This window comes from Molossus molossus, unplaced genomic scaffold (assembly GCF_014108415.1).
Source record: "Molossus molossus isolate mMolMol1 unplaced genomic scaffold, mMolMol1.p scaffold_m16_p_7, whole genome shotgun sequence".
Lineage (NCBI taxonomy): Eukaryota > Metazoa > Chordata > Mammalia > Chiroptera > Molossidae > Molossus > Molossus molossus.
The window spans coordinates 20175851-20464208 of record NW_023425401.1 but is presented as its reverse complement, the minus strand read 5'-3'; the positions used below and the strand labels follow the sequence as shown (position 1 = coordinate 20464208).

The window sequence follows — 288358 nt, the reverse complement described above, 5'->3', positions numbered from 1 at the left end:
CAAATTTCTGTGTAACAGATTAATTTTTAGGCAGAATAGGCAAGATCCTGAAAATCTGTTGATTATTGATATTGAAAGTTATTGAATGGCTTTTAAAAAAGAGGTCAAGAGATCTTTGTGACTCCTCTGAGCCAGACCTACTGTGTGTGAAGAACAAGCAAGAGTTGGGAACGAGTCTAAGAAGGAGGTGGTCTAAGAAGTAGGGCCCTGGAGGGAGGGAGAGACATGAGAGGTCACCATGAAAGGCAACAATTAGGGCATGACCTTGATCTTGCTTGGGCCAAAAGACACTGTGAAGCAAGAGGTCCTCTACCCAGTGACACATGTTCCCAAATAAATTCACTCCAGAAGTAGAATTAGTTGAGTTTCTCTTCTAAATATGATTTGAAATGTGTGCATTTGTAATAATTCTGTATCTGAGACATAAATATTATAAAAGAATCCTAAACTTGCTCTCGTGCCTTAATTTTGATTCATAGAATGAATGCATCTTTTCCATGCTTCATATGCAGAAGGCTTTGATTCATCTAAAAATGATGTATATTTTCATTTGTACTATTTCATTATTGAGTGAATTATTGTATATTTTTATTGCTGTGGGATCTTGGAAATCATGAAATAATTGTGGCACCATATTGGCACCAGCGTCTGGCTATTGGTTGTAATGCTGGTACCATGTCCCCTTGCCTTTGCTGAAATTAAGGAAGAGCTATCAGAGATGCTGAGGCTGAGAATCAGTGAATAGCCTGGAAACTTATGATGGGCCAGCACTTTGCTCATTTCTAGCCGAGAACTTCTCCGAGACAGTCACTTTAATTCCTAAATAATGCAGTGTCTCAAAAAATTGCTCCCTTGCTTTTCTGAAGGTTTTCTTTAAAAAATAAGCATTAGTTTTACCTGCAAAATGATATGTGTTTTACTGGTTGGTAATACTTATTAATTACTGTATATTAATTTCTTATTTACTTAGAAAAATTTCTTCTGTTTATTTTTCCTTTAAGAATGGAAAATATTACTCAGTGTGCACATATATACTCATGATACTTGTTTTAGTTGAAGCTTAAGTGTGGCAAAGATAGTAACTGCAATGTAAATCTTAAATTCTCTTATCAGTGTGAATGTGGCAAAGGGTTATTATGATTTGAAATTTAAATATCAGCCTACAGAGCTCAGGTGTATTTTTTTCTTCCAGTAAATCAGGGAGGCTGAGGATATATTTTGGGAACTATTCTGATCAATCTTTCGTGTTTCATCCTCCAAGGATAGTAATAATGTAATAATGATTCATTGTCAAGGATGTCTGTAAGCATTTAAAAATCTACAGTTATTCATATAAAGATAAGGATTTTTTTTTTTTTATCACTTCTCCATATTTAAAGAAGAAACTTGGGCCTTTAAATAGACAAGGGAACATGGAAGTGTTTCGATTTTACACATTGAGAAATGCTTAACTTTCATTTCAGAAAACCCAATGAAGGTGTTAGATTCCTCAGTAGGTGTAACAAAACTGGTAAATCTAGAGACTTGAAATAACAGAGGGACATCATTGCTAAATTAGGCGACACTCTTTGTCTAGTGAACCTATACAGAGTGTCCCCAGGGACTGGCAAATGTGACTGGTTTCATTCAGATTTAGGAAAATACAAAAGAGATTATTAATCGAAATATACATGTTCCTTCAAGTATAAACTAATGCCACAGCTAAATTTCTGAAAATATATGTAAGTACAAGGTGTGACAAAAGTAGGTTTACAGTTGTTCATGTGGAAAATAATACAGTAATTAATAAATAATAATGCAAGAATAAACTATATTTCACATACTCACAACTAGAGATGTACATATACATACATATATACACATATATATTTTCAGTATACTATATTTTTATATTTTTACATGTATTTTATATTTACAAAACTATGTGTTTTATATATATTTGGAAAATATATTTTATTTTACTTCACTGTTGATCATATCATAGTACAGCACTTTCATGATAATACCAGAAATTATAACTAGGAGTGGATGAAATTCACATTACGAATAATTGGGGGGGAGAAACCTAACCACAGATAATCAAATTTTAGTAATCTAATTTTTTTCCTGTGGATGTTGACCAGAATATGGCGAATTTTATATATATATCCATATCTAACATAGACATATATTTATCCACATGTATTCATATGCATATAAATACGTTTATGTGTATGCCTAGTCTGTGTTTTGGAATAAACATATGCATTTTATAAAGCAGAGCTCACACCAAAACAAAACAACACGCCTTCACTCCAGTGCGTCTGAGTCACTGAAGCGATGGAGCAGATAGCAAAGGGAGCTTGTTTTTTATTAAGTGACATCTGTATTGTTTTTACCAGAACTAAATTTGGAAAGCCTCTCTTAATTCAATTTTATCTAAAGCTGTAATTGGTTATTTGATCTATGGGCATATCAGGTCTATTCAAATACTGAAATTAAACCAAAGCTTGTTTTTTGAAAGATTTATATCTAAAAATCATTATTCCCACTACACGTCGGGGTCTGTGTTTTTATTTGAGGTGCAGTTACTGAAATTTATAACTTCATAATTCAAAACGAACTCCTCTCTTTAGTAATACCTTTGAAAGTCACCACTCAAAAATTTGGTTCTCTGAACAATAGAAGATGCACTTAAGAGAATGAGTCTAAGAGCCACATTGTTTTTAGTATGTTCTAGGTCAGGATTTATCGATTCTTAGCTAAGTATAGATTGGAGTTGTAGCTGTATGATATTACATTAGTGGTTGCTGTTTAGTTTCGAGTATTTCTTTCAGTGGAGCGAACAATTAAGTTTGCTGGGGTAGCAGACAGGTCCCAAATTCACATAAACGGCAGAGACAACAGTTTTGTCTTGCTACAGGACAACTGTTCATTTTGTGAGCATCTTAAGGAAATCGATGCTCTTTCTTCATGGATCCTTGAAGCTATAGCACTATTCTATCCCTATGTGGCCTTCTGTTCTGTGTCAGAAATTGAACTGAATTTGGTAAGGAATTGGGTAGCCCACCAATTGTGTTTTATTGAACTCAGATGCACACAAAAATCTAACTTCACAATCAGTTTTTAAGTTTTAAGATTAACCGTCAGTATGCAACCCTTTTCTTGTGTTAGTCTCAGAATCTGTCACAACATTGCTGAATTCTTTTTTCAATATTAATTTTTGTATTTTCCTGGGGGGATTGATATCCTTTTTCACTGTGTAGTCATTTCTCCTGGGCTCACAGCACATTCCTGGAAACTAGTTATGATTTCCCTGTTTCTTGACTCTTACCTGTGGCTATTGAACAGGGATCTTTATTCTCTGTAGACTCAACAGAATTCCTAATGAATTGTTTGAACTCCCTGCAGTTCCCTTGGATTTGCATCTTGCGACTAACTCTTATCCAAGGAAGTCATCAAAAAGTGGGAATGATATTCTGCATGCTCTTCCCCACCTGCATGGAATGAGTGAAGTAACTCCTTTTAGCCTTGCTCTAAAACCAGCTGAGTTCGGCCCAGCTGGGTGTGTCTCAGTGGCTGAGCGTCAACCCATGCACCAAGAGGTCATGGGTTCGATTCCTGGTCAGGGCACATTCCCAGGTTGTGGGCCTGATCCCTAGTGGGGGGCGTGCAGGAGGCTGCCAGTTGATGTTCTCTCTCACCGATGTTTCTATCTCTCTCTTCCTCTCCCTTCCCCTCTCTCTAAAATCAATAAAGAAACAAATTTTTCTTTTACATTTTTAAAACCAACTGAGTTCATAAAATAAAGCCTTTGATCCTGAGGTAAAATGAGATATTTAATTATGCCAATTAATACAAATGCCTCAAATTTCCACTTTCGAACACAAAGGGGTTCTTTCAGACTAGGCTTAAAAACACCCTGTTTCCAACAATCAGTTTAAAAGCAAATAATGGGTTAAACTAGATTGGGGAAACTCAAGCAGGGAAATCAATGTAACAACTCATAGGATATAAATTTAAAAAACATTTAATGAGAAAAGCGGACTTATTTTATATAATATAGAAATATGCACAGTGAGAACACAATTGGGACACTTTGTATGTAAAAAAACACAAAAGAAAGAGCAGCACATTTAATTGTATTGGTTAAATTGCTTTGGCAGTTGGACGATTCAGATTAGCCAGGAAGAGGGCAAAACATTAATTGTCATAAAATTTGCCAAAGGTTCATGGCTGAACAGAGAGGATGAATGTAGCAAATTACTGTGAGGCTTCTCCTTTGCCCGAATGTTGATGCCCTGAACTCTCCTGGCACGGATGGGGTCCTCACAGAGTAGAAAGGGGGGCCGAGCTCCTGCTGCGTTGGAATCTGTTGACACGTAGGCTTCCATCATCATTCCAGAAGGACGTACCCTCATGATCTCTGGACTCATCTTCTAGGCGCTGTTTTGGTTCTTTAGTGAAGCTTATTTGCAAAGCTGCGTCTTTATCTGGGGGAAAGAGGACTTAGTGTGCTGGGGTCCCACCCAGTACCTTCACTTCCAGCTCTCTGGATTCTCGAAAGCTGTCTCCCCATATTTATAGAGCACAGCTTTCGAAAAATAAGATGAATTACGTTGGAAACACAATTATTCTAGGTCTTTGACAAATGGTTCGGGGAAAAGCTTGGAGGAGGTAATTAATGTGAATGAATAAATATTTCAAACTAGAAAGAGCACAGTTTACATGATCGCAACATAAAGCAATAATAAAGTAGAAATTAGTAATGAAGCTTTAAATAAAAAAATACTAGAGACATAAATTTTTGGATCATAAAGGAACTCAAAACTGTAATTACTGACAATTAAGAAAAATGGCGATGATGAGATCATGTGTCAAGATGTGCAGAATAGGAGAGAACTGTAACTAACAGGCAAATTTTATATCTATGCTTTGTTATCAAGTCCTTAGTGAAAGTAAACTATCCATCCAATAAAAATTTAGACATATAATGCTAAGGAAAGGATATGAAGGGAATAATTTTCTAAATAAAATACTGATTAGAGACAAATTTAATAGAGTAGACAAGAGGATACTGTAAGAAACATACATTTTGAGAATATGGATCTTATCTCGGAATTTGGCAGTATGTTGACTATTAGAAAATGTTTTAGCGTTTTATGTTTTTCGGTTGCTTGTTTCTTTTTTTTCTTTTTTTGCCTCGGGTATGTGGGTTCTTGTATAGTTCATGAAAAAATCGAATGCCTTCTCATTAAAAGGCAATTAAATACAAACTTGTTTTTACAGAAGCCTCAGACAGACTTGTGGATTCAGAGGTTAAATACAAGCTCCTGTGTGAGAGATGTTTTACTGGTCAGTGTCAATATCAGTATCTCAAGGAAGTCTGCAAACACCCCACCCTCCAAAATCATTATTTTTACAGAAACAGTAAATCACTTTGGTGGACTAAAGAAGAAAACCTACATGGTAGTCATTTTAGGAAATCTCCATATGGAGTCCATGTGCATTATGTATTTAAAAAAAAATTTTTTTTTAACCAAGAAACAAATTAGTTATAGAAAGATGATTTCTTAACAGTAACACATTATTCCTAACCCCATCTTTAAGCATTAATCATATGTAATAGAAAACGAACACTGACATTCTCAGTGAAGAATAAGAAAAATATTTACCGCCACCATAGTATTATTGAGGTTCTATGTCAGGAGCCAAAATTTTGAGAAAAAACTCTGAAAAATATGAAGAGGACATTGCTGTTATTTTTGGAAGATTGTTATTTCAATCCACAGAGTCATTTGCCAACTTTTTATTGAACATCTGTGTGGCCAGCACTGTTCTAGACCGGAGACCAGGATGTGCATAGCACAGGGAAGACCAGGATCCTGGAAAGGTTTGATTTTGAGTAAGGGGGAGAAGACAATGAAGAAGGGAACAAGTTTAAGAATGGAATTCTAGCCCTGGCTGGCATGCTCAGTGGTTAGAATGTTGGCCCACACACCAAAGTGTCACAGGTTCTGTTCCTGCCTGGTTGGGATGAGTGTGGGAGGCAACCAATCAATATGTCTTTCTCACAGTGATGTTTCTCTCTATCTCCTCCTCCCTCTCTCTCCTCTACTCTCTCTCTGAAAATCAATGGGAAAAATATTTTCAGGTGAGGATTCACAAAACAAAGAATAAAATAAGACAGAATTCTAGTGACTGCAGACTTGATATCATTGGCTACCTAAAGAGTCAAAATATGTCCACAGAAAAATTATTATAAATAACATGACAAAATGGTAAGTTAGGAGGATTTAAAATATATATAAAAGTAGTAGTTATAAAATAATCATGTATAAAATGTAATAGACACATATTTTCATTCACAATAATAACAAATAAGTGAAATATACAGGAACAAACTTAACAAGAAAGTATAGACATAATAATTTTAAAAACCTAGATGTGAATGTATATGTATATTGTGCGAATGCACACACACATTAGTTGAAAGAATACATGACTATATAAATGGACCAACTTGTGTTTCTGGCTAGAAAGACTCGTCGTAAAGATGTCATTTGTCTTCAGATTTTTAAATAAATTTACTGCTACTATAATTCTAACAAAATTCTTTGAGACACTTGTAAAGAGAACATAATATTCATCTGGAATAATAAACATTAAAGAACAGCCATAAATAATTTGATTAAGAAGGGAAATGAGCCCTGGCCGGTTTGGCTCAGCGGTTAGAGCCCTGGCTCATGGACCAAAGAGTCTCGGGTTCTATTCCGGTCAAGGGCACGTACCTCTGTTGTAGTTCAGTTCCTGGCCCTGGTCAGGGCCGTGCGAGAGGCAACCAGTCCATGTGTCTCTCTCACGTCGATGTTCCTCCCTCCCTCCCTCCCTCCCTCCTACTGTGTCTGAAGATAACTGGAAAAATATCCTCGGGTGAGGATCTTTTAAAGAAGAAGAAGGGAAAGAAAGGGCACCTGGGCTACCAGATGCTAAAATATAGCATCAAGCTGCCATGGCATCGAGCTGGGAGATGTAGAAACCAATCACGAGCGTAGGGATGGTGCCTTGGTTACCATCTTCTTCCATTTCCTCACCGTGGCAGGCACCGTTGCTAAACGAGCTGAGTACCTGTCCCCGGGCCCCCACCCGGTCTGAAACAGGCACCATTAGGCCATCCAAGTTGGCACATGGATTGAAACACTTAGGCGCTCTCTTCAGGCATGTGATAAAAGTGGCATTTTAGCTAGTAAAGAAAGGAAGGATTCTTTCTGAAATGTCTCTGGAAAACCTGTCTGAGTCTTTGGGAAAAAATAGAGTTGTCCTTTACTTTACATTATATACGAAAATAAATTCCAGATGGATCAAAGGATTGAATGTGAAAAAAAAAAAAAAACACAAAAAAAAACAAAGCAGGAAAGAGCTTGAAGATAATATATCTAACATCAAAGCAAAATGGGTCTTTTTAGCAGGAAAGCAAAGAAAAAAAAATCAATGAAAGAAAGGATGGAGAGATGAAGGTACTCCAATTTTTTTTTTATTTCTGTAATTCTTAAAAGTACTATTTATAAAACAGACTAGGCATGTTTTATAATATTTTGTAAAATATTATTTGAAAAAAAATATGTCTGTACACATATACACATGCTAAAGAGATTAGATTGAAAGAGGCAGAAATATTTTAGCTACTCATTTAAGGTGGAAGACTATGGATAATTTTATTTGTTTTAATATTCTACAATAAATATGTTATTTCCAAAAGGAGAATATATCAGATTTATGAAGGGAAACATAGGAAACGAATGCTTTTTAAAAATCTTATATTCAATATTTTTTACAGATATTACTTCTGAGTTCTCTTAGCAACCTCTTGAAGTATGTCATCACATTCCACTTTTAAACATGAGGGACCTGAATTCAGTGAGATTAAATAAATGCCCCGAGATGACTCAGGTGGGAAGCAGCAGGGCTGTGTAATCCCATGTGCCATACCCAGCATCGTTGTGGATTTCTGTTCTGCTTGATGCCAGGATTGGAGAGAAAGAAGGTGGAGCGGAAGGTCATGTTTATATTCAGGCCTGAACTTTCAACAACAAAAGGGTTTTTTTTTTTTGTTTTTTTACTTCTTACCCAAGGATATGTTTCCATTGATTTTAGAGAGAGACAGTAAAGGGAGCGAGGGAGGGAGGGAGGGAGGGAGGGAGAGAGAGAGAGAGAGAAATGTCGATATCAGAGAGAAACATTGATCAGTTACTTCCCAAACTTGTCTCAAATGGGGATTGAACCCCAACCCATGGTATGTGCCGTGACCAGGGATCCAATCTGCAACCTTTTAGTGTAAGGACGACACTCCAACCAACTGAGCCACCCAACCAGGACAGAAGGGCTTTTTTCTTACCCTACTCTCTGCCTGTCCCAGTTCCTTCCGTTCAGTCTGGTGGGAAGGCAAATGCTTGTCTCCTCCAGATGTTAGACTCCCGAAGAGGAAACATCAGACTCGGTAAAAAGTGAGCTCTTTCTGTTCTTCTTTACCATTGCAAATGTGAGTCTGTGCTTGAAGAGAATCCTTCCATCCTTTTATTTCTGGCCCACTACGTTGTAAATCATGTATTTGAGTTCTTGTGGTTGCCAGGAGCATTAAAATGTGTTTTGGTGTTTTTTTTTTAAAGGTTCATTGCTTTGTTACAGACATTCTGGTGGAGTCTTTAATTCTGTGTATTGTTGGCACTTTGCTGCAAAATGATAGAATCAAATATATGCATTATAGCTCCAGGTAAGAAATAAGCGCACTCCAGTGCACAAGTATTTTGAGACTGTTAATTATGCTTAGATAGGTGTGTGTTCAATAAATCTTTCTCCTTTCAGCATTCATGCATCTCAAATCCCATCATTTTCCTTTTGGATGATAGCACCATAAGAAATTCATGTTACTGCCCTGGCCAGTTTGGCTCAGTGGTTAGAGCGTCGGCCCGTGGTCCGGAGAGACCCGGGTTCGGTTCCCACTAAGGGCACGTACCTCAGTTGCAGTTTGTCCCCGGCCCTGGCTGGGTCGTGTGGGTGGCAACCACTCGATGTGTCCCTTTCACGTCAATGTTTCTCTCTCTCTCCCCCTCCCACTCTATCTGAACAAAATATCAAAAAATGTCCTCGGGTGAGGATAAAAAAAAAGAAAAGAGATTCATGTTACTATGCTAGTGAATATAGCCAGTTTACAGTTTGGGTCAGGGATATGTCAGTCTGCAAAAATAAATTTGTCTGTATTTTGGAAATACATTTTGTGTATATCATGATTGATACGTTGTATTATTCTCTGGCCTGAGTTTGGAGCCGTTTCTCTGCTTCTTCTGTTCACAGGGAATCATTATTGAAAAACCTTAAACTAGATAGAACAAATTTCAAATTGACTCATTTAAGGACCAAAGTTATATTTAGGATATTGTTCCTCCAGAACTGTTTGGATGGCAGTTTTCTTCCAAGTTAGTTTTAGAGAATATTTCTAAACAGCATGACTGTGATCCCAGCCTTTGTTTCCAGCCTTAGCCTGCATGGAAGTCTTGGTCCTTTTATTTTCTAATTCTGTTCATGGTGTTGCGGCCATTGCTGACATCTGGAAGGGCTGGAGGAAAGAATTCCCTAGCACGAGCTTTCACTAAGCCCTCTTTGTCCTTGCAAATTTTTAGTCGTTTTCCATCGCTTGTCAAAAAGTCACACTTCATAACACCTAAGGCTACCTTTTAAGCTATTTCTATTATTTTTTTTATTTTATTTTTATCCTCACCCGAGGACATTTTTCCATTTTTTGATCAGATAGAGCAGGAGGGAAAGAGAGGAAGAGAGAGAGAAACATCGATGTGAAGGGACACATCGAGTGGCTGCCACCCGCACGACCAACCAGGGCCGGGGACAAACTGCAACCGAGGTACGTGCCCTTAGCGGGAACCGAACCCAGGTCTCTCAGGACTGCAGGCCGACGCTCCAACCGCTGAGCCAAACCGGCCAGGGCTATTTCTATTATTTAATGGACCCTGTGTTCCAGCAAAATTGTACCATTCAATATTCAGCTGATGATACTCATCTTCTATTTTCTTTGATCATTACCATTTTTTTAAAAAACTCCTCACCCAACAGTATGTTTTTATTGATGTTAGAGAGAAAGGAAGGGAGTGAGATAGAAACATTGATGTGAGAGAAAGACATCAGTGGGTTGCTCCTCGTAAGTGCCCCAACCAGGGATCAAATGCACAACCTAGGTATGTACCCTGACAGGGAATCAAACCCAAAACCTTTTGGTGTAGGGGACAGCACTCCAACGAAGTGAGCCACCTGGCCAGGGCTGGTCATTACCATTTTGATTTCCTGATATATCTTCTTCCTCCATCTGTGTCTGGTGAGACCCCATCTGCCATAACTCATCAATGGAGCTTTCACGCTTCTCAAACTCTGAACCTCCACGGATCCATCGTTTGGGCCTCTGACACCATACACCTGTGTAGACTCTTTATCAGTCCTCCTGCCAGCCCTGCCCAGCCTGCGGCAGCCCTGCACTGTGCACCCTGGGCACCTGCGTCGTGCATCTTTGCCATTCCCTCAGATAATGCCTCATTCTTCACTTAATTTTGTTTCTTTTTTCCATTGACAGTAGTTTTCCATCTTGAAATGGGGTCTTATTTTCATTGAACCCATTGCACTGGAAATTTCATCTTGTAATTTCTATTTTGAAATGGCCTCTCAGGAACTGTGCATGTCACTTACACTTTTCAAGGCCAGAAGGACCTTGAGACCAAACCATAACTTAAAAGCCAGGTCACTCTAACCCTTGAACCTGCTCTTCATTTGTCCCCATCTACCAGAGGAGTGAATTAAACACCTACATGAACATTGCAGTTAACGTGGCAGCTTGGAGGGTGTTCCCCAGTCCCTTTTGTGGAGCCCAGGTCGGGTGATAGAATGACCTACTCGAATGAGGTCCCAGCTGGAAAGGAGAGTGTTCCCTCTCCCCAATGGCGAGTACTCTGTCCCAACCCTGTTGAGTCCCCAGAGTGAAGAGGACTCTAGACAGAATGCCTTCTTTAGTCTTTTCAGCTCTTTTGCTGATTTCTCCTCATGGAATTTTGTCCTAGTCTGTTGGGACATACCACGTGGCCAAATCCATTCTCTGCTTTTGGCAGAGACATCCCTCATGGGTCCCCTACCATTTAGGTCTCTCTCCCCATGTTCTTCCCTTCCCCCAATCCAGCAGTCATCCCTCTTTTCATGTCCTTAGGCGGCTCTGGTGTCTGGCCTTTTATGGAGATGGTGAGTTTCAGATCTGTTTCTGCTGCTAGAAAAGGGGTAGTGACCTTTAGCTCCTGAGGATAGAAGGCCTAAGAGGGAGAGTGTGTTATCGCTGCTCAAAGGAGTGCCTGTCTCTGTCTTTGCTTTAAAAGTTAACATGGCAGCTTGGGGGGTAGTTCCCCAGTCCCTCTTGTGGAGCTCCCCCTTTGTTAATAGCCTTAACCTTTTGTGTGTTTCAGCTTTGGGTGGGTCAAGGGAAAACGTTCCCTCTCACATCTTTTCTGTTCATAACTCTTCTTGTTCTTCTCATGTTTACGTTGCCAGCTAGCACCCCGGGAGAAGACGTGCATGTAGAAGGTGCTCAATTAAATGCCGGACTCATCGTGCTGTCTTTTTTTTTTTTTTTTTTTTGACTTCCCATATCTTATTCTCCTCTGCTATTGCAGAATCTGAAGGCTTCGCCAAGTTGCCTGTGTTGTATTTCTCAGTCAGAAGCTTGCAGGGAATATTTTAAACAGTTGTCGTGTGGGCTTTTCCTGAAATGCCATGTCACTCCAAAAGTGATACTCTGCTATTTTGACTACTCATAGAAAATGAGGAAGGAGGTAGGCTGAACAGAGAGAAATTCCAACTGAAATAGTACTCCTCGCCAAGCCAGTGGGGTAGGAACGTTGCTTATCTTTAGAATTTTAGAAATAAGTAAAGCAGTGTGAATTCCTTTTTTTTTTTTTTAATCCTCACCCGAGGACATTTTTCCATTTTTTGTTCATATAGAGTGGGAGGGAGAGAGAGAGAGAGAGAGAGAGAGAAACATCGACGTGAAAGGGACACATCGAGTGGCTGCCACCCGCACGACCAGCCAGGGCCGGGGACAAACTGCAACTGAGGTACGTGCCCTTAGCGGGAACTGAACCCGGGTTTCTCAGGACCGCAGGCCGACACTCTAATCACTGAGCCAAACCGGCCAAGGTGCAGTGTGAATTCTTAAAGCTCTCTCCCTGTCAGTGGCCAAAGTAAAAAATAATAATGGTAGTTGGTATAGGGATAACTTACTGGGGGGAAAAAACCTCCTTTCTTGACATTTTTGATACTAATTCCAAGAGTATTATGTAGTAATATACTTTGTTAGGAACTATGTGTATTCGGGTGAAACAAAAAATTATATCAACTCACTATTTGAAAAAAATCTTATCATTTTTGTATGTTTTAAATTAGGTTCTGGGAAGGGGATAACCTGTGGGGGGAGCGAAGGAAAAACAGCTTTCCATTCACATTGGATCGCCGGAGCTCAGTGACTCCTGTACTTATACAGGTTCCTGAAGTGTTCATTTTATTTTATTTTTTTAATTATTTATTTATTTAATTTTTTATCCTCACCGGAGGACATTTTTCCATTCTTTGTTCAGATAGAGTGGGAGGGAGAGAGAGGAAGAGAGAGAGAGAGAGAGAGAGACATCGACGTGAAAGGGACACATCGAGTGGTTGCCACCCGCACGACCCAACCAGGGCTGGGGACAAACTGCAGCTGAGGTACGTGCCCTTAGCGGGAACTGAACCCGGGTCTCTCTGGACCGCAGGCTGACACTCTAACTGCTGAGCCAAACCGGCCAGGGCCTGAAGTGTTCATTTTAAATTCTAGTAGTGACATTTTAAGTTATAGATAAAAGATATATGGGGGGTCATCTTGTCCAGGAAAGAAAAATCTATGTCACTTAGCCATGAAGATTGCTTTATAAAGATAATATAAATATTCCGACCAGAAACATTTCAGTGTGTTTGAATGTGTGGCTAAGATAATCAAAGGAGACTGGTCCCAAAAATGATTCCCAGAGTATTCCGTGTTCTCGGTGGCTTCTTCCTCCGTCCTCTGGGAAGTTCTCCCTTGTTCATGACGCCCCACGAACATGTCTGAGGATGGTGGTGGGGAAAGGAAGGTGGCCACGGAGGGGTTCATGGCCGTCCCAGGCCGCAGCCGCGGGCATCAGCTCTGAGCCCCAGGGTTGTTCTCTCTGCTGGGAGAAGAGGGTGAGGAAGGCAAGAGTCCGATGGAGCTTCAGAATGCCACAAGGAAATGTCCCTGAGCGAACTTCGCTATTCTCCCAAAGGCTCTCAGATTCTCTCAGTCCTCTCATGAATTTGGTAGCTTCTGATGTATTGCGTTCAATGAGTTCTCTGGCCACACTCCATGTTTTTCTACACTTGTTAACTCTGCTCTTTTTCTTCCCTCTGTTGTCCGTGTTTTTCTCCCTCAACTAGTGGTGGCCCATCCTGAATCCACTGAAACAGAGCCTGGGCCTGAGGTGCGGTGGCCCTCGCTACAAACTTATTATTATTATTAGTTCCTTTATTGATTTTCTAGAGAGAGAAAGGGAGAGGGAGAGAGAGAAACATCGATGACAGAGAACACCATTGGCCACCTTCTGCATGCCCCCCACTGGGGATTTGGCCCACAACCTGGGCATGTGCCCTGACTGGGAATCGAACCAGCGGCCTCTCGGTGCATGGGTCAGTGCCCAACCACTGAGCCACACCGGCTGGCTACAACCTTATTTTTGTCACAGAGTTCAATTTTTTGGTTTCATTGGGATTGTTCATGGATTTTGGTTTTTTCAAAGCCTTTGACAGTTATCTTTACTTTTGCTGTTTGGGGAACAGAAGCAGTCTGATTTTATAGTTTTGCAAAGTCCAAAATTTGGGGACTCTGCGCTCCCTTTCATTTCTGTCTCCAGACTAGTTCGTTTTCGCCTGAGCTCATCTTTCTCGTCATACTGCACAGAAAGCAGCAAGGGACGAGTGCCACACCCTGATGCAGTGGCCTCTCGAAGCTTCTCCCCCAGCGCTGCACGGTCACTGCGCCTCGGTTTGCCTTCGGAGTAATTGTAGGCTTCGGGTTTACTGGGTGTTTTCCAGCGGCACGAACTGCTAGCTTTGCAGTTGTTACATCTGTTTCCTTGCTCCCGATTCTGACCTCTAAGCCAGCATCCAAGCTGGGGAGCCCGTGGTATGGTCCCATTGTGTTTCAAGGTGTCAGCTCATCTCTCTGCTCAGCTAGGGTAGGCATGGTAACAGAAGGACCGCACAGTGTCAGTGGAGGATCACAATGAGATGTCGTTTCCCATTTACATAAGAGTCCTTGGGTTATTGGAGTTTAAATGAGCACAACAGCTTTCCTCTCCTGTGTCCTTCCTGGACCCACACGGATGGTAGTTTTGAAATTTCCCACCCCTCTTCCCACGTCGCCAGGGCACGGGAAAGGAGACCGCATGGGGGGGAGGGCGCTCGTGGTCCTCCCGCAGAGCCTGGGTCTGGAGCGGCCGTGGCACCTGCTCGCCTTCCTCTGGAGAGAAGGTTGATGCTTGAGCTCACTGCAAGGGGGCCGGGATGCGTATGGTAGGAGGAGGGAAGCTCTTCGCAGTTAGCTGGTGGGCTCTGCCACAAGGCGGTGGGGCGGAGCTCATATGCACAAGGAAAAGAGACTGAGTACTGGGGGGCGACTGGACTCAGTGACTAGAAGGAAAAGGACAGGAAGCTGAAAAAGGACCTGTGGAGTAATGATCAATAGCAGATGATATTCTGAAAGCTGTAACGATTCTGATTGTTGTGAATGCGGCAAAGGAAAGGGTGGGTTAATAAAAGTTGTTCTTTAAGGCTGTACGTGTTCAAGAGTGTGTGACTGCCGCAGGATAGAGTTTTTAATATTTAGTTTGGCATTTTGTGAACATGACTAATATGTTCTCTACACATATCAATTCTTTGGAAATAATAAGATCTTTTTAGATGTCATTTGTGCTTGCCCCTGGGGGGAGAAAGACCACACACATGCACGTGCACACACACACACATGCACGCGAGATTGAGAAAGGGCACTGGAGAGGATGAGATCAGGATAAGAACCAAAACTTTGTTTAAAGGTTTGACCATGATTTTCTTGGCTTTTGCTGGGCAAGCTGCATTTAAAAGTAATTGTTAGATAACGAGGAAATGATGTTTGCCTGGCTCTTGGCAACTGACTGCTGCCTGCAGCAGGAGGGCAGGTTTCCTGGGAGTCCTGGCTCGTCGGAAGGACCGCTGGGATCCCAGGCGGGCAGCAGGGTCTGGCTCTCCCAGGAAGGATGAGTCCCTAGGATCTGGAGGTTTACTTCTGTTCCCGAATGTTTGATTTCTTGCCTCCTGCTCTTCCTCTCCGCCACCTCCTGGTCTAAGCCACTTTGCATGCCATTTCAGTCCTTCAGTTGTTCTGTGACAGCTGCGGAAGTCTCTCCACTTCGGTATATTCCGTACCCTGATGGTCCCTGCTCATAAAGTCTTTAAATGGAGTGCACTTTCCATGGGATGTATTTCAAGACCTGTCACTGTCTGCGCCTGGACAAGGTCTGGCCCAGCAGCCAGAGACCTGCGGTTCTGGCTTCTGGCTCACCACCATCCGCTGTGTGACCGGGGAGAAGTCATTCAGGAGACACCAAGTGTCACCTGCTGCTCTGAAAAACAAGAGCTACTTCTTGGTCATAGATGATTACAAAAGATTGTGCACTGTATCCCTTTCTTGGTCATCTAAGTTTGCGTAGTGGTGCGTTTAAAGGCTCTGAGAAGTTCTGCCGCAAAACGACCTGTGCACCTGGGTTTAACCCTGCGCCGCCCTCATGGGCCCTCTAATCCTGTTATTCACAAGCGCTATTGAGTGTCAAGCAAATGGGGTTCCTCAGAAGACACTTGGAAATAGCGAACTAGATTCAATGGCACTAACGACCTTCCAAAAATGTCTCTACTTTTTCATCTTTTTTTTTTTAATCCTCACCTGAGGATATTTTTTTTTCATTTATCTTCAAATAGAGTGGGAGGGAGGGAGAGACAAAACATGGATGTGAAAGAAACACATCGACTAGTTGCCTCCTGCATGACCCCGACCAGGGCCGGAACAGAACCGCAACCGGGGTATGTGCGCTTGACCGGAATCAAACCCATGACTCTTTGGGGGCTGACACTGTAACTGCTGAGCCAAACCAGCCAGGACTCCATTACATTTTTTTACAGAAAGTGGAAGGGAGAGAGGGAGGGAGAGAAATAGATAGAAACATCAATGTGAGAGAGACACATTGATTGGTTGCCTTGCTTATGACCCCGACCAGGGCCGAGCTTTGAACCTGCAACCCAGGTATGTGCCCTTGATGGGAATTGAACCCATGATCCTTTGGACTGCGGACCAACACTCAAACACTGAGCAAAACTGTCTAGGGCTCTACTCTGTCATCTTTATCAACTATTGAGAATGGCTGCCCCAGAGTGAGACATCTGGGTATTATAAATCCAAGTTCCCTCACTCACTACGTGGGCAACCTTGGGTGAACTACTTAACTTTTTTGTTCCTTTGTTTTTTATTTGTCAAATGAGGGCAATAATAGCTTTTACCTAATGAGATTGTTTTCGGGATTAAATGAGCTCACACAGGTTTAGTGTTCAGAGAGAACCTGGCAGGAAGTAAACATTTAGTAAATGTTGCCTCTATTGTTAGTCACTGTCTCCTCCATGTACCTTTCACTTTCCTGTACTTTTTTTTTCTTTATTGATTTTAGAGAGAGAGGAAGAGAGAAGGAGAGAGAGATAGAAACATCGATGAGAGAGAACATCCACTGGCCGCCTCCTGCACGCCCCCCACTGGGGATCAGGCCCACAACCTGGGCATGTGCCCTGACCGGGAATCCAACTGGTGCCTCTTGGTGCCTGGGTTGGCGCTCAGCCAGGTTGCCACACCGGCCGGGCTACTTTCCCATACTTTTATGTTTACGTATATCTTTTTTCTTAAATGAAATGACGTTCTCATCTTCATACCTTAGCTGACACCTTCTTGAATGAGATGAGCAAGATATAGTGAAAAGATTTCTGTTCTCAGCCCAGCAGCACAATGTATAAGCAGTGTCCCCTGAGTGGGTTACGCACTCACCTGAACTGCAGACTCCCTGGCAAACTGGGATCATGATGATGACCCACAAGTTTGCTGTGGACACTCTGCTATGTATTCACAATCACACTCACACACACACACACACACACACACACACACACGTATATGTTGTGTGTGGGTGGTGCTAATCCCAGTTACCGACACATAGGTATTTGGTACATGAGGACTGTTGCTATTATTATCATTATTAGATTTTTAGCTTAAATTTGATTCTCATCTTGTCATTTTCCCTGACCACTGTTGTCCAAGAAATACAGTTTCTCCAGAACTGGAGGGGCTTAACATCTGTATGTCACACATCTACATCATTTCATTATTGACTTTTTTTTTCATATTCTACCTTATTGTCAGCAAAGGTTTTGAAGTTAGAGTCTGCATTTTATGCTTTTTTTCCTTTTTTAGAGGGCATGGTTTTTCACCTTTTCACACAGAATGGGCTTAGTGGGATGCAATGTAGGCTGGAAAAGAAAAGAGCTAAGTCCTGGTGGTTTTGCTCAGCAGTTAGAGTGTCGGCTCCCGAGCCGAAGGGTCACCGGTTTAATTCCTGGTCAAGGGCACATACATGGGTTGTAGATTAGATCCCCAGCTCTAGTTGGGGTCATGCAGGAGACAGTCAATCAATGTGTCACTCTTACCTCGATGTTTCTCTCTCCCCCTTCCTCTCTCCCTTCCACTCTCTCTAAAACAATCTATGCACAATTATCCTCAGGTGAGGATTAACAACAACAAAAAGAGCCAAAGGAGAGCTAAGAGATACCCTTCAACATACTTTCCTGCTGACGCTGTTTACTTGCCTGATGTGACAGTGTGAGTCAGCAGTTCCCCAGAAGGCTCAAAAGGCATGAAGTGTGGGAGGTGCTAAGTGTAGGTTTGGAAATGATTGACAGAAACTATTGGAAAGATTAATAAAATAGTCCAATTCTGCCAACAGTTACTTTTAAAAAGAATTGCGGAAATACATATAAACATTGTTAGAAATGGGAATGTGTGTAATAATGCTTTGATAAGGATATTAAAACCATAAGGAAATATGAAAAACTTATGTGCCAATAATTTTTAAAATTTAGATAAAACGGATTAAAAAATAAAACCATAAATTGACTCAAGACAGAAGAAAAATACTTGATCAGCAAGTAGGAAATAAATTAACTCAGGCCAAGCTGCAGAGAGAGTTGAACTAGTAAGATCTGTGAGACCTAAACTGGATAAGAGATAAAACATAAAACTGATCAAAATGAGAACTCACTGAAAAGGAGTTTTGCAGGAGGGATCAGTTTGGCCTGATGTGATCAAGGACATTTCCATAGAATGGATTCGAGCAAGATGATAAAGGAGAAGGAAGGATGAAAGAGATTTGAAGTAAATATGGCAAAATATTAACCCATTTTATTTATGCAGTTATTATTATTATTATTTTTATCCTCACCCGAGGACATTTTTCCATTTTTTTGTTCAGATAGAGTGGGAGGGAGAGAGAGGAAGAGAGAGAGAGAAACATCAATGTGAAAGGGACACATTGAGTGGCTGCCACCCGCTCGACCAACCAGGGCCGGGGTCAAACTGCAACTGAGGTATATGCCCCGAATCCAGGTCTCTCTGGACTGCAGGCCGACTGCCTAACATCTGAGCCAAACCGGCCAGGGCTTATGTAGTTATTTTTAAAAATATGTTTTGATTGATATTTTAGAGAGAGAGAAAGGGGGAGAGAGAGAGAAACATTGATGTGAGAGAGGAACATCAATCGGCTGCCTCCTGCACGCCCCCTACTGGGGATCGAGCCCACAACCCAGGCATGTGCCAGGACCTGGAATCAGACGGGACCTCTCAGTCTATGGGACGACGCTCAGTCCACTGAGCCACACCCGCTGGGCACAATATTAACGCATATTAAATCGGGCATACTTCTCATATTATTTTTACTACTTCTTTGGATATTTGAAATATTTCTAAGTTTACAGTGAAGTTTTTAAGAGAATGGCTGGGGCGTGTGGGGAAGGGGGAGCCGAACACTTGGTCTGGGGTAGACTTTTGTTCAGAAGGCAGGCGGAGAGGGCGCTGAAGCCGAGACACGAGTGACAGTGAGGGACAACCTTGCGTCTCCCACCCTGCCACGCTGACGGGCTGCTTTCCTCCCGGATGCTGAGAGCTTGGTGCATGCATTTCCAGTGAAATCATCTGGCCTTCCTCTCCTTGGCGATGGGAAACTGTTTCAGTGACAACGTCCCAGGGCTGCCTAAGAGCATCGTGAGGAACAATGGGCCCTGTGGCGAGTGAAATGCGAGCGGGGTAGTACTTAGAGTTCAACGTGAGTTATTTTTATTTCCGCTCATAGACATGTCTCCGTGAAGTTCAAATTATCCCTTGGACAGTGGAAGGCGGTCTGTTCATTTAAGGCTAGACTTTTTTGGTTCCATAAAGCCAAATTTAGGATAGATTTCTAAAGCTAAATAAACAACGGTCTACCTCCCCATTAAAAATGAGTGTGTCGGGTTTCTGTGTACTTAACTTCTTTAAATAATCTTCACTTAGCATTTCTACCAGGGGCCTTGAATATTCAGGATGGGCCATCTTTTACAGTCCGACCTTGTTTGCTAAAGGGATGCCAGGACTAGGGGGGGGCCTTCTTAATTTTATTACCAGAATGCTGTAGGTGCCCTGTGGAGTTGAACAAATTGAAACGGAGGCTGAGAAAGTTGTGCATGTTGGGAGGGGTGGTGGTGTGACGGCTGAGAGGCAGCACAGGCTGAAATCCTTGGAGATGCTTCTCAGCATCCTCTTTGTATAATGCCATAAATTACTATTTCACAAACTGTCAGAGGAAACGAATGTTATACTTTATAGCGATGGTTCTGAATCTGATTCTTAATCAGAATCCCCTGTGGAGTTAGTTCTTTAAACCATGTACATAGGGGCCCCATTTAGGAAATTCTGATTTAGTAGTAATTCAGAGATGGGTTGCACGTGTGTGTGTGTGTGTGTGTGTGTGTGTTAAAAGTTCCACAAGTTAGCCCTGGCCAGTGTGACTAAGTGGTTGGAGTGTTGGCCTACACATCAAAGAATTGCAGGTTCAATTCCTGGTCAAGGGCACATACCTGAGTTGCAGGTTCGATTCCAGGTCCCTGTGGGGGTTCGAGTGGGAGGCAACCCATCGATCTGTCTCTTTCACATTGATGTTTCTGCCTCTCTTCCCCTTCTCCCACCCCTCCAAATCACTGGAAAAATATCCTTGGGTGAGGATTAACAACAGTAGAAAAGTTCCACAAGTTATTCTGAAGCAGATCCAAGGGTTGAGAGCTATTACAATACACTGAATTCCTTCTCTGAGGGAATTCATTGTTTAAGAACTACACTGTAGATTTCACCCATGCCAGTTATAACAGTTCTACTACGTAAGAGCTGTCAAGGTAAGGGTTTCATGGAGCTGTTCACTGTATCAGCATGTGATTTCTTGTATCAAAGGACACTTTACAAATCAATCAATAACACAGTTGTTCATGTACTTATTAGTTATGTATTTTAGTTTTTAACTTTTATTTACCATATTTTAACAAAATGAAACAAAACCTTCACTGAGTTAAAAACACAAATATTAGGAAATTTAGCAATGTTCTGATGAACATGATAGCTGACATGATTTACAGAAAAATTCATCAAATGGATAGTCATTTTATAATGTGAATTTAAGTGGATAATTTCACCATGTTTGACATCCTATCGAGAGAGGATTATTTTTGTTGAAATGCCGTGGTATGGAGAGGCAGTTAAATAAACTAGACATGGTTGAAGTAAGTTCAAGCCTTGAATAATGGTCCTGCCAGTGTGACCAGGCAAGTAACGTAACCTTAAAATAGGGGTAATTCAATCACCTTGACTACAAGATTGTTTCGAGGATTAAATGAGATGCTGTGTGAAACTCTACATAAATATAAAGTAGTATCCTTAAATATTTGGATGGAGACTCACTTTGCATGCTCTCCCTGTTGGGAAATGATGTGCATATGTATATGAGTATATCGTGTGGTAGTCTTGTGTGTGTAGGTTGTAGAATTGCAGCAGAAATGAATTATTCCAGACATTTTCACATTTATACTTTCAGCAACCTAAGCCTTCCAAAGGGGAATTGTTGTAAATACCCCTGCACCCTTTTGGGAGGGAGACCATTCTTTGTTAGCATGTTCTCAGTGGGTTCTTCTCCCCAGAGTTCGGATGTCCAGTGTTACTCGTTATTACATAAAAGATATATTCTGTGTTGCAAACCTGACATTGTCAACACATGTAAGACTTTTTAAACATGACACTTTCAGCCACTGCTCCCCCAAAGCCATTATATTATTTCAGATGAATTATAATATTTTCAGTTAAACTTTTGATTCTATTGGGAAGGTTGTCAGGAAAGTGCAGTCTTCTATTATCATTCATTAAGGAGACTGTCCTGACACTGCCTGTGAAATTATTTGGCGTTACTCCCTAACTGCTTCTCCCTCCCCTCCTCCCTCCCTTTGTCCCTTCCTCCCGTACATGTTTATCGAGGCCCTGTGCCGCACTGCGAGTAGATGCGAATAAAAATCCAAGTCCCTGCTCATACTGAACTTGCATTCTCGTGAGGGAGACAAATAATAAACAGGTTGGAATATATACGATGATTGCAGAAATGGTATGCTCTATGCAGCTGTTCACGGGGTGATGTTGGAGCGAGAACAAGGAATAGTTTAGATGGACTCAGCTCATTGTATGAGACACGGGTTGTGCGACTAGGTCATTCATCACCCTAGCAGCTTAGAAACCAAGAGGAGGAGTTGATATTTCCCACTCCCCCATCCCCATACAGCTCCTCTGTGACCTTATTTACCCTTTGAGGCTTTTCTTGCCTTTTCATTTGAACCCAAGGGGTCAAGGTGTTCATTTTTACCCCCAACTGGCACTATTAAGAGAGGATGCCCCTAAGGTTCATACTTCTTTATGGAGACCAGGCTTAAGCATTCCAGGTGGTGTCTGATTAGTGATAATAACTGTGTCAGCCAATACATTAAAGATGGTTAAATACTGGAATTCTGCTTGGGAAAAGTACTCCAGTTAGCATGTTCTGCTTGGAAATACAAAGTCTCCCGATTCATTTTCCCTTGCTTTGATGGTAGCGTTCACGGGCTCCGGGTGATGGCTGCCATCTCTCCTACAAGGCCCTCCCTCTCTCCTTGCCTACCCCACCCCCTTTCCAAGGAGAGAAGTTGATGCTCATTTGGGAAACAAAAAACAAAACAATTTCTGCTTCCTATCTTTGGGCAGAACAAGAAGGGAACAGAGGAAATGGGTTTGGGGTGCTTGGAAGTAGGTGATTCCGGGAGCTAATGGATGCGAATAGAAGTTGGTTAGAAGCAGGGAGCGGAGGGTGGTGGTGTATGAGGGGACGGGGCAGAGAGGAGTGGCCACTGTGTGTTGGTGTTCACATAGTCTTGTTTCTCAGGAAAAGAGGATGATACGGATATATTAGCACTAAGTTCATTAAGAAAGTTATTGGTAAACACACTAGTGTATTCTGATCTCAGAATGCACCGAGTTGCAAGCACATGCTTGTGTAGGACGGAAAGAAAAACGTCACGCGATCTGGAAGTGGAGATCCGAAATCTGTGAGCTCTTCATCCTGCGTGATCAGCGTAGAGATTATTCCCCGGGTGAGGTTTAGGCAGGTGGACCGTCCGCTGTATTTACTGTTTTAGGAAAAGTTAAACACCACCACCTCCTAAGAAAATGTCTAGGCTCCCCTCCTCCCTGTGTTAATGAATGTCTTTGAGAATGCAAACTTCTTTTAATGTTAACCTCAAGCCAGACATCGTTAAGAGATGTAATATGCTTCCAAAATTTTATTTAATATATAGAAAATTTAAAATGTAAGTGATCTTTAAACATTCTGCTGTATAGATACATTGTGACATTGCCACTCCAGTACCTGATAGCAAAAAGTCAGTTCTAGCAAGGTTTACATCAGAGACCATTAGACAAAAATTCCGTGTGCCCGATTATGTTGACATAATTTGTAGTGTTTGGTCAGTCAGGAGGGCCGGAGAGGAAGCTTCCCAAGGGGTGATTTTAACAATGTCACAAAATAGAAGGCCTGCAAACCAAGTGTTGTGTGTATATTTCACCCTACAGTGAGGGTCGGGAAGGGATTCCAGGACTTACCCATGCAGCTCCATCACCTTACTGGCGAGGAATATGAAACCCACCGAGATTAAGTGGTTGTCCAAGGTTGCAATGCAAAATCTTAAATTCCATGTTTCTCCCAAAGTAATTTGTGTTACAGGTAGCAGAATTTATTTCTAAACCCTGAACTCAGAAGATATCCTCTGCGCCCTTAACTTATAGCTAATTGCTACAAGTGCTTCAATAAACAGTATTTTTAGAAAAAAATTTTTTTAATTGATTGATTGATTTTAGAGAGGAGGGGGAGAGAGAGAGAGAGAGAGTTCCACTTGATTATGCATTCATCGGCTGATTCTCACCTGGGCCCTGATGAGGGATTAAACCCACAACCTTGGCATATCAGGGAGATGCTCTAACCAACTGAGCTACACGGCCAGGGCAACGAACAGTATTTTCAAATAGGCGACAACTCAGAACACTATCTAAAAAGATGAGCATTATTTAATAAGGAGCTTTATCAGTATTTTCTTATATTTTACCTAATGTCTTCTTATCTTCCCCATAGAAAAGAAGATGTTTCAATGGGAACTTTAATGAAGCAAAATAAGATTCTGTTGCCCTGGCCAGTTGCTCAGTGGTTAGAGCATCAGCCCACAGACCAAAAAGTCTCGGGTTCGATTTCAGTCAAGAGCACATACTTCTTTTGGGGTTCGAGCCCTAGTAGGTGTTGTGTAGGAGGCAACCAATTGATGTGTCTCTCTCATATCAATGTTTCCCCCCTACCCCTCTCCCTTCCTCTCTCCCTCCCACTCTGTCTGAAAATCAGTGGAAAAATATCCTCAGATTAGGATAAAAAAAATATAATATTTTGTTCTTGGGAAACTATTACTTTAAACCTCAAAAAGTAAAACACTGCCTTAGAGTTGAGTTTGCTAATTTTTCTATTTTCTTTCTTTGTCTCTTGACAACTTAAAATGTTTGCCAGCTCCCCTGCTTAGAAGCACCGTGGTGGCTTCATAGGTCCTTAGATTTGACAAGTGAAAAGACAGAGACTGTGGGTGTGATCCTTCGCTCAACTCAATGGTTGCGCTGTGTTAGTCCACTGGACTGCTTAAGATATATTTCAGTCGTAATTTTATCATTTAAGTGTGACTACACCAAGGTTAGCCAATTCTGATACATTTTTTAAAAGAATGAGCTGCTGAGCTAAGACTCTATATACCATATTTCAGCCCCAAGCAGATTTTTATGACAAAGTAATGAACCCCTAGAAACAGGTTTATAATGGAAAATGCAACTTGACCTTAACTAGAGGAACCCAAATGCACCTTACAATAGCACATTTCTGAAACACACAAAATCCTTTTCTCCCAAGGGTGGTGTGACAGGAGGAAGGTGTATAATAACAGTTGTATTTAGCATAAATACCTAACATATTTTATGATGATTTGATTCTATTTAAAAATTTCACCTTATAGATTTTAATAAAGCCGCCTATGGGCAAAGTTATTGCAGTTGGATTTCTTTGCCTTTGCCTACTGGTCTCAGTGGAAAGAAGCAAGCAACCCTTATAAAAAGCTTTAGTTTTTAGTACCTGGTTAATAAAAAATAATTTCCTCTCCTTTGGACTTGTTCACGAAGCTGAAAAATGACTCCACAGGTCAGCGGTGTATGGCAAAGCTAATTTCTATAAGCTTTTTATCAGGTGGTACTGAGTAAAACAATATGGAAAAACTGCAAAACCCTCCTGTGCCACATTTACAAGGCTGAGCGTGATCCCCAGTGTCACAAAAAGGACAAAAAGGACACTTTTTTTTTTCCTTCCAAATTTCACAACCCAAAATTCTAAGATATAAAAGGTACAGAAGGAAAAACTGAAGCCGATGGAAAATTTCAGCTAAAGATAGATTTCAAAATCTGACACCTACGGCACTGATTGTTTAAACCGCAGTGGAAGTCAACTTTCATGTGTCGTTTTGTGGACCGGGGACCTCACAGCAGCCAGTGGGGACACAGCAGATCAGAGCGACCCAGAAGGGACTTCCACTGAAAGAGCACAAGCCTCCCCTGCAAGGCTCCTCGCCCAAGCAGCGCCTTTGCTCCAGGAGCATTAGGGGCACATTGTAATGAGGAAGGGTCGGGCTTCCCCCTTGAGGTTCCGCAGACTGTTGGGGGTCTTGCAGAGTGTGACAGAGCACCACACCCCTTCTGTCTCTCCAGGACATTCATAGGCGCCCGGTCAGGACAGAGGCTGAGGGCAGGGCCACAGAACACACCCAGGCACCTGCGTAGTGGGCAGCCTGAAATCACACCTCTTTCTCTACTTCTTCGGGCTGGGGAATCGCAGAGATGCACAGCAGCCAAGTTGCTTAGGGGGTCACGGACCCCCTTATCGCCACCCTTGGGTAAAGGCACCCAGGGCGTACTTACACTGGCCTCTTCCCCTCGGAACCCAAAGGAAGAGTCCGAAACGGCAGAGATTTGGAGAGGACGTGGGCGAGTGTGTCTGATGACTTGTGTCAAGGTGGCTCGTATGGGTACTCGGAGAAGATAACAGGAGACAGAAGAAGTGACATGCTGCTTTGGAGCCATGTCTTAGGAGAAGGTGAAGAGATACAATTAATAATAAAGCCTTTGGCAGATGTAGCCAAAGAACTTATTTCTCCTTTTTAATTTCAAGGTAAAATTCAATTGAATTTAACAATGCGGTGCATTGTTGGGGGAGATGTTTTGGTTGATCCGATTAGAAACATGTGAGGAGGCCAATACATTGCTGTTCAGCAGAATTAGCTGGGATAGTGATTGACAGGGGGAAGGTCACATCCTGCTCCTGAGATGGGAGACAAGCACCAGGGGTGGGGAACATCCGGCCCATGGGCCCTATGAGGCCGGAGAAATCAATACCACTCACATCACAGCCTCACCAATTTAGCCCGAGCAAATGTAGCAGGCGAATGTTTAAGTTGATAATTTTGTATGGCCCGCCAATGATGTGATAAATATCCAAATGGCCCTTGGCAGAAAAAAAGGTCCCCACCCCGGCATGGGTGTCGGACAAGTGCATTATTGTGGGCGCTTGGGGCTGGCAGTGCCCCTCCCATCAGATGACCTCTTCATTTCACAGTGAAGTTGCACATGGGACATTCAGTGACAGGGTGTCGCAAGACTGCGGATGGGACCTGAAGAGAGCGGGTAAGAGGTTAGTGGACAGTTTCTGGAATGGGAGAGGATGCTGACTAGTGAGAGATAGGAAAAGTGAAAGACCTGCTTCTAATTATAGGTGGATTTAGGTGAATCAAGAATGGAGGGCGGGGGACAAAGAAGTGAGAGGTGTGAGGGGAGCCAGTGGTCCCAAGGCCTGGACAAGGAAGAGTGACCTTCAATGATCGTCTCCTTCAAGAACTAGAGATTGCGTCACGCAAATCAAGCCTGTATTTTGTAAAAGTAACTTTCCTCTTGGTTTTTCTTTCCCTAATGGAGTGGGGCATGAGTGTTTAGCTTAAACTATCAGATGTTAAATAAACACAGCAGTCCAATTTGCGTAAGCTAGGCTGAGAAACTTTAGTTGTGGTATGAAAATGATGGGAAACTCTTAAATCTAGACTTAATCATATGTAGGCTGTTTGTGGCTGTTCTAGAGGAAATAAGTCTTCCTATATTTTCCCCAGTTTTCATTACTTGTAATCCTTTTGTTGGTGGCATATCAGATATTTGTTTTCTGAAAACTATGGGAAATTAGAATTTTATGCAGCATTGTACATTTACTTAAAGTGTGACGGTTGTGGATTTACAGGCTAATGGGAAACCAGATGACCTGATGGTCTCCTTCAGTGCTCAATGAAAAGCATTTGTAATCATAGGACACCTCCTCCCTCATCATTACACAGCTACGGAGCATCCCGTTCCCCTGTGTGCGGAGTTGCTATGCTATTCTATGGTTGCTCACCTTGTCTGACACGTAGTCGAGAAGAGTGGGAGCAGAAGTCCTGAGGCTTGAGGTGGCTGTGTTCCCCTGCAAACACCCAGCTCTTCTGCACCTTCTCTAACCTGAGATCTTTGTGTTTTGCATAATAATGCTAAGTGTATCCCAGTTAGCCCCACAAAATGACAGAGCTGGAGTGGTGATGATAGTGACAGGAGATAACTCAGCAGCTTTAGATAGACAATGAATAATGCTCTTTATGCCCTGGCTGGTTTGGCTCAGTGGTTACAGCGTCAGCCTGCGGTCCAGAGAGACCCAGGTTCGGTTCCTGCTCAGGGCACGAAACTCGGTAGCAGTTTGTCCCCGGCCCTGCTGGTTGGGTCGTGCGGTAGGCAGCCACTCGATGTGTCCCTTTCATGTCGATGTTCGATGTTTCTCTCTCTCTCTCTCTCTCTCCCCCCCCATACACACTCTCCCACTCTCTCTATCTGAACAAAAAATGGAAAAATGTCCTTGGGTGAGGATAAAAAAATAAAATAAAATAAAATAATGCTCTTTCCTCTCATCAAAACCAGGCTCAAAAGCCTGCAGCCTTGTGCCTTACTTGCACCTTAAAGACTAAACTCGTTAAATGTACGAGCCTTCAAAGAACCCCGTGTTCTAAGCCCGATCCTGAACTCCTTTTTATTTTTATTCCACACTATTCAATGCCCTATACTTCTCTTGGCCAACATTACTGCTCATAGTTCACGGTCTGTCATTACCTGCTTCTGGGATTTATTTATACAGGTGTTTCCTCTGACCTTCTTTCCATTTTCTCCTATCAAGATTTTTGCTCATTTTTAAAAGACCCAATTCAAATAGAACTTTTGTTTAGGAAGGCCTCCTTGATTTCCTCAATTGATTGTTTCTCCTTTCAACTCCTACAGGCTTGATTTCAGATGCTCCTTAGTGGCATTTCTTCTGTTTATTTCCTGATTTGTAACTGAATATGTGCTTTTCCCATTCCTCTCCTGCCAATCTAGTTTATAAATCCCTTCAGTATCTTTTTGGGAAAGGAAATGACTGATATTTATTAAGCACCAATCTTGTGTTAAACACCATGGTTGACTTGGGTTGGAGGATTAAAAAAAAAAAGACATACTTGCTTGTTTTTCAGTTCTTAAGGATTGTGTCGTCTAGCCAGAAGTATGACAGGTAAGCAGATCATATCAATACAGAATAATAAGTGTAGAATATAGGCATCTTAACTGTTCTGAGGAACAGAGTAAGTCACCCAGCCTGGGGTAGTGAGCTCAGGGAAGGCCTCCTGGGGGAAAGGATCCTTGAAGCAAATCTTAGAGGTTGATTATGAATCCCAGCCAGGAGAGGAGCGAGTTCTGGGCCGAGGGAAGAGCGTGAACAAAGGCACCAAGGCATGAGATGTATGGCGAGTAAGAAGAACTATGAACTTTGCAGTATCAGCAGAGTGTAAAATGCACGATCGGGTCAGGTTGGGGGTGAGCATGAGTGGAAGATGGGGGTCCAGTTCATGGAAGCTTCTCTTTGCTAAGCCCAGGAACATGAATTTTATCCTGAATGCGTTGGAGCGCTACCACCAGAAGAGCTCAGACATGATAAGATTGTTGGTTTAGAAAACTGACTTTTGTGGCACTGTGGATAATGAATCTGAAGGTGGGGGACTGGTTAATATTTGGGGTTGCTGATGGTTGGAATGCATTTTTTATGTATAACAGCACATAAAACAGTTGAATGAAAGGTTGCTTTCATGCCCTCCTTCATTGGCTAGGCACCTCTTTGAAGAAAAAACTCAATAAAGTGCTATGTACATTATATTAACCTTCAGAGAGAAAATTTTGGGCGTCATAGCAAGGCTAAAAAAAAAATCCACAGGAAATCTGATGTTCTAAACAGAGTGATTATATAAAACGCTAGCATGTGGCTTAAGCAAACACAATCACAGAATTACATAGCTATGAGTCAGAGTCAGCCTGGTCCTTCAAGTCTTTGCTTGATAGCAAATTAGTGGCTTGGGGAAATATGTTTACATTTCATTTCTTATTGTACATCTGATTGCATGATTTGAAAGTTGAATACTAAATTTCTTTATTTACAAATTTGCAGCAGGGAATTATATTGACTGTGTGTGCACACAGACTTAAGTGTCCCAGTTACGTATATAAATGTAGTGAGGTATATCCTTACATAGTAAGATATTGCTAATTTGCCATTTTATTTCAAACAGAAACATATACAAGATACAATAATGAAACTCAGTCACTCTTATAGTTAAATCATCATTATTATAGAAGGCATAATAGGTCTTATGATTTGATCAATAATAATTTATTGGTTGGAGGAAGAACAGATAAGTATTTTTTTTTTTTACTATTTCTTTCCCTGTGCTTCCATATTTCTTCCTATCATAAACCTTAAGCATCTTATTACACTCATGATTTTCCTGTATATTTTCTGGATCGTGTGCCCTTTGAAAGCAGGACCTGCTTGTAGTCCCAGAGTCTAGCACCGTGTCTAGTCACAGTAATCGCTCTGTATATATGTGTTAGAATTGAATGGCAGAATGACTTACTGAGTAAATAAATGAAGAGTATGTTAATAACAAGTAAATGACTGTAGGTGGGTTGGCCACACTCATGAACATTTCTTGAGAATCTACTACATCCCAGGCTTGGAGCCAGTGCATAAATAGTAAGCAAGACAGAAACAGTTCTTAGGTTTCGAGTTCTTGTTTTCAAGGTCAACACGTATGTCCATCAGGTCATTATAGAAGAAGAGAACGTAATTACGGTTTGCCATGAGTGTTGTGAAGGGGAAGAGCTGGCTGTGAGGGTACTGGACTTGACCCATCCTAGGGAGGTGAGGGTAAGCACCTGTGAAGAGGTGGCCATCCAGCTGAGAAAGGATTAATGTTGGCTACATGAAGAGGGGAGAGAGCTGCCAGGCACAGGGAACACTCTTCTTGCAGGACTTGAAGACGTGGAATGTGGTGAGTTGGAGGAACAGAAAGGCCGAGATAGAAAACAGAGTGGAGCGTGATTAGGGAACAGTAAAGGTGAGGCAGCGGATGTGTTTAAAATTCTTCTCTGACCTCATGTACTTAGAACAGTATGAATGTAATGCTATGAAATCCAATGGTATTATATTCGTGATTAATATCTACTTATTTCACCCAAAGGTATCTATTTAGCTACAGTTTGATGACCAGCAAAAATGTAAGATAATTTTAATTTCAGGAGGTTTATAATTTACCTGGGAAGGACAAATTTAAAACAGAAAAAAATATAATTTTAATGGTATATACTGACTGCAGGAGCAGTATCAAGTCAAAAGGAGAAGGAGCATAGGTTGTGTACTGGCGATTTATGCTGGCAGGACTGTAAGCTCTACAAGGGCAGGACTAAGTTATCAATACTGTAGCCCTGTTTGCTTAGGCAAGTGTATACCATAATGACTAACGTTGAATTAATTCTACTACTCTCTATGTTTAAACCAGGTATCATGTACTAGCTGTGCTTAGTAACACAAAATACACCGACAGCCTCATTTGGGGATGAAACCCTGGTAGACTATCCTCAGCTCTTCTTAATGCAACTAATTGCAGGCTCATTTCATATATCTGTTCTTACCTAAACACATATAACAACTCTAGTTTTTCAGCTATTCCTCTGGCATATTTAATTCTGATCATTCATTCCTATTCTGCATTGTCTTTCAGCATCTCTCCACAGCCCCCCAACAATCACCTATCTTTTGTGCTCACTGTTGTGGAAATACAGCAGAGTCGCGGTTGAAGCACCTGTTAGCCACGGAGCAGTGGGAATGACCATCTCGCTTCCTTTCCTTCTCATATTGAGCAACTCTTGTTGATCAGATCTGACACATAATGTCTAGCTTACCTGGTCACACTTTCATTAAGATAATGGAGGTTGGGACATCAAAAAGAAAGAAAATTACATTGAAGTCATTAAAAAATATACTGAAAAGACAAATAAGACATAATTGATAGTGTTAAAGTACTTTCACTTGAGGTTTTTCTTTTAACGTACTTAAAACTTTGACAATAATTTAATCTCATCTTCACCTTTAGCATTTCAGCCTGTAGCACAAAAACAATTAAAAACAACAACGGTAAGCCCAATAGTGAGGTATCTTCTGCTCTGATGCCTATGGAGAGCTTCTCTACCCTTGGTTTCTATGAGGTCAACGCTGTTACCTGAAGTCCCCTGCTTTGCTCCAACCAGACCTCTGGGTAACTGGCCTCTGCTCAGCTCTGGGTTTATGAAAAAGCTGTCCTATAAACAACTACTGTATAGAGTACTCATGCAACCCAGCAAAAGGAGAGGTCAACTGGCCTCTGCTCAGCTCTGGGTTTATGAAAAAGCTGTCCTAGAAACAACTACTGTATAGAGTACTCATGCAAGCCAGCAAAAGGAAGACAGACAATCTAATTAAAAATTGATGGAGGACCTGAATAGACACCTCTCCAAACAGGACATACAAATGGCCAGGAGACATGAAAAAGTTCTCATCATCTCTAATCATCAGAGAAATGCAAATTAAAACAGCTATGAGTATAACCTCACACCTGCCAGAATGGCTGCCATCAACAAATCCTCAAACAACAAATGTTGGTGAAGATGTGGAGAGAAGGGGTCTCTAGTGCACTGCTGGTGGGAATGCAGACTGGTGCAGCCACTATGGAAAACAGTATGATGTTTCCTCAAAAAATTAAAATTGAAACTGCTATTTGTCCCAGTGATCCCACTTCTAAGAATATATCCTAAGAAGCCTGAAGTACCAATTAAGAAGAATATATGCATCTCTATGTGCATAGCAGCACTGTTTACAATAGCTAAGATCTGGAGACAGCCCAAGTGTCCATCGGTAGATGAGTGTATAAAAAAGCAGTGGTAGCCCTGGCCCATTTGGCTCTGTGGTTAGAGTATCAGCCCATGGACCAGAGAGTCCTGGGTTTGGTTCCCACTAAGGGCGCGTACCTCGGTTGCAGTTTGTCCACGGCCCCAGTTGGGGGTCGTGTGGGTGGCAACCAGTCATTGTGTCTCTCTCACATCTATGTTTCTATCTCTCTCTTCCTTCCTCTCTCCCTCCTGCTCTATCTCAAGATAAATGCAAAAAAAAAAAAAAAAAAAAAATGTCCTTGGGTGAGAGGGGAAAAAAGCTGTGGTACATGTACACAATGGAATACTATGCAGCTGTAAGAAAGAGAGATGTCTTACCCTTTGAGAAGACATAGAGGGACCTGAAGAGTATTATGCTGAGTAAAATAAGCCAATCACAGAACGACAAATACCACAGGATCTCACTTATTTGTGCGATATAATGAACAAAATAAGCTGTTGACCAAAAGAGATCCAGAGTCATGGAAGTAGGGACAAACCTCAGAGGGATGAGGAGTCAGAGCAGTGGGAAGAGATGAACCAAAGAACTTATATGCATATATGCACAACCAATAGACAAGAACACCAGGCTGGGGAAGGCAGGAGGGGGGTGGGAGTGGGAAGGAGGGGATCAATAGGGAAAAAAGGGGGGCATCTGTAATACTTTCAACAATTAATAATAAATTTTAAAAATAAACAACTACTTTGAAACCATTGTTGGTTATAAATATATGTTTGAAATATAAAAGTAAAGCAATTCTGTTACCTAAGTTTTTAGACTAAACATTCTTTTAATCCTCACCTGAGGACATTTTTGCATTTATCCTCAGATAGAGGGGGAGGGAGAGAGGGAGGAAGAGAGAGAGAAAAACATCGACGTGAGAGAGACACATCGACTGGTTGCCACCCACACAACCCCAACCGGTGCCAGGGACAGACTGCAACTGAGGTACGTGCCCTTAGCAGGAACCGAACCTGGGTCTCTCTGGTCCATGGGCCGACGCTTTAACGGCTGAGTCAAACCAGCCAGGGCTAGACTAAACATTCTAAACAGATAATGATATTCTCACGACCAAATGGTTTATGATTCATTTAATTTTTTCACTATTGTGTGACTGTTCATAACTTTGATTATAGTGAACACCAAATATAGCCCTGCTTTCATCCAAACATTTTATAAGATGAGTATTGTTGTAAAACACCCTTGATGTACAATTTTTAGAAGTCTAATTTTGATCTGGGAACTATAACATAATGTATGTAACATTTTTCTTATGGCTAGAATTTTAAGTTCTTTGTTTTCTCTCTCTCTCCCTCCCTCCTTCTCCCTCTTATCTCTATCTTGAGAGATATAAGTTCTTTGTTTTTGTTCTCTCTTGCTCTTCCTTCTTTCCCCTCCTTCACTTCCTCATCTCTCTCTCTTTTTATTAATCCTCACCTGAGGATATTTTTTTCCATTGATTTCAGAAAGAGTGGAAGGAAAGAAGGGAGGGAGGGAGAAAGAGAGAGAGAAGGAGAGACACATCAACATGAGAGAGAGAAACATCAATTGGTTGCCTTCCCGCATGAACCCCAGCCTGGGCCAGGAATCATACCTGCAACCCAGGTGTGTGTCCTGACCAGGAGTTGAACCCACAGCCTCCTGGTGCACAGGTCGACACTAACCACTGAGCAACAGCAGCCAGGCCTTCATCTCTATCTTGGTTGCTTTCTCTGGCCATTTATTTTTTTAATTTTTTTTTTTTTTATTGATTTTAGAGAGAGAGGAAGGGAGAGGGAGAGAGAAATAGAAAAATCAATGAGAGAGAACATCGATTGGCTGCCTCCTGCATGCCCCCCACTGGGGATCAGGCCCACAACCTGGGCATGTGCCCTGACCGGGAATCGAACCAGCGACCTCTTGGTGCATGGGTTGATGCTTAACTACTGAGACACACCACCAGTCACCTTTCTCTGGCTATTAAAATACAGCAAGGAGCCCTGGCCGGTTTGGCTCAGCGGTTGGAGCGTCGGCCTGCGGTACAGAGAGACCCGGGTTCGATTCCCGCTAGGGGCACGTACCTCGGTTGCAGTTTATCCCCGGCCCTGGTTGGTCGTGCAGGTGGCAGCCACTCGATGTGTCCCTTTACGTCGATGTTTCTCTCTCTCTTTCTTCCTCTCTCTCCCTCCTGCTCTATCTGAACAAAAAATGGAAAAATGTCCTTGGGTGAGGATAAAAAAAAAATAAATAAATAAAATAAAATAAAATACAGCAAGGAATGACTATTTTCATGTATATAAATATGATTTTAAAAAAATTATTCACCCAAAGTAAGTTTTCAGAAGTAATAAATAAACCTTTTTCAGTGAATCAAACACCTTGGTTACATGACATGAAAACAGTCATATAACTATATAAACTATGTCTGTAAGCAACTAAAAGTATCCAATAAACGTAGGAACTAGCTTAGGTAGACTCTTATTGACATTTCTGATCATTGTATACATTTCTTTCTAAATCTCTCCAACTCCAAGATCTGATTCTTTTTTCTTTCATTCTAGATATCACTTCCCTCTCAGTGTGTTGGAGAAGATTCAACTTCCCTAATCTTCAGGTTTTATTGACCTATATATTGATTTCTTTGCTCTATTTCTAGAATAACATCTGAGTTCTATTTGATTCTTGATTTTGTGATCCAAACGTTATTTCTTCTCTGTCAAAGGCAAGTGTTTTTTGAAAATCCTCTGCAGTAGGAATCCCTTGTTTACCAGGGACAAATAATGTTATGTTGTGCATTAAAATATTCCTCATTGTTGATTCCATTCTTAGGTCTCAAGCTACTGTAACAAGTGTAAAAGTAGGGTAACATCTATTTAGGCAAACAAAGAATCTAAAAATGTGTGAGCAGCCAACAGGAAGGGGAGGTTCAAAGGCAGTGCTCAGCCTTCAGTGATTGGTCAGTTCAGGGAGGAAGCTCTTTAAGAAAAAACATATAGCCCATGGCTCACACAGTCCCTAGTACAATATGTCTAGGCACTTGGTAAATTACATGATGTTCAAATTCTCAAAACTAGGAAGCAGTTATGAGTCTAATGTTGGCACTTCGGGGACTCGTCATCTCCACAGAACAATAGTAAACCTGGCAAAACTAGGTTTTGTTATTTATTTTTTATTATTTTTTTAATCCTCACTTGAATCTTCAGATAGAACTGGAGGGAAAGAGAGAGAGAGAGAGAGAGAGAGAGAGAGAGAAAGAGAGAGAGAGAGAAACATTGATGTCGACTGGTTGCCACCCACAACCGAGGTCCATGCCCTTGGCTGGAATCAAAGCCAGGACCCTTTGGTCCCGGGCGATGCTCTGACCGCTGAGCCATACTGGCCAGGGCACAAAACTAGTTTTCAGACGTAAGCCAGGACTGTGTTCTTGAGATGGTTAAGACAAACAAAGACTGCTGCTATCCTCAGCTGTTAAAAGAAATCTGATTATGCATCCTTTTGTCTAGATATAAAAGTTCTGCAGACAATGTCTTTATTTGAGTAGATTGTCATTTTCTTTTCTTTTTCTTTTTTTTAATCCTCACCCAAGGACATTTTACTTGTATCATGGAGTTATTGAGAGGGTTAAATGAGATGAGGTAGATAGAATGCTTAGTGTTATACTTGGCATAAAGTTAGTACTCAGTGCATATGAATTATTGTTATTACTAGTTTGTCAACTTGATGCTAGAAAAGAATGAATGTTGTTAAAATCAGCAAATATTGAAGAACCGATCTAATGGTTTGTCTTCAGTGTCCATCAGACACAGGAGGGTGGGGGTATGTTGCCTTTTTTTAATCACTGTACCTACAGTACCTAGTTCTTGAGTTTTAGAAAGCATTCAATAAGAGTGAATGGCCGTGGGCAGTCTGGCTCAGCAGTTACCGAGGGTCTCGGGTTCGATTCCGGTCAAGGGCATGTATCTGGGTTGCAGGCTCGATCCCAAGCCCCAGTCAGGATTGTGTGTGAGGCAACCAATCGATGTGTCTCTCTCACATCCATGTTCTCTCTCTTTTTCTCTCCTTTTCTTTCTCTATCCCTCCTCTCCTCCCTTCCACTCTAAAATCAATGGGGGAAAAATATCCTAGAGTGTGGATTAACAAAAAAAAAATGAGCAAATGAATGAACCATTTCCTAACTGTCTATTGGCCTTTACATATACAGATACTCTCTCAGCCTCAAAAAAAAAGAAAAAAAAGTCAGACATCACATAATACCTCCACTACCTTTCTGGCATAAATCTTTTAATTACCCTCTGAGGAGGCTAGTTCACATAAATAAAACACTAGAAAAAGAAACTAGCTCTGCCTGGTATTATAAGTTCAGAAAAATAACCAATTTCTTAATATGGTAGTAATTCCTAGCATGACGCGCTGGGCTGGGACTGAGACCAAGGGCCGTGACACTCATGGGCCCTTCATGGGACGCACAGAGCTGATGTCATCTTAGGGGAATGTGGCCAGAGCCATCGGCATTGTTCCGGGAAAGAATAGGGAGCCTTTTCCTTGCTCATGTCACAGCGCTTTCTTTAGATGTCCTTGGTAGGCCCCGCATTGGGGATGCTGGCTTGGATATTTACAGAAGAACAAACAGCCCTAATAAATATATAAAAATGTCTGCGGCGGCCTCTGGCTCAGACCTGAAGCGCGAGGAAGCCCGGAGAGGTACAGATTGAATGTGGAACGAGAGGGACCTGGTCCAAATAAAATCCATGAGGTAGCAGCCTTTTGTACATCATCACATTTTTTTACTTCCCACATTTTCACTACCTCTCTGCCCTCCGTAGGGACATGGCTTTTCATTTGTGTGTGTGCTTTATCTTCTCGGTGACTTTGGTAAGGGATCGGGCCTGGAATATAGTTGCCTTGGGGGAAAAAAAAATCAAGGGAATATTTTCTCGGTTTTGCTGACTGTGCCTTGGAAGCAAACACATTATGGTGCAGGGCTGGAACTTTACCCACTTGTTAATTAGCAGGTTAAACTTTTATGAGTTTCTGGTACCCTGGCGATACATGACTATTAAAATTTGCAGGTGGTTCAAGGGGAGAGAGATGTAAGTTCCTGTGCTAGTAATATATCATAAAAGTGTGTATTTCATGTGCCTGTTGTGAAGGTGGAGACTTTAATACTCTTTCACAGTATAAGCTGATTAAGGAATCTTTATGGTTCTCATTAACTATGGGCCTTTTTTTCATAGAAAAGTGAAAAGTGTAATGCTTATAGACAGAAGCATAGGAGAAAATAATTAGCCACAGTGGTACCTCTTGGAGACTAACGAAAAGCTGAGTGACGGCCTCCGCGTTCACCTCTCAACCTTCGGAAACTGCCCCGACTTCAGAAGTGGCTTCTACCACGTGAAATGCTATAAATCTGATGTTTTAATTTTTCCCTTCAGAAGACAGTGTTTGCTTAATTACGCTTGCATCGTGTTTAAATGCAAGCTTATTTCCTCTTCTGAGTCTACCTTTGCATCAGGAAATATAAAGACATGGAATGTGGTTAGCAATGTGATTCTACACAGTAAACTAAATTTCGGAAAAAGTGATATGATTGTAGTTTTTTTGGAAGCGGTACTTCCTTATGTTTTATGTGTGGTTGTAGGGGGAAAACTTTCACATGTTGGCTAAATTAATCATTTCCCCCCAAATCGTAGAAGTAGCTTTTTGTAATTAGGATTATAGCTTGTTTTAAGATAGGGAAATAGTGAAGGGATTTAGTTTAATTAAGAAAAGGATAGAAAAATGAACACTAAAAAGTATTTTAGTGTTCATTTTAATTTTTAATTCAACATTTTTATTTACTCATTTTTTAGGGGATTTCTGTCTGTTTTTCTTGGTGTGAAATCATAATCTAAGACTAGTTCTTTTGGAACAGTGAATCATCATTTACTTTCCTCACTGTGTTGGTGAATATTGTACATGTATAATGCTTTAAGTTGAAGGTACTGCATCTATTTGTTGCTAAGAAAGAAAAACAGAATCATTCTTTAAATTCATTCTTTTGAAAAATGAGAGGGTATTGGTCAATGTTCGCACTGAAGAAAGGAGCTTGGACTAGATGAACCATCTTGTTGGGGCTTTTCGCTCTGACATCAGTCACGAGAACCTGGTCTCAAACTCTGTGTGCCAATAATTTACAGTACTCTGTTTTGACAAAGAATGCTTTCTGAGCATGACAGTCACACACATACACACTGGTATGTACTTATCACTGATAAGATACTATATTTTAAGGACTCAATCAATTTTATGTCTTTCATTAAATTAGTTTAGTTTTTTTTTTATGGTTTTTCTTTTTGATTTTTTAAATTGATTTTAGAACGAGGAAGGGGGAGGGCGGGCATTATTGTGAGAGAGAATCATAGATCAGTTGTCTCCTTTATGGGCCCTGACCAGGGATCAAACCAGAAACCTGGATATGTGCCCTGACTAGGAATCAAACCTGCAACCTTTTGGTGCCCAGATGACGCTCCAACCAACAGGACAACCTAGCCAGGGCTAAATTAGTTTAGTTTTTAAAATCTCATTTCGAATGTGTAACAATAGAGCAATAGAACATACTGTAAAGTTACAAGGAAAATAATTCTTTTAAATATTTATTCCCTTCATAGTTACTTTTATTTTATATTAAGAGTATTTTGCTCCCTGGGCAGTTTTGCTCAGCGGTTAGAGCATTGGCCATGGACCAGAGAGTCCCGGGTTCGGTTCCTGCTAAGGGCACATACCTCGGTTGCTATTTGTCCCCGCCCCTCCTCTCTCCCTTCCTCTTTAACTGAAGATGAATGCAAAAATGTCCGCGAGTGAGGACAAAAAAAAAGAGTATTTTGCTTCAGGAAGAAAGAATTAGAGGTTCTAATTAGAGGCTTGACATCATGAAACACAAGCATGGGGGAATAGGAATGCATATTAAGACTTCTTTCTTAAAGTACTCTTAAGTTGAAAAAGTTTTCCAAATGATATTCTTACCACGCAAATGGTCTCTTTAAAATACGGTAAAAATAAGCTTTATTGAAAGTGCATTATTTTGATGAGGGGTAAAAACTTCACTTTGTCAGAAAGAATGAAAAGCAAAAAAAGAGACAGCTCTAGAGAATTACAATTTCGTCAAGGAAGTATTTGAGAATCAAAGCCTAGTGTTGAAAATCCTTCTCTTGCAAAGTGAAAAGGTGCTAAGCTGCTCAGCAGAAGCATTTGCAGCATAGACTTGTAGTGTTAACAAGCGCAGAGTGTCAGCCCAGAGTGTTTGGTGCTGGTGGGTACCTCACCTTTGAGAAGGATCCCAGTCATGCCACGACAGTGACCCAACCTCCTTTCAATATTAGGTCTTTCATGAGGTGCCTGGCTAGAAGAAAAATTTGTTTAAAAATAAGTAAAAGAACCCGGCTGGTGTGGCTCAGTGGATTGAGCGTCATCCCATGGACTGAGAGGTCCCAGTTTGATTCCCGGTCAGGCAAATGCCTGGGTTGTGCGCTTGATCCCCAATAGGGGGCGTGCAGGAGGCTGCCGATTGATGTTTCTCTCACATCTATGTTTCTGTCTCTCTCTCCCTCTCCCTTCCTCTCTCTCTAAAATCAATTATAAAAAAATATTAAAAAGAAAAAGTTGCATTAAGTACGATACTATAATTCTCTGTTTCTCTAGGTTCAATATAAAATCTATAAGAAAAAAACAGGATTCTTTGAACTAATGATTGCCAGCTAGCGTCCATCTCTGGACTGACCCTAAAGGTCCACTAACTTACAATTTTGTATTCTTCTTAATACTTAAAAGTCCCAACATTAATACTTACACTCCAGGAAAAACATCTGTAACAAAAATAAATTAATAAAAAATTATATTAAAAAAAAAAAACTTATACTTCAGTTAGGACTACAGAGAACTAACAGTGTTGAGTTTTTTCACTCTTGATTGCTACATTAACAGAATATGATAACCTCTCTCGTATACAGTAGAAACTCTGATTGGCTGTTACATGTGTCTTTGCTTATAAAACCCATGTAATCATATTGGTTTCCACTTTACAGAATTTGCTTACTAGGGAAAATCTTTGAAATGAATGGATACTTAGAGGAATAGATGGTAATAAAGAGCATGATGAGAAGCCTGGGGGATCACTGTGCTGCATACTTCGACATTTAGATGAGTAAAATAACATCTTTATTTCACTATAGAGCTAAGTCTGTTGTGTAGGCTGAATTAAACTCAAGATATTCTGCATTTCGGCCATTAGATAATAATGATTACGTGTGGTAGATGACATGTCTTGGAGGTGGGCTGAGCATAGTTTCATACTTTCCCTTGAATATTATGTAAGCTAATTGTGATGAGATTAAATGAAACTGATAATAAACTCACTTCAGATTAAAACCACACATGAGAGACTTCATTTCAAAGGAAATTAGAAAGCCAGAGGGAAGAAATTAGAAATAAATGATGTCTAAATACTAAGCAATATAAGTAAGAATGCTGCTAGTAACTTAAAATACATTTTTAAAACATTTTTTAAAAAATATATTGGATTAGCCCTGGCCAGTTTGGCTCAGCGGTTAGAGCGTTGGCCTGCGGTCTGGAGAGACCCGGGTTCGGTTCCCGCTAAGGGCACGTACTTCGGTTGCAGTTTGTCCCCGGCCCTGGTTGGTCGTGCGGGTGGCAACCACTCGATGTGTCCCTTCACGTCGATGTTTCTCACTCTCTCTCCCTTCCTCTCTCTTCCTCCCATTCTATCTGTACAAAAAAAATGGAAAAATATCCTCAGGTGAGGATAAAAAAAAAATATATATATATATATATATATATATATATATATATATATATATATTGGATTAAAACCTAGGAAAATATTTGCACTAAATAGAACTTTCATATTTCTTTCATTTGTTAAAGAGAAATTTTACTTTCATTGTACTTTTGTAAAGTTATAACAAAAATACTGATGATTACAGTACATAATATTTTGTAAGGTACATAGGATAAATCTTAAATTTAGGATTGGGAGAAAATGTCTATTAAAGGAACATAAAAGGGCCCTGGTTGGTTTGGCTCAGTGGTTAGAGCATCAGCCCGTGGACCAATGAGTTGTGGGTTCGATTCCAGTCGGGGACAGGTACCTCGGTTGCAGTTTGTCCCAGCCCTTGTCGGGTCGTGTGGGAGGCAACCAGTCAATGTGGCTCTAACACATTGATATTTCTCTCTGTCAGTCTGTCTCTCTCCCTCCCTCCCTCCCACTCTATCTGATGATAAATAGAAAAGTATCCTTGGGTGAGGAATAAAAATAAACAAAGGAAAAAGTAACTTTTGTACTCTTTCTTATAAAATAATGGAGATCTAGCTCCTTTATCCTTACCATTCATTTTGTTTTGCCATGGCCCAAAATGGATTGCTTTAGATAGCTAAAATTGGTTATATAAGCTCTGAAAATACCTTATAAGAAATAAATTATAAGTAAAAAAAATGGCCTATAAAATATCACAAATTTTTACATCTTGATTTTTTTAAGTTAGAAGGTCTAGTCTTTGATGAATAAGTTATGTGGACAGTATATTAAGAATATCAAGCCCGGCCAGTGTGGCTCAGTGGTTGAGCGTCGCATTGACCCATGCACCAAGAGGTCACCGGTTCAGTTCCCAGTCACGCACAGCACATGCCCAGGTTATGGACCCAATCCCCCGTGGGTGGCATGGAGGAAGAAGCCAATTGATGTTTCTATCTCTCTCTCCCTCTCTCTAAAATCAATAAAGAAAAAAAAAGAATATCAACATTTACGCTCATATACTGAATAAACATAGTTGTGGTAGATATAAACATTTCTTAGAAGAAATTAAGAAAAATATAACTTAAAGAAGAAAGGGCTACATCACAAAATTTAAAACTATGTGTGGTGATAGATATTAACTAGCGTTATATGGTGATTATTTTGCAATATATGCAAATATGTATGTTGTACAACTGAAACCAATATAATGCTATATGTCAATTATATCTCAATAAAATTTTTAAAAAGGAGAAACGACTGGATGAACAAAATGATGTACATACATAGAATATTATTCAGCCATTACAAGGAATGAAGTTCTTTTCCTGCTAAAACATGGGTGAACTTTGCAAACATTATGCTAAGTGAAATAAACTAGATTTTAAAAAGACAAAAAAGAAAAGGAAGAAAAAAGGCAATTTGTTATTTTTGGAGACTACTCTGTTGGAATTTATATTTAACAAGGAAGTAGAAGGTTTTATTTCCTCCACATCTTCTTCTCTCCATCCTTATTTTAGAGATTAATCTTATTTGAATCCCTTCATATTTAGTCCTAATTTCCTATTTTCCATTCCTTTCTACCTTGCCTCTTTATTCTATGACCTGTCTACCTCTTACTTTTCTTCTTATTTTGTAGTTCCCCATACTTCTTCTCTTTGCTTTTCTGTTGTTTTCTCCTGATTTTACAAGTGAGGCATTTAGCTGCTGACCAATAAACTGAATAAACTCAAAACTTTAGAAGAGGGAGGTCCTGAGGGGTGGGGTTTATGCTGAGCACAGTCTCTAATATATTTATCTTTTAAGTTGATTTCATTCTAGTAATGATGAAGAGGAAAATTTAATCTCCTAAAGAATGCTGATTCTGGGTTTTGCTTTTTTTTTTTTTTAATTTCTTATTTTTCCCTTGTCGTGGGAAATATCTAAAATTAGTATTCAAGAAACTTATTGTGATGTATCGGTTGTTTTCTAGAAACTGTATCTGCTTAAAGTTTTGAAAATGTGTTACTTTCAAAGATTCTTCAAACGTTTTGATTCTCATCCTGGCTGGTTTGGTTCAGTGGTTGGAGTGTCAGCCCAAGGAGGCAAACAACTGATGAGTCTCTCTCACATCGATATTTCTCTCTCTCTCCCTCTCTCCCACTCTATCTGATGATAAATGGAAAAATGTCCTTGGGTGAGGATTTTTTTTAAAAGTTTTGATTCTGAAGTAACTCAAAGTATTTATATATGATTTGTGGATTCTCAATATGGATTGATTGTTGTTATAACTTTAAAGTGATACTGGTCTTTTTTTATTTTGCTTTTGCTGATAGGGTGAATTATATTGATTGACTTTCAAATGCTAAATAAACTATCTGAGCATTTTTGGGATAAACACTACTTGGTAATATTGTATTATTTATATATTGTTCAATTTGCTAATATATTGAGAATTTTTGTATTTATGTTGATAAGGGATATTAATCTATAGTTTTCTTGTAACATCCTTGTCAAATTCTAGTATCAAGATAATCCTGGCCTCAAAGAAAGAGTTGGATAGTATTACTTCCTCTTCATTTTTCTGGAGGAGTTGTGTAGAATTGATATTATCTTTTCTTTAAATGTTTGATGGTATTCTCAAGTGAAGCCAGCTAGGCCTGTAGTATTCTTTGTGGGAATGTTGTAAACTAAATATTTAATTTCTGTCACAGATATAAGATTATTTAAGTTACTTATTTCTTTTTGGGTGAACTTTGGTAGTGTTTCAAAAAATTTGTCCATTTGCTTTAAGTTGTCCGATTTATTTGAAAAAAGTTGCACATATCATTGCCTTATCTTTGTAATATCTATAGAATTTGTTCTGATAGCAACTTTGTGTCTTCTTTTTTCCAAATTTAAACAAGTTCCACTGTCTTTTTGTTCATATTATTTTCAATGCGATATCTGCTTTGATTCTTATCTTAGTTACTCTACATTATGTGTCTTTTTACTCTGGATTTATAAAATATGTCCTCTTTATCATTTGTTTTGAGTAATTTGATTATGATGTATTTTAGTACAGTTTTCTTCATGTTTCTTGTACTTGGAGTTCACAGACCTTATCACGTTTAGATGATTTTTTTTTACATATTTTTCTGTTCCCCTCCTACCTCCTCTGGGGATTCCAATTACTCATATATTAGACTGCTTAAAATTACCCCATAACTCATCGATGTTTAATTAGAAGTATTTTATTCTCTTTTCTCTCTTTGTCTCCATTTGGATAATTTCTACAGCTCTGCATTCTTGTTCACTGATCTTCTCTTTTATATTGTCTACTCTGCCATTTATCCAATTCACTAATTTTTTCATCTCACACATTGTAATTTACACCTCTGTAAAATTAATTTCTGTCTTTTTTATGTCTTTTATATATCTACTTAACTTTTTCAACATATGAATTACAGTTTTAATAACTGCCTTAGTCTCTTCTCTGCTAATTTTAGCATGTTTCAGTGCTGTCATTTGATTGTTTTTTTCCTATGGGTTATAATTTTTGCTTTTTCCTGAATGCCTGCTAAATTTTTATTGGAAGGCAGTCACTGTGAATTTTAACTTGTTGGGTGCTGGACATTTTTATATTCCTGCAAACCTTGCTTTATTCTGGCATAGAGTAAAATTGTATGTAAATAGTTCTATTTTCTTCAGGAATTGCTTTTTTGGCAGGACTGCATCAGTGTTTAATTTTGGACTAATTATTTTCCAGTACTGACACACCATTCCGGGCACCCTTCCCTAAGTTCTTTATATTATGAGGTTTTCTAGCCTGAATAGTGAGAGCAGGCACTACTACTAGCCTATGTGTGTGCTGTTCACTCTTACCTCTAGGTTTTTCATGCGCATATTTTTCTGTCTCAGACTGTTTCTTCACATATATGTAGGGGCTGGTACTGTGCTGAATACTTAGCAAAAACCGTTTATAGATTCTCAGAGTTCTGTCTCTGTGCAGCCCTCCTCCCTCTGGTACTGTATTCTGAAAACTTTAGCGGCCTTCTTCTCAGAATCTCAGATCTGTGTCCTCAAGTCTGGTAGTCCACCGGACTCCTCCTGGGCGTTCCCTGCCGGCGTTGTTGCCTAGAAACTCTCTCATGCCAACAACTTGGAAAGTTGTAGGGTTCATCTCATTTATTTTTCCATCTGTCAGGATTACTGTCTTTGTTGCCTTGAGTTTAGGATATTGAAAACCATTGTTTCTGTTTTGGGTTTTGTTTGCTTCAGAGTTTTAGTTGTTCTGGGGTGAAGGACAAGTTCAGCCCTTTTATCCCGTCCGAGCTGAAAGCAGAGAGGAGTTCCCCAGCCTCTGTGGCAGAGCTGAAGTGAGAAGACCGACTGGATACTGCAGTGTCAGCCTCAGAGAGTAAAGCTCAGGAGACTAAATCTTAGTATTTCGGCTATTGGTTTTACCTTTATATTAATTTTTTTTTCTTTCACAAAATAAAAACTTACTCATTAAAAAAATTATAAAAATATACAAACCAAAAAAACTATAGCCACACAAACATCTAAAGTTTTTTCCAATAAATTAATTAAATAAGCTGTTTGCAGGCTGTCTGAAATATTTATGTAGGTGGTTTCCAAAGTCATATCCATGGATATGTGCTTATCTCTGAAGATATTTTCACCAGACCATAGAGTAATAAGAAAAATATGGGGAGTTTTCATAAAATTAAATGTATTCCTTTTTAAGACTATTTTTTTACTATCTTTTTACTATATTCTTTCTATGTTTTTAGTGATAAAATTCCATGCTTTATTGACTTTATTATGATAGCAGATGGATGGTAAGGTTTTGTTTTTTTGTTTTTGTTTGATGAAGTCATCACATAGCAAAAGTCCAAGTGGTTCATCTTATGTTGATTCTCCATAAAATTTTTGTTTACTGCTCTGGATACTCCAACACTCCAGCACCAACTGTTTGTCTGTGCTCAGATACTTTATTTTAGCTCTATCTATTTTAAAAATAAATAAGTATGGATTCCCATAAGACTTTATTCAGTAAGACAAGTAATTTTCCTCCTTTTGAGCATCCATTTATTTGAGGATATTGTGTTCTGCCTCACAACACATAGCATCTTTATAGAGAATGCAATATATCTGAATGGCCAGCTTGGGTCATCTTTGTATTTCCTTCCTTTCTTCACTCTGTACTAGCCAAACAACTCAGTTCTTTCCCAATACTTACGAACAGTATTTTGGAGACTGGTGATTGATTTTGATTGTGTCCCAACATTGTTTCTCCTTATTCTGTGACAAGAAATGACTTGGTTTCTTGTCACTTTATCATGCACATATGGCCAATATATTTGGGGTTTTGAGAAAAAAAATAAACCATAACCAAGAGAAGAGATAGATAGATAGATAGATAGATAGATAGATAGATAGATAGATAGATAGATAGATATTACATAGAAGGAGAGCGAGAACAGATTGATTTATTGTAGGAATTGGCTTACATGATTATGGTGGTTGAGAAGTTCCATGATCCTCCATCTGCAAGCTAGAAGACCAAGAAAGCTGGTGGTATAATTTAGTGTGAGTCTGAAGTCCTGAGAACAGAGGGTGGGGTTGATGGGGATGACAGAGGAAGTCCCGATATTGAAGGCTTGATAATCAGGATTTCTGAGGGCAGAAGAAGATGCATGCCCCGTGGAAGCTAAAAAGAGCAAATTCACCTTTCCTCTGCCTTGTTTTTCTGTTCAGGATCTCAGAGGGTAGGACGACTCTGTGTAGTACTGGTAAGGGTATGTTCTTTATTCAGTCTACTGATTCACATGATCATCTCTTCTAGAAAACTCTCCTGGACAAACCAGCTCTCTGGACATCCCTTAGCCCAGTCCAGTTGACACGTAAAATTAACCATTACAGCCAGGAAGAAAAATGCCTTTCAATGACGGTATGAATAATGATGATAATATTTTAATGGTGCTAGTTCTAAATACAAGTATCAATTATTAATGTACTGAGAAATACTTTATATCATTAAAAACTTACTATAGCCCTGGCCAGTTTGGCTCAGCGGTTAGAGTGTCCGCCCACAGACCAAGGAGTCTCAGGTTTGATTTTGGTTAAGGGCACGTACCTTGGTCATGTTTGGTCCCTGGCCCTGGTTGGGGTCGGGCGGGTGGCAGCCAATCGATGTGTCTCTCTCACATCAATGTTTCTTTCTCTCTCTCTCTCTCTTTCTCTGTCTTTCCCTCTCCCTCCCACTCTCTCTGAAGATAAATGGAAAAGTATCCTCGGGTGAGGTTTAAAAACACAAACGATAACTTTGTGAGGTAAATATCATTATTCATATTTTACAAACGAAGAAATTACGTCTTAAAGGATTTAAGTAACTGGTCAGGATGTCACAGCTAAGGTAAAACTGTAGATGAGATTTCAGGCCTTTGTCAGGCAAAGACTGTCTCCTGCTGCCTCCATGTGCGATGAGTTTCAGTTTTTCCAAATTGTGGCAATATGTTCCTCTCTAGACACGACTCAGACTCTCCGAAGAGGAGCCAACGACTCTATTCTACATGCTGTTTATTGCTCCTTTTATTATATAGTGCTTTCTATTTAAAGAGGAGAATTTACTAATGATAAATTACACTCTGTTATTGAAATAAGTCTTTTAGACCTTTGAAGAGGTTTGGAAACCAAAGGAAACACATTCCAGAAGAAGCATAGTACACACACACACACACACACACACACACACATCTTTTTTTTTAACACATCTTTTCTTTTGCTAAGATCTCCTAAAAATATTTCCATTTTTATAAAAGCGTCTGGTTTCTTTGGGAAAATAGCTGCAAGGATATGTCACTGGGCAGGTTCATTAAAAATTACAAGCCTTCACCATGACTGTGAAAAGTTCCCGGGCCTGCTCCCGGCTCGGGAAGGGCGGGCTCCCCAGGGTGGCTGCCCGGGAGCCCAGGAGGTCTGCACCTGCAGGTTCCAGCCCCGGGCACGGGCACGAGCCACCGCCTCCATTTCGTAAAAATGAAAAGCTCTGCTGTTCTAAAGAGACGTTTGGGACAGAGAAATGGACCTCGGTGGGATAAACAAAACCCATAAACCACTGAGATGAGAGAAATTGCTAGAGTCGTGTGGAAGGCCAGGCAGGAACAAACACTCTCTTCCTAAATGCAGTTTCCCGCACTGGGGACAAGCACACGCTCTGATTACCCGGGATGATTTATTTATCTTTCTGGACTGTTGACATGACGTCTGAATTCAGGCCCAGGGATAGGTAGACTTCCGCAATGGCTTTGTTTGGAGAAACCACTGACTTCTCTCGTGTTACCCTTTGTGATTGCTGGAGCTGAGCTCACGTCATCCGTAATGGCAAAGTCCTAGTCAGTCAGCTGGAGTTGAAGTTCAGGCACTGGCATAAAAATCTGCAATCGACAGAGTCCCTGCTTCCTAAGGGTTTCGGCCGCAGCGTGCACCAGTGATACTGCAGTTTCTCCTCCCTGTGGGTTTTCCCTACAAATACCTCGCAAAATAGATGCTGCGGGGTAAGCAACGTCTCGTGAAAGTGTTCTTTCAATGATCTGTCTAGTCACTGGCTTCGCGTTTTTGTAAAACACCTAATCTGTCGGATATTCTCGTGGCTCGTGGTGAAAAAGAAGATAAGATTCCTGCTCTTATAGACCTCATGTTTCTGTTTTAATCCTCACTCGAGGTCATTTTTCCGTATTTTGTTCAGATAGAGTGGGAGAGAGAGAGAGAGAGAGAGATATCGACGTGAAAGGGACACATTGAGTGGCTGCCACCCACATGACCCAACCAGGGCCGGGGACAAACTGCAACCGAGGTACATGCCTTTAGCAGGAACCGAACCCGGGTCTCCCTGGACCGCAGGCCGATGCTCTAACCGCTGAGCCAAATCGGCCAGGGCTAGACCTCATCTTTTAATTGGGCAGTAGAGGGGAGGAGAATAAAATGAATAAGGAGATACAAAGTAGTACTGTTGTCCAGGAGAAATGAAAGCAAAGTGAGTCATCAGGGGCACCTGGTGGCTGGCTTTAGCTGGGGCTGTCAGGGGTGCCCCTCCAAGGAGGTGCCATTTGTGCTGATACCTGAATGAGAAACAAGCTGCTCCCCAGAGGGTCTGTGGGAGGAGTATTCCCCGCGGAGGTCACAGCTCACGAAAAGACACAGCTATAGTGTGGACGTGGCCAGACACACATCATGTCTCCTTGACTTATTGCTCTGATTTGCTTTCACTTTTACTGCTCAGAAATGTTCCTTCTGCACTCTGTCCCATCACACCTTACCCTTCCAGTGAGTGGATTCTTAATGAAAACTCTATTCTTAGGAGACCAGAGAAATATTGTTTTAGCTAATTGATTCTACAGGGTTTTCAGGAAATGATTCCCCATTTGGAATCATGGCAGGAAAACAATGGAGTGTAAAAGTAGTTACTAAGAAAGAAGTACATTTCAAAACAATTCCCCCCAAGATCGTGTATCTCAAAACTCCCATTAAAATGGGCAAATATAAAAACACAAAGAAGGGGGGTGGGTAGAAAGAGAGAGAAGGAGAGAGAGAAAGGAAAAAAAAAACAGGGAAGGAAGAAAGAAAAAAATGCAATTATTTTTATGTCTGGAAAGATACAGGGAACATTTTCCCCAATGAGGTAACTTTGTTAGCCGGGAGACAGATTCACACGTTCATAACGTGAAACTTCCAGAACATAATTTCCTAAATGATTTCTTTCACTGGCCTCTCGGCAGCTCAGGGTCACGGATGAGTGAGTTTACCTCACAAGTAAGCAGTCAGGTTCCCGAGAACAGACTCTTAACCTCGGCTGGCCACGTGATTGGACTCAGGGTGGACGCAAGGTTAACGGGGCCCCCCAGTGGAAACAGGCTCGGGAAGGACAGCCCTGAATCTTGAGGGTCCGGCTGTTCCTGTTTGTGGAGGCCGAGCCCTGGACCATCCCCAGAGGGGATCACGGGGGTGGTGGCTCCTGGTCTGGGTCTATCTTTAATGCCTTGGCCCTGTTTTTCTGTGGCTGGCTAGTGTCCTTCTCTGTTGTCATCTATTTTAAGAGGCCACTGCATAGTCTTTCGCTTTCTCACCGTGTCTAAATGTAGATCTTATTATTCTACTTGTACTCTATTTACTTTCCCAGATGATAGAAAGAGGACACATGCTTACATCTGGAAGTGTGTGCTTTCGTTCTAGTTTATGCTCCCTCCAAGAACACTAAAGATTTTTTTCTTGCCTGGTGTTGGTCTTCTAGTGGACAATAAAACGGTGAGAAAAGGGGCTATAAACTCTTCCCCTTCTCCTCAACTTCTCCCTCTTCTGGTTGTTTTTTTCAATCCTATACCATTTTAGTAAAGGGAATGTGATCGAACTGTGATGATGGGGAGAATGGATGGAAAGGAAAAACCATTGACAGTAACAATCAGCAATAATGACTAGCGATGTACTATTGGCAGGCGCGGTTGCCTGGCGGGAGAATGCATATGCAAATCAGAAGTGGGTTATACACAAATACTTACACACAGGAGGAAAATCCCCCTTGACTCCACTGTACCCAGCTTCCGTCCATGGACTGCTAATGATGATCTCCAAAGAGCGCTCTTACTAGGCAAGAATAAGGCATTGATTTTGCAAAGCAGAATCTTCAAAGGGGCAAGCCAGCCTGTGGGGAAAGAAAGCAGAAGTCTGGCGAGAGGTCATGAGAAAGGAAGGCATCACCCTGGGGTTTGGACTTGGACGCAGGGAGAAGGAGCAGCAGGCCACAGCCCAACCTGTCATTAGCTGTTGTTTTTTTTTAAAAAAAAGAAAAGAAAGAAAAACTGCCACTAACCTCAAAATGGATTGGGTTGAAGGTTAATTTTTCCCCTCTCTACACTCATTTCCTATCTGGAGTTTATGTTTATAATTTCACTGTCTCTACACAGGCCTGAGTTTGAGGAGAAAGGGGCTAGGTCTTAAAACTTTCAACCCAATAGTTCTGTGTATGCCCCCGAAGCGTAATGTGGAAAGATTTCGACTGACCTAATAGCTACAAATACATCAGTTTTCTATCAAGAGTCACTTTATAGCAGACTGCTATTGGGTAATTGAGATAGACTTCACTAAAATTATAACGGGCTTAAACTAGCGGATTTTATTAATACTTGTTTTTGTTTTTTACAATCCAATTACCTGGAACACTACAAGTTTATTCAGAACAGGTATCTTTTGTTTTTGTTTCAAATATACATTGATTATTTTTATGAATGCTTAAAACCTAATAGCTTTTGCGGAGTAAAAATTTCAACAAATAATTCTTTTTTTACCCCTCCATTTTGGGTGTGTATTTGCTGCGCTTCATTTACACCAGGGAAATTCTAAATATGTAAGGTTTTAGAAAATCAGTATTCCTAATTTATTTCTCCTCTGACGATACTGAGAAAGTTTAGTTTCTGGGTACTAGACGTTGCATCAGGAGATGGCTTTATTCATAAAATGGTTACGGCAGTGGCTTAAAACAACAGATTTAATTAATTGCGATTTTATTGATTGATTAATTGATTGATTGATTGTTGAGCTATTATTACAGATGTCCCCATTTGCCCCACCCCTTTAACCACCTCTACCCAACCTCCCCCTTCCCTCTGGCCATCCCCCACTGTTGCCTGTGTCTATGGGTTATGCACATCTGTTCTTTGGCTAATTAACCACTGTTTTAATTCTCTATTGGTATGTAACAGATAACCCCCAAAATGTACTGACTTTAAAAAACACACACACAATTATTTGCTCATGGTTCTGTGGTTTGGACAGTACTTGGCAGGACGGCCCTTCTCTGCTCTCGTGGCATTCAACCTGGGCTGGGGATGGGAGTCCAGGGTGACCTCTCGTTATCCAGGGCCCTTCCCCACGTGGCCTCCTGTCATTGGCAGTCCCAAGCTTCTTACCTGGGGCTGGATCTCGAGAGAGTGAAAGCAGAAGGTCCGGGTGTCCTAAAGGTGAATTGTGTTGAAAGGCTTGGCTCGGAACCGGCACAGCACCACTAACACCACCTCCGGTGGCTCAGAGCAGGCCCTGGGCCAAGCCGGATGCAAGGAGAGGGGAGATCTCCATGTCTCGCTGGGAGGATTGCTTACACTTACAAAGGGAGAATGAATGTCGGCCACTACACTGGAGACTACCTAGCATAACCATGGCATAAAAACATCATTGAACAGAAGGAGAGAACTCCGTATCTTAAATATGAAGATCTTGATGCATATTACCTGTAACTATCATGCTGTAATTTTGTTTTCACTCTTAATCTTGTAGCGTGACCTTGTATTTCCTTGATTTGAAGTTATGGCGTTTCATGTGATTGATCGTCAATCTAATGATAAAGAGCTGTACTTCTCACCTGAGTCAGATCAATTTCAAATGTTTGCTGTTACTCACTTGGCGATCAACTGAGCTATTTTTTAAAACATCCTCTTTACTATGGTATAGTGAAAAGAATCTGGAGGCAAACTGTTTTGGGTTCAAATACAATATTGACTGTGTACATTGGGCAAGTTATTTAAATTATTTGGATCTCATTTTCTTCTTTGTGTTATGGGAATAATTATACGTACTGTATCAGGTTGGTATGAAGTTAAAATATGTGATTATAGAAATCACATACATTTTCTGGAACACTGTACTGGGAAATAGTAGGTTTTTCTTTTCTCTACTTTCCTTCAATGCAGTAATTAAATTTCCTATATAAAAATTGTTTATGAAGTTTTGGGGGAAATAGGCCTTCCTCAGTTTGGGATTTGATTATCTTAGTCACATCTTATAGGAAGAATGATAGTATTCTTCCTTTAAATATTTGGAGGATAAAATCGGTAGAAAAATGTAGAATTTGATATAAATTCTAGAGGCTTAGTATTTTATGCTTATTGAGGTTTCATTTATATGGAGGCTTCATTTTTTAGAGTTCTTTTCCTTATTTCTTTATAACGACAGCATTCCTCACAAAAGGAGAGCATCTAGCATTTAAAAAAATTTTTCCTTTATAGACATTAAGTGATTATATGACTTTTACAATAAGGTCATCAAAAAATGTAATGGGATATTACCACCATTCGGCTTTAATCATTAGATGATGCAATAACAATGATAATGATATTTTATGGTTATATAATTAAGAATGTTTTGTGTATTCAAATTACATGGTATTTCTATCATGTGACAAAGATATCTATAGGTTACCTGGAAAAGACTTAAGAAAATATTTTATTATGAATTTCAATCTCTAGGCATCATAGACACATTCTTTTCTTATCACAGAAGTGTCTTCAGAAAGTTGAACCTTTGCTTTATGAAAATTAATTGGATAGGAATTTTTAGACAGCTTGTTGGATTGTGTCCAAGTAGATTAAATTTTCTCAGAAAAAATGCAAAATTATTATTAACAAAGTTATTGTTGCAGAAAGTTTTGTTCCGGCAAATGTAGAAATGGTTGTAAAATAACAGTTTGCATCTGAGATGTATCACAAGGACTCTATTTTGAAAGTTGGATAAGATAAGATTATTCTACAAGCACTAGTCTCAGCATGAAGAGACAAATGCAGAGCTGGAGGCTGACATGTTCTCATTCACAACTGTGCAGGCAGGTAACAGGTGTTCCGGAGAGAGCTGCTTTCTCACCTTCCTGTCGCAAAGCTTGTCCACTTCTGTGAATTTTGCATTTTCAAAATATCACAGTGGGTGACCTCTTAGGCATATTTTAATGTTTGGTGAACTCTTCCACGGGGCTCCAGAGCAGGGTCTTCCTTTTCCAGTTACTACTGAATTATCGCAGCTTTGGCAAGAAGCAGAAGGTGCCATGTGGGTTGTGATTCTGGAGACTGAACATTGAAATGCTCATTATACATTACATTTATAGAAAATATCGAGAGGAAGTTTCTCCCTGGCAAGCTCCATCCAAGGTTTGGGCTCTTTCTAGAACCAACTGCAAATCTTCTTAACACTGTCTTTGTGATCAGTACATATAAGTGGCATCATCAGATGTCCCATAACGGGTCCATGCTATACTGTAGTAGTCATCCCCTTGTAATGAATTCATGTCAACTTGCCTTCTGGCAAGCCGGCCCATATTTTCAACTTGGGAAGAGACAACAGAAGAGAGAGCCTTTTACTTTGGACATCACTGGACTGAGTAGTCACTGCTGCTGAGTGGGGAATACACCCCGTGTATCAGCACAGTGATACGTGGATACACAATTGCCGTCACGCAGGCTCATTGTTTGCACTTGATGTTTGGGATTAACCCATGCATAATATTTCTTCTGAATAAGTCAGGCATAACTATGAGCCACGTGTGACGGAATCAGGTCGAGTAATCCCGGGAAAGTGATTGGCATACATCAAGAGGTTTAGAAGAGAAATGTCAGTGGTTTATGTTTATTATCTTTGGTTCATGGGCACCTCTGCAGGCAGCTGCCCAGCAGAAGTCATGTGTCTTTCTCTCCCTCTAAGTGCCAGTTTACCAAGTGAGTTTCCATATAAGTGACAGCATTTCCACAAATGCTAATAGAGTTTTCTAATCTTAATGGGAAGCATACAATCTGAATATTTTACTAAAGTACAATGACAATGGTACTTAATATCATACAGCGACTTTTATCCAGGGATAGCTATATAATTTACAATTGAATTGGCACAAATTATTTACAAACATTAGGGGCATTAGGTTACCACATTGAGACCATAATTTATTTGACATTTGAACACCCTAAAAGGAAATGTGAATTTTTCATTCAGCATCTTCAAAGAGTATAAAATGACGACCTCAGGCATATAATAACCAAAAAGTTTAGTCACACTTATATACACAATCTTGGAACTGCTTTTATTTACCACTCTCATCCTTATTTCAAGTCTAGTTGTATACTTTATGAATCCACAAATGATTGCCTTTATTGAAAGGTTTGGGTTATTCAAGATGACTTGTAAAGTTTACTCAATCTTCCCTAGCAAGGGAAACAGGAAATTCCAGAGAACACTAGACTCAGCAAACCTATAAAATCTGAGAAAGCAGACCATTATTTCTGGAGACATTTCACATAACACTTTGGGAAGCAATGACTAATTAGTTTTCGGTCTTAACAATAGCACTTTCAGGGGCTGCGCTTTTTTTCTCTCTCCTTTTATAGCTTTCATATTAGGAAAAGAAGGAAAATAACTCTGAATGATGAAATATTGGCAACGTATGCACTGGCTTCGCTGTAGGAGCTCAACTCTTTGATCCTTCGTACAATTACCTTCATTGCCTGGCTGGTATTAGCTGGCTGGAGAGTAACAACCAATTGTTGCAGGCACGACACCACCTAATATACTTTGTGCCTCTAATAACTGACTGATTATTTCAAATTGAAGGCTCTGGTCGATCCCCAAGTTCCTGTGGTGGTAAGTTAAGACCTTAAATGACTATAGGTACCTGTCCATGTCTAAAGCCCCATCTCTCCATGGCCGCGCCTTGCCTAGACACCCACCCACCACTGCCGGGACTGGGGGTAAGATATATTCTGAGTTTCTAAAATATAAATATTTGCATAATTCATCTCCTTCCCTCCCTCTGTTCTCCCTTCTTCCTTCCTTTCCTTCCTTCCTTCCTTCCTTCCTTCCTTCCTTCCTTCCTTTCTTCCTTCCTTCTTTCTTTTTTATTCATTCATTCATTCATTCATTCATTCATTCATTCATTCTAGAATTCCACTTTTCTGTTTCTGTCTTAGCTCAGGCAGTCTCTTTGGCTGCACATACACTGACTCAGGCAGTGGTCTGACTCCTTCCCGTTCCCCAAGCGATCACTGAGTCCTAGCTCCCCGCCGTGCTATAGCCCTGCTGATTCTGGCCTCTGCTGTGGCTCTTGGATTATTGCATGGTCTTCTCATTGATCTGCTCGCTCTTGCTCTAAGTTCCCTGGCCCCCAGCCTCCTGCTGGCCCTGGTTGATTCTAAACCCGGCAGCCCGAGCTTTTAAAAGTCCTGTCACGTCTCCCCGCTGTTCAGAACCCTCTAGTAGCTTCTCACCTCTCCCAGAGTCAAAGCCGAAGTATTTCCCAGAGCCTGTAAGAGTCTCCGCTCTCTCGTTCATCTCCTGCCACCCTTCCTACCACAGTGGAAACCTTGCTGTACCCCCGACATGCCAAGCACACCCCTAGTTCGGTGTGTTTGTCCTGGTTGCTCCCGCTGGTTAGAGACATGTCTCATCTCCCAAATGTCTGTGCAGCTCTGTGAATCAGTCTTCTGACCTGACGCTCAAGTATCACCTTCGCAGAGAGACTGTTCCTGACAGCCTGCATAACAGAGCGACCCCCCTCTGGCCAAGCATCCCCCCACTGCCTTCCCTTCCCCCGCTTCTCCACAGCGCTGATCACCAGCTAGCAAGGACTATCTCCACTTGGTGTGTCAACTATTTCCTCGTTTTAGAGCATCAACTTCATAGACACAGAGATATTGTTTGGGAACTGCTGTTTCCTCACTGCCAAGGATAATGCCTGGTTCCCGGCTGGTGTGGCTCAGTGGTTGAGTGTCGACCCATGCACCAAGAGGTCACAGGTTCGATTCCCAGTCAGGGCACATGCCCAGGTTGTGGGCCAGATCCCCAGTGGAGGGCATGCAGGAGACGGCCAATCAATGTTCTCATTGTGGTTTCTATCTCTCTCTAAACTCAATAAAGAAAAAAGAAGAATGCCTGCCATGAAGCAGGGATTCAAGAAATGCTTAGTGTTTGTTGAATGAAAAAATAAATAATAATTAATTTGTCTGCTTTCTCCTTATCTTATGCCCCTCCCCAACACCTTCCCTAATTCAGCCAAGTGCACGTCTTGAGTGTTATGTTTGGTTTCTCCTTAGCCACAAATGTGCTATCTATTCTTAGATTTTTGTAGAAAGTTCCTTTTCACTGTTTCTTCCATGTTCTCCATTGCAGATGGCTCTGGAAGATTGATTAGTGTGTGACTGTCTGTGTGTAGTTTTAAAGTTGTCTATATACTGTAATGTTTGCAATAAAAACAAAAGGGAATATAGATTACATGTTCTGATATAACGTTCCCATGTTGTTGCAAGTAAATCAGGAATGAATGCAAAGCATAAAGCTTAAACTTGGAGAGGCAGAAATTCAAAAAATGTTTGAACTGAATCATGGAATTCCTATGCTATTTAGATACATTTCCAATTGAGTCTGAAAGCTGACATCAAATATAAACTCTTCTCAGCAGACTGGGTTCTTCTTTTTTTCTTCTTCTTCAGTATTTAATGAAAATATTAAAACAAGTCATTTCAGTTACATCCAAATAAAATTTCCTAGAGAATAGTAATCTAAAAGAAGATTACAATTTATTAATGCTTCTTGGGTGTTAGGAACTCATATGCACATCAAATGTTGCTCGTTTAAGATTTAAAAGATGTAACAGTTCTGTGATGTAAAGAATATTGTCCTTATTTCACATTAGGGAATTGAGGTGTCCGAAAGGTTTGGTGAAGTCCACAGAGCCCGGAATGCCAACCCTGTGAACTAGGAGCTTCTAATTATTCTCCCAATTTCGGGTTGCTCAAACTTGTGGATCACAACCTGCAGTAATAAAAGAATTTTAAATTGGATAGGCACACATATACCTGTATTTGAAGCATAAGTTTATTGTACAATACCTTCACCATTCTCTGTTCTATTCCAGCCTGGCCTGGCCTCTCCTGGCCTCTCCCCTCTCCCCTCAATCCAGCCTGTCCCCAAACCCACTAAGTTGGCTTATTGAGACACACACTGCTTGGAAACGGCTTCTACATGCATAAGGCACTGTGGGTACAAGATGCAACAGAATTGGACTTTAAGGAACCTACCAAGGGATGGAAGAAAATTAATGATTAGATACAGTAATCATACCAAACAATATATTAAATGTCAGAGGCCCTTGACTGTGTTATTTCTATGAGGGCATAAAAGTGGGAGAGATTTGCCCCGGCTGGTTTGGCGCAGCGGTTGGAGCATTGGCTCGCGGTCTGGAGAGACCCAGGTTCGGTTCCTGCTAAGGGCACGTACCTCAGTTGCAGTTTGACCCTGGCCCCAGTTGGGGTTGTGTGGGTGGCGACCAGTCGATGTGTCTCTCTCACATCGATGTTTCTCTCTCTCTCTCTCTTCCTCCCTCTCACTCTATGAATGCAAAAAGTGTCCTCAGGTGAGGATTAAAAAAAGTAGGAGAGTGACCCTGTCAGTGTGGCTCAGTGGTTGAGCATTGACCCATGCACCAAGAGGTCACCAGTTCGATTCCCAGTCAGGGCACATGCCCGGGTTGTGGGCCTGATCCCCAGTGGGGGGCAAGCAGGAGGCGGCCAATCAATGTTCTCTCTCATCAGTGTTTCCACCTCTCTCTCCCTCTGCCTTCCTCTCTCTCTAAAATCAATAAAGAAAAAATAAATAAAGCTGTTTAAAAAAAAAAAAAAGTGGGAGAGATTCCTTAGATTCCTCTGTCAGATATTTTCAAGCATTTCAGACAGATGAGGCCATGGGAATTGGGAAATGACTCTCATAATGTTGTTACACCATGCCTGTGTAACTTTGCCATATTTTTCTCCCTTGTCTATGTCACTAATTTTGATACCTGATCAAAAACTGTTATGCTTTAATTTGGGGGTATTTTTAATACATATGTATTATATCTCCATTACCACTCTAACTTCTGTATCCAGGAAGGACTAAAGAAGATGGTAGCTATTGCCCTGGCCGGTTTGGCTCAGCGGTTAGAGAGTCGGCCTGCGGTCCGGAGAGACCTGGGTTCAGTTCCCGCTAAGGGCACGTACCTCGGTTGTGGTTTGTTCCTGACCCCGGTTGGGGTCGTGTAGGTGGCAACCACTTGATGTGTCTCTCTCACGTCGATGTCTCTCTCTCTCTCTCTCTCTCTCTCTCTCTCCAGCCCCCTCCCGCTCTATCTGAACAACAACAACAAAAAAGATGGTAGCTATTGATTGGCTTAGAAAACAAAAGATTAAATACATGCAATGCATCCTTCCTGATGTACATATTGCTGCTGCTAACATTATTACTAACATTGTTGTTATTCTTTTGTACCTTCATGATGCTTTTAAAAAACTAAGCATTAAGTAACTGCTTGCTGAGTTAGCAAATTATATACTGGTTTTTTGTTTCTTTTTTTGGTACGTGCCCCTAGCGGGAACCGAACCCAGGACTCTGGTCTGCAGGCCGATGCTCCAACCGCTGAGCCAAACTGGCCAGGGCTATACTGATTTTAATACTGTACAGTATTTGCAATAGTGAGTATGACTGTGAATTACATAACAGTTCTCCATATTTCAGCATTCATTTCTTTTTAAAAAAATATTTTTTCTTTATTGATTTTAGAGAGAGAGGAAGGGAAAGGGAGAGAGAGATAGAAACATTGATGAGAGAGAACATCGATTGGCTGCCTCCTGCATGCCCCCCACTGGGGATTTGGCCCACAACTTGGACATGCATCCTGACCAGGATCAAACCAGTGACCTCTCCTTGCATGGGGCGACGCTCAATCAGTAAGCCACACCGGCTGGGCTCAGCATTAATTTCTTTATCTATCATGAGAAAATCATTCAGTCAGTTTATTCAGCAAGCATTTATCGAGAACTCTGTACGCATGGAGCACTGTGCTGACCACCATCTCCACTGCATACGTCATAAAGTCGGAACTCCTTACTGCATCATTTTCACCTCCTTAACCTCATCTCCTGTGATTTCCTCCCCACATTCTCCCTGCACAAGTGCTATTTGAAGGGTCCTGAATAAAACATGAATCCATGCCTTTGTGTCTTGGCCCAGCTGTTTAGTCCTATTTGTCTAATCGTGTCTTTCAGTTGTTGCTTTCTTTCTCCAAAGGAGAGTCAAACTTTTATCCAGCTATCTTCTCAATACACGTTTATTGAAGACCCACTAGGCTCCAGCACTGATCAGGGCAGTGGTGTTCCAGCATTGAACACCTCAGATCCTCTGCCTTTCTTGCCCAGTGCCCTCGTCCATAACTCTGTTGAGTAGAACTCTCTGTTGTTTTGTAACCATTATATTTATCTGTTTCTTCTGATAGATTTAGAACTCTCATGAGTGTATATATTTTAACTAATTTATCTTTGCATTTCTAGAGCCTAGAATAAAGCTTTGCATATGGTAGACAGTACGTAAATGCTGAGTTAATGAATAGAGAAACATTTGTAAAAATTGACGTAGAATTCTCATCACAAGCCTAGTGATACAAGTGTCTCCAGCCCCTGAGATCCTGGGCCTTTGCTGAAACTCAAATGCATCTTCACCTGGAATCAGGACTAATGCTTCTTTCCACCTCCTGAACACTGAGGATTATGCTGGAAATTGAATGTTCATGTCGTATGCCTGAAACATCTGAAAGGAAGGGTTCTGCGCAGGAGGATCAAAGTCTATGGTTACAGTGACTATGTCAACTAGAGTTAAATAAGTCATATTTGTTCTGTACTAATAGTAATAGTACCAATAGTGAGACATGTACAATGCTTACATTGAGGGCTCTTCCAAATTTTCTTTGAAGCAGTGACATATGAGAAAAAGTAAATTTTATGAAATCTATTACTGCTCAAGTCTTAAGTATTATTGTTCAATCAAAGTTTGATTGAAACGATATTTTTTTGGAGATTTCTACTCCAAATAGAATTGTATAAATATTAATTTTTGGTCACCAACCTCAAATGTTTGGTTTTAACCTTAACAGAAAAAGTCTCTAGTTGTTGAAAGTTGGCACTCTTGTGAATAATTGTAAGGTAAATGGGAAGAGATTCCTCAATTCCATTTGTTTTCTTTACAAAGAGTCATATGTGGTTGCTTTGTTTTCATGTTAATTTCAAGATATATAGATCTTTAGGAAGCTATCTATCTGTATCAATGATTTTAAGTTGTGGAATTATGGTCAGGGAATGTTTGTTTGATGCTTCACATATATCATAAATATTTCATTTCTTTGCAAGAGAAAGGGTATAAAACATTTAACATCTGCTAAAAATGGCTGTACCTTGTAAATTGTAAATGCAGCAGATAATGTTTTCAAAAAAAGTTGCATTTGCTAAATTAGGCTTTATTTTAATATACTATTTATAGATTCAAATCACCCATGTATTAGTAGCCAGATAATGAAATGTACATGCGGGTTAGCATTGTTTGGTTATTAAAGGAAGAAGTAGATAAATAAAGAATAGATTTGATGTGATGGAAATAATAGGGTTGCTGATCCTGAAATTCAAACCCTGGTACATATCATTTACTAGTGAATAAATCTAACTATACTAATACCACTTACATACAATTATTAACTAATGAGTCTCTTTAGGATGCGGATAATGTGAAGGGAGAGAGATTTTTAAGGCTCTCTTCCAATGGGACTGGAGGTTTTACTTACTAGTTCAAACTCCGCAAATCTCCTCCTAGCCCTGGCAATTCAGTATCAGGTTTTCTAAGCTGATTTTAATTAAAGTTGATTTTAGGCTCAATTTCACTTCATCTGAAGCTAAAATGGTCTGTGCAAAGTCGTCTTTTATGTATGAGCAGAGAAGGAGAATTTTTAAAGAGTGTATGGATATGTGTGTGGGGGGATGTGTGTGTTTATATATGTGTAATATATTCAAGAACACTAAGATAAAGCCTGCCAAAAATATCATATGCCTTTTTTGTTACTGTAGTTTGTTTGAGCGCTAGCCAGAGGAACTTGCCAGCTGAAGTCAGACCCTCTGAATCACATGTCTACCTATGTGACCATGGACAAGTCATTAAAACCCATCTGAGTCTCTATGAGCTCATTTATAATCTGTGTTTTAAAAAATTTCTGCGGTCAAAATACACACTTCAGAAGTCATAAAGAAAAAGATTACAAACTTGACATGTTGTAGACAGATAATATCTGTAACATATACATTAGATGCTGGGTAAATATGTGAACCTTTGCCATAAACAGATAAATGAATATATGAAGTGGTCCTGTAGATCATCAGACAAACCCAAAGTAAACATGCATGAAAGATATGAAAACAATATTCATAGAACAAATGCAGATGCCTAATAAACACATGATATATGCTTGATAAAAATATTAACACCTTTTTTCAGTTTGAGCATTAGTAAAAATTTCTAAAAGATTAGCATTACCCAGTGTTGATAATAGTCTGTGGATCGGGGTACTTGATATATTATTAGAAACATTTGGAGGGCCAATTTGTCATTTAAAATTCTAAATACAATATATTGCAAGCAATTTAACTTTTTAGAATCAACTTCCCATGTGAACATATTTATATATTTTTGTGTGCAAACTAATATATATAGGTTTTTTATTTACAATCACAGAATGATTGGAGATGGACTAAATTATGATGTATCCACACGTTAGAATGTGTTAGAGACGTATATCTAGACATGGAAAGGTCCAAGACATATTGCAGAAGTGAAAAGAGAGTATATGCTACGTATATTATATTATCTATATATAGTTGTGTGCACATAAATACTTAGAAAAGAGGATCTGGAAGGATATACGACAAACTGTTAACAGTTGTTATTCCCGGGAGAGAATTCCTTTATCTTTTTATTCCCTAAATTTCTAAATTTCTCTAACATTATGAGGCTAAACTTTTTTTTTATTGTTGAAAGTATTACAGATGTCCCCCTTTCCTCCCTATTGACCCCCTCCTTCCTGTTCCCACCCCGCTCCTGTTCTTCCCAACCTAATATCTGTGTCCATCGGTTGTGCCTCTATGCATATAAGTTCTTTGGTTCATCTCTTCCCACCCCCCACCCCCTTCCCTCTGAGGTTTGTCAGTCTGTTCCTTACTTCCATGACTCTGGATCTCTTTTAGTCAACAGAGGCTAAACTTTTAATAATATTTTTAGAACCAACAGAAATTCTAAATGATCCCTTTCTATGTATCACAGTCATGTTAAGCTCCAACGGAATCCGTGAATTTAAAAATTATTTTCTGAACACTACAAGGACCGAAGAGACGTAAAGTGTGTACATCATGGTATGACTTTATCCCATCCTTAGTGTCTGGCTTTATGTAGGGTGTACATCATATATAATTCTGGATGAGTATGACTAGACCCCACTTGATAAGCAGAGTGGCTCTGCTGGTTTTAAAGAATGCTGAGTATTTCTCTTCTGTGAATCCCAGAGAATGAAAATGGGAAGGTTACCACACAAAGGAGTTTTCAGTCAATTTCTCCGTCTCTTTTCTTCTCGCTCTGCCTTGCTTTCTTTGTGACTCTGCTCTCGATTTCATTCATTCTGCCTCCTTCTTCATATCTTCTCTCATTCTTGTAAATTCTGAAAAAGAATTTTACATAAATACTGGAAGCAAATTGTAATTTGACAGTCTGAGAGTAATGTTAAATTTTGAAATGCTTCAAATAGGTTAAATTGAGGCAACAAATTAGACCCTGACTAAACCCTGACTGGCTGTCTCTCTTATTATAGTCCCTCGCTTATGTAAAAACTCAGTATGCACATCATTTCCACTGCATCGGGCTCTCTGCAGCTCCTGCACCAAAGATGCTAATGGGGACATCACCACCTTTTGTCTTCAGGACTCGAAGAAACCCTGGACATTACTTTTCCAGCCACTGAGACGTCCTAGCCCTCATTACTACTGTCTTCTCATTGACAAGGAGACTTGGTCGTAGTTTGAGAAATTATATGAGTGGGTTGAGACCAGAATTTCATTTTTTATTTTTTTAATGTATTAATTTGAGAGAGAGAGGGAGGGAGACAGACATCCGATGAGTTGTTTTGCTTATGTATGCATTCACTGGTTGATTCTTGTATGTGCCCTGACCAGGGAGATCGAACTCACAACCTTGGCGTATCAGCACAGTACTCTAACCAACTGAGTTACCTGGCCAGGGCTGGACCAGCATTTTTAAAAAGTATGTTCTTACTGATTTTTTTTTTTTTTTTTTTTTAGAGAGAGAGAGTGAGAGAGAGAGAGAAATAGCCACATGAGAGAAACATAGATTGGCTGCCTTCTGCACACCCCTACTAGGAACCAAGCCCGCAACCTGGGCATGTGCCCTGACCAGGAATTGAACTGGGACCTCTCAGTCCTTGGGATGATGCTCAAGCCACTGAGCCACACTGGCTGGGCTAGACCAGCATTTTAAACACAGGATTGAAAGTATCAGAGTACATATAACACATAGTTTCTAAAACACTTTAGTGTCTCTCTCTCTCTCTCTCTCTCTCTCAGATGCTGACAAGTTATGTTTGCCACAATAAACAGACACGACAAAATATGTAAAGCTCTGGAATCCTCTCAAACCTCTTTCTTACTATGGTCTCATATGTCTCTTTTATGAACTCTGATACTCTTATATTTAAATATTATCTTTTCTGAAATCTGCTTGACCTTTGAGCTTCCTTATTAATGTTTCCTAAGCCCATTCCCTAGAGTTAATGGCCCAGCAGCGCATTCGGGGAAGCAGACCTTGCTTCGAGTCCCAGCTCCCCCCCTTCGCTGTGGAGACTTTGGCAACTCAATCACCTTCTCTGGACCTTGTTCCTTTATCGATGTAATTGGTATAATAATATCAAATGTTCGGAGAAGCCAAAGGAATAGCCCAGATTGTGACTCAAAAGTCCTTTCAAAGATCTAACGTTTGTATATCTAAGACCCGGTCATTCTGTTGCTCATGGCAACATCATAAGCGTTTTCATATCCAGTGCTGTGTGGACATCTGGCCAATTATTTTTAAAAGTATTACATCACTTCACCCATATCACCGGTCAGCTCTTACTGTAATATTTTACTTGGACATTTGTCATTTATCTTTCTCCCTGTTTTGGATTTATCTTTTATGAGCTTTTAATATTTTAGCACTTGTATGTCAATGCAAAATGTTAAAAAATTTTAAATATGTTTAGAAGGAATTAAAAGTATACAAATGCACATATATATGCACATATAAGAATCTATATATTTTTTCTGCATGGTGGGGTGACACTTGCTTGGAAATGAGAAGTTGTGATTTATCTCGGCTTTTATTTTCCCATATGCATAACACAGGTTGCAAATTATCTTACATTCCAAAGGTATTTTTCAGTATTCACCTGCTTTGAGGTGAGACTCCTAGGAGGCTTACATTTTAGAAATCTAAAACAAAAGAAGGCAAACGATATCACCGCCCCTCTCTTTCATCCGTCTTCCACAGCGGAGGGACTTCCACGGCGAGAAGGGCTGTAGGGACACAGGGGAAATTGATTTTCTCACCCATTTTCAGTGCCCAGCGCAGAGACTTCAGAGGGAGAGCAAACTGCAGACGACAGGACCACCAATGACTCTGCGTATGCACATTGTTATTACACAGAATTTCTTTCCCATCCTAAATTTAGCGTTTTCTACCCCTCTATTAGTTGTGGGGACTGGGTGGGAAGAACTGGAATTTATTTATTATTTCTGTCACACTGATTCTTCTTACGAAATACATGACTTCATGAAGCCTTAAATTCACATTAATGGTTGGAAATAAGAAATTTGAGACAAAAGAAGAGGCCAAATATATACTCATTCCTTCCCCGCCCCCTTGGCAAAACTGAGACTTGTACTCCATGTGACCGTGATCCCTCCTCCTCTTTGCCCTCCCCATCCCCACTTTGCTGTGTCCATCTTTATCCCCACGGGGTGGCAGTGGGGGGCACGGTCAGCTGGACACCTTGGATTATCAATGGATTCATAAGCGCCTGTATTTTCTGAAATACTCCAATTCTCAGAGTAATAAAACCAAACTGTCTGTAATAGGTTTTATTTTTTGGGTGGAAGGCATTTACACCATACTCCTACTTTGCAATGTCTATTTATAATTCTCTGTGCTGCAGTACCATGGGAAGTGTGTATTTTTTCTTCTCTCCAGGGTTTTCAGTGGTCAGATAGTCAGGCCAGTGCCTGGTTAATTAGCAGCTGGTTTGTCCACATCCCCAGAGGCTCATTCAGTCCCAGCCCAGTCACAAATGTACAGCTTCAAACCCGGGAAGGTGACTTGGATGTGTGGCTGATACAATTCACAAGGGGGCGCATTTAGGGATTCAGCTACAGTGTGTGCTACAGACACCAGACTGATGACTGATTGACTCTTAATCAGAATCCGAAACAGACTGCACAGCAGTCCCTGTCTGAATACAGATGTACGTCCATCGACCTGAGACAGAATCTTAATAATCATTGGCAAGCTAGGGATGGCAAGTCCTACTTTGCCTAAACTCGTCTGTTGACTTCAGATTTTTTTTTAAGGAAATGCCTCTCGTTGCTTTTGTTTAGCAGTTTCAACAGGGGTAACATATTTTAGCATTCATTTTGCATGTCATGACATTAGAGAAAATTATTTAGTAATTTAATGTAACTGTATTGTCTCTTTTTTGTTTTTTTACCTTAGGACCCTAACGCTTTTTATAGTAAAGATTTGTTAATGCATTCTGATGTGTGCATGAGGGCTACTAAGTATTTTTTATACATATATATGTATATTTTTCCATCACCGTTTATCCCTTCTATGACCTCTTCCACCTTCCCCCATACCCCCCACCCCACCCCAACAATCGCCATACCATTGTCCATGTACATAAGTTCTCTCTAAAACAAACAAAAATGCTTTGTATGACAATAGAACCCAGTTTGAATTTGTATGCACATACATATAGGCACACATATGCACACGTATGCAATTGTATGCCTATATCTATCTAGCAGGAGGAAAAGAGATTAATTGACTATGGTAGCTATTAATGATAATGGTGATTTACTGTCAACAGCAATAATGAAATGTCTGTGAATAGACTTCTGAGTATATGTTTTCTACATACTGAGGGGGCATATCTTGTAAACAAAAGGGGAAATGAGATCACTATGTTTTATCCACTAGACATGTGTATCCCATTCTTATTTTAGTATTAAAATTGTTGTTTCCAAACACATTCATTTTTTAAGCATCTGGGATGAGATGGTACAACATTCTGGTTAATTTGACCTTGTCAAAACTTCTTTCCTTGAAGGTTAATAGTTCTTCATACTATACTGTATCCACAGAAGCCACTAGCAAAGAAATTAAATAGTGCCAAAGTGATGTTAAATGTTTGATACCAAAATATAAGTTGTGAATGATAACACTATTGTAATTTTTCAAAAAGTGGGGTTTTGCTAACTCATCTTCTTGCTCATTAGCATTAAGTACTGTTTCTAATCTTTATATCATAGTGTGACTTTTATCTATTGAATTCAAATGTTCTAAGAATAGAAAATATCTTTCTCCTTTCTTTTATTTAAGGACCACATTTCCATAGAAGATACAGCTAATGTAAGATTCAGGGCTGGAAATGTTCATTCTAACTGAGGTTTCTCAAATTATTCAAGAGCTTAATCATTCTATGGCCTAAGAAGGTCATGTCCAGTTACCAATTTTTGTGTTATAGAAAGACAAGAAGTTGTATTCACAATATCAATGATACAAGAATCTACAGTGCAGAACAATGAATTATACCTCTTCTTAAGACAATAATCATGTCATGGCAACAGATTACCTACTTAATCAACTGTAATCAGCTTTTCCTAACCATGGAAGGTAAAATTTCTATTAGTTCAAGTCACAACTTCCTTTAAATAGTAATATAAATCCAATTACATTGAGTTACTTTAACTTTTTTGGTGATTACTTACTTCATTGTTTTCCACTGGAATCTATTTTGAACAAGGGGTGTAACTTATTTGTATGTTTACATTATATTCTATATAATGAAGTTAACTGACAGGCTGCAAATTTTCTGCTCTCTCAATAATTTCCTTGACTGTCATTCTGAGAATAAGCAACACTAAAATATATAGGACTTGGTGGCCCCTATAACTGTGTTTTAGATTGCATGTGACATTACTGAAAAAAAGAAATACCCGTGATAACAGGAGTTGACGTTCACAGAGCTTTCTGAGCCTTTTTAATGAAAATGCGAGCCCAGTACAGCTCACCAGTGCCAGCGATGGTTTTCCTGTGTTATAACCAAGCCTACCCGCTCCGAACGCCTGCATGCCCAGAGACAGAGCTGTTTACTAATCGTCAGAAACGAAGGCACTGTTCTGAAAAGTCAGCTTGCCTGAATCAAGTACTCCTTTTATGCATGGACAGTTAAATGAGTAAAAAGAGAGTTGACAGCAATAGTTGGAAATATCCTGAAGATGATTTGACCTTTTCATTAGGTGCTGGAAACAAATGCAGAGAATAAACAGAAGACTTTTATTTAACCTTTTGAACAAAAACCTGCTTACAAGTCAGACACATCTTGGGTATGTGCATGAGCTCCTGATGGTTGAGAGGCTCATTTGCTCCTTCAAGAACAGAATTGGAGCACAGGGAAAGAAAACCTTTCTCTAGAACAAGTAAGCTCTATTTAAAAAGTGTAGGTCTCTATTTAAAGAGCTTAGGGACTGGCAAGGGCCTCTGTCATCTGGCCAGACAAGAGGATAATATGCAGAGACATTTAAATTCAGTGGGACAAACACTACCCTTTGTTGGCTCGCACACTCTCAGACACATACACAGAGCTTCCACTAAAGTTAGAGGACTGTGTCTAATTTGGAATTCAGAAGATGGCCCAAAATAGTTTATTGTCACATTCAGATTTTATTCATGGTTTTCGAGGTTGGTGTGTGTGACATCACTCCTCTAAGGCCAGCCATTCATCAACACTGGTCACTGTTCAGCCCCGTGCCAGGTGGGGGTGGGCTTAGTAAAGAAATAAACAAGGATCCGATTAGCATAAATGTAACAAGCCTTGAGAAAAGTAAAAGGTTAGGGATACAGTTTGGAGGGAGAGCGTTCCCTTTATTCTCAGCCTGCTCTCCATGCAAATGAAGTGTTAGCATTTGGGTTTCAAATGACAAAAACCCTAGACGTTTATTGTAAAAAATGATCATATTAAGAGTAAGCCCTGGCCGGTTTGGCTCAGTGGTTAGAGCGTCGGCCTGTGGCCCGGAGAGACCCGGGTTCGGTTCCCGCTAAGGGCACGTACCTCGGTTGCAGTTTGTCCCCGGCCGTGGTTGGTCATGCAGGTGGCGACCACTCGATGTGTCCCTTTCACGTCGATGTTTCTCTCTCCCTCCTTCCCACTCTATCTGAACAAAATATCAAAAAAATGTCCTCGCGTGAGGATTAAAAAAAAAAAGAGTAAATTGACAAGAAAACTAAAGCCCCCTTACCACCTCTACTGCTTCGAGGAGAGCAGCTTTAAGAGCATGGTTCTTCGCATGTTCTTCCTAAACGTTCACAAACATGCAAAGTTGCTGCTCTCGCTCGCTCTCCTTTTGTTTGAACTTAGCGAAATATCCAGGCAGCCTTGTATGCTGAACGCTATAAATGATCTCAATTTATTTTAACATTTGCATATTACCCTCCAATGTTGGCTAGTCTGTTTCCAATTTTAGCTATTACAAAAAAAAAACAAAAAACCCAAAAAATGTCCCCAGTGATTTTTGTTTCATATTAATCAGTAAGTGTTTGTGCCCATATGAGCTTTACATTTTAAAAAAAAACAGTTCTGAATATCTGGATAAATGATGAATTCCCACGTCAGTAGATTCTTTCTTGCAACCCTAAAAATAATATAGGATTATTGATGTGGTTAAAATAATGGAAATGTTTGCTGACTTTAGTATATCTAGGGCATTGTTGACCTTTTAAAAAATCCAGATCTAGTTATGAGTCAGTGGTATGAAAATAAAAATAGAAGAGTTTAAAATGATTTCTGTTGAAATATATTGACACCTAAAAATAACCCCCTTGTGAAGGAAAATTACATGCTGCTTAATATTATTCCTGTATTTCACAGAAACATCTCTATACCCCTTTCCAAAACCATGGTCTATAATATTGGCCCTATTTTTCCTCTGGATATTTGGTTTTGGAGTTAAAAAAAATACTGATAATATTATACTGTTTATAAAAGAGAAGAGATTAAAATGTGTTGAATTTAATCCTGGTAGAACATTTGTGTTATTAGTCCATTTAGGGGAAAGACAGAAATGCAACTCTGCCCACCCTTCCTCGCTTCATGTGTAGCCTAGAGTCTGAAATGTATTAAACATCAGAGCAATGACCTTAGCTATGCATATTTAAATGATACAGTTGAGATTCGTTTTATGAATTGGAGCAATGTCTATATTTGCAATGCTTATAAACTCTATTTATTATCCAGACTGAATACTGTAGCAATGACTTTACTATTAATCACTATATCCATCTAAAAAAGATGACCAGAGATTTTATGAAATCCAAAAATCTTCCTTTGCACCCATTGTGTACGTATTCTATTATAACATGTATTTGGAAGAACACAGCTAGAGCATGTTCAAAGAAAAGTAGTTAAGTTGCAGAGGGTCCTGAAACCATGTCATAGCAAGAACTATAGAAGGACCTGGAGGTATTTATCCTGTGAAGAAGAAAGAACCATAACTGTTATAAGCTATTTCAAGAGCTCTCATGTGGAAAATAAGCTAAATTTATTCTGTGTAGCTACACAGAGCAGAGCTAAGACCAATGAGTCGATGCTGAAAGGGAAGAAATTTTCCTTTAGTCTAATCCTTATGGATATTTTCCGCTTATACAAATAATACATATTTATTGTACAAAATGAAAGTACTAAAATAAAATAGGATCACTTTTGATCCCACCACCAAGAAATAGATTGGTATATTTTCTTTTAAAGTTCTATGTATGGACAGTTGTATTCAAATTACATGAGTGTTCATTTATTTTTTATTATCCTCACCCACAGATTTTATTTTTCTATTATTTTTTTTTAGAGAGTCAAAGGGAGAGGGTGGGGGAGGAGAGAGAGAAACATGGATGTGAGAGAGACACATCAATTGGTTGCCTCCTGCATGTGCCCCAACCTGGCTGGAGATTGAACCTGCAACCCGGGTACGTGCCTTTGACCCGAGATTCTTCACTGGACAGACCAACGCTCTGACCACTAAGGAACACCAGCTGGGCTGAGTGTTCATTATTAGACTTCTTACAGTTATTAGGTTGCAGGGGGAAGTAAAGGAAGATGGTATTTCATGGTAAATTGAATAGTTATAAAATTTATTTTCACTCAAATATTCCTACTTAACATCACTTTTTTATTGTTGTTTTTATAACTCACCCAGTCGGTTTCCTTCTCAGTCAGTGTCCTGTTGGTTTTTGGATACCATTTGGAAGGGACTCCAAATACTGTGCAAATACTGTGCAAAGTCAAATTATGTTTTTTGGAAAAGATTCTGGATTTTATTAACTTGCTGAGAGTAATGTCGGAAAACAGTTTGAACAGCAAAGCTCCGGAAATTCTGGTAGAATTTAACGTGTTGACTTTCCAATAAGGGGAAACAAGCAATGTTTGTGGCATGGTAAATGCTTTTTTTTTTAAAGTGGGGGGTGGGGCCCTGGCTGGTTTAGCTCAGTGGTTAGAGCATCGGCCTGTGGTCCAGAGAGACCCGGATCGGTTCCTGCTAAGGGCACGTACCTTGGTTTGTCCCTGGCCCTGGTTGGGTCGTGCGGGAGGCAGCCACTCGATGTGTCGATGTTTCTTTCTCTCTCTCCCTCCCACTCTATCTGAACAAAATATCGATAAATGTTCTTGGGTGAGGATAAAAAAAAAAGTGGGGCGTGGGGAGAGTAATTTGCCTGTCAGAAGAGTAAGAAGACTCTTGGGGGGGGGGTGGATAAAGCCCAAGAATATTTTGGCAACCTGAAAACTGTGTTATGGAGCTCACCTTTTTTGCTGATATAATTAAGCCCAAAACCATTTACACTAAATCTGAACATATACATGCCATATGACCCAGTATTATACCTTTAGATACAAACCACAAATAAATGTATACACCAACATATGTTTACCAAAACTACATATACAGAAATGCTTGTAGTTGTTCTATTAATAATAGCCAAAAAAGTGGAAACACAGCAAAGTTCCTCAAGAGTACAATGGATAAGTTGTGACATATTCTTATAATGGAACATTATATAATAATGAAAATGAATGAGCTATTATTGCATGCAGTAATTTTGATGAACCTCACCAATACAATGTTGAAAGAAAGAAGTGAGACAGAAAAGTGCCTAGTATATGATTTAATTTTATCGAGTTAAAAACAGGCAAACCCAACCCGTGGTGTTAGCAGCCCAGCGGGTAGCTACTGAGAGGCACTCAGTGACAGAGAGCGGACAGAGGCCGGGGAAGGCTGCTATAGTTTTCAGAATGTTTTATTTCTTGATTTGGCTTGTTTCCTGGGTGTGATTACTTTGTGTTAGTTTACTGAGATCTATACCTATGGTTTGCTCGCTTTCTTTTTTATGTATGTAGCATTAAAATAAAAAAGTTTATATAAAAAGAGCTTGACCATCCCTCCCCCAAAAACACAGTCCTTAATTCACTCTTTGTTCATTATAAGAAAGAGCTCAGAGTTGGAAATATAACTAAATTTCATTAGATATATAGTAAGACCAACTTACTTTTATATTTTGTTTAATTTTTAGTGAAGATCCTTCCCTTCCCCCTCCCCTCCAGTTTATTATGACATTTAATTTCATTAGTGATCTCTGGTATCTTAGATAATAGAGATCTTCAGTTTGTACCGCCAATATATTCAATACCGTGCTTCTTATATATGTTTCACGTATGATTCTGATTCCAGTTGAGGAAATACTTTTTAACAAAGATGTTATCAAATGAAACAAGTGTCTCAAAAGAGTTTGTTCCCTGTATTGGAAACATTCAAGCTGAGGCTAGTGGCCACTTATTGAAGAAGTAAGGGGAATCAGACAGACACTCTAGTGTCTGAATAATATTAGGCTTTCCAAAAATGTCTGTGGAATGAATTAATGTTTTTGGAAATCCTTCGAATTCTGATTGCCTAGGATATGTGAGCAAGCACAGTCAACAGGAATACTGTGCAGTGTTCCCTAATTGAGACTAACTGGTGTATTGATAGTGCCTGATCCTCATTATTACATCCACATCTATGATTCCTGATTTGACTCCAGTGCTTAGATATTTTCTTCATCAACTTTGCCATTGTTTTAAAGACAAAATATCGGCACCATTAATATTGCCGGGAGCTTTTGCTTTTGGGAAAAGGTAGATGACTCCAGAAGTGGCTTTATTTCAGTGGTGGTAGAGTGTTGAACAGAGCTTGTGTGTGTTATTTTCATTCTCCATAACTTTTGCATAGTGTTACTTATAGGATAGACACTTTTAGTAACCTCCTTTGAATGACCCAAGTATCTTGTGAGTATAACCTACGAGTCCATCATTATTATCATTTTCACTTGGAATTTGTGCATAAATTTGTTAGGACTTTTAAAGAAGATTAAGAAGTAAGCGCTTTCTTATTTCAAGAGTGCTTTTCTTTTGTCTTACTGAACATGGAGGTTGGATATTGAATTGTACTACCATTGTTTCTTTATATTTAAACATAACTAATACTGTTATTTAATGCAAAACTTTTTATTCTAGGCTCCTTTATTTTATGTTTTTTGAGAAGATATTATGTTTTGATTGGTCAGTTTCTTAGTGAAAAGGAAAGGAAGTTTTCAATTATATATCTTTTACTTTTACCCTTTGAGTACAATGCAACATGACACACATGATGGGGAAAGTATCGAGAAGTGGAGAGAAAGCAGGCTTAGCCCAAGGACATATGCAACCCACAGACACAGAAAACAGTGTTGTGATGGACAGATGATGGGCGGGGGTGGGGGACTGTCAAAGGTAGGAGGGCACCTTTAATAGCGTCAACAATAAAAATAAAGTTAAAAAAGAGAAAGCAGTAAAGCTTAATGCAGTATGTGTTTTCATGTGGATATATATTAATATATGGGTTATGTATACATATATATGTGCATGTTTGTGTATATATACATATAGATAGATAGATGTGCACAAATAATAGAGACTCCCATCTGACCAGGAGTACAGGTAGCAATCCACCCACGTGTACATTCCTAGACACAGCGCACCCCCTCTTTGCACACTATTTGTAGCCACTGATTTATCTGGCTATGGTAAACTTGGGGAAACCATGTTTTCCATTCAGCCCGACTGGCGTGTTTGGTGAACTGTGCAATGTGGGGAGGCGTAGAGAATAGAAGACCATTTTGAGAAGGACTCTGTGGCCCTGGGAAGGAGTCATCCAGGGAAGAAGCCTGGCTCAGCAACCTGGTGGGTTTGGAAGCAGCCTGGTGGTTTCACGGAAATCGCCCCAGTCCAGCTGTCCTGTGCTCGATGCATATCCTGGGGTGTGAAGACCTGTGTGGAACCTCAAGGAGATGTTTTACAAAAGTATTATGTCTCAAGAAACTTTGCTGTGGGATTCATCTGCAGCCTGGAGTCCGCATCTGCTGTGTGGGTCAGGCCTGGAGATGGGGGTGTGCGGGGGTGGGGGTGTGGAGCAGGTCGTCATGTTACAGGACAGGAGCCAGCAGTGGAGTGAGGAATGATGGGACCAAGGCATCAGGGTGAGTCATGGGCTGAGCCATGGGAGCCAGTCAGTTATGGAGCACATGTCGCGATCTTTCCAGAGCACGAACTGATCAAAAGAGTACAAAGAATGTGACAGTGTGAACATTGAACAGCTTAGACCCATAAAAACACATATGACACTCTTACATAGCAAACGGAAATGTCAAGAAGAGAATCTCAGAGGCTCCTGTGATGCAATTGAGGCTAGCAAGCTGGAGTCTGGGCCTCATTTGTCAGGGGACTTTGTGTGAAAGCCCAGGTGGGCAGGCCGACCTCTTACACGTAGAGAGAAGGTGGGTAGCTGGGTGACCTGTGAGCTGCATCAATATAGAATATAAATTTGGACTCTCCATCAGGGAAAGCCAATACAGACTAATTTCTGTTTCCCAATGTAGGTAAAACATGATTTTCCTTTTTTTCTCTCTCATTACTGTGATATTTTTCACAAATTAAGTTATAAAGTACTCATTGAATAAATTTATATATTCCAATCAGAATTTTCCTTAGGATTGTCTCTACTCATAAGATCAGAGTAAATACTGCTTTTTTTGTATGTCTGCTGTTTCAAAGTACCCGAGTTTACAATTTACTTTATACTTATTTGAGATCGCCACCTGCTTATTTCTTAGGTGTTTTTCATACTAAATTATCCCTGATAATATTAGCCTACTTCTAGGTTTAACATGATAACAGCGTTAAGCGTCGCATCAGCATTGATACAAGGGAATGTGTGTTAATTCTAGAGGTAAAATCCATGTGGTTAAACAGATCAAGGCCACACCTGCTGGGATGCTGTAAGCGCACAGTGGTCTAAGACACAGATGAGTAAATATCTTTCTCCTTGGGTGTGATGCTCACCAAGCTAGCAGCTGGAAGTTGTGATTTATGAGTAAGATCTAGTTCAAACAGTACACTTGCCCAAGCAACCTAGCGATGAAACCCAGAGTCCCATGTAAACTTGCCTACAAACACAGGGAAGGAACTCATAAGCTTGAATACGTACATGGGGAAATTGTTCCTTTTCAGTTCAATGGCAGAAATGTGTATTTATTTAGCAAGTGCCAAGATATTAGCAGAATTAGATTATGCCCTGAGAACCTCATAGTCTAATATGAAAATAAACATATTACTCAGAAACTGTGATTGCCTAAGTTAAAAATTATAGAATTACTAAAATGTTCTAAAGTATTATAGAATTATTAAGAGCCAGTTTAGATATAGAAAAATAAAAGATCTAAGATTTGTCTGATATATTTATTAATTTTATGAAAATACTGGATATTTAAAAATTCAGAGTTTTGTCTGGCCGGTGTGGCTCAGTGGTTGAGCATCGACCCATGCACCAAGAGGCTGCAGGTTTGATTCCCAGTCAGGGCACATGCCCAGGTTGTGGGCCTGATCCCCAGTGGGGGGCATGCAGGAGGCGGCCAATCGATATTCTCTCACATCGATGTTTCTCTCTCTCTCTCCCTCTCCCTTTCTCTCTTTCTAAAATCAATAAAGGAAAAAAAAAAGTATTTTTTTAATTCAGAATTTTGTTTTTTTACTTTTGAGCTCAAAAATAAATTTGAATTAATAATTTCACGAATCGCAGTTCTTAGTCAATGTAATTAACCTTCTATTTTTAGGTGAGTCACTACAATTTTGAGATTAAAGCTTTAGAACATTTTATAATAGCAGTATTTTATATTTGAATAATACTTTGCAATTTGCAAAGTGTTATGCTTTCAGATACTTTATCTGATAATATGGATAGGCTAACTATTGCCCCCTCTTTCCACTTTAGGTAACTTTGGCTCATTAAGTCTAAATAAGTGACTCAACTTCACAAACTTAAAAGTCCACACAAGTATTTGGGATCTTATTCTGAAATCCTTTCATTTACTATAAGTTGAACATAATATATTCTAGGAAACAATTAAAAAACATGTCACCATCAGACAAAATAAAATTTTATTACTTATTACTCAGTTGAAAACCTGTGGATAGCAGGAAACTTGCTTTATTAATTTGCTAATTAAACAATTGTCTTCTACCATATTATGCAGCTGTTATTTTCAGCATGTATCCTAAAACAGTGATATTTGATAAATTAACCGATCATATAAGTGTTATTTAGCAATTATGTTAATCTCATTATCAGGTTAAATCTGTAACTCTGTAAGGTAGAACATTATAAATTAACGTCATCGTGGACCTTAGTTCATGCTGACAACAGAGATGCAAAATAAATGTTTTCTTTACCTGAAAATGGGGGAGGATGGCATCAGAACTGACGTTCTTCTAAACTGATTTCTAATGAGTTGACCCTGAGCATACAGGTCAAACATAATTCACGGCTGTCTGTTGTCTGGATTTTTTTTTCTTTTCTTTTTCTTCTTTTAAAGCTGCATGTCTAGTGTCTTCATTCAAAGCCCAATAGTTGGATAATAAAACGGAGTCAGGGACATGAAGTGAGCGTAGGGAAAACACCAGATCTCTTCCTGCTTGTTGCAAGAAACAATATTCGGCAGCTCAAGTATGGTCATGTAAGTAAAATAAAATAAAGCAAAATAAAAGTAAAACTCCTGCTTTTTTCACTTTAAGTCCAAGATGACATTTAAGATAGTTGTGTGTGTGTTTAGTGTTAAGTCTAACTTAATGAATTCTGTAAAACTTGAACTAGAAATACTTACAGTTGTGATATACTGGGCCTCTTTTCCCATTTAAAGAGAAATTTTAGCCAGGGCATTGATTTCATTACATGATCAAAAATATCCTGCACTATTAAAGCATGTAAATGAAATGAAAACAAACCAAAGAGTTTTAGATGGGTGACTATATTTTCTTCTCTAAACTCAGAAGGAGAAATTCTGACAATGAAGATCTGTCAGCTAGATCTGTGCTTTGGTAATACTCAGAATTTAAAAATACGTTACAAATAAGTGTTTTCATTAACTCATTTTCCAAAGGATGGATCCAAGTACAGAATGTATTGCAGACCCAGAAGAGAGTGCAAGAAGACTGGGCCAGGTTGGGGAATGTAGCCAGCCATCTAATTACACAAATAGGTTCACAGCACAGTTGGGTCACAAATCATGTTTCTAAACTTAGAGATGAATCTCCACTGTAAATTATTGAAAAGCACTCTATGGTGCTCCACTCTCCATTTCCCACAAATTAGATTACTGAGAGCTATAAAGCATCTTTAGAAAGTGTTTTCCTTGCTGTTTTAAAAATTTCCTTTATCATCAATTAGTGTCAACTTTGAAAAAAATCAGCTCTAGCTAGAAAATGAAACCAAAGGATGAAATGAAGAAGCAAGGAAGAGCAGATTTTTTTATAACCTGCTAGGGAGATTTAACTTAATAAAATATTTGTGGGTTTCTATATCCCACATTTCTTTGGGATAGAAATATAATAACATATTACATAAATATAGTTCCCACATTTCATTTCCATGTTGATATCAATAGTGAAATAAGCACAGTTGTACTTGAATAAGTTGTGTGAAGATAATTTCATTCTACAACATAAATAACCAGTTTGAATTATTAGTCCACACTTAGCTTTTAAGCTTATATATAGTCACCACTTTTTTTTTTAGAGAAAGGAAGGAAGAGAGAGAGAAATATTGGTGTAAAAGGAAAACAGGAATCAGCTGCCTCCTGCACGCCCCCTAGTGGGGATGGAGCCCACAACCCCGGCATGTGCCCTGACCAGGAATTGAATCAGGACCTCTCAGTCGATGGGATGACACTCAGTCCCCTGAGCCACACCAGTTGGGCTGTATTTACCACATTTATTCACAAGATTCATGGTTAAAGGTAGCAAGAGAATAACTTGGTATAAAAATAAGTGTTTGTTGTTTAGTTGGCCAAGACTTTGAATTAAAATTTATTAGGCCACCCTGGCCAGTGTGGCTCAGTGGATAGAATGTCCACCCATGCAACCAAAGGTTGCAGGTTCAATTTCCAATAAAGGGCACACACCTGGCTTGCGGGTTCAATCCCTGGCCCTTACGGTTAAGGAGTATAGGAGGCAACCAATAGATGTGTCTCTCTCACATGGGTGTTTCTCTCTCTCTCTCTCTCTCTTTCTCTCTCTCTCTCTCTCTCTCCCTTCTTCCCTTCCACTCTCTCTAAAAATCAATGTAAAAAATATCCTCAGGTGAGGATTCACAAACAATAAATAAAAATAAAATATGTTAGGCCCTTGGACTCTACCCTAAGCAATAACAGAGAAGTAAAGATGTTGACTCTTGGCCTGGTTGGTATGGCTCAATGGATTGAATGCCATCCGATAAACTGAGAGGTCCCAGTTTTATTCCTGGCCAGGGCACATGCCTGGGTTGCAGGCTCAATCCCCAGTAGGGGGCGTGCAGGTGGCAGCCAATCAATGTTTCTCTCTCACATTGATGTTTCTCTCTTACATTGATGTTTCTAGCTCTTCCTTCCTCTCTCTCTCTCTCAAAAAAGAAAGAAAGAAAAGAAAAAGATGTTGACTCTTGTTTCCAATTCCCATAGAAGGTCTTTCTTTATTGAACCTGACTTTCCTACCCCAGTAGCCTTCATTCATTTAAAAAATTGAACATGTAATTAAAAATCTTCCCCTAAAGAAAATTCCAGGTTTCACCATATCCTCCGGTACCAAGAATTTAAGAAATATATAACATCAAGTTATTCCAGGAAATAGAGACCTAGCTCTAACTCGGTAGAATAAGACCAATCCACAGGCAAAGGAAAATCAACCTAATATTCCTGTGACCTTCTAAATCTGTGAGTTCAAATACAGTGAAGTCAGATTAACAATACTTTTGATACTTTGACCAATCACTACTGTGGGTTCTATGTAAACTTAACATTTTTTAAAACTCCTACGTAGGGTTCTCTGTTCTCTACTTTCTCTAGGTACTTCCCATGTAGATCCAGATCACAACCTCTTTGCTTGGTTTCCGTAGAGTTTAACAGAGCTCGAGTGGGTGACTTTCTATCCCAGGCTATTGGTCAAATCTGCGGTCGGCACCAGCTTTGGCCAAGACACACCTGCCCTGTTATGACATGGGCGACTGACCAAGGGGTTGTTCTTGGGATTTGGCATGAGTTAGAGAGGCAGGCTTACCAGCTGGGCGAAACTCTCAGGTTGGTTAAGGTATACCTTTGGATCTTTTCATCTCTTTTAAAAATTTATTTATTGACCTCTTACATCAGGCCCCTGGATTTCTTCTTCTCCTTAGCCCCAAGTGCTGATATTCATTACTTCCTACTAGGTTTTAACAGGTAAGTCCGACAGAAGTCAGAATGCCAAGAGTGAACTCTTCTCCTCTCAGATGATTTTTTAAAAGATACCATAGTGGGATAGGAACTAGGTAAGAGAGCATAATAGTATACCAGAATAGTAAGAGTGGATGGAATTTTCTAAGAAAAGGATGAACAAATAAATAAAATTCCCCTTGTGTAGGATACACGTCAAATGGTTTATTTTTCTAGGGTTTTTTATTTTCATGTGTGGGCTGTTTACTGAAGAGGCAATTTTTAAAAAATAGATGTTTCATTTTTTGACTCTAATGGACTATTGGTGGTCATAGAAAATGGCCCTGGGCCTCCAAGGTTGGCTTGCTGGCCAGTGAGACAGCCTGTTCAGGATGATGATTTAATTTTCACGGTGTTCAAATTACAAATTAACATTTGAAAGTGTAGATTTGGGGGGATTGTGCTGAAGCTTAATAGAGTTCTCTGAGCATGATGTGCCCCCTTGGGCGACCTCAGATGACTTCCTGTCAAAGGGAAAGGAAATTGCCTTTTAGTTTTCTGACAGCATGTATATCTTCCAGCCCTCGTATTTGAGAGAGGCATTTATCTAACCCACAGAATCTTCAAACCTCATAGATTTTCCTGTATCAAAATATTTCAGGTCTGCATTTGCACACTCCTTATGGATGAAGTTAACTCGGAAGGACTGAGGATAGCACACTGTATTCTTACTTCTGATAATCACAGTTCTTCATCAACACAATGTATAATTCTAGCTCTTGACCATTGAGATGATACTTCATAGTGTTACTTGCACTTGTGTTAATAGTTTAACTTTTATAGAATCATAAAGGGGAATTAAAACTGTTGACAGTGGCCAGGCTTGGTTTCAGAGCAGAATAAACAATATTCTTTGATAATATAAAATTTTATGGAATTATGGTATATAACCGCTGCATTTGGTGAGGGGTGTAAATGCAGAGGCTTCTGTATTTTTTTGTGTTTAACATCATTCTAGCATAAAGAGTGGATTTTCTTGAACCATAATAGGAAATGTTTAGAGAGAAAGATGACTATGTTTCCCCGTGAGTTAGATTAAGCAGAAAAATTATAAAAATCATCTAATGCTCTACTGGTGACTAACACTTGCAATTCAACCTGTTTAATAGGCTAGAAAATAAACAATGGTTTTTAGAGAAGAACGAAAAAGCCAAAAAGAGAACATTAAGTTAGTCTCACTCTTTCTGTGGGACCCTATTAACTGTGGAAAAGAAAACAAAGTCAGGTAAATTCTAGCAAGAAGTCTTGTGGTCAAAAAGTATTTGGAGTCCTAGGTATTTGGTAAAACATTGGAAACTGATAAATCGATTTCTAGAATGCAATTTAACTCTTTTCTGACACAGATTGATCCTATTATAAAATTAATGAAATTTTAAAATAAAATTCTGTTACTCGATGATAAAATCGATATTGGTAATTTTAGGTAAGTTTATGTTAAAGGGATTAAAAAGAAGACTTTTAATGAAAGTGTTTCTTGTAAAATTGAAGAATTTTAAAATATTTGGTTACAATTCAGAAAAACACCCCAAAAGCTCAAAAAGTTTTAGTTAAATCCAGTAATTCCTAAAATGTTTATAAAATTGTAACTTAGTTATTTAACATTTGCACATGATTTTGTAAGCAGCAGTATTATGCTATCTGTTATTTGATCATAGATTTCTATTTTTTATTATATAAAAATAACAAATTGGTACTAGGCACAGCAACTACCTTTTTTTTTTTTTTTTTAAATCCTCGCCCAAGGATATTTTTCTATTTATCTTCAGATAGAGTAGGAGGGAGGGAGAGAGAGAGACATCGATGTGAAAGAGACACATCGACTGGTTGCCTCCCACACAACCCAACCAGGGCTGGGGACGAACCACAACCAGAGGTACGGGCCCTTGACCAGAACTGAACCTGCGACTCATTGGTCCATGGGCTGGTGCTCTAACCACTGAGCAAACCGGCCAGGGCTGCTTTTTTCCTATCATCTTTTTTCCTGGCAAATTCGCACTGAAATTGTCACTTTGCTAAGGGCGCATTGCCTCCTTGTTTCTCCAGGGTAGCATCTGAAGAGAGATCCTCCAATTATTTAAAGATCAGTTTCAATGCATTACTATTAGATTTTTTCTTTCATAAACTTTTAGAAGAAATATATTTTCTTGTTTGACTTTTGTTCCCGAATCAACTAAAACCAAATCTTCTGTGAGTAGTTTTGCTTTATTTTGCGAGCTTATCAGCACCATCTAACCACGGGATGAAGTGGAATTTATGCAATTTTAGTGAGAACAATCTTTTAGGGGGAAATTATGCTTCTCCTTACCCATTTATGGCTTATAAAATGCAAATGAGGGCTGGGTAAAGGGTTTGTACAACTGTGGTTTGGATACATGTGACTTTTTTGTTTTGTGTAAGAAAAAGTAATACATTTGAAATAAACTGAGTTCTTTGATTGAAAAGATTATCATTCTAAAAATGTTTAAACTAATATGACTTTAGTCAGTTTTGTATAATGATGATGACGATAACTCACAATGAGGGGGCTTATTATTGGCCGGGCTTGTACTAAACATCTTACGCAGATGGTCCCATTCACTCCTGCCAAGTGGAACATTCGGCTGAGAAGAAGACTGAGGCCCGGAGCAGTTGAGTGAAGGGCTCGTGATCACTATATTAGTAAGTGGTTATTTGACTCAGTGCTTATTATTATCTTTTAATATGACTGTCTGTCTCCTATTATTGAGTCAGAAACCTCAGAGTTTGAAACTTCTAGTCTTCACATTTAAAAAAGAACTGGCTGGAAATGATGTTTGTCATATAAAGAAAGATGTATATTAACCTTTTAAGTAAGGATGTTATATCAACCCCATGTCCACAGTCATGCCCCAGTATTTAATCTTTGCTAAGTGGAGTGTTACAGCCTCTTCTTTTTTGTATCTTGGCTTCCTGCACTTTTCCACTCTTTATATCTAACTGCATAAGGATATTACTCTGATACCGGGCCCACATTGTTACTCTCTTATAAAAAAAAAAAAATGCTGTTTTAAGGATTTCTTGTTTGTTTGTTTTTTACTTAAAATTTTTTTTAAATATGTTTCTTCTTGATTTTTTTTTTAGAGAGAGAGGAAGGGAGAGAGAAAAACATTGATGTGAGAGAGAAACACTGATCGGCTGCCTCCTGCACGCCCCCAATGGGGATGGAGCCTGCAACCCAGGCATGTGCCTGACAGGAATCGAACCAGACTTCTCAGTCCAGGGGACGATGCTCAATCCACTGGGCCACACTGGCTGGGCTGTTCCTTATTTTTTTTAAGGAGGTAAGCCCATATACAGAAAAGTGCTCAATGAACATATTCTAGTTATAACCTCTCAGATGAAGAAATACAATAATGTGAGCACTTGAAAGGTAGTAATCAGGGTCCCTCCCAGTCCCTATTTCAACCGTCTTCCCCATAAGTAACCTCTACTTTGTTTTCTATGAATGTCATTTTATTTTGCTTATTTATATACTTCACATACATACAGTTATATGGTGTACATTGTTTTGTGACTGGACATTTCACTCAAAATTAAATATAGGAGATTCATCCATGGTGTTGATACCTCTAGTTTATTTTCATTGCTATATACTAGTATTTAGTCTATGGCTATATCAGAATTTATTTACCCATGCTATTATTGATGGGTATTCAGGTTGTCTCCAGTTTTGACCAGTTATGAATAATTCTGTTGGAGAAAGTTTTTGTTTGTATACCTTGGAGCAAAAGGTTAGCAAAGAGCCTCGCACCTCATAGAAATCAAAATTTATTTCTAGCGAAAATCAGTTCCTGAATGGTGAATGAATGGAGCCCGTAGAAATGAGAACATTACATTGAACTTATTTAGTGTTCATTGATTCCTGAGTAACATTCGTTTTCTAAGTGCTTGGTTGTTTTCATTTCTTCTGTACCTCCAGACTACTGTATAGATGAAAAGCAGTTGATATAAAAATAAGCATAAAAAACAAGCAAATCTCTGTGTTGTCAGACTGTGCGGGTTTAGAAGGATGAGGTCATTGTTACCTTGATATCTGTCTCATTCCAGACTTGTTTTCTGTGTTTCTTAGTCATCCTACCATCCCTTCAAGTTTTATAATCACCTACTCTATATTAATTCAGACCCAAACATAATTGTGGCAGACTTGGTGTTTTTCCATAGAAAACAAAACCACCAGGTTTTTGTAATGTCTAGTCTCACTTCATTGGCCTGTGTGACTAAATCAAAACCTATGAGGAGGTGAGAAGATTTTTGTTTGTGGAACTACTCTGTGTGTGTGTGCGCGCGCGTGTGTGTGCGCGCGTGTGCATGTGTGTGTGTGTGTGTGTTGACAGAGGAACAGTGTTAGCTTATTTATAATATTCCGCCACTTTCACTTCAGGGAAGAGCAGTAAAATTTTATGTTCAAATTTGGGGAATTCTCACTACTATTCACCATCAAGTACAGATCTCATAAATCAAAGAGCAGTTTTAAATGTCATATTTGTATATGCTATTTCTGGGAAACACCAGATAGAGTGTTATTTTGGGAAACTGTGGGTTGACCTTGCAAAACTCCCATTAACAAGAAAAGAAAGTACATTTTAAACGGTGACACATCTAACAGGGAGCTCAGAAGAGCAAGAGAAAGTGTGTAGGTGTTCAGTAGTAACAACCTGACGGCACCTCATTGTGCCGCGGGAATGACAGCGATTCACAGAGCTCCTGCAGAGCCCCTGCGTGAGTAGAACGGCCGAGGAGCTCGCTTTGTCATTCATTCCACCAACGTTGTCCTAGTCCCTACTAAGTACCAGGCAGGGTCCTGGTTGCTGGGAAAATAAAAATGAGGGAGTTACAACCCCTTCTCGCATGTAGCTCAGTTCAATGGGGGAGAACCCGGCCTTTATCGCTATCGTACTCATCGTATTTATTTTTGATCTATTGAATTGTAGGTAAGATAGACTTTGAGAGTGAAATTGTGTCACCTAAATATGTCTTCTTGGATTTAATAAACCAATTATGAAGAGGACTATAAGGAAATATGTCAGAAATTTAATAGCCGTGACCTCCAAGTTGCTAATTAGTAGTGATTTTATAAATGTTCCATGCTTTCTAAAACAAGTATATATGTCTTTACATTTGAGAAACAAGAAACAAGACAAAAATGAGTTATTTTAAGCTACTCTAATTTTCCTGGATAATCTTGATGTTTCCTTGAATTTATTTTCATCATGCTTATCCAGTTATAGAACGTTCAGTTTCTTACTATTAAATTAAAATTAATTTTTGAAAATCATTAATATGCAGAGGTAGAAGTATCTTTGCCTACAGAGGTTAAAGACTCAGCATGAGAATATCAACACAGGGTTTACAGACTTTCTCTAAAAAGACCAGATAATAAATATTCAGCCTTTGCGGTCCGTACAGTCTCTGTCACAGCTATTCAGCTCTGCTCTTTAGCAGGAAAACAATCATAGATGTAATAGGTGATAATATGTAAGTGAACAAATATTCCCATAATACCTCAAGGACAGGTTGAGGTTTCTATTTGCTTGTAGTTGACCTTACCCATGACATGGCGTTCATTAAAAATGCAAAGACAGTAGTTCTCAGACCTCCCCAGATCTGATTCCAGAAAGATCAGCCCTCAGAATCTGCATATTTACCCAGTTACCAATATGATTGTTATTTATTCTGTACACTTCAGTTTGAGAAGGTCCATTTTCTTTGCCGACGGGAATACCTGAGGCATGAATTTGTCTTGCCAGTATCCTGGAGGGATTTCCATTTAGCTTGACTACTTTGAAGTTGGTGGAGCATACACTTAGCAGGTAGAACATCTATTTCAAATAATTGACAGAGAAAATATCACGGGAACATGTCTGTTGAGTTAAAGTCTGAAAATGGAAACTCTGAGAGAGCAAGAACCTTCTCCTCTGTTTACTGCTACATTTCCAGCGTCTGAAAATCCACTATGGGCAGGCATAGGGTAGGCATTTTGATAAACATTTGCACAATGAACGGAAGGCATTTTCCATTGCTCCACTCTTAGTGTTCGTTGATGGATCCAATGGCCAGACCATCACCGTATCTGATATCCAGGCAGTCAAGGCCTAGCCACAGCGTTCATTTTTTTTTTTTTTATCCCTTATCTTTTAGTTTTTATCTAATGTCCCATCTCTTTTGAGTAACTTTGGGGTTATGAATTCAGCCGTCAAATCTATTGTTCCAACATTACCAATTCCAAAGCAGGATGACATTATTAAGTACTGGTTATTATATTAACTAAAGATCTTTTGGCTGTAACTGATATAACTCAGTATGACCAACTTAAACAAATAAGGCATCTATTAGTTCAATGAGTGCAGTGAGCTCTCAGGGGTCTGTGGAATATCATCCAACCAGACTCAGCTCCCAACCTTTCCCACTCCAGGCCTTTGCACATGCTGTCCTCTGTGCTGGTTTTAAATTCCTGGAGAGAGATTGGGATTTGCCCAACTATGGCCAGGTGCCTGTTGTTAATTACTTAGCCCCTTGTGGAGAGGAAATCAGAGACTGTCACCAAAAGGAATGGGATAAAGAGATGCTTGGAAGACTCAGCCAGTTTAGACATTCTAATTTGACACCTTTAAAAAAAACTGTACCTGACCATGGATGCTGGTTTTCTAAAGCCCATTCCCATGTTTTAAACGGTTCTACTCACACAAACCGGGTTGCAGAATTGTAAGGGGTCCATGGCAGCGGCCCTCTGCCCTGCTGCCTTGCGGTGTACTGCGTTTTTCTGTAACTGCTGCGGACTTCTTCTAGACCTGAAGAATTGATTTGGAGGTCTGCTTTAGTTGCCTCTAGCTGGAAGATCCGATTTTCAGTCCTGTTTTTGCTTTTAGATTACGTTTATTTATAATATCTATCCCTGCCTACTTCCAAGAAAAGTTTGTTACTGGCAGGTTTCAAATCAAATTTCAAGGTAAGAAATAGCACAGATAATATTCAGGCCACTCCCTCTAATCTACTCTCCTCTGGTTCTGTTCCTGATTAGCTGCCAGACAGGCACTGTCCCAGCATGGTCCCCTCCCTGCTCTGCAGCTTGGAGGCTCCTGGAGAGAATAAGATTCTTTCCGCCTTATGACCTCAGCTTCCCCATTCCCCAACCCTCAGACTCTGCCTTTATTCCCTTGTAATCTGCAAGGATCAGAAGCTTCCGACTGCTTTCCCCTCCAAAGGCATCTTTTGGATGCCTCTCTCCCCACTCCTGCAGTTCTACTGGCCTGGTTTCACGGCAGAGACACAGAGGGTCTATTCCCCCTGCCTGGAATGTGCCTAACTGCGTATTTACAAGGCTGGCTCCTTCATGTATGTCCAATCACAGCTCATGTGTCACTGCCTTAGAGGGAGCTGACTTCTCTACCACCCTGTCTAGATGGCGGTGCCTCCTAAGCCGCCCATTACACAGTTTTGTTTCATTGTTGCGCTGATTGCTCTCTGGAATTCCACTTCTTTGTGTACTTGTGTATCATTTTTTTACCCCCACTAGACCACAGCTCCATGAGAACGTGGATTTTGTTTGTGGTCTTCCACAGGGTTTTAGAACAGTGCCTGGTATGCTAGGTGCTCATTGAACAAATGAATGAATAAAGGCCCGTTTGCAATTTCCAAATCATCTTGGATGCACAACAACCCATAGGCAGAGCGATCCAGACAAGCTCACCTCTCTGGGGAATAGCAAAGCCGGGAAGAATGAAGTTAAGTCATCAGCACCTTTCAGATTGTGGGGGTCTGAGATCACTGGACTGGCTGCGTCTCTGGTCTCAGGAACAAACTTACCTTTGAAGAAAGGTGCTGGAATTTGAAACACCTTTGATACCTATATTCTTGGGTCACTCTTCTCATTATCTGTGCCCTCTCTGCGTTAGCAGAGCTCAGCAGAGAATTTTGCCAGTCTGGGAAGAAGTAACATGTAGTAGGTATGATGAAAACAGCACAAAGTGTACCTCTAACATTAACTCAGATCATTTATTTTTGGTTCTTTTATAAGACCCAGTTGTTTCTAATTTCTCCCCAGTTGACGATACTTATATATATACATTAGCCTCTCAAGTCTCTCTACACGACAGTGTTTCTTTTCTACTCATATGTGCCCCCATAGCCCAAATGCACATGTGCATGTACACTTAGACCAACAACTGCATTTCTGGAAAGTGTTGTACAAACCAATCCATAGCATCAGCCACTAAAATGACCCCTGACCTTAGAAGGAGGAATTATTTTGGAAAACTTTGAAAGTAAATGTGAAGACAAAAGATATGTAGAGTTTTCTTTTGCACCTTGATTTTTTTCCCACAGTCGCTTTGGCAGCATACATAAGTATTCATAGCTATTGTAATATATAATTGGTTTACTTCTCACTGACTAAAGCCTTATGTTTTTCTTAGTGTTACATACTGATGGATCAACCTGTTGATGAAATTATTTTAAATAGTCAAACCTCCATTCTCGAATGTCTTCCATTTGGAACAATTTGGTTCTTGACCAAGTTTTTCACAGAAAAAAAAATGTCTTGGTTGTTGAACAACCCTTTTGTGCTGATACAGCAGCATGACAAGAAGCATCACTCAGGCCATAGAGGAGAAAAAAGGGTTGTTCAACAGCCAAGACATTTTGAATGTGAGTCAGGTTACGGTTACCCTTGTTAACATCCCAGGAAATTGTGCTGTGAATTATTGTTGTTGTTGTTGTTGTTGTTGTTGTTGTTGTTATTATTATTATTATATAATGTGGATCGCTGGTGTGGATCGGTGGATTGAACATCCTCCCATGGACTGAGAGATCCCAGTTTGATTACTGATCAGGGCATATGCCTGGGTTGTGGGCTCAATCCCCAGTAGGGGGCGTGCAGGAGACAGTTGATCAATGTTTCTCTCAACATCGATGTTTCTCTCAAAACATCAATAAATACATATATATTTTTAGAGAGTGCTAATGTTGTGAAGAGCAGAGACAATGATCACAAGCAATAGAAGAGGTAGAAAAATCGTTGATTTGGATAGAGGAAAAGCAGTTAGCAGGTGACAGCATTTCGGAGGCAGTGATATGTGAGAAAGCCAAGCTGCTGTATGCTGACCGCCTGAAAAACACCCTGGAGCCAGTGCCTAAAGTGATTCCTTTAGGCGGTACGGCTTGTTCGATAAATTCAAGACAAGAAGTATCTGTGTATAGACTAAACAGTACATTACACATGTACTGTCTAAAAGAAAGATTAAAACAGGAACCACCCTGGCCGGTTTGGCTCAGCGGTTAGAGCGTTGGCCCACAGACCAGAGAGACCCGGGTTGGTTCCCACTAAGGGCACGTACCTCAGTTACAGTTTGTCCTCGGCCCTGGTTGGGGTCATGTGGGTGGCAGCCAGTTGATGTGTCCCTCTCACTCGATGTTTCTCTCTCTCTCTCTTCCTCCTTCTCTCCCTCCTGCTCTATCTGAAGGTAAATGCAAAAATGTCCTCGAGTGAGGATAAAAAAAAAGGACCAGAGAAAACAGGAATTGTTTGGGGGTCTGGAATGAATTAATTTAACTTACATTACTTCTAATGGGAATAAAGATTTGGTGTTCAAACAAATTGCTTTTCGAATAGCCTTCCAGAGCAAATTAAGTTCAAGAACCGAGGTTCCACTGTAGTTTTAAGTGGGCTTACAATGTTTCAGGATCGAACTCTTTGACCTCTTTGGGTAGAGTCTGAGAGGAACCATGTGCTTCATTAGTTACACAGTAAATGTGCAGTAAATTATGTACAGTAAATAAATAATAAGGCCCCTGTATGAGATAATGGTGTTCCACACACATCACTTAAAAGGCAGAAATCAAACAACTAGATGCTGCCAGGCCCTGGTGCCTCTCAGCTTTTTATCCTGTATTATTTTAGGCCTTCTAAGAAGACCTGGAGGAAAGGAAGGGGATGGCATTTCAGTATTTGTCTGGAGAAGACTATTTCTGTCTTCCTGCCCAACACTGATATTGAGTCTTGAGCTGTTACCACACTTTTTTATAAATAAATATAAATATATATATATATATATATATATATGCATAGAACATACTTTGGAAGCTAAATTAAATACATTTATAAACAATTCCCTGGCAAGTGTGGCTCAGTTGGTTGGGCGTTGTCCCATGCACCCAAGGTTACTGGTTCTATTCTCAGTCAAGGGTATATGCTTGGGTTCGGGGTTTGATCCCTGGTTGGGATGGGTATAGGAGGTGACTGATCGATGCTTCTCTCTCACATAGATGTTTCTCTGTCTTTCTAAAAATCAATAAACTATGATTAAAAAACAGCAGTATAATTTGACACAATGTTTAATATCGTGTATTAGGTTCATTAAGTTCTTTGTATTATTCTTGCACCTTTTTTGTAAATCTTAAGTGATCTAAATGCAATGTTCGACAGAATATCAGCAACATTAAAGCAATCAGATTTGTGGTTTCCCATCTCATTTATCTACCTGTACCTGCTCCTGTAGCATCTGCTTTGCCCTGGGAGACTCCAGCCACCATCTCCTCTAGGGAAGGTTCCACTGAGCTGATGAAATCAGAGACCTAGGGAAACAAAATTTAAAGAAATAAAGTTTGTATCTAATTTTTAGAATGCATCAAAGTGAGATACTGAGGAAGTAACATTTTATAATAATAGAATTTTAATATATTCTTTTATTTGTATATATTTTATTATCTTTGAACTACAGTTGTTTGTTTGTTTTTTCCTCTGCGGTAGGGCTGGATCATTACCAGTAACAGTTATTTTATATGTTTATGTTGAGCTGCAATTCATATTATCTTGTTTCAGGATATTAGAGAATTACTTCTTAATAAAAGATAACACTAGAAATCTGAAAGTCAGAGGCAAAAACAATGAGATTTAAAATATTCATAGCAAGAATCTGGATGATCCAGAAGAAGGAATGCAAATGAAAATACTACTGGAAGGGAGGGAGAAAGGAGAGGGATATTTGGACAGAGAAAATGAAAGAAGGAGGGAAGGAAGAAAGGGAGGTGGGAAGGAAGGAAGGAAGGAAGGAAGGAAGGAAGGAAGGAAGGAAGGAAGGAAGGGAGGGAAGGAAGGAGGGAAGGAAGGAAGGAAGGAAGGAAGGAAGGTAGGTCAAAAAAAGAGAAATCTAGAAAGACATTGTACAAATATTGCTGCGTTCACTCAGTGGGGAGCACGTAATATAATTGAAAGAAACAAATAAGTGTTATTAAACTTTAAAATCATGTACCTGTGGTGTGAATTGAGCCTGTGGGTCTTGTAGAAGCTAGGGCTGCAAGCAAGGCGAGGTGCAGTGTCACGTCAGGTAGAGACCTTTGCCCAACAAAGCTTGGAAGGGTCCTGTGTGGTTAATGGCCAGGCCATCTTTTCACCCAAGGGAGCTGCTGCCTTAGTCACAAACCTCTGAAAGTCGACCAAGAGACCTTTGCTCTTCTGCCACTGCCCCTGAGCCCACAGTGTCATGTCTGCTTCCGGAACTGGGACAGAAGAGTTCAGTCTACGGAATGAGTGAGTTAAATTCTCTGCGTCTTGTTTTAATGGAGATCTAATAGTTAATTTTGCAGAGGATGCCAAACTTCTTAGAAGCAAGGCTCTGGATAAATATTTTTAGTTGCCATTCCCTCTGTCTCTGGAGATACCCTACTATCATTATCAGACTTTTTTTCTTTGTATTATTTTAGAAAGAGGTTCATTTTTTAGCTCCACTCAAGGCAAAGGTGGCAATTGGACTTTAAATCAATGCTTTCGCTGTCAGCATGAAGATGCATTTTTTTTTTCTAATTTTGCTAACACTCTCGCCAGTCACCATGCCTTCCCAGTCCATGCAGCTGCATAATTATACATCAGATCTCCAAAATGAATTAGTTTATTTTTAAAACAGCTAATTGCCTTAGTGGAGTCATGTTTTACCAGAAGCACAAAAGGGCTTTGTTCATTGCAGGGAAATTTTCTTCTGGAATGACTGTGTTAGGCTCTAGCTTCTATGAATGTCAGTCATAAACCGCAAAATATCAGCATAATCCACTATGATCACGAATATTCCAGAGCATCCCATTGTGATCTCAGCGTTATTTATTCTGCATGTAGCTGTGTGATCTGAAAGTGTCCTACTTAGGAATGTTCTTTGGTACAATGATATGCAGTAGAGTCCCTTTACATGCATTTTTGTTGTTGTTGTTGTTGTTGTTTTGTTGTTGTTGTTAATCTTTACCATTAGAGAGAGTGGAAGGGAGAGAGAGAAACAGCCATGTGAGAGAGACACATTGATTGGTTGCCTCCCACATTACACTGACTGGGGCTGGGGATTGAACCTACAACCCCGGTACGTGCTCTTGATCAGAAATCAAACCCCCGACCCTTGGGTCCACAGGCCAACACTCTAACCGCTGAACCAAACTGTCCAAGGCTACCTGTGTGGTTTTTATAACATAGTTTAGGTCTTGTATCTTGAAATCCAACTGTGTATTTATAAGGCAAACCTCCCAATGCATTTTTACGTCACCATTATAAGTGATAGGCCATTTCTCTGAAATCAAGAATACAGTCCCAAACTTGAACTTTTTATTTTATTTTTTAACTCCTTTACTGTTGAATGTATTATGATGTATTGTGATGTCCCCCCTATTTTTCCCCATTGATCCTTTTCTTCCCATCCCGCCCCCCCTCCTGCCTTCCCCACACTATTGTTGGTGTCCATTGGTTATGCATATACGCATAGAAGTTCTTTGGTTTATCTCAACCCGCCCTCCCTCCCCCCCTTCCCTTTGAGGTTCATCAGTCTAACAACCAATTTTCACTTCTAATTCCTTCATCTTTTTCACCCATCCCTCCAGCCCCCGCCCATCTAGTAAGCAACAAAAAGTTCGCTGTATCTATGAGTTTGTTTCTGTTCTGCTTGCTCATTTTGTTTGTAGATGCAATTGTTGATAGATATGTATTAATTTCCATTTTATTTTTAATATTCTTGTTGTTCTTCTCCTTCAAGAATACCCTACAACATTTCAAATAATACTGGTTTGGTGGTGATCAACTCCTTTAGCTTTTTCCTGTCTGGGAAACTCTTGATATTTCCATGGATTCTAAATGATAGCTTTGCAGGTTAGAGAAATCTTGGTTGTAGGTCATTGTTTTCATCACCTTGAATATCTCTTGCCACTCCTTTCTGGCCTGCAAAGTTTCTTTTGAGAAATCAGCTGATAGTCTTATGGGAGCTCCTTTGTAGGTAATGAACTGCTTTCTCTTGCTGCTTTTAAGATTCTCTCTTTGTCTTTAATCTTTGGCATTTTGATAATGATGTGTCTCGGTGTGGCCCTCTTTGGGTTCGTCTTGTTTTGGACTCTCTGTGCTTCCTGGACTTGTATGTCTGTTTCCTTCACAGAGTTAGGAACACTTTCTGTCATTATTTTTTTAAATACATTTTCAATTTCTTGCTCTCTCACTTCTCCTTCTGGCACCCCCATGATGCGAATGTTGGCATGCTTGAAGTTGTCCCAGAGGCTCATTTTTTTGGATTCTTTTTCTTTTTGCTGTTCTGATTGTTTTTTGCTTCCTTATATTCCAAATTGATGGTTTGATTCTTGGTTTTACCTACTCTACTATTGATTCCCTGTAAAGTATTCTTTATTTCAGTTAGTGAATCCTTCATTTCTGACTGGTCCTTTTTTATGTTAATATTCTCACTAAGTTCCTTGGAGGTCTCCTTAAGTTCCCTGAAGGTCTCACTAAGTTCCTTGAATGTCTTACTAAGTTCCTTGAGTAACTTTATAACTAGTGTTTTGAACTCTGCATCTGATTGATTGCTTATCTTCATTTTGTTTTGTTATTTTCCTGGAGTTTTGTTCTTTTCTTTCATTTGGGACATGTTTATTTGTCTCTTCATTTTGGCTGCTTCCCTGTGATTGTTTCTATGTATTAGGTAGAGTTGCTATGTCTCCTAGGCTTCATAGGGTGGCCTATTATTGTAGGATCCAGTGGCACAGCCTCCTTGATCACCCCAGCTGGACCCTCAAGGTGCACCCCTAGTGTAGAATGTATGCCCTTTTGTTGTAATTGAGTCTTGATTGCTGTTGGCACATCAGTGGGAAGAATATACTCAGGCTGATCAGCTGCAAGTGCTGGCTGTGCCCAGTGACCACTGGCCTCTGACTCCCTTGGAGGATCAGCTGTGTGGGGGCCCAACACACAGAATAAGACTTACTTCAGCAGGGCTCTGGTACCCACTGAGTCTGCTTATTGAGTGTGTCACTTGTGGAGGTGGTTGGGTGGTGATGTTTCAATGTGGTCTGGAGCTGTCCACTGAGTGTGCTGGCTCTGGGGCAAGGTCAGTCTCTGCCTGTGGTCTACCCAGGGCCATCTGGCATAGGCTACAGAGTGATCTGCAGATGGCTGCTTCTTGTGCTGGGCTTGGAGGTACCCGGGAAAAGCCAAGTTATGAACCAAGGCTGGCTGCTTCTAGTGCCAGGCCTGGGGCCACTTAACCAGAGAGGTATGGGGCTCGCTGCCAGGTGCTGCTTGTTTGAGAGATTTTAGGAAACTCTGAAGCAGGATCCAAGACAGGCAAATCCCATGGTAAAGCCTTTGGAAACAGCTTGGGTGGGCCTGAAAGTTGGGTGGGGCGGGGCGTCAGGGAGTCAGCAGGGCGGGGCTACCAGTGTGAGCCAGGTTGCTGGAGTCCCAGATATGGCAGCTGTCTGCCGCCCCAGGGAAGGGCTCACCAAAGGAATAGCCTCCACCAGCATGTCTGTCTGAGAAAAAGCTGCCTCTCCAGCCTTCGTCTCAAGACCACACAGCTCAGTTCTTCCCTGTATGTCTCTGGCGCCCCTCGAGCTGCCTCCCCTCCAAGCTTAGAGGGAGAGAGTCCGATAAGTCCGTGCGCGGGCCCTTTAAGGAGCTGCCTGGGGCTCCAGCCGCCTCAGCCTCCCTGAGCCTCAGTTCCCGCTGGTTTTCCAGCCAGAAGTGATGGGGATTCTCTTCCTGGCACTGGAACCCTGAGCAGGGCACCTGGTGTGGGACGGGGGCCCCTCAGTCCTCAGGGAGGACCTTCCCAGCCGAGGTGTCCTCCTGATTTTTATCCGCCACACGTGGGTGTGGGCCCAGCCCGTCCCCTCCGCCCTCCTACCAGTCTCGTGTGGCTGCTGCTTTAATTTTGTGGTTGTAGGACTTCCCTTCAGCTGGATTTCAGGCGGTTCTGAATGACGGTTGTGTTGTAGTGTCATTGTAATTTTGATGTGGTTGAGGGAGGGGATGAGTACCGCGTTCACCTACCCGCCATCTTGACCGGAAGTCTCTCAATATGTCCCAAACTTGAACTTTTAAAATTTTGATTTTGGATGCTGGCATCATATTTAAATTATGCTTGGGAAATGCTTTCAGAAAACACTGAGTAAAGATTGTTTGCAAAAGGTAGCCCATCAGCTCCAAGAGTCTGTAAGCTTGTCCCTGCAGGGTGGCATTACCTTGGCAAATCTACATCAGCAGTGCCCACAGAGACAGGTGAATTTAACCAGAATGTCAAATGTATAGTCCCAGTGAAAAGTATTACTCCAAGGGACAGTACCCTCTTGACCTCTGACCTGTAAATTCCAGGAAACCAGATTATAATTTCAAAGGTTGGTGAGAGAATTTTGACTGAAAATCATGCTTGTTAGTTATAGGGTTTGACTGTTTAATAACATGAGGCTGGGATGACTGGATGGGTTTGCCTCTTTGATCTAGATGTGGCCAGACCTCAGATCTGGCCCCAAACCCATCTGATGGTTTCTGGACTTCGTTTCACTACCCTAAAAGGTCAATTTAACTCCATGCACTTGAAGGTTTAAAGCATTAGTGAGAAATTTAGACTATTATATAGAGGAGAGCCTAAAGAATACCACAAAGTAAAATTTCATTTAAAAATCCCCATTCAATATCTCATTTCTTCCTTCCCCTTATGTTTCCCCCTAGGAGCCAATAACCTTATCTCTAGGTTTTTTGTTTGTTTGGGTTTTGTTTTTCTATTTTCTACCAACACAGCCTCTGAAATATATTGTATTGTCCTAAGCAATTAAACTCTGGTTCCATTTGTGCATTCCCAACCAAAAAACCAAAGCCTGCAGTTAACTAAACACTTCTCTTGTTTTCAAAGTTTTGCCATTGAAGTTTGCCACCTGGAGGTCTGATCTTTCATGCCAAATGGCTTTTCATCTAACAGTTCCTAGGGAAACATTCTGCTGCTGAGAAAAATAGGACTTTCTGTTCCCAATTACAGGAATTCACCATCCTCTGGGACGAGCACTCTCTCCCCAGGGCAGAGCGTAGGTGACCACTGACAATACCCCGCTCTGTGTTCCACGCTTTCTCCAAAGATAACATGATCTATCCCTCCTGATGGATCTTTCATGCAGTAGATTATCGTTATTAATTATATGACAGTCAGCTGACCAATCTGAAATAGATTGTGTTATCCTATTTGAGTTATCATTCCAAGAACTTAAATATAATGGAAATAATACTAACCTCTGAGAACTAGCTTGGACCCATGAACTGACAGTTTAACAACTGACCATGGATGGTGCAGAGCTGTCCAGAGAAGCCCAATATCCAATGTGTCAAAATTTCTCAACCAAGGCTGGCGGAAGAGTTAATTAGTTTTATATATAAACAAGCAAACACACACACATACATATTTATTTGAGGAACCAGAAGGCCGAATTTACCAAATACAGTTGAGATGATGTATTTATTAAAATCAAATTATGTCCATTTGGAGACCATGGTTTTTTTTTCCCAGTTTTTTTCTTTATTGATTTTTAGAGAGAGAGGAAGGGAGAAGGAGAGAGAGATGGAAACATCGATGAGAGAGAACATTGACTGGCCGCCCCCTGCATGCCCCCCACTGGGGTCTAGGCCTATAACCTGGGTCAACCTGGGTATATGCCCTGACCGGGAATCGAACGTGCGACCTCCTGTTGCATGGGACGTCACTCAACCACTAAGCCACACTGGCTGGGCCATGTTTCTTTATTAGTAAAATACATTTTTATAACTTAAGAACTTCAAGATGCTCTCAATATTCATTCCTGGTCACATTTCCTAGCATTCATGAATCTTTGAAGCTTAAAAAGATTTCCAGAATTTAGTCGTATGTTGGTTCTTAATATGTGTCATTATTTTCACATTATATTTATCTCAAGTGTTCATGAAAATCAAGAGAACTGTAGGACACATACAGTTTCTTTGATTTAGTAATACCGTTTCTTCTGCTCCGTCTTCCAGTGGTATATTTATCTGGATGGTTTAAATAAGAGCTCCAGCTCCGGTAGTTTTCATTTTGTTAAGTTAAAATGTATTTGCCTGTAACGACTCTATCTGCATTGAACACTTCTTGCTTTTGACACTACAGACAAAGATCAGTGAATACTTTCATTGCCTGAGGGCTATCAACAGACAGGCTAGTCTTTGGAAAAGAAACTATACTTTTAAGAGCGATTTATGCATTTGCTAATTCTGTGCTGCACTCTGGAGATGATTGGCTGCACATCAGCTCTTTCCTTTCATGTTCCATGACTTAATTTGGAAATCAACTTTTATTTCAGGTGCCATAGTAATTCCTCATTGTTGACAGCAGAATTACAATGAGAAAATCTTGAAAAGAATATATTTAGTTTAAATGAAGCCAAAAAGAGAGAGAGAAAGTAATCTTAGCCAAGATGCACTTTAGAATTTTACCTGGAATATGTAGTTACTTTAGAAAATTCAAAGTGCTGCCAGTTCAAAGGAAATATTTTTAGGAAATGTAGCTTTCCTTAAGTGAAATGCTTGTAACCAATAAACGTTTGCTGTGGATGTGTATGAGTTCTTACTCCTCAACATTTTTACCAATATTTGGTATTTATTATTAGATTCAGTTTTACCTAGTTAGTGGATTTTTCATTGTGTCTCCTTGTGGAGTAATTTTGGGTTCCCTGATCATTAGTAATTTCGAACATTTCATACTTAAATTGGATGTTAGAGCTTCCTTTTCAGTAAATGCCTATTTTTATCATTTTCCCACTTTATTATTGGATTGTATCTTTTCTGATTTGCAAATAGTATGTTCAGAATACTAATAATTGGTTGATTAAATGCACTGTAAATGTTTTCTCCCAATGTAATTAATTTTTTCTTTTTTAATGGTGTGTTTGTACAATTGTATTTTTATGTCAAATTTATTAATCTTTTTTTATGATTTGTGTTTTTTCTGTATTTTAACCAATCTATCCCTCATCTGTGAATTTGAACATATTCTTTTATATTTTATTCTTCTAAAACTTTTGAAGTTTACTCTTTACCCTCACCTGGGGACATTTATTTATTTATTTATTTATTTATTTATTTATTTATTTATTTATTTATTGTACTTATATTCAGATAGAGCGGGAAGCAGAGAAGGATTGAGAGAGAGAGAGAGAGAGAGAAACATCGATGTGAGAGAGACACATCGAGTGGCTGCCACCCACACAACCCCAACTGGGGCTGGGAACAAACTGCAACCAAGGTACATGCCCTTAGGGGGAACTGACCCAGGTCTCTCTGGTCCGCGGGCCAGCGCTCTAACCGCTGAGCCAAACCAGCCAGGGCGAAGTTTACTCTTTATGTATAGACTATTAATCTCCTTGATTTGGTGACTGTGGGTATATGTATGTGTGTGTCATTTAAGATAGGGATCTAGCAGTGGAACATGGAGAACCAACCATCTTAGTACCATTAATTGAAAATCTTCAGTTGTCTATGATACTAGCTAGTACTAACATGTATAAAATTTTCAGATATAATGTCTGTTGGTCTCTTCTGTTCTCTCTCTCGTTTATAGCTGAACCTGGAGTACATTGTCTCTGTAATGTAACAGATAGGTCTTGGAGGCCGATAAGGCACGTGCTCTCAGTTTGGTCTCCTTCAAGATGGCCATGACCTTAGAGCGCTGATATCCCATGTACGTCTTAGAATTAGCTGGTCAACTAAAAGTATTAATATTATATTGACATTAAAATTAATGTTGGTTTTGTTCTATCCTTGAACACAATCTATCTCAATATTAAATTGTTTTTTGTTTTTAGATTTTTTTTCCATTTTTTGTTTAGATAGAGGGAGAGGGAGGGGGAGGGAGAAAGAGAGGGGGAGAGAGAGAGAGAAACATCGACATGAAAGGGACACATTGAGTGGTTGCCACCCACATGACCCAACCAAGGCCGGAGACAAACTGCAATTGAGGTACATGCCCTTAGCGGGAACCGAACCCGGGTGTCTCTGGACCGCAAGCCGACACTCTAACCGCTGAGCCAAACTGGCCAGGGCTAATCCATGATTTCTTAAATGGAGGACACGTTATCTAATTTTAACATTTTTTCAGGGCTGTCATCAACATTATTATTTACATTATTCTTATATTCTTTAACTTTTTTAAATTGGAGTATTGCCTGTTTTTAACAGCAGCCTTTCACTCTTTCTATTTTTTTCTCCTAATCTTTTGCAATTAACTTGTTACATTTTGTCTAAGATCAAAGTAAATTGATTGTGAGTAAGGGTTTAAGACAATCATTAATTAGCTGCTATTTGTTGATCAAATACTATGTACCAGTGTTTAGAGACATTTCATGTCAACATAGCAGCACTCCTATAGGGATATTTGGTAACAGCCAACATATAAATAAAATGGAGGCTAACGTGCCCCAGGTCATGAGGTTGGAATGCCCTGTAGGCAGGCTGGAATCGGATCTTCGCTTTCCTCCCTGCACCATCTTGCCTCAGATACATAACAAGATGTTAGAATTGAAGTGTAGTGAGAGGCATCGTGTTGCAATATTCTAAAGCCAGACAGCCTCATGCTGAGGTAGGATCAGTGCCTTCCCCTGGCCACGGAGGTCCTGGTTTGCCAGCTGTAGGAAGGATGGGTGGGTAGGAAAGAAAGAAGCATGCAGAGGCCAGATGTGGAGGGGCCCTTCAAGGGGGTGTGGTAGGCAGAGCAAAGCACCTCCCCCATGTCAGAATGGTGGGTGGGTTAATGGTCAGTCTGTTCTGCTACAACTTATGTTCCCGTAACAAAAATTAAACCAAATGTGATTGGTAAATAGACAATAAGAGTATAAAGTTCGTGTTGGTTCATACCTGATTTTTCTCCAGGCATTGGAAACCAGAAGAGTAGAAATAGAAGAAAAAAATTTTAGTAAAAAGGGAAAGGGAAAAGGTACCGATCAGGGTGATAGACTGCCTGTGGGAGCCATTGTAACTGTATTTAAGAGACAGAAAATTAGCCCGGCCGGTGTGGCTCAGTGGTTGAGCGTCAACCCATGCACCAAGAGGTCGCTGGTTTGATTCCAGGTCAGGGCACATGCTCAGGTTGTGGGCCCAATCCCCAGTGGGGACGTGCAGGAGGTGGCCAATCGATGTTCTCTCTCATCGATGGTTCTGTCTCTCTCTTTCCCTCTCCCCTCCTCTCTCTCTAAAATCAATAGAGGGGAAAAAATAAATAAAACGAAATGGAAGACTAGTGCCTGCATCCAGTGAGTCCCCACCACGGTGCAAGTGCCCAGCCTTGGGCCACTGTAGGCTCATAGCAGGAGGCACCTCCTGCAGGACCCACCTGAAATGCAGCCCCTGCCGTGCTGCCGCTCACATTGGCTCAACACCATTACTCCTCCACCCAAGTTTTGTTTTGTGTGTTTGTCCATCCACTATGGTGGTCTCTCGCCAGGCTGAGCTGTGGGTTTTGTTTATTTTGGTGGGGGTGAGAGGCCAACTTATTTCCCCAGTTAACAATGATAAACATTGCCCTGGGCGGTTTGGCTCAGCAGTTAGAGCGTTGGCCTGCAGTCCAGAGCGACCCAGGTTCGGTTCCCGCTAAGGGCACGTACCTTGGTTACAGTTTGTCCCTGGCCCTGGTTGGGTCGTGCCGGTGGCAGCCACTCGATGTGTCCCTTTCACGTTGATGTTTTTTTCTCTCTCTCTCTTCCTGCTCCATCTGAATAAAAAAACAGTGATAAACATTAATAATGCTACTAGATGATGATGAGTGGTACAGTTACAAAATAATGTAAGCTTTGAAAAGTTTGCTGATAACCCTAGCATCCCATAAAGTAGTTATTTAGAGTACATATTTAACCTAATACAAATTTTCTCTGGAATGCAATTATTATGTTCTAGTTGACATGCAGGTATTGTCATGGGCTTATTGTTTCCTTCGTAGTCATCAAAAATTATAAATAAAGGACTTAACGTCCTTGGATATTACTTTGGGGTTACTCAAATGTGTATTCTTAACCAAACACTACTGTGAACTATGAATGCTTTGGACAGTCCTATAAGGGTCATGTTGGTTCTATTTACCTTGAGTACCAGAGTTTCTGTCTCCAGTAGTCAGGTTTTACCCTAGCATCCATGATTCAACCTGCAAAGTTTCTCTGTCATCTAAGGCTTTAGGATGATCATAAAATGATTCAACATGATACATCTGCATTTATTTTATTACATAAAGCCAAATTATTATGAGAAATGATGAGTCCTGCTATAAATCTTCAGTTCCTATCTCACCTCCACCCTGTGGAGTGAAGTCCAGCTTCGAGTTCCTGTTTTCAGTCTGAATGCTGGGATTCTCCTCTAGATGGGCCGCATGTTGGGGTGATGGTTTTTGTCTGGTTGCTGCTTCCCCACGTCAAGATCCTGGCTCTTATTTTCAGAAAAATGATTAGGTTCTGTGTCTGTAATTGTGTGTGAGTCATTTCAAGCGCTAAGTATTCACCACCACCATTTCTAAAGGGGTTTTGTTTTTCTCGAATATGTTCATCAAATAACTGTTTCAGTTGTGTATTCCTGGGGTATGATTGCACAGCCAGGAGCCTCTCCAGGTCTCACCGAGCTCTGCAATTTCTCTGCAAAGCTGGGCCATGGCAAAGATCAGACCCTGCAAGAAGGGAGGGGGTCTGAACTCAGAACAGGGGCAGAACCACAGACCTGATCTTTGGTAATGAACGCCGGCATCCCCTGTCCTGTTAAAGGGTCTCCCTGGAGGCCACATTTCAAGGGTATGTTTCTGTTTCCCCCTTATGTGGATATTGTTTGTAATTTTGTCTTGATCTCAGCTGTCTTCCAGCACTAAATACTTGAGACGTTATCCTGCTGCTTAAGTATTAGAAATGAATGTGACAGACGGATAAAAAGTCTATTAGAGGATTAAAAGCATGCCTTTGTGAAGGAATACTTTCCTTCATAATTCAAGTTGAGCCCTTATTTATTATTTTTTTCTGGAGCAGCATGGCACAATTTCAAGGACACAGTGCTAGGATTCAAAGGGCATGATGCCTATTTCTGGACCACAAGATCAAAGTGTTTCAGAGTGAACATTAATACCAGGTGCGCCACACTGCCCCTTCTGGTCACACTTTGTGTGAACACCCAAGACCCTTCTCCCCAGAAGCCTCTGCAAGCACCAATCCTTGTGGAAGGAAACGATATTTGTTATATAAACATAGGAAACTCTTGAAATTAAGAACAGAACAAAGGCTATTGTATTTCTTAAGGTATTGGTCAGAAGTGTTACTTCTGCTGCTAATATGGTTTTCCCAGTGAAAATTAGCCCAGGAAGAAGTACTGACTTATGTGTTGGATGTATGCTACAAAGCAAGACTGAAGAAGGGACAGAGTATGGATACTAGTGCCTAGGGAACATGTAGTTAGGTTTGGGGCAAGAAAATGGACATCTGATTTCTGTGTGAAGAAATGAAAGCGAAGATGTTGGAGCCTGGTGTGTGAATAAATGTCTCAGAAGAGGAGGTGACAATTGCTGAAATGAGGGAGAGGTTATTTTAAGCTACTAAAAAGGACATTTGAAAAAGCATTGATAAGCATTTGAAATTGTGAAGAACCTGATGAAAATGAGGCAAGATAAAAAAAAGAAAAAATTACCCCCCTACAAGGAGATCTCTTTGATAGAATATTTTGATTTATGAAGTATGTCAGTGTACATCATTGTTGTCATGATCATAGGAACATCCTGGGCCAAATGTGCCTGGAATGAAGAGTGGCCACATTTTCTCTGTACCGCAGGCCGATGCTCTAACCGCTGAGCCAAACCGGCCAGGGCTGGCCACATTTTCTTATGTCTTCTAATTCAGTTCACCTTCGTGTTAAGAAGCTTTATTCTGGAAAGTCAGAATTGCTCCTGGATATACATAGTGATTTCTGGATATACATAGTGATTTTTTTTCCCTCAAAAATTTAGTTATTTAAAATTTTTCCAAATAAAGTTCTTTCTCTCTTTTCTGTCAAATTTTCTTTTATTTTTTATTTTCTTTTATTTTTATTTATTTATTTATTTATTTTATCCTCACCCGAGGACATTTTTCCATTTTGTGTTCAGGTAGAGTGGGAGGGAGAGAGAGGAACAGAGAGAGAGAGAGAAACATCGATGTGAAAGGAACACATCGAGTGACTGCCACCCGCACAACCCAACCAGGGCCGGGGACAAACTGCAACCGAGGTACGTGCCCTTAGCGGGAACCGAACCCAGGTCTCTCAGGACCGCAGGCCGACGCTCTAACCGCTGAGCCAAACCGGCCAGGGCTTTTCTGTCAAATTTTCTAAGACTGATGCTACTTTGGTAATTACTAAAAATTTCAAGTTAATATATTCTATTATTAGAAAAACCAATAAGATAACAAGACTGCCTATCCATTACACTCAACAGCACAGATTCAGAATTTTTAGTATCATCTTACTCTTGCCCTTTCTTATCGACTGATTTGAACCATATAAATTTGGAGTCTGAAGCCAATATACTATCTACTATTTAATAATTCAAACATTTTTTGAGATATTATAATAGTCCATGATTCATTTGAAAATAGAGAATAAAATACTATAGGTTTGCCCTAATGATTGGGTATTAAAAATATGGTTATAGATATTCTACCATGAGATACAAATGTAGCCACATTAGTATAGACCTTGAAAGTATTTACGGGTTTTCACTTCTCATTCCCCATATTGGTTTAACTTTTTATTTTTTTATGTAATGCTATATGTATGGCTAATCTTTTTTTTGAGAGAAGTCATATTTAAAATGAAATGAAATACCTGAAGGTTTTAAATGTTATTGTCGGCTAATGTTTTCTCCCTAACTTATAAAGAGGATGGCATTGACTTATGCTTGAGAATTCCCTGTCATTTTTTTTAAAACATGTTTTTATTGATCTTTTTTAGAGAGAGAGAAAGGGAGAGAATAATAGAAACATTGAGTGAGAGAGAAACATCAATCAGCTGCCTCCTGCATGCCCCTTACCTGGGGATCAAGCCCACGACCAGGCATGTGCCCTGACCTGGAATCGAACCGGGACCTCTCAGTCCATGGGACGATGTTCAATCCACTGAGCCACACTAGCCAGGCGAGAATTCCCCATCATTAAGCCCTCAGCACACTAATGACTCCTAGACTTGATTTCCTTTAACTAGGATTGGGTTCTATCAAGTCAATACAGAATTATACATAATTCAGATAATCAAAAAGTGGTAAATTTGTGTCCAACTATAGTTTGGAATTTAAAATAAATGAATTTGACTTCCAAAGGGTCTCTTCTACTTATAAGAAATACTGTTGAGAATGTCCTTCACATATAGTCAAATAAGAAGACAACAGTCCCCAATTCATTAAAAACAAACAAACAAACATATTGTTATAGTTTCAGGTACAATAACTAATGTTAACTATTGATTTTTAACTATGTAGTCCCTGGGATCTGGAATGAAAACATTAGCTGTGGGGATGCATTGTGGATTGAAGATATCCCAAGGTTGCAGTTAAATGACAAACAGATATAATTCAGTATACCCAGTGAAGGTTCTGTGTTTCATCTGAGTGTTGTTATTAATCTGTGTTCCTCATATTAAAATATCTGATTTGACCTTACAAAGTAAATACAGCAACTAGCCTGGCATGTACCATTCACTCTCTTATTTGTTATTTCCATTTCTTATTTCACAGTAGGAATCAGTTAGTTGCCGAACACACATGGTTTATCAGCCTGGAGTGTGATATTAATATGATGAGAATTTCTATTCTGATTTTGCTTATCTAACTTTTATATACTCATTTTTTCCTAGTGGAAACTAATGATCTTTATATTCTGCTTTACAAAGTTATAGCTGATCTTGAGAAAAAGGAATCTTAGTTCAGAAAAGAGAAATGTAATTGTTCACTTCTTGATTTTTGTATTAATAATGGGCTATAATAAAAATACCTACATTGTATTGAGTATCTACTATGTTCTTGTCATAATGGTAGACATTTTATATTCACTACTTATAAATATTAAAACAATACTGCAAGGCAGTTATAAACATCCTCATTTTTTTTTTATTTTTTATTGGTACATGCCCCTAGCGGGAACCGAACCCTGGACTCTCTGGTCCACAGGCTGACATTCAACCAATGAGCCAAAGTGGCCAGGGCTAAACATCCTCATTTTTAAGAAGAGGAAATTATGATCCTGAAAGGTTAGGTAACTTATCCAAGCTATACAGCTCATAACTGGCTAATAAGTGACAGAGACAGAATTTAAGTCCAGTTCTGCCTGAATTCAGAGCCTCTTCTCCATCCAATTAGCCACACAATATAGATTGTTATCTTTTTTTTTTGTTATTGTAATCTTCACCCAAGGATATTTTTCTATTTACCTTCAGATAGAGTGGAAGGGAGAGAGAGCAACACATCAATGTGAGAGAGACACATGGAGTGGCTGCCTCCCGCATGACCCTGACCAGGGCCAGGGATGAACTGCAACTGAGGTACGTGCCCTTGACCAGAATCGAACCCATGACTCATTGGTCTGTGGGCCAATGCTCTACTGCTGAGCCAAACCGGCCAGGGCTAGATTGTTATTAATTGCCTTCATAGAAAGGCGATTTCATGGTGCTCATGAAGCAAATATAAATTAATATCTAAAACCAAAGTTTCCATGTTTTCCAGAATAGATCCCTCTATGATTTAGAAAACACATCAACATAAAGCCCCTCGTTCAAAAGGCTTAGACCACGTAGGATCTTTTGCAAACTGGAAAGGAGCCCTCCAAGTCAGTGAGAATGTGAAGGGGGTATCTTTTGATCAGACCTCTGATGTTTTCAGAAGAGTCGCATCACTGTGTCCTGTAGAGGGATTGCAGTGGGAACCGTCGGACAGAGCCAAAGAGAGCCGGAAGAACACAGGAACAACTGTTAACATTTCTGAAATTCATTTTTTAGTAAAAATACTTGCAATGTAGAAATGGAAATGCTAAACTCCCTAGAATCTTAAACATGTCATTTCTCGTGTTTCATCCTAGGAAAATAAAGCAACATAGAGTTTAAAATCCCCGCATTTTAGATGGATGATGCAAAACTTATGCATGGTTATGATATCATCCTGAAAAGTATTGCATGTAACGTAAGCATCATCCTCTCTGATGGGAATGGGGATCCTGTTGGGTGTGTGAGGCGAGCTCTTCTGAGAGAGGAAGATGGAATCCAGAGGTTAGATTTGGGGAAGAAGGCTGGTGGAAGGGGGAGGCACGATGCAGAAGATGCTGGAAACTGTTTGCTTGACATTTATTTGTGAAAATAGGTAGGAAGGGAAGTGTATTTCCAATATCAGACACTTCACGTACATTTACGTAATTCACATACCTCTATTCAACCAAGATATTTCGAGTGCTGGTGGCTTGCTAGGCAGTGTGGAACAGGTACCTAGGCAAATGACACTTTTTGTTCTTGACTTGCTGAGGTCTAGTGTGGGGAACAGATAGGTAACCAAATCATTCAGATATCCAGTGGATTATGTCATGATAGACGTAAGGATAGAATTAGGTCCTCTCATTCATGACTGAGCAGGTCCAGGGAGCTTTGCCAAGGAGGTAATGTTTGGGCAGAATTTTGAAGGATGACATGAATTTACTATTTTTTCTCCTGAGAAGATGATGAACCAGCTAGGACTGTGAATTCCCTTCTGTAAACTTACTAAATGACTTTTCTGTGAGATGAAAAGGAAAAACAACCCAAGAAATATGTTGCCATAGATGTCATACTTACAGGAAAGCAAAAGGTTAAAATGAAGGGATAGAAAAATATCTATCTGACAAGTGTAAACTGGAAGAAAGTCTGTTATACAAGTTTTCAGGTGAAAAACATTTTAAGGGACAAAGAAAGATATGATAGTCTGGTAAAATTAAAAGGGGTTCTCCAATAGAAAACAGTGGAAGAACATTCTGGATTAGACAAACAGCACATGCAAAGGTATGGAAGAATGAAGGATTTGGCCCTGGCCAGTTTGGCTCAGCGGTTAGAGCGTCGGCCTGCGGTCCGGAGAGACCCGGGTTCGGTTCCCGCTAAGGGCACGTACCTCGGTTGCAGTTTGTCCCCGGCCCTGGTTGGTTGTGCGGGTGGCAGCCACTTGATGTGTCCCTTCACGTCGATGTTTCTCTCTCTCTCTCCCTTCCTCTCTCTCCCTCCCACTCTATCTGTACAAAAAATGGAAAAATGTCCTCTGGTGAGGATTAAAAAAAAAAAAAAAGAATGAAGGATTTGTGTGGGTAATACCGAGAAATTGTCTGGGGCACGAAGTTTGCCAAAGAAGGTAAAAGATTCAGTTCTTAAGTCAGGTTTGTCGAGAGAACAGGAATGGCCTGAGAGCTCATGATTCTCTGTTCTCTTCACTGCAGTGGGGAAGCTCCCGTGCCCATCAGATCTCTGATACACTTACTGATATGACCAATTGCAAATGTTTGCACGTTAGTTATACACCAGTACTATACATATTTTGATCAGGCAAAAATAAGTAAAGTATGTGTTGAGTTTTGTTATTTCTCAAATTTGGTAGTTGGCACCCAACTAGATAGAGTTAGGAAGTCCACATGTAATTGCAACATTAAAAAATGTTGCTATTTTCAGAAGCAGGCATTCTGGAATGCTCTTGATTTAACTTGGTGATTGAAATGGTTTGGTATGGTAAGTATCAACTTGACCTTTTTGGTGAGAAATGACGTGAAAAGCCCTGGGTTGACTTTGTAATGCCTGCCTTAGTTTATATTGGCATGTGGAAATGACTCTGATCACACCTCTCAAATGTAGAAACCATCCAGGTGCTATTTATAACTATTCATTTTGGTGGTCAGAATCCCACTTATTTCCAACATGATCTGTATTGAAGGTGTAGCTACATACGAAGACTTGCTTGTAGAATAAGAGAAAATTAATCATCTGAGGTATTCCAAATAGCCAAGATCAGAATGCTAATTTTACATCATTGGCATCCTCTCAGAATTTTTATTTTCATAGAAATAATGATTAGTTATCATTTGGTTCTATCCAAAATGCCCATGGAGACATTTGGTCCATGCCAAAAGGTCCTTAAAATTTAATTCTGATCAAAACTTTCAAGAGCATATTTTGTTCATGCTCAGTAGTCCGTGATATTTGACTAAAATGTCCACACTTAAAATGTCACTGGGGTGAAATAGGCCATAATATTTAGTTATACTTTTGGTAGACAGAATTAATACATAAAACATATTATCATGTTTTCTTGGCCCAATAATGACATTGTGGCTGTATCGCCAATACTAACCCTTCTTGCCTCTGTAGCCTAGCTGGTAATTGCACATAGGGTTCGGTAGATGGATAGAAGTTCGACTCTTGTGGAAGATTAAGGTTTATATTAACTATGCCTACAGTTAGAGAAATGCACAGAGGATGGGACCTTGAGATGCATGGTATATTCATGTCAGCAAATTTCTTTTTGGTGTGGACCAAATGTCTCCATGGATGGTTTGGACAGGACCAAATATCAAAGCCCTTCTGGTGTGGATCAAACGTCTCAGTGGATGTTTGGACAGGAACAAATATCCTGTAAGGCAGAAATATTGTATATATACAGTGTAGGAAAAGGTGTTATGTTTCTCAAGTGACTTTCACAAAGAAGGAAGGTTGATTCTGAAGCTATATTTTAGAATTTTGAGTCAAAATGGTATAATCAACGGCATTCACCAATTATAAAACAGAACAATGCAGTGGATAAGTAGACTTTTCTAGAAGCTCAGCCATCACTGCAGTTATTAGATCTATTACAAAGGCTATACCATGTTAATTTCTTAGTGCCGACATCTTTAAGGTACTTCACAAGAAAAATATTTGAATCTCTGTCCACACAAAAGTATTTGATAACTTTATTCACTCACATTAGACCCAGTTAAAGGTCAGTCTGTGCCCTGGCTGGTTTGGTTTAGCAGTTAGAGCATTGGCCTGCAGTCCAGAGAGACTCAGGTTTGGTTCCCGCTAAGGGCACGTACCTCGGTTGCAGTTTGTCCCTGGCCCTGGTTGGGGTTGTGTGAGTGGCAACCACTCGATGTGTCCCTTTCACATTGATGTTTCTCTCTCTCTCTTCCTCTCTCTCCCTCCCACTCTGTTTGAACAACAACAACAACAACAAAAACGAAAAAATGTCCTCGGGTGAGGATAAGGAAAAAAAAAAGGTCAGTCTGCTGTCTGACCTTTTTCATTGGTTAGTCTTCCTGTGAAAACACAAGGCAAGGAAATAAACGCAAGAAATGAAAGTGCAATTGAACTGCACTTGATTTCAACAAAAGATCCATTTTCAGACATGCATTGACTTAGCTTTTTAAAATTGTGATTTATTATTAATTTGAAGATAATTATTGAGATTTTAATATGATATGCTAAAATGAAAAACAATGAATTATTAGATGTTGAATATTATATTAGTGACTTGCTCCAGATCATTAGTCTTGTAATAGGGTCCCCTGGAGAAGGAATCACTTCTCTCTATTGCAGTTAGTGACATACTATGTTGAAGACATTGTACTAAGCTCTGATAATAAAGTCAAATTCCTTTTCAGCTTTTTAAACGAAGCATAAATAACTAAAGCTAAGGTACTCAATGTTTAATATGTTATATAATCTTCTTTAGAATTTATACAATTCCTTAGAAAAACAGCCCAGTAGTTGCCATATATTTTTAAATTATGAATTAAAGGTCTATAGGATATTTTGATATTATTAGTTATAGTAACATTAGCTATTTTTATTGAATGCCTATTTGAGAGGTATGATATGATACTCTCTAATCCTTGTAACAACTCTGCAAGTTGATTACTTTGAATCCATGGTTATAAATGAAAATTCAAGGAATATTGAAATAAACGTCTAGAGTTAGAGTTTCTTATCAAACTGTATAGTAATATTTTTACTCCATTATCTCCAAATAAATGAAAATAGAGGCTGGGATATTCTTATCTATCTATCATCTATCTATCTATCTATCTATCTATCTATCTATCTATCTATCTATCATCTCTCTCTCTCTCTCTCTTGCTTGCACTATGTTCAGAGCTTGCACTATGATTTTGAAAGAGCAAATGTTCACTGTGAATGATTGACTGTCAGAGAAAAAACAAACTTCAAAAGACCGTTAAGTTTTACGTATGCCTGTAGTGAGAGGGCTGTGCACGAGCAGGCTGCTTTCTCCTCCTGGGCTGTCTGCTCTGAGCTTGCACATGGGGGCTGATGTGCAACAGATGAACTGAAAGGCAGACCTAAAGCAAAGTGCCCAGAGGAGCAAAGTGGTGCACGCCTGCCTGTCTTCTTAGGGTACCGTGTTGGTCTCGTCTGCAAACGAAGGTCTTCTTCAGTCTCTTACCTAATTTAATTTAATTTTGAAAAATTGTCCTCTAATTATACTGGCTAATTTGAAATTGGACTCAAAAAAGATACTTTATCCATTTATATTTTTAGCTATGGGATCATTGCTTTGGAAAGGATGATTTTTATCTACTGCTTTTCAAACTTTATTATGTATCACTTGGAAGGCTTGTAAAATACAGATTCCCCACAGAAATTTTGAATTAGTAGTTCTGGCATAGGGCCCAATGAATTGCATTTCTAAGAAGTTGCCAGGTGGTCTTGATGCTTTTGAATCCTCTAAAAATAGAATAAATCATAGAACCACACATCCCATTCGAAAGGGAAGAGTTAGGGAAGAAATTATTTTCAATCAAAGCAAGGACAACACTTGTAGAGGTTTTGTTGATGTTGATTTTTATTTTTATATCAAATAGTCTTTATGTAAAATAGTTGTATATAAAATGCACATTGCTGATGTGTCTTCCCAAACGCTTCACCTGCTGCCGGACCCAGAACATTTCCTTCTCCGAAGACCATTTCATAATGGATTATTTTGTTTTCATGAGAGGAATCACGTGTATACTGAGCATTCACTATTCAGTAAGAATTGGTGATGTTTCTCTGAGAGAGAGGACATTCAGATAAGCTATTTAGTTCAAAATAAAAATTAGTGTGCTGTACTTGCCTCTTCTTTCTTATCCTTGGGACTCTGTGGGAACCAAACCTGTTGCCTGCAGACAGGTGTATATAATACTGTTTCTGTGACAGCGGTTTGAGAAATGTGAGGGTGGGAGAATAAATGACATGAATAAGCGAGTGAGCGGAGGAGTCCCAGTTTTGGGTGATTAATTTGTAGCTTTCCTGTAAAGCACAATTCAGTGTTTCAGGCAGAGTTTTATTTTATATTATTTTTTTATTTTTTATCCTCACCCGAGGACATTTTCTCATTTTTTTGTTCAGGTAGAGTGGGAAGGAGAGAGAGGAACAGAGAGAGAGAGAGAAACATCGATGTGAAAGGGACACATCGAGTGGCTGCCACCCGCACGACCGACCAGGGCCGGGGACAAACTGCAACCGAGGTACGCACCCTTAGCGGGAACCGAACCCCGGTCTCTCAGGACCACAGGTCGACACTCTAACCACTGAGCCAAACCGGCCAGGGCTCAGGCAGAGTTTTAAATCATACTGCGTCTAGATTCTAGAATCCTAAGACCCGGCGCAGCTTGAGCAGTCTGTGCCTGACCAGAGCTGAGCAGAGGATACGTTGTTGGGTAACATACATTAAGTGATGCAGCTTTCTTTCCAGTGGAGTCTTCAGCCATCGACATAGACTGATGTGAGAAGGTTATTGTGAACTAGGAGTCAAAGGATATTTTTGGAAATATTTTGATGCCCTATAGATATTTTATACATTGCTTTTGTTTTGACTATATACCTGCATACGAAGAATTAGAATTGGAATTATCATAGTCATATTCCTCACTGAGGATATTTTTTCACTGATTTTTAGAAAGAGTGGAAGGGCAGGAGGGAGAGAGAAACATAGTTGTGAGCCAGACACATTAATTGGTTGCCTCCCACACTACCTGGACCAAGGCCAGGGATCCAACAAGTAACCCAGGTACGTGCCCTTGACTAGGAATCGAACCCATGACCCTTTGGTCAGCAGGCCGACGCTCTGACCGCTGAGCCAAACTGGCCAGGGCTATCATAGTCACTTTTTTTTTTTTAAATCCTCACCAGAGTATATTTTTCTATTTATCTTTAGATAGATTGGGAGGGAAGGAAGGAGAAAAGAGAGAAACATCGACGTGAGAGGGACACATGGACAGGTTGCCTCCTGCACAACCCTAACCAGGGCTGGGGATGAACTGCAACTGAGGTACGTGCCCTTGACCAGAACCGAACCTGAGACTCATTGGTCCGCAGGCCATGCTCTAACTGCTAAGCCAAACCGGCCAGGGCCATAGTCACTTTTATTTTAATTGATATTTTCTTTTATAAGCAAGGAAAGGAGAGAGAGAAACATTGATCGGCTGCCTCCTGCACGCCCCCTACTGGGGATCAAACCCACAACCCGGGCATGTGCCCTGACCCCGAATGGAACCAGGACCTCTCAGTCTATGAGGTGATGTTCAGTTCACTGAGCCACACCAGCTGGGCCATAGTCACTTTTAAATGACATTTTGCATTAGGATTTGATCCCCCTTCCCATTTTCTATTAAACTAGGAACCTGTTTTTTCTCCTATTCTTTTTTACTTTTTATTTGAAGAATCGTAAAATATTTAGCTCAATTTCCAAAATATTTATTAAATTGAATTAAAATGTATTGTATTGAGATATTAAAAACTGCCTATCTATTCTAGCCTGATATTTGTATTAGTTTTTATGGTTCTTATAATACAAAATTTAATATCACTTTTTTCCCCAAGCTGGTAAATTAGTTTTGTCAATGCCCATAAAGAAACCTAGTCATACTTTACCGACATTGTTGAGAGGCTATAAGAAAAATTAACTAAAATTTTTAAATATTTAAGTTCTCGGATAATGAGACTACAGTAATCAGTATACCTGGTGGTCGGTTAGTGATGCTTATTTTTCCTTTCAGCAACAAGTAGTGTCTATTTTTTGATACCCGTTTAAAGTCTTTTCACTCTAAACTGAATTTTTGTTATCAAGAGTTGAAAGATAAGACTGCTAATAGGGAAAAAATGCTGAAATGATGCAGGGATGAAATGTAAATAAACCTCAAGTTACATAACTTGGTCAAAATGAAGAAAGCATAGTATTTCTACTGTTTTATATGGAATGCCCTTTCCTGTAACCTCTGAGAAATAAGGTAATTACTAAGTTATTCTTTGGAGTTTTATTTTTATTTATTTATTTATTTTTACCCTCACCTGAGGATATTTTTCCATTTTTTGTTCAGATAGAGTGGGAGGGAGAGAGAGGAAGAGAGAGAGAGAGAGAAACATCAACGTGAAAGGGACACGTCGAGTGGCTGCCACCTGCATGACCCAACCAGGGCCGGGGACAAACAGCAACTGAGGTACGTACCCTTAGCGGGAACCGAACCCCGGTCTCTCTGGACCGCAGGCCAATGCTCTAACTGCTGAGCCCAACCAGCCAGGGCAAGTTTTGTTTTATTTTTTATGATTATAAAATTTGGAGACTTTAGTAGTTTGGGGGGTCTAATTTAAACCTAAAGTGACAAAAGATATATGAGTATATTATAACCACACTGGGATTTTGTTATCCACCAGATGTTCACCACTAGTTTTGCATAATCTGTTCAAAACCGCTCAGAAACTATTAGCTAGTGGTTCCATTTCTCATCAGTAGATAATATTACAATTATTCTGAATAGCTCAGGTAATTATTTGCATCATTTTAGTGAGGGACAAGTTGGCAGATTAGAGAATGTGAATGTGAGACCCATTTAGTTGGGGTGATGTGTTGGAGACTAAGCAAGACCCTTTAGTTGGAGTACCATCAAGGACTGCTTTTACTACCCTCAGCAAGTCTTGTCACTTTCCTCCGGTGTCAAATAGGGAGCTTGTCTGTATTAGATGAATGGTTTTCAATTAACTTTTTTTTTTTACCCTCACCCGAGGACATTTTTCCATTTTTTGTTTAGATAGAGTGGGAGGGAGAGAGAGGATGAGAGAGAGAGAGAGAGAGAAACATGTACATGAAAGGGACACATCGAGTGGCTACCACCCGCATGACCCAACCAGGGCTGGGGACAAACTGCAACCGAGGTACGCGCCCTTAGCGGGAACCGAACCCGGGTCTCTCTGGACCACAGGTCAACGCTCAAACCGCTGAGCCAAACTGGCCAGGGCTCAATTAACTTTTTTTGTAATCCTCACGGCAGGACATTTTCCCATTTATCTTAAGATAGATTGGGAGGGAGAGAAGGAGAGAGAGAAACATCAATGTGAGAGAGACACATAGACTGGTTGCCTCCCGTGTGACCCAACCAGGGCCGGGCACAAACTGCCACCGAGGTGCCCTTGATCAGAACCGAACCCGGGACTCACTGGTCTGCAGCCTGACGTGCTAACTGCTGAGCCAAACCAGCCAGGGCTCAATGAACGTTTTTTAATATTACTAGTCATTCAAAAGAAATCTTACATACCCAAATGTAGACAGAGAAGAGTGTGGCTACCCTGGTTGGAGGGAGAACCTCTTCTGGATGGAGAACCACCGTGTAAGCTCGCTCCCAGGCACTTCAGCATCCCGGGGGAACCGAGAGCCTAGAAACCATTGCAGATCATCTCTAAATCTCTCCCAAGGTCTAAATGCTGTGCTTGGTACATCATCTCTGGAGTAAATTGCTAGACCACAGTGTTGCCTTCCCTTGAATTCTATAGACCAGTCTCTGAACTGAGGGAAAGTTCACTTGTCATACCAGATGGAATTAAGAGTTGTTGTTTTTCCCACTGACAGGAACATAAGATTTTCTTGTTTAGCTTAAGTAAATGACGTTTGGAATAAGTTCTTTTTTTAAATCTTGCAATTTATCTATCCAAATATAATTTTGCAAAAAGTTGGAGTCAGTCTGTGGAAGGAGGAACAGTCTCCAGCAGTGGGTGATCTGCCTAATGACTTGACATGCTTCCTCTTTCCCATCCACACTCTGTCTCCTCCTTCTCTTTACTGGGCCCTGCACTCTGTTGTTGACCATAGACAGATCCCTCCTCCATGTGATTGTTCTGGGAATCTGGAAACACTCTGCTTTTTCTTCCTCCTCCTCTGTTGCTAGGAGTGCCTTAGGAATTGCATTTTCCTTGCTGATCTAGTTTAGAAAAGGGAGTTACCACTTTTGCGTTTGTCCTCCGAGTGGCTAGCTGCTAGCAACTCGATTTCTGATGCAGAATTATTTCTCATACAGAAATGATGTTATAAGTGTATCTCACAGACTATAAAATTCTTAGTAAGTACTACATATTATAGTTCATTTACTTTATAAGTGAGTTCCCCAATGTGTGTGTTGGTCTGGGAATATATCAGCCATTATGAACGTGATTTCTTTTAGAAAAGTGAGGCAACCTCCCTGGCCTGTTTGGCTGAGCGGTTAGAGCATCGACCCGAGGGCCAATGAGTCTCAGGTTCGGTTCTGGTCAAGGGCACGTACCTCAGTTGCCGTTCGTCCCTGGCCCTGGTCGGGTCATGTGGGAGGCAACCAGTCAGTGTGGGTCTATCACATCGATGTTTCTCTCTGTCTCCCTCTCTCTCCCTCCCTCCCACTGTATTTGATGATAAATGGAAAAATATCTTTGGGTGAGGAATTAAAAAAAAGAAAAGGAAAAGTGAGGTAACCAATGTAGGGGTGAATGCAGAAGGTTCATAGGGGGGGCCTCAGCAAGTTTGTTTACTGATCCGCAGGTGAATGTTCGCTAGTTCGCAGCCATCCATAAGAAAGCACCCACTTTCTTCTCTGTTTACAGGTAAAACGAATGCAGCCTGGGTGCTGAAATAGAGGGAACATTGCAGGTCTAAGTGATTTTTTAAAAATTAAATGTAGAAACCGAATGCAATAAAATTGATAGTGGGTACCACCATCATACTTAGATTTATGAAATGGACAATTGCCTTACATAAATAGCAAGTAAAAAAAAATCAAGTCAGTCCTTTATAAACATTTTATTCTGGAGTGTGCTTGTTTTCTGAAACTACCTCTACTAAATCTCCTGTCAGTCTTGAAACTAGAAGGCAGAAAAGCTTCTAGTGCTACAGCCAACTGCAGTGTAGCCAAAGAAACAGGCAACAAAAATAGAACACCAGGATTGCTGTGCGTGGGTGAGGCAGAAACCACATTATGAGCAAAAGCTTCCAGTATTATTTTAGAACCAATACAGAGCGCTGCACTTCTCTCCTCTCTCTTCCAAAAACACATACTACAGAAATAAAATGAAATGAAATGTATGTGCATGTGCCCTCTTAGAATCATGTTTCTTAATTTTAATTTGATTGTTCTTCTTCTTATTATTTTGCCTTCCTTTCTTGGGATGTGAATCTCCAGTATGGAAACTGAAGAGCAAGCTTGGAGGGAGGAAAGAGTTAATTGCTTCTAAGGCCCTGCAATGGAGAATTATGGTTTGAAAGATAGAGGCTGGACAGCTGGGTTTGCTGGGGTATTTTTAAATGCATTAATGCAGGCTCCAATCACTCGGCCAGGCTTGACCTATTTTTGGCTCAGGCCGACCATTGTTCTATTTCTGTGCCTGTGGGCCATGCTGTTGTTGATTCATATGCAAATGGATTATCACTAGGTTTAGCCAACTTGAGCTGAGAGAGACCAGAGAGGGGGGAAGACACACACACACAAACAGATAGGAGAAGGGCACCAGCTCTAGTCTTGCAGGACTGACGCCTCTTGCCACGAAACTCCAGCAGCGTGAAGAACTTTAAGCCAGGTTTAATTGGTTTCTTTTTCTCGTGGGTAGAGTTAATATTTTTCTACTTATTCTGACAAGGCAATATCCCCGAAGCACATTCCAATTTCCCACCTGCTTTTAGTTTTCAGGATAACCTAAACTCCAGAGAGTCATAGCATCCACCCGGTCCTCTCTGCTCTGCACACAGGTTGGTAACATGGGGAAAGTGTCCAGGGCTTTGGAAAAAGTGTGTGTCCATCTGAACAGAAAGGAAATCGTTGTTGAAGTTGACGCTCTGCTGCTTCTCCTGGGGCGGAGGGAGGACCAGCGAGGGTAGCTCCTGGGGCCCCAGCGCTGAGCAGAGATGAATCTTTCATGTAGCTGAAGTACGAGTGATCGCAGTATGCTGCAGACAATTTACGAGAGTGACTCGTGTTTTTCCTCAGATGGGGTGGCTGGACGAGAGCAGCTCTTGGCTCAGCAGAGAATGCACAGTATGATCAGCTCAGGTAAGATCCTCTTTCCTAACTGAGACATTGCGCCTGTGAAAGGGGGCTGGCTGGGGAAAGGCAGCCAAGAAAAACACCTCTCTTAAGGGTTTGCTGCTTTTTGGTGTTTGTGTTGCTGTTTTTCTTGGTGCGTCTCTGGGGTTTATCTTCGATCCCTTTCATTACTGTCTCTGTGCATATTCAGTCTGCTGAGGGCCAGCTGCTTCTGAATGAAATCGCAAGCTTCTGATGAAGGATGGGGCTGGGATCAAGTCAAATGTAGTTGGGGGTGTTTTTTTGCCTTCCTGTGCAAATAGAAAAGGGAGATCAGGACTGATTGGGAGCGTATTCTAATGGGACTTTAAAAACCAGGTAAGTTCATATTGGGGCTGCCGTTTAAATTGCAGCCTTCCCCAGCCTGAGGATTTTGAATTTACAGTGTTCGTGGGGAAGCACATTTATTTATAGACCTACCTTCTGAAATGTTCTTGCTACAGAGTTGTGAAGGTAGTCGGAATGTGTCTTTTTTTCATCAGCCTAAAATGAAACTATTTAGGATGAAATAGAATTATTATTAGCAGATGGTTATTTTCATTTTCCTCAAAGCCAGGTGGAGAGTCTCACGTTGTCAGTCAGATGCAGTGGCATAACACACCACAGAGGTGTGATATGCAGGTGCAATGTTTTAAAGAGTAACGGTGTTATAACAGGTTCTAATTTCTAGTTTCTCTGTGTTTGCTGGTGCCTCCAAGGAGGTGTGCTGATGGGAGATGAAGCTTGTCGGCTCTATCAGTTTCTGTTTGTTCAAAGAAGAGACTCTCCAGGCATTGTCACTTATTTCTCCCTGGTGCCTTTTGTGTTGATCTCCTCCAGCTAGTTCATAAAGATTGGGGTTTGTTTTGGTCCTCTTATCAATGCTTCCATCTAAATTGACCTCAGGTCTCCCTTACATCTTCTGAGTTCCTGTGTGGGCTTAATCATGCAACATACAGCAGTGTTTACTTGGTAGAACTAGATGTGAAAGAAATATTCCACAGGTTGGCCTGGTGGAATCTTTTAGTGTTGGACACCTTAATCCTCTAGGGATCTATGTTTGAAGCTTTCTTGAACATCGGTTAGTTATGATGATTTTAAGAGTCTTCCGTTGACCCAGTCTTTTCATGCAATTAGAATAAAATTGTCAATTTTGTACAATTGGGTATGTTCACAGTTAAGTGACAGGAATTATATTAATTGATAGCATCTGCTTACCTAAAGCAATCATACCAGAATTTCAGTACAGGTTATTATCTTGCTGGTTGTGAATTTGGCAAGAGCTTGGGGAGGGGGTCAGCTGGTGTGCTTTTGATGGAACTGGTCACTTAAGTTAGCGTTTTAGTTTTTAAATATGGACCAACTCTTTAGAATAACTACTTGAGGTACCTTTTCAGTATTACAATTTATCCTTTTAGTCCTTCGCTCTGGGCTGCAAGTTTAATATTTTTTGTTCATTGGGTAGAAGCAAAGCTGCACCTTTCTGACACTGGCTCCCTCCCACTACAGGTGTTTGCAAGCTGCCCTGTTGTTCAGTGTCTTGAATAACTGTCTGTAACTTTCCTCCCACTTCAGCTGAGATAGCTATCTTTCCCACATTTAATGATTTTTATACAAAGGAACACTATTTTCCAGCAGGACAGTGCTTGAGACGGTCCATGCGGCAGTCAGCTCTGCGGGGAGCCACACGAAAGCACGGGCAATTACATGAAAAGAGATGTAGATTGATACTGACTCCCAGTCTGCCTGGTGTAAACAAGGAAACTCCGATTCCTATTTATTTTTTTAATTGGAAACAAAAGCATTTTGTTTCCTATACTATACACTTACATGGAATCACTCCAGTCTTTTTTGGTGAACTTCCCCCTAACTGGCTCTCACACTTGGAGTCACTGGGAGTATTTCACAAAATACTGATGCCTGGGTTCTCCTCCCAGAGTTTCTCATTTCATTGGTATGGGAAACAGCCCGAGTATTGGGATAGTTAAAATCTTCCAAGCAATCCGAATGTACAGCAAACTTGGAGAATCGCTGATGTGAGGGAGGGGGGTCCTTAAAGTTTAATTTCTGAATTGGGGTGTGTTTGTTTTAGTTTAGTTACAAGTCTTGCTCAGCTCCCTTTTGGACCAGTGGCATGGATGTGATTGAAGGGCTTAGACACGGAAAGAGAAAAGATACAAGGTAACTGCAGAGAGATGGAGAGAGTAGGTCTAGGAGTCAAAGCTCTGTGTTCTAAGAGCTCTGCTGCTAGCCCGTTGTGTGGCTGGTTCACTGGTCTGTACCTTGAGGTATGATGATCTCCTCCTGACCTCATGGCGTTCACTGAGTTTCAAATGGAACATCATGTTTCTAGTGAATGAACCTGGGCTCCTGGCTCTTCAGGACCTTGCTCTATCTCCCTGATCAAGATAGAGGAGTTAGATGATTTGTCACATAGGGGAATGCTTGTTATGTTTTGATAGTAAGTTTTCTTTAGTTATCTAATAAATCAGCTATGTTTTGTCCTGGTCGGATAAGAATGAAATTATTTCCTTGTGCAATTGTGACTGTCAATCAGAGTAGCTAGTGTGTGTGTGCAAGTAGGTGTGTGCTCTGTGAGCTGTCTCATTACAAGATAATCAAAGGCAAGCAGGTTGTAGACTATGTAATTGAACAGTGAAACCCCCACCACAGATTTCTGGTGATAATTGTTTAAAAAGCTTTGCTCTGTTGTTAGCCATTGCTTTAGAGTTCCCAGTTGTTATTCTAGTTATATTGATACTGTGCATCATTAGAACATTTTTCTCGAGATCTTTATATGCTATTGAGTTGTAAGCATTTTATATTGTTCCATTTATTTCCCTAATATTGACCCACCCAGGCTAGACATCTTAGGTAGAACTAGGTTCCTCCGTGTAATCTGCTAATGTCTTTTAGTTTTAAAAGTGTTATATTATTGAATCTTGGAGTTCAGCATGAGTGACGTATTTTGCCAGGTTAGTTTCCACTTTTGTGCCTGTGGGGGCCAATATAAGTGATAACTATGGCAGAAACTGAAGCGTGCACAAATATTGACTCGGGTCACTCAGCAGCGACTGGCAGATTGGGGTGTTCCTCTGTTGCCAGGCATGTTGCATAACTTATTGAACAGAGCTGTCCAGACGATATTGGAGCCATTATTATGAGAGACTTATCCTAGAGTTTATACAGCATTAATGTAAAATACATCCCAATGAGGAAAATATTTTCACTATGTAGTGCTTCTTTCTTTTTTTCTTTTTCTTTTTACTATGTATTCTTATTTTAGGGTATTAAAGAAAAACATTTAAACCGCGATCCTGAATTTCATGCATCCGCACCCTTGGAGAATCTTTTTTCCCTTGGTGTGGATTGTCAAGGGGAAAGGATCGTGGTAGATTCAGTAGTCATTTATGTCTACTTGGAAAGCAGAATCTAATTATGAAAATGTACGTCTGTGAAATGCTCCTGTCATGTCAAGAATCACTTCTGGTATTCCCCATAATTGCTGTTTTGCTGTTCTCTAACTCAGGTTATCTTCACTTACAAGGCTGCTATCACTTTGAATATTTGATAGGTAGCAATCAAAACGCTAGTTATAAATAGGCCCATTCAGAAGGGGGACAGGAGTGAGTAGTTTTTATTTCTGTGGACACAGGTGGCATCATTGTTGAAGACTAAAATAAACCCCAATTATGCATTTTAGAAGGTGATTTTGATTTTGGAGATAAGAAATTTGAAAATGTAGCCCATATTCCCCACCACTGATGGATAATGAAGTGATCCTAAAATAGTATAAGCCAGCAAACAGCCTCACCCCACCCCCAACCTGGTATTATTGATAACTGAGCAAAGAAAATGCTATGGCTGTTGCAGTATACCTCAGAACTCATGGTCAAGGGAACCGTGGAAGCAGGGATCCTTGATCAGAACAGAGAGACCGAACAGGGCCTGAATCCCGGTCTCAGAATTTTTACGGGTAAGATGACATCTTGCTGAAAATTCTTTCCAACTCTGGAGAGAGGCAAACTGGATATCTTCCACTTTTGTTGTGTGCTGTTTGTTTTCATTGTTGCTGTTGAGTCTTGCGGCTGAGGAATAGTAGAAAAGGTTTTAGAAGAGGAGCTAATGAAATGTAAGAAGGTGAACCAGCGTTGGCCCTTGGCGAAAGGAGGGCTTCGGAGCAGCACTCTACCCTGCATTGGGAAGATGGCCCGAGGTTCTTTGCCGTGCAGCGCCCTCCCCCAGCTAGGTTTACAGCTTCCCCGAAAGAGAAAACATCAACTCACCCACTCCATGGAGTCGTCTAATAATTGCTTCTTATAGATAGAGCACCTAACTTAATAAGAACATGAATTCTGTAAAACCAAACTCAAAGAAGAGATGATGAAACAATAGAGTGAGATAAAAAGAGGTATTTTAGATCTAAGGAAACAGATTGGGAAGGGAAAAAGCAGGATAATTATAGAACAAAAAAATATTCATTAGAAGTAGCAGGAAACAGAATAGACCCCAGTGAAAATCTTCACCAACAAAGAGGCAAGGCTTGAGACAATTAGTGGGAATGAAAAAGGGAAATTAATGAAAGCGTTTGGAGAGAAGTCAATAATGAGGAAGACAATGTAACAAAAAGATTATTTATGTCTTTGATGTTGATATTTCAAAACATTTAAACAGAAGATAATTTTGTGAAAATGAAGAAATATATTTCACTGAAAAAGAAAAAAAATCTGCAGATTAAAAGAGCTCCCATCTTTGAGGGAAACTTGCTGGAAATGTTCAGCACAGTGTCATAATCTAACTGGGCTACTGAATTTCAAATGATAAGTAATTCTTCAGGGGTTCACACAGATAAAGCAAAGATCCGTGGTAGGTGCGGGGGGTAGGAAGAAAGGGAATGTCTGAGACTTCAGAAGACATCAAAGGTATCCAATATCTAATACCAGAAGATAATGAAGAAAAATCTCCCAAGTTCTAGAAGTTCAATCCAATGTTCCACCCAGACAAGACAGTCATAAAATATAGGGAAAATAGGTAGGCAAGTTAGAAGTTCTCACACATGAACTAGACTGCTTGACAATGAAACCCACACAAGGAAGAGATGAGCTTAAAGCAAAAACATGGAAATCAGAAGCAGAGATAACAAAGTAAGATTAATGGGGCAACATTGAATCCATTCAAACAACTGAGCAATTGTGGTTGTAGGACAGAAAGTGGATTTTATGAAGCAGGGCCATGTAAAAACATTCATAAAGCTAAGCAATGCGATGTGCTGGGGAGAGGTGAGATGGAGAGATGAGTGAAAGTGTTAATATCTTCTCCCTGAGCAGGGACAGACTCCTTGCTGCTTAAAATAGAAACATATCGTTAGAAAAATAAAGACTCCAGCTTTCAGCTTTCAGCTCAGAGGAGGCTTAGGTTCAGCTTTCTTTGGTTGTCCCGAATCCGGGTTCATCCGACACCAGCTGCCTCACCATGCCACAAAAGTTCGACCCCAGTGAGATCAAAGTTGTATACTTAAGGTGCACTGGTGGGTGCCATGTCGGCCCTGGCCCCCAAGACCCCCCCACCCCCAGTCTGTCTCCAAAAAAGGTTAGTGGTGTCATCGCCAAAGCAACCAGTGATTGGGAGGGTCTGAGGGTTACAGTGAAACTGACCATTCTTAAGGACAGACCCAGACTGAGGCAGTACCTTCTGCTCAGCCCTGATCATCAAAGCCCTCAAAGAATCGTAAAGAGACAAGAAGAAGAAGAAAATTAAACACAGAGGAAATGTCATTTTTGATGAGATTGCCAACATTGCCCAACAGATGCAGCTCCGATCTTTGGCTAGAGAACTCTCCTGAACCATTAAAGAGATCCCAGGAGCTGCCTAGTCCTCAGTTGCCATGTTGATGGTGGCCACCCTCATGACATCGTAGGTGATGTCAACAGTGATGCAGGGAATACCCAGCTAGTTAAGAACTACAAAGGAAAATCTTTCAGTTAAAGATTATTTGACACCCCAAAATAATAACGACAATAAAATGAATGAATAAATAAAGAGTCTAAACACTGATTTTTAAATAATTAAAAAAAAAGCTTTTATTGTCCAGCTGGTGTGGCTCAGTGGTTGACCCATGAATCAAGAGGTCGCCGGTTCGATTTCCGGTCTGGACACATGCCCAGGTTGTGGGCCTGTTCCCTAGTGGGGAGCATGCAGGAGGCGGCCAGTTGATGTTCCCTCTCATCAGTGTTTCTATCTCTCTCTCCCTCTTACTTTCTCTTTCTCTCAAATCAATAAAAGAATAAATGTTTTAATGTTTTTATTAATTATTATTATTATTTTTCTTAGAGAGTAAGGGAGAGGGATAGAGAGAGAAACATCAGTCAGCTGCCTCCTATCTGCCCCACACTGGGGATTGAGCCTGCAACCAGGGCATGTGCTCTGACCGGGAATCAAACCAGCGACCTGTTGGTGCATGAGACTGCACCCAACCACTGAGCCACATGGGCCAGGTCTCCAAACACTGATTTTTAAAAATAGTTTAGCCCTGGCCAGTTTGGCTCAGTGGTTAGAGTGTCGCCCACGGACCAATGAGTCGCAGGTTTGATTTTGGTCAAGGGCACGTACCTCAGTTGCCATTCATCCCTGGCCCTGGTTAGGGTCGTGCGGCAGGCAGCCACTCGATGTGTCCTTTTCAGGTAGATGTTCCTCTCCCTCTCTCTTCCTCTCTCTCTCTCTCCCACTCTATCTGAACAAAAATGGGGGGGAACATGTACTCAGGTGAGGATAAAAAAATAAAATGAATAAATGAAAATAGTTTATATAATCTTAGTTCTTTTTGAAAATAGTACCTCCTAGAAAGGAAGCATTTAGTATGTCTCATTTTTATAAAAGTATATTTTTTGTCTGTTCATTCATTTCCCAGAAGAATTCATCTGATAGAAATAAATCAGAAAAATATTTGTTTGGGTGGCCATGGTTGTGGGTAGTAGAGGGGCTTTTACTTTTATCATCATACTCTTTTACCTTGTTTGAATTTTTATAATAGGCACATATCTTCTAAAAATGTGTTTCTTACACATGCGCACATAATGCTACTGTGCCAGAACGCCGCCAGTGAGTGATCGTAAATAGTGTGTGTACGTTAGGTTGTATCCCACAGCAGGTAATAGAAAATTCGACTCAAAGTGGAAATGACAAAGACATGTATCATTTAGTGAACTAGAGGGTGGTTTGGCAGCACCAGGTGGTCAGTACTGTCAGCAGCGTCCGGGTCCTTCATACTGCTCCATTCTGCTGACCTTGAGTTGGTGTCGTCACAGGGCTCTTTCCTCCCATAGTCACAGTCGACTGTCCCAGTCCCAGGGACCGCATCTGTTTATGCCTAATAAGTTCCAGAGGCATCGGAGAGAAAGTTCGCTTTCTTGGGTGTTTTCTTCTTGTTTTTAAATCTTCACCTGAGGATATTTTTCCATTTTATCTTCAGATAGAGAGAGAGGGAGGGAGGGAGGAGGGGGGGGAGAGAGGCACTGATGTGAGAGAGACACATTGATTGGTTGCCTCCATGCACAACCCTGACCAGGGCCGGGGTCCAAACTGCCACTGAGGTACATGCCCTTGACTGGAATCAAACCCACAAATCTCTGGTCTGAGAACCGTGGCTCTAACCACAGAGCAAAACCGGCCAGGGCTCTTGGGTGTTTTCTTAAGGAAGGACATTTACCCTAAATTTCTCTAGCAAATCATCCTTCAAAACTCATTGGCACCCTGCCAATACCTTTGCCAGTCATTGAAAAACAGAATGGAGGACCACCGTGATGGCTCCCTAGGGCCCTGGCTGAACCAGGGAGGACTGATACCACAGCTGAGGACCGCGGTTCTGTGAGCAAGGAGAAAAAGCCAGGACGGCAGTGAGCTAGGCACCAGCGGGGTTTGCTCAGAGTATGTGTGGATGGTTGGAGTTCTCTTCTTGGTCATTTTCTTTTAAAAAATTTTTTTAAATCTTGAAACACACTTTGGCTATTGGTTTATTTCATCTTTTCTTTTTAAATTTTATTTTTTAGTTACAGTTGACGTCCAGTATTACTTTGTATTAGTTTCAAGTGTACAGCCTAGTGGTTAAACAATCATATACTTTACAAAGTGCCCCTCCCCCCCACATTTCAAGTACCCACCTGTCTGTAATTTTCTTTATCTATTAATTTGACAAAATATAATTAATTAAGTGAAGGAAGTAGACTATAATTTCCCTTTCAATTGAATCGTGGACCTTCACTTTTATGAAGCTATATATCCATTTAAACACTGTTAAAATTTTTTATTTTATTTTACTAGTACTGAATGGAAATACTTTCTTAATACTATCTTGTTGTTAGAAGGAACCTAAACAACCCTGGCTGGGCAGCTCAGTTGGTTAGAGTGTTGTCCCGATATGCCAAGGTTTAGGATTCAGTCCCTAGTTAGGGCACATACAAGAAGCAACCAATGAATACATTAATAAGTGGAACAACAAATTGATGTCTCTCTGTCTCCTTCCCTCCTTCCCTCCCTTTCTATCTCTCTCCAAAATCAATCAATTTTTTTTTTTTTTTTTTTTAAAGAAGGAACCCTAGCAAAGAGACTGAAGTAATTGTGGTAGAAAACTGGGTCTATCCAGGTTGTAATTAATTTTTTTAGAAAAGAGGAAAACCAACATTGTCGATTGGTACATTACAACATTTTTTTATAAGTTTGAATACAATATTCCTTTAATATTGGCTTTGAGGGAAACAGAGAATATTGAGAGAAATTTATCTAATAATATATAAACTTTAACACATTAAGGTATTATCTTAAAGATATTGAGAATGCAATTTTTTTTTTTTTGCCAGCATGTTGTTTATAATTAATACATTTTACAGTAATAAATAATTTTATCAATCTGGAATGGTAACTACAATTAAACAGTTCTTTTCTGAATTGGAATACTTTGGAAAAATTTTAATTGGAATAAAAGCCCATGAAAATGACTTTAAAAAACAAGCTTCCTCTAGATGAAATTCAAAGATATTTTGGCATGTGCTTCAAATCATTGTGGCAGTGCTGTGGTCTGTTTCGTTCTTGAAAGGAACTTGGACTGTCAGTGAGCTTGGATGCACAGTGTCCTCACAATGGACTGTGTTCCCTTTTTGGATCTGGGGAGATTGACGATCAGGACATGAAAAGACAAGAAGACACCTTGTGTCCACTAGTTTCATTCTTTTTTCACTAAGTCAGTTACGCAACACAAATTTAACTTAAACAGAAGTTTTTATAATACTAAACAACCTACACTTTTCATTGTTATCAGAGAATATATATTTTAAGGTTACTCTACGATGCTATGGTTTGTGACTAGAACACTAAATCTTAGTGTTTTATAAGGCTATCAGTTCCATTCATTAGTTTAATGTTAAATTTTTCATAGTAAAATAAGCGATCGGCCTTTTATATACAGTGCTCTTAAAATACCCCATGATTAAATCCAATGAAAACTACATTTAAGGAAGAAGGAAATTTACCCAACCACAAAATGTAACTAGTCATTTACTTATGATTAAACTCTTTGCATGTTGATAAGGCTGGAAATACCCCAGAACTTCATTCTCTTGCTTCTTCCCCCTCACGGTCTACCACTTATGATATAAAAGTTTAATTCATACTTTATATTTATGACACAATTGTAGCCATGTGGGTGTCATTTTCAATTATTTGAAGTACATTTTGGTGGGTGTCTATGGCATGTCATTTTCAAACTGGGTGAAAATATGAGAATGTCATAAAGTTTTTTCAAAATTTGAAGTTAAGAACAAGCAAGAAGAATTCATTGAATTTCCATTAGATTATATTGTGGCTGGGAAGTTCTTGCTTTAGTATGAAAGTGTTTACCTGGAATGTTTTCAGGAAACTCCATGTCGGGTGACCTAAAAAAGCTCTTGATGAAGTGAACACAGTTACAATTTTATTTTTCACAGTGCTTTTTACATCTGCTTACACATGAAATTCAGGTGTGTATTTTGAATTGGTGATTTTATATCAATAACTACTCATTTTATTTTTTATTTATTTATTTTTTATTAATCCTCACCCAAGGATATTTTCCATTGATTTTTTAGATAGAGTGGAAGGGAGGGAGGGAGAGAGAGAGAGAAACATCTATGTGAGAGAGGCACATTGATTGGCTGCCTCCTGCATGACTCTGACCAGGGCTGGGGATCAAAACTGCAACCCAGGTATGTGTCCCCAACTGGGAAGACCAGGAATTGACCCCGAGACCCTTCCGTCTGCAGGCTGATGCTCTAACTGCTAAGCCAAACTGGCCAGGGCAATAACTACTTATTTTTGATTATAAAGAGAAAGATTCACCATCAGTCATCATTATTATGGTTTTTCTACCACATTCTACTCTGATCTAGTTGTTTAGTGTCAGTTTAAAAAGTCAGTGATTGAACCCATATTTTTTCATCATTTCTTATCACTATCCTTATTATTATTATTGATATAATCAGCTAATATTTCAAAGCTTTTTCTGTACCAAGCATTGTTTTATCATTTTATCTGCTCCAGCATTTGAAGAAATATGCAGTATTTACAGTTGCAGCAGTATTTATGTTTTGCAGATGAGGAAATAAATTCAAAGGCACTTACTGAGGGTCACCATGGCTAGGAACTGGTAGGGTCTGGTTTGAACTTGTTCTTGTTTACCATTTTTTCTCAAAGAGAAAAATATTTAGCATAGGATAATGTTTATCATATCTGTTTGGTGCTAAAAATATGCAATCCGCTGTATATATAAACAAACATCTATGCATACCACTGAGTCCTGGGAGGTTTAAGGCACAAATAGGCATCTATGTTAAGAGGCTTGCTAGAGGAGCCTTATTTCACCTTCCCAGGGCTTGATAATTAAATCGGTTGAAGTTAACACTGTCCATGGCTTAGACAAACATAAGCAAACTCCAAAGTTCCACGAAACTGATGATACGCAGAGTGATGAGCAGACACTGGAGACAGAACCAGCATTCCCAGTGCATTTGATATACGTTTGCCAGTGCTCACAATACACATTGTAAATCATAAAGGCAAGGTTTGCAACATTCAGAATTGTACATTATTACTAATAATTTTAGCAGAAGGTAGTTTTTTCAAATATGGAGGTTCCGCTTCTTTTGACCAAAATGTTTGAAAAATATCCACCTTGGTTTTTAGCTAGAAATGGTGGTGGTGATGTGTGTGGGGGGGGTGTCAGTAAAGTGTGTGTCTCCACTCAAATCCAGATTTCAACATGTAACATCAAATTCTTGAGCCAAAAGAATGATCTAGCTAACAAAATGTAGATTTTGCCTCTTTTTAATATTTTTTTTTTAATTTTTTTTTTTTTTTTTAGAGAGAGAGAGAGACATCAGTGTGAGAGAGATACATCAGTCGGCTGCCTCCTGCTCACTGCCTACAGGGGATCAAACCTGCAACTCAGGCATGTGCCATGACTGGGAATCAAATCGGGACCACTCAGTCCCTGGGATAATGCTCAATCCACTGAGCCACACTGGCAGATTCTGCCTCCTTTTAATATGTATTGTTCCAATATGGGTGAAAGGTGAATGGCACTGTTTTCATATACCAACCTATTACTTTATACTTTATTTCATTGCATGAATATTGTATGTTCTGCAAGTGGCTTACACATAAAATTAACTAATCAGATGCTAATCCAATTATTTTAGAGCCAGCTTTGGTTTCCAGCAACTATTTTTTTATTATCTTGTTTGCTGTGAGAATCTGGAGCCATTTTTATGAATCGATACATTGTAAAAAAGCACTATTGATTGTCATTTTAACGACCAACATAATTGATTGCCTTTCTAGAGGAAAGAAGCTCTCAGAAGATCATTAAATGCATTAAAATCTGCAGATACCTACATATCTGCGACCGTCTTTAGCAGGCTGACTCCTTTGGGTCAGTTATTCTTAGCCTCGGTATTTCTATCTTATGGCATCGCAGGTCTAAGATTAGCTTGTTAGGCGTTATCATGCCATCTGAGTTACCTCCTAATATAACTCTACACTGGAATGATTATTTATAGAAAGAGCATTCTGTCATTTTTGGGTTATTTCTAGTGGTTTAAATAAAGAAGAATAACATTCAAGTGAAACCACAGATTCCTTCCTGCTGCCAAAACAACATGATAACTGTCTGCTTAAGGGGCAGCCATGTTAATGTGTGCTCAGGGTGACTGCAGAGCTGTTTATCTCTGCCACCTTGGCAGAAAGAGGGGCCTTTCCGTAGTGATGCATGATGCTTGTGGAAAGGCCACGGAGCAGCCCCGATGCTTCTGTCACAGAGCACGGCATATCTGGTTGATGATGACAACAAGAGACACACAGCGTTTATTTTTAGAAACAGACATTGCTAAGCTCTCTGTTTGGTGTTAATATAGCTTATAAATAGGGCTCCTGGCTGCTGACCTTTCCAGTGAAAACGGCATTATATTCTGCACACATGTACACCCTCACACACTTTTCTTCTTTTTTCTATGTGCAAGAATGTATCTATTATCAAGAAAATAATTAAGACTTTTTTTAAGCTAAGAAATCTAAATTCTGTTAAATTCCTGCGTTGGATATAGAGTATTTTTTTTATTAATCCCATGAAGATTGGGCTTACGAGATGGTTTATGAAAAACAAATATTGTAAGTACAATGAATATACAAGTTGGCTATAAGATGTGGGGAAATACGTGGATGCACTTCATAAATTACTTTTAATAATTACTGTACCTGTAAAATAATTTCACAAATGCTTCTGGCTTTATTGCAACAGTATGTAAAATACAGCTATAAAAGATACGCTGCATTAATGTAAGTTGATGCTTTAGATGAGATCAGATTCTCAGTATATAGAAAAGTAGGTATTAGCCTTTTCAAGTTGTTCTGGTATAACTAACTCTAGATGAACCCAAGTAATTTCATGTACAATAAAATGTGGTTTCACATTTGAGAACTGTTCCCTTAGCTTACTTAAATTCTGTGCTTAATTCAGACCTTAGTAATTGATATTTCACTATAAAATTAGAATTGTGATTTACTGTTTCATTTGCATTCTATATTTCCTGATTATTAACTTGTTGTTAGATGATGAAAATGTTAGAGTAGTATCTTAACGCACTTCATGTTCCACGTTAATTGAAATGCTTTAGAATGGATAACTTATAGAGCTCTGTAAGAATAGTCATAATTTTATTGTTCACTGAAAAAATATCTTTTAAAAAGGTAAATATTTTTGTGCTTGTGTTCAATATAAGGCATCCACTGACTATTAGGAATTTTCAAAATGACAGACAAAAACAGAAAACACACAGAAATTCAAGTGTAGGCTCAAAGAAGCCAAGATGTAAATAAATTCAGAGAGTAGGAGCAGAGGCAATTGTAGGGACCAGTTGCATCCTGACCACTCTTAATTACCAGGTTGAAGGTTTGGGGAGGTGATGTAATTGTTTGAAGCTTTGGAAACTGAGGTGAAATAGTCATTTATGTGTTTATTTTTTCACTAAAAATATTTGAGAGCCAACCATGTGCCAGATTTTGTTTCTTGTATGGAGGACACAACTATGAAATAAGACAAGAAAACATATGGTTGACTGATTGTTCAATTGAATGATGAATAGATAAGGCTACTTTAGATAGTAATAAGTAGTAAGGAAAAATAATATAGAAGAATGGGACAGAAAGTGGTAGCAGGGGCAGTGTAAAGCCTTTTGAGGAGGCTAAGATATAAAGAACATCTTCCCAATAAAAGTAGGTTTTCTTTCAACATTCCCTTTGGGCTCATTTAAATAGAATGGAAACATGGTTAGAACAGAGCAGAAAATGTTATGGAACTCTTAGTCTCCATTTACCTCTGTCTTGTGCAAGGGATGGGGAGCTGTTATCAATGGGTAGATGAGGAAGCCTGGGGAAGGCAGTTTGTTAGCCATGATTTTTTCTATTTTCCAAAGAGAGACTGTGGAATCAGGTGACTTCTTCCGAGGATTGATTCCTTTGACTAGAAATTAAGGACCTTGTAGAATCTCTTACCATGTTCCTTCCTAAAGATTCATCTTTGTCCCTTATTTCATTATGTTGAAACTTAGATCTAAACAGTATGAACCATTCTGTTAGTTCACTGAAAAGAATAATTCCTCTTCCATTAGAGGACAAAAAAAATGGGGAACAATATATCCTCATTTTCTGAAGTTAGAAGTCTGAGAACATTTTCTTTTTTAAAAAATATTTTTTCTTTATTGATTTTAGAGAGAGAGGGAGAGGGTGAGAGAGAAACATCGATGGGAGAGAAAACTGATTGGCCTCGTTCTGTACCCCTCCAGCCTCCACTGGGGATCAGGCCAAGAACCTGGGCATGTGCCTTGACTGGGAATCTAACCAGCGACTTCTTGGTACCTTGGTCGATGCTCAACCACCGAGCCACACTGTCTAGGCTGAGAACGTTTTCTTATAAACAATATTTTACATGCTTTTATAAAATACAGTAGTTACTACACTGACATTTATTGAGCACCTACAATGCACCAAGTATTTTATTCAGGGTATTACAGGTCAAATAGCAACTTGTTAGATGGCTGTAGAACTGTAACTTCTTAACAAGGTATTTAGAATACATAGTGTTCATTGGGTAGGAGAGTGATTAGATGTGAGAAATGGGTATAGTATTTGAAAAAGGAATTATTTCATTGAAGTGATAGATCTGGTTTTTGTTTGGTTTTGTTTTTAAAAAGGAGAAACAGCAATGTGACCCTTAAAAACTATTTCCCCCACATGTTCTGCTTTCTCATGGATAGGGAACAACGACGGATACACACAGTAGGATGGACACATATTTTTGAGGGACTGACACATTATCTCACATGCTTGATGCCTCATGGGATTTTCCCTCAACATTCCAAGTGGTCTCAGTCAGATGGAATGAAAGCACACTAAGACTCTAGCAGGAAGTGTTCTGGGCTATTTTAATCTCCACTGACTTCTGCCTTGGGGAAGGGGTGGGGAAGCCTTTATCAGCAGGTAGACCAGGGAGCCGGGGAAGGCTGTCAGCAACAATTTTTCTGGAGCTTCAAGAAGACTGGGACTGAGCCAGGGCCTGGCCAACATGCTTTGTTGGATTCCCAGTGTAGCTTGAGGAAAATAGTTAATAGCTACCTTTATTTTTTCCCAAGATATTTGAAAGCTAGATTTCTTGTTCATCTGCTATTGTTGTGTGTGTGTGTGTGTGTGTGTGTGTGTGTGTGTGTATACATATGAACTAATAATTAGCTATTTCCTTTTTCTGAAATACTCTCTGCTTCATTCCAGCTAGTCTTCACTGGGAGGAATCCTAACTCTTACAAAGGCCAATTCAGATGTCACCAAATTTTGCCCCCTCATCACAATCTTCTGCAACACTTCCCCAGTTATGTTGCTTCCCCCTCCCCAATAATCCTTTATTACTCTTAGAACATTCCCATTTTCTGTCTTAACACTGTGGTTTTTTACATTTGTGTTCTCCATCCCCCCAAATTAGTTATATTATAAGCTCCAAGCGGAAAAGGATCATGTTTTACTTCTAATTTTATTCTCTACCGTGCCTAGCACATAATTTATCCCTGACACTATTTTTAAATAAATGAGGGAGTGATTAAAGAGTACAGTGCTATTGCACAGCCTGTTTTTATAAAATTTTTATTTTTTAGAAGTGATTCCTTTAGTGTAGAAAATAAGTCTTCAGTTTCATTGTAAATTTGATAAATTCAGACTTTGGGGGACGTTGGAGCCTTTGACTCAAAAATGAAAACCATTCATTATAGAATGTAAGTCAGGAATGGTCTCCAGTGCTTTGACAATATGCATATGACTCTTTAAAGATTTTAATTATTCTTAACAAAGGTAATTTTGGAATATTCTTATTTGACTTGATTTTTCAATGAATAATGCCAATAAGAAATTTCATGAGATACTGGTCTGCATTCAAATGTTAAGTGTGAAATAGCTAATTTAAGAGTGCCTGAATACAAATGCTTACTTTTTATCCAAGGAGAAGGATACATTTGGTTGTGCAAATGATTACAGGTGTATTATTCAAACAGCACTTCACATTTAATCCTGTTTTCTCTTCATGGTATTTTTCAGTAGAGACAGTTTTCTTATATAAAGGACAAAAATGGATGGATTTTTTTTGGTGAACAGTAGTATCAATTTGAAACAGTTCTGCACCCCTGATTGCTATTTAGAGCTCATCTGTGTTTATTCGGGCATTATTTAATTGGCTATGTTTTTTGGGAAGGGGGCAATAAGAGAAGATTTTCTGGTAAACACTTTGATCATCACATTTTGAATGCCAAGGGTATCAGCGATTTAAAAAATGATCTACCATAAATGTCAGAACAGGGAATTCACAGAGTGAGATATTAAGGGAAAAACAGATGGAAGGAATGAATCAATCTCTATACACAGCTATTCAAGGAGAAAAATGAAATAAATATATTTATGCCTAAATGGGAGAGGAACGGTGAAGAGAAGAAGGTATAATATAAGTAGGGAAAAGATACATAATTTTTTAAGGGTAGTTGGGTTTTTTTATTTTTTTGCTCCGGTTGAGAGTTAAAACTCAGCACAAGTTAGGATAAATTAAGGGCAGTAAGGCACAGAAAATTAATTGAGCTTGTTAATAATAAAGATATGAGCCAAGAAATGAGTTGGACAGTAAAACCGCATTCTGCAGCCTAGCTGTGGAACTGGGCGTATCAGAGCACAGGGAATGAATGGCTGCCAGCGTTCCTTCCGAGGCTGGCAAATGCTGCCAATTGTGTTTTCTCGTGGTGGGAGTCCAGGCTGGGTCTTCTCACTGCTGGAGCAATCACATTGAGATGGAACAAATCAAGATTGGTTGACTGTGGATTTAGAAGTTTCTCATTCTTATATTAAGCATTACCAAGAAATAAGAATTAGTTCAAGCCAATTTCCAGAGAATTACAACGGTGGTTGCTATAAACTCAGTTAATTGGAATCACTCATTTGTTTTTCTTTTCTAAAAGTTGAACATGCAAATGTTAGAAAAAATTATCTGGATATCAACTTAACCTAACTTGTATCTTGTAAGAAGGAAAATAATAGAAACAACCTCAGGCAAATGATGATTAGATATATTAAAAACAATGTTCCACTCTAAGATCACTTCCTTCAGGTTTTAATCAAGAGTCAGCTCTCACTATTCACTATCCCAATAGTAAATGGAAATTCTTTTATATTATTGACCTGAAAAGATCATTGATCTCTCTCTCTCTCTCTCTCTGCCTCCCTCCCTCCCTCCCTCCCTCCCGCCGATAGTCCTAAACCTGAAGATAGATTTAACTCTAATTAACTCTAGAAAACTTTATATGAGTTCATTTTCAAGTGACTAGAACATATATTAAATTGTTTTTTAGCTGTGAGAGAGAACATCTTTCTACTCCATTACTGACTACCTGTAAAGTTCCTTGACACTTGAACCCATGTGTAGTAGAGATTATCTTTATACTTTAACAGTCATGTATGTGAAAAACATTTTTCCCACACCCCTGCCATTATTGGCTATTATCAAACCTGAGATGTTTTTGCCACGTTGAGACATGAAAAATGGCACAGAATTTCTTTTTTTTCTTTTTTTTTATGTGAATTTCTCTGATTACCAGTGGACTTGAATGATTTCATATGTTATTAGCTATTTGGGTTTTGTTTTATGAAGAGAAACTTCCAGGAATACAAAAATGCTTAAAGGGAAAAAAGTCTATCAGGGAATGTCATCCTGTTAAGAGATTAAATTAAAAACAAACAAACAAAAAAACATGATCGTCTCATTAGATGCAGAAAAACATTCAATAAAATGCAGTCCCTTTCCAGGATAGAAACTCTTACTAAACTGAGACTAGAAGAAGAAAGTAAGTGCTATCGACCACAATCTTTTCTAAAACTTTACATTTAATAATAAAGATAAAACCCATTCTCTTTAATATTAGGAACTTTGTCTTTGGAGATTCTAGCCAGTGTTCCAAGATAGGAACACTCAGTAAGAGATACAAGAGTTTGCCCGGCTGGTGTGACTAAGTGGTTGAGCATCAACCCATGCACCAAGAGGTCGCCAGTTTGATTCCCAGTCAGGGCACATGCCCAGGTTATGGGCCCAGTCCCCAGTGGGGGGCATGCAGGAGGCAGCCAATTGATGTTCTCTCTCATCGATATTTCTCTCTCTCTCTCTCTCCCTTCCCCTGTCTCTAAAATTAATAAAGAAAAAATTTTTTTTTAAAAAGAGATACTAGAATTTGAAAAGAAACTAAGTGAACCTATAGAGTTCAGTTAGATTTTTCAGTACAAGGTGAGTGCAACAAAAAATTAAAATTGCTTTTTACCAGAAATAACCAAATGCAAAACATAATAAAAATGATACCATTTAAAATAGTAACTCAGCCTGGTTGCTGGCTCAGTGGTTGAGCATTAACCCATGAACCAAGAGGTCATCAGTTTGATTCCTGGTCAGGGCACATGCCCAGGTTGTGGGCTGGATCCCCAGTGGGGGGCATGCAGGAGGCAGCCAATCAATGTTCTCTCTCATCGCTGTTTCTATCTTTCTCTCTCTCCTGCCCTCTCTCTCTAAAACTCAATAAAGAAAATTTTAAAAATAAAAATAAAATAGCATCTGAAGCTTTCATGGAGAAATTGATAAGATTATTGAAGAGCCTGTAAAAAAACTTGAACAAATTTGAGATATGCTTTGTCCATGAATGGGAAGACTACATCCTTAAAGAGTCAGTTATTTCAAAATTAATTTTGAAAACTCTCTTTTAAAAAAAAACTAATTATCTTCAAAAATATATGTATGATTCATTTATCGTATGTCAAATGTACTTTTAATGGTATTACATAGTCAAAAAGCAAATCTCCCTTTTTTTTCACCACTCAGTTCCCTGCTTCAAATACCTTATATCAGCTTCTTCTGTGCTTTAGAGATGTATCGTATATTAGGACAAATTTAGTTAAAATCCTACCAGGATCTATCAGGGAACATGCATTCGGAGTCTGACCGCCAGTGTAAGAGTACGTGTGCGCAAATGGCAGTTTGGTAACAGCAGTTGAGGGGAGCTATCGAAGCATACAGGGTGCTATTAATGATGGTTGCTTTGGGCAGGGACACAGTCGGATAGAGGACCAGAATAAAGAGCTATTTTTAATACCTTTATATATAACAGTGTTTGCATTACAAATCAATGGTCAGAGGAGAGACTATTAATTAAATGGTTTGGGGAAAATTAACATATTCGATTTATAAACTCATAGTCAAATGATACTGTCCTCAAATATCTATTTTTATGATACCATTGTTGTGCATTTGGACCAGTTGCAACTTAAATGTCTGCAAAACCCATGCATTGTTTTATGTAGGTAGGGTCTTCCATTTTATGGAGGGATGGAAAGGAATTCTATAAAGGTAAAGGAAGGATTTTTAGTTAAGTTTAACTAAATTCAGTGAGAGAAGTGCTCGATATTTATATAGCTCATCGATTTTCAAAAAATAATTTGAGATTAATTTAAATAAAAGGTTCAGATTTAAGAGAACCGTTGAATACAATAGAGGGGTAATAATTCAGTAAGGAAGGAAAGGTAGATAACACTATCCTAAGGCCTCACCAAAAAGGAGTTGCTAGTAATGCCTTAAATGACCGATGAGGAAGTGATTTTAGGTGAGACCTGAGTGACTAGAAGAGCCAGACGATGCAAAGATGTAGGGAAAAGCATTCCAGGCAGAGGGAACAGCCAATGCAAAGGCTCCTAAGTCCAAAATATATTTGGCTGTTTACAGAATGAAGGCTAGTATGGCCACAGCATTTTCAACAAAACAGAGAAGAAAGGTAAATGGTTAGGCCAAAGTTGTGTGAATATTGTATCCAAACCATGTTTTGCGACAAACGTAAAATGATATACTTTTCATATTCCTAACTTAGACTTGCACAAGCTCTTTGTGTCATACACCACTATTTGCTGATTGTCTTTAGAAAGCACCATTCCTGTGCTAAAGACCAGACTGTACTCTGCCTTTGTATTTTTTCGTGAATACCAGAAATGTACAGACTGCAGTGCTAATCCCAGTGTATGCAAGAACATTGTAAGTATATTGCATGACATACTAGCTATGAAATCAGGAACATTGGGTGTACTTGTTCATTCCCTTTTTAGGGACCTAGGAAAGGTACTAAAAGATTTCAGATTTAATGAAATTGGCCAAGAAACACCAGCCTCTAGTCTCAGGGACCTTTTACCTTAAGGGGGTGTTAGCTCAGGGTCACTGTTTGTGTAAAGGTAGGTGATTTAGTTGTCTTCTCTTGACATTTACAAACCATGGAGGTTGTTGCTTAGATTACTATTAGGGTCCCCACCTAATAGTCAATGTCAGTGAGTCACCTTTTTAGTTACCTAAAACTGATCAGGTCACAGCATTATGTCTTTCTTGTTCACCAAATGTAATTTTGACTCTGTGGTTAAATTGCCACACTAATGGGTTGGTCTAATACTACGTAATTTAGACTTAGAAACGGATTCTACTCTAGTTTATTTTAACTTTATTCTGAAGCTTGTGCTGTGACTGGTTTTAAATATCTTAACCTTTTCCCAAGTATTAAGGTTTGACCTATTTATAAAGAACTCTTCAGTAATTGTTATGACTTATCTAGCTTAATCTGATACTTTTAAACCACCAAAATCAATCTTTTTCTTTGCGCATATATATATATATATATATATATATATATATACTCTTGTATGTGTTTGCATGTGTATGTATGTGTATACATATATAATACATGCATTATAATTAAAATTAAATTTGTATTTTACCTTCCTGTAGCAAGAGTCATGGCAATCTTTTAATAGAAATAGAATAGAAGGAAAAATGTGATGTACTAAACTCAGATATACCTTAGGACCAGTTATTTATTTTCATTTAGAAATGAAGATGATCACTTTACTATTCATCAGAATGAATGTAAGGTTTTTATCACGTGTTCACTTTTTTCCTGTCTCTGCCCAGTGATTGCATTTAAATTTTCTAGATCTCAGAATTGCATTTAACTTTTAAAAATTAGGTCTTATTTTGGATTAATAAATATAACAGAAATTTCAATTTAAATAGCACTATAACAGAAATTATTATAAATAACCCAAAAGTTTAGTCAAATGCTTCAATAAATGTTGCCAGTTAAAATAATGAATGCAAGCTCATCCAGTGTGGCTCAGCAGTTAGAGCGTTGACTGCAGACCAAAGAGTTGCGGGTTCGATTTTGGTCAAGGGCACATACCTAGGTTGCAGTTTGTACGGGGCCCTGGTCAGGGTTTTGCGGGAGGTAACCAGTCAATGTGTCTCTCTCACATTGGTGGTTTATTTTTTTTCTCTCTCTCTATCCCTTGCTCCTACTCTATCTGAAAATAAATGGAAAAATATCCTCATCCTTGGGTGAGGATTTAAAAAAATAAGATAAAATAATGAATACAAGCCTGGCAGGTGTGACTCAGTAGGTTGAGCATTGATTGTCCCATTCACCAAGAGGTCACCGGTTGGATCGAGCACTGGCTTGATCCCATATAGGGGTGTGTAGGAGGCAGCCAATCGATATTTCTCTCTTATTGATGTTTCTGTCTCCCTCCCTTTCTCTTCCTCTCTTTCTAAAATCAATATTTAAAAAAAATAATGAATGTAAATCAACTGTTAAATAGATATGGGCTCATTTCCAGCTATTTTCCCTTGCAAATTATCAAAATAATTTTCTCCATAAAATGAGTATTTTGGAATAAATACTGTAGAGTCTTTAGGAATTTTTTAATTCATAATTTTTTCTACACCCCAGTTTATAGTTAATATGGTTAGAATTTTAAAAAAGAGATTATATTGGTTATTGGTTGTAAAGTCATATTTTATTGGGTTTTACACCCACTGTGGGTGATATTTAAATGATGCCAAAGCTACATGTTGCAATCAAGATAGCAACAGCATTCTTTCCTTCTTTCTCATTCCAATCTTTTGAAATGTAATGCATGGAAATTTTTCTTTCATATGTTAAGTGTATCTCATTGCTGAATATAGTGTGCCTCACTGAAGTATTCACTTCTTTGCCAAAAACACATCAGTCATTCACAAATATTCAGTACTCTGAGAATGAACATTTTTTTAGCAACTTGGCTAGTTGGTGAAAGCCAGTTTGCAAAGATTTCTGAGTCCCCAGTGTTAGATGTAGTATACGGAAGCCCGGGCTAAGCATGAGCACCCAGCACATGAGGCAGGGTTCCAGGTACTCGGACCCTGCCAGCTCCGTGCTGTCGACCAAGGTGTGTAGCTGATTGATAGAAGGGTGCTATCAGCTTCATATTTTGTGGATGAGATAAAAATGTGTTACAGTTTTCAAGAACGAAATGGGTTCCATCCCCGAACACATTCATTAACATTTAAGTGAAATATCTATGAAATAAAAATAAAATCCCTGAATGAATTAAAACTTGGAATTTCAAAGAAGCAAAGCTGGGATCCAGAAGAATGCCTGACATACAGTAATTGCTCAGTGAAGGCTTGTGGGATGAGTCAGTGAATTAATGAATTGAAAAGTGTTTATTTATAGCAGCTAATATTTAAACTGCACATACGCCTTTGCACTTAAATGTTTCTAGGCCTCATTGTTATGCTGGGTTATCCGGCATAAATATATATTCAGCATATACGTTAAAAAGCCAATCCTTTATCTAAAAGAAGTAAAGAAGACCTTCTCTTCATTTTTCATGATACTTTTATTAAGGGTACAGTATTACTTTTATGAATATTAGCTATGTCATAATCCACATATGGAGATCCTTCAGTGACACCTAAGGATTTGGGGAGCTGTTTCCTTCAGACAAGAATGACATTTGCAGCTGTGCCGTGAACTCGTCATCCTCCAGCAGGCCTCTTTCTAGTGGCCACATTCCGTTATCCTAATTTATTATGTGCAATGTGGTTAGTTAGTAAAGAGTCACCTTGAATCCATTCTAAACGTTAGATTTCTCAGATTTCTTCGTCTGCTAGTCAGAGGACTCTCTTAAAGAGTCCCGTATGATTAGGTCAGGGCCACTGGGGTAATATCTTAAAGTCAGCTGATTACTAACATCACCTTCATTCATAACACACCTTAATTACACCTGCAAATTCCATAATCATGGGAGAACCCCAGGTAGGGAACTCCATGGGAACCATCTTACAATTCTGCCTTCCTCAGGGTTTGTTGTCGTCGTTGTTGTTGCTAATGCTCACCCTGGGATATTTCTCCTTGATTTTTAGATAGAGTGGAAGGGAGGGAGCGGTGGGGGTGGGGAGAGAGAGAAGTATCCATGTGAGAGAGACACGTGGAGCAGATGCCTCCCCCACGACCCCGACTGGATAGGGATCAAACCCACAGCCCTTTGGCCAATATTCTAACTGCTGAGCCACACCGGCCAGGGCCCTCAGGATTTTTTTTTTTTTAATTACTATTTTTGACACATTCTGGAGTCATCTCATCTGTCTACTCACCTTCAGTTACCAGCTCTGTGCTGATAGCTCACCAATGTGTAGCCATAGTCCGGTATCAATAGCTCCTACTGCCCATTTAGAGGCAGGGCAGGAACCTTACTCTGGAGACTAGAGATCCAGTCGCCTGCCTCTGTTTCTATGAATGACAAAAGTTCAAAGAATGCATTATGAAAATGAGTTCTGAGAATGCTTCATTTCCTTACTATTCTCCCCTTGGAGGTTCACGCATCAGTTGCTTGCACATGGTAAGAGCCCAGAACGTTGACTGGGAATGAAGGAACGAAACAGTAAGAGACTGCCTGAGCTGTTTCCTCCCCTCCGTCCCTCCTCCCTGCTCCCCTCGGGGTCTGGCACACAGCTCTCCCCGTCCTTCCCTACATTTGATCTGAAGTGTGAGCTCTTTTCTCTTACACATCATATTCTGCCTCTTGCGTTCTCTTGTTTTCAACCAGGCTTTTCTCCCTACTGATTTGATCATCTGTCAACCTTTAGGGACAAGACCTTTGAGGTAGAAGGAGCACAGGTGATGCCAGGGCACCTTAAAGAAAGAAGAGGCCCTTTCTTTATTCCTCTATTTTTTCCCATTCTTACCCATCAGTTTCCTGCTAGGATTATGAGAACAGGTGGAAGGTGGGCTTTTGATACCGACTTGATAAGAAACAGGGCAGTGAGGACGAGCATCTTCCGCACGTTGAGGAACTACGGCCTGTTCTCTCTGCAATGACAGTTCTGCTGGCTGAACTGCAGTGTTTCAGAAATGTAAATGATCGCCTTCACTTTACTTTCTCAGTCCTCACATTCACATGCTCTCACACAGAGTTTACTGTTCTTCCTTTTGAAATTACATTGTTATTGGGGGATTGGAGTATCACCTTCCCCACTGAGTCCTCAAGATATCTCGAGAAAAAGAATTTTCTGACACTTGCACAGGAGGAAGAGTGATTTTCATTTGAGTGGAATTACATCTCTGGGTTTCCAAAGTCCCATTTCCCTTAATCCAGTCCTGGAAGAGGACTGTCCTTGGGACTTCAGTAGAGCCAGAAGCAAAGCCAGTGTCCAGAGTTTCTGTTCCGTGCTGCAGCCGGGTCCAGTCCAGCAGCAGGCTGGCTGCAGTCCGCCAGTCCATTGTGTGTGGGTCCATGTGGGCCAGTGCTGAAGAGCCAAGCACACCAAGAGCACAGAAGCCCAAGGGAGGGAATTCCTTTGTGCAGGGAATGAAGTATCCCAAATCTTCCCGCGCTGGCAATGGCCATGCCCGTTCTGGCCTATGACCAGCTCTCAGGTGTGACTGACAGCAAGCACCTTCGCTGGCCCCCATCCAGCCCCTTTCCCCATGGTCTTTGGGGAGTGTTCTCCGGTAATGGACCAGCGGCTCCCTGGGGGGTGTACAGCTGCCACTTCTGGCCAAGTTGCCCAAATGACATGCTTGGAATATTTGGCCTTCCCTTTGCTCCTTTTCTGTTATTAATAACCAGGTTAACGACAATGCTGATTGTAAGAACATTTCACCATAGACAAATCATCACATATTTTCTATGATTTCATTGAGAACCGAAAAGGGCATTATTTATTATGATTTCACATAGTATTTCCTATATTGATTTACTGTCTCCCCCAGCAGTTAATTTTGGGGTGACCCTTCTTCTCTAACTACATTGACTTATATTAATACAAACCAAAATCATTAGCTTGATGTAAAATATAAACAAATGAATAAAAAAAGAACCTGGAGATCCCAAGGGATTCATGAATGGCCTTTAGGTAGTTTCTGAATCTTATGAAATTATCTTCACAGTAATATACTTGTACACATACACATTTTTCTAGAGACATCTATTCTATGTCTAATTCTCAAAGAAATGTGTGAGCACAGTAAATAAAAGTAATCATTTTTAGAAGCAGTGTTAACAGCCACATGCACAGTAGCAAGATGTACCCTCCCCACAGGATATTGAGAAAGTAGAGACAGAACTCAGACAACAAACAAAAAAAGCTGCCTAATCCCATCAGGACCAACAAGCCCCAAGGGAACCACTGCAGTCAGGATGGGCTCGGCCATGGCCCCGTGTCTTCCTGTTGTGGGCATCTTTAAAAGCAGGGATGCGTTTGTCCTGGCCGGTTTGGCTCAGCGGTTAGAGCATTAGCCTGCGGTCCAGAGAGACCTGGGTTCGGTTCCCGCTAAGGGCACGTACCTCGGTTGCAGTTTGTCCCCAGCCCTTTTTGGGTAGTGTGGGTGGCAACCACTCGATGTGTCCCTTTCACGTCGATGTTTCTCTCTCTCTCTCTCCCTCCCACTCTATCTGAACAAAATATCAAAAAATGTCCTCGGGTGAGGATAAAAAAATAAAAAAATGAAATAAAAGCAGGGATATGTTTAATCTGTTCGAAAAGAGTCCCTTAGAACAGTAAAATGGGATTTAAAAATATTTTAAGAGCAAACTGCAGCTGTCTGAAATGTTTATTCCCCTTTGAATTGAGCGAGGGATCTCAGCGTGGGGGTATGTCACCTGACCTTTAGAGCTATACTATGATGGAAAACGAATCTTTGTGTCCATCAGCCCAGTGCCTGGTTTAGTAGTTTTGCACACATTTGTCAGCTCTGTTAGGTTATTAAGAAACACTTTATGTAGAATGAACCGAAAGAGTGGTTTCGAGGCCCCGCTGCACAGACCGAAAAGAAAAAGATGCTAGCAGAAATTATATTTCGATATTATGCCTTGCAAAAATAATTCTCTTTCTATCCATGAGCTTATGGATGGAGTCATGAGGACTCATTCTAGGAAAGATCTCTGTCAGTGTAATCCTACCTAGAGAGTTACAAAAGAGGCATGTCTAAACCATAACAAGTTATATGACAAATAATGCCACTATTTTTCACTAACTGGCAAACAGAAGGAAAATAGTTACCATGTATCAAACACTGAAGAGTTTAATATCTGTAAGGTACAATACAAACTCTAAATCAATAAGAAAAATAGCATTAACTTAGTGGAAAGATGGTCAAAGGTATGAGAACACCTTCACAGAGGAAGAACCAAAAATGGCCAATAAATAAATGAGTAGATGATTAAACTCAGTCATGATTAATACATCAATGAGGCCCTGGCCGGTTTGGCTCAGCGGTTGGAGCGTCGGCCTTCGGTCCAGAGAGACCCGGGTTCGGTTCCCGCTAAGGGCACGTACCTCGGTTGCAGTTTGTCCCCGGCCCTGGTTGAGTTGTGCTGGTGGCAGTCACTCAATGTGTCCCTTTTAAGTCAATGTTTCTCTCTCTCTCTCTCCCTCCCACTCCATCTGAACAAAAAAAAAAATGGAAAAATGCCCTTGGGTGAGGATAAAAAAAAAATACATCAATGAGCTGCTATTTTTGTTTATCAGTGGAAGAGAGAATACAAGTAAAAATTTATATGAGCATAAATTGCAGTACTATCAAAATTTAAAATGTACGTACTCTGCAATTCAGTAATTCCACCTAAACGCTATACCAAAATACTTGCACCAAATGCACAAGAATTTGTATACTAGCATATTTATTTGAAGCGTTATTTATAGTCATGAAAAATTGAAAGTGATTTAAGTATTGGACAATACAAAAGTCAATAGCCATAATCCATACTCTGAAATGCTATATTATAGTCATTAAATTTAATAAGTAATGACTGAATATATTAGCATGGAAGAATGGACTAGATATATGACTGAGGGGGGAAAAAACTCAAAATGTATAACTATATACATATTGGATGGTAAGCTCAAGTAATAGATCCATGATGCCATTTTAGTGCTCTAGGAGCAATATAAAAGTTGTAAATAAGAGTATTATAATCTAAAGGGCGAAAAAGGGCAGGACAGTATTTTTTTGTCAATGTATTAACTTAAAATTGAAAGTATTAATACACTTAATTCATTAATATGATTAGTTATACATATGTATTAGGGCCTTGTGATATAGATCAAAAACCTAAGGTAATGATGTAATGTTTTTATTTTCATACTGAAGACCTCTTGCAGATAATTTTTACTTAGTTTATTATACTGTCTTATTCTGTCTTCTGTACTTTAGATAGAGCTCACGATTGTACAAGTGGGTTACCTGTTACTTACAGAAATGTCACTCACTATTAATATCACTTTGCAGCACAGAAAAAAAAAAATGTTTTTGCATAATTAGAGGCAACCAGCCTGCTTAGAGTTGGTTAATTAAGTTGCAAAATTCTAAGGGAGATGATGAACTAAGTAGACATATGTATATAGAGCTTTCTGTTCTGCTTTTTTATCAAATGTTTCTGGCACCTGGGTTTCTCAACTGCCCTTCTGTTGAATATGATTTTCAAATTCATGTTTGGAAGAGTAAGTAGTACTCTCTGGGCAAGTAAGCTCTTCATTTGTAGAGTGATGATATGTCAACACACATTTTCTAAAATAACAGTCCTACTACCCTCAGTGTCTTGGAAAGAGTTACCTGATACCCAGAGGGTGGAGTACAAGTAGCCGAGAGCCTTGGGCACAGAGCAGGGGGGTTGTGAGAGCAGATGACCCAGAGAGCTGGAGCCCTGCTCTGCTGTGTCCACACGTCTAGGGCTCAGAATAAAATCGAGTTTCCTGCTTTAGCCATAGCTGGGTCTTAAAATAACCAGAAGAAATTATAGTTCTGATTACATAGAAAGTGAAGGACTTAGAACATTCTCCTAATAAAGCCATGAGAATGACACAAAGCTTAGTCATCGGCAGGCCTTCTCTAACAGGCATTTTAGAAAAACAGAGCCCAGAAATTGGATAATTTGATTTGAAATCTTGCCTAATTATTTTAAGAATTCAGAAAACCTTTCTTTTTGGCCAAAAAAATAATGATCTGGAATCCAATTATGAAAGAACAGGCTTTTAAAATGTTTGATAGCTCCAGTAATGGGGGGAAAAAAATCATGTCTTTAAAGTCGCATTCTACTAGAATTCTCATTCTTGGATGGCTTTCTCTTTTTTTTGCATTCTGAATGGACACATTTAATGTAATTTCCTTTTGGGAGCGTGGCCTTGGAAAAGTTAGATGGGATGTTTGATTCTGTGTTGGAATCTATCTGCTAGGGTACAGATTTCAGGAGCAAAACACTTCTTGTTTAATTTTAATTCCGAAAAGGAGATATCTGACTTAACTAGATGGCTTGAGATTTGTCATATCACAGATTGTTTATTTACATGGAATCAGCACCCATCATCCATCTATTTAATTAGCATACCACACACGAAATAAACAAAATGGGTAAAGCTTCTAGTACTTCCAATTAAAAAATATATTACTGTTACTTTCACCTTTAATATGCCAGCCCACATGGCATTTATCGCCACATGGCCTCGCCATGTTTATTTGTGAGCTCTTACTTTCTCAGGATACGTTGATTCCCACAATGCTTGAGTTGTAGCCATATCAATAATGTAACTGATCATATACAACAGTCTAGGATTTCCACTTTTAAGGAAAAAAAGATAATAAAACAAGTAAAGATAACTTATATTAAGATACTTTTTACTTATACATTAAAAGGAAGACATTTAATTAATAAGACTTTTTGATTAATATCCTGAAATGGTTCCAGTTATTTTTACTGAAAAGTTAGCTGAGTTTTGTTTGTATTTCACATGAGATTGAGATTCAACTACGCCTTAGCAAAGTACCTTGAAACAGGAGGTTGAATAAACATTTGTTGAAGGAAAAAATCAGTTATTGAAATATTGTGTCTTCTGTTACCATTCTTGAGAAACAGTGGTGAGACAACTTAGTAGAAGTGACTAACAACTACATATATACAGAAGACAGGATGTAAGTCTCCAAGGTAATCAAGACCATCAGGAGGATGTTAGACCAAAATTAACACCGAGAGAAATGTGTTATGCATATATTACAGCCCACGTGTAGAAATCTGTTCATTTATAGAGAAATTGCCTCTCTGTGAATGGCTAAGTTGGCTTCTCCAAGTGTGTGCGTGCGCACGCGTGCACACACACACACACACACACACACACTTATGACCATTCAGAAGTAACAACCACACATCGAAAGATTTTAAATCATGAAGTATCTAATTAGTAAATACATTTTTGGAGATAAGGATGGACATTTTAATCGAGAAATAAATGATAAGCATGTGGAGGACTCCGGGGTTAATTAAGGCTCTAGGCTGAGAAATTCTAGGAACCAGACCTTCTAACAATATGCCCAGAACTCACACCCAGATATCTGGCCACATTTCCAATTCTTGTCTTTATCCCAAGGACTGATCTTCTATTTCCAGTCACATTTTTCCCAGGCATACAACTAGACAGGATCTTAGTATCTCAGCTTTCACTCAGATATATCATAAAGTTCTTTTGCTAATATTAAAAGGAGAAAGGCAGGTTATGAACAAAAACAAACACACACACGCTCAAAACATCTATTGCTTGTCCTATCTCATTTTTATTTAGACCTTCTAGGTAAGGCAGTCAGAAAGGGGACAAGGATGTCTTAAAAAGTAGTTGTAGTCCATGAGGATCAATTAAGTGCTATTATATTTCTTCCTCCCTAGCACCCTCTTTGTAGGTGGTAGGAAAAAAAAAATGAGGAAAGTAAGCTCATAGAGGCTGAACAACTTAAGTTAAGAGCCATTTATAGGGTTGAGGGTGAGGGTAACTGGAAGAAGAGTTAAAAAATATAAACTTCCAGGTATAAAAGAAATAGTACTAGCACTATAACGTACAACACCATGGCTACAGTTCACAATGCCATAAGGTGCTATATGGGAATGTTGTTAAGAAAGTCAATTCTAAGAGTTCTCATCACAAAGAGAAATTTCTTTTCTTTCTGTTGTATCTGTAGATGACGGATATTAACTAAACCAATGTGGTCATCATTTCACAATAAATGCAAAGCAAACTATTATGCTGTGCACCTTAAACGTACACAGGGACTGTGTCATTTATTTCTCAATACAACTGGGAAAAGCACTTGCGGATTTATCCCGAACTGAAGGATGCTTCCCGGAGCACGCTGTTTCTAGTGGAGGAAAAGGCAGAGGAAACAGAATGGAACAATGTATGGCCAAAACTAGAATATGCAAGATTGAGCATTACGAAGGACACAGCTGAAGGGAAGTTCTTCTTTGTTTGAAGGGGGCTGGAGGTCTTAATCTGTGACGTTGTCCTGGTAAGGGGTGAAGCTATAAAACAGCAGGAGCCAGATGACCGAGGGCCTTTAGTTCCATGCAAAGGCATGGGCCTCTGAGGATTTTAAGCAGTGGACCTGCATGATCAGAAACAACTTCCTAGAAATGTAACTTGGGCTGCAGTGTAAAGGATGGGACACACCTTAAAATGAGTTGTGTGACTATTATTCCTCCTGTTAACTATTAACTGCATGTGCCTGGGCAGAAATAGGGAGGGAATAATGTGGTGGGAACTGCATGGACACGAAATAGAGACATCGTAATTTAATGCAAAGGTAAAGAAAAAAATCTAGAATGTCTCTTAGATTCCTAGCCTTCGGGTCTGGGCATATGTGATGCCACTATACACCGTTTGACAAGTGTATTTTCAGTACCTTGGACATTGTCTAGGGGCCTAAGATAGACCAGGGAACAGGAAAAATAGCCATGTACTCTTGAAGCCTGGTAGGAAACATTGACCAATTCACCGGATGAGGAGGAGGAGGAGGGTCAGGGAAGGATGAGAGTAGCAAACCCTTAAGCAGCGAAACGTAGGGGGGCAGAAAGCCCAATGGAAGTGGCAGCATCTGGCTGGGTTAACTGTTCTCAGAAAAATCAAGTATAAAAGATACGTGGACATTGGACTTTTATGCACACACATACCCCCACATGTATACATATATTTATACATAAAGTGAATACGAAAATGATCATTCAAATTAATTAACTGCTGTATTCCTTTGAGGACTGAAAGCGATTTTTTATACTTGAAGAAAATTTTAACTATAGTCTTAAGGAGTGCAGGGATTTTACACTCAGAACCACTCGTCGTCGTAACCTTCAGATGTATACTATTGGTTTTTTCATTGGTTTTTTCACTAAAATTGCTCCAGCCATCTACTTGGTGACGGGACTGCCATCCGAGTCAGACTTGAGAGGTTCACTCTGCTGTGAGTAGTTTGTCCAGGTCCCAGGAGGTATACTATTTGCACAGAGGTTGGAGTCAGACTAGCAGCATATTATGGATTGTGACTTCAAGGTATTTTAGCTTCAAGTCAATAGCATCCAATTTTAAGAAGTATCAGTACAACTGAAAATAAAAAGTTCAAGCTTGGGGAAGGAGGAAGTTTAACATAAAGGGGGGGGCAAAAGTAGGTTTATAGTTGTTCATATGGAAAAAGATATTACCTAAAAGATAAATCATCAGTAAGGATGCAAAACAACAATAAGGAAGACAAATAATACAAATAAACAATACAATGATAAGTAAATAATAATATAAGAACAAGCTGTTTTGCATACTCACAACTGTAAATCTACTTTTGCCCACTCCTGTATATAGTGTGTGTGTGTGTGTGTGTGTGTGTGTGTGTATCTACAGATTGTGAGAGACAAAGAGAGGGAGGAAGAGAGAGATTTAGAGAGTGAATCGGAATGAGTAGATATGAACTATAACGCTGCTTAATAAAATACTATCTCCTGAATACCTGCTTCAAAGTATACATGGAGAATTTCTGTTAAAGGTTTTGGGTAGAAGATTGTCATGAAACTAAGTGATTTAAGTATATATGAAATAAAGATAGAAATATATGTATACAGAAAGAAAGTTGCTTTTCTACATTTAATGTAAAACTTATAATACAGCACCGAAGAAATCTTTGCAGTCTTCAGGAAAAAAAATTGAATTCTGTCTGAGAAACTGTTTCTCTAATTTATCTTCAGGCTTTAGTAAAATCATTCATATGGATATTAAATCATGTTCACTCTCAACCGTTCTGCCCTATTCCTGTTTTTTTGTAAACACTGAGTTGTTTTGCTTTTTTAAGCTGCTGGTTTTTTGTACTTCTGCCTCCCCTCTTTTCATGGATAATGTATGCTGTCATTTAAAGTGAGAAATGCTACTGAAACAGAATATATTAATGGCGTAATGAAGACGAGACTGCTCTTTGAATACGGGCTGTGGTTTTCTGTGAACGAAGTCTGGCCTTGCAGAGCAGGGCAGGATGCTCACGGCCTGTTCTCGGGCCTTGGAGTCTCTGACCTTGGGTCCATCTCTCTTGGAGAACCTGCCGCTCCCGGTTTGGCTTGCTGTTCTACAGGTATCTTTTCCCTGCTGCACGTGGCTTCTGGCTCACCTGCCTCTCAGTCCAAAGCCAGCACTGTGCTCCAGCAGCTCATGTTCCCTCTTCCCCTAAAGCATAATGGCCCGCAGTTTCGTCATGAGTCTCTGCGTGTCACTCGGGTAGTCCTCTGCCAGCCGGAACTCATTCTTTTGTGTGTTATTGGGGGGGGGGGGGGCACATTGGGGATCACTTCCCCGAGGAAGCCTGTAATCATGGGAAAGGTTCACAAAGTACACAATAGATTATTATATGAACTTCTTGATATGTTTTCCTGGCATCACACAGCAGTAGTTTAAGTTACTATGTGAGGATTCTTGAGTCTTGAATAATCTTTTACCTGGACTGATGTATCCATCCTTCCACTGACTGCTCCCCACGCCCACGGGATCAGGTTGTGAGCACTGCCCCGTGAACCATTCCAGCTCCATGGGGACCTCACATACAGGGACTTGGGTATTACAAGGATGGCATTTTATGAGCGGTGGAAATTTTTGTCATAGGTATTTCAACTGACACTATCTTTATTACTACCCCCTGTCTATCTGTATCTGAAGACCCCAACTCCAGGAGTTGTAATACAATAGGTGTAAACGGTGGGAAAAGCCCATTCTTGTCAGTATGTCACCAAACATACTATCAAAGTTAATCTCATAAGGGGTGTCAAAAGGAAATTAAAGTTGCCTTTGGCTCCGTGTTATAAGAACTGACTGAAATTTCAAACTCCCTCAGTAGCTGACTATACGGCAGCAGGAAGCCTTTAATTAAGTGGATCAGTTCTATTTGTAATACAAAGCATCTATAGCTTAGGATAGCCTCGGTAACTTAAAAAGGAAACAAAACCCAACTAGATCCTCACAGCCTCCTGAAGTGCAGCCTGAGAGAAAAGGACACACGGGGTCAGGCAGGAACGGGGAGGAGAGTAACTAATTCAGAGGCAAAGGGTCTTAGGCAGAGCTTTGAAAAATGCTCTGTCTAGTCAATAAGGAATTCAGCAAAAATGTCATCAAAGGAAAGGCAAGCCCGAATGTAGACCGACATGGTACATCGTAGATAGTATAACAATAAAAGTCAGCAAGATGAAATGATTTATGGAGAAGATGATCGTTGAATGGCGAGTAGATGAATTCTTGTGTTTATAATTAGAAATTCACATGGACTTGATAGTGAAAGATGATTCTCAGCCTGGCCCTGGGTCTAGGACTCCAGTTAAGAAGAGCATGGAGGAAGGATTAAAGACTAAAGGCTGCTATTGCTTCTAGTATTTTCTTTTACCCTTTGAGACTGCACCTTACGTTAATTGTTGAGAAAAAAAATTTGTTGGAGAGTGGATCTTGCATGTCTTTTGCATACTTTTAGTTGAAGCTGAATGATCTGAATTTTACCATTTTTGTGTTTCTCCTTTTGCCCCTCCCTCCTTCTGCTATATGGACTATGTCTAATTAATGCTGAAAAAATTTTTGAAGCATTTATAAAATTGTTGGGGATCTCTGGGTAATGGCACAAAATTAGATTTGAAAGTCACTCAAAGAAATATTGTGGCTCAATGAGGAAGTTAGTTAGGTTTGTGATAATACTGAAAAAAATCTCTATTTTGGTTTTCTCTAAATTAGGGTTCACAATACAAAAGTCATTCTGAGAATTGTAATTAAGATAAAATGTTTGATATTTCGCTCAAAATTCGGTAATTATTTTTGGAACATAATTTTCACAGAAAAAAGTTTTAAAATAAGATTCTTCAGGGGGCCAATCTACGAGTTTCCGGAATTGATATATTTGTATGGAATTTAAATGATGAAAAATTTTAATATGTATTTTGTGTTCTAAACTTACTGGCATATTCATCATATATGCATATATAGTTTCCATGAGTTGTTCTCTAAAATAATTTTAGGTCAATGAATTAATTTTTCAGAAATTATATTTTTGGCATTATAAGTAGCAATGATAAATACTAGTGTAACATATTAGTGTAGCATGTTATAAATTATTAAGGTAGATCAATACAGTTGACCCTTGAACAACATGTGTCCACTTACAATGCTGATTTTTTTCAACAAACACCTGTACTGTGTTTGGTCTACAGTGGGAGTCCCAGATGCAGAGGGCTGACTATGCACTGATCTATGCCTTTTTTATTACAGGGACTTGAGCTTCCCTGGAGTTTGGTATCGGCAGGGTTCCTGGAACCAATTCCCCTGATACTAAGGGACAGCTAAGTTTTGGGGGAGTCAAAAGTTGTAGTGCATTTTCGATTGTGCAGGGTGTCAGCACCTTAAACCCTGGAGTTGTTCAAGGAACAACTGTTTATTCATAAGCCTGATGAAGGAAATGAACTAAATTCTCTTCTGGGTCTTTAGACCAAATGGATTTTTTGGTCCTTCCCTTAAAAATCATGAGATATGATCTATAATATTAATGTTTATTTTTCATTGCCCTTTTACTTACTTTTTAGTAATCTCAGAGTATTAAAAATGACAAACTCATAATTATATCCGAGAGCATACTCTTTGGTAGGAGTTTCATTCTAAAAGGTATACAATGTTTCTAATATTTAAATAACTTTGCACTAATATTAATAATAAAAATGCATTTTATGATGATACCCAAAAAGAGAGGAATCGATGAGCCTGGCCGTGGTGGCTCTGGTTGAGCATCGACCTATGGACCAGAAGGTCGCTGGTTCGATTCCTGGTCAGGGCACATGCCCAGGTTGTGGGCCTGATCCCCAGTGGGGGGCGTGCAGGAGGCAGCCAATCGATGTTCTCTGTCTCTCTTTCCCTCTCCCTTCCTCTCTCTCCAAAAAGAAAAAAGCAATTAAAAAAAAGAGAGAGAGGAATTGATGAGAACAAGGATTTACTATGGAATGTAGCTGCTCATCATTTAGCACATGAAGCGTTAGAAGGTGATACTTCTCCATTCTCACTGCTCTTTCCTTTGATTTCAGCCACTTTCTGTCCAGTCTGGAGGGTGGATATTTGGAATGAGATATAGATATAGATATAGATATATATTTGCCAAAGGAACCACATGAGTAATAAAATCTCAGGTAAAATCGATATCTCAGTTATCAGAGCTTTTCTAGAGTATTTATTTTACATTTCTATTTTCTTGTTTGATGTCTTTTTCCTTCCATACTGTGACTCTTGAATCCCAAGCATTTGTCTGGGTATAAAATGTTCTTTCTTATATGACTCAAGATAAGGGGGTTTCAGACAGCTAAACAAATTAGGGTGGGTGAAAATTTCTGTAGCCAAGAAGAAAATGAATAATAGACAGGAAATAAAGAGAGAGGAAAATAAAATGTTTGCGTAATGGTGAAATATCTTTGAGGTAACCTTTCAGGAATAAGTGCCTCTCATCTCTTCCTCCTTTCTTTTCCTTCCTCAGCATCCTCAGGCCATCAGTTGGCACAAGACATAAAAGCAAATCAGAAGGTAGTAGGTAACCTACCATTAAAAAAAGGGAGCGATGGTACAGATCAGAGTGAGGACAGAGATATTACTTTAGTTTATTCTGAGTTAAGTTTCCTCCAAACACTTAGTTTGGAGGAATTGGTAGGTAACAGGTAAATGCATCTATAGATTTCCAATGTAGATAGATGCCAAAGCAGATTGGGGAAGTTGGTGATCAATCCCTAAGGCTTGTTAAAGGAGTTTGAGAAGCTTCCAGTGATGCCCTTAACTTAAAAGAAGAAGAAGTCACAATTGTGTGCATTTTGTGTATTTATCTTATACCCATTGTGTAGTTCATTTCATGCAAAAGCTTATTTTTTTATCAGTTACTTCTTCAGTTGTTTTTATTATTGAGAAAAGAGACTTGAACTAGTTGGAATCACCAACGTTTAAAATCCTCAACTGGCTTCCATTGATCTGATGTGGTACATGATTTGCTGTGACATGTATCCTTTTACTACGAATTATAAGATTCAACATTTTACTCCATTTGCCTCATTACTTATAAAACTTGACCTAACTCATATTCGAATTATTTTTTAAAATAGTCATTTAGCGCTTTAAGAATGGCACAGTTATACACTAATATATATTCCACCTGAAGACAGCACTGTCCACATGCTACGGACGCTGCCTCCGCAGCTGAGGGAGAGCCTTGTTCACGTGGAGTTAGCCAACCCCCTGACCACTTCAGAAAATAAACAATGTTTTACATATGAGTGTTGAACAAAAAAGTGACACCCTTGCTAAAAGCCACGTCTGCTACATGGCTCCAATAAATGATTTATACGTTTAGTAAGATGGCAGGGATTTTTTTTCTGCTAATGCAAAATCTTCTAGGAAAAAAAAAAAAAAGAAATGCTTGTGGAGAAGTCTCTGAAAGAGGGTGCAGTTTCTTACTTTACATGCATTAACTTTTTATTTTATTCAAAGATCAGAAATAGGTGGTTGGTCATGCATTGTAGACTCACCATCTGCACTCACCCCGTTCTCCGAGGGATTTCCCCTAGTGTCACAAACTTCTGAAGATATAGTTCATGTTTGCAAAAGCATTGGGTGCTTCATTTCATATACATTTATATAATGGATGTTTATGTTATATACATTACATATACAAATATGTAATTATATACACAAATGAACGATTGCATAACGTACATTTAAGTGTATATGTATAAAAATAAAGTATATGTCAACATGCGTAAAAGTGTTGTGAGTATAAATATAGATACATAGTCTTAAGAAATCAAATCCATCAGTATAGAAAGGCTTACAACAAAGAGCTGTTCTTTCTCCCATTTCAACTTATCGCCAGTCATGTTTCCAATATTAGTCAATTTTAACTATCTCTGATCTTTATGCTTATAGTGACAACCTCTATATCTTTCAATAAAATATTTTATTTACTTAAACATCCTTAGTTTGTTCACCTATTATTATTATTATCATTATCTTTTTTTGGTCCTGGTCTTCAGTTTGTTGAGGTATACTGTGATTTGAATGATTCGCAGTGGAAGTTAGACCACAAGGCAGTTGACTAGCACACTGGAACCGCCATCGAAATGTGCTTTATTAAGGAATGTGATTACACTCCAATTGCTATTTTTGTTCAGAAAATAAAAATGGAAACCACTTGACATAGACTGGAGGAACTTGTTACATGATTTATCTTAATTTCTTCCAGTTATTTCCTTTGATGTGCGTGCAGTTAAGAACCAAATAAGAAATAGACTCTTAAACTTAATGTAGAAGAAAGTCAACCTTTTCTGTGACTGGAAAAAAACAACTGCACAACCTTAAAGTTAATGCATGGTGTAAATGGTGCTTTCCGACAGTCTTGAATAAACAAATTGATGGATTTCTTCTAAATAAGGAAATGGGGAGGAAAAAAAGAAAATCCTTTGTCTCCTTTATACTTCTCTCCCTGATTCATCAGCTGTCAGTCCTGTCTTTGTGCTCATGGAGGCAGAACTCAGTGCCTTGAGCCTCCCAGGCCACAGAGCTCCCAAGAATTCTTTACTTTTTTGAGTATCTTCCCTTATCAAAGCAGACCGTTCTTATTTTAATGTATTAGGTAACTTCCTTTGTTAGATCTATATAAATGGTCAATAATAAAACTTTTATTTATTTTTTTTCTCTGCTCCCCAGCGCCCCATTTGTTTGGATCTCTGCGGCATGTAGGGGCCTCTCATATTCACAAGAGAACATTTGCTCATTGAAAACTCACTATGTGTGTGGCAGTTTAGGCTGGAGGGCTTCCCAGGCAGGAGACGTGAGTAGTTAGCAGCCCTTTGATTGGTGTGTGTGTTTGTGTGTATGTGGTCAGGGGCGGGAATTGTTACCTACCAGTGTCTTTAGATTCTTTCTCATGGTTGGCCAGTGTCTTCAGAGAGGAATCTTCCAGATTCCACATGAGGGGGATACACTTGGCGGCCAGAGCTCAGGGAGTAGAATGGCAGGTAGGTGATGCAGACTGGCACTCCTGTGCTGCTTTTCAGACCTGCGTGTGCCCCCTGCATTCTGCTAGGACTGGGGTCCCAGCTCAGGTCGGTTCATCCAGGGAACAGCTGGCTAGTGTTGTAGTGGTGACAGTGGACACAGCACATGTGGAGGGTGGAAAGGGGCCGGGACAGGAGGAGAAATCTGCTGTGGCAGAGGAGAGGACATGGAGATGTAAGGGCTCTGCAGTCAGGTCTCAGATCAGTCCCTGCGCTTTCCACCCTCTCTGCCCGCCTGCAGGCTCTGAGCCTGGGCTGCTGGGGCCAGGCTGCCAGTTGCTCCCTCTGGGCGGTGTGCTCCCTGCTCAGCAGGCTCTTTGTCACCGTCTCATTGCACTATGGTCTCTAGGTCTTCTCTTCCATTTTCTTCCTCATCAGTGGTTTATAGAATTTTAATTATTTTACTGCCATTTGATGGCATTTCTGAAGAGAGCAGAAGTAGATGTATTTAGTTAGTTCATCCCTTTTATTCAGAAGTCATAGGGTTTTTAAATCACTCCAAATTAATAGGGTCAGTATTACTCTTGATGTTTTTCTTCTTCTTATTTGTAACATGAGGTATTTTAAGATAATACTATTGGAACCCTTCCAAGAAATTGCCTGAACTAGATTACTGAAGAAGCCCATTCTGGCCATGGACCTGATCAACATCTGTCATTTTAATGAGGATGTCTTAAGATCGAAATTTGTGATGTACATTTGTGATCTCTATCAGTGATATATTCCTATCTACATTTGTGCATTTCTTTAGTAATAGCTTGTCTATCCTGAACACAGCTCTCCAGCAAATTCGATTGGTAACAAATGCCAGGACAGAGAAAGTATCAGAAACATCTTTGAAACAACACAAGGCTACATTGGACTCTGCAAATGTTTGTCTGGGGACGGCCGAGAGGGGCTTTAAGCAAAATAAATAAGTAAATAATAAAAGAGCTTTTACTTCCATTTCATAATCAATTATAATACTTTTTGACATGCACATTCCAAATACATGGACTTCAGAAATCAAAACAAAAAAATAAAAGGGAAACCTACCAGAGGCAAGAAATAACCCATGAAATGCTTAAGTACAAAATGGTACACAGGAGCCCTGCTGGTGCGGCACAGTGGATTGAGCACTGTCCCACGGACTGAGAGGTCCTGGTTTGATTCCTGGTCAGGGTACATGCCCGGGTTTCAGACTCGATCCCCAGTAGGGGGCGTGCATGAGGCAGCCAATCAATGTTTCCCTCTCACATTGATGTTTCTTTCTCTCTCTCCTTTCCTCTCTTTAAAAAAAAATCAATAAAAACATATTTTTATAAAATGGTCCACAGGAGAATGAGAAATGGTAAACAAAGGAACTCACATTCCTGTTAGGAGCTTGTAGCAGAAGCTGTGGGTACCCCACCCAATCTCTTGGGGCGATTTCATTTTTGTGTTCCCTGGTCTGGCTGAGGGATTTCTCTGGTAGCCCAAGCCTACACCAAATGCCTATTACAGGCTCATGACAGATCAGAAGTGCCAGAGAATTAATGCCACCGGGAAGTAGCCTGCAACCAATGACTGACAGGAGTTGATGTGTAAATATCTCAGCTTCCTTGCCTCTTGGTTGAGTTAAGTCTAAAGAATGTGTTGTGTCCTGGCCAGCAGAGGTCCCCAAGGGGATGAAGCTCCAGTTGTCCACAGTGGTAATTTGCTTTTCTCTTGGCCGCCTTCCTTTACAGTCTTCTTTCCCTACTCTCCTACTGGTGTTTTGGAGAATCATCTCCCAGATGAAACCGCTTGCACTAAAAATTTGCCTCACAGTAGGAGAATGCAGACTAAGAAAGACTGTTTAGATTTGGGGGACAATGATCTATTCCTCCATAGAACAGAGTTATATGCACACAAGATAAAACATTTCATTTTCAGGATGACCTGCAGTCAGTGAAGAAATATTAAGTAATAATTCAATGCATTCTGTTTAAGAACATGAGAATTATGTGTATATTTAAGAAAGATTTCCCATTTAAAATAGCTAATATATTACAGTTCCAATGTTCGACCTTTACTTATAAAGAAATTTAAATCATCATGAATGATTCATTTGATTAGAATTCTGTATATCCAAGATGTTACTGTGCTAATGAAAACATATGCGTGAATGTTAAAACATTTTAAGACAATGGGACATCATTAACTCCCCAGTGCTCAATAAAAATCCTACCTAAGTCTCCATAAATTCATGGGAATTGACGAAGTATTAGTGAAGTTAATCAGGGAGTTACTACTCTCTCTACAAGCTTGCAAAAATTTAAAAACAAACAAACAAAAAGAAACTACACACGTCCGGAAATAAATGCCGACGCGGAATACTGTGTTTATATCCACGCACACTCGTCCTCAGCTTCTCCTGGAAATTAGTTTACTAGGTTTTCATTATTACTAACATATTTCCGAATCCTTCTCACCCTCCCGGGGTTATCTGAAATGCGGGACAAAACATACTTTCACTCCACTGCAGACACAGAATCCACAGGAATAATGGTAGAGCAAACACTTCAAGTGTAACCTGAATACGGCCGCCTCTGTGCTTCCCCCTCCGAAGGCCTCCTCCTCTCACTGGGAAGGGTGGAAGGGAGACCGAGGCGTGGCTCTTGGGGACCCGGAGAGGAAAGAGGCAAATCTCTGCCAAGACAAGGGGAGAAATGTATCTGTTGTTGCTCCTGGAGGAATGGAAGTGGATGAAAAGAGGTGGGACGGGGCAGAGAACATATGGAAAAGTAAGGAGAGGGAGAAGCCAGCGAACTTCAAAAGCAGACAGGTCGCATACTCCTGTTTTACAGTGTTTATGCTCTAGTCTTCATCTCCAATGCTACAATAAGTCCAGTTCCCACAAAAAGCCCACAAATGAGTGGATTTATTTTTATAGGAAGCAAACGGATAAGTCACTTTTTTAAACTTTCTGTTAGCAAAGGATCAATGCCAGAGCATGGATAAAAGTGAAAAATGCGGGGCAGAAAACAGTAATTCAGTGGAGACAGGAAGTTAAAAGTAGAAGTAGCCATAATATTGTAAGTCCCTGGGAATTCCCTTAAGTAAGAGGAAAGCCACTAGACTATGAATATAGAGGGGAATACAAATCCAATTCAATCTGAACTATAATTTATTGGGGGGGGGGGGAGTTAAGGGCCAGAGAGATGAGGATAATATCTGAGTTTTTAACCATTTGGTGCCCACAGGCATTACAACTCTTAAAAATGCCCAAATCCTGAAGTTGAGCATCTCAGTTTCAGCCACAAGGTGAAGAGGTGGACCAGCGTCTGTCCTAAGGCCTCGGTGACCGGGGAGACCTCCAGTCCCTACGTAACTTTCAGGCAGTGGTGTTCTTTGTGCCTAGAATGATCTCCTCTGTGCTTTGCTGCAAGTTCTCATGGGATCTTTTGCAATAGGCCAGTCATGGCCCTGTAGCCCCGATTGTGTGGACAGAGGAGAGCTACAATCCTTTTTTACCCGATAATTATCTGCCGTTAGTTTTTGTCTACTTCTCTGTCATTCACACTCTGAGTTTTTTGTGTGGTTATGCATTTACTTTCATCCCCCATGGGATCTCACTTTCCAGTGAGCCCTCCTCTTTCCAGATTTGGTAATGTTTATCTATGTTCTCCAGTATCTGCACGAATGTCGGGGCCTGTCTATCAGTTTGCTAATTATCACCCAGCTCAGCCACAACCTTATGAAATAAACATGCCAGTTCAAGTATGTTGGTATGTTAAGGTATAAACGTGAAATATGCGAGTTACATATTTAGAACAGTGGCTGGAGTCTGTGCCTTCACTTTCATTGACATTTATTTTGGGGTAAATGAATGGTCAGTCTGGGAAGACACCGCCATGTGTTTGGGAATCAGATACTCATGCACTTGAATTTTACTTTAATAATAATTAAGCACTGTTTGGTTACCATGAGCATCAGTTCCTTTAAAGTCAAGGTGATGATACTTGTCTCATGTACGTGGGGAGAAGTATATGGAAAGCAGCTTTCACATGCTAGGATTATGGACACTATGCTTGCAGTAGTACAGTCATGATGCTAATTTTACTTCGTTTATTTGTTTTTGTAAACCCTCACCCGAGGGTATTTTTCCATTGATATTTACTTACTTATTTATTTATTTATTTATTTATTTATTTATTTTTGTTACAGATGTTTCTCCTTTATTCCCCCATTGACATCTTCCTCCCCATCCCGTCCCTGCCCTAGCATTGCTGTCCATGTCCATTGGTTATGTATACATGCATATAAGTTCTTTGGTTTATCTCTCCCCTCTCCACCATCCCTCTCTTCTGAGGTTTGTCAGTCTGAACCCTACTTCTATATCTCTGGGTCTGTTTTATTCATCACTTTATTTTGTTCATTATATTCCACAAATAAGTGAGATCATGTGATATTTGTCTTTCTTTGCTTGGCTTGTTTTGCTTAGCATGATACTCTCCAGGTCCCTTCATGTTATCTCAAAGGATAAGGATCTTTCTTTGTTACAGCTGCATAGTATTCCATTGCATCTGTGTACCTCTGCTTTTTTATCCACTTATCTATTGATGGACACTTGGGCTGGTCCAGAGCTTAGCTATTGTAAATAGTGCTGCTATGAACATAGGGGTACATATATTCTTTCTGATTGACATTTCAGGCTTCTTTGGATATATTCAAAGAATTGGGATCACTGGGTCAAATACAGTTTGATTTGTAATTTTTTGAGGCAACACCATATTGTTTTCCATAGTGGCTGCACCAATCTGCATTCCCACCAGCAGTGTACTAGAGTCCCCTTTTCTCCACACCCTCGCCAGCACTTGTTGTTGATGATTTGTTGATGGCAGCCATTCTGGCAGGTGTGAGGTGATACCTCATTGTTATTTTAATTTGAATCTCTCTGATGGTTAGTGGCATTGAATATTTTGTCATATATCTCTTGTCCACTTGTATGTCTTGTTTGGAGAGGTGTCTATTTAGATCCTCTGCCCATTTTTTAATTGGATTCTTTGTTTTTCTTTGGTTGAGTTGTATGAGTACTCTGTATATTTTGGAGATTAACCTCTTGTCTGATATATCATTGTCAATTATGCTCTCCCATTTGGTGGGTTCCCTTTCCATTTTGATGCTTGTTTATTTTGACGTGAAGAAGCTTTTTAGTTTGATGTAGTCCCATTTATTAATGTTTTCCTTTGTTTCTGTAGATAAAATGGAAGGGAGGGAGAGAGAGAGAGAAACATGGATGTGAGAGAGGCATATCAATTGGTTAATTCCCACACAACCCTGACTGGGGCTGGGGATCAAATCTGTAACCCAGGCACTCACCTCTGATTGGGAATTGAACCCAAGACCCTTCAGTCCTAGGGCCAGTGCTTTAACCACTGAGCCAAACTGGTCAGGGCTCATGATACTGCTTTTAAGTTAGTGTCTCAATAAGTGACTAAGTGAATGGAGTACAGATAGGGGAAATAGTAATTTTACAGAGGAGAAACCTTGCAGAAACCCCCATCACCACGTGCTCAAGGTGAACTTTACCAGTGATAAGTATGGGATCTGTGTGCATATGTGGGTGTGATGAAAAGGCCCTGTCACCTCTTCGCATTCTTCCCCCAAATCCATATCCTCAGTCTAACACACATGCATCAGAGAAACCAAAATTGAGGAACATTCTATAAAATACTTAATCTTCAAATAGTGGGAAGGTCATGAAAAATCAGGAAAGTTGGAAACTGGCACCTATAGGAGGAGACTGAGGAGGCAGGGACACTAGTTGCTATGAGGAACCCCTGGTTGGATCTTGGAACAGCAAAAAGGATGCTAATGGGAAACTGGTGAAATCTAAATAAAATTTGTAGTTTAGTTCATACTACTGTATCGATGTTAATTTCTTAGTTTTGACAGATGTCCCATGGTTGTATAAGATGTTAACATTAGGGAAAGCCAGGGGAAGCATATAGAGGAACTTGATGAATAATCGTGACAACTTTTATGCAAATCTAGAATTATTGCAAAATGAGAAGTTTAAAACAATTTTGTTCAATGTTTAAAAGTAAAATTTACAGTGACAGAGAACAGATCAGTGGTTGCCAGGGGTCAGGGTGAGTAGAGTATAAGGAACTTTTGGGGATAATAGACCTGTTTTGTATTCTGAATCTGACTATAGTTATATTCATTTATACATGTGTTAAAATTCGTAGACATGTACCCCAAATGAGTCCATTTAAAATAATAAAACAAAAGAAAAATAAATGGGGAGATTATAATAAGGTACACAGATATTTATAGACTATAAAGTTAGAGCCATGTTTCTTATGTATACCACTGTCATCAAGTCAACAAAACCTTATTAACATGTTTTGTTCTATAATTTAACAAATATTTATTGAATCCCAACGGTTTGTTGGATGCTGTACTAAGGCTTAGAGGTACACAAGATCTTGATGTGTTCTAGATGTTAAAATAAGTCCTTGTTCCAAGATTAAGCCAACACATATTAAAAAAAAATTGTGAGGATTGAGTGCATGGGCAGATGGAGAGTTAAATGGTATGAATTGTTTACCTAACATTTCAAGGTAATGTCAGTACTATATTAAGTAAAGTAAATTATGATGATATAAATTCAGAGGAGACCTATACATCCTTAGATGGATACAGAATTTTTATGAAGGAGGTACACAGAACTTGAGAAGAGATTACTTTGTTTGTTATTTAACACTATCATATTTAGGAAAGGAATGTTTGAACACTAAAATGTATTTTGTGTTTCAAAGTTTGTTTTTTAAACACCACAGTATTTTCTTTCGGTGCAAAACTGTTATGAACTAAATGTCTGTGTTCCACTAAAATCCTTATGTTGAAGGCATAACCCACTAGGTGATTTTATTAGGAGGTGAGGTCTTGATAAGGTACTCAGATTTAGATGAGGTCATGATGGTGGGGTTTTCATGGTGGGATTAGTGCCCTTCTAAGAAGAGACCAGAGAGCTTGCTCACTCCCTGTCCACCATGTGAGGATAAAATAAGAAAATAACTGCAGACCAGGAAGACAGCTCTCACTAGAATCTGTTGCCTCCAGAACTCTGAGAAATAAATGTTTGTTGTTTAAATCACCCAGTCTGTGGCATTTTGCTATAATAGTCCAAGCAGACTGAGACAAAAATCACATCACAGTGTCCAGTATTGATGAGCATTTAGCATATGTAGAACACGTATAAGGACTTCACATGTACTAACCAGCAAGATTCTAGCGAGAACCCTGAGAGATAGATACTGTTATTTCCCCATTGCCCCCATTTGAGAGATAAAGAAACTTGGGCATGGAGTTAATGAAGTGCCCGAGATCATGCAGTGTACAGTGGTCTCGTGTCTTGAGTGCAGAGCACACCTCTGCCCGCGGGGACCCACACCAGCAGCCACAGCGATTTCACTTTGCAGCTAGAAATGAGAATACAGTGTACCGAATATCAAGAAACTCTCTCTTCCCCCTAAAAAACTGATTTAAAATACACCTAGTTGCTCAGAGGGAAGGGGGTAGGGTGGGGGAGATAAACCAAAGAATTTATATGCTTAACCAATGGACACAGACAATAGTGTGGTGAAGGTGAGGGGTGGGGAGTGGGGAGGAGGGTGTCAGTGGGGGAAAAAGGAGGCACATCTGTAATACTTTCAGCAATAAAGACAACTTTAAATAAATAAATGCAAACTAAAAATAAATGAATAAAAATAAAATACAACTGGTCATTAAACACCACCCCCCCACCCGGAAGCAACTAGCTCTTGCTGTGCCCTCAGTTGGCACCTGCCCCTTACTTGTGTGTGTGGACAGGTGCCTTTTGCTTTGCGGCTTGCAGGCAGAACGTGACCTTGGCAAACCGGCATGCCAGCCAGGATTCCAAAATAGCAAAAGTAGCACTTAAGTTTCTGAAGAAACTTTTTGAACCACCCAGCATGCCGTGGCATGCCAGTAGACATGTCAGTAGTCCCTTTGCAGGAGGCTCACGAGGTAATGGTTCTCAGTGTGGCTTCAGTGCCTCTCTGTTTGCATACAATGCCCTTGTCATTCTAATATTTTCTTAATTTTGTTTTCCTATGGTTAGATTGCCTAATTTGTCCAAAGTATTTTTGGTGTGTATCACTCAGCAATGACCCCGTTTTCTTGCAAGCACGTTGGTGACAAGCATAATCATTTAGTATATGGAATTTTGTTTTGAATTATTTTTGTTGGACTCAAAACAGGAATTCTCATCCTCTGTACAATTACTAGAAAATCAAGGATGCTCCATAAATGAGTTCTTTGTGTCTAAATGTTCAGTTTTTATAGTCTATTTAATCCTGAAAGCTTCATCATAAACCTGATGCAGGCCGCCAGTGAACGGATATGTAGATAACAGCATGTGTTCCTGGTGATCCATGAAAATGGAATCCTTTTATGGTGTACCTCTGTGTGGTTGATACCAAATCTTTCTCTCTGACCTACTTCCGAACTCCATTCTAAATGTATCCATTTTGATTGAGAGTTTCCAGCCCCGGTGTTATGGCTGTTCCAGGCTGGCCAGTTGTGGGAGGTTGCTCTGCATTCTGCAGTGTCCGTCAGCATTCCCAGCCTCTGCTCTCTAGAAGCAGGTAGCACCTTCCCCTCAGTTGGGACAATTGAAAATGTCTCCAGAAATTGCCCAGTGTCTCCTGCAAGATAATTTAATCCCTACTTGAGAACCTGACTTAAATATGCTATAGAACCTTAAGAAAGGCAGCATGTACACACATTAAACTAATTTTCCCTTCAGATCTCTTCCCTTGAAGTTAAGAGTATGTCTGAGGAAAACCTCAATTGCCTCCTTTAATAGTTGAGTAACTTCATTAAGTTACTAACTTCTCTGCACCTCCGTTTCTTCATCTGTAAATAAATATATTAATAAAATCTTTGACTTGTGAGGGTTGAATGAACTAATACATGTAAAACATTTTGAACCCTTTTTGGCACACAATATTGCTTTAGTTAATAAATATTACTAATAATAAAGGAACACTGATAAATGTTAACAATGTTAACAGTGTTCATATCATACAGGAAACTCCTAAGATTCTTCTTTCCAGAGGATGTATGAAGACAATTTAAAAATAGAGATTTACAAGTGATTGTAAATACATGAAACAATGTTTAACATCACTAATAATAAAAAAAATACAAAGCAGTATTATGATGTATTATTTAAATCTGTTAAATTTGGAAAGATTTTTAAAATAATAAAAATTGATAACAGTTTGGCAAAATGTCACTAGCATACTGTGTTGGAAGAATGCAGGGTTAGTGGAAGTATATATCAGAGCTTTCAAATATTACAGCTTTCAAGAGGAAATCTAGTCATTGAAATTGATCCGAAAAGAGATTTGCAGGACAGTTGATTCTGACTTAAATGTCCACCAAAACCTTTGGTCCATGCCAAAAATTCCTTGATCATGTGCCATCACCAACTGGTCTACCAAGGCAAGAAGGGTTATTATTGGCAGTACATCCACAACATAGTTATTGGACTAAATGAAACATGATAGTATATTTTTTGTATTAATCCTATAAACCAAATGCATAAATAAACATTATGGACTATTTTACTCACGGGTGTTTTCTAAGTGTGAAAGTTTTGACAGGACCAAATGTAAAGGACAGTTTGGAGTGGACCAAATATGCTCATGGACATTTTTGATAGGACCATATTTCAAGGATCTTTTGTCATGGAACAAATATCTCAGTGGATGTTTTTGATAGGACCAAATGTCTAATCCTAAGAGAATAATATTCAAAAATGAATAAAGAAGTGTGTTGGTTACTCTGTTATTTATGATGGGAGTCATTAGAAGCAATAGGAGAATAATGAAATAACTTATGGTATATTTATATCATATAATATGTAGCAATCATAATTTCAATAATATAAAATAGGGACAATGCTATAACTATGGTAATTCTTAGTTCAAAATGTCACCATCACTTCCAAAATAAAATTAAAATCTTTAGGTGGGCATTTTACCACTGGGGAGAGGTCCTCGTCCCCACCTGTTGCTAGTGGAAATTGAATTCTTGCCATATCCTGAGAAAAAAGAATTTTCTGAGACTTGTACAGAACAAGTGATTTTTATTTGCGTAGAATCAAACCCCTCAGTTTCCAAAGTCCCATTTCCCTTTGGCCCATCAAGGAAGAAATGTAGCTGGGGCTTCAATAGAGATAAAAGCCAATGTCCAGTTTCAGTTCCATGTCTGCACAGTCCAGTCCAGCATCAGGCTAGCTTAATTTGTGTTCCCTGCTTCAGTCCATTAGTCCATTGCATGTGGGGTCTGCAGCGCCACATGGCTATGGAGGAAACATGAGTGAATGCAAGGAAGCGGGAACCAGAGAGCCCCACAGCCAAGAGTCACAAGAGAAAGAATCCCTTTGTTCAGGGGATCATATATTCCCAAATGTTCTCAGGTTTGCCGTGGCCATGCCCGTTCTGGCCAATGATCTCTGTTCTCAGGTGTGACTGACAGGCACCTTGCCGAGTCCCTCCAGCTTCACTGCCTGTGTGTCTATCTCCCTTTGTTGGACTCCTTTCCCCCAGTGTTTTGCAGGGGAATGAGCTGGTGTCTCCCTGGGGAGTACAAAGTTGTGGCTTCCTGGTGAAGCTGCCCAAATGCCATGCCTATAATATCTGACCTTCTTTTTGTTCCTTTCCTGTTATTAATAACTAGTTAATTTTGACAGTATCAGGCAGAAGGATAAACATACAAACACTAACCTTTTAAATTTTTGGGGGGGCAAACCCTGCCTACTTATCTAGCCATTTATTCTCCTTAAGTTTCTGTCCCAGTTTCCCAACCCCACACCTTACGAGATTTCGATCCACCATTGATAGAAGGGCATGCGCCTGCATTTGAGAATAACGCAGGAGATTTTCTGATAAACAGGCGAATGGTGAATTTGCATGACGTAGAGACACAGCATGGCTAAGGAATACTGCCAGGTGTCTCAGTCCTGCGGACAACGGTGGAATTTCCTGAACAAACCTTAGTGCTTTACCCTTCTGAGCTTTGACTCACTCACCAACCCCATTTTCTCATCTTGGAGTGGTCTTCCCTTTCTGCCTTTCTCTTGTCCTCAAGACCAAGCTAAAAGCATCACATGCTCTAGGAAGCTTTCCCTAACCACCACCCCATTCAGAATTACATGTTCAATCTCTCTGTACTCATGTGGCTCAGCAGGAACATTGATTCATTCATACATGCATTCATCTATTCTGCTGTTCATGTCGTCAACAAATAGGCATTGAGCTACATCTAACTACTAGATACTATGAAGTACTGGCTATAGTATTGGTGAGCAAAAAAAAAAAAAGTCAAAATTTTCTGCTGGGATGAACTCTACACTCCAATGAAGATGGAAAGTACAGAAATAAACCATAAAAAAATAAATTTATCTTAAGAGGTGAGTTTGAGCAGGACCTGGAAGAAGCACATGAGTCAGTGTAGGGGAGGCAAAACTTTACCTCTGCCCATAGGTTTTCAACTGGGACTCTTTAACAAAGACATTACCAGAGAAACATAGCTTATTAATTAATCCAGCTCATACCATGCGAGAGAAACCTTTACGAAGAATAACTCAAAACTTTGACTTAGGTAATATCTGCAACAAAGAACAATAAATTTATAGAGAAAAGACAAGATAGCAGAAAGTCATGTTAGGCTCCCAAGGCTGGCAAACGTGGGGAGACAAATATGTGAGAGGGAACTAATGGAGCAAAGTTTGTTTGCAGGTTTCTCTGTTGCAGGCTGTAAGAGGCTGTTTCCAGGAAAAGGAGAATTTATACCTGCTGTTTCTACAGAAAGGGGGTAGGGTAGAGAGCTTTTCCTACAGTTGTTGCTTCTTAATTGCCTTCAGCTCAAAATCATTTTTATATCAAAGAGAAGTATTTGAGGGTAACTTATTCTGGTCTCTTTCACAAGCAGTGGAAATATGGGAAAGAAAAGCACGTGGAACAGCACATGTAAAAAGCCCTGGGTTTGCTTGATATCTTCCAGGAATAGAAAGTGGGACTTAGGAGACGGGGGTTGAGAGAAGATCAGGAGAAAGGAGACCAGAGTACCCAGATGTCAGCTCCGGAGTGTCCTAGAAGCCATAAGAAGGTCTATGGAATTTTAGTCTAAGTGAGGTTTTAAGAATGGGAGTAACATGATCTCATTTAAGTTTTGAAACCAGTCTTGCTGCTGTGTGGAGAAGGGGCTGCAGAATTAAAGGGGGAAGCGGGACAATCAGTTGGAGGTGGTCACGGTGGTTAAGGAAATGATGGTGGCTTGGACCTAAGCAGCAGATTTGGAAGATATTTTGAAGGCCAGATTGACAAGATTTAATAGATTTGTTAGAGAAAAAAAGAAGCCTCAAGGATAATTCTGGAAATGTTAGGCCTGAGTAATTGGATGGACTTCGCTGGTATTTACTGATAGGGTTAATACTAGACGAAGGGTATGTTCATGAATGAGAACAATACTGGGTTGCGGGTGTGAAATACCAACCAGACATCCACTCGCATCATTAGCATATAGACTGTAATTAAAGTGACAGTATTGATAAGTCCACTGACGGTGCTGTGACTGAAGAAACAAGGTCTGGGCTCTGGGCCACTCCACCACTTAGAGAGCAGGAAGGGGATTTAACAAAAAGGCCGAGAAAGACTGGTTAGTGAGATGAAAGAAAAACAGGAAAGTGTGGAAAAGTAGAACCTCACCTGAGTCAAATGCTTTAAGAATTTACCGCTGGATTTGCATTATAGAGGTCATCGCCAAATGGCCTTCCTCTATCATAGCAGTCATGCTGTCTCTTGGCAAATGTGATTTACCCATCTATTCCTTCCATTAAACCTGAGAATCTCAAACTGGGGCGATTTGGCACTCCAGGGGACATTTGGTAATGTCTGGAGACATTTTGGATTGTCAAAACTGTGAGGGGTGTGTACTATCGGCATCTATTGGGTGGAGGCCGGGGCAGAGATGGTCCTAAATATTCTACAATGTACAGGCCAGCTCCCCGGAACAAAAAAGTATCCAGCCCTAATGCCATCAACACCAAAGCAGAGAAACCCTGCACTAAGCTTACGGTTCCTACAATTACAGTTCCCACGGTGGACTCATAAGTGTGCTATGGGTCATTTCAGATTTCAGGTGGACGCATGGAGGCATCTGTGAAACACCATGTGAACTGCTAGCTGAAGGAAGCTAACAGTTTGAATGTTACAGCTTTTCATTCCTGTTAATAACATCTTATCTTTGCAAAACTTGGATTTGGGAGCTTGCTGTAATAAAAATCAAGTATTTTGGAGGAATCAGTTTGGAACAGGAAGTGAGTGTGGTGGTTTCCAATCGGATCCCGAGGTTTGCGAAGTTGTGCTGTTTCCAAAAGGTGTTCGGTTGTTAGGACATAAATAGATATCAGGTTGTTTAGATCTGACCACTCAGTCAATTCAATCAATAGGTATTTCTTTTGCCTTAGTAGTATAGTAAAATAATCACTGAGATGTTAAAGGCATCATGAAGGAGAAAGTTGGGAACTGCTGTGCTAGATCCCAAGTTACTGGGGAATGGATACTGGGTATCAGTACTTTATATCCCCAGAACCTAGCACAGCCATAGTCCAGGTGTGAGGTGTGAGATGCCAGGTGGCTATTCATGTGGTGATTGTAGGAAATTGAATACATATAGATTGGTGGACATGGAATAAATCATGAAGCGGGCCCGTGTGCACTGTCCTGTCAAGGTAATAATGTGCTCATTAGTGAAATTCTATATACTAGTTTGCTATATGCCAAGATATTCCTAAATATCCTTGTATTTATATTTGGTCAAAATACCTTTATTTATATTGGGGGGGGGGGTGGCTTTCTTATCTTTGACCTGTGAGTCCCTAGATTATAATTTCTTGATTTTAGTACTTGCAAGTTTACTTCCTCCAATTACCGCTGCAAATTTTCTTAACAATACAGATTTCTGTTCTCACTTATATTATGCATATCGACACAACTGTGATCTTCCGTAGGAATATGTAAGACGGAACAATTTGAATATCTCACATTTTTGGCTGTTGTTCTTCCGTCCCTTGTGCCAAGCACTGCGTGCCCTTGCCCAGTTATTCCATAGATGCTGGAAAGAGATGTGCTCCTTAGATTTAGTCCATTTATTTTGTTTCAAGTAAAAGGGAGTATTTTCAGTATGAGAATACGAATTAAGAGTATAAACTCACAGAAACATTGTTGGTGTACAAAGAGGTTGGCTTCTGGAAAGGCATACATACAGCCCACTGCATCCTACCCTCACTTCAGGACATCTTGAGCAGATTCTTCGTTTTGTCACCTGCCAAGTGGGAACAAAAATTCTTACCCCTCAAAGTTGCTGTAAGAATGGCAAATACCCAGCACTGCACCTGGCACCAGAAGGGAATTGAATAGACGTTCCCCTTCTCTTTCAAGCTGACCCATCCTGACACCTTCCTTCTCCCTTTTCTTATTCTTTTGTTTGACTATAACAACCTAGGATGAAGCTAATAGAACATACTACCATTTCAAAATGGATAGTATGTTAGTTTTGTTGGTATTTCGTGCTGCATGGTGGTATTTCCCCCCCAATGGTGTGAAACAGTAGTGTGCTATAAAATGTAAACACGGCAGAAAGTGCCCCGGCAGGAGTAGAGTTGGAGAATCCAGGGCCAGTTCCAGATTCCTCACCTGAGAGCGCTCACAGGGAACCTTCTGCCCAGCTGTGCATTCCTTGGTCTTGCTCAGTTCTAGCCAGCCTGGAAGAGCGGGAGATCAGAGACCCCGTGGATAATCAATCACCTTTCAAGATAATCAATACAGCTAAATTTTATAGTAGTTCTAACTTCCACTAGAGCTTTTTACGGAGTTGCTGAAATGCAGCCTGGCTGTGAAATTGGGCTGACATCATTTCCTCCACTCAGTTTACCAGGTGTTGGCCCCATCACAATTCTGTTCACGACAGCCCCCGCCCCTCCCCGCCCCGCCCTGCATGTGGTAGATGTAGCAAATGGCATTTCCCAAGCTCCTTTGCCAGCTGTTTCCTTCGTGGGTTCAGCCAGTGGGAAGCACTGGGTGGAGACTGAAGGGTAGATGGGAAGGACTGGTATACCTCCCACCTCCTTCCCCACTCTGCCCCCTTCTGCCCTGGAAGTCACAGGGTAAGTAATGGCTCCACATCTGTCCAGGTGGCTGCATTTTCTCCATGGTTCCAAACCTAACCTGAGGGCCTTGTTGCCACCTTGGTGGCCTCTGGCTTTCTGGCTCCATCCTGCAGACCCAGCGTCTGGGCTCTAGTGTTGTATTTCTTCTCCTTATCCCCCTGCCTCGCTTTTCTCTTCCATCTCTCCTAACACTTCTCCAGCTATTTCTGCCGTAGTCATTTTATTCTTTGAAGGAGCTTGCACGAGTTCTCTTTTCCTACGTGGACATTAACTAATACAACTAGGAGGGGGATATTTCTGTAACTGCTGATAATGAGTAAGTAGTGTGATTGAAAAATCAGAAAACCTCACATTTAAAATAAATTTAGGGAAAACGAAGGGGCTGGAACCTTACTCATGAACACAGGTTTAATTTGGTAATATAGACAGGTTTTAATTTTGTGACAAAGGATTTATGTGCATGAACTCTCTTAAATTATCAAAAGAATGGGAAGTATTTGTCAAATACAGTAAGAAAGTTTAATTTTCAGTGAAAGAGAAACTACTATTGAACTTTACAAATACATATGTATATATTTTTACTGACATATAATTGACATACAGCATTCTATTAGTTTCAGGTTACATCATAGCGATTAAATATCTATGTACATTACACAATGATTTGCATTAGTCTAGTTACCGTCTGTCACCATACAAACTAATGACAGTATTATTGATGACATTCCCTGTCCTGTACATTATGTCCCTATGACTTCTTTATTTTATAACTAGAAATGTGTACCTCTTAATCCCCTTAGCTTATTTACCTGTCCCCAACCCATTTTCTGTCTGGTAACCACTAGTTTGTATCTATAGAATGTCCCCCTAAAATGTATACACAACTTTGAGTAATTATAAAGCCAGTGTTTATTAAAATACGTTTCATTTTCTTAATGTAATAGAATCTACAGACACTCTGTATACATTTTTAGGGGGACAACCTGTATGAGTATTTCTGTTTTGTTTTGTTTGTACATTTGTATTTTAGATTTCACATATAAGTGAAATGATATGGTATTTGTCTTTCTGTGTCTAACTTATTTCACTTAGCATAATATCCTGTAGATCCATCCATGTTTTTGCTAATGGCAGGATTTTGTTCTTTTTTATAACTTAGTAGAAACATATTAACAGGGAACCCATTGGTCCATATTCTATCAAGTGACAAAAGGACAAGAATTGACCATGAGGATTTTGATCCATGCATGTAAAAGCTGAGAGTAGTGTGTGTGTGTAGGGATGGTATGAGTTTGTAGTGCATCTACATAATACATGTGCATGAATGAGTATAGGATGTACATTTACATACATTTTGTATTTTAAAATTTATATTTTTGTTTAAAATATTTTTCGGAGGAAGCAGGGAAAGGTTAAAGAGATAACATGAGCAGTTGCTGAAAAACTACAGGAACAAACAACAATAGTCATCTCGATACAGTTGTATTTGTTGTGTAATGGACTCTTGGATTTATTGCTTTAATTAAGTGTATGAGTCCATGAGTGAAACCCTGACTATATAAAAATGAAACACATTTACAACTACATATATGACAAAGGACTCATAGATAGAATGTATAAGTAACTCTCTAAACTCAACAGTTTAAAAAAAAGTACTCCAATGAGAATACTGGCAAAAGAAATGAAGCATTTCACTGAGGAAGGCAGACAAATAGCAAGTAAGCACCTGAAAAGATGTTCAAAATCATTAGTTATTAAGGGAAATGAAATTAAATGCACAATGAGTTATCAATACACACATATCAGAACAGCCAAAATTAAAAATAGTGACGATACCAAATGCTGACAAGGAAGCAGAGGAATTGGATCACTCCTACATTGCTGATGGGAAAGTAAAATGGTACTGCCACACTGAAAAAGTTTGTTGTTTTTTTAACAAAAAATATCAAAACACACTTATTGTATGACCCAACAATTGTACTTCTGGGAACTTATCCTAGAGAAATTAAAATGTATGCTCACATACACAAAAAACTGTATGTAACTGTTTATTGTAGCTTTTTTGTTATAGCTCAAAACAGTAAACTTCTACAATGTCCCTCAACAAGTGAATAATTAAACAAACTATCCATTCCAAGGAATACTATACAGCAATAAAAAATGAATTAACTATTGATACAAGCAAAACTTGGATGGATTTCAAGAAAATTATGCTGAGTGAAAATACCAATCCCAAAATGTCACACACATTCTGTGTGATTCCATTTATGTATCAGTGTTTCAATAGTCAAGTTCTAGTTTTGATATTGTACTATAATTATGTAAGATGTACCCATTGGGGAAAACTGAATAAAGGATACATTGAGTCCTCTCTGTACTATTTTTGCAGTTCTCTGTGACTCAAATTATTTCCAAATAAAAAGTTTTTAAAAGCCATAATTTGTACACACACACTGTTGCTTATTGGAAATGGGTTAGTTTGAAATAAACAAGAATTGTAGGCATTAAACTTATTTTGGCCAAAATTGTTTTTCTCTTTCTGTATAAGATTATCAAATTTCATGCTTTTCTCAATTAAGAATATACTCTCATTGGTTCTGGCCTTCTTACTAGTTCCTTTTTTGTTCTTAGAGAGACAATACATTTTACAATTAGTTAATTAATTTATTGTTATTATCATTTGGATATATGCCTTCTTTGAAACATCCAGATCACCTCATAGGGTACTTTTGGTGCTCAGAGTTTTCTTTAAGAGATTAGAAACAGAGCGTCAGTGATATTAAGTGGGGGGCAAAACAGAACAACCAGTTGCCGTATCATCCTGTTCTGTTCTGTTCCATTCGATTCTGTTTCATTCCATTCCATTTCGTTGTGTGATTTCCCAATCTATTCTATTCCATTTATGTAATTCTGCAAATATTTATTGAGTGTCTTGTATGTGCCAGGTATTGTTGTGGGTGCTTGGGATGTACCAGTGAACAAGCCAGACGAAATCGTGGCTCTCCGAAAGATTATAGCCCAAAAGAGGGAGTCAAATAAAATAGTATATAAATGAATGGTGTAAGTTAGTAGGTGCTATGGAGAACAAGAAAAGCTAAGCAGAAGGAAGGTGTGGGATGGGGACAAAGGGAAAGTGATAATTTTCAAACAAGAGAGGGTGTGAGAAACTGTGAGGAGGAAAAGGATTTCGCTATAAACTGATCTGAGGAAGAGTCTTCTGGGAACTGGGATGGGAGGTCCGTGCAATATTTAAGGAATAGCAGGGAGGCCAGGGTGTGTAGAATAAATAGTCCATGAGAAGAGATTAATTGGCAGTGGAGTCAGAGAGGGAAAGAAGGGTCTGATCACATGGCACCTGGGAGGGTCACGACTTTTACTCGAAACAAATGGCCAGTGCTGGGCATCAGCAGAGAATCGCTTGATCCGAATTAGTTTAGGACCATGGTAGTCTAGTTGAGAAAGACATTGGCTTATACTATACTGTTAGTGGAGTTACAGAAGCCGAAACAGTAGTGATGACATTAAAAAAAAAAATCAGGATACAGTGCTCTGAAGGTAGAGCCAAAGGCTTTCTTGGTGAATTTGACGTAGAGGGTGTGAGAGGGTAGGAGGTAAGAGATGCCTTCAAAGTTTGGGGCCTGAGCAGCTGGAAGGAGACAGTTGCCAACGATGAATGTGGATAGCAGTACGGATGGGGCGGGTTTGAGGGGAAATCAGAAGTTCATTTTAAAACACAGTAACTTCGAGATATCATTTAAACGTACACGTAGACATTGCTTGTCAGCAGGTGGGTATATGGATCTGGAGTTGAGAGAGGTCCAAAGGGAGGTAAATATTTTAGGGTAGCCGGCACATAGTGATGTTTATGATGAGATTAGATGAGTTCACCAAGGGAGTCACTGTAAATAGTGAAAAGGATCAAGGATGAAACCCTGGAAACTCCAGAAGTAAGGGTGATGGAACCAGTAAATGGGACAACGAAGAACAGCCGCTCCTGTAGGAGGAAAACTAAGAGTGTGGTGTCCTCTAAACCAAGTGAAGAAGGTGTATCTAAAGGGACCTAATTGCTAAAATATATCTATTACTGCCCGGCCAGTGTAGCTCAGTGATTGAGCGTCAACCTATGTACCAAGAGGTCGCCGGTTCGATTCCTGGTCAGGGCACATGCCCAGGTTGTGGGCCCGATCCCCAGTGGGGGGCCTGCAGGAGGCTGCCAATGGATTTTCTCTCTCATTGATGTTTCTCTCTCTCTCCCTCTCCCTTTCTCTCTAATATCAGTAAAGGCAAAATAATAATAATAATAAAATAAAATATATCTATAACTATCAGTGCAAGTGAGTGTGATATGATTCCATCTTACTGAAACCTATTTTTAAAAAATTCTGTTTTTATACCAGGAAATAAGATAACTTTTTGTTGATAATTAATCATGCCAAATTCTTGAGTTTCTTGCTCAAGTTTCAATCAGAAAATCAACTTTGATTTAAATTGCTTTAAGAACTGGGTTCGGTGTTGATGGTTTTCCTAGGGCGATTCTGTATTCATTTGACCCACTATTTACAGTAGACCATGGTGCAATGTCTCAGTAAGATGCATGTCACATTTATTCTATGAGGCTAAACTTGAATGTTTTTTATGTGTACTCATTTGAGGAAAAAGAAAATAAGGTTCTTATCTGTATTATGATAATGTTTGTTATTATTAGCACCGTTTATAAATAACACTTTCATGCTGCATTCCTCTCCAGCCTGTGCATGCTCAAAGATTAAGCATTTGACCAGGGATTATCAAATAATACTTTCTAATAACTGTGGTTAAACATTTCAAGCAGTGACAAAACATGTGAAAATTTACACTCTTCTTATTGAATTTCTCCATGTAGTTTATTGAAGTATATTAAGTATTCATATGCCAAGAACATGAAGGATGACAAGTAGACAATCTGAATTTTTGGAAATGTAATTTTGCTCTTTAGGCAAGGGGCTAGATTTTCAGTGAAAAAAGTTTTTTGAGCCCTCAGAATATTTTGAAATTCGTCTGTATGTCTTCCTGTAGTTTTTTGCTTATACTCTGCATTGTATTCTTTTTAGTTGAACCTTCTGAGTAGGCTTAGCCCCCCCCAAATTACTGTAACAAAGTAAAACAAAACACAAAACGATGGACCTAAAGAACCGGACTGCTGAGAGGAACAGAGTTGAGTCAACATAGCCTCTCTTTGCACAGTGAGTGTTCCAAAGCAAGCAGAAGCTGCTCCTTTATTCCAGGGAAGGAAAAATAATGACCTGGTTTTCTTTATTTTTCTGGTGAGCAACTTAACTGCTACCTCCATTTGGCATCCTCTCCCACTCCTTTTATTGGAATACGGCTCTAACTGTAGGTACAGAGCCCTTGACCACATGTATATTTTCTTTACCACAATGTATATTTTGAGCCCTATTTACCAGTCCGATATTTAGTTTTTCTCTGAGGTGTGGTCTCGAAGCAATCGTTCAGAGAGAACCTCGAAGCTGAAACTGGAGGCACAACCTTTTTTCCAGGCGTCGAAGCGTGTGTATGTGTGTTTGCAGAATCATCATCCAGGAGAGAAGATCATTCTCCCAGATGGCATTGCCTTCAGAGCAACTGCTCAGAGGCACATGCGTGAAAACCATTCCGAATCCAAACGTACTGGCAGCGTATTATTTTCAAAAGTAGTTGAATTACTCTCTGAATCTTTTATTGTATTATCTTCGACTCGAACTGGGACTTTTGAAATAATAGCTATCCCATATAAGTCACCCTTTGGGTATTGTGTGTGTGCACCTTTGTGTGCCTTTGTGTTGTGTGTGCACCTTTGTGTGTTTTGGCATGGCCCAAGTCAGCAGGAAGCCTCCAGGGTTGCAAATGCTTTTATCCTATGTTATACCCTCACAACCTTCCTGTTTTACGATAATTCTGAAACCTTGCTCCTGCCACTTTTAACTCAGAACGATGTTTATTTGCCTGTGGCCTATTTTATTGTAAAATTAAAATCGTAAGAACCCTATGTTTTATGGTGTTTTTTTTTCCCCAAGATCAGTATGGTTGTCTTAAAGGCTAAATGACTATGTTTTAATGGTGTGTAAAGATTCAGTAAAAAAATAAATAAATAAATCATGGCAATTTTGTTTTAAGAAGAAAATTTTAAAGGTAATACAGACTTCAAAAAAGTCCAGTAAACCAATTAAGAACAAACTGTACTTGTCTGAACTGATCACTTTATTCTGCACTTTTCCATGATGTGTTAAGTCTTAAGATTCAGAAGATTATGCTTCAATGCCAGGTAGCCCCCGCTAGGGGTTTAGAGCCACGGTTATTTAAAAATAAGTTTTCACAATCTTGAAGGTCTTTAGGAATTTTTCGCCCAGGGCAAGTGATTGCGGAAATGAAAGCTGATTTATTTCTCTGCCAATGTAAACAAATAGATAGGTGGCTGCCATTGCTCTTATTTCACAGGCTGGTAAATTACAGTCTCATCATTTTCTGGTAGTGCCCCTCATGGTGATGAGAGAAACATCATTGATTTGAAGCCCAACTAGAGAGACTGGGGAAGAAAACGAGTTCTTTAGCTCCTGAATGGGACCAGATGCTTTGGACAATATGGGGTATTTCTGTAGAAAAAGAGGGAGTGGGGAATTTTTAGTGAAAAAAGTAGGTTCAGTTCATATCTAAGCACTGAAATAATAAAAATAAATTGCTGAGGTGGATTTAATTTTACTTTTATAAGCCTTTGCAAGTAATGCTATCTTGTTATGTGAACAACAAAAAAACGGAAACAAAAAACAAAAGGAGTTCTAAGATATTTAAATTGTGGATACTTTTTTTTCAGTTTTATTTTCCAATTAAAGTTTTTTGTTTCTAATTACTGGCGATTTTTTGTTACTTTATTAAGGAATATGGGTGTTCGTGAATATCCATCACATTTCACGAGATCAGAATAATATTTCTGATTTTTCTGAAATTGGGTATTGCATATAATAGTATTTTGTAAGTGAGGAAAATGTTTATGCTATTTTTGTAAGTAATAAATTACAAAATGTAAATAGTAAGACAGTTGGTGAAGTGCTTTGAGCATTTTTCTCATTTTGAAGTTTCACTAATTTTTATTTTAATCTGTTAAAGAGGTATTCAATGTATGTTTACTACATATCTACCACCCGTGTGTTCCAGGTGCGCCGAGGGTAACACGTGTCAAACACCGTCTTTCCCTGAAGGAACTTGGCGTCTGGCTCAGTACTGGTGGAGAAGGGGGCGGGGCCCGTCGGCAGTTAGCACAGTTCTCTGTTCTGTGCAGGGTGGGGCACATTGCTGGGGGTCAGGCTCCTCTGGCCCTCGACTGTTGAGCATCAGTGGTACCATTGAACGTCAACAGTACCATTGTTATTTTGACAGTGAAAAATACATTCATATATTTATCAAATGTCCCCCAAAGAGGCTAAGAGCCTCTTGTTCTAGAATCACTTTCAGTTGATTGTAGAACTCCCTTGTTGAAGTTATGTTAAGGAATGATACATAACACAAACATTGAAAAAACGTAGGAAAAAAGGCTGAGGGAGTTTCTCCTAATTATACCAGGTTATAGTACAGATTACTCTTTTTTGTTTGTTTGTTTATCCTCACCAGAGGATAATTTTTCCATTGATTTTTAGAGAGAGTGGAAGGGAGGGGGGAGGAGGAGAGAGAGAGAGAGGAAGAGAAGAGAGAAACATCAACATGAGAGAGACACATCGATTGGTTGCCTCCTACATGCGCTCCAATCAGTGCTGGGGATTGAACCTGAAACCCAGGTACGTGCCCTTGATTGGAATTGAACCTGAGACCATCAGGTGTGCAGGCCCACACTCTAACCACTGAGCATGCTGGCCAGGGCATATTACAGATTACTCTTGAAGCTCGTGCTGATCTCTGCTATGACTATCTTCTGTTTTTCCTCCCTACTGTTTATTCTCCTGGCTAACTCCTACTTAATCGTCAAAACTACATCGTTCTAGTATCCAAGAGGCCTTCATTAACTTTCTCCTTTCTTGAACTGGGTTGGATGATTCCTGTCTTTGTTCTTGCAAATCCTTGGGCATACCTCTGTCGTCTTCCAGCGTTAGATTGACATCATCCGCTGTGAATCAATTACAGCTGTGCAGTAGATTGTATGATTATTGTGGGCAGAAACTGTGCTGTACCCTGCCTAAATTCGACTGGGTAGTACTTGTTTAATAAACGGATTTGAACTTGGCAGATAAATGATGGAATCGTATGAAGTTGTATAATTTCATTGTGTCTTGACATCAAATTAAAAGTGGGTCCAAAGTCTCCTTTAATGTTTAACTATGCTCATTTTAAGAAAACCCTCATGCCCGGCTGTTGGAAATGCAATTTGGTACAATGCTTTGGGAAAGTCATTTGGCAGTAGGTATCAAGAGATTTACAAGTTCATGGCATTTGATTCATTAATTCCATTTCTGGGAACCTCTCCTAGGGAAACAATTCTAATTATAGAAAAAGCCTTATGCACAAAAGTCTCCATTTCAGCACTGTTACTAATAGCAAAATATTGGAAACTCTTCAACAAGTCTGGGTAATAAAAATTGGACTTTGCTAATTTTCAACAAACTAATTCTAATGGGCAATTTGGGGGAATTGAGTGTGAATATGATGTTTTTTTTAGATGAAATTAATTTATTCTGAAATAAAAATGTGGAGATTGTTAACCCAGAAAAATAATATAGCTACAAAATAATATGAATATATTATCTCATTTTGGTTCATAGATACACAAATACGTACACACAAATATGTATATAGTAGTCCCCCCTCATTTGGGGAGGATATGTTCTAAGACATCCCCAGTAGATTCCTGAAACCACAGATAATACTGAGCTCATATATACTGTGTTTTTTTCTATATATACATACCTTTGATGCATTTTAATTGACAAAATAGTCACAGGAAGACATTAGCAGCAATAACTAATATTAGAACAACTATAACAATATAGTGTACTAAAAGTTATGTGAATGTGTTCTCACTTTCTGTCTCTCCCATTCTCTCAAAATACTTCACTGTAGTCACCCTTCTTGTGATGACGAGCGTGGATGGAATGCCTGCAGGATGAGAGGAAGCAGATACACACATGGTGACATAGCATTAGGTCACTGTGACCTGATGATATGTAACCAGCTTTTTAGGGCTTCTCTTTTGCATATCCGAATGGTGAGCATCACTACTCTCAGGGTTTGGGACCGTGATTGAGTAAAGTAAGGATTACTTGAATGGAAGCACTTGATACCTCGACTGTCAGTCTGATAAGCAGGATAACTGCTTGGTAATTAAGGTTGAGGAGCTTATAGAAGGTGGATACACCGGACAGAGGGATGCTTCACATCCTAGAGATTTCATCACACTACGCAGAACAGCACAAAATTTAAAACTTACAAATTGCTCATTTCTGGAATTTTCGATTTAATGTTTTTGGATTTTACTGTAGGTAACTAAAAACCCAGAAAGCAAAACCACAGATAAGGAGGGACTACTGTATACATAAAAGATCCAACAGTATATAGTAAGCTCTTAATCATGGCAACCTCTGTGTGTTAGAAATTGGTTTTTATGTTTTCTGATCGTTGTTGCTTTTTCTAATTTCCTGCAATACTCATGCACAGGTGTAATAATAAAGGATTTTTTTTTTAAGCAAGAAATTAAAAATAATGGGCAACTGTTTCATTATGGTTAAATTAATTATTATAGGTCTACATTCTAGATTATTTTATTACATTTAAAGATATCATTTATGAGAAGTTTTAATAGGATGAGAAAATGTTTTTATCATAATATTCAGTGAAAATAGCAGGGTGAAAAAAATGTTTATATACTTTGTCCTCATTATGTATGTTCTCCAAAAGTAGATCTTACAGTTATTTTCTTGTCTTTTTTATTTTTCTGTAATGAGTATATAATAGTTTTTTTTTTTTTTTTTTTGATCCTCACCTGAGGACACTTGTCAACATTTTGTTCAGATAGAGTGGGAGGGAGAAAGAGAGAAAGAGAAACATCGATGTGAAAGGGACACATTGAGTGGTTGCCACCCACACGACTCAACCAGGGCCTGGGACAAACTGCAACCGAGGTACATGCCCTTAGCGGGAACCGAACCCGGGTCTCTCCAGATCAAAGGCTGATGCTCCAACCGCTGAGCCAAATCGGCCAGGGCTATAATAGTTTTTACTTGGAGAAAATACTAGCATCAAAAATTATATTAGAAGAACTTGAGTCTGTGTTTTAAAATTTTAGGATATTTTCTCAGGCAGTTCAAAAGTTATAGTTGCAAATTATGACTGTATTTAAATAAAAGTAACATTTGTGATATAAATATATGTTAGGAGGGGATTATATTACATCTTTTGTAAGAATAGAATAAGATTTTACAAAATTCTTGTAGGCAAAAATGGTTATAAAAATTTGAATGAATTTATTAGCATAAAGGTAGTTTTCTTAATATTACTTTTCATCAAATCATTCATTTAGCAATTGTGTCTAGAATATAAACTTGGCTCCTGGAGATTCAAGCATAAGAAATGTAAGAGTAGATACATTTGACTGCTGTCTTATCGTTTGGCCAAAAATTGGAAAAAGGTTAAAATCTCTTATGACAGCAATATCATATGTGATCCAAAGTCCAAAGCATCTTTACTATCTAAATAATATTTACTAAATTTCCATATGCTCTCTCAGCAGTTTAATTTGGTTCCCTGATTTCTGTCGCATTCCAGTGTTGAAGTCAGCAGCCAAATTCCACATATGGAAAAATGTTCTTCTGGAAGTAAATTGAATATTTTAAAATTTACTGTCACTTATCTTAATATTTAACTCAATAAAACTTCTGTTTCTTAGTGTTTCCCCACACATTTTCATGTGTTTGTTAAATTGTTGGTAATGCTACATAATTCAGCAGAAAACTAAATGGGTTCTACAGATTGGTTTTAGGGGCAATGTGAAAAATCATTCTTTGAAGTAATTGAATAAATCTAATAAGTACTGTTTGATTTCTTTTTGGTTTAACCATCTTTATTTCTTTGTGAGAAATTTAGAATATTAGAAATATTATTTAGAAATTTAGAAATATTAGCTATTAATATCACTACTTATTCAGAGAGCTTCTGAATATCTTTTAATGAAAAAAACCTACCGGGTAATAGTAGAAAATTAAGGAATCCAGTAGATCCAATCAGAATTTTTAATGGATCTCATTGACATTTTAGTTTTAAGTTAAGAGAGAAGATTCTGTGCTTGAATTCCCAGCTACTTTAGGAATAGTATGATTATGGTTATTTTTAAACCCAGAAGAAGCTATTTTGGAGTCTTATTAGTTCAACATTCTAGATCTTTTCTCCATGTGATATTGACTTAAAATTTGAAAAGCAGATGTAGGTCAAAGGAGAATCTGAAAACACTTTCTGTGTTTTATCCTGGGGCTCTGACGACTTGAAAGCAGAGGCAAGCTGGTGGGGTTTTCTTTACCAACCCTCATCCTGCTGGTATATTTTGCAGTCATCCCTTCTGAATTTTCTTGATTACACGTGAAAATAAACACAAAGTTCTTATGCTTGTTCTTCACTTTAGCACTGGTATCTGCTTTGTCCATAACACTCAGAGACAGAATCAACATCTCATGAAAGTCAGACCTGTGAGGAACGCACAGGAAACTGTTAATAGGTTCTTCTTCTAGGAGCGAAGGTGGGGGAGAGGGGCGAGGGGGAGGACGTCTTACCTCTGCTTTGTCCTGTGGCCAGTGGGGATGTTTTCCCGTGAACATACTGTTACTTTTATCATTTAAAACAAAAAGACAACATCTTTATTTATTTATACGCAAATTTTAAGTTTATAATAGGCTTTCGACATATTGTGAGTTTAATAAATACTTAATTATGTTTCAGCACTTACCTGTGTTTATTTTTATTTTTAAATGTCGCCTACCACCTGGTGAACTTGAATGAAGCTAGCAGTTCAAAAAATTTAACAATATGTAAGACTTGGAATAAACAGGCCAGAAACACTTTAAAGAGTATTTAAAGAATATTCTTACATTTGCTAAACATTGGCCTCCAAATACAGAAAGCATTTCTTTTTATAATGAACCAGAATTATTGCATATAATATTTGCCATGTAGAACTTTATATGATCAGCATTCTTTCCTGACCCAGTCATTAATTGTTGTTGTTCTTTTGTTTTATACATTTCATTTTCAGAATTCTTAGAAACAGACTTATTTTCCTACTACTAAAAATAAACCTGCAATTTATTACTGTGTAGTGTATTTCCAATTATTGGGTTTTTTTCCATAGGCCATGATAATTAAAGGAACTAGAAAGGTAAAAGGTGACAAGAAAGACATCCTGAGGACTTTGTTCTGCCAATATCATCTAAAAGCTGTACATCAGGGCTCATTTCCAGACTGAATTTCAGAATGAATCCCCTAAATCGGACACCATACTGAGCAGTGGAGGCTGAGGCTGAGCCCTGCCTGACACACTAATACTGAGTTCTGATCATACCAAGGTCATATGTTGCTTTAGTCCCTCTGTGGCCTGATTCTTTTTTCTCACAACTAGGGTAACTTTTATATAAAACATGTGGGTTAGTAGGGTGCCAATAGAAAACCAACTTGAATCTCTTTCCTCTCTGACCATTCACACCTAGTCCTGGAGAAGTCTGACCCAACTCTAGGGTGGCACTGTCGGTCCCACGACCTTTCTGGTCACTCTCAGGTCATCAAAAGTCCCCAAGGCACTTTCACCCCAAATTGTTTCAGTTCAGTCATTACCAATATTACAGTCAAACTTTACTCAAAGTAAAACTTTGGGCAGTTTCCAACGCAGTCCCAGGCCAGCCTTGTCATTGTCTGTTCCCTGGCTGGCTCCACCTTGGACGTGCTCATGGGTACGCCACCTTTTCCCAGGTGGGTTCCATCAGCACTCAGCCTTGGCTTTTATCCCCTCCAGTGCTCAGACCTGCATGAGAAACCAGTCCACCCCATCTTCACAACTTCAGAAAATGTACCAGCTTTTCTTTGTGTTCTCTGAAGCTCTTCTCATTAAGGTGAGGAACAGACATGCCTTCCATCACTAAGGAGGAGGGAGTGGGTTTGGGGAATATCTTGACACCCAAGAAAGTCTCCATATCTATTCCCCAAGTCCTTGGCCAGTTTTACTGCAGCTCTTTTATCCCTCTGAGTGCTGAAGAGCCAAGGGTCCCCACAAGGGTTTTCCATTTACTCCTTTGCTGCATGGGTGGTGTAGAAGGTGGGAGTAGTCGACACCTATTTTCCTGGAACGAACGAACGTTAGCCAAATAGAGACAATTACTTAGGAACAGTTTGGGGAATATAATATTTCTGTGGTCTATGCAATACTTGTTCCTTCAAATCTCAAAAGATTTACATTTTATGGTCTAGTTGTTTTGTATTTACCTAAATATAAGCTTAGATACTTAAGATGGACCAAGATAACCCAAATTTTGTGTTTTTCTATATTTATTTTGATTGATTACTCATTCACTTGAGTAGGAAATACATTACATGATATGAACTTTTATGTACACGTTTTTGTGTGGATGTGTTTCTCGTTGGTCTTGTATATACCTAGTAGTGGAATAGTTGGGTCATAAGTGCTTGTAAACATTTGTTATAATACCTTTTTTTATTATAGCCGTTCATTCTAGTGGGGGTGAAGTGATATCTCATTGTGTTTTTTTTTTTTTTAATTAAAAAAAATGTATCTTTATTGTTGAATAGATTACAGATATTTCTCCCTTTTTCCCTATTGACCCCTCCTCCCCACTCCCACCCCCCTCTTGCCTTTCCTCATACTGTTGTCTGTCCATTGGTTGTGCATATATGCATGTAAGTTCTTTGGTTTATTTCTTCCCACCTCCCTTACCTTTGAGGTTTGTTAGTCTAACAACCAATTTGTACTTCTTAATCCCTTCACCTTTTTTACCCATTTCCCCAACCCCCGTTCCATCTGGCAACCAACAAAATGTTCTCTGTATCTATGAGAATGTTTCAGGTCTGTTTGTCATTATGGTTTTGATTTGCATTGTCCTGAAGACTAATAATGTTGAGTATCTATTCAACTGTTTATTGGTTATTTCTGTATCTTTGAAGAAATGTCTTTTCAAATCCTTTGCCAAATTTTAAAATTAGGTTGTTTGTGTTTATACTAGACCCTTTTCAGATATATGGTTTGTAAAACATTTATTTCATTTTGTGGATAGATGTTATCATTTTCTGTACAAAAGTTTTAGTTTTGAGGTACACCAATTTATTTTTCTTTGTCCCTTCTACTTTTGATTTTGTTTAAAAAAATCATTGGTTAATTGAAGGTAAAAAAGATTTACTTTTATGTTGTCTTCTAAGAATTTTATAGTTTTAGCTCTATATTTATGTCCATGATACATTTTGAGTTAATTTGTGTGTGTGTATGATGGAAGGTAGGATTTCAATCTCGTTTTTTGCATCTAGATATCTGATTGTTCTAGCATCATTTGTTGAAAAGACTATTCTTTCCCCCCATTGAATTGTCTTAAAAGTTGTGTGAAAAAGTAATTGACCATAAATATGAGGCTGTGTTTCTAGACTTAATTCTGTTTATTGACCTGTACATCCATCCTTATGCCAGTGCCTTATTGTACTTTTGTAGTAAGTTTGGAGTTCAGGAAGTGTGCACCCTCCATATTGTTTTTCCTCTTCAGGATTGTGTGGGCTGTTCTGGGTCCCTTCCATTTCCATATGAATTTTAAGATCAGCTTGTCAGGTTCTGCAAAACAAAACTGGCATTTGATGGGGATTGTATTGAATCTGTGGATCAGTTTGGGGGGTATCTGTGAACATGGGATGCATTTTTCATTATTTTAGATTTCCTTTCATTTCTTTTCAAAACGATTTATAATTTTATTGTACAAGTGTTACAGTGCCTAAGAATGTTATTCTTTTTTGACGTAGGTCATATTTTATTGGCCTTTTTACTTGGTTTGATTGTGTTTACTGATCAAAAGTTTCCAAAGATTTCTAAATATATTGTAATGCGGTTTCATACAGTTGGAAAACATTTGTGATGACTAAGAAAATAGTTAATTGACATTTATATACTCCCATTGTTGCTGTCAAAAGATGTTGCCTCTTTAAGAAAAATAAATCACATGCCCTTTTGCCCCCAATTTTAAAATTAATAAACTAGTTTGATGTTGCTATACGAATGCTATCATAATCTAAATGCATCAGTGATTTTTTTAAAAGAATTCCTGCCTTGTATGGTTCAGACTGACTAACCTCAGAAGGGGGAGGGGGGTGGCGGGAGTGAGATAAACCAAATAACTTAATTATATGCATGTATGTGTAACCAATGGACATAGAGCACAGTGCTGGGGGGTGGGGGTGGAATAGGGTGTCTAGGAGGAAAACGGAGAAACATCTGTATAAAAATAAATTAATAAAAATTGCGCACACACACACACAATAAATAAAATAATGGAAGATAGGCTCCCAGTTAGTGTTTTCGCACAGAACGTTTGATTTGAAGGGACAGATTTCTGACATTAAGAGAGAAAACACCTGTCAGATAAAGGGATTTTAAAATGTGGCATGTACATGTGATAGAATATTATTCAGCCTTAATAAGGAATCAAGTTCTGATGTGTGCTACAACCTGGATGGATTTTGAAGGCATTATGCTAAGTGAAAGAAGCCAGATTAAAAAAGACAAATATTTCATGATTCCATGTATGAAATCTCTTACAAGCAAATTCATAGAGACACAAAGTAGATTATTAGTTACCGGAAGGAATGGGAAGTTATTGCTTAATGGATATAGACTTCTGTTTGGGATGATGAGGAAATTTCAGAAATAGTGATGATAGCTGCACAACATTGTGAGTATCATTTTTGCCACCAAAGTATCCACATTAATATGGCTAAAATGGCAAAATTTATGTTATATATATTTTTACCACAATAAAAATAAAAGGTTCTATGTATTTTTATTTTTTTTAAAGAATTCCTGCCCTGCCAGTGTGGCTCAGTGAATTGAGTGCTGTCCCGCTCAATCCCCAATATGGGGCATGCAGGAGGCAGCTGATCTATGTTTCTTTCTCATCAATGTTTTTCTCTCTCTCCCTCTCTCTTCCGCTCTCTCTAAAAATCAATCAAAACATACTTGAAAAAAAGAATTCCTGCTTGTTTTATCCAATTGATCTTCAAATCTTACTGACTATACCTTAAAGGTGTCTCAAATTTATTTTTCTAGTCTATATTCTATTTGCTAGCCATAAGTATTCAAAGATTATCTTCTTGTGATTTTTGTTTGTTTGTTTTTGCCTTTACTGCGAGTTCTTTAATTGTTTCTCCAAACTTTAATACCTTGGACTCAGAAGTCTTTCTTATAACCTTACAGACAGTATTACTTGGTTCTATTTCTGTAATTTCTCAATGTCTTTAAGGCACTCAGCGCAATACCTTTTGAGAAATCTCTCAAAAATTGGCACCTGTTAAATACATTGCTAATTATATATTCAATTCATTAGTATAGCCTTCATCATATTCTGTTTTCTTACCATCTCTCCCTCAGATTGTCACCCTGCTTAGATTGTAAGTCTTTTGATAACAACTAGTTATTCCTTCTCATCTTTCTATTTATAGGGGCTGCATAATTTAAGAGTAAGAAAACCAAGTTAAGTTGTAAGAATATAAAATTGCTCATTATTATAAATTAATCTGTCTTGTTTTCTCTGTCAGGTTATGAATAGTATTAATTTGGAGACAAATAAAAAAGACATTACAGTTTTCTCAATTTTGAGGATTTTTTTTATTCTTTCTTTTTTGTTTTTTTTGACTTGCCTAGTCCTCTTAAGTTTCCAAATATATATGTCTTTTTTAAAGAAGAATTGTGTTTCTGGCATTATTTTACAATTTGGTTTTATCAATTCTGTGTGCATACTGAGGGGAAGCTGGCATCTAGTGATCTGACTGAAAAATCAGTCCTCAGTTCTAATGTACAAAACAGAATCTAAGATGCCAATTTGTAAAAATAATTTTTTCACTCTGAATAACAATGAGGTACACTACAATATTTATATCCCTTCCAATTATTTTGTACCAAATGCTTATGATGTTCACTGGATCTCTAGTTCTCATTCTTTTGCGCAAGATACTACTTTCCTTTGCTAATATTTTACTAAGGGGATATTAAAATACAATTCACAGTGTTCACAAGTTCAGTTTTATACCTTTCTTTCCTGTAAGACATCAAGTGCCATTGTCGAGACAATTTTCCAGCTCATCTTTGGGCTCCATTGTGCCCTGTGCTTCCCTTCATCCTTTGGAACTGTGAGGTCCATGAATATACGTACCACGTCTTGTTTTTTTGTTTTTTTGTTTTGTGTCTCAAACCTAGGCCAGTCCTCAATGAATGTATTTTTTTAAGTATCCCATGGTTTGTTTATCATATAATTTAAAATTGAGAATCCAAATATTTTTCAAAGGGAGAATTTCTGAAAGCAGTTGTTTTTTTTTTTTTCTTCTTTTTCCTTAGCATCTTAACATCCAAATTCTGTTTGTTCACAAGATGACTTAATCAGCACCATATCAGAGACAGCTTGCTGTGTTTACCATTGTTGGTTGGGCCAGCATATGTCCCAGACAGTTGGAATGAGAAGAACAGCATTGACTTGAAGCCAAACTAAAGAGAGTCGGGGTTGGGGAGGGTTCTTTAGCTATTGAACAGGACCGAATGCTTTGGACTGTCCGGGGTACTTCTATAGTTAAAAAAAAAAGGGGGGTGGGGGTATTTTTTAGCACTCCCCCCACCAAAAGAAAGGTTCACTTCATATCTAAATGCACTGATGTAATAAAAATAAATCGCTGATGTGGCTTTAATTTTCTTCTATAAGCCTTTGCAAGTAATGTTATTTTGTTATATTAACCAATAAAGGGAATTCTAAGATATGTAAATTGTGGGTAATTTTTTTTTTTTTAACTTTTTTTTTACTTTGGTTTTACTTTTCAACTTTAGTTAGTTTTCTCGTTTCTAATTTCTGGCAATTTTCTGTTACTTTATTAAGCAGTGTGGGTTTCTTTGAATATGTATCACATTTCATGGGACCAGGATGATATTTCTGATTTTTCTCAGGTTGGGTATCATATTGCTCTGTCATAGCATTTTGTGAGGAAAACGTTTATTTATTCTTATTTTCATAAGTACTGAGTTAAAACATGTAGATATTTGTGATTGTTACACCCTACTGAGAAAAAACTCTTGTACAAAAAGATATGTTTTCATTGAAATAGAAGTGGAAAGTACTGTTTTGCTGTTTGTAATGGAAAGTTGGAGGAGAAGTTTCCAAACAACACAATCAAGGAGTAAAACAATTTTGACTATAATTGAGTTTTGTATCTCAGGCAAAGCCTGCTCTAGGGTAATTTTTAATTAGATAAAGCTTTTCCAAAGGAGTTCCTGATTTCCATTCCCGTCATTTTCTCTTACTTGGTAAGATCCCTCTCTTCCCTCCTACAACCTCTTGCTTTCTCTGTGGCCCTAACCGGCTCTGCTGGTTATCGATTTACACACAAGGGCAACGAAGGCCAACAGTAATTGCTTCCCTCATGAGATACCCTTTCTGATAGGCACTAATATATATTCTGTATCATTTGAGGGTGAGGAGAGAATAGCCTTGGTACAGAAAGAGCCCCGGGAATCATTGTTTCAGCTTATTTGTTTTTTACACGAGGAACCCAAGGCCCATGGAAATAGAGTGATCAAGGTTAGAACTAGGGATTGTTTCCTATACGCCATGTTCTGCTTCTATCATGAGGCAATATATTGGGCATTGGCCAGTGACTGAAAGTAGATAGCTTAATAGATTAATTTCCTGATTTGTTTATTCTCTAATACAACCGTGTCCCATGATGGAGACAAAGACTTAGTTTTAACAATAAACGTTACTGATGAGTTTGGGAAAGCATTTTCAGCACACCATAGAAGGTGGAAAGGAGGTTTGTATCCTGGGACCTGGAGGCGAGAGTGGACAAGAGGGATGGAGTGTGTATTTAGAATCAGCATCCCCCAGGCCCTTGAGGCTTGGTTATCAGGTCAAGTGTGTCAGGCCTGGCTTCCTCTTTGCTGAAGATGAGTTTTTCTTAGGAGGTGCCTTAGTCATTTATGCAAATAGACATCTGCTGTCCCAGCCCCACCTGCTCTTCAGACATGCCCAGAAATTTCTGAACCTTGGCTTTGACTAAATCCTGCATCTTGCCAAAGTTACCGTGTGAGGAATAAACCCAACTGAAGGGCCTTCAGAAACCATAGACAAGCCTAACAGGGCAGGCTGACTTTCCTTACTGACCTGGGCATCACAGGGGCTTCTGTCTCCTTACGTCTCCTTCTTCCCCCACCCAAGCAGGGAGAAGAAACCTGAAAAAGTGCATCATTTTTCTTGTTGTTGTTGTTGTACTCTCTGTCTCTCTCGTTTTTTTTTCTTATAATGAATTTCCTTTTTTAATTTTTATTTTGAGGATTATAAATTCCAAACCATTAATTTAAAGCATTTTTTAAAAAACTAGAACTTAAAATTTTGGGTAACAAATGAGTTTCTGAACTGCTGAATGTCCTCTACTGGTCTGATCTAAGCTATATTATGAATTCTGTGGAAAATAAAATTGGAACCATTGGATTCAGAATGCATTGCTAAGCTCTATGATTAGCCGTGTATTTCCTGTGATCTTGGGTTACATTAATTTAAAATTACATTAATATCTGGAAGAACATTTGGGTAGCTATTTTTTTCCATTATTTTTTTTCTTACAATGCCTAAATACTAGGGCGATTTTGTTTGAGGCACCAAATTTCTTTAGTGGTTTGGCTGCAGATCTATCACTAGGGTATAATAGCCAACCTTGTAGTAGTATTATTGTAGCTTTGAGGTACATGTGATGTTTCTTTAAAACCTCAAGGTTTTAAAATATTCAACATGAACTAAATCAACCCACACATTATTAACCAAAATTTTAATGTCACATAAACAGAATATCCTGTAATTTCCAAACATTCCTTTCCTAAACTCATTTAAATGTTGATTTCCATAAAATGTACTGGTCTTTTGAGTATACATGTTATATTTTTATATATTATTTATGTTATGTATATATCAATATTCTTATGTAATATATAGAGAGAATTGTAAGCAATCACCACACAGATGGTACAGTTTATATTTTTTCTTTATTTAAAGACATTGTAATTGGACAAATATTTGTTCTAGATATAGCTTCATGCAGGGTCTGTTATCTCTGCCTCATAAGAGGTAAATTGGAAGGAGAACACACCTGGATCTCGTATGGAATATGATCCATTGACTTTTCTTTTGCATAATTCAAAATGAGTATTTACCATGATTTTAAGTAAGCAAGATAAAAAAGGAACACTGAAAAAAAGATGTGCCCTGGGAAACATTAACATTAACCTGACTAGTATGCCTTATCCTCGCCTCTAAAATGGGAATGATGATAAGGCTGTTGTATTAAGTGAAAAAAATAGAACATGCAAAAAAAAGGTAGCTAGTGCTCAGCACATTTTGCTTACTTAAAAATGTCATAGTTCTTATTTATATTTTTGTTTTCAGTTTACTGCTTAATGCAAAGAGTTAATAGCAAAGTCTAAAATTGTATATCAATCCAATGAAAAACACTTAGGGCTTCTTTTATATGACATTTCCTTGTCAGCATAGTCTGTTTCCTAGCTATGTTTTCTTTTAGCTGAAATAAACTATGGTAATTTTTTAAAAATATGTTTTTATTGATTTTTTTATGGAGAGAGAGAGAAACATCGATGTGAGAGAGATACATCAATCAGCTACCTCCTGCACACCCCATACTGGGCATCGAGCCCACAACCTGGGCATGTGCCCTGATTGGGAATTGAACCTGTACCTCTCAGTCCACGGGACGACACTCAATCCACTGAGCCACACTGGCTGGGCAACTATGGTAATTTTGCACCTTCTACCTTAAACCAGTAGAGTGGAGATGAGAGAAATAGCTTGGAAATGTGATAATCACAGGGAAGTACCATGTGTGAGAATAAACTTGGCGGTGGATTTCCCTGCAGCAGGGTTTGGCAGACTTTCCTGCCAGGGGCTGATAGTGAATGTTTTAGGCTTTGCAGGTCATACTACTCAGCTCTGACTTTGTAGTTGAAAAGCAGCCTTGGAAAGTACTGTGTTCTAATAAAACTTTATATGCCCTGGCCAGGGGGCTCAGTTGGTTGGAGCATTGTCCCACACACCAAAGGATGGTGGCTTTGGTTCTTTGTCAGGGCACATACCTAGGTTGTGGCTTGGATCCCCAGTCCAGGTGCCCACTGGAGGCAACTGATTTTTGTTTTGCTCTTACATCAATGTTCCTCTCTCTCTCTCTCCCTTCCTCTTTGTAAAAAATCAATTAAAAAATTTTAATTGCTTTAAAAAAACTTTATGAACACTGAAATTTGAATTTCATATACTTTTCACGTCATGAAATGTTTTTTTCTTTTTCTTTTTTTTAATCATTTGAGAATTTGAAAATCACAGCCCTAGCCAGGTAGCTCAGTTGGTTAGAATATTGTTCCCATATGCCAAGGTTATGGGTTTAATCCCTGGTCTGGGCACATACAAGAATCAACCAATGTGTATATAAATAAGCAGAACAACAAAAACATCTCTCTTTCCCTCCCTCCCTCCTTCTCACCCTCTCTCCCACTTCCCTTCCTCTCTCTAAGGAAAAAAATGTAAATCATTCTTAGGTAGCCGGCAGCAAAGCAAGAAAAGGACCAGGCTGGTTTGGCCCATGAGCTCTAGTTTACTGACCTATGCTCTGCAGAGTTCAGTTCACTTTTAATACTTTAAATAACTTCTCATACTTTTGTTTGTACAAATGGTACCACTTCAAATTATAGAGTAATCATCTCAAAGCTATGCTTAAAATATTGAGAAGCATTCTGTAATGCTGACAGTTCTCAGAATACAGGCTATTTCTATAAACAGATACTATGAGTTCTACCAGAAATAGACATTTTAATGACAGTCTAATTAAAGAGAAGCCAAAGAGAAAAATTATTACACTTTCTTATGCCAAATGATGAATATCTTTAATTAATGCACAGATACAGACACACTGATTTCTATTTATTTATATATATTTAAAAATTAGATTTTTCTGACAACTTCAGGTTCTTCCTTGAGGTTAAACCCTCCCACTTACCTAATAAATTGTGCCTTAATGGCTAGTGATCATCTCTCTTAATGCACGGGGAATTATGAACCCAAAATAGAAAGCTCTGAAATAAGAAAAAAAATAATAAACCGCCGAAGTCTGTCCTGTCAAATCCTTTCTCATATTGTCAGAAAGCAGCTGCTGCTTCCTTTTTGTTACGATTTTCTTTCTTCAGTTAAAAAGTAATCTAAAAATTTATGAACACTACATTCAAACCCATTAGCACTGTTTACAGTTCATTGTGAATGAGGTTCTCCACCTCTGATTCAATCTAGTGGGATTTAGTTAATCAAGTACTGAAGATGACTTTATTATTGGGCAGACTTTACCTGTGAGTTAATACATTCAGACCGGAGAGTACGAATTGTGTAGACACTACAGAATTTTCTATAGCTAATAGAAATACAGTTGTTTCTAAAAAGCCATGGAAACATACATGTTAAGAAATATGCTTTGAACTCATCTGAAAATACACAGATGTCTCAAAATATGCAGAAATGTGTTCCATTATGCATCTCTCTTTGGTATATATTGGCAGTTGTAAGTAATGCTTCTCTGTATCTCTAAAAACAAAAATATGTGGTATTATCTTAACAAAATCCCTTTCAGTCTTTTTTATATATATCAAGACATCCCCAACATGAGCTGCATAGAAGTTTAATTGGATACTTATTGTATAGCACGCACAAAGACGAAGAGTGGAGTGGCTAATATCATGGACTCTGGAGCTGGGTGATGTGTGTTCTCATTCCTGTTGTACCACTTAGTAGCTTAATGACCTTGACCATATTACTTGGTGGCTTCCCTTGTCCCCATCTGTGAATGAGGATCATAACTGTGTCTGCCCCATAGGTTACCAGGGAGTACAACCTCATAGCATTGTAAAGAAGAAGAAATGAAATAACATTTATTTTCTAAAACTTTCAGAACAGTGTTTAATAAGTGCTGTATTGGTGTTGGCTCCATAATTTAAACTAAAAGAAAACAACTCTCCAGACGGACTGACATTATGGTATTAGTCTTTGTTCTTACCCAAGTTTAGAAAGCCAAATTTAGCATTGGCATAGGGAAGTCACATTTTATTTGAATGCTCAAGCACCGAAAACTCTGCATAATTCCAGGCTTGCATAATTATTGTAAAACCCACATATCCAAAGCCTTCCTGACAAAGGATAGTGGGTATTTCTACTTATGAGCAAAAGTAGTGCCACCATGTGGCGGTAGCGTAGACACAGGTGCCAGTGCATTTGTCTGGCTAGGTTTGAAGTTATACAACGTTAGATGAATTTTTATTTTTTTAACATTTACTCCCCGCAAATTTTATGTATGAAGTGAAACTTTATTAATGACTTCCAATTCAAAAATTCCAAATTTTCATAATTCCATGAGACAGTAATGCATTGTTCTTTGAAACAGCAGTAATGTCGTTTGCCTCGAATTTGAATTTGGCAAATAAAGCCATATTGCAGTGAGAGCGGTGATTTTTCAAACTGAATTCCATGGCGTCTGGATTCCCAGGGGAAGGGGCCAGAGAGCAAGTGAGTGGGTGGGACATCGGTTCCCCTCCACAGTTTTACTCGGGTTGGTTTTATATGTTGGGACTATTCATAAAATTTTATTTGAAGAAGTGTCTAGCTGTTTCAAGAAATGTTTTTGCTTTTTAAAAGCTAATGCAATCCTCTATTAGGAGGTTTTATTGGGACTTCAAGACTTTTTGTTTTGTCATAAAGATTTCCTCTGAACTTAGGAAACAACTGAAATCTGAAAAAGAAAAGAATGTGCGTGGTTTGAGGTCGCATTTCCATTCTGCAGGGCTGAAGAGTTGAGGACAGCAAAGGAACAGACAGGGTTTGAATGAAAGAGAAGGACAGGGAAGACCGTGCGTGGCATCTCTACCCTCTCCTCCCCCTTCCCTGCGACTTCTCATGTATGCTGTTGCCTTGAATACAGTAAGCAGTGAAGCTTTAAAAACACGTTGGAATATTTTTTACTGGTTAAGGGTAATTTTTTCTTGTCGGCAGGACACAAGAACCAATAAGATCTCTTTCTTCTTCTATCCAAACAGCACAGTTATGTTCTTCCGCAAACACGGGTTGCTGATAGAAGAGGGGTGACATGTTATTTGAACAAAGTTTATTTGCTGAATAAACAGATGTGATTTGTTCAGAAAGAGTGTTGTTACAGAGGGGTATCTGCTGAGGAAGTCGTGGATTCAACCAATAGTCACTAAACTTGAACTTACTTATTAAATTTCTATTGCATGTCAGATGATGGACAAGATTCTGGGGTTGAAAGGTAATCCCCTGCTTTTAGGATTCAGTTTTCACAATGAGAAGGAAGTCTTGGTAGACATTTGCAAATAGTAATAATTTAGTATTTGTCTGTAACCCAAAAGAACTATAAATTGTAGAAAAAATATGGGGTAGGAGAGAGTTTGTCTCACTTTCATTGTAGTTCTTAGAAGAATAATTTTGCTAGATCACGAGTGTTATACATGACTGTATACTTAATTTTTAAAAATTAATATCTAGCCCTGGCTGGTTTGGCTCAGTGGTTGGAGTGTCGGCCTGCAGACCAGAGTCCCAGGTTCGGTTCCCGCTGGAGGCACATACCAAAAATTAATAATAATATTAATAATATCTAAATTTACTATTTTAAATCACTAAAGTTTTACATTTACTAAAGGTTTCATTGACAGGTATCATTATATCAGATTACATTTTTACCTCTAATTACAAAATAATATGGATTAGGTTCTTAGGTCCTATTACCTTGAAGACACACAAATTGGCTTGATTTTGTTTCCATGTTGCAAGAAGCTCAATGAAGCTTTCACCTGGTTCTCAAATAGTAAAGAATGAGCAAACACTGCAATCCTGTAGCCCTAAGTGGGTATTACAAATGAGTTGGCAATTCATGTTTGTGTTATGGTTTGTTATGACTGCTTAATTCAAAAGCATATTTGCAGAGAGGGAATTTGAATTAAGTAAATCAAAATAGTAAGGCTTTGATTAAAAAGTTAGCTTGCTTTAACTTAAATGTTGATATTTCAAGGCCTACTGATATTTTAGTCATTTGTGGTTATTTTTGTTTCCTGTTCAGACCCCTGGGAAATAAGAGAATAGTAAATCAAAGCCCAGATTGCTTCTTGCATTTATTTTCTTTCCACTTATGCCATGTATTAGTGCACTTTAAAGAAACTAAAGACATGTATAACTTGAACAGAACCACTTTGAGGGAGAATTGTATTTCTGGACTAATCAATTTAAATAATTCTTGTTATAAAAATTATACTTTTCATGTTTGAGGACTTACTAATTCTTTTTATTTCATGATGATGCAATCATAAATATTAATAGTGGAAAATCAGCTAAGAATAGTTGTACTGCTAAAGTGAAATTTGGGCAACATTGTCATCAAACTGAGGTTGTATTATTTGTTTTTCCATTTTCCATTTTGGATGCTAGACACATTTAAATATATTCATTTACTTTTTCAGGAAAAAAAAATGTAACTTCTAAGACTGAAATAATAGTACACATTTCAGAGAAGAACCTTCAATAAAAAGTACTTCAGCATTTAAAAAAAGTCAGTTACTAGTTATTTTAGATAAAATGTTAAAGAATTTTTATTAAATAACTTTATGAGGATTTATTATTTTCTATTTACATTTAGTAATTTATTCCTTCATTTTCAAATTAGAGATTAAAAAAAATGTTAGCTTACAGTTTATCAGTTCTGGTCTAATTTTCTTTCTTATTTATTATTGATTTTAGACAGAGAGAGGAAGGGGGGGGGAGAGAGAGAAACATTGATCTGTTGTTCTACTTATTTATGTTTTCATTGGTTGATTCTTATCTGTGCCCTGACTGGGGATCAAACTTACAACCTTGGTGTATCAGGATGATGCTATAACCAACTGAGCTATCCAGCCAGGACCATCTAATTTTCTAATAATCTAACTTGGGGTAAGCATTCACAGATTAGGCCTGTTCAGATAATTCAGAATTGTGGCTTATTCTTGGAGATTCCCATTGAGGCAAACAGTATGGATAGGCAAGTTTTAATTTACCCAGTGCCCCTTATCTCATTTTGGTGGTTGTAACTTCTCGGCACCCTGAGTTTTAAGAGGTATATTGCAGTCTGGGAAAGTAAAATGAAACCTCAGGTAGAAAATTTTTTGTTTTTATGTTGTTGTTTTTTTCCAAATAAATATTCACTTTTGCCAGAAACTCATTCACCTATCAATAATTTCAGCAGTCAACTAATATTTATCTGGACTACTGACAGTTAAAAAATCTAGTAAGTAAATCGCTTTAGCGTTTTAATTGGGTGTATGTATATGTGTGTATGCATATGTGCATGGATGCTTCTAAGTTTATTTCCGTTTATGCTTCTAAGTTTATGACGTTTATTCGTTCGTTCGTTCATTCATTCATTCATTCATTCATTCATTCATTCATTCATTCCAGGTATGCACTGTGGCATTACTGTGGTATTATGCTCTACTTGGTACTGAAACTATAGTCCCTCCTGTCCTGGAACTTAGAATAATGGTAAAAGGAAACAGTTAAACCAATGTTAGGGAACCAATTTGTAAAATGTAAGAAGAAAGTGCAATAGGACTCGCGTCATAGGATGCGAGGAATAGGAAAGACATTCTGCATCAAGTCATTTTTAGCTAAGATATGAAGCATAAGTAAGAAACAGTCTAGAAAAATGAGGTGGGGTTGGAATTTAGGAAGAGAGAACATGTGTGAAGATCCTCTGTGGCGAAGGAGAGCAGGGTGTGTTTAGGGGCTGAACGATCATTGTGATTCAAGTGAAGAGACAGTAGATAGTGTTGAGACCAGAAAGACAAGCAGGAAGCCCAGCCAGCGTCGAGGGACAGGCCAGCATGTTAGTGACGGGGGTCCCACTGACGGGTGTTAGCCAGGAAAGTGACTGAGGTCTGCTTCAGCAAAACAGCCCATGGTACTAGACAGATCTTGATGAATTCAAAATAATATTTGACCCGGCCAAATATTATTGTGGCTCATTGGTTGAGTATCAACCCATGCACCAAGAGGTCGCTGGTTCGATTCCCGGTCAGGGCGCATGCCCAGGTTGTGGGCCCAATCCCCAGTGGGGGGCATGCAGGAGGTGGCCAGTCGATGTTCTCTCTTATCGATGTTTCTATCTCTCTCTTCCTCTCCCTTCCTCTCTATCTAAAGTCAATAAAGAAGAAATATTTAAAAAACCCAAAAAAACAAAAGAATATTTGAATAAGAGTAATAGTAAAAATTTCTTTGAATACAAATAAGAGTAGAAGAGATTATTTCTGTTGAGTGGATATGGATAATAAAAAGGAGAGTGGGAGTCAAATACCACTTTCATATTCTCCTCTGTCAGCAGTGATTAGACCAGAGGTTCCTGAGAAAGCAGCATGAACCAGCTGAATGGAGAGCCAGTAGTGGTTATACACAGGGGCCGGGAATTCGGACTAGATGTTTAGGCAGGACACGGAATTGTCACCCTATGGGTAGCAAATACAGTCCTGAGAATGGAAGAAATCACCACGAAAGTCCTGGAGAGAAAATAGACCTGGGCCCCGGTGGGCGTCTGGAACCCCAACCCCACTGCCCTGAACGCATCAGGCCTTCTGCACAGGTTCATGGTCGATCCTCTGCGTCAGGGTTTGAGTTCCTTGAAAGCAGTTCCTTACTTGTTGACAGAGAACCGTTTCTGCATTTAATGGGGCTTTACAAATAGTTGCTGAATGAAGGAGTGGATGAGAAATAGGCCAACCTGATGATGCTATAAAACAATGACTTCAAAATTTGTTAGATACATGCAGTGCTAAACAGTCTCTGATACATTCTTTAGATGGTCTAATACTTAAGAATTTATGCTCCAGTGTAGTTATGAGGCAAAGGATGAGAGGGACCAGATACAAACAGGCATCAGGCATGGCCCTGTCCTCAGTTAGCTTTATGATAAAACCAACAGGATCCGAAGAATAGAAACGTAAATAAAATGACAAAATTGTATTTCTTTGGATTCAAGTCATTATTAAGAAAGGGGTGGGAGGGGGTAGCAGGATTTCAGAAAAAGGATATATCAAGATGGTTTCAATGAATTTGAATAACTTTCATGGAGTTGAAGGAAGAAAAGGACTTAAGGTCTGTTGACTTCCCAAAGCCCATGGCTTCAACCTGGAAAACTCTCCAGCAGTCACATGACCAATGATGAGGAAGTGATAGTGACGCGGGAGTCAGGAGGGCTGCACGTTCCCGCTCCGAAGCAAATTCTAAAATTCTTCAGAGCAGATTGACACCCATCACTTAAAGCTGTATGGTAGTCCTAAGACTTTATAATGTGCCACGTAGAGGTCTTCTTTCACCCAGCCCCCTGGACCGCTCCGATTTCTGTTCAGGAAGGCTCACAATGACGACTGCACGTATGGTGACTGACCAGATGATCAGTAGAATTGCATTTATGCATCCAAAAAGTTTCACACACAGAGACAATTTCCAGATAACTTCATAATTGGTGGTGTCACTTTGTTATTCCTTACTGATTTGGATTCATCCAGAAGGTACAAAAGCACAGGACAGGGCAGCACATACCACATAGAGAAGATGGCAGCCCTGCGGCACCACCGGACGAGCGAGCATCAGAACACACGTGGGTGCTGAGCAGAGGTTCAGAGATGCCGTGGTGTCACTAGGATCCATGTCGACGTATTGTAGTAGAACCAGCCTGCCCAGGCACAGGCTGCCGTAAAGAAACAAATATAAAAAGATCAGTGACAGATGCCCATGCTTGCTGCAGGTTTTACATAAAGTCCTGCCGAATATGCCATGGAGCTGAACCAATTATTATAGGTTACACTTTAAACTTTAAAAAAAATTTTTATCTTTACCCGAGGACATTTTTTGCATTTATCTTCAGACAGAGTGGGAGGGAGAGGGGGGGAAGAGAGAGAGGGAAACATCAATGTGAAAGAGACACATCAATTGGCTGACACCCACATGACCCCAACCGGGGCCGGGGACAAACCGCAACCGAGGTACGACGTGCCCTTAGTGGCAACCGAACCTGGGCTTCTCTGGACCGCGGGCCGAAGCTCTAACCGCCGAGCCAAACCGACCAGGGCGTAGGTTACACTTTAAGGAAGCCCTGATTACATGTATTCCAGGCAGCTAGTCCACATTCTTTTCTAACCCCTGAACCACTGATATGACTACATAGTTGACCAGACAATGGGAAAGCAGAGAACAGCACGGGGCAGCCTTTTCCAGTGGGCAGGGTCGGCAGACCCCCACGGGCAGATTTCTACGTGTAAAAGATGGAGCCTGAACGGATGTCAGAGCAAGTTGCTTCTCTCCAGATCTAGAATGTGGAGTGCATATGTCCTCGTGCCAGTGGCTGGGGACAACCATGTCCTTGGTATGAAGAGCTTCATTTTCATGTAATTGGGCCCTGAGCAGCCCTGGCGAAGCTAGGCTCCAAGATGTAGCTGCTGTAATGCTGAATAACGGAGATAGTGAAACATTGTTCCAGTTTTTATGCATTTTTTTCAAGTTTCAATTTTTAACTAAGTTGACACGTACAAATCAGTGGTGAGATTGTGCCTATAGCAATTTTGTGTGTGTGCGAAAACCTGTATTTTTCACTGGGTTGCTTTGAGATCTCGTTTTAGGGGAGCAACGTGAACAGTTTTCAGCCTCAGTTGTGATCGTTGTAAATGGCCAAAAGCGTACATTCTTAGAAGTTTTCCATCCATGGGGCTTGCAGGTTGTTCACTTAAAACATTCTTAAAATGGGAGGCTTCTTGTTTATATGCAGGCTGATAAGGTAGCCACCAAAGGTTCCTGCTTTGGAACACAGGAAAATTCTTCCTACTTACCTGTGCTATAAATAGCAGCATCTAAAGTGAAGAAGGAAACACTTCAAGGCCACTAGATTACCCTTCGTACCCTGAATCATCTCTTTACCAGGTTTGGTGTTTAAAAGAAAAACATCTGTCACAGAGATTTAATTACAGCTGAACAGGTATGCATGTTGCTTAAATAAATGTAATCATCATAAACATTTATATGATCTGAGGTTTTATTTTGAAATGGAAACTTTTTGTTTCATTAAAACTTTTCACAAAAGTTGCATGAGTTGATAAATGTGAAATGGAAGAACATCAAGGAACAATTGAGAAAGACATGGACAAAAGCATGAACAGGACTTTGTAAAATGATAATTAAGACTATTAATATATAATGTGGAAATGTTCTGAATGGGCGTTTGGTGTTAGGATAATAATATCCATATAATATAACATATGTTGGCATGCATTTGAAATGTCAGACAAACTGGGTAAGTTCAAATAAAGTTATAAGATCTTGAGATCTGTTAAGAAAACATGATTCATTTATAAGTGATGCTAACACTAATATTTGTTGTCATCAACTTATTTCTAATTTATGGGTCACCGGCCACCTGTTCTAAGTAATCTGTAAGGAATTTGCATGTTCCTAGACAAGAAGTGTTGTGAACAGGGATGATTCTGTTTACACACTGTTAAAGTCGGTTGTTAATTTTTCCTCGTACGTTGATTATTTCTAATTATGACAATATAGCAGCCGTGGACAGTACCCTTTACTTCGCATTCTGTGATATGAAAGGGACCGTAACTTGTTAAAACTCAGCCCTGGTATTGTGTTCCTATCACTGCTCCTGGGGAGGCTTATTAGCTTGTCACTGAAGACGTGAGAAAAACCCATCGTTCCTTTTGGAATACGATGAGTCTTTGTCACCCACAGTGCAATTAATGTTAAAAATAGAAAGAATGGCCACGATATGATTATGATTAGCCAGAGATGAGCTATTGTCTAAGTTACAGGCAGTAATCCAGCAGGCCAGAGATGACCTACACAGAACCATCCGTTTGCTGATTGCCATTTCTCTCCGAGTTTGATGAAATATTCATGCCTCCGCTCTCCTCTCTGCAAGCACTATTGATTTCTTGTATAAACGCTGCTATATTTAGTCTAGACAAATGGAATGTGGATTGCTGCTGAATAAATTGGATGAAAGACTGGGATCTTGCCTGCCGCTTTCTCTCAGTCTTGGGCAATTATTTATAATCAAGAGCAGTTTTTGTAAGTTGAGGGTGATTTTTCACAATTTAGTGATTAGTCTGTGAACAAAGGCCAGCAGTTGGACACAGTCATTTCTGTTGGGATAGCAGGTTAAGAAGTCAGATTACCCTTTGAGGTTTACAATAGCTGTTTTGGAGAGTTCTGGGACATTTCTTCCTTATCTCTTTTTTTTGGGGGGGCGGTATATTTTAGGGTTTTTGTGTTTACAGTTCATAGATGATAAGAATACCAGCAGGAAGAGACCCCAGGGTCTCTTGAAAATTGTCATTTGTCTGTATAGGGTTAAATTCTAATTTTTGTTTGTTGGCATTTTTGTGTAAGAACGGGAAGCTGCCGTTTGGCCTTTTTAATGTAAAAATGAAATCTATCATTAACAGCCTTTGCTTTTGGTTGGAGTTATGCCAACTCTATAAATTAATGCTCAAAATCTTGTGTTACTGCAGAGCCCCGATTGACAGCTCTACACGGACACTGCACGTAGAGATCTAACGGGCTATCCTCATTTAAACACTATGGGAACCAAAAAAGCTGCCTCAATCAATAGCTTTCCTTTCACAAAGATCATCATTTAGAAGACACTGTCCACCAAACTATGGTATATTAATAAATTGTGTGGCCATTGTCATTGAAGTGGCATTACCATCAACCTAAACTTCTGATCAGTACATTGAAAAATAACCAGTGTCAGTAACCCAAGACTGATAGCAGTCCCTCACCCCACCCCCACTCACAGGTGCACACACATGCTTGTGTACACACAATTCAAATGATGAGCGTGGACATGAATGTTTCGGTTGGTATTTGCAGCCTTAACTTCTATAGACAGGATTTCTGTTAGGCTTTCTTGACTCTCTGAAAATAGCTCTCAAATCCACATGGAATATTAACTTTGTGGTTCCCAACCTGGAATCTGGAAATCTGAGTTACTTATAGTCATAGTCAGAGCATTAGATGTAATTTGGAAAAATACAGAAAAGTAGAAGGGGGAAACTATTCATATTTCCACCCCTAATACAACCCTCTTCGGCTCAGGGTTCCACTGTCTTGATTGTTGGAATTCAGAGACGAACATAATTAAAACCCCAATAGATGTGATATGCTCTTTGAGGGCTAGAATGTAGATGGGATATGCTCTATGAGGGCTGGACTGTTTGTCTTTTTTTATTTTACTAATAAAACCCCAACATTCAGAATCATGCCTGGGAATTTAACATTCTTAATAAATGCATATTGACTAAATTAAATTATATTTAGTTTAAAGAGGTATTAGGAGGTATATGTCATTTTAATATTTTTTTCATTCAAGTGTTTTTTTCATTCAGTGCTGTAACAACATTTTTTATGTTCCCATAAACATTTTTAATGATTTTATGTTTTTACACCAATGGACATGACATATTTTCCTTAGATATTTCCTTGTAGTTGGCGAGTCCAATGAAAATAACACTTCAGTAAACAATGTGACATTGAACTGTTTCTTCCTCTGTTAGTATTATCTCCTTAAAATATATTCCTAGAGTTGACAAACCTGAATCGAATGGCAGAAACAGCCCGGCCGGTGTGGCTCAGTGGTTGAGCATCGACCCATGCACTAAGAGGTCACCGGTTCGATTCTGGTTCAGGGCACATGCCCAGGTTGTGGGCCTGATCCCCAGTGAAGGGCATGCGGGAGGCAGCCAATCGATGTTCTCTCTCATCGATGTTTCTATCTCTCTCTCCCTCTTCCTTCCTCTCTCTCTAAAATCAATATAGAAAAAAAAATCAAATGGCAGAAATATTTATTGCCTCTTAATACATATCAACAAATTGTTTTTCAGAAGTTTTAAACCAGTTGGCAATGTCTTTTGTAATATATAGTTATCTACTTGGTCATCTGCTTACCCAATACAGTGGAGCAGAACACACACACAAACACATGCATAGACACAAATCATATACATGATATTTAATAATTAGAAAATGATGCCTATTTTGATTTAAATTTGCCGTTCTTTACTAGTAAAGGTGAAATGTTTGAGTTGCTTATCTATATTCCTGTATTTTTGTTTTTCATTTTCTAGACGTTCTAGTGTTTTTATTTTCAGATAGGTAACTGAAAGCATATACAATTTCATTTTCATACTTGCTCCTAGTATTTTTGTTCTGTTAGCTACACAGTGTTGATGATTTATTTTAATATACAGGAAATTTCTATTTTTTATGCAAGTAAAACAACCAAAAGCATTTATTGAGGGATGTGCTAATGCCATAAGTCGTTTTATTAGTGAATCATCCCATTTACTCCTTTTAACAACTCTGTGTTTTTACTGTTCACTGTAATTATCTCCATTTTACATATGAGGAAACTAAGACCTAGAGAATTTAAATAACATGCTGGGGTAACACAGAGGGATGGGAACATTTGATTTCAGAGCAGAGGTTAAAAATTGGCAGCCTGCATGTCAAAGTTTACTTATAGAAGCTTTTTTGTTTGTTTGTTTCCATAGTGTTTAAATCTTGTAAGTTATTTTTAATTGAAAATTAGGTGACTTCTGTCTATTCTGAATAATTTCTTTCTTCGTTTTCTTTCTCCCTTCCCCTCCCTCCCTCCTTCCCTCTCTCCTTCCCTCTCTTCCTTCCTTCTCTGTTTCTCACCAGTAATTGGTTGGATCTCAGTAGTTGCTGACCACTTTAGCAATGTGACTCAGCCAGTTAGCCACTGGTCTCTCTCAAAGTACCTGTTATCTTTATCTAAACCTGCTTCATTCAACTACATACTATTCTTGATTCCTGTGGGCAAAGGTAATAGTCAACATATTTAACAACCACTTTGGCATAGACACCGACTAATCAAATGGATGCCAGCCACACACAGCTGGTATATCTGCATATCTGCCCTGCCTGGGAGCTTCTGTGCTTACCCCGCCCCTGGAGCTTATCTCAGAGAGGCTGTGCTAAGAAGTGAATGCATAGTATCTAATTTAATTTTTATAAATTTAAATACCTATAATTATTCTCAGATTATTTGATCTTTCTTCATCCAGTGGCTTGATTGAAATCTTGTTTTAAACGTCCTCACAGTTTTTCTGCCTTGTTTAGTTAGGAATAAGGTAATTGCCATACCGATCATTGCTGTTTAAAAACCAGCACATAGAAGCTTGGCTGCTGTCAGTCCTTATGGTTTGCTCTGGCTCCGTTGCTGAGGTTGGTTAACTAATCTGCTCACCATTTCCCACATTTTAGCATGCAGATTTGTATTTCCTCTGTGCTGGGTCCAATACCTGCAACTTCATTATGTTAAAAGCTTTAACTTTTTAAGAAATATATCTTAGAATGTATCTTCGGACTCTAGTTACAAACATAAATGTTTATATGGGTACAAATTTGGTTGTGTTAGAAGTTCTCTATTAAAACATGACATCTTGCCCTACCGGTGTGGCTCAGGGTTGAGTGCCGACCCATGCACCAAGAGGTTGCCGGTTCGATTCCCAGTCAGGGCACATGTCAGATTGTGGGCCTGATCCCCAGTGGGGGGCATGCAGGAGGTGGCCAATCAATGTTCTCTCTCATCAATGTTTCTATCTGTCTCTCCCTCTCCCTTCCTCTCTCTCTAAAAATAAATAAAGAAAAAAATTTAAAAAACAAAAACATGACATCGTTTCCTCTGTAGAGTTGCATTTTTGGTCCTAAATTGACTTGATGTAGTAACTGGGCCAGTAGCATAAGTTTTATGAACTTTGATACCAGTAGGTAATTGGCGTCATTGCTTTGAAAATGTGTGAAGATTATGGCAGAGTATGAATTGCTGGTGGAAAATTAGCATATGGTACATTTTATCAAAATTAGTATAAAAAAAGACCTTTTATCATCATTGTAAACAAAATGACTAGCTTTGTTGACGTGAAATTTGTTGTAAGGGTTTGGTGCCCTCTTTTTTGTCTCTGTCCAGATCAGTGTGCTAACTCCCCATCCTTCTGCATCCTTCCCCTTTTCCCGCCTCTCCAGTGGATGTGAAGTCGGAGGCACCCGTGGGCCTGGAGCCCATCTCGCCTTTAGACCTCAGGACAGACCTGAGGATGATGGTGCCCGTGGTGGACCCTGTGGTCCGCGAGAAGCAGCTGCAGCAGGAGTTCCTCCTCATCCAGCAGCAGCAGCAGATCCAGAAGCAGCTCCTGATTGCAGAGTTCCAGAAGCAGCATGAGAACCTGACCCGGCAGCACCAGGCCCAGCTTCAGGAGCACATCAAGGTAGCAGATGTGTCCTGGCCTCTGACCTTCTCACTCAGGGAGCGCGGGCTGAGAGGGAGCAGGCGCCCTGGGGGTGGGGAGGGAGGGTCACTGTGGTTGACACATGCCAGTAGGGCCTGGTTGCACTGGTTGAAGCCTGGGTGAGCGCTAGGTCTGCTGACTAAGTCCTCGCTCTGCTCCTCAGAGGAGCCCTTCCCCTTTCCCTTCAGTTTACAGCATCAGGAGTGGGGGGAGGAGCCCCCGCCCTTCGTAAAGATCCTCTTCTGCACGGTTTTGTTCAGTTGCCCCATCTGCTCTCCACCGAGAAGAACCACTAACCTCGGCAAGCTCATTCTATATTTCTATAAAGAATCTGCTTATACGACTTATCAGAAAGGATAAATTACTCCCTTATTCTTTACCCCAACATTTCTTATGGAAAAGACCTTTTAATGTATACATTTGAAACAATAATGTGAAAAGCTCACGCGAATTCTACGAAGAAACTGGTGCAAATATTTTCAGTATTTTTATCTGAGTCTCATAGACTATAGATGATAATTTATTGAAAGAATGTCAGCAGCAGTTGACAATTTCAGACTCAGTTTGTTTAAATTATTCTAGGAGGAGAGGCCCATGTCCCAGAATATTTTTAGGATGGACTGTTTTCTTGTTAGAGCATTTAAAATGTCTGTGTACCTATTTCTTTTCTTTTATCTTCAGAAATAAATATTACTTTAGCTTTGTTTATAAATGGTTTTCAACTTCTTGACAAAGGCACTTGAAACAAAGCTATTTGGGTCTGATTAAATAGATGTCTAAATTGAATTTCTCATGACAGTACCATGAAGTTGCTAATATTTATAATATAAAGATTCATGTTACATTCATCTCCTTCAAAATGACTTAAATACATTAATTTATTAATATGATCAATTACCGTGTATTATATTGTATTATAGGTGCTCAATCTGTTACTCACATATAAATACCAGCACATTTATGTGGGGTTAATAGAGATAACTAATTTATATTAATATTATACCATTTTACCACATTTATAGTACAGTGAGAAGGTAAAAATGCTGTCTTCTTCCCTGTGTCCCTTGTTTTATAAGATCTTTCCTTAAATTGAAAGGCCTATTTTTATCTTACTTTCCAAAATAACCTTCTTCAACCCCTGATATAAATCCTAATAATTTTTTTTTTAACTAGTGAACTTTACTAAAAGAACTCTTGCATTGTATTGATTTATAAGACTAAGAGTGAGGGTTTTGTTTAGGGGTCTCATACGGAATCAGTGGTTCATGGCTGCATTTTTTAATGATAGGAAACTTTCATTTCGTTTATAGACTTATTTTTGAATGATCCTGCAGCATTATTATTTGACCTTTGAAACAATAATAGGAAAATTGATGTCTAGATCTCCTTCTTCATTCTAGCCAAGTTAAGATGGCAATGATGATGAGTAAAATTCATATTTTTCACCATAGTTTAAGATATGGGTAACTAGCTGGTTCATTTTGCTCTGGGAGGTGAATCATATCGCTCGAAGGACAGGGTGATACTGATAAGTCACTGCTTTCTCCAGATACTTCTTTTCATTATGTTTGATGCCTTTTGTAACTGTAAAAATGAATGCAAAATTTAAAAGTAATTTATTGTTTGATTTTACTCAAAAATTAAGAGTAGGGAGTAGGTAATTAACTGTCACGTGGGCCCAAACAAAGTAACATGGTAGGTTTACTAACACCTGGAAATATCTTGGAAAGAGGAGGCTGGTGAGAGAAAAACTGAGTCTGAGATAGCTAAGAGGAAAATTTAACTTTAAAATGATTTTCCACGGCAATAAGTTGTTTCCTCAGAAACTGAAGACAGTCTTAAATTTTTCTTTTACGTTTAAGTTCTTTGCTTTTCAAATTTTTAATTTTTTTAAAAATGTTTTTTCATGGGTAAAGCTAAAAGTTGATGCTTTTAGCATTCATTTAGATTTTATTTTAATGAGGAAGACAGTGCATGATGCTTTGCTTCTATTAGCACTTTAAATCTTTGGCTTCTAGGATAAACATCTGTTGAGGTGGATGCTATTATCCCGTTTTTCCACCTGGTAAGCTGAGGCAGAGAGCATACTGTAACTTGCCCTGGGCCACACAGCCAGTAAGTGGTGGTTCTGGTACTTATAGTCCTGCCTGTCTGTCCCCATGCCTGTCCCCTGGATCAAAACATCTGAAACTGGAGCGGTGGGGTTAGTTTCTGGTTTTGTCAGCCCCATTGCTGCAGTCTTCAGTAATGAATGGTAGCTCTGGAAATTAAATGTGGAGTGTTTCTAGATTCCTAAGACAGATTAAATTTCAGTTCCATTGGGATTTAGGTGAAGCACCGAATCTGTCTGACCATTCCCCATATCTGCATAGAATTAACTTTTAAGGCGGAATTCAAACACACTTAGGAATTTCTCTGTTACAATGCAATATCTAAAAACACCCAATTAGGGACTGGTATAGCAAAGCCAAGCTGCCAAAGACTTTAATACGAAGAGCACCCAGACATGCTTCTAACCGGGTCCGTCTGGCAGGGGTGAGGCTGTTGTGGTGAACACACAGAGGTGGCCTCCTGTGGCTCCAGGGTATCTCTGTGCCGTTCCACAATGCCTTTTGTTTTTATCCTATTACTTTGGAGCACGTCCTAGCTTTAGGTACCGATCTCCTATGAACAGCACATGACACTAATTCCATTGGCATTGAGAGTCGAACATAGTTAATAACAAAATAGTATGATTTAAACTTGCAAACTAAATGTCATGTACATGGTGTACATTACGGACGTGGTGTGTGAGGGCAGTTATTTTTCTGTCTTACATGTGAGGAACCAAAGCTCTGAGAAGCTGAGGAACTTGCCTAGATCTCATATCTAGTAATGTCAGACTTTAAGTAGAACTCACAGTTGTCAGTTATTCCTGTGGGTACAGTTACTGTTATTCGTAGATGTCCATTTCTCAGTCTGAGAGAAAGCTGACATCTCACGACACTTATTAAGAAAGCTTCATGCTTGTGGTATTGATTGTTTGGAGACAACCAAACCCCAGAGCCTCAAAGTGCAGTTTAATAGAAGTGATTTCTTCTTGACCAGTCTCTCTAATCTGAAGTGTGTGTATGTGTGATGGGTGAACACACTAGTCTGCTATTTTTTCAGAAAAAAAGAGCATGTTAGGAATAATAGATTGCATTAATTTTTCGAGAACCTTCTCTGTAAAGTTTTGAAATTCCTAACATTTATTCTATTTCAGGTAGACCTCCCCGAAATTAAACTCATTTCTCATCATTCGATTCAGTTGATATTCACACCATTCCTTGGGATAGGAAATGAAGATGTCAGTGTTTTATTTATAGTGGGAGAGAAGTGGTAAATAGACTTCTGGGCAGTTCCTGCCTTTGCCTGTTTTATTTCAGATCACACAAAAAAAGTTACTCAGGGAGCTAAAGAGCTGAGTGAGTTGGGTAATGATTTTTGACAGGGCGGAACAGGCAGTGAAGCTCCCTGAAAACTGCCTTGTTGGTGACATTAAGACCCTCTGTAGCAATAAGTGTTTGTCTTTAGATTTTAATAATGTATCAAAAAAGTGGGTAAAAGTGTAAACTAAATACAAGCAAGTTCCAAAAACTGATAGCATTTCGATTTTGGTCAGTGATGACAATGAAGCTTAAAGAAATTGCACCCTCTCATGTCTTTCTCTTCTCGCAAGTTGCAACAGGAACTTCTAGCCATAAAACAGCAACAAGAACTCCTAGAAAAGGAGCAGAAGCTGGAGCAGCAGAGGCAAGAACAGGAAGTAGAGAGGCACCGTCGAGAACAGCAGCTCCCCCCTCTCAGAGGCAGAGATAGAGGACGAGAAAGTAAGAGGCACCAGGGTAAAAGATGGACTCTCTTCCCTCACCTTTAGCTGATCGCCATGCAGAAAGAAGCCTGAGAAAGAGTGGAATTGAACTTGTCAAAATTGTCTGCATTTAACTAAGAGAATAAATTATACGGACCCAAATGTAAAGCTTTGACCTCACCTATCAGCTCTCTGCATTCAGTCTGCAAAGCATCTCAGGAAGTAAACACAGCATTGTTTGGCAAAGATACTAATTTCTGTGTGTGTGTGTGTGTGTGTGTGGTTTCTTTTTCTTTTTTTTTTTTTTTTTGAATTTAAGAAATAATGTTACAGTAAAGCTACCTAGCTATGCCATACTGTTTGATAATAACCTTACTTTCACGTTGCCTCACTATACCTTTCTCCGGCTCAAGTCGTAATTGCTCTGTAAGTCCAGCCTGGCCTCCATTTAGTTTTTTTTTTTACTAGCAAGACCTTGGGAAGATTTAAGACAGAACATTTGCAAAAAATAAAAATAAAAAACAAAACAAAAAAACTGTCCACAAGAGGGAGACAGATCCAAATAATTCCCCTGTATGAGGTCAGTTCAAAATCAGGTTGTGGCAAGGTTTGAAACTGGATGACTTGAACTGGTATTGTCAGCAGTATTTATTTGTTTAATGCTCCAAAGACGTTTTTAAAAGTTAATTTTTCAAAATAGTGATTCAGAAAGATCATTTGATGTGTTCGATCACTTATATGGTTCCCCAAGATCCTTAATTTTTTTAAAGGTAGTGTTTTGTTTCCCAGCAGTATTTTTTTAAAAAGCTTAGAAAAAAAGTAGTATTAATTCTGGGACTCCCCTTTCTGCGAAAGCAATTAAGGAAATCATCGAAGGTCTTTTGAAAATTGGCAGTGGAATCAGTAGTTGCAAAACCTCACTTTGCCATTTTCTGAGGCCCGTTTAGACTCTGGTTTCTTCTTTTAGTAGGAAAACTTCATATGCTGTGACCAGAGGTGTTACTTCTTAGTTTTTGCTAAACACTTGAGGGGCACGAATGGGTGGAACTGGAAGTCAGCGTCTGTTTCTGTACGTGTGTGTTTCAGGGGCCGCCGCCAGCACAGAGGTAAAGCAGAAACTTCAGGAATTCCTGTTGAGTAAATCCGCCACGAAGGACACTCCGCCCAATGGGAAAAGTCATTCCGTGAGCCGCCATCCCAAGCTCTGGTACACGTATGTTCAGTGTTTGGCTGTTTCCATGACCAGGGATAAAGATCACATTTGTGTCTTCAGCCCACCTGGGCACAAATCTGGGGCTTGCCCGTTCTCAGCCAAGTGGGTCTGGGTACAGTTTTTGACTTTTCTAACACCCAGCCCCCTTCTCTGCGATCAAAGGAAAATGAAGAGCCCCAGCTCTCTGGGCTTGCTGGGACAGTCCTCGGGAATAATGTGGTCCACGTGTCACCGAGGGCAGGGCTTACTCCATGTTAGCAGGTGTCATCCTGAGGGCCGGCAAGTAAAGTGTGTTCTTTACCCGATGGGTAGCTGACAACTGTGGGTGGGTTGCAGAAATTAATTCATGCTTTGCATTTTTCTATTCTCAGATGGCGCATCTGATCTCTTTACAATAATTTCTGAATGTTTGGCAGGTTGAGATTTCATTTTACTTGGCTTGATATAAGATGGAGAGCGGAGCTATTTTTAAAAGTCCAGAAGATTTATTTATTAAAAAAAAAAAAAAAAAAGGGAAGGAAGACAGGAGGGAAGGGAAAGAAAGTGAAGGATGGTAACTAAATAAATCCAAGTCTTCAGTGACTCATTTACCCCTGCGCGTATCACCTCATTTCTTCCCACCCTGTGAAATGAGAGTGGACGGCCTCTGACACAGTGGATAACATAAGACATTGTGGTATTAGAGTTTTTATGGACATGTTTCCCCACGTCTCGTAAAGAGATGCCATGCAGCGCACCGTTCTTTCTGCAAAATATAAAGCAGGAGGTGTGTTTAAAAATGAGGCAGAACCGTAACGGGCAAGGCATGTTTGGATAATAGACTAATAGATAATAGTTTCATTTCTCTCACTTTATAAATATGTTTGACCATAGGATTTTATACTTATATATTTTTAATCCCTCACATCACCAGGATAAAGGAGCAAATATTTGATTACTCTGTTATGAAATTGTAAGCATCCCAGGACTTCTATTTAAAGTGTTATTGTGCCCTGGCCGGTTTGGCTCAGCGGTTAGAGCGTCGGTCTGCGGGCCCGAGAGATCTGGGTTCGGTTCCCGCTAAGGGAACGTACCTCGGTTGCAGTTGTTCCCGGCTCTGCTTGGGTTGTACGGGTGGCAGCCACTCGATGTGTCCCTTTCACATCGATGTTTCTCTCTCTCCCTCCCTCCCACTCTATCTGAATAAAAAATGGAAAAATGTCCTCGGATGAGGATAAAAAAAAGTGTTATTGTACTTATAATTCTGTTTTATAAGTACCTGCCCTTCTCTGCATCCCAAAAAAAAAAGGTAACTGAGGCAGATTTCAAAAACGCTGCGTGAATACAATATAATGTTTTTATAATTTCTATTATGCACGTCAGGTAGCTTGAGAAACCAATCCCGAAAAGAAAATTTTCAAATGTTCAATTAACATCGCAGTCTTTAAAAAGAAATAGTTTATTACCTAAGATTACAAATGTGATTTATAACTAATTCATATTCTTTCTAAGTTAAAGCCTGTTTTAAGAAGAGATCATTGTTTTAAATCCTCACCTGAGTATATGATTATTGATTTTAGAGAGAGTAAAGGAAAGAGTGAGAAACATCGCAATGAAAAAGAAACATTGATTGGGTGCCTCTTGTAGGTGCCCTGACCGGGAATCGAAGAATCAAATCTGCATCCTTTTTGGTGTAAAGGTCGACAGTCCAACCAACTTAGCCACCCAGCCAGGCAGAAGAGATTTTATTTATTTATTTAAAAAAATAATTTTTTTCTTTATTGATATTTAGAGAGAGAGGAAAGGAGAGAGAGCGAGATAGAAACACAGATGAGAGAGAACATGAATTGGCCGCCTCCTGCATGCCCCCCACTGGGGATCAGGCCCACAACCTGGGCATGTGCCCTGACCGGAAATTGAACCGGTGACCTCTTGGTGCATGGGTCAATGCTCAGCCACTGAGCCACACTGGCCGGGCGAGATTATTTTTTTAATGGGATCACAACTCCATGTAAAAAACTTGTCAGTTGAAAATTCTTTAGCTGTTCCCTTGGGTTTATTAATCATGACTCTCAAATGTTACTTAGCAATTCCTTTTTGTGCTGAATTAAACTTCCATAGGGTCCAATGCCAGACAACCATAAATCATTAAGTTATGGAATCTCAATGTAATATATTTTTTTTGCTAGGTGAAGTATCTTGAAATCAGTTAATTCTTGAGAATGTGATTCCGATGAGTACTGGTAGAATAACACCATGCCCAAACCATTGCTTTCTTCATATGTAATAATTATAGATGTTTATATCCTCTGGCTGTCTGTGTCAGTCCTGTAAACTGTTCTCCAGTTGCACAGTTGCATCTCCATCACTGTGTTTACACAGAAAAGAGAAAACATTTTGAAAGACTAGTTTGGTATTGAAGAATGATGTGATCCGGGCTTCACCTTGCGTGGCTCTCAGTCAGGAGACCTGTGGCCGTCGGCCCAGTACTCTTTTCAGTAGAAAAACTTTTTATGTACTTTCATGTACTAGCGAGCAGTTTTTAAAAATGAAATGCTTCTATATGTTCACCTCGGTTCTACCTTGTCGACTACAAAGGGTTCCTTCCGATGATAACTTTTTCACAAGTATGGCTCTTAAGAAAACATATACAGTCATCTCAGATCATCACGACTTGAGCTCTTGGTAAATTCTCTTTCAGTAAAACAAACTTTTCTGTGTGTCTGTGTGACCAAGCACACAGTGGGCATTCCTGAGAATCCCGAATCACTGCCTAACAGACTGCTATAGTGCACTTGGTTACATGAGGCTGTGGTTTGTACACACTAGAGAGAAAGAACATAAACACAGCTGAGACTGGTGTACAGCATGTGCAGCTGATCACTGCTGACCAACATGCAGGGAAGATTCCAGTGCACATGCAAACTCTTTTCCTCTCCTGTAGGGCTGCCCACCATACGTCACTGGATCAAAGCTCTCCACCCCTGAGTGGAACATCTCCGTCCTACAAATACACATTACCAGGAGCACAAGATGCGAAGGATGACTTCCCCCTTCGGAAAACTGGTAAGTAGGTCTGCTCTTCCATAACATATCTGTGCTTTCATTTCGCCTCTAGAAGAAAGTCAGAGGATTGGATTGGAATCAGAGCTATTATGCCCTCTGCACCCCTGTGCTCCGGATTAATAAGCATGTGTGTGGTCGCAGGCGTGTGCACATGTACACACACACACACACACACACCTATTTTTATATCAGTGGATTCAATATATAATCAGAGTACCTTTTCTAATTTAAAAGCTTATCATATTTGGATTTCAGTCAGGTTATCTTATTAACAATAAACAGTAGAATTAAGGAAAATAGAAATTTGTATTCTCAGAAAATTTTGGTCTTTTTTCGTTAAGGAGGACCTCTGTAATTCTCACCATTTCTCTGATCTTCTGTTGAGCCTCAATCATTTACCACAAAAGTGGGAATACATTTTTCTTTCCTCACATGTTTTAGAAACCTTCCATTTTCATTGTGTAAGTGGTGAGAGCAGACAAGGCCAAAGCTACCTTCTGAGTAAGTGACTTGCCTAATGTCTTGCAGATCACAGGTGAACTCAGAATGAGGTTCTGCACTTGATAATCTCCTGGAATTATACTGACGTGTGCTTAGGGGAGCTGGGACGATGAGGTTTCTATTTGAAATTTAAGCAGCCCTGTGTTTCTGGGGCCAGTGTTTGTTTACACATTTTTTAGTCCTCTGATATGTGCATATTTAATGTGTTATATGCTCTTACCTCTCTAATAAATATATTAAAATTTAGAAGATATAAGCATAAATAGCATTTGTGTACATTTTATTCTAAATCTTATGATTTCTTCCAAATATGGATCTTTAGAGAAAGTTGTAAATTTAAGAAATTTTATATTCACAGTTGTTCTGGATAGATATTCAGTAAAGATATTTTGGTCCATTGTATTTTACTCAGGTCTACTTGAAGAAGTGTAGATCGGTGTAATTTGTATATGAAATCTACTGAGAGAAAATGATTTTAAATAATCATATTTATTTTCCCAAGCAATTTTGAATAATTAAAATGGAGATACATTGTAAAAGCACATGCTGAAGCTATTTTCTCTCATATAATTTACCTGTAGCAAAATGAAGATTTAAAAATAAAATCAATCACGAGTAAGAATTTATTACCTAATACTAGACACTGGGGAAGGATGGTTAGTGTTACAAAGCAATCCATGCCTTTCTTTTAATAACCCAGAGATTTTCGCATTTCTACTATAACACAATAGGTATAGTAAAATTCTTCATAAAATATGTCGAAAAGGGTATGAAAAGGGAAGAATGAGTTTTATGTATTGCATCAAATTTTCACACCTTTATCTACAAATCAGATTGCCTTTTATATAAATAAACGTCTCTGGGATAAAAGGAAGCAAGCGAAGAGTGAGCCTCCGTGTATTTCTAAAACACGGAGTACAGTTTATGAAAATTGATCCATAAAGGACATGAGTTTTAGAATGTGCAGTCTTTGATCTGAGGCCTTGACTTTTACGTGCACCAATGGCATGTGTAGGAACTATTGACAGAGATTATGTGAATACTGCCCCAGGTCTCGGGGCAGTGACTGGCATTCAAGAGCCCACAGAGTCACTAAAAGGAAAGAAAACACAAGTCTCCTTATGGCAGGAGGTTACTGATGAGTGATATAGTTACATTCACAGAGAAAGACTCCTACCCTGCTGTGCACACAGCCTTTGAATGTATTCTTACCACTGGGAGACTGAAAAGGAACCACAGAAGTGGCCTTTGGAACCAGTAAGCCTCCAGAAAGAAAATGATTTTTTTTAAATACTGTAGGACAAGTACTGAAAACCCATACTTTGTGTCCCACTGTTTCCATGAGAACCGTTTAGGATTTTTTTTCCTCTGAGAATAATGAATAGCAAGCTGTTAATTTATTCTTTTAGAAATTCTCATCTGCAACAAAATGAAAAGAGAAATCCTGTTCGTGAAATGTTGCAGAATTTTACTCCAAACTGTACTAATAGGAAAGACATTTTCTGTGTCTATGTGATATATGATAATAATAGTGGAGAGATACAGCCTTTGTCTTTTCTGTGTTTGCCCAGTATTTTAAGTTTCTTCCTTTTATATTGAAAATCTGATACTTATGAAGTGTCAGGCTATAGATCTATAAAACCCAATATTTTCTAGCTTTGTACCAATAAAGTTCTTGAACAATCATTAATACTTTTATCTCAAGAAGGGCTTAAAAATATTCCTTAATTCAATTCCCATTGTCTAAGTATGATATAATTAAATACAGATGTTTTCCACACATTGTCTAAAATACTTAGAGATACCCTTCATTAGTTACAAATAGGCAGAACTCTTCCAGCTTTTATAAACATAATCCATTTGGTGTATTTCCAATCCATTGTGAGAAAGTTTAGACATATATTTGCACGAAATATAAAAGCATCGGAATACAGTCATAAATTTCAATTCAGCATTTGCTGTGTTTTAGTGACTCGAGAGTTTTTAGGAAAGAAAGTAAACAATAAAAATTACCATAATTAAACACATGTAATGATTGGGGAGACTAGATATTTTTTGCAGAAAGCTACATCATATTAAATAAAATTTAGAGTAGGGTCATTGATCATATACTATAAATACCAGGACAGTTATAATAGAGTCAAGCTTTTCTGTTGCGGCCTGATTATCCTCCTCTCTGGTCTACTTGAATTTCATTGAACTGAATCTTAGATTTAAAGTAAGTTGTTAAATAAGTAGATTTTCTACCTTTTGATCTGCATATAATACTAAATCCTTTCATTTTCTTTTTAACTTACATCAGTACTGAATTGCCAGTGTGTATTAGCAAGATTTAAGGGAATAAAGCGGGAACCAGAGTAAGAAAATCTTAATGACCTTAAAAAGTGGCCCCAGGGGTGTCCCTTAAGCAGTGAACACAATTTGGAACCTCTCTTGACCTCTTAGGACCCAGTCAGACAGTGACAACCTAGGAACAGTCAATCCGGGAAGTCTCCTTGGCCTGCAGAAATCTGACCTTTGTCATGCAAACTGGACCTTTTACTTCCTTCCCCTCGGGAGAAGCATAGTTGCTCTTACAACTTGAGTATTTTGGAAACGTCAGAATAATACACATAGCCGGCTCTCATCAGGCTCATTTCTAAATCAGTTTTCTCTTAAATGTAGGAATTGCGAATCTTTTGCTCCTTTCACAACAGTGAACAACAAAGACTTTTATAATTGGTTGTGAAGTTGAGAATAAAATAATTGTTTTTAATTCTTTTTATCTATTGCCCTGACTTTAAGTAGCAATTACTTCTAGAATTACACTCTGTGATTTCTTTCTATAATCCAGGGATTTGCTGATACTGAAATTTGGAATATTTCACTGAATTTTATGGTTTGGCTGCAAATTATATCATGTTGTAGTCGGTGACTTTCCCCCCCTAATATAGCATAATGCTGGACAGATAATAAACTATGACATAGGGAGAGAAAGCTTCTGGGTCCAGACACTTTTGCAATAGTACATATTTCTAACAAAGATAGTACATATACGGTGACTTTGAACTGACCTTCAAGACCATTTGAATTGGATTCTGTTCCAGTGAGTGCGTGCATATGTTTCATAAAATATTATGGTGAAAAGTTCTAGAAGTTTTATGCTCCATTATATTATTGGGGTCTTACCCAGTGAACTTTGCCTTTCTTTGAATGTTACAGTCTTTCCATTTAATACTTCTGAACAAAGTGAGCTGGCTGGCAAGATTAACCTCTTAAAGTGCACAAGCCATATAAAGCTTGGCTTAGGCTAATAGGACTGTTCCAACTCCACTGAAATATTCATTTTAATGGTCAGCAACACTAGAATAAGACTCACCGATGGAAGGGGTCCAAACATAAGTTAAGGCTTTGGAAGGCCAATGTCATTTTCCACATTGAGTAAATTGGAAAGAAGGCAGAGATGAAATATATATTCCTCAGTAAAGCAGTTAGAATTTATGTTGTGGTACTTTGGTAACCTGTTCAAATTATTATAATCCAGAATAAATACCAAGGAGATTCTTTAAAAAAAAAAAAAAGTTTTTAAAATCTTTCTGTCATCTTCTTCTCTCCCTAGTTCTGTGTCTTTCTCAGAGTACTCTGTGTGTGTACACCGGGCCATGCACACTCATTTCTGCACAGATGGCCCTAAGATAGTGCTTTTGCTTATAAAATCTATTCCAGATCGACAGAAATGGATCGGTTTGATGCATCTCAGGTCTCCCATTGCCACCGTTGTGGCAATTCTTGCCACAACATTGGCAAAAATTATCGAAATAGACTCTTTGTGATAAATGCACACGTTTTCCTGGAATTGAGAAGCCGTATGGCACAGTAGCAAAGGCTTTGAATCCATCCACCGGTTTGAAATCTGGATCCTCCGTCTTGGGAAATATACTCGATCTCTTTCGTCCACTGTCCGCATCTGTAAAATGGGAATGATTGTCGCACTTGGTTCAGTTATTTTGAGAATTCAGTTGAGTAATGCAAGGGATGCACTTCGGACCACACTTGGGGAGGTCAGAGCCTGGCATCTCAGAGCCGGGCCTGGCGTCCAAAGGTAGCAGCGGTCTTGTTTCTGTTCTTTCCCATAGGGAGAACTCTACCCGATGCTCTGGGCTCACTAGGGCCCTCTGAGTTCTAATTTCTGCCATTGATTTCATCTTTAAATAAGTAGACTTTAATTTTGAGAACACTTTTAGATTTACAAACAAGTTGAATAGATAGTACATCTTGAATTAGCGTGGTTACATTTGGTACGGTTAATGAACCACTATCGGTACGTTAGTATTAATGTAGTCCATAATTTACATTAAGGTTTACTCTTTATGTTGTCAAATTCTATACATTTTGACAAATGCATGATGTCTTGTCTTATATTCGTTATTACAACAGAATGTCACCGCCCTCTAAACCCTCTGTACCCCATCTATTCTCCATCTACCCATCCTTCCCCCTGACCAGGCTCCGGTAGCCGCTGCTGTTTAGACCATCTCTACAGTTTTGTTTTCTACAGAATGTCATGTAGTTGGAATTATACATTATGTAGCCTTTTCTGACTGGCTTTTTACTTGGCAGCGTGCAGTTAAGATTCCTCCGAGTTTTTTATGGCATGAGAGCTCATTTCTTTTTATTGCTGAATAATATTGCATCATACAGATGAACCACTGTTTGTTTATCATTTTATCTATTGAAAGACATCTTGGGCCCAGCCGGTGTGGCTCAGTGGTTGAGTGTTGACCCATGCACCAAGAGTTCACCAGTTCGATTCCTGGTCAGGGCACATGCCCAGGTTGTGGGTCCAATCCCCAGTGGGGAGCATGCAGGAGGTGGCCAATCAATGTTTTCTCCCATGTCTGTCTGTCTGTCTGTCTGTCTCTCCCCCTCCCTCTCCATTTCTCTCTCTAAAATCAATAAAGGGGGGAAAAAAAGGAAAAAAAGAAAGACATCTCTGTTCTTTCCAAGTTTTAACAGTTACAAAGCTGCTATCGACATTCACGGGTAGGTCTTATTGTGGATGCAAGTTTCTAACCTGGTAAGATCAGTACGCGGGAATGAATGGGATAGTGAGGCTTACAGAGAACCTGCTGCGCTGTCCCCGCGTAGCTGGGCCGCGTTGCACACTCACCAGCAGCGCCCCCGTCCCTGTCGTCCACGCACTCACCAGCACTCGGTGTTGTCAGTTTCAGCTGTTCGGGTTTCAGCTGTTCTAATAAGTAGGTGATTGTTTCTCATTGTGGTTTTAATTTTTAATTTCCTAGCGTTAGCAGGGAATGTTTTTCTCCATCCCTTTACTTTTAAGCTGTCTGTATATTTAAAATTGTTTTTTTTACAGGCAACATATAGTTGGATCATTATTGTGTAGTTTGTTTTAACCCACTCTGACAGCCTTTCATTAGTGTATTAGACCATTCACATTTAAAGTGGTTATTAATGTAGTTAGGTTAATATCTACTAAGTTTGTAACTGTTTTCTAATCATTGTACTTTCTTTATTTTTTAATCTTCTCCTCTTTTCTGACTTCTGTTTTCTGTGTGTGTGTGTGTGTGTGTCTGTTAATCTTCACCAGAGGATATTTTTTCCATTGCATTTTTTTTAAAAGAAAGAGTAGAAGTTGAGGGGGGTGGACAAGAGAGAGAGAAATATCAATGTGAGGGGACATATCATTTGGCTGCCTCCCACACGGGCCTGGACCAGGCCTGGGGATTGAACCTGCAACCCAGGTACATGCCCTTGACCCGGAACCTAATCCAAGACACTTCGGCATGTGGGCCAACACTAACCACTGGCCAGGACTGCCTTCTCTGGTTTTAACTGAGCATTTTATATGATTCCATGTTCTTCACTGTCTTATTCTTTACTGTTTTAGTGTATCATTGTACTTTTTTTTTTTTTAACTTCATTATCCTCACCCAAGGACATTTTTGCAGATAGAGCAGAGAGGAGAGAGGGAGGAACAGAGAGAGATATAAACATCAATGTAAGAGAGACACACACATTGAGTGGTTGCCACCCACACGGCCCCGACCAGGCTGGGGACAAACTGCAACCGAGGCACGTGCCCTTAGTGGGAACTGAACCCAGGTCTCTCCGGTCCACAGGCTGACGCTCTAACTGCTGAGCCAAACCGGCCAGGGCCAATTGTACTTCTTTTAAAAACTTTATTTTGTGGTTTTCTTAGAGTTTGAAGTACACGTTTACGGCTAGTCCATAACTACTTTCAAATTACATTGCTATACAGGTATAGGTACCTTATAACAGAGTATTCCCAATTCTTCTCTCCCATCCTTTATAATATTGTTGCTATTAATTTCACTGTTCGTAAACTAAAATTACCCAATACATTAATATTATTATTTGAAAAATCTATTAGATCAATTGAAAATAAGAAAACTAAAATATTTTGCTTTATATTCATTTATTCCTTTCTTTATATAGATCTAAGTTTTGACCTGTCTCCTTTTTTATTCTTGCTGAGTAACTTATTTTACTATTTGTAGCAAGGCAAGTCTACTGGCAAGAAATTTCCTTAGTTTTTGTTTATCTGCCAAAATTTTTATTTCTCCTTTTTATTTAAAGGGTAATTTCACTGACTAAGAATTCTAGGTTGCTGGGTTTCTTCTTGTAACACTTTAAACACTTCAGTGTTTTCTCTTCTGGTTTCTGACAAGGAAGTCGATGTAATTATCATCCTTGTTACTATAGGCAAGTTCCTTTCTACTATCTTCTGGTTTCTTTGAGGATATTCTCTTTATCTTTGGCTTTCTGCAGTCGACTGTGATCTGCCTAGGTGTTTTGATTTGGGTGTTTATACTGCTCCGTGTTCCCTGAGATTCCAGCCATTATTCAGATATTCTCTTGCTCCTTTGTCTTCATGTGTATCTGGGATCCCCATCATGCATATACATCTTTTGTTATTGTCCATGAGTTCTGGGGTATCCTGTTCTTTTTGTCTTTGCCCTTCAGCTTGGAAGTTTCCACTGATTTGTCCTCTGGGTCATTGCTTCTTCCCTCAGCTGTGTCCAGTCTGCTGATGAGACCATCAAAGGCAGTCCTTGTTTCTGGCTTTTCATTTCAAGCATTTCCTTTTGATTCTTTCTGAGAGTGTGCATTTCTCTGCTTATGCTTACCCATATCATGTTTAAGCTACCATATTTCACTGATTTTTAAGGTGCTCATTTTTTAATTTACTTTTTTTTTTAACTCAGTTCATTAGGGTGACATGGGTTAATAAAATTATATAGATGTCAGGGATACAATTCTATAATGCTTCAACTGTATACTGTATTGTGTGTTCACCACCCCAAGTCAAGTCTCCTTCCATCACCATTTATTCTCCAAACCTTCTTCTACCTCCCCCACCACTCCCTTTAAGATACTCATTTTTAAACAACATATCTGAAATCTGAGAAAGTCTAATGGATATTTCATATTTTAACTAGCAATGTTTTTGCTTTTGAAAAAGTGATATATAAGGCAATTGTGTATGTTACAATTGATAATTTACTATAGTATTTACCGAAGAATTAAATGGTTTTGAATAGTAAGATTTCGTGTGATAAAGAAAAAACACAAATATATATGTGATTTTTCAGCTGTCAGAGGGGAGGGAGTTGGGAAAAATTCGATGAAAGAAGGTGAAGAGAATAGCCGAAGATCTTATATACATAACCTGTAGACACAGACAACAGCATGGTAATGAGCAGAGGGAAGGAGGTTTGGGTGCTGGGTGTAGGTGGGCAAAAGTCGGGGGAATAATGGGATCATCTGTAATAGTGTTGACAATAAAAATGCAGTTAAAAAATAAACATAAAAATTATCAAAAGCATAATAGAGAAATAATGTTCCTAAGATTTGTTTTATTCAAAAGTTAGGTATGATTAGGTTAGAATTAAAGAACAAAATGGTTTAAGTGTTATGTTTCAATAAATGAGAAGCTGGTTTGACAGATTGCGTATGCAATATGTATGATAACTAGTTGGAGCTAAGAGCAAGTATTAATTGAAACTTGTGTGATAATTAATCAACCTTGTAAGAACTTGAAAATCTGACTCAAATTATTTGCTTGCGAGGGAAACTAGTGTGAAAAAGCTCATATAGACTGGAACGATAAAACATGGAAAATAGTCTCATGATTTGGGGTTCCATCTGGCTGAGAATTCTAGCATGCTGCTACCTCTTAGAGCTGTGTGACCATGGGCTAATCACAGGACTTCTCTGAGACTTAGTTTTTTCAAATGTCAAATAAGGAAAATATATGCCTTGCATGGTTATTGTAAGCAATCAAGTTACTGCATTGAAAGTGCCCAGTTCAGTGCCTGACATATGACACTTGCATTGTACATTGCCTGTAGGAGTTACTAAGAATAACGGTATGGCATTAGAAGTGGAAACTGTTTGTTGCAGCCACATGGCAAAAGTGAAAAAAAATAGGAGTGGCAAACGGAGTCTAGATTTGTGGCCTTAACCCTGTCACTAAAAGAGGACCTGAATATAGCATTTAATGATTTGGGAGCTTAGACTTCTCAGTTAATTGAAATATTTGGATCAAGTGATTCCTAAGATTGTGTATATCATCATGTTCTATGAAGACTAAGATAAGAAAATGTTAATGATTTGAAGAATGTATAAGAAATAAATGATGGTGCTTTTGTAGAACTGTATCTAAAATTCATTTTAATTAACTGTGGCAAAGTCTAATGACATTTTTCACTCCTCATAAAAATGCTCAGTTAGAAATAGGCAGGTCATTTTAGATAAGATTGGAATGAGAAATTGGCAAAACATAATAACTAAGACTTTTAAAGCATTTAGCCATCTGTTGTATAAATCATGGGAATGATTGAAAAATGACTCCCAATTTGTAATATTCACAATTCTATAACTCGAAACACTGGGAAAATATTCCATGCAAATGTATGCACTTATGTATCTCTAGACATATCTCATGACATAAATTAAAAGATGACAAAATAGATGATGAAATATATGTGATTATATTGTCTTTTAAATTTTTAGCCACCCGGGAAGAAACCGTTGTCAGTTTGCTCAAAAAACCTTGTTAGGATTAAAGGCAGCACATAACAGTGTATGCTGGTGTGCTAGAGTTTTTACTAAGTGGCCTTCATTTACCTATACAGAGTTATCTTTATTTCTGTCTACTCATCTCTTTTATAAAACTATTTGTTTTTGAGCTTTTTTATTTGAATATTTATACTGATTCCTCCATTCTTTACTACCCATTCATACATGAGATCAATTCAGAAGTCATTTTTTAGGAAATCTTCCTTCTCACATTTCCTTATCTGTGTCCCCATTTCACGTAATTTTTGCTATAAAAGCTGGCAATCATATGTCAACGATTAGATATCATGTTTTATACTATTGTTTTTATCTTATTCTGCCCAATCGGATGATAAAAATGTCCTTGAAGAGAGTGTTTGTAACATCTCCATTTCTTATCCAACAAAGCACACATTGTCCTGGGCCCGTGAGTGGGTATTAAACACATCGATATGGGCTCCATTAAGGAGTTCACAGCCGTGATAGTGAGGCGCACGCCGCAGGATCGTCAAAGGGTGATTCACAGGTAATTTAATTTAGCATTTGAGCTACCTTGCTTCTTGAGGAACTACCACTTCCCATTTCCAGATTATAAACATTCTTGAGTGAAAGCAAAGATTCAAACCACCTCAAGAATACAGATAAGAGAAGACCTTGAGATATTAATTTTTCAGTTATAAACATTTAGTATATTTAATTGGAATTATCTAGTTTAATCATATTATATTATTTTAAAGTAGATAACACCATACATTTTCAGAGAGAACTTATTAGCCTGTTACAGTTGTACATGGGGGTACTTTGAAGATGGTATGGATTAATGTTGCCCAGAGGAATTTTTTGTAATGATGGGAAAAGTCTATATCTGCATTGTCCAGTTCAGTAGCCAGTAGGCAGATGTAGTCACTTTATTATTTATTTAATCCTCACTTGAGGATATGTTTATTGATTTCAGAGAGAGAGAGAGAGACAGTGATGTGAGAGAGAAACATGGATTGGATCCGTTCTGCCCGGATGCACCCCAACTAGGAATTGAACCCACAACCTGGGTATGTGCCCAGACTGAGAATTGAACCCACAATGTTTTGGTGTAGGAGACACAGCTCCAGCTCACCAAGCCACCAAGCCAGGGCAGATGTAGTCACTTGGAATTGAACTCAAAATGTGGCCAGCATGCCTGATATCACTTTTTGTTGACAAGTTGTAATTAATTTAAATGTAAGTGTCCACATGTTGCTAGCTGGAGACCGCCATATAGGATAGCCCAGGTGTCGACCTAGGCAGGCACCGTGTGGCCTGAGCAATGAGCCTCACAAAGTCCCCACAGTGTCCAGAGCATGCATCACCAGTCAGTCACAGCACACTCTTCCCTGTGAGCTGGCCTTCGAACCCTTCTACATCACATAACCCGAAGATTTATATTGTTCAGGACTCTTCATTTTTAAGTAGCAAGCAACCAATACAGGGGCGGGCAGGAGTAGGTTTACAGTTATACAAATAAATAATACAATAATTAGTAAATATTACAAGAATAAACTCTGTTTCACGTACTCACAACCCATTTTTGCCCACCCCTGTATTAGCTTAGTTTTAAAAAAGGGAGGGACTGGAGGGATTCATTTAACTGAATTTGTGTGTCCAGGTGCTTAAATGACGCTAGTTCAACGTGTTCACATGTTGTTTTATAAATACAAGTTCCCATCCTGGTTCTGCTGGACTTTATATGTAGTAATGCTCCCTCCAAATGGGGACTGGAAGAACCCAGTACAGCCCGAGGCGTACTTCTTAACTGCTTTAGAACAGCGGACACAAGCCCTTTCCCCTCAGTGCAGTTCTGATCGATCCCCAGGGCTGACTCCCTGCGCAGCTTGGGTCCTGTCCAGTCCTGAGTCACCCAGGCACTGAGAGAGCAGTTCTACGGGGGGAGGGGCTAGGGGCCTGCCTCACTTGCCCCCCTGGACCTTTGGGTGGAGCTTATGAGAGTTCTCAAATGAATTGGACTGAAAATGAGGCTGACTAGTGTTCATCCTTCTGAAGGGCAGCCCTGAGCTTAGTAACTCTCCTGTTCACAATGTCCTGTGGTCTTTTGTTGTTGTTGTTGTTGTTGTTCAGGTAGCATGGGAGGGAGAGAGAGGAAGAGAGAGAGAGAGAAACATCGATGTGAAAGGGACACATTGAGTGGTTGCCACTCGCATGACCCAACCAGGGCCGGGGACAAACTGCAACCGAGGTACATGCCCTTAGCGGGAATTGAACCTGGGTCTCTCTGGACCGCAGGCCGACGCTCTAACCACTGAGCCAAACCGGCCAGGGCTCCTGTGGGTCTTCATACGCGCCCTGGGCCTCTCCTCAGTGGGCTCTGCGGATCTGACTTGCTACTCATTCTTCAATGCACAGCTTGCGTACCAGAGTTTATGGCAAGCTTTCCAAATCCTTGACCTTCTCTACCCCGAAGCAGTGATGGTGAAATCTTTGGCAGTTCAGCTCCCCTAATTTCTTCTTGCCACCTGTCGCTATTCCTATGCAAACACTGTCCCTCTGTAATAATGACATTTACTTGGTGGCAGGATTTTGTTTTATTTTTGTGGCCTCACTTATGGAGACCACAGGGTTTGTATGTACTATATTTGTGTCTTTCAAAATTTTTTTTTTGGCTGTGACCAACTACCACACAACATGGAACACATACACACATCTGAAAAACAAATAAAAATGTACAATACTTTATCACGGATAATGTTTTATTTCCTATTATATTCTACTTATTTTAAAGTGCTGGTTACAATACAATAGATTCATATCACATCCCTTGTTTTGTGTTTGTGTGTGTGTGTGTGTGTGTGTGTGTGTTTGGTTTTTTACTTTTTTTCCCCTTATTGATTTTAGAGAAAGAGGAAGGGAGGAGAGAGAGATAGAAACATCAGTGAGAGAGAACATGGATTGGCCGCCTCCTGCATGCCCCCCACTGGGTATTGAGCCCACAATCTGGGCATGTGCCCTGACTCGGAATTGAACTGGTGACCTCTTGGTGCATGGGTCGACGCTCAACCACTGAGCCACACCAGCCGGCGTACATCCTTTATTTTGTGAATCATCATCGGGGATTATCATGCAATGTTTATGAATTGAATATTTGCCAGAGAAATTCACTGAGAACTTTGTGATATAAGTCATGTTTTTGGAATAAAGAATATAATATCAAGAGAAGCATAATGATTAATTAATTACATGATGACAGTATTTACCTTCTTCCTACAATTTGTTGCTCTACAGTAAAGTAGACAAGAGAGCAGCCAGTTAGTTACCTTGTGTTCTAGTTGATCATGAATACATGGTAATCTGGATTTTTAGATTACCACTGGTAGGAGTAATGTTGAAATGTGTGTGTATTTTAAGCCTACTTATTAAATAATGTTTTGAAGAAAATTGCTGTTAACAGTGAGTTAGATTTATGTGGTGGTAATAGATAACACGGTCACTGTGTGATAGATACCATTTAAGCATCTTGCTATATTTCTTTTTTACTCTATACAACAAGCCTTGAAAGACATCTCATTACTTCTTACCAGTTTTATAGACAAGGGAACAGAGAGAGGTTAGTAATTTTCCTCCATCTCATCTTATTTATATGAGCAGTAAGCGCAGTGCCCGTTTTGAAAACAGGAAGTTTTATTTCAGAAACTGGTCTTCCAACTTCTATGTTTTGTATATAAATAAGTGGTATCTAGTATCACTGAGGAAAGCAATTTTGCTAAATTGAGAGCAACATGTTGATGCATCCTAATAAAAGCAGTGAGTTACAAAAATTTAGATGGTATCCATTATAATTTAACTTTAATCCAATGATGAATAATGTTCAAAATATTGTAGAAATAACAGATGAGTTTGAATTATTCTTCATAAATCCAACTACTACTTCAGACATTTTCCATTGAAAGCAAATTACTTAAAACCACAAATTGATGTATTTTTCTGCATGTATTTAAACTTAAAAAAAAAACATTTCCAGAAGTAAAAATTATTTTCACTTGGTCCTTTCAAATATGTTTGCCACAAACAAATGTGAACTAATACATTGACCAGTGACAGAATTCTGAGGAATTGTAAATGTAAAATTAGTGCCAAAATATGGTACTTTGTAGTCACTATACAAGAAAAATATTATTTTCCCAATAGTCTAAATTTCTACAGGGAGACATAAGCTTATGGAAACATAAAAACTAATAGATATACTTGATCTGTGCTTAAATAATCCATATAGATCTATTTTACTTTCTAAATTTATGTTATTTCTTTATAATACAGTTATAAGAAAAAAGATATGAAGAATATTTCCTCAACTTTAAAAAATGTTTCTTGAAGACACATCTATTATGTTTTTCATTAGCATTACATATACATAGATATAAAATAATTTCCTTGTGGATTCATTACTAGGATAATGTTTATCTTTCTTGAAGAATTAATGTGATTATTTACTGCAACTATGCAATTCTTTAAAAAATGTGTTCTTCTTTGTCAGAAACTAAGCTATTCCACTTGCTTAGTTGAATTAATTGTCCTTAGCCTATGCAGAGAATTTACTTGTATTTTATTTTAAAAATACAAATTTTACTGTTTTTTAATTTAAAAGGAATCCTCATCAATTATTTAAAAATTATATAAATTAAAGAAATAGAGACAAGTAATTTCTATGTTGGTGATATTAAATATAACATTCAATTTATGATGTCTTTTAATATCAAGTATGAATCACCAATGTCATTTTAATGGATAAACAATAATTTATTATACAGCTCTACTATAATTTTTTTTTCTTTATTAATTTTTAGAGAAAGAGGAAGAAAGAGGGAGAGAGAGGTTAGAAACATTGATGAGAGAGAACATCGATTGGCCTCCTGCATGTTCCCCACTGGGGATCGGGCCCACAAGCTGGCATGTGCCCTGACCGGGAATCAAACCGATGACCTCTTGGTGCATGGGTCGATGCTCAACCACTGAGCCACACTTGCTGGGTTACTATAATCTTTTTTTGTAAACCTCTAATGTTGAATATTTAAAGCTTTTCCAGCATCTCCTATTTAAAATAAAATTTTGCATGCCCTTGCCAATTAGCTCAGTTGGTTAGAGCATTATCCAGATACGCCAAGGTTTCAGGTTCAATATCTAGTCAGGGCACATACTAGAGTCAATCAATGAATGTATCAATAAGCAGAACAACAAGTTGATCTCTCTCTTTCTTTCTCCCTCTACCTTTCTCTCTCTAAAAATATATGTATATATATTTTTTAAAAATTAACAAAATGATTTTGCAGTAAGCATTATACAAGTTCGTCTTTGGGCAAATTGCTCATTATTTTTATGGAAAAGATTTCTAGCAGTATATTTTCTGGTTCAAACACTATCTATGCTATAATATACTTTTCACTTTCCACCCCTAACTGCAGTGAATGAAAAGTTGTCCATATTGCTGGACCCTAACCTATCATGGGTTTAGTAAATTTTTATTTTAAAAAATTCCAGTTTAATTTATGCCATTTTTTTTAGAGCATCTTCCAATTCTTTTAAAGGTGGCATAAAATAATGAAATTAGAAAATTGCCATTGCAGTTTTATTAGGAACAGAAAAGGCCCTGAAATAATGGGCATGTATGATATTTCTTGAGTGGACAAAAGCTTTTCATGTCCTTTAGTTGTATAAACAAAGAGTAAAGGTAGACTATTGAAGGACGTCTTACAGGGAGAATTGGTTCACAGTTTATCTTGAGCAAAGGGCAGAGGAAGATTAGGGAGAGGAGCAAAGACGAGGAGTGAAGAGTGAGCATCTTATGGCGGGAGGCCTGTTTGGGGAGATGCTGAGAGAAATTCTTGCAGCGAGGGTTGCTCCAGATCATGGAAACCCATGCAAGACCCAGTTTGCAGAAATTCACTTGTTCTTGAAGTCGGGTATCAGAAGAGGAGCAAAGAAGCCAGTGTAACTCATTTTTATGTGTGAGAGTAACATGAAGCAGTAAAAGCTTTAGAAAGATATACTTGGTTACTGCATGCCTATCTGAATAAAAGAGGGAGAATGGAAAGCAGCTTAGCTAACTAGCTTTTGTAGGAATTAATATGCAGAGAACTTACAAATGTATCCAAGTTCACACAGTTAGTAAACAGCAACTCCAGTTTTCCCGACACTGCATGTATGCGTGTTAGCACAGCGTGCAGATTCCACTAGACATAGAATGACGAAACCAATCGATGTGAGGATGTCACGGATGGTAATTCCTTCCAGCTTCGGAAAAACGTTGATGAATCGTGTTTTGATTATTCTGATGAAAGACAGGAATGAGACGTACAAAGTAAAAGATAAATTGACTGAAAGTTTGGAATTGGGGAGTTTTCTTGATGTCACTTACTTCGAAAACTTAGTAAGGTTGGGGAGTATTTGAGCCCTTCAGAAGAGAAAGGTGTGTGACGGGGGAGGCAGAGGAGAGAAAGGTGGATGTGAATTATGAATGTTTACAGAATTAGAGCAATGAGGGGTCTCAGGGAGGACTCCAGGGCAGGAATGAAGGTAGGAGGTGGAAAATTCAATGATGAAGAGCTTTGTGCTGCAAAAGGTGAAAAAATAAAATGAAATTTTTGATATTTCAAGGATAGGTCTTGGAAACAACATAATCGTTTCTCACTTATTTAAAAATAAGTTGTGTAATCCACAGGCACCGGTACATCCTAGAGATGAATGATACGAGAACACAGGAGAATATGCGGTGAAACAGGAAATGGAGATGCTGCCGTGGGAGGAAAGACCGTGACTACTAGGTGTCTCCTGTCTCTCAAGGCGCCGGTCCTAAGAGGAGAACGTGAAAGATAAAAATCAGGAAATCTAGTTTATAGTGAACTTTTAAATTAAAAAAAAATCTCAGTATGTTAAAGGTTGAAACTTGAGGTTATTAGAAGGAAGTATTTTTTAAACTTGTTGGTAGAAATTATATTAAAATGTAGAGTATAAAAATTACAGGATTAATTTAGAATTAGAAGGAAATCCAAGGCAAGTGCGGGTTGAGTAGGAGTGTGGAGATTGAGGTGGGTGACCCACAAGACATTGAATATAGTCTGCCTTTCAGCCATATCACAGAATGAAGACTGCAAAGGAGGAAAATATTGGGAAGATCAGTTCTTAGGTGGTGTCATTCTTCTCAGAGTTTCATTAGCACTTGTCTAAGTTAAGCCGTTCCAAAGAGAGGATAGTTTTCAAAGCTGCCCCTTTCAATTTCTCTGAATGGGATGGGAGAGGCGGGAAATCTAAGTGAACATTTATTCATCACTATCACTCTGAGCACATAGAGCTGATTAAGAGGCCATCTTTGCTTTGGAGGAGCTCAGCATCTTTTAGAAGACTTTGCTCAGTTATTCTCTTTTTTTTTTTTTTTTAATGTTTTTGTTGATATTTTAGGGAGAGAGGAAAGGAGAGAGAGAAACATCGATATGAGAGAGAAACATGGATTGACTACCCCCTGCATGCCCCCTACTGGTGATCAAGCCCACAACCCGGCATGTGTCCTGACTGGGATTGCAACTGGGACCTCTCAGTCCATGGGAAGATGCTCAATCCATTGGGCCATAGCCCAGCTGGGCTTTTTTTAAATATTAGTTATCCTCTAAATACAAGGATCTCCTAAGTCTTTCATTTACCAAGCTCCTATAATGTTTTCAACTTAAAATCAATGAATTGAATTAAGAAGAAATAAAATTTATTTAAATTATTCTAGTTTTTATCCTTTTGTCAAAATTTGAGTCTATTCCATCATCACTTAGTGATGGAATTCAGAATAACATGTATTGAGGATCTATTTTACATTAGTTATTCTGCAAGGTTATGACGTTCTAGAAATATGTATCATCTGATTCAGCTATTTTTCTTTTCTACGACAGTATTTTCAAAGGACACCAGTGGTTTACACATCCCAAATCAATGGATTTTTCTCAGGTTTCCTCTTTATCCTTGTGTCTTCTGAACCCAGTGATCAACTCCTCTTCCTTTAAACTTGAACTTTATATGCTGCACTTCCGTTTATCTGCTGCTCCTCTCCAGTTCTCACTAATGTATCCATTACATCTGTATCCGATGAAACATGGGGTTTCTAAAGTGTATTAGTCTCTTCTCAGCATGTTGCTCCATTGTGTAATTTTCTCATGTTTTAATTATCCTCACTCTCTTATGGGCTTTGATTCTAGTTCTTCTTGATTCTAATCATTAGGGGGCTCTGATGGAGGGTTCACCCAACTTCCTTATTCATACAATGAACAGACTCAGCAGGACCATCCTTATTTTTTTAAGTTCTTTTGTTTGTGGTCTAAATCCGTATCTGTAATGTTCAGCCCTTTCTTACACTGCAGGCTGACATTTCCAAGATGTCCTGCAATTATTTTAACTTGACGGGGTTTAAAAGTTGATCCTCCCATCATCGCCTCAACACTTGCTCTTCCTCAGTCCTGCTAATGCCTCTCCCCCAAGCATGCAGGGGGGTCCCACTTAGGCTCCATCATTCCTCTTCTCTCTTGTCCAGCCCCTCACCAAGTGAAGACCTTTTCCCCACCAGCTCTTTCTCTTTTGAAAGTAGGAATCGTCATTTTAGATGTGTTTTTCTTCCACAATACCTAGTATACAACCTTGCACAGAGCAAGTGCTCAGTAAATATGTGTTAAAAGGAGTGTCTCATTCCTCTTTTCATTTAAGTACTATTAGTACTTGTTCAGAAATGTCGAATCATAATTAAAGCCAATAAAATGAGAATCGGATCACCATTCTCTTTTTTTCCACTCCTAGCTCAAGTACAACATTTAAAACACCTGAAATAGAATAAACTGCTTAGAAAAACAGTGTTGTTCTTTGAACCCCTATAGAACATTAATTCAGTGAAAATCTGTTCAAACCACAACTCTAATTAAAGGTTTTAGCTGCCAAATAATATGTTCTGGTTAAAGCCAAGCTAGTATTATGGAGTGTTTCATGAATAACAGCAAAAGCTTTCTACTTTGCTGTTGATTTTCTCATGGGAAACTCATGGAAAGGAGAGTGATACCTCCCTGTTGACTTTAACTTTTAGAAATGCAAAGCATGCTGAAATTGTACATAATTCTCTTCTAAAGAAAAGGAAATAGCATTTCAATGGTTTTCCTCAGTGTCTTGTTGAGTTATGGTGGGGCACAACAATTGATTTACCAGATGGGAGGTTACAGTAGATATTCAGGTGATTAAGTTGTATGAAGACTGGAACTGCATCTCATACCATAAAGATCATGTGTAAAAGCAAAACTATTTTAATTAACTACATTTTGAAAGTAGCTAATTAGAGGTTTAAACTTTTCCCCCCTCCTTTTACATCCATTGCACTAAAAAGGGAAATTGATCTTAAAAATGAGCCTATCCTACAGTTCTTTGGCTCAATCATTTAATATCGCAAATGAAATCAATTTTTAAAAAAGTAAAATGGTCCCACTTGAGTGAGTTTTGAAAGTTGCTTGCTTATTGTGGCTATTTAATATATACAAGGTACCCTTAGAATGTTAGGGTTAAAGTAAATGATCCTTAACTTATGCCCTTATGGAACTTTAGCTGAAAAATTTAAAAGAAAAAAGGCTGTATTTTTGTCTTTTCTTTTTTTCTCCTTTGGATCTGTTTACAAGTAAGCAAATATATTAATAAAACCTTTGCCTTTTATAGAAAAGTGTATCTGATAAAGTGGTGAATACTAATTTGAAGTAAAGTATTATCCTGGTATTTTTGCTAAGTGGAGGGCATATATCATTAATAGTTTTCTGTAATATCCTACTTTCTTACCTAAAGATAATACAATAAAAATACAGCACAGTAAAACCTGATCTCATCAGAACCGGTATTTCAGAATAATCAGATAGCCAAAGCAATGCCAACCTTGGACTTCATTAGACTATTTCTGTGGATTCTGTAATAAATTACCACAAACTTAGTTGCTTAAAATAATGCGTATTTATTATCTTCTTGTGCCGGAGGTCATACGTCCAAAACGTGTCTCACTGGGCTAAAATCGAGGTGTCCGCAGGGCTGCGTTCCTTTCTGGAGGCTCCAGGGACAATTCCATTTTCTTGCTTTTTCCAGCTTCTGGGGGCTGCCCACATTCTCTGTGTTGTGGCTCCTTCCGTCCTCAGCACCAGCAATGCCTAGCTGAGTCATTCTCTCATTGCATCACTGATCTTCTGGGCCTCTCTTCGCCTTTTTTTTTTTTTTATCCTCACCCGAGGACATTTTTCCATTTTTTATTCAGATAGAGCAGGAGGGAGAGACAGGAAGAGAGAGAGAGAAACTTCGACATGAAAGGGACACATCGAGTGGCCAACACCCACATGACCCAACCTGGGCTGGGGACAAACTGCAGCCAAGGTACATGCCCTTAGCGGGAACTGAACCCGGGTCTCTGTGGACCGCAGGCTGACATTCTAACCGCTGAGCCAAATCAGCTAGGGCTCTTCTCCTTATTTTTAAAGGATCCTTGTGATTATATTGGGCCAACCTGGATAATCCAGGATGACTTCTTTATCTTTAAATCAGATGATTAAAGGTAATCATCTGGACATAGACATCTTTGGGGAAGAGGCATTATTCTGCCTACTTCAATGACTTGGAGTTTTTATTAGGATGATGTTTTCTACAGGGTACTTTGACTTATTACCCCTTTATCATTGTATTTGAAGTTTTTTTTTTTTTGAGGTTTACTTATTCAGACATCATCCAGAGAAAGTTAGCTAAATAGAGGATGTTTAATTAATAGGTCAGTCTAGAGAAGGGTTCTGGGGTGACCCTCCTAAATTCAGAGGCAAAATAATGCCTTTTATGTCAGTCTGAAATAGATAATAGTGTTTCCTTATTATGTATCATAAAGAAAATTTATGATAAAGATAATAAAGTAAAGCTATGAATTCCATAGAAACCAGAGTGGATCACCAAGAACATTCCAAAACTATAAACTTTTCAAAATCATAACTTGCAAAGGAAAATGAATAATGACAAGACCTGCCCACCTGACTTGGAATGTCAGAAGCAGGAAAAGAACAGGAAGGAGGTGGCATTTGAGCTGCGTGGAAGACAAACTCCTGTCGACCAGAAGTCAACTGACATGTCGTCATTGGTGCCGTTGACTTGGAGCAACTGGATGTGTCTGAGGCCAAATAGACTAGTGGTTGCCCCTATGGACCCGAAATTACATTGAAGTAGAAAACAGCTCTAAGTAGCAGTAATTAAACCTTCAGGAAATATAGGCACATGACAAGGTTGACCAGAAGGCCAGTTAAACTATGCTGAACACTGATTCCCTAAAGAGATTAGTGGGCCATTTCTGCAGTGACCTAAGCCAGAACTCTGGAAGGCACACTGGGCAACAGTTCTCCTGCCTCATCCTCTGTGCTGTCTCTGCAACTTGCCCTCCTGTTTCCCATCATGCCTCTGTCACAGTTCTGCACCCATCCGGTCCAATTCCCATTCTAGTTCTTGACCTTTCTCTGATCCCACCATACCCCTGTCCAGTCAACCCTTTTTGTCTTTTTAAAATTTAAACCTAACTTCCCATCCTCCTTCTTGACAATTCTCTAATATCTCTTCTATCATGTGCAAGGCTGAGGTCCTTCCATGAAATCCACGAATTCTCTCCTCCCTTCCCTTCCCCCCTATTTTTTCCCAACTCCACTATTCACGTCCCTTTGCCCTAGCAGTACTGAGTAAGTTGCGATTCCATGAACGATTCTTTCTGTTTCACACTCACACAAACCATTCACACCTGGTTTTTGAAATGTTTCTTGCTCATCCGAAAGTGTGTGCTTGAACAGTTCATACTCATCTTTAAATGTTAAGCGGATATATACTTCCTCTGTTAAGTTTTACTTGATGCCTTCCTGTTACCCACCAGGCAACCCTAAATATTCACTACATTCTTTATGCCAAATATATATGCCCAAATATACTGGGACATATCTCTGTGCATATATGGCTATATTAAAATTCTCTAGTAGCTAAGAAATCCTTGAGGATATTGTCTATGACTTACTTGTTATAGTATCCCTAGCATCTTCAGAGAGCTCTAATGGGCACTGAACAATCTTACATAAATAAATGTGTAGAAAAAATTGGAGCTAGTATACATTTCTTTGGGTACTTAAAAATAGAGCAAAATTCTTTACAAAATAATTTTTTAAACTAATTGGCAGTAATATTTTATAGGAAAGAGATTGAGTGCCTGCTTTTGGATAGCTATAAACTGGGCAAGTCAGAAATAAACAAAGGAAACAAATGAAAAAGAGCTAGAGAATGATTTTATAGTTTTATGAGAATGAACTGAAAAATTTCACATAAACATCAGAGACCAAAAGTTGAAAGTCATGCATTTGAAGAAAGTAAGTTTTATGGCATTTAAATTAGACAGTGATTTACTATACTTACTGCATGTCATTCCATTCAGTACTTTTGAACTCTTTCAAGTCGGGAGAAAGGATATTACTATCCACATTTGCAGGCAAGAGGATTGAAGCACTTTCCCCCAATCACACAGTTATTGGCAGAGTCCAGACTGGAAAACAGGTCCAGACTCTTATGAACGTAACCAGGTGAAGGTCATGCTGAGAGCACAAATAAGTACAATAAAGGTTAAACTTATGCTGATACCCAGGGAGTTATCGGGAGAGAGGTATTAGTTTTCTGAATGGGAACTTGCGTGCTGTCCCAGCGTGTGTCTCTATCAAATACTGGGCTGCCCCGGGCAGATCTCACTCCCGAAGGTGGTCCTCACCTGGTCGTGAAATCAGTTCACACCTATTTTTACACATGCAGCTCTGAAGTGTCTGGGTGGAAGTGTGTTAAAAAGATTTACAGCCACAAATAATACTATTCATGACATTTCTATTTAAAATTAGAGTACATAAAAGATACATCTAAGAGAGGATAAATATAAAACTGTTAAGACACAGTGTACTTTTTTTCATGCCCAGACAGGAATTAATTTATTATTGAAAAGATTAGTAGAACTGAGTAATTCTGAATTTTTATTTATAAGTATAGAATTTTAAAACTAAAGAGGATTATTTGGGGAAAAAAAAGAAAAATATCTATAAATTCAGACTCCTCCGTATTATTTAAGTTGTAAGCTACTGGCTTAGAGGTAAGACTATTATAAACTCGTAGGCTTTAGGCTAAAAATTCAACTACGTTGAAGAAAACAGAAACATGCTCTTAATTAGTTTTATTGACGTGATCCTTCAAACGTTTTTATATTTTCTAAATGCAAATTTTCCAAATGTATCTTTACTTAGGTAAACATACATTTTTTACATTTGAAAAAGTAAAGCATAGCCCTGGCCGGTTTGGCTCAGCGGTTAGAGCGTCGGCCTGCGGTCCAGAGAGACCCGGGTTCGGTTCCCGCTAAGGGCACGTACCTCGGTTGCAGTTTGTCCCCGGCCCTGGTCGGTTGTGCGGGTGGCAGCCACTCGATGTGTTCCTTTCACATCGATGTTTCTCTCTCTCTCTCTGTTCCTCTCTCTCCCTCCCACTCTACCTGAACAAAAAATGGAAAAATGTCCTCGGGTGAGGATAAAAAAAAAAAAAGAAAAAGAAAAAGTAAAGCATATAAAGGAAGTAACATAGAAATGTGTTCTAGACTGGATGGGATGTGCATTTCCTTGACTCCCAAACATAGTCATTTTGATGCTTGCCCGAGAAATGACATTCCTTCCCCATTCCACATCTGCCATGGAAGACCTCTTGCCATACATTCAACACCAAGAAATTCTTAGAAATTAGAGAATTTGAAGTTCAGCCAGTTTTCTTCTCAGCATTTGAAACCCAGCCTTCTAATGTAAGTTTTCTTTCATGCATGGATACACGCATGCATGAATTTATTCATTCAACAACTGTTTATTGAGACCCACCACGAGTCTGTGTAGTTGGTCCGTACTGAGCATAGACATAAAACCAGTTTTCACGTTGACTGCTCGGAGCGCTGTGTGTGGGGAAGTCGTCACGGTGGAACGGTGAGGGTCACAGCCATACTGCATGGTTCCAGGGTCCGAAATGGTGGGAGCAAGTGGAAGGCTATGTAAAAACAATTTTTAAAAAAACATGACAGTGAGGTAAAGTATCTATTTAGACAGTAGCCAAAAATATCCGTATCTCAGGAGGGCTTATTTGTAACTGAATGGCAAGGTCTGAGCATGTCTACATGCTGAAAAGCAGCCAGAAGAGAGAGGGAGTTTGAAGATACAGATTGAATAGCCTCTGTTAGTATTATAATTTAGCTACATGTTGCTTGATCTCTATCTTTGAGGCCATAATGCCTTTCAGTATCCCTTCCCTGCCCTGCTAACATATTTAGTCTTCATTTCTTGAATTTGCCCGCACATTCCTCTGGATGAAATGGTTTCTTCTACCTAGAACTGCACTTCCCTCCCACCTCTGTGGGTCAGGATCTCACTGGGCCCCCAGGATTTCCCAAGGCCAGTGACTCTCTGACAGCCCAACACTGTGCTCACACCTGTCACACGGCGTCCGTCACTGTTAGTGGATTATTCCTCCCGGCTAGACCACCAAAGCCTCGGAGAAAAGCTTCTCTCCCCTCTTCCTGCATCACTTGCCTCAGTATCAACACAGCCCTCTCCTGGGTCACTGACTCATTCATTGAATGAGTAGCTAATGGGTTTATTCTATCTAGTAGGCCCGTATAAATGCTAAGTAGAAAATGGAAACATAACTAGACATGTTCTCACCCATTCCCACTTGTCATAGAACCTGCAACCTTGGTTCTCACGATTGTTTTGCAATTGCTCTTAATTGAATTTAATTAAACAATGGAACTGACTAGTTTTAATCTTAACTATGGTGATGAAATATTTCACCACACATTATAATTTTAATTTTTTTCTGTCTAGAGTCACAATGTTTGTTTTTCTTTATTGATGTTAGAGAGAGAAAGGAAGGGAGAGGGAGAGAGAGATAGAAACATCAGTGAGAGAGAACATCGACTGGCCGCCTCCTGCAGGCCCCCCTCTGGGGATCAGGCCCACAACCTGGCATGTGCCCTGACCAGGAATCGAACTGGCGACCTCTTGGTGCATGGTTGATGTTCAGCTGCAGAGCTATACCAGCTGGGCTAAAATCACAACGTTTGATGAAAGTATCTTATCTGTTAAAAATGGTCATTTTTACTTTAAACTTCATGGAAATTCTAAGAAAATCGCTATTTCCTCTTGTCTGTCCCCCTTTATTAAAGAAAGCATTGAGTAGGTTTTGCATGTCCGTTCATTCAGAGCACTTGTCCTGAGTGCCGACAGAGCCAGCGGAGCTCTGGTGAGAAGGGGCGGCCTTCAGCCGGGCACTGCCCTGAGCTCCAGGGCGCTGAGTGCCCTGCCATGGGGCTCTGAGCTCTGGAGACCCTGCCCTGGCTCTGAGATGAGGCCCCCATGCGGAGTCCGGGAAACCTGCCCAGAGCTAGCGGCCCTCCCCTGCTAGACCACGCTCTTTTGACCCAGGAGTGCAAACTGTTTTCTTGTGCTGCCTCCCAGGGCTCCATGATACTCTCTGCCCTGTGTGCCCCATGCCACTGTTTTTCTAATCATAAGAAGTTGGTGGTGGTTGTGATCTTCCTAAGAGGAACCATTTACACTGATGGAAGGCAGTACTCACAAGTGCACATGCAGGCTCACAATCAGACGCACCACCGTGCTGTCTTTCAAAGCAGAACGTTGTAGATGACCTAAACGTCTAGCTATCAGAAATAAAAGACTATGTACTCATATTTAAATGTGGCATAATGCCATATGGTATATCCACCTAATGTATTTTTTAAAAAATATATCATTGCTTGAGAAAAGAGTCATAATAAATTTTTAAGTGAAAAGCAATAAATGGAATCATTTCAAAGAATACATAATTGCTTGGGGGAAGACTCATAATATGTTCTTAAGTGAACAGATAGGATACAATTATAAATATAATATGATTCTCATTTTTAAATACTTTACATACAAAACACAAAAGTAACATTTTTAACAGGATATATTCAATCTGTCCTATTTTTAAAATTTGTGAACATATATGACTTACATAATCAGAAGTAAGCAATAAATGTTATAAAATAAATACTCTTCAGAACAACACAATGTAAACTGAGTGAGTAACATTTACTAATATGCTTTTTGGAAAAGAATAATTCACTTTTTACAATTAGACATAATTAGTATAGCCTCAATAATAGAATGCACAGCTGTCTTCAGTAGTAGTTTTGAATAAAAAGAAAGTACTATAATTTCTCCAGGAAATTATATTACTATAAAAGTGGCTAGTTATTAGAAGCTAAAGTTCCCAAAGAAATGAATTTTGTTCTTCAATATCAAAATGTATAAAATTTGACTTTATAACAGTAAGAGTCATATTATCCAAGACAAGAAAGAGCATGTTGTGTTCTATTTAATTATTCTGAATGCTAATTTTGAAAATACATAGCCTTTGCCCAGTTATGAAATTTTAAAATTATAATAACTTATATCTCTAGATGAACTTGCTTAGAGAATCTACTGTCTCCCCAAAGTATCTTTTCATAATTGTCATGACTACATGACTGATCAGGACACAGGTGACATGAATTGCAACAGTGCTAGCGTAAAGGAGAGAAGTGACTTGGACAGGAACTGTACTAGGAAACCCAGTCTTTATAAAGGACATTCAGGAGAGAGTGAATGGGTGACTATTCTTTCTGCTTGGTCCCAAGTGACAGTGTTAGAATATGGCAGCTCCTAAAGTAGCCCTGTGGGGAGGTGGCAGGGGAAGCCGAGGGGCTGGGGGCTGGGTGGAGGAAGTGACAGTCATCTAGTGGAGCGCAGGAGAGTAGAGGGTGCCAGAGAAGGGACCTGGCTGGTGACAGACGCATGAATTTCACCTGTGACTACAGGGCTGAGTGCGCATTGCCGGTGGGATTGCTAATATACTCAATATCCACTAATATAAAGATATATCAATCTAGTTCTTAATCTTGCTTGATAGTGAATGATCTTAATTAATAATGTTATTAACCATGACTCCATGGAAGCTTATTCCTTTTCTCCTTATGCACATCCAATGAAAATGAAGAACTTCTATATGCCACGCTATGTGGTATTGAATTTGTATCTAAGTTATTGGTGTGAAGAATATTCATAATTTAGGATTAAAAGTGAACAGAAACAAAATAAACACCATACGTAATTATTCTTAGTAGATGGTAATGTATTTACAACATAGAACAAAATAATGTAGAAATTATAACCAGGCAAGTGAAAACAGTGAGGAAAATAGGTCAAGTCCATTATTAACCAAAAAGTATTTAAAGTATTCTGAGTAAAGGATCAGAAAGGGACTGTTGCCATTTTTGTTGTTGTTACTGGAGGAAGCATCGCCCTTGGCAAAGGGCGTGGACCAGCTGTAGTTTTCTATCCCTCTACTTTTCATTTTAGCTGTTTTGTTTTATTTTAACGTAAGGTCCTCAACCTTATTTGCGGACTGCATTGAACATTCTTCTCTTCAACATCTCTCTATTGAACAACTTAGTTTTTGGCAGAAAGCCAGCGGAGCTAATAACTTTGTTCTAATCTTCCACCACAGTGCTTGGTAGGCATTGTTACTGCTGTGTAATAGGTGGTAAAATGATTCATGGAGATAGCAACTCGCCCAGGGTTGCAATTAGTACATGAAAAAGTTAGCGTTGTAGTCTGAGTCCAGTCAGTTTGTGTGCGAGACCGACCTGCTTCTATAAAAGGTTGTTTTCGTGTCTGTATGTGTGTGTACATGCGTGAAAACGACATACACACCAATGTCAGTGAAATGAAAATTCTGGGCCGTGTCGCTTACTGTGCCTTGGAATCTAGATTTTTTAAACCTGTGCTTCTACTTAACTTTGCTATTTATTTGCTATTGTTTATTCTTACTCCCTGTCACACCGAAGTTCATTCTGTACCATGGAGATCAGTAGGAGGAGAAAGATTTGAAATACACCTAGCTTGTGAGGCATTCTTCACATGTTTTCTGTTTCCTTTTGTTTGTGTGTATGTGTGTGTTTTTCTTTTAAGTAAAACATTTTTAGTTCTGTCCTCTTTATTTTAATATTGATTGTTTTATTTAAATAGTGAGAATCAATTTTTCATGCAAGGCTTCCTTCTCAGCAGGCAAATGCATTTAGATGGGTGCACACATTAAAAGCTTTGCTTCTGTTTCTGTGATTAATTGAGATGCAGAGAGTGATGGGTGTGGCGTAAAAATAGAAATGCAATTAATGCAACTAGGCATGAAATAGGTTCAAATACAAGCAGAATGTCTCCCCAGTTAGTGATCTCTTTCTGGGCTCTTGGGGATTTGCATTCCATTAGTAAGTCACTGGAATGGAAATCTTCAGACTTTAGGGAGACCAGAGCATTAAAAAAAAAAAAAAAAAGGAATTAACGATAACTGCAAACTGAGTCAGCACAATAGGTCATTAATTCTACTGCTTGGGTATATATCATGCTGAGCTTTGGTGGGTGGGCTTCTGAAATGTTAGGACTGGGTTTATAAAGTACTGCAGGGACTAAATGATGGTTATCTATCATTCCAACCATCACCCTCACTGCTGACATACTAATATTTAAAGTGACTCAAAACCAGTATTGAAACATAGGCCAAAGTTTTTGCTAAAACCAATGGATATAGACATTTACTTAGAAAACTTGTATATATTTTAAGAACATTAATTCAAGTTGCACTATATAGAATATCCATAATTCCTAGTATTAAAAAGCCATGTCCTCAATTGATAAGAGAAAAAAAATCACAGTGCCCCAAATATTATTGTTCCAAATTAAGAAAGTACATCTTTCTGTGTATCTCTATAACCAATAGAAGTTGACTGACTTTGCTGTCTTTAGAAAGTGGTATTGCAAATGTTCTAAAATACATGTTTAAGTATGGAAAGTATCGAAATATTTTGTATTTTCAAACTACCTGTAGCATTCCATGATTTCGACTAATCTTCACTTTCTTCCCTTACTCTGTCCTGCATTCTCTTTGAGAATCTCTAGCAGATATTATCTCCTTTGAGCATCCCAGTGTAGTAGTTATTAACACCTGCTGTTACTGGTTGTTTACCCCAGGGTTTCTCACACTTGGCAGTATTGGCATTTGGGTCCCCAAAGCTCTTTGTTGTGAGAGCTATCCTGTCCACGATAGTATATTTAGAAAGAGTCATGGCCTCTGTCCACTAGATCGCAGTAGCAAATTCCCATACGGACAATGCCCCTTGGTGTCAAAATCTTCCCAGGTTGAGAACCACTAGTTTATCTTCTACTGGACATTATTTCATTTGATTCTATCATAACTTTGCAAAATATGTAGGACTGTGCTAATCAGAATCTGTCAGGAAACGGAACCTACACAGTTTGGATCACAGACAGGTGATGCTTAGGGATGTTGAGGCACCCAGAGAAGAGACAGCAGGAAGTCATTCCGTCCCCTGGGCTGAAGGAGCAGGGAGAGGGAATAGTGTTCCTGGAGCGCTGGAGAAGCTGGAGTCGTGGACCGAGGGCCTCCAGGAGGAGGTGAATGAGGAAGAGACAAAGCTGTAGCTAGTGATGCAGCGCCGTAGTAGAGAGCACGGGATGCCCTAGCCCCTCCCGCCACCGAAATCCCACCAGCAAAGGACTGGAATGATGCAACCCTAGGATTCAGCCTCCATGGCCTCAGAGACAGACAGCAAATGGAATCTGTTGGGACAAATGGGGGGGGGGGGAACAACAGAAACAAACCATCCCCAATTTTAACAGGGAAAACAGGTTTTCAGATACAAAGTAATTCATTCAAAGTCAAATAGCTAGTGCGTGGAGCAGACATTTCAACGCACATCTACTGATGTGCTCTACAAAGGCCTCAAGGTGATTGATTTTCGTAGCTGGCAGATACAACAGAACCCAGTTCTCATTCCTAATCCGGAGCTCCTTCTTTTTATGTTGACCCTGGAAAGAAATTTAAGAGCTGTCTATTCAGCCCATTCTCAAACAGACCGAGGTAGGAATGAAAGGTACCTGCCGACCTGCAAAGCTTACAGAACTCTAGGTTTCACGTAGCATGTTTAAACGGCATTGGCTGTTTTCCCAAGCTGCTGGCACACTGTCTTGGTGTCGGACACTTCGCCCCGGCTCATGCAGTGTGTTAGGAGAGGGAGCAGGACTGGCCTGGGACTCGGAGTTGGGGCAGTAATAGAAATTCTGCAAACCTTTCCTTCCCTTTCGCGTTCACCCAGGTCTTCACAGTTATTCTCAGGTGTCTGATCGGTGGCCAGGCCCTGGGAAAGAAGGAAGGTGTTAGACTTTGGGTTTCACAATGGGGCGTCAGGCTCAGAAAGCGCTGGGACCCCCACAGCTGGGACATGGTGTCATGTGGGCTCAGTCCCACACGCGTCCCCGCTACACACGGTGCCTTTTCTGCTCCCCCTTTTCAAGTGCTTAACCAACTGATTGACTCCCACTGGACACGCAGCCTGTAGTTTAATCCGTTAGGGTTCGTCGGGAAATCATGCCAAATCCAAGTCTCAGAATCGGATTTCTGTCCTAGGGTTATAAGCAGGTGACAACAGATACCCATCTCGTTAGGGATTGCTCATTTTTTTCTTTCTAGGTTTTAGATGAATATATCTATTAGTTATAGCTTTTCAGAGACAACATTGGTGTGACTAGGGCAATTTTGAAATAAATATATACAGAAAAAAGTGTAAGTAAATTAATACAGTCCCATTTTCTGTCTTTAATCCTGGGTGAGTTGGATGCTAGTAATTCAGATTCAGGCTTCTCTGCTAAGATAAATTGGGTTGAGGTCCTGGAAGGCCTGGCAAGAACCGTAATCCTTCCCCTAAACTCTTTACCTTTTTTGCCTCAAAGTAGGAGGCCCGGGAAGAGACACATTTCAGGGGGTGGTCACTGAGCTGTTGTTCTCCATCCTGATTTCTGCCCTCTCCCCATTTTCTCCTGGTACAATATTTTTAGGACTTCATTTCTTACTTTTTTCATATTTGTAGGCATAAAATCGATTATGGAATACAAAAAATAAATTGTTTTATCTTTTGTAACTGAAGACTTTCAAATCCTTATTGCATCTAGCCCGTTCCAAGAAAGCAAGGGTTCTCAGCCTAAGGAGAAGCTGTGGGGGAGGGGGGCAAGAGAATAACTTCAGTAGAGGTATTTGAAGTCCAAAAGCAAAATAAATAAAGAGATAAATAAAAACTTAAGTTCTGCTTGTGATAACTTTTTGTAGTCCGGAAAAATAAAAAATCCCTTCGAAGAAAGAATTTTCACAGAACAAAAAAATCTAACTAAATTATAACATTGTGTCTGATATAGATGATTATCGGTAATTTGGAAAAAGTTTAATGACTTATTTTTATGATAGCCACATGTGGGGGTGGCAGTTATTTTCAGTATTTTGAAGGCTGGACTTGAGCCACACTAACTGATTACAGATCCCAGCTTCATCCCAGTTTACCTGTGTGACCTTGGGCAAGTTACTTACCCTCTCTGTGTTTTAGTTTCTCATTGCTGTTTAATCAAGGTATAAATAGAGTCTGTGCCATGTGGATTTTTTTATGGTTAAACAAGGTAATATTGACACATTTGAACAGTCATGGAAATCACTATATAAATTTAGCTATCGTCAGAAATCACTATGTAAATGTTAGTTAACACTATATAAATCAGTGGAACATAAGAATCACTGTATAAATGTTATATAGATTATATAAGCTAGAAATCACTATGTAAAAGTTAGCTATCATCAGGAATGTCTTCTTCATAATCATCACCACCACCATCATCGTCACTGATTTCTACTACACAGAAATTCGATACAATATTTCCATTCTTCTAAAATATAATTACTTAGAAACCTAATAAATAATGACTGATTATAAAGTGTCAGTATTTAGAATAGTTTAGCCGAAGAAATAGCAACATATATATGAATAATATGCATTTGTATATTGGAACATATAACCTAACTCCTAACTTTTTAACTTTAATGGCCACTCCTCTTTCTAGTTCAGTGTATACTCAATGTACAGGAAGTTTTATTCAAAATGATTCTTCTTGGTTGAGTGCTTTTATGCTGAGTATATTTTCCCAGGATTGTAGGTTAGAAACTACTGGCAAAGAAATATTATAGAAGTCGGAATTAGACATAAATTATATGCTACCGAGGTGTCTTCTCATTACCAGAAGTCAGGCCAGAGTCCCTCAAATCACATTAGGGTACAGATTTTGTGGTTATTGAGTTTCACCCTGGAGAAAATGAAAAGGGCTGAGAATGAAGGATCATAAATCTTACTCTGACCCAAACTTATTTAGTGATTGAATTTCCCATTAACAGTCCAATTCTGTTAGATAAAATCAGTAGAAAACACATGTTTAACTCCTTTTTCACTGTACATTGAGAGACGTATAAAAGCATTTCACACATTTCATAAAAATAATTACAGTAATATTTGTCTGTTTGATTTGAGGTCAATGCCTTATTTACATGCTTCGGGTTTCAATTTGAGATGAGAAGGGACCAAAAAAAGGGCGAGCCACTTTTTATACACAGGAGCAGTTGGCTCTCTATTTTTAATTTTTATCTATTTTCTTTGTCTCAACCCCCAGCCTCTGAGCCCAACCTGAAGGTGCGCTCCAGGTTAAAACAGAAAGTGGCAGAGAGGAGAAGCAGCCCCTTACTCAGGCGGAAGGATGGAAATGTCACTTCATTCAAGAAGCGAATGTTTGAGGTGACAGGTAATTGAGGACTGGGCAGACACACGCTAAAACGAAAATGCTGGTAGCAGGAATGAAGAAAAAAAAAGAGTTTAGAATAAATATGCCTGTTGCATATTAAAAGTTATTTTGAGGAGAAACATTTCTTGAAAGCAGATTATATTGCAAGCTCACAAGTAGTTCCGTAAACCTTGCCGTACATTCTCCAACTGTGTTAAACAGGAAATGAATGAAAAACAGAAATATGTGTCAATCTCGGCGCGACCGGGGAAGCCAAAGCTCACCGTAATCTGTTCAGAAACAGGCAGTCCATTTGGGGAATGCCAACCAGGAGAATATAACTTTTAATGAAATTTGATGAGAAATGAGCAGAGGGAGGTCCAAGAAGAACACTTCCCCCCCATGCTCAGACATGAATGTACGAAATACATCTGGGAAAATTAAACTACGTGGAACAGCAAACCTTGACTTTTCAACAAATTTACAGAACTCATAAATGACTTTATGTGTTTACTAGTGAGCTGGGACTTATGGCAGGAGGGGGATATATTGCCTTTTATGAAGGGAAGAATCTGTCATTTTTACTAGTCTCAAATGGAAGAGTTCTTATTTTTTTAGCTGCCCGGCTAGTAGTGGGGTGAACAGGTTAGGAAATTCAACCTGATGTCTTACAAAGTCCCCTAGTCCCAGTCGTACCTGGCCTGAAATTGGAGAAGACCTAGGGATACAAGAACCAAAAAGGCTAGCCAAAACAATAATAGCGACTGCTGTTTATTGAGTGCCTACTTAGAGCTATGTGTTGTGGCTGGTCCTTTGGTTGCATCAATAAAGAAGTGGTCATCTACAACTATTTTTCTCCATTCTTAAGGAAAACTGTGTTTACACCAATGTAGTCAGTTGACATGTTATTTCTCCAAGATCAGATCTTTTCCTTAGCAGATTTTTTAAAAGTATTTTTTCTCTGTCTCCTTTGGCAATGACGGTGTCTAGTTTGGGGAGAAAATACATAGAGGATTGTGGAAGTACAGAGTACTAATGCAACTTATTACTTTGACAGGTTATTTAGAGGGGAAAAGTTTAGTCTCCTATTCAATTTTGACAGATTAAAATGTGTATGTGAAGGAAACTATTAGTGGGAAAAATTTTCCTTGAGAGATAGCATATATGAAATAAATAAAGGAAAGTATTTTATCAGAGTTATATTTATTTTACAATATCAAATACAATCACTAATTTAGACCAATTGAATTCTAAATTCAGAGTTAATAGATTTTTTTCAAGTAAAAATTATACATATATTTTCATAATATATCAATTGTCTAATATAAATAGATATAGGTGATTTTTCTAACAGGAGAGAGTAAGCTCCCCCAAAACGGAAAAATTTGAAGTAGATAGAAAACCATATAAATTGTTTTATTACCTTTTTTTTTTTTTTGCTTTAGAATTTTATTATCTAAGGGTGTATTTATTTATGCCCCCATTTTTTTCTACCTATTATTCTCTTTTCCTGATCATAACTTTTTTCCATAGTCACATTTTCTTTCTTAACAAGTTGCAGTGAAATTTAGCTTAATACCTGTCGGAGTTAGGATTGATTCTCGTGTATAAGGGTTACCATCATTTGCTAGAGTTTTACTCAAGTTTATTTACTTTTGGAATGTCATGTTTTTCTCTTCTTAATTCCATGAGGGAGCGACTCCCCCTCTCCTCCGAGGAGACGGTGTTTTATTGAGAGAGAAGCGTCAGTGAGTGGGACACGAGGCTTCGTAGATGTCTTTCACTGGCTTGTGGTATTTGCTCTACCTGTGTTTGGAGAATTCGAGCACAGGACGCACGGCTTCCTTCACCGTCCTCTGGTCCTCCTCTGCCGGCTCTCCTGTCGTCTGGATGAGCTGTGTGGATCTCAGTGCTGATTATTTTGCAGTCTAGTCGGAGCCCATTGGAGCGTCACAGCAGTCAGGTTGCTTTTCTTTCCTGCTCTCGCCCTGGATCTTCTTCCATAGGCTCTGTGTCTGCGGTTCCACATCCGTGCCACCTCTCTCTTCCTGGCAGTTGGCACGAGAACCACCCGCCAGCCTCTTTTCTCAATTCCAGCTTTCTGCCCATCTCCCCACCAAGGCCACGTTATGTTTCCACTCTGAGTCTCAGCGTAGCCCACGGTGCCCTCTCATCCCCACTCCCCTCCTCCATTGTCCCCACTTCCTGAACTGCTCTTGGTCAGGCTCCAGTTACGATGTCTTCTCTGAGATGTTTCTCTCAGTGTTCCCAGAAAATCTGTTGCTACTTCTCCTCCCAGACCCTGTCCAACGGGAAGTTGGAGAATCCTGTTCCAATATTTGTTTGCCTTGAGTTCTAGTGCTTATCACAGTGATTTCTGCATAAGGAAATCATTCTGTCTGAATGTCACATATGATAATATAAATCATACCCTTTTAAATTGATAAGACAGGATATTTAAGGCAATAGTTCTTGTTGTTCTTTAAAGACAGGATATAGAAATGAGACATCAAGAAAAAATGAGTACTTAGACATACAGGAAAGACAAGAGTTTCGGAGCCCAGGGAAGAAGAAGCTCGTAGGAGGAATTTTTTAAATGTGCATTTTCTTCTTTAAAAACAAACTAACCAAGAAAGAGGCAAAGTTAAAAATCCGATTAATCAGAATGCATGTAAGATACATAGGCAAGAGGGTAGTGAGCAAGATGTGTTTAAGAATTTTATGATAGCCCTGGCCTGTGTGCTTCAATTGTTTGGACTTCCTCCTGTGCACTGAGGGCTCGCTGGTTTGATTCCCAGAAAGGGCACATGCCCAGGTTGTGGGCTCTATCCCCAGTGGGGGGCATGCAGGAGGCGGCCAATTGATGCTATGCTCTCACATAGATGTTTCTCTCTTCTCCTGTCTCTTCTCTCTAAAAATCAATAAATTAGTCTTAAAAAAAAATTATGATACCCAAGACTTGATGAAATCCTACAGTGAGTAGGTGGCAGGATCAGAATTCTGTCATCCAGCCCATTCTGTCCATTGGCCTGCCAATTCTGAGTGGAGAAATCTTTATAACAGAGCGTTGAAATTTAGAGGTGGTCCCAGGGCGGGCAAGCAGATGCTGCCTGCAAATTGGGAGCCTCGTTCCCTGGAGGACAGATGGCGCCTGAGCCCGGCTGGGTCTTAGAGGCAGGATCAGAGGAGGAGTGAGACAGAGGAGGAGAAGGTGGATCAGAGCATTGGATGAGGAAGTGGTTCTTAGCTCGGGGCACGTGACTGAAATTTGAGCGCAGAGCACTGGAAGGATGACAACAGGAAATCGTGGCCGGCTCCAGTGTGAAGCAGAGGAATGTGAACGGAGATAGTTCAGATGCAGTAGTACTAGCAGAGGAGCCTGAAATGGAATCTGAAGGTCATGAGGAAGGTCACACTTACACATGTCTGCCCTGAGCGAGGCTTAGACTTTGGACTTCCATGTGCCTTTGGAAGCACATTCTGGAACTTACACCCCTCTCTCTTACCTTAGAGTTTCATCATCTGGACCTGACCAAACCTTTTTGAACCAGGGCCCCACCGTGTTCAGTAGCCAGCGGGAAATGTTTCAATCATTTCTTTGGTTCCAGCTTGTGGTTTTTGCCTTTATAAGCTCGGACGATCTTTGTCTTCCCTGGGGCACAGTTCCAGTCTTCTCCAAGTAAACTTTTCAACCGTTCCCAGCCTCAGACCTTGACCGGCGGACAGGCACCTGGGGAACCTCTTCTCCCTTTGACCCATCTGACTGGCGGCCGTTTGGAGGAAAGTTGGAAGAGACTACTGTAGCAGCTCCGAAATATTAGGAGGACGTTGCTGGAGTCCCCGAGAGAATAGGGAGGGTTGAGGGCTTAAACTGAAACGATTGTAGCAGGAGTAGATGAGAGAGAAAGTAAAGAACAAAATGAACTGAGCTGGTAACCGATTCGATTTGGGTTAAAGGAGGAACTGAGAATGACTCTAAGGGTCGTGAGAAGTGGAGAGAAGTATGAAGTGTATTTCATACTGGAATGTAGTGAGTTTGATTCACACATATAAAGAGAGATTCAAAATGTCCAGCATCCCACAGGGATTCAGACTGGACTTTAGGAGAGGTAAAGGCAAGAAATATAACTGTCATGAGAGTCTTCTGCCTGAAGATGATAGTGGGTGTCACGATATTAAGCAATTTTGACAAAGAAAGAGAAAAGGGATAAGGCCACAAACGTAGGTAAAACGTTCCCAAATTTTTCACCGTTTTTAAAATTTTATTTATGGAAATGATGCTTGTCCTTCAGTTAGGGGGTAAAAACAATGTGCAGTGCTGTGTATAACTAGAGTATAACTGTGTATACTTAGAGTAGAGCTAAAGTTTAGTTCTTCTGTTTTTCATGAATAAATGTGTACTTCCCGGTGTTTTTCAGAGTCCTCCCTCAGTAGCAATTCACCAGGGTCTGGTCCCAGTTCACCAAACAATGGGCCAACTGGAAATGTTACTGAAAATGAGCCTTCGGTTTTGCCACCGACTCCTCATGCTGAGGTAAGACCCATATTACTTTGGTTCTTTCAAAAGTTAGATCTTCCCTGATGAACCTCCTAAAGTAAAGGGAGATTTCTGAAGTTTAAAACCACCTGTTCGTAGTGATTTTTCTCATACATTTAAAATGTGTGGAATTGCGTAAACTTGACCTTATTTACAAAGTTTGGATGACAGTCACATTTGAAAATAATGAAATGTGATCCTCAAAAAGTACACAAACACTCAATGATGCTGAGTACATGTGGTCCAAGTTGTGCAGCTCAGTGGTCCTTCTGCTGGGTTCCTGGTTACTCTGATGGGAGTAGACCTACCAATAAGTATAGAAACAACCTCATGCAAACCTCCCAGAAGAACAGTGTAGCAAGGTAAGTTTTATTCATTTGACCTAAAAGTAATGAGAAAAGAACTGGCGCGTTATAGTTGAGGAACAGTGTACTCCACTGAGCAGACATTTATTGAGGACTTACTATGTGCCAGTCATTTTGCCGGGCAAAGGGGATATAGAGATGAGTAAGATATGGACTCCGAATGAAATATTAAAGGGAATTGGTCTTAAGCAACCAATTCTTTTTTGATCTTTTTTTTCTGAACAATGACCTTTTTTTTTTCTCATTGAACACAGTCAAGTTCATCAACATTTGTTTTTGAGTGCATGACTTATTGAAGCCAGTGATATAAGAATAGAGGAAAGTAAGTTAGGAGTCAGCAAGAATTGGTCTGTGTAGTTTCTGTATTGGGCTAAGCAAAGGCAACAGGCTGGAAATAGCTACTCTTCTAGAATCAGCTATGTTGAAGTCACCATCAATTGACTGAAATTCTCACGATTTCTTTTCTGTCATTATAATGCCTCTTTGCAGGGACAGCTGGTGCGAAACTCTCATAAATAACTGTGACACGCTCTCCCCTTGTATTTTATAGAGTCACGGTACCTTGGGGCTGAAACAGACTGCCCAAATCTCTGATTCTTGGATCACCCATGTAGCTTTCCTGATAGGCAATTATCAAACCTCTACTAGAACATTTCTCCTTACAGGGCGCTCACTTCGCTGTCTCCCGAGACAGCGCTGTGGATTTGGGACAGTGCGCGCGACTGATAGAGATGTCTTCTGTACCTTGTGCCACAGTCTGTGTCTCTGTAATTTAGACACACACATAAATATATACACACATGTATAATAAATTACACATTTTTAAATTATTAGGCCAAAATAGAACTGAAGACGGAAACCCAGAGCTGATCCGTGAGCAGCAAACCACTGAGCTCCGTGTTCCCCGGAGGACAGCTGCGTACTTGGGTTTGGGTTTTTAGGGCCTCACCAAACTCAGGAGATGGAAAGCAAAGGCCAGTCTGACCAAGGAGGATAATCTAATAGGGGACCCTCCAAAACTGAAGCCGGGACCCCAGAGGCCCATATCTCTGCTACGCTGACACCCTCACCCCCAGAGGCCACCTGATGGGCCCATCGCGGTGGAATCTTTCCCGTAGAGGTTGTCACCAGAAGCTAGTCTTTGTGGGGAGCTGTAGCCCGCATTTACAGAACCCTGAACTGTTCATTTGGTTTCAAGAGCTCCAGATTTGTAGTTCTTCTCAGTTTCTGGAGAAAGCAAATATAAATCCTCTCTAGGGAAATATACCTTTTTTTCTAGATTTCAAAAATTTCCCTAAGATAGATGCTCTCTCACTTACAATTAGCATCATTTAGCTATTTGAAGAATAACAATTCTGGCCTCTACATTACCTCTAGATCCTTCATTAGTTTCTTGTTTCTTTCCACACTGTTGCCCCTCTTACTTTCTTTTGTTATCTTTCTTAAAATGTAATGCCTGGTGGAATTAATATATCCTGTATATATGTATTTTTTTTCTTCTTAAATTTTTTCTTTGTTGATCTTTAGAGAGAGAGAGAGAGAAACATCGATGAGAGAGAACATCAATTGGCTGCCTCCTGCATGCCCTGCACTGGGGATTGGGCCCACAACCTGAGCATGTGCCCTGACCTGGAATCAAACCAGCGACCTCTTGGTGCATGGGTCAGTACTCAACCACTGAGCCACACCATCTGGGCTATTTTGTCTTTATTGACTTTAGAGGGAGAGAGAGATGGAGAGGGAGAGGGAGAGAGAGAAACATCGACGAGAAAGAATATAGGTCAGCCACCTCCTGCATGCCCCCCACTGGGGATCAGGCCCACAGCCTGGACATGTGCCCTGACCAGAATTGAACTGGCCACCTTTTGGTTCATGGGTCAATGCTCAACCACTGAGCCACACCGGCTGGGGCAATATCTCATGTACATTTGTGACCATAGGTATAAGAGGGATTCTTGGACTATTGGCTATAGGCATTACATTTGTTAGTGCAGTTATATCTCCAGTAATGCTCAGTTTTCTGACACCCTGTAGTCAGTTTGCAGGAAAAGAACAACTTGGTAACAATTATTTCCTAAGAAGTTTAGATTTCCATTTGTTCTCCTTTTAAAGAACGCGATTCTCGGTAACAGCAGGAATGCTGAAGGGTTCCAAAGGGTTTGGTTCTGGATGAATTTTGTACCCTTGAGAAACGAAAACGACACATAAACTAAATGACACACTAAACTACATTCGGCAGCGTGTGTGATTCTTAGATATTCACGTTAGTGCAGAAAGGTGCAGAGGACCACTTTACAGCATGACGGTATTTTATAGGTTCAGAAACAGCAGCATGGTATTTTGATCGGGAAACCATATGTAGTAAAAGTATATTTTAAAACGGCAAGGGAGTGATGAATACAACTTTTAGCATGGTGGTTACCTCTCAGGAGGGAGGGGGTAGTGATATTGTTACTAAAGAGGAAGATACATATATTCATTCATTTTAAATACATGTATATGTGCACAGTACTTAGTACCACATAAAGGAACAAACAAGAAATATTACAAATTCATGAGATTGTAAATAAATGGAGAAGGTGAGATTTTTTTCTTTACTTCAAGCTTTTCGTGATCAGTGTCCCACATTGTAACTTGAAAAGATCCTATCGTTACATTTCAAAATATATACAGTGGAGAATGTAAATGAAAGGAATTTGCTTATATTATTTTAATCTGTTTTATATCCCTCAAAGGTTTACTGTCACAGATATTTGCTTAGATGCCCTGGAATTTCAGCTGCTTGTTGAACATATTCTGTCACTAGGAACTGTCCTCCCACCCCCACCATTTAAAAAAAAAAAATAACAAAAACAAAAACACCAAAAAAAAAAAAAAAACCCAGAAGGAAATGTGATTTAATGGAGTTTGAAAGAGTGGAGGTATTTCTTCAGGTCAGTGCCGGGACATTCACCTCCAGAGCTGGAAAGGCTAGTTCAAAAGCGAGCAGGGACTTAGCTCATAATGAATTAATTGTGTGCCTGAACTATGAACCGAGAGGCCAGGTGGGCAGACCTTTATGCACTGATGAGTAGCCTCTCCGTGGCCCAGAACAAAAAATTCCGCCCTGATGGCTAACATGTGGCTTCTGCTGCATGGCATTTGCAGGGGCTTCCAGCGTAATTTATACCGGGCGGTGAGCAAGTGGCCCAAGTCGAACGGGAGCGTCAGCCAGTGCTAGCCTCGCTCTGCAACTCTAAGGGCTCCCACTTAACCTGCAGAAAAGAGGAACAACATCTTTCCAGTCCGCTCTTGATTAACAGTCATTTCGAATTTAGTATGATTTTAGAGACATCTTAGATGACTAATAGCATACAATTTCCTATCAACCGATATTGGGGGGCGGGGTATGGAAAATGAGCATCATCAACTACACGTTCAAGGACCAAGTGAATTCGCAGTTTACAAAATAGGCTTGTTCTTCCAAGTCTTTTTATTTTGAAAGAATGTAACAGTGCACACGTGCATGAGTTTGTTATTCTGTGACCTGTGAGGAGGAAAATGTCACCTGATGGTTTTAGATCCCATGTAAAGGAAAAGGGTTCTACTCCCTGCTGCCCCTTGGGAAAGAGGAAAGTCTGTCTGTTTGGCGGGCTGATCTCGAGGCCCAGGCGAAAAGAACGTGTTCTAGCCTGTACTTCACGTGTCCTGCATAATTCAGAGAAAGGTGAAGACATGAGCGGGAGGAGAATTGACTCATTGGTCCCGGCCAAGGAAACAGCCCAGCCAGTACAATGTATGGGTCTCCCGCTCAGAAGGCTTCCAGGCCGCTTGGCTCCACAACCATCTTGGTTGTCACTGTTAAACCCTTGCCTGGACCTCAGGTCTAGTGAGAGATGGTGATACCTTCCCGCCCAGCTTTGTTGGGAGAAAGGAGTGTCTGTGAGCTGGGTGGTCAGTTGGAAGCGTGAAGCAGGTCCCTTTTCTGTTGTTGTCACTTCGGACTCCTATTAGGGAAAACTCATTAGCATGTTTGTCTTGGAGCCAGCAGATCTCCTGTGCGAAGGAGTCTCCATCTGCTCGGACCCCTTCTGTTCCACTTCTTCTGTGTCTTACATATGCTCCGTCCCAAACTCAGATGGTCAGAGCTACTTCCTTTCCTCATCTGAAAATGTGGTTGGGGAGCTTGAAAGCTAGGTGGTTCCTCTTGCCAGCTCCCGTCGGCGATGTCTTTACCTATCTTGTTTCTTTATTGTTAATACTGTGGGCTTGTGGGTTCAAATACACTTCCGTGAATATCAGCACCATAATTTTAGATTCATGGATTTATTTGATAGCTGTTCTAAGGCCAAGCAGCTGCTTATTTCTAGTTGCACATAGTGGCTGGCTCTGCTCTGCTATTTTTAAACAATTTTTTCCAGCAGATACAAATGATTTTTAAAAAGAATTCTAATAATAAGGTTAAGTACTCGAAAATCGTCGGAAATGTCACTGTCTTGCCCCAGTCTCTCATGACTCATCTGCCTATTGTTTCGTAATAGTTGTTGTGACATTTGTTGTCAATGTTATGCTCCCCTCTGAGTGGGTGTAGGGCCAGGCTTTTAGAGGGTAGCAAATAAAAAACGGCTTTCTCCCCCAGGGGAAAAGAGGTTGCTATGACAAAGAAATCATTTTACTGGGAATAACATGAGTCAATATTGTAAAGCAAGACCTTTCTAACAAAACATCAATGCCTTTTAAATGCAAAGGAAGTCTTGTTAAATGATTTTTTTTTTTTGGTCTCCAAACCATTTTATAGTAATACATTCTTGGGTGTTCCATAAAAATAAAAACGCAGAGATTTTTACTGCCTAAAAATTTCTTCAACACATGGATGCTAATTTTCTATCAGCTGTCTGAAAGGCAAGTGGAAAATAAATACTATCTTGAAAATTAGTGTGAAAGCCATAGACAAACATTAAAAGATTAGGAGATGTGTTTGTTTTTAACATGATCTTTTCTTTTTAGATAGTCTAGATTTGGGCATTCGGACCTTTTAAAGGCAAAACATACATCTTTCTGGATGCTGCTCTAACAGACGCCGACATTATCTACGAGAACTAGTCAGAGATCTTCAGTCTTAGGATGCAGGCTCCGATGTCCAGGGCAGGTGGGCAGCTGCCCAGAGTTCAAAGCCCATCAGCGGCAGAGCTTAAATGCAAATGCCCAGATCACCCTTCTTTTCACTAGTCCTGACTTCTTCTCACAAAGTTCCTTTTCTAATGCTCATGCATATTGTAGGTAACTTTGAACATGCAGTACACTGAAATTTCTACATAGACTTCTTCTATGAGCTTCTTAAAAAGTGGGTGTTTATGTATATAACTAGTATTGTCAAGGGTCATCTGTTGACTTCTTTGCCTTCTTGAGAGAGAAAGGTATCCCTCTTTGCATCCCTCCCTTCTTTCCTTCCTCTATCTTTTTCCTCTCACAGGGAGGCCTCAACCCAGTGGCACTGTCCAGGTTCTTGTCTCCGCTCGAGAAAGAACTCAAATAGCAAGACAGAAAGATTCAGTGAAGCACAGAGGTTTATTAAAGTGAAAGTACGCACTCCGTTGGAGAGTGCTGGTGGGCTGGAGAAGGGAGTCCTGCAGAAGGGTCCAGGGATAGGGCTTATATTTTGGGCTAGTGGAGAAGGACTCCTAAGAGGGTGGGTTTGAGTGGAGCTGAGGTGGAGCAGGTGAGTCACCATCTTCCCAAAGAGATAGGAGATTTTGTCCTTAGAACGGGTATGGGTCTGTTTGCAATACTAATGATATAATGGCATTATAGTTGGCTAAAGGTCACTTTTTGGTCAGGGTGCCTGGCTCAGCTGGATAGGACTGATCCTGGTTTATCTCAGTGGTTTTCCTTGCAAGCCTGTTTCTGTACCGAGCAGGGATGAAAAGGGGCCTGGGCCCTCAGTCTAGCTGTCCTTCCTCACCCACTCCTATTTTCCTTGCCCCCACGGGCAATCATTCTCTCCTGTATTGTTGTTTGCATAGGTTTTGACGTCATATGTATTTTTTGCTTTGTGTGCATGCATTTTAGAGGGTATCAGTGGCATGGTGTGATCAATCTCATTCCATTTCTTATGGAAACACACTAAGTATGTGTTTTTAGATCCAGCCATGTCATTATGGATGCAATACTTAATAGTTTGCTTTTAGTCACCAGAAAACCCAGGGTGGATACTGCTTCATTTTTGTCTACCTCTTTTCCAGTTGGATGACCCATGGACATCCCCCTGCAACCTTAGTAAGAGAATTTTTTGAAGATGAATTCCCAACAGAAAACAAATCAATCAGTCATGTTGTGCAGTTTAATTATTTTGACTTATAGTGTCGAGCTGTTTGCCAGAATGGCTATACCAGTCTACAGTCCCACCAGCAATGTGTGATGGTTTTTACCTTTCTAAATCCCAGTAACATTTGACATTGTCCATTTGTCTAGTTTTTTTTCCTAGTGTCCATTTTGTAAGAGATTTGGAATCTTTTGATTGAAGCTAATAGCTTGTTGATTTCACTGGCAAAATAAATACGTCTATTGAGAGACATAGAATTTCTCTGTCTACGTGTATTTTATTGATGTGGATTGCAGGTATTATCCATAACGTAGGCTTCCAATGACCGTGATGGTGAGAAAAGTAATTACATTTTGAAGATCATTATTAAGATGTGAGGAGACCTCCCCTGCCCCGACACCTGGCTGAGTCATATCCCTGTTCTCAAGATCATGCTCTTTCTGGTGAAATGCTAGTTACCCATCAAAGCCTGGTTTAAAATCAACACCCTGCTCTGTGCCACTCCATTTTTAACTCTACTCCAGCTGTAGTCATGATTCCCGGTCATTAGAACTCATTCTCCACTTCTCTGTGCAACCGAATAGCACGTGGACTTCAGTGGCACAGGACATCTTTGCACGCCCACTTGCTATTCCACACTGTTCCTCTGACTTACATGTTATTCATTAATTGCACTGTGAATGTCGAGTGATACCCATTTATATATTTAATTGTTCCTTTTGATCTCACTGCAGCAATGGTGTCTGGTTCTGGGAATTTTTTTTTTTAGGTTAAAACCAAAGTCCTCACATTTTAAGATGTGAAATGACTTCTTCGCACAGCACTGATTTAAAGGCTGGATCCGTTTCAAAACTGCTTCCTGGAAAAATCCTGGTTTGGCCTGAAAATACTTGGGAGCCCACCACAGTGCTAAGCGGGGGTCGCCGTCCAGCCTCGCAAGGATGCTGGGCAGGGCCCCTCATCGTTTGAGCGAAGCGGTGCCTCTCACCACCTGTTTCTCTGGCTTTCAGTCTGCGTCTGAGTCGTGTAGAATATAGCTCCAGGTCCTTACTAAGAAACAGTAACCTGGAACAGATAGACTGCTCCCATCAAAAAGCCAAAATAAGGGAAGTTATATTTAACGAAGATAATTTGGGGAACGCGTTATTCAGGTCTGTCAAGTCGTGTGTGATCAGAGCCATTGGAAGTCAACATAAATGCTCTGCTCATTTCCTTATCTGTAGTCAAAGGAAATAAATTAAGTAGCATCTAGTCCCTGAGGTTCACCATCTCTGTGGGAAGAACTGGGAAGTACCAGCTCTACCTAGTTAGCTTGGGCCACTCAGCTTAGCTTGCTTCCTTAGGAATTGACTCCACGACTTAAAGATCTCACATCTGTAAGGTCTCCATGTCTTTGCTTTCTTCTCATGCCCAGGTCAGCGGGACACTTTTATTCGTTCCCATAAGCCTCATGGCCTAATTTTGCTTCCTCTTCTTCTCTAAATCTTTCCTCTCCTTCAGCCTTCTTTACTGGTCCCTGATCTTCAGTGGTGGCTGCAGAACCTGACAAGTCCTATAGACCGGATCAATTTCAAGGTTGTAGTGTTGACCCCACTGGGAACCAGACTTGGGGAAATCATTCCGTTTCTTCCTCTATAACATGAGCATGATGGTAGCCGGAGAGTACCTCTGAAAAAACAGGTTCTCGTCCAAGAACTCCTGGCACAGGGCTTGGCACACGCTAGGAGCTGAACATCAATACGCTGTCATGGGAAATGGAGACATTCAGTTTTGATATGAAACTCCAGGGGTTGAAATCCCATAGTCAGAGAATTCCCAAATTCTTTCCCTTCAGTGTGAATCACCAGTGAGCCACGGCCGTCATTCCATCTGAAAGAAAACTTCTCTCACGTGAGGGCATACTTGTGCCCTGTGGTGCCAGGGGCGGATGGCACAGAAGCTCTGTCTGGGAAACAGATAACCTCCTTTGTGAGGTTGTCATCCCCAGAGTGCGTGTCAAGTCTCAGTGCCGAGGGAAGCAGATACAGCCTGGCATGAATGTTCTATACCATTTATGGTGCTTATGGTTCTGCACTGATTTCTCTTCTGTGACTACAGATAAGTGAATGAACTATCCTTTTATTACAAATTATCACTTGCTGTCAGTGAGCTAAAGTTTTGACTTCCTCATACATTCTTTCTGTTCTTGTTCAGCTATAGATTTTATACTTGAAATTTATGTTAAAAGAATATCAGTGTAAGCACAATAGCAGCTCATCTTTTTCATTAGAGCAAATAGGCAACTGTTTCTAATTAGCTCTAAGATGAAATTGCAGCCCCACACATTACAGTGACAAAATCCTCTCCATCTTCATGAGGTAGCATTTTAGACAACTTTGTAAAAGGTCACCTGTAAAGTCAACATCATGTGAAAAGCATCATTAATACCTCTTGATTTTCATGCACAAATTTCTGACTTGTTCTTCAGAGACCAAAAAAAAAAAAATCAGAGTTAGCTTGGAATTTCAAGTTGCAATGAGAAAAATTCGCATTTAACCTCCTGCCTTTATTATCTTAAGGCTATGACTCATCTCCAAACAAACGTATGATTGAGGTGATGTTTTGGAATAACATCCTGTGTTTTGGTGGTGCATCACTCTTCGGTGACAGTCTGAGGTTGCATTGTATTAGCACATGATATTTTCCCCAGTTAATTGATATCCCAGGTTTGTCCAGGGGAAAATCTACAGCTCCCCCAAACATGCTTGACAAGTTATTATATTTACTTTAGTCAAAGCCCGTGTGTGCAATATCCCTCTTGGAGGTGGTCTATTATTGGAGTCCCATATGCTTTTTGTTTGGGAAGAAAGCAGTCACTGTGTCATACTGTTACATGGAGTATTCTTTTTCAGGGATGTTGTTCCCTTGGGGACCATATCAGGCCAGAGTTCCTTAGTCTAATAAGACCTTTGTAACTCTTTTTGTATAAGAGTTCTGGGAGGGAAGCGAGAATTAAACAGAAAATGTAATTCAAGCAACCATATTAGGCCACATGTGGGAAAACAGAACTCTTAGTATTGTATTAAAAAAGGGTATTTGTTGTGAAAAAGGGCTGTGATGCCAAAACATTCAGTGTATTTCAGTGAAAATGAAGGCTGTTGCGGCCCAGGGAATTAATAACACGTTATTCACTTTAGTTTCTAAATATGGATGATGTGAAAAGCACCACACGGAGTTGTCGATGCACAGATGTTATATGAAAACATATGATTGGTCATTATAGAAGTCCTTTATGGTGATATTTAATCTAAGATGTCCTTGTGTGAGTTTTACCATCAGTAAAATGATGTTTAACTCATAAGGAGATAATGGTACAAAAAAGTATATGTACGCATAAGAACTACTCAATTTTATTGGTGTACTTACTGATTGAGGACAAAAACACTGATTTTGGTCCAGAAAGCTAGAGTTATAAAAATGCATTTTGCGAAATGAACACGGAAGCCCTTTCTTCGGGAAGAACATTTTAATTCAATTTTTACGTATAACATTTGGATACAGAAATCATAAAATCAATAATCAAAACCCCTAAAATTGTTTTGATGACACGTGATAATATAAAACCTATCGTCTGAAATCTGAACATTTCCCAGTAAAATTTGTGGTATTGTAATCTTTTGAGACTCCCCTTTCATTTGTTTCCCCCTTTTTCTTTTCTTTACAGCAAATGGTTTCCCAGCAACGCATTCTAATTCACGAAGATTCCATGAACCTGCTAAGTCTTTATACCTCTCCCTCCTTACCCAATATTACCTTGGGGCTTCCGGCCGTGCCAGCCCAGCTCAGTGTAAGTAGTTGACCATAGTGAAGCAGCGTGCTGATGTTTTCACAGGGAAACTCAGTTCTCGTACCTGTGGGCTGAGGGGAAACTTGGTGGAGTCTACTCGCCTTCTCTGTTTACTGGGTTGTTCAGAGATGTTCAGTTTAATTTCAAATTCAAGAATTATACTGGTTTATGTAATAACATATAAAAAGAATAACTAACATTTGCAGGATGCTTCATAGCTTTTAAAAATAAAAGCACCATCCCATGAAACAGATTACAAGCCACATTTTTACAAAAGAAGAAGCTGAGACTAGTAACATTTAAAAGTCCAAAATTAACCCTGGCCGGTTTGGCTCAGCGGTTAGAGCATCGGCCTGTGGACCAGAGAGACCCGGGTTCGGTTCCCACTAAGGGCATGTACCTCGGTTGCAGTTTATCCCCGGCCCCGGTTGGGGTCGTGTGGGTGTCAGCCAATCGATGTGTCTCTCTCACATCGATGTTTTTCTTTCTCCCTCCCTCTCTCCCTCCCGCTCTATCTGAAGATAAATGCAAAATTGTCCTCCGGTGAGGATAAAAGAAATAAGTAAATAAATAAATAAAAGTCCAGGATCACACAGCGAGTAAGTACAGACCTGGACTCCACCCAGGCCAGCGAAGAGAGGTGTGGCTTCTATCTGAAGCACAGCACATATGTTTATAGAATTTATTTTTTGTGAATGACTTTATTTTGAGAATTTATGTTACTGACTATCGTACTGAAGAACACATATCTGGGAAACCTCTTTAAAAACAATACTAAATTCTTCCCAGGAGACTTCAAGTGAAGAAATTACTTTAAAAGTCCTGACAACTGAAATAGGATCTTTTGGAGGTAATTGTCCAACTAGCAGAAGACAGCAGTAATTGTGTTAAACATACTCCCTAAAATAGTGTACATTTTTGTCATTGTAAAAGATTTGTAAGCTTTACCTAGAATAATTCATCTATGAAATGTGCAAAAATTAAATGAATTGTATTTGTGCAAAGGGCGTGCAATACAGAGGGTTTAAAGAGAAATTTGTTCTAGCCCTTGGCACCAATTTTGCCAGTCTTTAGAAACAATCTTTTCACTGAGAGCAGCTTGTCAAATTCACATCTTTTATAGTATTCCAGGATCGGGAAATGTAAAGAGTACACCATTCTGTGACTCGTTTATTTTCAGAATCTTAGCCCTGTTTATGGTATGCTACTTCATGTAGGAGCACACCTGTAGTGGCATCTTTGTTGTTGTTAATCCTTACCCATGGATATTTTTTTCCATTGATTTTTGGAGACAGTGGAAGGGAGGGAGGGAGGAAGAGAGAGAGAGAGGGAGACATCAATGTGAGAGACACATCTGTTGGTTGCCTCCTGCATGTGCCCCAGTAGAGGCTGAGGATCAAACCTGCAACCCAGGTATATGCCCTTGCCTGGGAATCAAACCTGAAATCTTCTGGTGCACAGGGCCAACACTCTAACCACTGAGCAGTACTAGCCAGAGATATAGTGGCATTTTTAAATGATAAATTTGATGGTTGGGTTTCAATACATAATATAAAATTAGTCTAAAATGTACCTTATATATTTGGCATTTTTAATAGAGTGGAATGTTGTCTTACTTGATAAAATTACTTATACCAGTGAGGAGAAAGCAAAATTTGGATGCTGTTATATATCTGCAGACTGCAGAAGAAAGGCTTACAAAAACCAAATTCAAATTATGTTCTTGAAATTCCACATGAAGCATTTGTAAACAATTGATTCTAGCAAAAATTAAAAGGGGATTAGGGATGAAACTAAACATAAATATTCACGGATGATATTTTCAAATCTTCACTTATTAAAATTTATTTTTCTTCTCTTCCTGTTTTTCCTATCTCTTCGATGGTAAGCAAATACTGACAGAAAAACTTCTTGTAACACATGAATAAGCATTTTATATCCATTCCTCTTTGCAAGCTCGAAGTCACTCCTATCAGCTAACACAAACATACACCACTTTTAATGTGGTCAGGGAGAATTTCTTTCTCAAAGGACCAAGCACTAAAGCCAGACCATTTAATGTTTTGATGGTAATACAATTTGGTGCCGTTGGATGAATAAACCAATGCGGTTTGGATTGAAGTTTCATTTTTCTTTGCTTCCATTTTGGTGTGGATGAGGCCATCACAATTAATTTTTCAAGCTTAGCATGGCTTTGGCAATGGGACCTCTTAAATTCCATTTCCCCACTGAGTAGTGGGAGATTTTCAGGAAAAGAGGCCAGGAGACGGACTCACTTCTAGATTAAACATTGCACTGACTTGCTGTGTGACTAAGACAAACCATTTACCTCTTTGTCCTTTCATTTCACCATCACTGAAAATTGCTTTGCTTCCCTGGTGCACAGCAATTTTGAAAGATGAAACATGAGTTTTGAAAAGAAACATGCCACATAATTTTGAGGTATTAGACTTCTGCTTTTGTAATACCAAAATGACCACCATTCATTAAACTCTTTGACTGGTATAATTCATTATTACTATTGATGATATAATTATTATTGCCTTATTACTGTTATCATACATTTCAAGTTCTTAATTGCATTTTTATTTGATATAATTCCACTTGTAGTTTATTTTATTAAACAAAAGTATTTGGAGTGTCATTTTCAATATTTAGAGATTTGGGGATCTGTTATGAATTAATATAAAATACATGTTTAAATCAAATGCCTGCATATTTTGTACAACCTCTCATTGAGTTATCTGAAGAATTTTATTTTAAAAATTAAGTATTGGAAACTTGCAGCTCTGTGAACTTATTAAGGGATGTGTAGAGAAAGGACAATTTATTCCCTCTGCTTCAGACTCCAAAATCACAGAGCATTTAATCTCTAGCTTCTTAATTGCTGCGATGTATCCTTACTTTAGCAATTTGAAAAAATTTTACTTTTCCAATATACCTTTTTATTTAATCAGTTTATTAAAATATTTTGGAAATAAACATCCTAATTATGAAGCCTGAAATCAGCATCATGTTTAATGGTAAACACTCTTTTTTAAGTTCTGTACAATGACACCCAATACTGAATTGTCTTCCATGCTTCAACTCTATGCTTATGTCTCCTTTGTGAATTCAGTAAGTTTGACATGTCGTCATCCGTTTTCCCTACCCTGCCATAGGTAAGAGGGTCTTTTTTTCTTTAGGGGTGTGGGGGATATGGATAAACAACTTATGATGTGCAGACCTAGTGACGCACGTGGGTGAAGGAGGATTAACGTCTTTATCATTTCTTCGCACAGGCTTCTAGTTCACTGAAAGAAAAGCAGAAGTGTGAGAGCCAGACGCTGAGGCAAGGCGTTCCCCTGCCTGGGCAGTATGGGGGCACCCTCCCGGCGGCGTCAAGCCATCCCCACGTCGCTTTGGAGGGGAAGCCCAACAGCAGCCACCAGGCTCTCCTGCAGCATTTGTTGCTGAAAGAACAGATGCGACAGCAAAAGCTTCTTGTGGCTGGTAATTAAGGAGAGCACCGTGTAGGGATCATTTGGGGCTTTTATTTGATCAGTGATGCAGCAGGATGTCTTTTTAACTCAAGGCACTGGCAAAGATTGGCCATTTACCCAGGTCTCCCTAACACCTGGTACTGTGGGAAAGGCTATTATCCTTCGTTATTCCTAGATCCATGGAAAAACAAACACACTCACCCTATTTAACTGTCACATGCCAGTGTGGACTACTGGGGCGTCATGGGTCAGACGCCTGCCTGTTGAATGCTTTGCACTTTTGCCTTCACTGCATCCAACCTGGTTTTCTCCTGCGTGCTTGGTGGCATCACTGCTTTTCATAAAATGTGTCCCCTGTATCTGTTTTCTTGTGGCTTCTTGTCTCTTCTTAAACAAAGTCGTGTGTGTGTGTGTGTGTGTATATGGATATATATTTATTTTTATTTTTATTTTTTTCAGGTGGAGTTCCCTTACATCCTCAGTCTCCCTTGGCAACAAAAGAGAGGATTTCACCTGGCATTAGAGGTACCCACAAATTACCCCGTCACAGACCCCTGAATCGAACCCAGTCTGCACCTTTGCCTCAGAGCACATTGGCTCAGCTGGTCATTCAGCAGCAGCACCAGCAGTTCCTGGAGAAGCAGAAGCAGTACCAGCAGCAGATCCACATGAACAAAGTAAGCCCCTCGCCGAGTCCAAGTGCCATGACCGCCACTGGGAATTGGGGTTCCCTTCACCAACCTGGGCATTCATTTAGGAGGAGGAGATCGTGTATGTCGTAGTCAGCAGGGGATTGCTATCGGGGCTCCAGGACACCACCAGATGTCAGGATTTCCACCATCATTGCATCCACGGGGTATTTGCACCAATTTGGAGATGATAGCTAAGCAAGGTGTTTTATGACAGAGCACCTGTATTAATACAGAAGGACATACAGGCACGTGCACAGAGCCTCATGCCCATTGCAGGAAAGGCTGGAGGCAGAGTTGAATGTGGTGGGTTGACATCTCCAAAGGCAGAAGGGACAAGGTTAGCCAACAGGGTCTTTTCCAGCAACTTGTATGTATCCATGGTATAGTTGCGTTTTAGCATTTCCCACTGCGTGGCAAACAGGGTTTAAAACAGTGTCTGAGGAACTTGTGGTGACTTCCTCCTGGCAGCCGTGTGGTGGCTGCAGTGGACAGCGAGCGTCTGTATGACACCACGTCCTCAGACGCTGTCCCGCGGGGGCCACCACAGGCAGACGCTGATCACACCCCAGCGAGGGCAGACAGCCTGGGGAAGCGTTTGCAGTGAACTTCTAAGCAAAACTGGTCTGAACCATTTTGCTACCCTCCTCTGCGATGGTTGGCTTGTATTTCTCATTCCTGTAAAACGTCACCGTCCTGAATATCACGATTGTACCCACTCACCCTTGTTACTGTATCTCCTACGAGTGTTCCAGAGGCATTATATTGAGAAATGATATGCTGTTTTCTGGTAGATAGCTAAACATTGGTTTAGTATTACAATGTTTCGTTGTCTTGTAAACAGAGCAAAACCTCGTGGGCAAAAGTCTAATCATCTTCCCAGTAGCAGTAGGAAAAGGGGTTTTATCATCTGGTTACCCGAGTGCAGGTGCGCCTAGTGTTTCTCTCTTCTCTTCGGCCACCTTGCAAGGCAGAGCCATGAAGGGGGCATGGGCTGAAGATGACATTACTGAACAGAAATTCTTGCGGCCCAGCCCTTTGATACTTTGAAAGGTGTGTGTGTGTGTGTGTGTGTGTGTGTGCGCGCGCGCGCGTGCAGGGTGGCCATCCCTGGCCATGGTGACTGCCTCCTCTCCTGCCACCTTTCATTCAACTGCAGACTCCTTATAAAATCATCACATTAATGCCTATTTTACCGCTACACCTTTCTCTAAGTTATCAAATCATTCTGTATCAAATCAGTTTTATAAGAGAACCACCCTCCTTCTTGAATAATGGCGCGATACTCATTGGCGTGAATGTGCTCCCCGCCTGTGTGCCGTGTTACGGTAGAGTTAAGTTTGTTTCGGGGTCTCTCAGAACTACTTGAAACTGCCAGGTATTCTTGAAAAATGGTCCAGTGTCTAGTGAGAAAAACACGTGTGGAAGGAAAGATCGGGAATCCTACTCTGCCTGGTGATATTCTGATGTGAAGTGAGGTTAGTGAGGTTCCTGTGATACCGTTAAGGGTATTTTGGAATACATGTTTTGCGACCTGGAGTTGCCATGTCTCAGACTCAGACGGTGTGCTGGTATCAGGGTCTTTCTGTTTCAGGGTCTCCTTTGCGATTTTGGTGAGCGATCTCTGTCACACGGCGGAAACTGAGATGCAAAGCATCATTTGCATCAGTAATGAGAAAGGCAAATCTCATCAGAGGCCTCCTCCCAGGTGGAGCTGATTCCTAGGAATCTGTTAAGAATTCTTCCCCAAATTAGAAACAAACCTATACTTTTAGGCGCACGTTTGTACAGTGGTTGATTATGAAATCTTGTCTTAATTAGGCAAAATGAAGTCCAGAGAACTTCAAAGTACGAAGCTGATCTTTATATATTAACCCTGCTCTGCTCGGGCGTTCAGATTACTTGCAGGTCTCCCGTTGGCGTTTGCCCAAGGGTGTTCCTACGTGTAATCAAGATGCCCTGTGCACGCTGGGCGTCCTCCAGAGTTGAGGACATTTCACTTGCTATCAGTCGTCAAAGGGAACAGAGAAGAATCTTATTGAAGAAAACATCAAACCTCTGTCCTATACTAATGCATTCGCGACAGCACCATCAAGGAACAAATGGCCCCAGTTCAGCCTTCCCCGTGAAGTGATGAAAACATTTCTTTCCCATTAGGCAAGGGCCATAACTTAGATATCTATCTGTATGTGTCCTGTAACTATTTAGACTACCCACTAATGAGGAAAAAACACAGACACTTTATATCATTTCTTTCCCTGTTACTTGGATGAACCTGTATTGAATCCATTCAAACTGGAGCCTACCAGTTGGCATCATAAAAACATGGGCCATGCCCTAGCCAGTTTGGCCCATGGACCAGAGAGTTCGGTTTCTGCTAAGGGCACATACCTTGGTTGCAGTTTGTCCCCGCTCTGGTTGGGGTCGCGTGGGTGGCAATCACTCGATGTGTCTCTCACATCAATGTTTCTCTCTCTCTTCCTTCCTCTCTCCCTTTTGCTGTCTAAAGATAAATGCAAAAATGTCCTTGGGTGAGGATTAAAAAAAAAAAAACATGGTCCTGCTCCTGTGCTACTTATTATAGGAGTAAATATAGGCGCAGGTGGAGACAGGTGGGCATATGACATAGTTTAAAATGTCTCTGCTTTTTACTTCCTTAACTTTTTTATTGGTTGTGTCTGTTTGTTTGTTTGTTTGTTTGTTTTGAGGAATTTAGAGAAGCAAAAATGGGGCAATAAGAAAGAAAAAGTAAGTAGGTTTATTTCTAAACCTACATGAGATTAAATATGATCAGCCTTCGTGGTGTGAAATTATTAATGACATATTTCAATTGCTAATAATCTTTAGAAGGATTAGAAGCAAAATTACTCTTCAGAGCATAGTTTTACACAGTGATTTACCTATTAAATTTCGAAGACTCTTGTGTGTTGCTGTGATTCCAATGCATTTATGAAAGCAGTCATTCATACTTGTTATAACCATACAAGGTAAATGTTATTAATTATACAAAATAATTTACCTGCTTGTTGCCTGATTTACAGTGACATTTACATGGAAAATTGGTGTGTTATAAGAATTATTTGCCTCATATAATTATGGTGTAAGTAGTCAATAGCTTAGCAGAGATGTCCCTGGGATGGGTTTATATAATATTTGTATTGTTATATCTATACAATGGGATAAGTAGAAAGGCAAGTGGAAAACCATGTCTGAATGATTTATCTCTGCCAATCAGTATGAATATTTTACTTTCACTGAAAGTTTTTTGAGAAGCTTAACCCTAAGAAATTCAAGACTTATAATAATTTGTTCTTTTCTCTTTTTGAGACATTGGATAAATTCAGAAATGCATGAAACAGTTTTATTGCTGATATGTGGTACATTTATGCAATGATGACTTGTGAGCCTTTTAAAAAAAAATCCAAGAATTTCTTTATACTAGCATCAAAATAGGACTCTTTCTTTTGCCAGTATCTTTGCTTTTTTTCTTCTTCTTATATTTAGAGAGAGAGGAAGGCAGAGAGAGAAAGAACCATCAGTGTGAGAGAAACGTGGATCGGTTGCCTCCTTCATCCCGCTACCAGGGATTGAACCCAGAGCCCGGGCAGGTGCCCTTGACCTGGAATGGAACTGGCCACCTGAGGTGCGCAGGATAACACCCAGCCAGCTGAGCCACACCAGTCAGGGTTCTTTTGCTTTTTTTTTAATTGGAAGAAAAAGAATTGTTTCTAAAATAGAATTTTAAAAATAAATACAAAAGAGCAAACAAAAAAGTAAGAGGGTATCGGTATTTTCTTCTGAGCTCATTTCAAGTAAATATTGCCACAGATTTTTCTAGTAAAGTCAAACTATGATAGATGAAAACAGAATACACCACAGTAACTTGGATATTTTTATGATTTTTGAAGTATTCTGACCATTACCTAATCAAATGAAGGGCAAATCTCTAGTCATATCATTCTCTAAATTATATACAGAAATTTTCTGAAATATCTTCAGGCATTTTTATGGTGAGATAATTTGACATAGATCTCTACCTCCTACCTCTTTGAATTATTTTATTGTTACAGTATTAATAGAAGAGCATCAATTGTGCCTAATAGTTTCTATTTTAAATAGAATGAAAGTATCTTTTCTAATACCATGTTTTTCATACTCACTCTCCCAAATCCATATGAGCAGACATGGACAGAAACCTCTTTCTTCATTCAGTACTTACTTGAATAAATACTGACCTGTGCTTGTATCCATTTAGCAAATCATATTGAACTCATACTTTTTGCCAGACACTATTTTAGGCACTGGGCAAACAACATTCAATGTCCTCATGGAGCTTAAAGCGGGGAAGGGGAGGGCAGCCTTCAGGGGAAGCATGATACAATGTGTTAAGTATTAGGACAGAAGGCTTGAAGGAAGGACCTTGTTTTCTTTGAGGAAATAAGACCTGAGACTTGTTTGGTTACTTCTCTGGATTGTCTTGTCCATTTTACATCTTTTTTATCTTTGTTCCTCTCTTTCTTTCTTCCTCTCTCCTCTCTTTTTTTTCTCATGCTTGGTGATAAATATCTTATGCATTCCAATGACTGGATATCAGCCAACACTTTAAAAAAACCTCACATAAATCATGAGATGATATCTTATATATGTCAAGGTTCACTCTAGATATAAGTATTTATTATATATTTATTACTATGATACTTAGGCATTTTGACATGAGAACTATTTTATCATAATAAAAATATATTTAAGACGGGACCAGTAAAGGGCAGGCCAAGCAGATGTCCTGTGTTGCCCTTATTCAAACAGGTAGATATTATGTCTGACAAGCAAGGCATGAATATAATTTTGCTCAAATGCTGGAGCAGAACAAATGGGGAGCTTTCATTAAGTTTTAGAAGAGAATTTGATCCTTTATGTGAGTAGTATCTGTTATATTCCTTTTCTTGACATAATTTCTAACATAAATATTACATATTCTTCATAACCCTTCATGATTCATACCCACTCCTTGTCCCCAATAATCCATCCACAGCAACCCAAGGGAACATATCCGTTCATGCCTGTGGTTGCATACAAACAGCATGTATATGGATGAGTGTTACTTTTTTCCTTATGAAGTGTTCCTGAAGGCAGTCCTAAAATTAAGCTATTTTGTGCACTCTTGAGCAAAGTGTATATTTTCCCAAGAAGATTCATTTGAAGAACAACTATTTGACATATACATTCCAAAAGGTTTACATTTGTGAGTCACACTTCATATGATCAAACAAGTAAACACTTCACATTAGCTTTATTTTAATAAAGGTGATTCTATCCATAGCTTGCCTGCGGGAAGATTAGGCTTTTAAATATAATTCGATGAGGACCGTAGACCAATCTTTGCTTTGCTGCCGTACCTACTTCTCCTGTCCGTCCCCTACTGTGATGCACTGAGTCTTCCCAGCAGGCTCTCCATTGGTGCCCTAGGGATAGGATCATTTAAATAATACCAGCTCCAGCCTGGCCCCTGTGGCTCAGTGGTTGAGTGTCAACCCATGCATCAAGAGGTCACCGGTTCGATTCCCGGTCAGGGCACATGCCCAGGTTGTGAGCCCGATCCCCAGTGGGGGGCATGTAGGAGGCAGCCAATTGATGTTCTCTCTCATCGATGTTTCTATCTCTCTCCCTCTCCCTTCCTTTCTCTCTAAAAATCAATAAAGAAAGAGAGAGGGAGGAAGGAAGGAAGGAAGGATACAGCTTCCTTTTGTATGTAGGACCTGCTGTGAGCTGGGACACCATGCTTATGTTCTTATGGATGTTATCTCCTCAAACTTAACAACTCACTTCTTTTAATCTCGAGAAACTGAATTCGGACGGGTTTACATGCATCAGCCAGGTGACAAGGCCCGCAGCTGACAGGGCTGACCTTCGGAGTGGGACGTGCGACACCACACTTTCCTTCTGCTGCACTTGTGCTCAGGATTTTAGTGTTGTTCTTATCACCAAGCAGGAGACAACATTTTCCTAATTTTAGTTTGGCCAAAAAAGTAGAAAACTTACAATGAAAAACAAGGCAACACACACGCAAAAGGAAGGCCACCTTACGTTATTGTGGTGTTGGTTTGGATTCTCCGGGATGAAGACATCTCATTTCCTGGCCTGCCTCCCAACTTTCCATGCACTGTGCTCCATCTGGGAAGGGTCTTTTTTTTTTTTTTCCTTTTTTATTTTTTAATGGACCCGATGGTAGGACATTTCAGATAGCAGTTTGCTTATGAGGCTGTCCGGCCGTGCGGGGTGTGCGGCCGCGGCCAGGCCGTTTCGTCCCTGCCTCGCATGCTGCACCGTTGTCATATGTTCAGAGCAGGCAAACATCTCGCCGGGGTTCTGAGCCGGCCTGGAGTTGCAAGCCTCCTGACTGCATCAAGTTCAGCTGAAATGCAAATGTTGGCATCTCATCTATGGGTGGTTGGAAAATGCCTTGTTTTAAGTTTTGAAAAATGGATGAGCAGAAACTTGAACTGGGCTTTCATTTGGGAAACTAGGCATTACTGTTGTCAGGTTTAATTTCTCTCTATCCGTTTGACAGCTTGTTTCCATGCAGAGTCTTTAATCACCAATTTTGGATTACATTCTTCCCATTAGATGGATAGTATGTCCCAAATCTTTAGCTAGCACTGAAAAGCAGTCTTAATTTTATAACAGTAAAAACGTTCCTAGATTATTTATGTATCTATAGAGGTTTATAAAAGACACTTTGACATTACCCTTAAATAGATGCTATTTTGACACGATTAGCCTAATGTAAATAGATCTGTGTAGGTATGTAGCCAGCTTCAGAAAAACCCCACGATGCTGAAATACCAGTTTACATCAGCACAGAGAATCCTTAGAGAAGCATTTCACTATATAATTACAAGTTGATGGTTTATAATATACAGAAAATGGCTTGTAGCTTTATTAGTAGATGTGATGAAATCCTGTGTTTGCAAAAGAAACGAAATGACCACTTGAGTGGATTAATGGGTAACATTCATAAATGTTCCCAGTGCTGCGTTCATATCTGGAAGATGCAGGGAAGGACCTCAACCTTCCTTTTCACTCTGCACTGTTCATCTAGTCAGAGACGCTTTCCCTGAATGAGAAAAACAATAGTTGGACATGACTATGAGGTAAGAAAGGAGGGAGAAGAAATATCTGGGGAATCAAACCATGTGAGTAGTTTGACTGATGTTGATTCCAGGCAGTTCAAAGGCAGAGTGAAGCTAAATAATCTGGTTGTTTTCCAACCTTGACAAATAGTTTCATTTGACAGAATGAGATAATTAAGTCTTACGAAAGAATTTTTAATATAGCTAAATGATTTGTGGATATGAAAACCACCAATGTGTAGCCGTCTCCTTATTACAGATTTTGGTTGTTTATAAGTTCCTGATTGTAGATATTTTTTCTTCCTCTATCTTTCTGCCCTTTCTCTAAATACTTATGAAATCCGAGGGATTATAGTGAGCCTGAAATGTCATACGGTCTAGAGTGTTCCTATCCCTTCAGGCAGAATTGCGCCCAGGGCTATGCTCCCATATCCTGAACGTACCGTTCCTCTCTTTTTATCAATTTAGTTGTATCAGCCAGCAATAAAAACTCACTTCTACAGAATAATTCCTGGCATGGAATAATGTATGATGTTCCCAGAGGTTTATTAGCAACCATTATGCTGCATACTGGAAACAGAAATAAAGAAAGCTTGTTCTTTCCTCGAATGGGCTCAGAATGCAAACTGATCATTCTATTCAAAGACGGTTCTACATAATCTGCAGCTCATTAGAATTGCAAGATCAAGACTGCTTGATATATTTTCCAAGACAAGTTTCTGGTTATTTTTAGTTTTGCATCTTTGATCAAAATATTGCCCTGGCTGGTTTGGCTCAGCAGTTAGAGCGTCGGCCTGCGGTCCAGAGAGACCCGGGTTTGGTTCCCGCTAAGGGCACGTACCTCGGTTGCAGTTTGTCCCCGGCCCTGGTTGGGTCGTGCGGGAGGCAGCCATTCATGTTCCTTTCACGTCGATGTTTCTCTCTCTCTCTCCCTCCCACTCTATCTGAACAAAAAAATGAAAAAATGTCCTCAGGTGAGGATTAAAATATATATATATATATATATATATATATTTTTTTTTTGAACTTTACCCTGGCCAGTGTTGTTCAGTGGTTAGAGCTTCAGTCCACGGACCAGAGAGTCTCGGGTTCGATTCCATCAAGGGCACATACCTCCATTACAGTTCAGTCCCCGGCCCTGGTCAGGGTTGTGTGGGAGGCAGCCAGTCAGTGTGTCTCACGTCAATGTTTCTCTCCCTCCCTCCCTCCCACTCTATCTGAAGATAAATGGGAAAGTATCCTTGGGTGAGGATTTAAAAAAAATAAAAATTAAAAAAATATGTAGAACCTCTTTGTTCAATAATTCTCAAATCTGCGCATTTTAGAGGTAGTTATTGAGGCTTACCTGAGAATGTACTGAAAGTGCTTTGTAAACATGGTAAGCAGTACTGAAGTCCTAATTCAGTATTTATATTCTCATGTAGCATTAATAGTTCATTTTTTAATGTATTTATTGATTTGAGAGAAAGGAAGGAAGGGGGAGAGAAAGAGACAGAGGGGGAGTGGGGAGAGAGAGAGAGAGAGAGAGAGAGAGAGAGAGAGACATCAATGTGTTCCATTTATTTATGCATTCATCGATTGCTTCCTGTATGTGTCCTGACAGGGAATTGAACCCGCAACCTTGGTGAATAGGGAAGACACTGTAAACAACTGAGCTACCCAGCCTGGGACTAATAGTTTGATTTTCCTTATTCTGTTAGTGAAGATAGTTGTCTGGACGCACTAGACTGTCTCAACATTGTATCAAGCTACTTTGTTGTCAATCAAATCACTACATTTTGTTCCATTGTTCTCTTACATGCTTGTATCTGTCAGGAAGCCAACCTTATTTTTCTCTTTGGAACCATATTATGGTTAGTTATTGAATTTTTATTGAGATGTAATTTGCACACAGTAAGATTTGTTCCTTTTGCTGTACAGTTCAGTGAGTTTTGGCAAATGCATATTGTCATATAATTACCACAATGTAGATAGAGAACAGGTCCCTCAGCTTCAAAAATTCCCTTCTACTCTGCTTTGTGGTCAGTCCCTACCCCTACCTCCAACCCCTGGCAAAGTAGTTGAATTTCTCACCATGTAAGGAACATTTTTTAAAATGTCACAATTGTGAAGAATGGTATATTTTGAAAGTATGCAGACATCAGCCCTATATGATCAAAACTGCAGAATGTTCAATCAAGAAGGGACATGAGGGGTTATTTTCAGAGGTCTCAAGTCTACAGTTACGGACCGGATCCATTCCATTCAGCTGCTGTCTTCTGCCTACCTGGTGTCGTAAAAAAGATTCGAATTATTGGTGAATCTTTAAAAGTAGAAAGATTTCAGATACAATTCTGAATTTCTGGCATCGTCTGAAAAAATTAAAAAGTCTGGCCACACTGTCCCCACATTTCCTCATGGCAGTTACCCCCTGGGGCTTACTCTTGGTTGTCCATTTTAAATAGCATTTGCAGGGCTGTTCGGTTAACCAAAGGAAGGGGTGATCAGTGGGGGGCAAGGGAGATGTTCACGTGTCAAGTGATTGGAAGATGATTGGCTTGGAGGTCTTGTCTATTCTGAGACAATAAGGATTAGCAAAAAGATAAATAAATAAGGATCCCTTTCCTCACTGTGCCTCTATTCATTACTTTTAAGAGCAAAGAAAAAAAAAACATTGAAAGAAAGTATACTTTCAACTGAAAATCGGACAGGAGATTATCAGGGAAATCCTGTTATGTAATAGAAAAGGACATATAATCACACAGTGCTGTAACAGGAGGAAAAATAAGTCTTTTGTGTTCCAGTTAAGAGAAACCTCTAATAGTTCTTGGTCTCTTGCTGAGGATTTTATGCTCTGAAAGGTCGATCTCCCCTTTTCCACTTTTGCCCCCCTAAATCCAACCTTCTGCCGTGGCAGGAGTGATCATTTACAAATGCGAATCAAACTATGTCAAAGGCTTGCTCACAACCCCCCAGTTGCTCCTCATTGCTTCCAGGATGGAATTCAAACGTCTCTGACCTACGAGGCTGTCCTGATCTGGCTCCTGTCCCCCAAGTGACCTCATCTCCCACTCCCTTCCCTGACTTCCTGAGCTCCAGACACACTGGCCTCCTCTCCTGTCTGTGGGGACTCTCCGTCCACCTCCAGGAGCTGTGCTGGCCACAGATCAGTGTGGAAGGTTCAACCTACGGGCCCTTTCATGACTCGACCTTCGTGCCGGAGTCTCTCAGATCCAAACTCTCCGGTGAGAGAAGCCTTCCCTGCCCAGACCAATTAGATGCAGACACTGTCCGCATCACTCTCTTATCACATTAAGTCCCAGTCTTCAGTTGCTCACTTTCTGTTTACTCCCCTGAGAGTTTGCCTGACTCACCTCTCTTCCCAGGGCCTGGCATACAGTAAGTGCTCAATAAAAGTTGGTGAATGAACGAGACTGAGTGGGTAACTGTATCAAACCAGCTGAGAGGAGGATTTTCATCCCCCTTCTCAGAAAAAAACCCTCGTGTAAGTTATTAAAATATTGGGATGTTTTGAGAGCCACAGAAGGGCTATTTAAATTGCAGGTATTGCCCTGGCCGGTTTGGCTCAGCGGTTGGAGAGTCCGCCTGCGGTCCGGAGAGACCTGGGTTCGGTTCCCGCTAAGGGCACGTACCTCGGTTGCAGTTTGTCCCCGGCCCTGGTTGGTCGTGCAGATGGCAGCCACTCGATGTGTCCCTTTCACATCGATGTTTCCCTCTCTCTCTCTTCCTCTCTCTCCCTCCCACTCTGTCTGTACAAAAAATGGAAAAATGTCCTCGGATGAGGATTAGAATAAATAAATAAATAAATTGCAGGTATTGGTTTAGATCAGACGATCATTTAGCGTTATCAAGGTGTACCAGTTTTTGTTTAGAATGCACTTTGCACCTGGATTAATTCTATGCATCTTCAGTGTTGGTAAGAAAGGATCTTTCCTTCAGTTTAGACTTTTAATTTATGTGAATATCGAATCAATGTATGGAAATTCTTTATGTCTTGTTATTTAATTTCAGCTCCCCCGGTTACTCTAAAAGGCGCAGAAGCGAAGTAGCATGGAGTGTGTTGGCTAGAGGCAGAGTTCCCTCTGAGTAGACCTCGAGATTTGAAAGCCCGCCAAGTTCTGCGTGTTGTTTTTGAGAACATTTGGTTCATACCTAATCTGTTCGTGAATTGAGACCGAATTTTATCATTATTTTTAAATCTAGTTTCCTTGGAGCTTAAGGGAAAGGTTTTACTCTCCAAAAGAAGAATTTTACGTTTATTTAAAAAAAAAAAAGTGTGCTATTGCCCTGTTGCAAGTAAAATCTGCCTTAAAATCTGAGGCATGATAAGAAAGAATTGAGTGGGGTTGAAGGTCATTCAACATAGTTTAATAATCACGTTCAAACACTTGTGCTTAATGATTTGTTGATAATTTCAAAAAATCAGATGTCTATCAGAAACAGATTTGCTCCCTATACACTCCTGTTCTTCGTTCTTATTCCAAATCTGAAGAAATGTGTGGGGACAGGAAGAATTTCTGTGGCAAAAGTTAAAGAACAGAATATAAAGATATTTTCTTCGAAAACACTTGGGCTTGCGGACTTCTAGACTTTTATCAAACAATGCACCTTACCCAGAGATGAGCTTAATGGGTTAATGTGTAAAGATTAGCAGCACAGCCTTTTAATATTTAATGAATGTTACAGCATTTGCCAATAGAACACAGGATGTTTCACATAGAATATAAAACGTTGATGTTATGGACTTGCTATAAATATGATCATGTTAGGGATTGGTAAGAATTGAAGAGTTATGTTGTAATACCTGAAGTTTTAGAAATGTGGATAATCATGCTCTCTGGCCTGTAGATTGTCTGTGTGAGTGTGTATACGTGTGTGTGACAAACCGATGCATTCTTAGTGTCGCCAGTTGCTGGGCAGTACCATGGGGAACAGAGAGACACATCGACAGAGTAAGGACACAGATAAAAGGGGCAAGAGGAGCTCATCTCAGCTGGGTTCCCACCAAAGTAACTCACCTGGTGTCAGACCAGTGACACACAGTGTTTCACCAATGGGGCCTCAGCCGAGATTCTCACGGGCTTGCACATTTATCTGCCACCCAGATGGCCCGCCTGTGTTTTCTAGCCAGCAAGGCAACAGCTCAACTTTGCTGGGGGATCACCTCCAGATGTTCAACCAAAGAGAGACCCTGCCACCCCACTGAGAGTAAGCAGACAGCTCCTCTCTGCATCTGGGGCCACTCAGTGACTGTACAAATTCGAAAAATTACCGTCGCCGTGATGGTCACATGTGTAGTGCGGAAACACGGAGGACACAACATTGTCTGGATCCTGACTGTCTTAGTAAATAGTCAGAACCTTACGGATAGTCCCAAGTTACTTTTTATCTTTAATATCCGAAATAAGTCAAGCCTGGCAGGCCGGTTTTCTGTGGCTTTTGTTTGTAGATTTTCCTTGCTGATGTTAATTGCTAATGTTTCTACTCTGGCCAATTTGACTGTTTAAACAAAAACAGCTTTTGTCAGATACCTAAAAGAAGAGAAGTGTAGGTTAAGCCCCCCTGCGCCTTCCTGGTTTGCAGTGCGGGCTCCGGGAGGTCCCATTTATCTCTTTTACAATTTGTGAATCTCAGCAAAGAGCACGTTTTGTTCCAGAGGTGGTGAACAAGGGGTAGTTACTGTTCACGTTGACATTGGCATTGTTTCATGGCTTGGAAAGAACAGCGTGAGAGCATTGCTACCGAGCATTAAGTTTTCAGATATTTGTGAAACAGACAAGTGAGGGAGAAATGGTAATGACTCCTAGATTTTTGATGCATGCAATTGGGTTGGGTAACTGTGCACACAGATGGGAAAATAGGTGAGCGATACATTAGAGGGGGATGGGAATATCTCTGAGCTATTTCAAGTCTATGGTACCTATTAGATAGTTTAGATCTAAGCAAAGACATTAAGCAAGCAGCTAACTATGCAAGTTTGGAGCTCAGGGGAGACATTGGAATTGTTTATATTAATTCAGTTGTCATCAGAATATAGCTGTTTCAGAGGAGAGTGCAGAGTGGAAGGGTGGAAAAAACTCCTAGGTTTCTACTCTGTTTTGGAGATGGTTCAGTTTTTCTTGGGCATGAAGTTTCTTCTTTACAAAATAAGGGTTTGAAGGATGTTATTATAAATTTTCCAACACCAACATTTTATACCTAAATGATCTTCATTCATAAGTTACTGTTTTATGTCAAGAAACGTTTCTTTTTGCAAACCGTCAAGGAATTCTGCCCTTGGAAGGGGATCCATGAGCCATTTGGACTTCTCGTCCAGTTATCAACATTGTTTACTCTGGGAATTTTCTCCCTTGTGCTCCCTTTAGAGAGCATCAGAAGTGCAGGTGATGCCAAGGGGACCTCTGGAATAAATGGCATTGTTTCTGTGTTGCATAAATGGCATTGTTTCTGGGTTGCATAAATGGCATTGTTTCTGTGTTGCGCTCTGAAAGTCACTACACAGGTTCCTACACATGTCTCTGTCAGCGAGGTTGTAAATACCGACCCAACTGGATTCATAGATGACACATGATGTGATTTCTGGGTACTTCTGTGACCTCAGAAATATATGAACAAGTCAAATTTTAGAAAGTTTCTGTGAAAATGTTCATATGATATATTCTGTGAACACTTAGCACTTTGTCAGTATTAGAGATTTTCTTGGACCTACTTGTTTTCTATGGGAAATTGTATTCCAGCAAATTCACACAGTTTGTCTGGCCTTTGGCTGCACCAACACTAGTAATATTAATCTCTTACTTTCAGAGATGCTGTGACGGTGTCTTGTTTTTCTTTCTAAAAACCTTTACCCTCACTGACACGTATTAATATTCTGTTTAAATTGCCGGTAGATTTGGCATCCGTGCAGTCACTGCTGACGTTCGTAACAGAGATTTCAGGCAAATGGTGTGGATGAAGCTCTATGAGTCGTGAAGTCTGAAGCAAATGGGAAAGGAGAAATGAGGACAACGAAGGGAGAAAAGTCAGGGCGTTTTACCGTGAAGGAAGGTACATGATGGGGTTGGAGTGGAGGAGATTTTGTTTCAGAGGGATGAAATGCTGTAGGAGTAGACATGAGAAGACTCCAGCCGAGAGGGGTGTGAAGGAGGACAGGGCAGTGATTGAGGAGAGCGGGATCCAGGGCACTGGGCCGAGGGGCAGGCGGAGCCCCCAGTGCAGACATTGCTTTCATTGTAACAGGAGGCGGGTGAAGGGGACAGTTGCGTTTCTCTGTTGATGCTTCTATTTTCTCAGTGAAATAAGAAGCAAAGGTATCAGCAGGGAGCGAGGAAAAGGTCTGGAGATTAGAAGTCTGAGGAGAGAGGAGGGAGTCCGAAATCGCCGTGGAAAGAGTGGGAGTAAATTAACCAGAGAAATGGAGAGGGATTGCCGGGTAGCACAGGTCCTGTCTGAGGGTTACGATCATGAATGTGAAGAGAAACACTCAGCATGATTGCAGTTTGTTTGTTTATTTGTTTCCCAGTTTATTCAGCTGCTTAGGTTTGGCAGAGATTTACCAAGTCCTCATTTTGGGGAACACACACACACACACACACACACACACACACTCACACACACACAGGGGAGTTGAAGATAATATGAGGAAGGGAGTTTTAATGGTGCAGAATGGAACCTCACCCACAAGGAGGGAAATGAGGGAGCGAGGGAGGGGTGATGGGCAGTGAGAATGTGCTTGGCCCAGTAGCTTCTAGGACCCTCCAGAGGGGAGGCCCGGTGCCCTCCGCGGATGAGCCAGAAGAAAGGCATACTGTTTGAAATTCAGGTTTAGGTGAGTGTATAGCAACATATAAGACCAACTTAGCCCTGGCCGGTATGGCTCAGCGGTTAGAGCGTCGGCTTGCGGTCCAGAGAGACCCGGGTTCGGTTCCCGCTAAGGGCGCGTACCTCGGTTGCAGTTTGTCCCCGGCCCGGTTGGGGTTGTGCGGGTGGCAGCCACTCGATGTGTCTCTCTCACGTTGATGTTTTCCTCTCTCTTCCTCCCTCTCTCCCTCCCCCTCTATCTGAAGATAAATGTAAAAATGTCCTCAGGTGAGGATTAAAAAAAAAGACCAAGTCTAGGGTGTGATCATGGTGTTGGGAACTGAGGTTCAGCAGAGAACAGGGCCACTGGAGGCGGGGATGTCACGGCACTGAGAGGTCATGTTGGAACTGGAAGCAGAACCCTAGCTTCAGGAAAGTCTTTCTACTTACAGGTGGTATTTGTAGCTTCCTCTTGGTCATGAAATACTCCTCTATTCAAGCCTCCGGAAGCTGGAGAAGATGCGGAGTCACCCTTCAGTAAGCAGGACTTTTACTGTGGCATTTCCGGGACACTGGTCATGTGCTCTCTGGCTACCCTTCCTTGAGTGACTCTCAATCCCTGGGCTGTTACCACACATGCCATAGAGTTGTTGTGTTTTTCCTCCTGTCCACATAGAGGTTCCTCTAGGCAGGGTCTTTTGAACACCTCTCAGTGGTGTCTGTCGGCCGTCAGTTGTCCTTAGCCACCAGCTCTGAGGGTCTAGCACCGTGAACCGGCCCAGCTAAGCTTTGGGAGAGAGAGGGAGAGTTTCTCCAGCTCAGTAGGCATCCACCCAGATGAAGAGCGGTGTCTTCTTGAGGATGGTCCCTCTGAGGGGTGCCTGCAGCCTGCATTATCCGACTAGGACCTTTTCCTAGGTAAATCTTTTTCCCACAAGATCTCTCCTGCTCATGTGAGTGGTGGAAGTAGGGTTGCAGGGCTGACTGATGATCTCTGTCTCTGAGGAATGAGTGGGTGTTTGTTCCCCAGGCCCCTTTTCCCTGGTGTCCTGGGTTTTCTGTGAAAACCCTGCTTGTTTGCTATGCTCTTTTATTAACAGCCAATTAAAGGGGATTCTACAAATGTGTAGTCAAAGTTCAGGAATATTAGTCTCTTTTCTCCGAAGTCTCAGCGGTATGCCAGGTAGTTTGTGTATAAGACATGAAGAGCTGATTAGAATTGGTTAAAAAAAAAAAAAAAAAAAGTTCTGCAGATCTTTTCCAAAAAGTACATAAAAACACATGAAACCTGATAGGATGAACGTTTTTCTTAGGTTGACTGCCCAGGAACAATAGAAGTTAGACGGTAGGCACAACGGGAGTTAATATTTATATTTGCCTTCATTTTTGTATGAATTTTGATTGGTATATATTCTCTTAGCTTGATCTGTCTCACGTAGGATTGGTGGTGTTTAGGTCTCATATATAGTTTACCCTAAGTTATATTTTCTTTTGCTAGAATCTTGTTGTCAACCTAAATATATTATAAATTGTGTTCCCCTCTCCATCATTTTCCATCATTCTCCCTGTGTCTTCCTGGGCTCAAACCCCACTGGTCTTTCCGCTGCTAAGGGGTGCTGGGTTCCCTTTCTAGTCTACACACTGTGCCTTCATTTCCAGCCCTCACACACGTGACTGTCCCCGTCCATCCCTCATCTTCCACATCTCAGGCTAAATGTAGCGCTTTCTCGGTGGAACCTTTCGTAACCGTCCACATTCCACTCCGTTCCCACTGGCACGTCCTCTTACGACAGCCTGCACGTCTTTCTGTCACTTACCATACTTGAAAATACGAGGAGTTTATCTACCAACGTCTAACGCACGACCCTATAGGCCCCCCGAGTGCAGGCAACGGCTGTTTTCCTAGTGCTCAGAATGGTGTCGTGCACGTAGCTGGCACTCATCAGTATTCGTTGCAAAATGAATGAAAACTCCCAGTAGTTCCACCTAGAGTGAAACCAAAGGGCTTCACCCGCGTGTGTGGGGCCATTTGAGGTTTGTATCTAAAGAGGTTACGACGCCCTTCAAAGTTTGAATACTTACGTATTCTAATTCTAGAGCATTTAAAGACATGGGTAGGTATGAGTGGGAGGCACACTTTAATTTTACATAGAAAAGGCTGCGTTCATGAGTTTAGCGGTGGTGTGCTGCCTAGTACATAATTGGCATGTTGCTCACATGGGCACTGACTCAGTGGGAAACTCAAACCACTCTTGAAAACACAGTTCAAGATCTGCAGATGAGCAGTCCATAGAGTCACCCGCAAATAAAACAAAAGGCCTTTGTGAGGTGAAATCATCTTGAGAATTTCCACCCAATTATTGAGCTATTATACTAGGATGTTTCGCTATTGTTTAATTTAAGTATGGCCTGGCCGGTGTGGCTCAGTGATTGAGCGTCGACCCATGCACCAAGAGGTCGCCAGTTTGATTCTAGGTTACGGCACATGCCCAGGTTGTGGGCCTGTCCCCAGTGGGGGGCATGCAGGAGGTGGCCAATTGATGTTCTCTCTCATCCATGTTTCTATCTCTCCCTCTTCCTCACTCTAAAAAAAAATCAATAAAGAAAAAAATATTTTAAATTAAGTATGTTATTAATTATCTTTTTTTTAAATCCTCATCCAAGGGTATGTTCTTATTGATTTTTTAGAGAGAGAGAGAAACATCGATGTGAGAGAGAAACATCTATCGGTTGCCATCAGTATGTGCCCTGACCTGCAGCCTTTTGATGTACTGGATAACACTCCAATCAACTGAGCCACTGGGCCAGGGCATCAATTATCTTTCTTAACCAGTGAGCAGTTAATTCATGCATGTTTGAAGATTAAGTATGATATAATTTACAAGATAAATAAAAGGTCTAAATAAAATTTCTCAAATTAAAGAATAAGTTCTTCTTTCCTAATATTTCATTTCCCTTTGGATATGTTCATAAAACATTTTTAGTGCTTTGAAAAAAAATTTCAAGTCCTGCTTATTTTGAAAGTTCAGGATTTCAAAATGAGTATGTCCATGTTTTATAGTATGTATGAGGACATGTTTATCATTTGACCATTTAGGAAAAGTAGATGGACAACAAGGACTGTTGGCATTTGTGCTCTTTTGTAGAGGTTGACATTTGTTGAAAATGAGATTTTTGGAAAACTTTCATTGCCTCTCTGTTATTTTCATTACATTTCCTATTTTGAGAGGGGAAAAAAAAAGTCAGATTTATTTGGATTAAATTGACTCAGTATGACCTGTCCTTGTGAAAATTTTATGGTTTCCATACAAAAAGTTTATTATTTACCTCTTTTCCACCATATTCTGAGTGTGCTAAGGAGGCATTAGAAACCAAAGTATGTTTTGCTGCGCTGTTACCACCAAGCACTATTGAATTTTGAACCCTCAACACTCTCTTCTAGCTGCTTTCGAAATCTATTGAACAACTGAAGCAACCAGGCAGTCACCTGGAGGAAGCAGAGGAAGAGCTTCAGGGGGACCAGGCCATGCAGGAAGACAGAGCGCCCTCTAGTGGCAACAGCACTAGGAGTGACAGCAGTGCTTGTGTGGAGGACACCCTGGGACAAGTTGGGGCTGTCAAAGTCAAGGAGGAACCAGTGGACAGTGATGAAGATGCTCAGATCCAGGAAATGGAATCTGGGGAGCAGGCTGCTTTTATGCAACAGGTAATAGGCAAAGATTTAGCTCCAGGATTTGTAATTAAAGTCATTATCTGAACATGAAATGCACTGCAGGTTGTGGTAAATGGATATTATTTCCTCTCTCTGAAAAATTTGATTTTAGTGTTTAAGGATTCTAACGAATGTACATAGATCTATATATCTATATAGAGATCTCTCTATGTACTGATCTCTACATAGATATCAAGGTTCCATTGAAACTTCACTGGTAAGGAAATACCTGTTACACTAATATTATACTACTTAAGTATCCAAGTAATTAATAGGCTTTAAATTCATCCCAAAGCCTGCCACATCAATTACTTCTAAGGAAAACGAACTCGTGGTCGTTTTAGTTTATCTGTTGAGATCAGTGACTGCCGGATAGAGTTTCCCAGTCTGATCAATGAAACATTCTATTCTAGATTTTTTTTTTTGATATGTAGAATTCAATTTTCACATCGTTGTACATAATGTATCATACTACAGTCTTGAGCACTGTTAAAGGTAGTCTGCCCCTTCCTTCCTCTCTCATTTTTGTTAAGTGACATGTTCTGGTTACCATGCCAGTAGTCCTAGGTTACTGTATAGATCACAACAGAAAATATTAGGTGTAGAGGTGGTTTTAAATACATAGATGCAAAGTACAGCACTATTTTAAATATGACATTATGTCTCACCTAGTACTGCTCATTTTACTTTTATCTTGTGTTATTTGATGACATTGTCTATCAAAAAAAAGATCAAATGAAGCAGATGCAAATGTTGGCAAGAAATGATGTGCAGCCTTTGGTCCAGTCAGATGCTCTGTTGTATCCACAATTATAGAACACACAGCAACAGTATGATTATTACCTGATACGAAGGCAAAATTATGTTTCAAAGAAGAACGTGTATCCTGTTTTATAATCATTATTCCTAGGATCTCTTAAGTATAATTCCATAATGACATGGCATATACCATATTATTTTGGCAAATAAAAAATTAGGAATGCAAACCTTAACAAGAGAACCTACTGGTACATAAAGCACCTTCAGAAGGGAAGGACTGTGTCCTTTGATGCTATAAAACACAAACAACTTTGAAGGCAACAGAAGACTGTTTATTTAAGTCACTTCTTTGTCAGGTTCCTGCTGGTCTACAGAAAACTGATTCTATGAGGCTGAACAGGAAATGCCTTGTGGAAACAGGAAGTCCAAGTGATTCATGTACTGGGGAATGTGGGGGGAAAACGGAGGATAGTATTTTACTCTTTCTGTTTTTAAAGGGCACTCTATGAATTGATTTATTGTCTAAGAAAATAACACCACAAGTAGGGAAATTGTTAAGGAAGCTTTTCACTGGAACATTTCCTTCAATACTCCCTTTTGATATGTTTACCTTTTTTTATAGGTTTACTTTTGTTAAGCTAGTTAAAGATTCATTGTATTAAGACCCCTTTAATATGAATAATCCAAATTGACCTAGAATCTTTGTGGAGTTTTTTTCTATTAAAATATTCATATTTCTAAATCCAAGGTATTTAAAGGTGTAGTATCCTGTTTCAAAGGAGGTACAGCAGTTTTGCCAAATGTAGACATTGTACAATTGTATGTTACTGGCACGAGTTGTTTACGTTTTGCTGTGACATTTAAAAATATTTCTTTAAAAAGGTTACTGCTAAAGATACATTATCCTTTTTTAAAAAGTCTCCATTCAAATTAAATTAATATAACTAGAAGTTAGAAAGTTAAAACTTTTCCATATAATGAAAGTCCTGATAATTTGACAAATAGCTATAACTTCCTATTACCAACATATTTTGGTTAGTATATTCCTTCAGATTAAAATGACTTTTTGTCAGTTTTTTTGGCATTAAAAAATATGGCATTCCTTAGATAAAATTGTATATTTTTTCCATCTCATAAATATACATTTTCTTTAAAGTCTTTTATTCAATCTCATTAAAAAAAAAAAAAAAAAAAAAAGGGATAGTGCATCTTTTAAAATACATTTTATTTGGGGAGGAACATGTGGCTGAGCAGACTTTTGTATAAGTATAATATTACTTCAAAGATATGTAATCACAAACAAAAAAAAAAAAACCTATTTTTTATAATGTCATTTGAGAGAGCTTCATCAGTACAGTTGGTGGACCTTAATTGTTTGGATTTGATAGTCTTCGATTTAATTAAGAAACTACCTGGAACCAGTGAAAAGAAAAGCTGGACTTAATTATTATCTTAGAGCTAATTGATAACTGTTTCTTTTAAAATCTACTGTATTTATTATAATTTACACCCTTGATGGTGATCTCTTGTTTTGTGTTGTAAATATATTGTTTGTATGTTTCTCTTCTTGCCTTCTGTTATAAGTCTCTTCCTTTCTCAAATAAAGTTTTTTTTAAAAGATCCCCTTTCATACATATGGCTTTGTGTAAACTTGATACAGAATCGAATCCGAAGCTCATGCACCAGGTCTCACATACCTAAACCTATTGCCATTCTTTGCTGAAACAAGAAAGTAAACATATTTTGAGCAGTCACTTCTATGCCATTAAAAATAATAAACCCAACAATAATGATTTTAAAGTATTTACATCAGCCATGATCAAATAGTGAACACATGTAAAATCGGTTGCATTTTCATTTCCCCAGCATGGCCTTTTTCATGATATGTTATCATCTTTGATGTCAGCATAAAATTTTATGTAAATAGATGTCAATTCCTAACTTTTCTCAACTTAAAAAATTATTTTTAAACAGGTTAATATAATCCCTTGAATATTATTAAGCACTCAATAAATATCAAACTGAATAATTTTTCATGTGCTATGATAGTTATATCTATGACAGGGAGAGCCTGATTTACAGGTATGAAGTCACAGGACATAAATTTAAGGAGAAAAGAGTAATTAAATGACCTCCCCTTCCATGGAAATAATTATTTAATACT

General features: G+C 39.5%; 1 protein-coding gene across 21 annotated transcripts; it reads left to right on the top strand.

Moving 5' to 3' along the window:
- Positions 1-116759: 116759 nt before the first annotated feature.
- LOC118619779 (histone deacetylase 9) lies at positions 116760-287814 on the top strand. 21 transcript variants are annotated; one of them, XM_036246475.1, is made up of 13 exons: positions 116802-116902; positions 117006-117071; positions 117310-117372; positions 206857-207098; positions 210820-210970; positions 212038-212164; positions 215088-215209; positions 247486-247614; positions 252012-252127; positions 262500-262622; positions 265904-266114; positions 266564-266781; positions 285166-287814. In XM_036246475.1, exons 3-13 carry the CDS (start codon positions 117351-117353, stop codon positions 285478-285480), a joined length of 1776 nt encoding a protein of 591 aa, XP_036102368.1. In that variant the 5' UTR covers positions 116802-116902; positions 117006-117071; positions 117310-117350; the 3' UTR covers positions 285481-287814. The 21 variants fall into 21 exon arrangements, with proteins under 21 accessions (XP_036102378.1, XP_036102374.1, XP_036102368.1 ...); XM_036246481.1 differs by lacking the exon at positions 117006-117071 and having other exon boundaries at positions 116793-116902; positions 210829-210970; XM_036246479.1 differs by lacking the exon at positions 117006-117071 and having other exon boundaries at positions 212038-212158.
- Positions 287815-288358: the final 544 nt, after the last annotated feature.

Excerpts from the sequence above, each read along its gene's own strand:
- LOC118619779 (XM_036246474.1), top strand. The coding sequence starts at position 117,351 with ATGCACAGTATGATCAGCTCAG. Across the intron at positions 215,210-247,485 it reads CTTCCCCCTTCGGAAAACTG|CCTCTGAGCCCAACCTGAAG; the intron begins GTAAGTAGGTCT and ends CTCAACCCCCAG. Across the intron at positions 262,623-265,903 it reads CCGTGCCAGCCCAGCTCAGT|GCTTCTAGTTCACTGAAAGA; the intron begins GTAAGTAGTTGA and ends TTCTTCGCACAG.